The sequence below is a fragment of the Aythya ferina genome (assembly GCF_964211825.1).
Source record: "Aythya ferina genome assembly, chromosome: Z".
Classification (NCBI taxonomy): Eukaryota; Metazoa; Chordata; class Aves; order Anseriformes; family Anatidae; genus Aythya; species Aythya ferina.
Window position 1 is genome coordinate 22,128,939 of NC_140299.1, and position 224,703 is coordinate 22,353,641.

At 36.4% G+C, this 224,703-nt stretch overlaps 3 protein-coding genes and 1 long non-coding RNA gene across 6 annotated transcripts; 3 read left to right on the top strand and 1 right to left on the bottom strand.

The window, feature by feature from the left end:
* Positions 1-27,671: 27,671 nt before the first annotated feature.
* Positions 27,672-71,857, top strand: RGS7BP (regulator of G protein signaling 7 binding protein). Its single transcript, XM_084503409.1, has 6 exons — positions 27,672-28,473; positions 31,348-31,514; positions 55,360-55,490; positions 66,960-67,104; positions 68,545-68,615; positions 71,478-71,857. Exons 1-6 carry the CDS (start codon positions 28,312-28,314, stop codon positions 71,567-71,569), a joined length of 768 nt encoding a protein of 255 aa, XP_084359535.1. The 5' UTR covers positions 27,672-28,311; the 3' UTR covers positions 71,570-71,857.
* Positions 71,858-84,399: 12,542 nt separating this feature from the next.
* On the top strand, positions 84,400-88,648 carry LOC311427731. The gene is made up of 2 exons (XR_014687520.1): positions 84,400-84,512; positions 87,108-88,648. It is a non-coding gene; the product is annotated as an uncharacterized lncRNA (long non-coding RNA).
* SREK1IP1 (SREK1 interacting protein 1) lies at positions 88,121-97,141 on the bottom strand. Of its 2 annotated transcripts, none has more exons than XM_084505255.1 (5): positions 96,996-97,141; positions 94,799-94,846; positions 93,057-93,197; positions 91,557-91,635; positions 88,121-90,059 (listed from the first exon to the last, which is right to left on the bottom strand). In XM_084505255.1, exons 1-5 carry the CDS (start codon positions 97,006-97,008, stop codon positions 89,870-89,872), a joined length of 471 nt encoding a protein of 156 aa, XP_084361381.1. In that variant the 5' UTR covers positions 97,009-97,141; the 3' UTR covers positions 88,121-89,869. The 2 variants fall into 2 exon arrangements, with proteins under 2 accessions (XP_084361381.1, XP_084361380.1); XM_084505254.1 differs by lacking the exon at positions 96,996-97,141 and adding an exon at positions 95,924-96,102.
* Positions 97,142-97,211: 70 nt separating this feature from the next.
* CWC27 (CWC27 spliceosome associated cyclophilin) lies at positions 97,212-221,415 on the top strand. Of its 2 annotated transcripts, XM_084505252.1 has the most exons (14): positions 97,212-97,442; positions 98,397-98,493; positions 100,126-100,238; positions 102,283-102,426; positions 103,178-103,276; positions 103,441-103,544; positions 104,606-104,675; positions 107,395-107,474; positions 109,958-109,985; positions 116,385-116,564; positions 184,958-185,051; positions 197,945-198,054; positions 200,889-200,992; positions 221,006-221,415. In XM_084505252.1, the coding sequence occupies exons 1-14, from the start codon at positions 97,401-97,403 to the stop codon at positions 221,166-221,168; spliced, it is 1,428 nt and encodes a 475-aa protein (XP_084361378.1). In that variant the 5' UTR covers positions 97,212-97,400; the 3' UTR covers positions 221,169-221,415. The 2 variants fall into 2 exon arrangements, with proteins under 2 accessions (XP_084361378.1, XP_084361379.1); XM_084505253.1 differs by lacking the exons at positions 200,889-200,992; positions 221,006-221,415 and adding an exon at positions 200,044-200,536.
* The last annotated feature ends 3,288 nt before the right edge of the window (positions 221,416-224,703 follow it).

Sequence of the window (224,703 nt, forward strand, 5' to 3'; positions counted from 1 at the left end):
TCCAGTAATGATCTGGATAATGAGCCAGCACATGTCCTTAGCAATTTTGCTGATGACACAAAACAGGGAGACTGATATATCAAAGGGTCATGCTGCTGTCTAGAAGGACCTGGACAGACTAGAAAAAATGGACAAATAGGAACCTCATGAAGCTCACCTAAGGGAAGTCCTGCACCTGGTGATAAACAACTCCTGGCTCCAATACATTCTGGGGACTGAGCAGGTGGAAAGCAGCCCTGCAGAAAATGACCTGGGTGTCATCCTGGTGGACACCACATTGAACATACACCAGCAATGCACACTTGCAGCAAGAAGTCTCATGGTCTTGTGGGCTGCATTAGGAGAAGTGCTGCCAGCCACTCAAGGAAGGTGATCCTTCTCCTCAGCTCAGCTCTGGTGAGGCCACACCTAGAGGACCCTGTCCAGTTCTGGACTTCCCAGTGCAAGAGAGGCAGGGACATACTGGAGAGAGTCCAAAAGCAGGCCATGAAGATGGTGAAAATAGTGGAGAATCTCATACATGAATAATTCTGTTAAGTTATTACGTAAGGTTGAGGACCGGCACTGTGTCCTTCAAAAAATGGACAGATCAATGAAACAGTTCTGGGTAGAACATATGATGCTGGAAGAATTTGGCACACATTTAAGTCCATTTCTGTTGTTTTCTGTACCTTTAATTCTCTAGCTGTAATAACTTGTGGTATTTTTTTTTCTCTTGCTCATATCTTGAGTCAATATGATCAATCTCTGTTTGTGTACCAGTTCAAACTTTCAGGGATCATATTTCTTCACATAATTACTGAAATCTGTAGCTGCTGCAGTTCTCTAAGGGTAAAGTTCAGACAAGTAACAAGGAAAGAATCAAAAGAAATCAAGTCATATTATTCCACTATCATCTTACTGTCAGAAATATATATTCAGAATTTATCATTTAAACTGACTTTTTTGTTATTATTTGTTAGTCTAAAATCTGACTTTTTACAGGTAAAGATGTTATATACAAATTTCCAGTTCTGGGTGATTTAATTTGGCATTCTCAACATAAGGCCTTCTTTTAAAAGAAATATGAAGCAGAAAAACTAAAGATCACCTTTGTAAGCCTGATAAACCTTATATATGCCTATTTATCGTAAACTTCAATATCGATATACATATAGATTCCAACAGAATCAATGGGAGCAATGCAATGGTATAGCAGTGATAGCTGCTACCCAGTCATACCCAGTATTAGTGATGGCTTAAGATTGCAGCTTGGTTTAAGGATGAGAAAACTGAAGTAATTATATTACGACCTGGCTGCTCTTGGCTTGGACTGGCGCACGCTTCGTTGGGTTAGAAACTGGCTGGATAGCCGGGCCCAAAGAGTCGTGGTAAATGGAGCCAAGTCCAGTTGGAGGCCAGTCACTAGTGGCGTCCCCCAGGGCTCGGTGCTGGGGCCGGTCCTCTTTAATATCTTCATCGATGATCTGGACGAGGGCATCGAGTGCACCCTCAGTAAGTTCGCAGATGACACCAAGTTAGGTGTGTGTGTCGATCTGCTTGAGGGTAGGAAAGCTCTGCAGGAGGATCTGGATAGGCTGGACCGATGGGCTGAGGTCAACTGCATGAAGTTTAACAAGGCCAAGTGCCGGGTCCTGCACCTGGGGCGCAATAACCCCAAGCAGAGCTACAGGCTGGGAGAGGAATGGTTGGAAAGCTGCCAGGCAGAGAAGGACCTGGGAGTGATGGTGGACAGTCGGCTGAATATGAGCCAGCAGTGTGCTCAGGTGGCCAAGAAGGCCAACGGCATCCTGGCTTGTATTAGGAACAGCGTGACCAGCAGGGCTAGGGAGGTGATCGTCCCCCTGTACTCAGCTCTGGTGAGGCCGCACCTCGAGTACTGTGTTCAGTTTTGGGCCCCTCGCTACAAGAAGGACATCGAGGTGCTTGAGCGGGTGCAGAGAAGGGCGACGAAGCTGGTGAGGGGCCTGGAGAACAAGTCCTACGAGGAGCGGCTGAGGGAGCTGGGCTTGTTCAGCCTGGAGAAGAGGAGGCTCAGGGGTGACCTTATCGCTCTTTTTAGGTACCTCAAGGGAGGCTGTAGCGAGGTGGGGGTTGGCCTGTTCTCCCACGTGCCTGGTGACAGGACGAGGGGGAATGGGCTTAAGTTGAGCCAGGGGAGTTTTAGGTTAGATGTTAGGAAGAACTTCTTTACAGAAAGGGTTGTGAGGCATTGGAACAGGCTGCCCAGGGAAGTGGTGGAGTCACCATCCCTGGAAGTCTTCAAAAGACGCTTAGATGTAGAGCTTAGGGATATGGTTTAGTGGAGGGCTGTTAGCGTTAGGTTGGAGGTTGGACTCGATGACCTTGAGGTCTCTTCCAACCTAGAAAATTCTGTGATTCTGTGTGATTCTGTGACTCTTTACTAGATACCATTTTAACTTAAGCATGGTCATATTTCATTTTCCATCAAACATTTTCTTCAGATGAATTTTTTCTACATTTCTGGTAAGGCATTAAAATATAATCAGGCAAACACTTAAAATATATTGCACATGCAATCTTTTATCCTCCATCAAGAGGATGAAGCAGAAAGAGCAAATGCCATCAATAAAAAGATCATAATAAGTCATTTGATATTGATACAAGTATTAAAAATTAATTATATAAAATTCTTTTTACTCTGTCATAAAAAAAAATGAATATTAAAATGCTAATGGTGAAATGTACTCTACTGTTTCTGAGATGGAGAATGGAATTTAAACTGAGCAGAAGGGAAATTTGCATGTAGCCACACTACATTAGTATAAAGTAAAGGATACTAGATATTGACATAAAAATCTATCTAATGATCCTGCTCAATGAATAAGTGGGAAAAAAAAAATAAAGAAAGAATCCTGTGTAATCTTAGTCTGCCTAAATAAATCCCTGTTTGGGGGATACTAACTCCTTGAATAATTAGGTTGCTACTCAAGAAATAGTGTTTAGACTTGCAATCCAAGTGTGAAAATAATAAACTCAAAAAAGACTGTCCTTAAGCCTTGATGATTATAAATCCTTTGGGATGTACATGATTCCAGAATACATTACCAGTCATAGTATGGCATCTGATGGTGTCTGAAAGACAACACGTTCCAATTAGAAACATGTGAGGTAAGAATGTGTTTGCCTTGCAGATGGCTCTAGCTAGCTAATGTATGCATTTCATCTGTCAGAAGTTAAACTAGTTCTAAAATAATTTGAATTAGACTTCAGGGGAGGAAAAATATGTTAATTTTCTTTTATATCTTATCAAGTAGAAAATGTTTGCAAGAAGTTAATGTTACAGGCAATTTATAGCCCTATCTAGTTCCATCTTCAAAAAGTGTACCCCACTTTTTATCATTCTAAAGACTTGTGAGTTAAATAAACATAGAAGTTAATAATTATTTGTAAGTCTTTAAGAGCACAGATATTGCACATGAACATAATTCATTTTTTCATTAAAAACAATAGCATGTCCTAAAAAATAGTCTGATAAATCTGCATTATATTCACCTAGGAGTTAATACTCACAGATTCTTGTTTGTCCTCTGAGAAATAACTTAAATCCTGAACTACAAAAACTATCATGATGCCATTAAATTAAGAAGCTGTACTGGTACAGTTACTTAATTCTGTTTAAGGCAGAAATATAGCATAATGGTAACAATAGCATAAATTCCTATACCCTCCACTTTCTTTACCTATTATTCTGATATTCAATGCCTATTATTTCAATGCCCTGATTTTTAGAGTGACTTACAGCCTGACTTCTCATTATTTTGAATCTCTAAAAACAGAATCAGAATCTCCTATGAGGATTTTAGTAGTAATATTGCTCAACATGCAAGCATTTGGAGCTTCTTAAGTGAAAGGCACTTTTATAAGCACAAGATGATATCAAATTCAAATTAACATATTTGGGGAAGTGTAACTAGTTATGATTATTATCATAACTTAAGTCAAAGTACAGCTAATTACACATGCTATGCAGTTATTAACTACATCCTTTTATAAATAAATAAATAAATAACTGTTGTAGCATATACTGCTAATATTAAAAGTTTTTCAGGATTTTTTGACGATGGTAAGGAGGAGATTTCTGGAAGATTTCCACTGACAGCATTCCTCCACATATTGCTTAGCCAAGTACCCTCAGCAGAAAGAGGAGAAAATGTCTAAACCTTCAAATGGAGTAGACAGTATGTTACTTTGAGCAACAAAATATAAATTACAGTGTGATTTCTCATTTTGTTTGATTGATTGATTTTTATTTTTTTTACTCACTACAAAGATTAATTCATTTCACATCTAGGATTTTTATCAAATACTGCAAGGCAATCCAGTGTTGAGAAACCTTTCCATTATCATTATTATCAATGATCAGCAACGTGATCATAGCAGCCATAAAATTCTTTTTTTTTTTTTTTTTGTACAAAAGAATGCTTGTTAGTACTGTTGAGCTGTCTCTTTGAAAAACATAATAAGCATAACACTGCATTATTCTAGAAAGACGGTGCAATTGAGATAGTAATTGAATAAAAAAATTCACTTTAAATGTATTGAAATGACTCGCTTTTTTGGAAATTAGCAGCGGGTAGATTTCAAAAGCAGGGTAGCATTATTTCAAACATAATGAAGGGAATTGTTGCTTTTGTTTTGTTTTGTTTTTTAAATCTTCAGATGCAACAATTCCTGTACGTTTCTTCCTGGAAGATAAGGCACGGTAACAGGAGTCAGAGTGCACCTAAAATCAAGAAGCTGAGTAAGAAAATGTCAAGTCCTAGAAAATAAAGTCTTCCAAATGAAAGGATTAAGTCCTGATTCAGTAATAAAAGTTGTCAACAGCCCTTGTATTTAACCTGCTGCTATGGACAAATCCTATCTCTTGTTAATCCTTTTTTTCTAGCACTGCCACTGCCATACTGCACCAGATACTTGTGCTCCACTCCCCTTTCAGCACAGGAATCCTCACAGGGATGACAGCCAGCATAGCTGGCTCCATGCTGGAGCCAACATGCCACATGGCATTAGGAAATCATACAGATGGCAGGGAGCATCATCACATGATATTGCAAACTGACCATGCACTGCCAGAACAGACTTCAGGTGACTGTTACAAAAAGCATGAATTCAGTGGTTGCAGCTATCCAAATACTCCTCCTTTATTCCCCAGAAGGAACTGTAATGCAGAATGAATTAGACTTTGATCCTCCAAGGTCCTTGGCACCTAACTCCCCTAACAGCAATATCTACTATATGTAGTTATCACTGATTGCAGTATTCTTTTTTTCTACAGTTTATTGGCCAGAATACTTTGAGGAAAAGGATTTAAACACATCCTTCTGGAACCAAAGCTTCCCTTGTCCAGACCAAATGCCCTAACCACTAAGTGATTATGGAGGTACATGGGGTTGTAGCAAGGCTTTATTTTCAAATGAAAGAAAGATATTAATATCTGTATTTAAATACTTTATTAAGTCCAGTAGATGGGATTTCTATGCTCCTCTTTCACATAAATTCAATGTTTAAGATACATGCTTTAGCAGGGAGTATGTGTGAGAAGGGGAAAAGTGGCAAATACTAAGCTTAGATACCCCTTTCAAGTTTTGGAGGCTGTTTCTGCCCATTCAGCATATGACTGTAGTGTATCACATCCTTCTGGATCTAATCTCTCTTCTAGATAGAGGGAATCTCAGCCCTCCTTTGAATTTCAGTACCCTTGGTAAACACCTAACTTGAAGATCTGAGTATAGCAATACTTTGAGCCCTCTTAATCCTGGTCTTTCATGAATCCAGCTCCTAAAATCAAGTGTTGTTTGTAGTTATGAAAAATACCTCATTTCAGTATTGGAAAAGCAGCAAAAGCTTTTTGAGGCTACTTTGAGTAAGTTCTGTGAGTCAAATGTAACTAAAACCACTGTCCAAGAATTAGTATTATTTAATATTTATGAGATTATTGTATTTTAATAATATTAATATTAATATTATACAATACAATATTAATAATATTGTATTTATTGTATTGTATTTTGTATTATTGTATTGGAAATACTTCTCTTTCAAATTATTAGTTACAAAGAAAAATACTTGATGAACCAGTTTCCATTGCTATGTCAATTTATGCCAGTGGTCTCAGCATCCTCCTGCAATCATAACTATAAGATAGGTAAGCATTGTTGTAATTATATTAGCTATGTTTATATTGGAAACCAGCAGATTTCTCATTTATTTTAATATTGATGAACAAATTTCTTACTTAATAATATAAAAAAATTAAACAAATGTATTACAAGCTACTACTTTCAAGTAGTGGATTTCAAAATCAATTGAAATTTACCATAATAAGAAATCTGTGGGAATATGAAAAAAAAAAAAATAGTTTAATAAAATGACCAATAGTTAAATAAATGAACATTTGTTTCTCAAGTTCAAAAAAAATCTCTGAAAAACAAGAAAATACTTTTTTTTTCAGATATTTGGTGAAAGCAAAAAAAAAAAAAAAAATCAGGGTTTATTTCAAATAAATATCAATAACAACAAAACTTTTCAGCTTTAATGGAAAAAAAAATAAAATAACACTAACATAGTTGTGTAAAAAAAAAATAAAGAAAGAAAGAAATCACTGTTTGACATTACCAGTTTATAGAAGATGCAATTTTTATGTACTATATTGGCTGTTTACATGGGAAACATAGAATTATAGAATGGTTTAGCTTGGAAGGGACTATAAAGATCTCCTCCATATCCTGGGTGTCCAGGTCTACCATTTCCATCTGGAGAGGGACCGCATTTTCCCTAGTGTTTCTTTTATCATATTCAGTCAAAATCAGAGTAGTTGCAGTCCTTGCTGAGAGCCATAGGGAACATATGCAAAGCCTCCTCTCTCACCATTCTGAGTTGTCACAGGTGTTCCTTCATTTTCTGGGAAATATGACAAATCCTTCCTTCTATAGCAGGCTCTGCAGTTTCTGATGTTCTTTTAACTGTGTTTTCATCAAAACCCTGTGGTAAATTCAAAAAAATATATAGATATGTTGTAATAAGGTAATATATATATGCATTAAAAAAGAATAGAATAAAATAATTATATTAACTACCAATCACTTAATGAAATTAAATGTTGATCCAATTCTGTGGTGACTATTGTATATATACAAAAATCTTTAGAACCCAGGTTTATCTTATAACCTAGAAATCTGATAAATAACCCAAGCTTCACAATTTCCTATAATTTTGTCTTTTGCTCAATGAGAACTCAACACTGTAGAAGTTCAGATATCAACAGGTGAACCTGACACCAGTCTCTAACTACTTGAAACTATGTCAGAATCTAAGAAATAGTATTTGCAGACTTTGTGCAGTGAAAAGCAGATAACATCTCTCCAGATTACAAAGACTATGAATACGGAGTGACCAGTTCAAGTTTTCATAGGATGAACTATTCTTCATTTCCAGATCTCTGCTTTCAAACTCATGTAGATGAGTTCAGCCTAAAAGTTAGTACTACTACCATGTTTCCTAGAGATTTCTTATATGTCAGTTACATATACTGCTGTTATAAGACATGACCCCTCAAATCTTCAGCTTGAAGAAAGAACAGTAAGCCTACATCTGCTGTCTTTTCCTCCAGAAATACCATTTACACTGTGTAGTGAGTACAGTATAGTTCTACATAACGCCAGTTCTAACACATGGGGTGTACATGAGCATGCAGTGCCAGGGAGCTTTTCAAGTGTTAAATACTCCTGCTGATCCACAGACTGAGAACACGCTGGATATTGTACAAAAGGAGTGTGGTAATAAATCATTCTAATAGAAGAAAATTATCAGTGAATTTGAATGATATGACAAGAGGAGAGAGAGAGCACCCTCAAAAAGAGAAATATTTTTTGAATCTTCTGCATGAGGAAAAAGACTTTAAATATGATGTGGTGATAATGAGGAAACCAGTATGGGACTCAAAGGGAGAATAACCTGACTTGACCTGTATTCACATATCAGGGAGCCCATTAGAGAGCCACAGCCCACTGTTCTTATGAGCCATTTTAAGTAACATATGGGCTGTATTAGCTTTGGACAGACTACAAATAGGATGACTCTCTCCTGTGCCCAACATATCTGCTGCCACAGGATCAATAAGAAAAAGTAAGAAAGACATCAATTAGGCCACTTATATTACCTATCAAAAGGTGCTTATGCTAGGAGTAGGCCCAGCAGAAAGAGGGCTGCATTTTTTTCATTGTCTTTTCAAAGAGAGGAAAAATGGGAATAAAGCATTTCACACAGCTGTAAGGAGATAAAGAAGCACGGCCAGTCAACCTAAGGGAGGATAGTGAAAGAAAGACTTAGAAGGAAAATGAAGGACTTCTGTTTCTCTTCTGACGTTTAAGGCATTTACTTTTCATTAGAAATCAGGTAATTGTTGCATTATCTTGAGCTCTCTATTGTGAAATAGTAATAGTGTTTCTAGGTTTTGTTCTGTGGCTTTGACCTGATTTCCTTAATATTGTGTCACAACAAAGCCATCTACTCCCAACAGAATTTCTGAAACCTTTTAGGACATAGGGTTATAAATTACTTTGGAAAAATTACAAATAGGAGATTTTAACTAATGTGAATGGTTTGACACAGACTTTTTTGTACTTTTCAGCAGAATCCACAGGAACAGGTGAACCTTTGTCTGTCTAATGTAATTTAGATCTATAAAAATGATTCCAACTTTATTTACTTTCCACACCATCCTTTGGATCAGAAATATAGCTGCTTAGCCCGGAATGTCAGGTAGACTCTCCTATCCTATTCTGGAATAGAGTAAAACATATTTGATACTGCATCTACTATAAAGTTATTTCTCTGTCCCTCAGTACAACTGGTTTGAAAAAACACATTCAGAATTTCCTGTCTGTGAAGCAATACAAATTCTAAATAAGTGTCAAAATTGCAGGTTTGCAAGGTGAGTTGTGTGATACAAACAGAATACATCATTTTATTCACTGTCTTTTAGGTGTAGGGAAAAATAAACACAATGCAAGATAGCCACCATTAAAATATAACATAAACTGTTCATTTAAGTGCAAAAAATGTCAATGACAAAGAATAATGCCTCACTTTTCGAGCATTATGTATGTCCTTGGCTAAAGAAGAACTGCTTTCTGGACTGTTAAAATGATTTTACTGACTTCTTAACCTGCCTGTAAATAAATTCAATTTTTTATTTTTTTCTTCTATATTTCAAAATGGGAACAGAAGTGCTGTTTATTGTTACAAAAATAAGAAGTATACATTTCACTGTGTGCAGTCCATGAGTAGATAGCAAAAGTCTCTTAAAGAGAATAATTTTTAAGTTATTATAATCATCTAAAGAATTTCTTAAATCAGAATCCTTCCCTCCTCATAACTAAATGGTCTTCTGAAAGGAACAGATTTGTTCAAGTATCACTGGGAAGAACCTAAGGAAAAATAAATAAATAAATAAATAAAAGAGGGAGCATATTTATATTTATGGCTGTAAAGACGAAAAACTTGGGTAGGATTTTTCAAACCTGACCAAGTAAATCAGGACTTAAAGTCTATTCCTCTATAAAGTATACCAAAACTAAAGGGTGTAACCTTCCAATATGATCTTAGCTCCCTTTAAAGCTTACTTTTCAGTGTTGATATTATTATAAATTCTAACTTTTGCAAAAAGATGTTAGTACTGATGTTTATGAGATGCAAAGAAAGAAAAGGAGATAGTGACACTGTCAAGATATATCAGTAGATCTGCACCCTGCAAAAGCAATTTTGTCACAGACTCTTTGTGAAGGTAAAGAGGGGAATGAATCAGAAAAAGCTTTTGTCCCCTAAAAGCCTTATATGCTAAACCCAAGGCATAGGTATGTTAAACCCACTTCCTTACAAGGGGACTGGAATTTCTAAACAACTTGACCTCTTAAAAAATATTTTTTACTTCCTCCCTTTTCATGTCCCTTCAGAAACCCATGTCCACACACCTGCAGGCATGATCCCCTCAGAAAAATTAACTAGGAATAGCGTTAATGTGTCTGAATATAGTAGAACATATCTGAATATGTGTATCTGAACCAGTTTTTATCTGAATATCTGTACCTAAATGTAATGTTACCATACGCATAAAGGTACAGCTCTGTGAACTTATAGGGTCAAGTAATCAGAAGCTGCCACAGATCTTTCCTTCAATTTCTCAGCTGTAATCTAGTAAAGTTCCCATAGACTAACTTCTGGTATTTGATATATTTTATAGCTTTATTTTTATTATTCAAGTTCCCAATAATCAGATTGAAAGATGATAATAGCAGACAATTCTCTAAGAGAAATCAGAATCATTCTCATATATGTTAGTTCTATAAATGTACACACTTAAATGACTATTTCAAAATTATTTTGAATTGTAAGATTGCAAAAAGCATTTTTTATTAAAACTATCCTTTTCTTCCTGATTTATTATAAATATTTTATTCATTGGAAATGTAAGCTAAAATTGCTTGGAGCTACCTTCTTAAATAACTTCCAGATTGAACATGTACATTTTGCATGCAAATAGGACTGAAGAATTGTGGCTACAAATAGCTATGCTTAATTTGAATATGCAAAAAATAGTATTTGCATATGTGAACTCTACTAGAAGAAGAGTAAGATAGTTTAAAAAACAGACTTGATATCTGAGTTTTCTAATTTTCTGCAGGATGGCAGGAATATTTATCAAACCAAAAACACATAGGAATATCAGGAAATTAACAAATTTGAAAACTGGTGACAAAAGAGGAAAAGCATAGAATTATAATCCAGTATACTCTCATAATTCAGCAATTAAGACACCTGTATTTTATGGAAATAAAGCTTCGTGAGCATGAATATTTCTTAGAAACTATAAATAAAAAAAATAAAAATTATATATGGTCTTTGAATTTTTATTGAGTCTCCTATAAGTCTGTGCCCCTGTTCTTCATATAGACCAAGTTCAAATTCTATTCCTGCTACGTAAGGAAATCTGGATGTTAAGAAGACAAATGTTGGAGAGTAAAAAGGAATAAATCAAATTAATGAACCATCCAGAACAATAAATGCAGTAAGAGGCAGACTCAGAGCAAATAAGACATTGCTCAACACACTCTTAAAATAATAAAACTTGTAAGATCATACTTGCAACAAATATCCAGAAGGGAAGGGAAGGGAAGGGAAGGGAAGGGAAGGGAAGGGAAGGGAAGGGAAGGGAAGGGAAGGGAAGGGAAGGGAAGGGAAGGGAAGGGAAGGGAAGGGAAGGGAAGGGAAGGGAAGGGAAGGGAAGGGAAGGGAAGGGAAGGGAAGGGAAGGGAAGGGAAGGGAAGGGAAGGGAAGGGAAGGGAAGGGAAGGGAAGGGAAGGGAAGGGAAGGGAAGGGAAGGGAAGGGAAGGGAAGGGAAGGGAAGGGAAGGGAAGGGAAGGGAAGGGAAGGGAAGGGAAGGGAAGGGAAGGGAAGGGAAGGGAAGGGAAGGGAAGGGAAGGGAAGGGAAGGGAAGGGAAGGGAAGGGAAGGGAAGGGAAGGGAAGGGAAGGGAAGGGAAGGGAAGGGAAGGGAAGGGAAGGGAAGGGAAGGGAAGGGAAGGGAAGGGAAGGGAAGGGAAGGGAACTGGAAAAATTACCTAAGCCAACTGCCTGACCACTTCAGGGCCAACCAAAAATTACAGCATGTTATTGAGGGCATTATCCAAATGGCTCTTGAACACTGACAAGCAAAGGGCATCAAGCACCCCTCTATGAAGCCTGTTCCAGTGTGGGACCACCTTCACTGTAGTTTTTCCTAATATTTTTGTATATAGATAGAACAGACCAGATGATCACTCTAGAGGTTTTCCATCAAGAACTGGGTATCTGTAAACTCATTTTCAAGAACTTCCAGCAGTTGACTTCCTGGAACTCTGACTGCTAGCAGTGGATCTACAACAGGGAGGATAATAAAATGATTGTGCATAGCAAAAAGCCCTGCTGGGTATACTCAGTTTGTATATGGTTGCAGAATGGTTCTGCAATGGGTGCAGAAGTCATTGCAGAAAATATATTCCCTGTAGGATTATTCTTTCATGAAAGTTTTGCTATATGATACATTTTCCCTATGAAGGATTTAATTCCAGCTGTGGTTTGAGGTTATGCTAAGCAAGAATATGTCTAAAAAAAAAACTGTTCAACTAACAGTGATGAAGGAGTTGATAATGCAAAGATGTATACACATACTGTACCATACATACATGTGAGGTGAACAGTCATAGAAAACTAAGCAAGAATACTGATTTAATGGTGTCTATAGTTACAATGTTTGGATTTTATTTTTTTAATACAGCATACAGGAATGTATGGAGAAGCCAAATCTTTATCTTAATCCTTTCCATCATAAAATAACAATACAGCCATCTTAAAACTAAAGCCATCTGGGTACCAGGTTAAAAGTAAACAAATAAACAGCATATTAGCTAGAAAGAACAGGTAAATTGAGATAGCAGTGCCACCAAAATTGATTGTCTATGAAGATTTGAAGAAGCTTTCATTTTGTAAATAGTTTGGTAGCTTTTTGATTTAAAGCGTATTTGGCAAAACCAATTGCTCTGCAGATTTAGTTAGATTAAGGTTTTATCCATGGGAACAGAAATGTGTTCTCAGATTGCTTCTTATTTGATTGGGGAATGGAAATAATCACAAAAATATGTTGCTTTTGAGACTACAACCAGGATTTCACCCAAGCTGTTTTGTCATATTACCGTACTGCTGTACTTAACCAAGTATCATTCTTCACTCTTACCATATTTGTTCTACAAACACAATATGCTTGATTCCTGACTTGGATACCATATACTTTAAAAGACAAAACAAAACAAAACAAAAAAAAACACTACTCGCGGAGCCAGAGAGTGCAGTAAAGTAGATCTTTTAAGTAATGGGAATCACTGCTACAGTCTAAACTATAAATATAAAACTTTCAGAATTTGTGTTCATATACACACTAGCATGTATGTTACATAACCTGAAGTGGCTAAATTATGTGCTTAGTTCACAAGTAACGTGTTAATACGTATTGATATTGATAAGCATTAGACTCATTTTAGTATTTATTTTTAATAATTTTCCATTCCTAATTACTTCAAAGGTTTATTTTGCAGTTGTTTTTTGCTTGTTTGTTTGTTTTTGTTTTCTCTAATACAACTGTCTCAGAATGTTTTAAACTTCTTTTGTTTCACAAATTCCTAACTTCTGGATTTGTTCTTATTCAAATATCTTGGAAGAGCTATTCCATACTAATAATTCCATACTAAGTAATTAAGACATATTTTCAAGGTTAACTTTAATATATTCAAAACATTTTCAATTATTAGAAATGTTTAAATGATGACCAATTAACTAACATCACTATCAATGATCTAATTAAAATTGTCTTGTGAACTCCAGAGTCTGCTCAGTGGTAGAGAATATGGCAGATAAAATACTACAGCACAGCAAAGAATGATTTATAGGAATCCACCTGTGGTTGTCTTTAAATGGTTTCACTCCTACATAACAGAGAAAATAGCTTATTTAAATTTAATACATTGTCAGAAATATTTTTATTCACAGTGGGAATGCACTATGCAATTCAACAGTGATAACTACATACTGGAATTTAAGTGTGAAGCTCTGGGGACAGGAGTATTACAGTAAAATATTACTAATAAAAATCTGTAATAATAAAGGAAATTCTTAATTATGGACAACGATCTTTTAATTAGAAAGTCCCAGCATCTATAAACCAGAATGGTATTGATTGCTGCATTCCTTCACTGTCATTGCTTTTAACTGTTGAATTAATTGCTATGTCAAGGATAATTTAAATTAATTCATGTTAATCCATGTGCTACTCATATGATTCACTTACCACATAATTCATATACTTTTACCCACTAATTCTCTCAAGAATTCAGGAGCTAACAGACAGAGGCGTGTCAAGGGTACTGTTTCTTACTAAGAACTTTCCTATATTCTCAGATATAGTGATATTTTAGGGTAAAACTGCATAAATTAAAAGATTTCTAAATTCACTTTTAGGTGAGCTTAAGGTGACGTATTGTAATAGTAATCAACTCATGGATACACTAGAGTAACATTCCATTAAAAATTAAACTGAAACAATTAAAAATAATAGGCCACATTCCTCTGTGGTCTAAGTCTACTGAAGTCAGTAGTTACATCAGAAAGAAATATGGATCTCCAGTTAAAAATAAATCTAAACTATACTTCTAAAGGCAGCAATGTAAATACATTACAGAAAATTGTATCTAGAATAATGCAGAATATAGGACACAGAGCACAATTTGGGGGGCTTCCCACCCTCTAAGTTCACATTCAGATCAGAAAATCATAGAATCAAAAAAATCAAAGAATAGTTTGAGTTGGAAGGGACCTTAAAGATCATCTAGTGCTGACACAAACACACACCTTACTATGGCCATGGAGATACCTCCCACCACACCAGGTTGCCCAAAGTCCCATCCAGCCTGGCCTTGAACACCTCCAGGGATGGGGTATCCAGAGCTTCTCTGGGCAACCTGAGTGAAGAATTTCTACCTAATATTTAATCTATACCTACCCTCTTCTAGTTTAAAGCCATAACGTCTTGTCATATGATTATGCTTTACACCCCCTGACAAAGAGTCCCTCCCCACTTTCCTGTGTGCCCCCTTTAGGTACTGAAAGCCTGATATAACGTCTCCCTGGAGCCTTCTCTTCTCCAGGCTGACCAACCTCAATTCCCTCAGCCTGTCTTCATAAGTGAGGTGCTTCAGCCCTTTGATCATCCTCATGGCCCTCCTCTGGACTTGTTTTAATATTTCCACACCCTTCCTGTGGCAGGGGCCCCAGAGCTGAATACAGTTCTCCAGGTGAGGAGTTATGAGAGCAGAGCAGAGGGGGAGAATCACCTCCCTTGCCCTGCTGGCCATACTGCTTTTGATGCAGCCCAGGATACAGTTGGCTTCCTGAGCTGCAAGCACATATTGCCAGTTGATCTTCTCATCAACCAACACCCCCAGGTCCTTCTTCTCAGTGCTGCTTTCAATCCATTCTCTGCTCAGCCTGTATTTTCACCTTAGGATTGCCCTGACCCAGATGTAGGACCTTGCAATTTTCCTTGTTGAACCTCATGAGGTTCACACAGGCCCACCTCTTAAGCCTGCCCTGGTCCCTCTGGATGGCATCCCTCCCCTCCAGCGTGTCAACCACACCACACACCTTGGTGTCATCAGCAAAGTTGCTGAGGGTGCACTCAATCCCACTGTCCGTGTTTCCAACAAAGATGTTAACAGAGCCTGTCCCAATACTGACCCCTGATGAACACCACTTATCAATGATCTCCACTTGGATATTGAGCTGTTGACCACAACTCTTTGAGTGTGATCATACAGCTAATTTCATACCCTTCAAGTGGTCCAACTATCAAACCCATACTCCTCCAATTTAGAAACATGGATATCACTTGTTATTTGCTCTTTCCCTATCCAACAATGCTGTAACCCATCATAGAAGACCACTGGATTTGTCAGGCATGATCTTAGTGAAGCTGGTGTTCACCTGTCACCTTATTTATTGTAATGTGCCTTAGCACAGTTTCAAGGATGATCCATGATTTTGCCAGGCACTGAGGTGAAACGGACTGGCCTGTAGATCCCCAGGTCTTCCTTTTTTCCCCTTTTAAAAATGGGAGTTATGTTCCCTCTTCCAGTCAGTGGGAAAATCACCAAACTGCCATAACTTCTTAAATATGATGGCTTAGCAACTCATCTGCCAGTTCCTACAGGACCTATGGATGCATCTCATCATGTCCCATGGACTTGTGCAACTTTAGATTCCCTAGTTCGTCTCAAACCTGATCCTCTCCTACATTGGTCTGTTCATCATCTTTCCAGTCCCTGCCTTTGCCTTCTGGGGCTTGGAACTCTGAGGTAGAGGCTGAGGAAATCTTTACTTCACCTTAAGATAAAAAGTTTATATTTAATGCTCAGTCAAATAATTAAGGTAAAAAGTCTCTCAGCTTAGTGTGACTTTATTTTCTATATTGAGCATGAAATAATATGAAGGGGGCAGAAATAAAAATTCTCAGCACCCCTCAAAAAATAAAAATTAAATACTATAACAGAATCACAGAATCACACCGACTCTCAGAATGAATGAGGTTGGAAGGGACTTCTGAAGATCATCTAGTCCAACCCCCATGCTGATCAGGATCACCTAGGACATGTTGTGCAGAAAGGCATACAGGAAGGTTTTGAATATTTCCAGAGAAGGAGACTCCACAGCCTCTCTGGACAACCTGTGCCAGTGCTCTGTCACCCTCACAGTAAAAAAGTGCCCTCTCATATTCAGCCAGAACCTCCTGTCCTTCAGTTTGTGCCTGTTGCCTCTCCTCCTGTCACAGGGCACAACTGAAAAGAGACCAGCACCATCCTCTCAACACCCTCCCCTCAGATATTTATATACATTGATGTCTCCCCTCAGTCTTCTCTCTTCTAGGCTAAACAGTCCCAGCTCTCTCAGCCTGTCCTTGTACAACAGCTGCTCTAGTCCTCTCGTCATCTTCGTAGCCCTCCTGTGGACTCACTCCAGTAGCTCCATGTCCCTCTTGTACCGGGCAGCCCAGAGCTGGACACAGCACTCCAGGTGTGGTCTCAACAGGGCTGAGTAGAGGCGGAGGATCACCTCCCTTGACTGCTGGCAACGCTCTTCTGAATGCAGCCCAGGATACCATTGGCCTTGTTGTCCACAAGGGCACAGTGCTGGCTCATGGTCAGCCTGCTGTTCACCAGGACTCCCAGGTCCCTCTCTGCAGAGCTTCTCTCCAGCATGTCAGCCCCCAGTCTGTGCTGGTGCTTGGGGTTATCCCTTCTTAGGTGCAGGGCCCTGCACTTGCCTGTGTTGAACTTCATGAGGTTCTGCTTGGCCCAGCCCTTCAGCCTCAGTTACAGAATCCTGCATAAAGGCAGCAGAGTCTTCAGTTCAAATCCTGGTGCTGGTGTAGTCCCTGAAAACATCCCTGAATATTCCTCTTCCATGAATTATCCCAGAGGGTTCTGGATAATAAGCTGCTTCTGCAGAGGATTTAATTGCCAAGCCCACATACTTATTAAACATGAAATAATGTTAGCATGAGCAGAAGGACTATTTCATATGACTATTGGTGTGTACACAGGCAGTTTTCTTAGGGAGACAACTACTTACTGTAAGAACTTTTCATTTTCATGCTATATACCTTTTTGCTTACATGTACATGTAGAACAAGAGTGGAAAAACAATTTTGATTGTAAGGAATTATATTTACTTCCTAAAAATTTAATAGTTTCTGAGTTTTGCAAAAAAGTAACCAAAAATAGTAAGAACTGAAAAAAGTCTAACGTACCCTTCCACCCAACTAAATCCACAGACGAAAGGACAGACATTTGGAAACACAAAAAGCACACATATAAATAAATAAATAAATAACAATAATTTAAAAATAAAATAAAATAAAGAAAGAAAGAGAGAGAGAGAATCATCTATTTGACATATCTTTGTTTTCCCTGTTTATTTTCCTGATAATAAAAATAAATAAATAAATAAAATAAATAAAAATCTTGCACTTGCTTGGTGGTCCTAAAGGTCTTTTGCCTTACACATATGGGTACTTGCAAAAAAAAAATAGTTTCTACATAACAATTTGATAGGTTAATATACTGCTATTTTCAGTAACCAGTTTTGTTGTCTATTAGTTCTGAAACTATTTGTCACAATCTCATTTGTGAGTCTGAACACTTGCTGCCCACATCAAAAGCAAAGTCTGTTACATCTGAAGAGTCAATTATTCTGTTTTATTAAATAGCGTTTCCTCCCAAAAGCACACTTTGTATGGTTTGTCTGTTAATTCTGAGGCAAATTATAGGCCAAAACAAAAATCTTATATAGACTTAAACAGTTTTGGATTTACTTCTCCTTTAGAATAACAGTCACACAGCTGCCATAATTAGCACTTAAATTAGCGATTAACTGCATTCGTTTTTAAATAAGCTACTGTTCAGTGATAATTTTTACATTTAGGTACCATGCAGCTAGGAGTATATTTTCCTTTTATTTGATTTCTTCAATTTTGGAATATAACTTTTTTTCTTGACTCATTCCTGAAGAGGATACTCCACTTGTAGAGAGGAGCTCTTGGGGAGAGGGTACCAAAGTGCATCTCCTACATCCTATGTATCCTATGAAGACATACAGACATATTACGGTACAGCCCTAACTGGGACTGGAAGAGGGCCAAAGGACAAACTTTACAAACAGTGTTGTTTTTTTTTCTGCTGTGACAAAGGGTATACTTCAACCCCTGGATCCAAACAGATTCTATCCATCACATCAAGATTTTAGGCTCTGTTGACAATGCAGAGACCATGGTCTGTATTAAGTTAAGAACACAAGGTCCTGCCTGTGTTCTTATAATCAAAAACTTACAGATGACCCCACACAACTGTGCATAAACCAACAAACAACAGGTATTTATGAAATTCAACTTATCTTGTATTTATTTACCAAAGACTGCAAGTGGGCAGAACATTTAAAAAGGGAATTATGTTTTTCCTTCATAACTACATTTAAAGCTGATGGATTTAAGCAGTGTCCATGAAAAATAATAACTGGATTAAGGGAATCAGGCTTCTTTATATCTGTAGCAAGTACACAAAGGGAAAACCAACCAAACAAACAAGCAAAAAATACACAAGCTGTCCCCAGTTGATGCACTCTTCTTTCTGTTCATCCATATTTCTAGTTTCCATTTCACTGCTGAATTAATAAAGCTTTAGTTTGGCATTACCTCAAAATAAATAAAAATATTTACAGATAAAACAGATGAACAATGCTTAGAAAACTCCATTATTTTACAAATGTCATTGGCAGGTGTTCTCTGAGTGGAAAGCAAGGGAAAAACAACAACAAAAAAGCTACAATCAAAATGTGGACTTGTTCTTTTGCTACATCCTTGCATTTTCTTATTTTGACCTTCACTGCTATATATCTGCTCTCTTACCACTTTCATTTCACTTTATTTTGTAATTCACAAGTACTCTCTATTGCTGTTCAGCTTTTTTCACCCTGTTTCTTCATGTTAGTAAGTTTCTTCATTTTCCCTTCCCACCTTTCTTCCCCAATTTAAAAAATATTTTTAAAAGTTGTACAAATTCCTGGAATATTTAATAGACTAATACTTCTGTCAAATCACTGCCCTGGTACTATGTTGAAAAGAGCACTTCCAGTAAATTAATGTTAAGAAATGTTGCTTTCAAAAGTACTGAGTCTGAAAAGCAGAAAAGATGCTGAAGTAGTGGCAAATACAGTGAAAGGATCTGTCTTTTGAGTTTATAAACTTCCATGAAATAACAAAATAAGACTAGGTAAGGTTGAAAAAGCATTTTTACCTCCTAAAAGAATATTTATAAGTGAATATTTCTTTAAAAACTAACATGATTTTTTTGTAATTCCAAAGAGGCACAGATAAAATAGAGTTGAACAGGACCTTGAGGAGTCTATAAGCCAATTTTCTGCCAAGAGATGATTAACACTACATTCATAATTTCTAACAGAAGATTGTCTAAACTTCTTAACAACCTTCAGTTAAAGTCTCAAGCAAAAAACTAATATAGATCTTCACTATCCACATCACAAAAAATTTTCCACCTAACCTGATTGGTCTTGCTGAAATTTACTATGTTTCTATGATTCCAGATTTTTTTTCATTTTGCAGCAGCGTTTTGTATACTTGAGAACTGCTGTTATTTTCCCACTGTCCTCCACTTCCAATACCTTTAATCTCTATTGAGTTCCAGTTTTCTAACCCCCACTTCAATTGTTTTGTCCAGTGCTTTCCCTTCCCTCCAAGTGGCCCACATCTTCTTGAAGTGCAGGACTCCATATTGTACCAGCTAACCCAGCTTTTAAAGCCAAGGCTGAGTAAAGATTAATTGGAATTGCTATTTCATAAATCTTTCTAGCTGCACTAATAGTTATACCTCATATTAGGTCTTTTCTTCCTAACAGTTTCATTTTCAACTCAACAATAAAAATGCCTAGATCCTGTAATGCAGAATTCTACATGGCCTACTCTCATTTATGTGGTGGGTAACTTCTATCAAAATGCTGTGTCTTGCATGTTTCCTTACACAACATTTTTAAAGATGGCATCTTTGCTTTGCCATGATCCCAATGAATTATCATCTATCAAAGTCTGATTCAAATTCCTTTCAGATTCATGTTATTTAACTGAACAATTATATTCCCAATACCATCATCTGGGTGACATAGAAAACTGCATTCAATGTTAAGAATAACCCACTGATTACATCTTGAGATATAGTTCAAACTGGTTTAGCTTCCCTTAGCTTTGGCATTCCTCATGGAAAGAGGAAAGAAACAGTATATGCACAGATATTACTGCATAGTATGTATGTATTCCATAGACATATGTATAACATATATTCCGTAGGATTTCTCCAGTTCTGTGTGGTTACTCTTGGAGAACAAAGGTGGGACTAGAAATCCAGCCTTGTAAGTCTATCATGCAAAATGTATTTTGTGTCTATGCATATAGTTCAATATAATTTTAAAATTATTTGTAGAATAAACCTTCCTCTCTCATCATGAGTTGTGGTCTTTGCAGGGAAAAATATGAATTTATTTATATATGCTGATTAACACACTAGCTTCAAAACTACAATTTCACCTGTCATTTACAAGAACAGAACATAAATCAATAAACCATTCTTTGAAAAAACAGATGGGAATGTGGACAGCAGAGAAATGTGTAATAAACAAGATGGAGAAAAAATAAGAACAAAGTATAGAGTAGAAAGGTAACATGAGAACAGAAGAACAAATGAAACATGAAAACAGGCCAATTAAAAAAACATGGAGCATAATTAAAATTAAATCAAAGAAGCAATAGGACAAAGTTTAAAACAGGAAACAAACAAAAAAAAAAGTCAAGAACAAAAATCTGTTGATGAAACAACATTGAAACTAAGCACTTACTTTTTTGCTTTTAAACTATAACTCAGCCTTATATTTTTAGTCATACATTCTCAAATCTTTAGCTCTTTATTGGCAGCACAACAGCTTCATGCGGGATTTTAAAAACATGCTTCCAGACAAAGATGAGATATATGTTTCTGAATCTCTGCAGCTTCTCCCACATGCTGTATCCTTTTTTTCAGTCTAAGGTTCATAAAAACTTTTTTTTTTTTTTTTTTTTTATGACTTTTAAATACATTGCCAGAAATATTGGCCTTAGTGGAACCCTTCCACTTCAGATTTCATGATTGTGTTTAATTCTTTGTTTAACTCTTACAAAGCTGTTTATCACACTATAATGCAAAGCCCAAATCAAAATTATTAGAAAGGGTTCTTCTGTCATCTATGAAATAGAAAGGAGGACAAATTAGAGGAGACAGATGCACAACCAGATTCTCAGAAGTGCACAGCATTCGACAAGAACAGTTGCCGTTTTTGTTTGTTTTGTTTTGACTTGATAGTCATTAAATGTAAAGATAGAGGGAATATACTAGGTCAACAAGCTTGGTGCAAACAGATTGATAATTCCCAATTGAGAAAAAGTACAATATAGGAACTTGAAGTATATTTTTCTGTTAAGAACAATGTGATTTCCATCTACTCACAGCAGCAAAGCTAAAAAGCTTGCAAGGCAGAGAAATAGCTCAAAGTCCCTCACTGAAATCACTGTTCATTTGTTTCAACTCATATTGCATTTTCACATAAAAATTAACTGCTGCACCTGCCATGTACCAAAAGTAGATAAGCAAATGTTTGTGGTTTGTTGTAATGATTCTTAGATGAAAACCACATCATTTTCTGTGTGATTTGAGCTTTCACTTAAAGAAAATATGAAAATGTGGTTATTAAAATAATCTTCTAAATGTGAAAATTTATTGAATCTGCAGAGTAACAATCCAAATTATGACTCTTAAGAAGACGTAATCTATTTCTATTCATTTCAATAAAACATTAATTTCTAAGTGCAATAATGATAATTTTAAGAATCAACATTTTATCTTTTCTGAACATTTAACAACAGATAAACTGTAGTCAAAGTTTGCCTTGTAAGTCTACAGCTTCTCTTTCAAACTTGTATGCAGTGAATGGTCATGATGGGCAGAACATTGGAGGTATAAAGTAGTCAGTAAAAGCATTTTCACAAACACCAAATTCACATAGCAGACAGAAGAGGTATCTAAGTACTGATGTCTCCAACGCATCTTCTAATTTTGAGAATTCTCATCATCTTATCATCTGTATTCTCATCATCTTATAACACAAACAGGATTTCCAGTGTCCAGTCTGATTTAGCTTCCAGATTTTCATTAGGTCTCTAGCTTTGAGAGTTTTCTTTGAATCATTCCCTGCAACAGCATAATTGTGTGGTATTCATATCAGATACAGTAATTAAATTTTACTGTCTTTGATTTGCTTTTGAAATCTGAAAATAGTTGTTCTTCTTTAAATGTTATCAGATATTTGTTTGTTTTTTAATCTTAAAATAATAATAATAAAATATTATAAAAACAATCTATCCACAAAAAGGATAGACGTTTGCATATAACATATAGCAAGAACATTTTTGTTGGCATAGCTTATGCTGGTTGATATCCCATTACTGAGCACCTGATCCATGATGAGTATAAGACGGTATTGACAACTGACATAGTGACAAACTACTTCTTATCCTAACTGAGCCAGAAGTTTTATATAGGACTTTATTTCTGATAACTGCATAGGTCTACGGAGCAAACATGGTCACAACAATGGCTATGTATTTTGTCACCTATGCTTATTCTGAAAAGAATATGACTTTAAATGTTCCTCAAGATACAGTGGAAGGCCTCTGTATTGATCTAGGCATTTTTCCTATAGGAGCGAAGGCAATGAAGATTATATGCTTTTGGTATTTATGTGTTATTCTTAGGTTCTCAAAAGATTAGACATTTTTTTTAATTAGTTATTTTCCCTCACTACACAAGGGACAGCAATTTATACATTTAATATAAAACACAAACCCCACATATTTCTCCTATGCATCCATCAAAAATCTGCCAAACCACTGTATGCCAAACTCTGCATTTTCAAAGTAGCAAAGTACCTGTACATTTACAGGCATTAGTTTCTTAAACATCCATTTGAATAGAGCTGTATATTCTCACTCCTCTGTCTTACAGCTCCTCACAAGTTATGTTATTTTCTGTATCTAATCCTATTCTAATTTTAATAATAGCAATGCTTTACTTCGAGAGTTTTATCTTCACCATTCCATAAATAATGTACAGATTTTTTATGTATAAGAATTTATTCTAATATTTTACTACCCAGTCATTTATGAAAATTGTTATGGGACATTTTAGTTATGAAAAATGTAAATAATTAACAAAAAAAAAAAAAAAAAAAAAAAACAGATAGTTTATAAAAGCTTTTTTTGTGTGTGTGTATGCTTTATGACCTAAAATATATTTTTCTTGATTACATTACTCACACTCATTATTTTATTCTTCTTGATTATTTTATTTACACAAAGATTTATCTGTGGATTTCTTTTATCTTCTACTCAGTGTTTTGCTTTGCTTTTATGCCATATTTTCTACCTTAAAAAGAAAAAAATAAGGCAAATTTATATTTATTTATTGCAAACATTGTGCTTTACTTACTGTACTAAAGCCAAATATAAATTATCTCATTGATACTTTCATAACAAGAAACTGGTATTAAACTTGTTATTTTCAGAATAATTTCAGAAATAATTGCTAATTTCTGCAGTTTGAAGACTTGTAAAGCTAATGTTGTGTTTGTTGTTTTTTTTTTTTATTAAGTAGGCATTCTGTTCTTTGTTGGTTTTTTTTATTGTTTTGTTTTGTTTTGTTTTCTCATAACAGGATTGTCATTATTTTAATACCATTAGTATTATTTTGTTTTTTATTTTACATTTTTTAACAAAATAGAGAGGTGAAAGAAAAAAAAAAAAAAACTGATTGTATGGGCCATCTGAGATTTCCATGCCTTCAGATCCTATAACTTATGGGATAAATTTGAACGAGGCAGCTATCTGGCTACCTGAGTGCTCCCAGAAGTGTTTCCATATAAGCTCATGTTGCAACTGCATATGTAAATACATGTTGTAAAAGCAATAGAGAATGTGGAAAGATATCCTGGATTATCTGATTTATAATTTCTTTCATTCCCTGACTTAAGTAGTAGTTCTTAAGTGCCAAAAATCTCAGTGCAATAATCTCTAGCATCCTCAGGGCATAACTTATGCATCATATGCAGTGTTTTGCAACGCTTAAAGAAAAGGAACATAGAAGCAGACTAAAGCCATTTTGACATTTTGCTAGTTTAAGCTTGTTGTTTCACACATTTATATCCAGGAGCAACATGCCAATGGGCTGGCAGCTACAGACTTCCTGCATTTTTTTTCTTTATATTTCTACTGCCTGCAAAGCAAGATAAGCCCCTTCCTCAGTGTCTCTTCTGCTATATACTGTGTGGGCATTAGTTTCCTAAACTTATAGATTTGCTGAGACTGACACAACAAGCCTTGGAAAAATGTTGGTATTTTCTTTATAGTCTCATGTAATACAGTGTCAGTCTTCACTGTATTGTGGATATAAATTTCATAGGACAGAGGTATCTTTGCTTTGAGAGATATTTGCATAAATGTTTAAAACATTTTAAAAAGAGACTCACTGCATTTGGGGTCAAAAACACTGTATTGACTTTTAAAGAGGGCAAATATGATATTTTTTCTGTAGCGTGTTATTAGTCTAATAAACACAAAATGTACTGATGTGCAATCTTTGGTACAAATATTTCAACTTGGTCAGCACTGCATCACTGGAAGGTCTCTGGATTCAGGAAGGTTAAGGCTCGGTGATGGATCCATTAAAGACTTATTTATGAAGCTTGCCATAACAGCGTCTCCTGTGGTTTTCCTTTTCCTAACTTCCCAGCCTGGAGAAAACGATTAATAAAAAAGAAATGGGCACTGAAGCTGTGATTCTCAAATGCGTTATTACATTGTTATTTATGAAGGTTAAATATTTTTACTCCACTGGAGGCCTGGTACAAAAATTGAATACTAAACCTCAAGACCCTTCTGACCCTTCATTTTCAGGGAATAAAGTTTGTGCTCTGTTTAAAACATTCCATATTTACCTAGAAGGAAAGTCAGTTCACTTTTTTTTTTTTAAACTGTATACTAAAGACATGTAAAAAAAAAAAAAAAAAAAAATCTGTTGTTATTCTCAATTTTTCATTTTCAATCTAACTTTAAATCTTATGCTTTATTTTTCTGCCCAAAGGAGATTATACAGAATTACTTTTCTTTCCTTTCTTCCAAACCTGTTTCTTGATTTTCTCTTCTGTATCTGTACCTATTTCTGTAGAAATGTCCTCTTTTTTCCTCCTCTGTTTCTTTGCCTCTTTTTCACTTTCTTGTTTTCTCTGAAGTCATCTCCCCACGTTTCTCAGCTAATCAGCATCTGTCTCACAACTTTTCTAGTCCATTAAATTCTGCTCACCCTTGGGAAATATTACCAGAAACCAATGACCAGAGAAATAAATGGATTAGATAAAGATTACAACAACATGGAACAAAATAGATTCCCAAATAAAGAGTTAATCTCAGTTCATTTTTCTAGAATTACAGTGCAGGCTATGTATAGCAAAACCTAGATGTTTACTTGTATTTTGTTATGAGCAGTGGAGTTTGAATTCAACATCCTAATGAGCCAAGTACTGCCTGAATTTATTTCAAGGTCACCCACCCATGCTCTTCAGAGGATGTTGCAGGAGGGAGAAGCAAGCCTCTGCCTGTTGTAATCCATTAACCACTGCTGTCTTCTGCACCTCAGACTGAACAGTTGCCCAACACTCCTGCCTGTCCAACATAACCCCAGGGTGCCACCAAATCCACACTGTGAGGATTTCAGAGGTCAAAATCTGAATTATGAAAGAATCATGAGAGCCTTGGTCTTATAAATTACCAAAAGGATCATCGGATCCATCTCCAATTGTGGACATACCGAAAATGCAGACAGGAGTGAACCTCCTGTAGATGACTGAGACTTCAAAGCTGTTCCAAACGTTGTCTGCAGGGCAAAATTCAGCTCTGACTCAGCTTTACACGGGGCAGATTTATAACCAGGAGCTAAGTTTTTTAAAAGGCAGTGGGACTTCTGCCATTGATTCAAGGGAACAGAACTTCAGCCAGGATAGGTAATGTGCAAGCAAACATGCCACTTTGTTTGGTAGATTTACTGTTATTGTTGTTGTTTTTATTAGTAGTATTAGTATTATTTCATTATTGATATTCCAGTAGCTCTTACACACCTAAAATAAGACTAGAATATATGACTAAAACAATATATGAGCAAAGATTAAAACATTAGCATTAATGTGGCATAGTACTGTTTTAATTTCCCTTTACAAATATATGTGTTTTGTTCTATATACATAATGTGAGGACAAGACGCATTCATTTTGCTTTCTGCCACTACTTAAATATTTTCCTTGTCATTAGGTAATGGTTTGTCTGTGTATGAAAGCAATATGATGTCCTGGCTCAAAGCTTGTGTTTATGCAGCACTGAATTCAAACATTTATTTCATATGAGTAATAGAATTAAGTTTACTACCAAAAGAAAATGTGCTGTCCTTAAAATAGCACTTGCAAACTGCAAGTTCTCACTACTCCGGATGCTGAAGATCTTGTAGTATGTTTACAAGTGTAGCATTATAATTACAAGGTCAATTCAGCTTTGCCGAATGTGATGACAGTGCTTGCAAGCACTGCAAAACCCATCAACGCTAACACACATCCAGCAGTTTCCATTTCCGGGAAAATGGCAGGAAATGTCTAAAAGGAGTTTCAAAGAAGACAAGATAGGCAATGTCCAGACTGAGGCAGATGACAGGGTGTCTGTGCTAGAGTAATGAAGAGCCTTCAGAGGGGTACTCAGCCTGCTAGAGGGCCTTCAACGGCATATTTAGGCCCCTTGGCAAGGCTGGGTATGTGTGTGTGACACGCTTGGTATTCCTTGGGTGTCAAGAATGTTACTGATATGAAAGGTTAAAGTGGAATATAAAAGTAATTATAATTTAAAAAAAAAAAAAAAATGCTGTTTAACGTTCTGAAGAAGGAAAGTTATACCAGAAGAGAGGTAAAATCCTAAGGAGCTGCAGCTACCCAGCTGCAGAGAGGAACAGCCACAGCCTGGGGGCTGGAGAGCTGGCCCAGGCTGAACCCACCGAGGGGACGTGGGGAGGGGGCTGCAGAGCCACCGCCGACCCAGCCCTGCCGGGGCCCGCGGCCGGAAGAGAGGAGAGCATTAGCAGCAGCAGCCTGTTGAAGGGCAACTGCACTGTGCTGGAGCAGAGAGGGAACAATTCCTCCACTCGATCATTATTTAACCTTTAATGCTACAACAAGAGCGGCGGCATCACGCCCTCCAACCGCTTGTTCGGAGACCCAAGATAAGATGCCCTTTCTTGTCGTTGTTCTGTTTTCGTTTTCCCTGAAAAGCAAACAAACGCGAGCAGCGAACCAAGTCCTCGCAAACACTCCCAGAGCCACCCTCTGGACGACTCGGCACCAACTTCGGCCGCAGCCCCGCGGGCGATGCCCTGACGCCTGCGGGAGCCCCGGGACGGCTCCCCCGGGGCTGCGACGCCCGGCGGGGTGGCGACGGGACCGCTTCGCCCCCGCTGCGGCCGGGGGGGCTCTGGGGAGGGGGTCTCGTCCCGGGGAAGGGGGCGGCCGCCGCAGCCGCTCCCGCCCTAGGGGGGCGGCGCGCTGTTACCGGCGTCAGCCCCCCCGGTTCCCCCCGTGCCCCCTGCCGGCGGAGGGGCTCGGAGGAGGGAGCTGCGCGCTCCCCCGGGCGGGGGCATCGCGGGGGCGTCGCCAGCCGCCGATGGCAGCCGCTGTCCGCCGGGCACGGCCGGCGCTGCTACGGGCAGGAGGGCGGCGGAGCATGCCGCCGGCGGCGGGGCGGTTCCGCGGGGACTGACAGCCGCGCTGCCGGAGGAGGGAAGGCGCCAGCCCCTCCGCCTCTCCCCGCCGCGAGCGGAGGCGATGCCGCAGGGCGCTCCGCCGCCCGGCCGCCACCCGCTGTCGCCGCTGTCGCCGCCGTGAGCGGCGCGGCCCCCGGCGGGACGGGGCGAGGAGCGGCGGGGCTCCGCAGCCCTCCCCGGCCGGCGGCTCCGCGCGGCGGATGCGAGTGCATGAGCTCTGCAGCGAGCGGGCGCAGGAAGCGCCCCCGCTCCGCCGCCTCCATATTCCCGGGCAGCAGCAGGACCTCGCCGCACGGCCGCGACTCCGAGCGGCGGGGCAGCGGCTGCGAGGGCGCCTGCACGACGCTGAGAGCCCTGGACGACTGCAAGATGGTGGGTACCGCGGGAAACGAAACAAACAAACAAAAATTATTATTATTGCTGTTATTTATTTATTTATTTTCTTTTATTTTTTTCCTTTTTTTCTCTCTCTCTTTTTTTTTTTTTTTTTTTCTGAGCGTTTCCGTGGCTGGCAGCTCGCCCATTCCTATCACGTGCAGTTGCACTATTTTTAAAACTGCAGTCCCCCGCCGGGGGGCTGCTGCCCTGTCGCGGGAGGCGGGAGGGAGAAGCGAGGTCTCCGGCCGTACGGGTGGGTCGGGACCGGAGCCCGGCTCCTGGTCCCGCAGGAGCCCGCAGCCCCGCACACGCTGCCTTCGCGGCGCTGACAGCGGGTGGAGTTGCTTTTTTTTTTTGCTAGATACGGCCCGATCTGTCCCCAGACTTGCACTCACTGAAGCCTAAACAGGTGAGCACTTGCTTCCGCGGCATCAGCACACGCTCCGCTTGCTGTCCTAGTGGGGAAAAAACAACAACCACTCTTGCCCTATAATCTTTCTAACTGAATCCAGAATTTGAGGCCACAAAATTCGTTCCCTGACATGCATGGTACCTGCTTCCAGTCTACCCAGAGTAGCTGACTGCAATTGTAAAATCTCAGGTCAAGCACCCGCACCTGTGCTCTTTTCAGAACATCATGTTACAATATAGCATTTTTCTCCACTTGTGCTCAAAATGTTTGGATCTTGACACTTCCCTCCAAGCCAGCAGCATCTGGCTCCTCAGGCTACAGTCAACTGGGTGTTGGGGCCCAAAATTGCTCATCTCACCCGTCACAGAAAACAAATGTAGTTGCTGCTACTTTACCTCAAAAATTTGGGTCTTGCCACACACCTCTGTCCAGTAGCATTGGACATGTGTCTGCCACTTCTGCTCTGCTGAACTCTGGCAATATTTCTCTCTAATACTCCAAATTGTTCTGGCAGATATCCACTCTGATACTTCAAAATCGGCAGCAGCTCCCAGTGCACCAAAGAACAAAAGCTGCCACGGTAGCTGTATAAATATATCCAACAAGTGGATCCTACGGGGTCCTGCCTTTTCTCTCATTCCCAGTAGCTTAACTTGGTTAGTTAAACAGAACCGCTAGCTTCCTTTCTTCGTTCTTTATCTGGTAGAATTCAGTGATTAGAAATATAATACGATTTACAGATGGATTGCCAATATGCAGTGAGATTGAGGAGATCAAATGAGTGCATTTTTTCTTGTTCTGTCTTGATGCTGCAATATCAGCATGGTTTTGTTTTCCTTGGCAGTGCTGAGAATGCTCTGTTTAGACAGGGGATATCAGGTGAGAACCAGCAAAATGTGTCTGTCTTACCAGTGGCAGGATGAGAAGCTTTTCTCATGTTCTTAATACGGAATAATTATACCACAATGTAGTACATCTTTTTATCCCCATTGGTTTCTTGCATCCACCGAAGCTACAGAACAGGAGAGTTGAAGCCACATTTAGCAGAGTACGAAGATTGTGTCTGGGGCTTTGTTTGGTATGTGAATTTGGAGGGGGGGGGTGTTGTTTTTTGTTGTGGTGGTATTCTTGCAGATGTGTTGGAATGCATTGGGATTGTTTTGCTGCTCCAGAAGCAGTGAAACCTATTTGCTACTCTTACAATTAAATTTGAGAAAACGTGGCTTAAAATAAATAAATAAATAAATAAATAAATAAATAAATAAATAAATTGGCCCTGATACTAGTTCTTAGTTATGCAGAGTAATTATAGTAGTACGCATGAAGAGCCAGCATGGAACTCTGCAGGAGAAGTGACTCACTTATTTTCTGTTTCTGAGTATGAGAATTAGAAGGCTTGACTTTAATGTTTGGTAAAACTGATAGAATCCAGGTCCCAGACCTGTTTTTTCACTGTGCTTGTATGCTGGGATATGTTGAACTCCTGGTGGTAATGATGGCTGCAGAATTATTAGCAGTCGCTCTTGTCTGGTTTTATATTTTGGAAATTGAGGTCAAATTAGCAAAACAAAGATAAATACATATTTTGTTCTAATGCTCCCTTCCTTCCACCCCCGCCACCATGTGGAGCAAATGGTCTGATGTGCTTCCTTTAAGATAGCAAATGCTTTGTTTCCTTAAAATATCATCCCACATTGTGATCAGTGGAACTAAACAATAATGATCTTTCCATCACTGTAAAATAACCTATGTATCCAGTAGCATCCGTGTGTATCTGCTGTGTATTAAATTTCTGTGAAAATGTTGAAACATTTATTTATTCCTTTGTCTGTTTTTCTCCCCACATTGGAAAAAGTGCTTTCTAGAATCCTAACTGGAAAGTGTATCTGGTACATCTTCTCAGCCAATAACTCCCAATCAGTTTCAAGTCTGAAATCTGGGTTAGAGGCCAGTGACAGAACAGAAATCATTACAAAATAAATTAGCAAAATCTCCAGTGTAAAAGCAAACGCTACATTCCAATCCCTAAATGTGCTGTTAATCAGGAAGCAGGAGGAGCAAAGGCAATCATTTCTGGAGATATTTTTGTCTTTAATGATAGCAAAAAATAACCTCATGCTACTAGTAAAACAGCTGGTTTTCTGTCTGCTTAATATTTAGGACTAATAACTCACACTTCCAGAGATTAAAAGCAGAAGCACTACTTTCCTGCAAATGAACATTTACAGCACACAGAAGAGGCAGCTGGCATGGAGGCCCTAGTCATTTATTAAATCTTAGGCACTTGGTCTTGTACTCTATGCATGCCTGCCTGGAAGCAGTAGGAACAAGCCCTAAATTAGGCATGTTTGTGGTTTTTTTTTGTTGTTGTTTTGTTTTGTTTTAATTAAAAAAATAATAAGTTTTTATCAGTGTAGCTAATTGTCTCACGTAAGTAAATTGTCTTTGTTTTTCAGCTTGTCCAGGAGTTCAACACCCAGGTGGCTCTATACCGGGAGCTGGTAATTTCCATTGGGGATGTCTCAGTCACCTGTCCATCTCTGCATGCAGAAATGCACAAAACTCGAACTCATGGATGTGAGATGGCCTATCAGGCTCATCAAAAACTAGCAGCAATTTCCGGGTAGGAGACTACTTATGTTTAATTAAAGCAGTACTCTTACGCATGTCTTTGCTAAATATTACATTGAGGAAACATTCAGCAAGAGCATTAACTTGTGTTTCTGTTTTAGTCATAGAGAAATATGGCCACAAATCCTGCCGAATGTCTTATGTCCCTATTATAGTGCAATTTGGGACCAAATCCTGGTCCCCTTATAAAGGTGGTGTCTGACTGATTTCACTGGTTGCTGTTATTTAAGGTGAACGTGTTTTTTCTCTGTATCACTAGACAACTTAAAAAGATCAGCCTTGCCTCTCAAAGCTGATGTGGCAATAACTTCCTTCCCAGTTCTTCATTGAGTATATCTAACTGAACAGATTGTGACAACTAATTCAGCTCAGCTAGAAACTTGGCAAAACCAGAGGTAAACATAATTAGGTGAAAACTATGTAAGTCTAATTATTTATGTTTTTTTCACTGTATGGCAAGTGGGGCATTTATGTTAACACATAACACCTCCCGAGTTTTGTCTCACTGACCATGCTTTGCCAGAGTTTTCTGCACCTGCCTTATCCAACATAAACCACTGCACACCACGGGAAAATCTTTTCGGCAGCTATGACTAATCCCCACTAAAGTTCTTTCATCAGTTTAACATATATGAGAAACATGTCACAGATTTAGTAGAGCTGTTGATGTTTTCAGATGCGATTTTGAGCAAAGACTCTTCTCTTAAATTGATATCACAAACTCCAATTTTTTCCTCAAACATATATGCTTTTAAGACACTAAAGTCTGTAAGAATTTTTTTAAAAAAAGGATACAGTTCATTGTTACCAGTATACAATACCTCAAAACTATAGCACTGAAAGTGTGTAAACAAACAAACAGTAGTGAAATTGATTCTATGTACTTTTAAACTCAAAAAGAGAGACTAATACAAACAACAAAAATAGAAAAGGAGTAGCAGAACCTAACTTGGATTTTTTTTGTCTTTTTATTTTATTTTATTTTATTTTATTAATAAGGAAAACCATAGATACATGCTTATTTAGAAATAGAGAATTAAGTAATAATTTCACAGCTGGGAGCCTGTCATATACACAAAGATGTCCTGAAGGTTGTGCAGTTGCTGTGAGATTGACATTTAGCTAATCTAAAACTGTTTTAGGTAACTGTGATAATAATATGATATGCATAACAACTGGTAGGTGTTAGAAACCCTCTGGAAATTATTTGTTTAGTCTGACAGACATTTTACAAGATGTGCTTCACATCCACACCCTTATACAGCTGAGGAAAGCTATTTGAGCCACCTTATTATTATCTGTGAGGAATTCAGCGTAGAAAACAAACAGAAGGAGAGGAGTAGTGAATAAACATAGAGGTTCAGTCTTTAATTCAGCAGGAAGAGCGATATAGTGCATATGGCATTGGATCTGCAATGGGAACCTAATTTGGTAGGAAGAAAAACAAGAAGGAAGGAAAATATTTAGGTGCAGGAATGCATTAAATCATCCCCAATATTAAACAGTCAGGAGGGTAGTGTATTGCTCAGAAAACACTTGATAGGAGATGAGACAAAGGCTCACTTAGTTTGCTGCTTTACTTTAGAATCTGCAGCACTGCACTGTGCATACTTCTGGGTAACACTACCGATTTCATCTTCCAAAGCTTGGTAAAGATAGCTATTGCTTTCTCAGGCAGAGATAATAATAAAAAATAGCTAATTATGTTACTAAACTATAAAATTTCATTACACACCAGCATTTAATTAGTTAAGCTCATCTGTAACATTCAGTTAGTCACCTAACTAACCCGAGCATTTGCAGGGCACTCTGACTTTCTTTCAAGAAGGTGGCATCACCATATCAGACAACATTAAGTTCATTCATCTTGATTGTGTTGATATCCTCCTTGGAAAATTAGCAGACAGCTTTGTTGCTTCCTGTTTGAATACATTAATGTTTGAGACTCAAACCCACTCCTGATTCAGGCAGCACCTATTTCCCTCTTGGCTCACCTGTTCTACCAGACTGAGGAGGGTAACAAAGAGGAAAGGTGCAAAGACTCAGAAGGAAAGAAACAGGATCAACCCACTAGCACTGTTAAAGACAGCTTTGGAAGAAAATTTGGCAGTTGTGGGAAGAGAAAGAAATGCTGAGGTGAAGGCATTACATTATGAATTGGCCAAGAGAAAAGTCATGGAGAAGAAAAGTTTGGTCATGGGAACATCAATTCTGGAATATTAAAGGGACATCAGAGGACAGAGGTTTAATTCGAACAAAAAGAGAAGACTCTAGCTGTAGCTACTTTTGCTACAATAAGAAGCTAGGGAAATGGAGAGACTGAAAGCCACACTTAAATTAAAAAAAAAAAAATAGGGAGAAAGAAAAAAGAAAGAAAAAAGAAAGAGATGATGACAAAGATAAGGAAGTAGCAAGGAAACATAAAACCTTATGAGACTGGACTGGATTAGATCATATCACCCCATCTAGCCCAAATCTGACAGCAACCAGTAGCAGAAAGTCAGTAAAAAAAAAATAAAAAACGGGCTGTACATAGAATGATGCCTTCCCTAGCATATTTGCCACTTTTTGGCAATCAGTAGTTTAGGAGCTTCCTGAGTCAAAGACCATATCTGAACAACTAGTGCCTGACAAATGTAAGCTCTCACAGAAGATTTAAGGATTTGTCTAAATATTAGGGTCTTCTACATAGAAAATGCAGAGGATGACTAATGACATCTATACACGTTGGTGTGTATGAAAACTTTACAAATCAGTTTATTTATAAAAAAAAGAAAAAAAAGAAAAAAAAAGAGAGAGATTAAGCTTATTGAGAAGAGAAACTTAAAATTCAATCTCTAATTTAATAGGATTTCATAGCTATTACATCCTCTTCTCAACTTGCTCTGTTATGTATTATTCTCTATGTAGAGAGAGATGTAATTTTCTTAAAGAGCAGAGGCATACCTGGGTTTACAAACACTGTCACAGCTTTTAGAGAATAAAGATTAGAAATAGAAATATTTTAAATTGAACTATTCTAGTTCTAGCAAATAATCTTTGAGTCAGACTGAGCTGTTCATTCAATGGTATCTCAGGACTTCAGGTCAATTTCTGCACACTATACTCACAATTCATACCAAAAAATCTTATTGATTTTTAATGAGACTGTCTTCTGAGGAAAGCGAGCAAGCTCTGGTCCTTTCATTACATTTTCTACTATATTAATGTAATGTAAATTAAATAACTGAATTACATTGTGCACCTTGTAGTACTGGAAATTATAACCAAACCTGGAGAAGGTAAAGCAGCAAGAAAATGGATTAGCATTTTTAAGTAAAGAAAGCTAAACGAGTGGGAAAATACTTGAAACAAAACGAAGAACAACAACAACAACAAAGTAAACCTCTATTTTAGTATCTGTTTTTTGGGGATGATAAACACTCTGCTAATATTTTAGATTAGAAGCTATCAAGCAGAGACCCAGCTTTATTAGCTGAAGTACACTATGGGATATAAACAGAATAATAACTCAGAACTGTGTTTTAAAATACACGTCTACACAACCACGTGCACACTTTTTTAAATGTCCCTTTCATATTCCCAAGCACTTGATATGCTTACATAATGCAAGTATTTCTGTGCACTCTTGGCACACTGGAACCAGAACTGTCTCTGTGGTGGGCTGATATATATGTTGACAGTGTATTTTTCTTGCATGAAATAAAACTATGTGAGGAGCCCAGGGGTGGACAGCAATTTATGTGTGTGTGAATGTAACTTTCAAAGTGATTGTCCTGTGTTGTTCAGACTGGTACTGAAAACTTCTGAATCAAGGAAGGAATAACCCCACTCACCAGTACAGGCTAGGGGCCAGCTACCTAGAAGGCAGCTGTGCAGAAATGGACCTGGTGGTTCTGGTGAACACTATGTTGAACATGAGCCAGCAGTGTGCCCTTGTGGCAAACAGCCAACAGCCTCCTGTGCTACATTAGGAAGTGTCACCAGCAGGTCAAGAGACATGATCTTTCCCCTCTGTTCAACACCAGTGAGGCCATCTGTGGAGTACCATGTCCAGATCTGAGCTCTGTAGTAGAAAAGAGAAAGGGACATACTGGAGGGGACATCGTCAGTGGCAATGAAGGTAATAAAGAGCACACAGCATACAAGGAGAGGCTGACAGAGCTGGGACAGTTCAGCTTGAAGAAAAGTCTTGGAATGGGGATTCTATCTATATGTATAAGTACCTGATGGGGGAGTGTAAAGAAGACACAATCAGGCTCTCCTCAGTGGTATGCAGTGACAGAAAACTCCACCACCGCTCCAGTGTTGCCTGGAGAGGTTGTGGAGTGTCCGTCCTTGGAGATACTCAGAACTCACCTGGGCATGATACTTAGTGACCTGCTCTAGATAGCACTGACTTCAGCAGTAGAGTGGACTAGATCACCTCTAGACGTCCCTTCCAGCCTGTGATAAAAGTTGCAGTAAATCTCCTCCTCAGGAAAATTCCAACATAAATGTTTGTCATTTTACATTGTGGTGCATTCATTACTTTTATAATACAGTTGTTACATGTGGCTTTTCCTGAGTTCAGGAAAGTAGAGGAAGTAGACCTAAAAATCACATTCTGGTTGCATTCTTTCTTTGTGGCACTACACAGAAATGCAGCCACGGTGTTTTTTAGTAGCTTTAGTTCATTTTTACTTTTGTTTTCCAATTCAGTCTACACTAGATTTCTAATGTTTCCGTTAAGCAATAGAAGATAGTTTCTCAGACCTAATTAATACTAAAGCAGCTCCTAAGGTTGTGTTCAAACACTTTATTGACACCCAGTTGTGGCCAAATTTGTGTTAAAATGTCTGAATTTTCCCCAGATAATGACACTAAAATTAGTACCTACATACTAAAGCATATAAGCAAACAAAAAAGACTGATCCATAACATTTTAAAAATTAAAAGAAAAAGAGACCATGCTTGTAAGTTAATAAGAGCTCTGTTAAGACAGACATAATAGAATCCATGTTAACTATTTAACTTAAGATGTTAAATAAAGCACTGCTGACAGGCAGCATAGATCAGCAGAAACTGAACATAGCAACACTCAGCTCAACAGGGAAGAATTTTTATAATCATGAATCAAAACTAAGGTAATGTTAGCAGACAGAGTAACAAACTAGAACTCTTCCCAAGATAGATATCAATCATGCAGCATGCATGGAGATCTCTGCCTTCCTCGTGTCCTTAAAATCCCTGCCATTGTACTCCCTCTCTAACCATATGTACCAGAGGTTAACACTGATCCCCGGAGATCTGAATTACAGGCACTAGCCCTGTGTCATTCCTCAGTTAAAGTCAGTGCTTTAACAGCCAAATGAAAAGGTAAGGATAAGGTAAACTTTTCATAGAGTTTGCACCATGATAATTAGAATATGACCTATTGAGAGTATAAATAAATACTAAAAATAATGTGATGAAATGTAAGAAAACAAAGAAACATGGAAATGTTTTGGGAAGTAAGCTCTGATTCGGATATACCATGAACTAAGTTTTTACAGACAAGCTAGAGCACAACAAGTGTAAAACAGCTTGCCCACCTCTGAAGAGAATAAGACTCACATACATTGCTCTCACAAGGTTCAAAATGTCTCTACACAACAAAACTGGTGCACCTGAAATGATGAAAAGGGGGCATCAAAAAACTACAGTAATTTTCTGTGGAGCTCAGTCAAGACGTGTCCTGTTGTTGAGAATAACATCTATTTCCTCAATTTAAGTTGCAGGGGAAAAAAAAAAGAAATCGTTTAAGTCAGATGTCTCAAGTTTAATAGGCAAATTTAGAAAGCAAATAATGGAGGAGAAAACAAGGTTACTTACTAAAGCTAGAGTTCTCAAAATAGCTAACCTCCACAGACTCACTTTCCTTTGTATCTTTGTCTTTATGCTGTGCTCTTGTAGACAATTGGGACTTAAATATACAAGATATTAATATCTCCCTTTGTGGATTTGTTTTTTGTAAGTGGGGCCAGGTTTGGTAAAGGACAGATGTACCTAAAATTGTATTTAGCATTTACTTCTCAGTGTGCAAAACAGAAATTCTGAAAAGCCTGAAAGTTCTATAACGTTGTTTTCAGAAAGTGGAAGAGCTAAGCACCTTGCTTAAGGGTAAACCTAAACAGCAGGCAGAACTGGGGCATTCCTCCTTGTCCAAGCTCTGACAAGCTTGATCCCATAGGCACCATCAGAGCATCCTTAAAGCCTAACAGTTTTGTACTCGCCAGAGAACACAGGGGCACCCAGCACTTTCTTTTAAGGCAAAGCCAAAGGTGAGTAAACCTAATTTTTAGAGCACCTGTGCCTACCTCCCAGAAAAATGCCCAGGCTTCCAGACTACAGTCATGGAGAAGAGGAAGCTAAAAGCAAGACAGGCATCATCTTCATTGATCATGAAGAAGTTCTTGGCCCCTTCCTTCCATCTCATGCTTAAACAGCACATTCACTGCAGCTCCCTGGGCAGCATCGCCACCTCCACAGCACTTGAGGACCGCACAGGCTGGGTAAGGTAGGTAGATAAGCCTGCCTCTTAGTGGAAGGGTCCTCTAACAGAAGAGAAGCTGTGTCCAGCCCTGAAGCCGGAGACTCTTCCTCATGTTCAGGGATCACTGCTGGTAGGCAGGATAGGCATTGTCACTTTTCCTCTGTGCCATGACCTGAAACTGGGAGGTAACTGCAGGGAGGGAAGGGGCACATTGGCATCATCTAGCCCGGTTGGCAGAGTATGGTGCAGCAGGGAGCAGTATGGTGCAGGGGTCCGCACTCTGCCTCTGTTTCAAGCAGTTCTAGTGTGGATAACACTGAAAACTCTTTAAGAAAATTCCTTGCTAGTAAGGAGAATCTGTATTCTAGTCCTTGCTGCTATGACATTTCTGTGTTTTAGGCAGATAAAACACAGAAGGATACAGGGGAGCAGAGATGGTGAATTCGTATGAGTGCTGAGTGTTCTTTAGTGTTCTGATTTTTAGCCTGCTGAACTGTAAATTCATCTACATAAAACTTTGGTCTAGGGCTGAAGTAGGCTGCAGGATCAGGGTGGTTTGGCTTCTGTGTTGACAGGACTTCTGCATTCGACACTCTATTCTAAGTTCCGAACTCCAGCATGGAAGAGGATGTCAAAAGGTAGGATGCTATCTTAAGTCCTCAGTAGCACACGCTTTGATGTTATGCACATGCAACATTCCACTACAGCTGAGTGTGTGTTTCTCTAAAGCTAACTCAGGAACTGTGGAGTGTTACAGCTGTAGTTGAGCCTATGGTGTTTTATGTTCCCCTTTTTAGCTATACAAACCTTTGACATCACAAAATTGAAGTGAGAGAAAACAATATGTTTCAAGCATTCTCTAACTTCATGCTCTTCTCTTGCCCTATTTTGTCCTTCTTTCTGACTACCTAGCAACACTGTTGGACATAAAAGCTTTTCATGCTTCTTCTGTGTAAGCAATTTTCTTAGACAGTAATCAGCAAGAGGATCCAGCTGTTAGGTACATCTATAGAAGCAAGAAACATAGGGATTTTGAAATGCATACAAAAATGTATTGACCCGTTTACAGTTGCTGTTACCTTAGCTTCACTACAAATTTTCTCATACCCTCTTCTCCCTTGTTTTCATGCCTTTTCTGCAATAGTTCTCTTTCTTGCACTTTTTTCTCCATCACCCATCACCAAACAGTAACTTCAAGGCAAACACAGTATGTACGTTTTACTATAACAAGTTCACCAACATCCATTTACATTTGTTTCTTTAGCATTACCAGTAATAACAAAGATTGAAACGAATAAGGAATGTTTTGAATATATATATATTTGTTAAATTCTGGGAAATCTTGAAAATCTTTCATTCAGCCTCTGCTAGATCCTTTAGGTTAATCATGCACTAAATAGGTGTAGCAGTACTTATTTTCTTTGAAAAACACTGTGTATATTATTTAACGCTTCTATCTCAACTTCCAGTCTTTTGAGAGAAGATATAATATTAAAATATTTTATTATCATAACAGGGTTTTCTAATTAAAGTATGTGAAGATTACATGTTTATCATGTAATTTTCCTAAATTATTTCTTTAAGATCTGATTTTAAATTATCAGTCTGATGGAATATTAGACCCTAGCACTTAACAGCACATAGCATTCCTATATTTATTTTTACCCATCACAAGTGTAATCAGTCATTCCTGAGCAAAAACTTGAACAATACTAACTTACATCTGTAAATAATGCTTGAAAGGGGGATTTAGAAGTAAATTTTAAAAGGTATTAAAAGACTAAAAGGCTAAATATGAGGTATCCATATCATGCTAATGACCCTAAGCCCAGAAAAATAAGGAGCACTGAAATAGCCTACCGTCAGGCTATCATTTGAACTCATTAATTACATTGATTTGATATTTTGAACCCGTTAATTAAAGACCTACTGGAAATAAATGTTTCATCTCAGTATTTCAGAGATAAGATATTTTCTTGGAAAAAAATTTGTTAAAAACGTCTGTTGAAAAGCAGTTACACTGAAGCTTCATGCCCAGCTTCACAGATGTAATTGAAAGTTGGTGGGTTGGACTGGTAAAGCACCATCCCTGTAACCACAACAGCCACAAAGAGCTTCCTTCTGTTCCATATAGGTCCTCTGCTTTGAGATCTGTCTCACCAGCACATTTCAGTAATTTTCTTCTCTAGATCTCTAGTTAAGCACAGTTGTGGCCATGCTGAGATTTAGTCATGAGTTTTACATGCTCCTTTCATGACCATTTTCTTAAACATTGATTGATTTAACAAAATCCTACATTGCTGAAATTTTTAGTTTTAAACACTCTGCTTACCTTGGTTCTGTATTAGCTTTGATTACATTGTTTTCAGAAAATTACTTGGGATTCTCACAGAAGTTCTAGTAACCAGACTATTTTAGTGAGATGTTGATATATCCTCAAGGAAGAAAGAACCTGAGATAATAGCTGTGTGTTAGAAAGACTTAAACATGGGGCCCTAGAACTACCTGTTTTCTGGTGATTTTGTTTGTTGTTCTTTTTTTCCCCCAAATTCCTTAATTCCTTTTTAAGTTTTATGCTGAAAATTTCCAGCTAGCTCAAGTAATTTTGCTAGTTCTCAGTATTCCTCTAGATTCTGTAACATTTTTCTCTGATTATATTTTTTTCTGTGTCTCTCATTGAAATCAGCCAGCACAGTTGCTAAGTTAATTGTACAGCCCATGCAATTAAATGTGTGTCCTCACAATTCATGCTCTCTCATGTGCCTTCAAGTGTTAGACTTCTTGCAGTCTCTTCTAAAAAAGATTTCCTATTTATTGTGACCTCTTTGATGCATGGAGATTTGCTCTAGCAAGCAAGTGCCAAACGATAAAGGATAACTGCTCTTAACAGCACCATCAGTAATTTGCAAGATCAGTTATCCAGCCAACCAAGGAGGATCTCAGACCTGTCAGGGAAAATTGTAACCAAATCTGAATTAATTTTAAGGTGTGTAAAATTTGTTCAAGTTTTTCTAGTTACTTTATTATTCTTTTTAATAATAATTAAATATTTGAAGCTGTTATTAAGACATTAAGGTCTCAGCTGAACAAAGCATTAAATTAGGCATTCCTTACTCAGGAATTGGTCCAGTACTATCAATTAAATGATGAGTAAATCCATGTTTTAAGAGTAAACAAATACTGAATTGTTTCTGGCTATTATTGGATTCTATTTCCTCTTTCCTGGATATACTTGCAGATCTACATTTAGATTTTCTACACCACTTCTAACTAAAAGAGAAATAATATGATCGTTTATTTGTACACAAACAATTAAATCAGTGTAGTTCTTCCTTTCTTTTGTTCTGTGTTTACCTTGTTATTCTTATCTTCTTTATGAATACTTTCTGGATGAACAGCATTTCCTGACAGTGGATTTGGCATAAGTATTCAAATGCTATCACATTATACTAAATGATGTACTCAAAGTTGTTGAAGAAACTGCCTTCCCGTAGGAGAAGAAAATTTTGTTTATATCAGATGAGCAAAGAAAAGCTCATGCTTTGTATCGCTATCATGCCAAGAGAGATTGTTGCAAGTGATCTGTTGTTAATGTTGCCAGCATAGGAAATAGTTAAAAGGCAAAATACTGTAAAGTGCTGTGTTTATACAGCAACCCCCAGTTCTGTTGCTGGAGCTGTTCTTGTGAAGCAGAGCTATCCACTTATACTCATTTAACTCCTTCCTCACTCATCCACAAAAAAGCAGTACATGCATGTTGAAGAACACCAAGGCTGCAAAGTCAGGGGTCTGTTTCAAAGCCTGTGTATTTAGTTTAGCTGCAGACTTACCCAAAATAGCATACATACGACCTCGCTATTCCTTTTACATCATTCAGGAAGTAGAAATTGCTAGTATATCTATGCAACAGTTAATGCAGAATACTGGATGCTCGAGGAAGATTTTGTGAAGGCATTCTTGCTTGTTCCCCAGGAGGAAATAGGAACTGGGAGGGGGGGTTGGGAGGGGGGGATGTGCAGAAAGTAAAGCCAATTCACAAAGTCAAGTGGAGACTACAGCAGGATTAAAAAACTCCAAAGTGAAAAAATGCAAAGTTCCTTATGCTAAAAACACTGCTTCCTGAACACATTTTATCAACAGATGGTTTTAAAAATTTCTTTCTCTCAGTACGAATTTAAACGTTTCAGGAAGCTAATCTATTTCTTTTTTTTTTTTCCTTTTTTTTTTTTTTTTTTTGACACATTCAAGTTTTCTCACAGTCTCTCAGCTGTGATTTTTAGCTTAACTACTCATATAGATTAGATCTGTGAAATATATGGTGCGGCTGTGTAAGATACTTCTTTATACCACAATTAATTTTTCACATGGAAGACATTTATGTAAAAGTATTTGGATATTTGACTGGAAAAAGGTTAAAAAAAATAATCCATGGCATAAGTATGACCTGTTCAAAGCACTCCTAGAAGCATTTGATACAGCCAGAATCTCTCAACCTTATTCTGAGCAACATAGTAGTAATCTGTTCGATGGACTGTTTTCCTTCCAGTGTATGCTGCTTCTAGTGTAGCAGTCACATTGACTACAAGTAATAAATAAATATTTTATTTAAAAAAATTAATGAGGATGTATGGATTTTTTCAGTAGTTTTAATGCAGTATTGTGCAGTGTTGTTCTTATCTGAACCCCAGTGGAGCTAACAGAACATTTTATGTTTGGTTTCAGTGGTTCTTATTGCAAACAAAAGCATCTTTTTTTCCTTCTTTTTCTTTTTTTTCTTTTTTTTTTTAAGGAAATGCAAATATATTTATCCTCTCTTCCTCTCTTCACATCTCATGTTTTTCTCATTTTGACATATGGAAATCCAGAAATTTAACTTACAAAGAGGTAACAGGTATCCAGACCACACAAGCGCTTTATGGAATGCCCTTTGGAAAAATCTTTTTAAAATTTATATTTGAAGTACGTATTAGAAAAAGAAAAAGGGAAAAACAGAGGTGTCATAAAATCAAAGCAGTCAACTGGTTTAGTGTCCTGTGCATGGTCAACAGCAGATGGCATCACTTGCCTGCAGCAGACTTCCTTCTAAACCCCATATGTTAGTAGTTTGTTATGACCTAGATCTTGCAGCAACAAATACCCGAAGCATTTTATTCATTTTCAAGCTTTTCTGGGAAATCTGACCCATCTGGGAAAATATGTTCACACTGATCAGAACAAATTTTCATAAATTGTTCCACAAGAGATAATTGTTTTAATACTTGTCAAAGATTCAAACATTCTCTTTCCAACTATTAACCAAAGGTACTAGACAAGAGTGTAAATGTGGATTCTTAGCATTTAAGTTTTGCATACTTTTGTGATGCAGAGTTTAGAAATTAATGAACAGTAAGCAAATAAGGACATTTTAAAGAACTTGGAATCTTAAAATCAAAGGGGAAATCTATAGACAGTATGAGTTTTATTTGTCTAGACAGGTTATAAGGGTCAATATTGAAGTAGACTGTGTTTGAGCCCATTGGCACAGGCAACCTTTCTGTGTTCTCATTACTGGTTTATCAGAGAAACTTGTTTGAGAATTACTTGCATTTAGATGCTGACAAAGCAGGGTGCTGAATACGAATTTCTTCATGAAACTGAAAAATGGTTGCATTCAGCTAATCTGACTATCTCCTTGGTCATCAAAGATGTTTCCTGGTCTGTGCCAAAGCTTGGGTATATCTATTAATTAGCAGTGTCTGTTGTTTTATCTGAGGCAGTGAAGTGTTGAGTCAGATTGCTGGTTCAGAGCAGGCTAGAGTGAGGCAAGGCTGATTTGAGAGCTTATCCAAGTGACTGCTTTCATCTAACTTGATGCTACCTCTTCTCAATGAGGAGCCTGATAACGTGCAGAGAAAAAGGTCCTGTTCAGCTCATCATTGGATAGCTCAGGGTCTTATGGATTTCCCTAATGTGAAGGCAAAGGGCAATGAGTTGAAGAAAAAAATGATGGCTTAATGAGGCTTATCATTAGTTTCTGTAAAGGTATGCTGGTCATGTCCTGCATTTACTTTTTTTAGAAATCTTCCAGTAAGCACAATTACAGATGCCTGTGCAATTTCACTTAGAACTCTAAGTGCTTAGAAGTAGCTTGTCAGGAATTTTAATGTGGTTTGGTTTTGTTTTTATCTTATTTCCTTAAAAAACAAACAAACAAACAAAAAAAAAAAAAACTATGATAATACAGTACTATTTGGCTAGATGTTGTTGCATCATGCATTTTAGGAGAACTGTATGAGAGACTCTCTCTTACACCTTCTAGGAGCTCTGGAAAACTTTATCCTTCTAGGATGGACTGGGGTTAGGACCATAGTTAGGTAAATGCTATTGCCCTCAAGCAGGAATCTTGGAATATAAAGCCCAGGCGTAACTTGCTTTTGGACAATTGTGATGAAGGGAACAGCCATTCCAGGAATTCTAGAAACAGCAATTCCAGCTTTGCCCAAGGAAGAAATTAACTGTCTCCAGAATGCCCACTCTGGTTTAGTTAGTGTGGTGGATTGGCATTTGCCAACAGCCAAAATCCTACCCAGCTGCTTGTTTACTTGGTGGGAGCAGAAAATAGGAGGAACAGGAATGAGAAAGCTCATGGGTCAAGACAAAGACAGGAGAGTTGTTCGTCAATTACTCTTGCAGGCAAAAGGGACTTGACTTCAGGAAGATTAAACAAAACAAACAAACAAAAAAGAAACAAAGAAACAAAACCACAAACATTAAAACAGCACCTTTTCCATGTGAGGACTTTTCCATTCTCGGTTTCACTCCTTCATTCCAAACTCCTCTACCCACCCCTTGAGCAGCACATAACGGAGGATGAGGGCTGAGGGATTATGATGAGTCCTTTTGTGGTGCTCTTTCCACTTTTGTGGTGTTCCTTACCTCTTTTCCTTTGCTGCAGCCTGGGCTCCTCCACAGGCTTCAGTCCTGTTAGAAAATTCTGCGCCAGCATGGGCTCTCCACCGGTGGCAGTTCCCTCAGAAATATCCATCTGCTATGGCATGGAGTCCTTTGTGGGCTGCAGGAAATATCTGCCCTGGTGTGACCCTCTCCACAGGCTGCCAGGAATATCTGTTCTGCCACAGAGAACTTCCTACTACTACTTTCTCTGACCTTGATGCTCCCTCTCTTGTTTCTCATGCTTTTTCTTCCCTCCTCTCCTTCTGCGGTGTCTTCATCTCCATTTCAAGTAAGTTTTCAGTGATATTTGACTGTTGGGCTGTTGGCAACATCCTGCAGTGAGGCCTCTGTGGAGCTGGCTAGAGCTGTCTGTGTCTAATAGGGGACAGAGGCCACCTCTAGCACATGCCAACCTGCTGTGGCTACCGAAACCTCCATCCAGCTAGTCTTGCCTAAGTGCACTGCGGAGTGGGTTTGAATAACATTTCTTATAGTGCTGTTCTATGTACATTTAAGAAGTTCTGTCAACTGGTCAGAACCTGTTTGTTTTCAGGTAGAAAAGTTTGGGTAGGCTTGTGATAATTCTTGTCCACACTTGTGCATTCAGCCAATAAATTCACTTCTGAGAAAATCTACACTAAATCTAACAAATCTAGAAAATTTCAGTCTGTAATTCTGATAGTTTCAAAACAGATTTTCTGAATAGCACCTGCAAACACTGGATAACAGCACCTGCAAAGTATATGCACAACTCTTAAAAGAGTTTGATATTTACTTGCTCTCCTGATAACAAAAAGTCAGGGATGTGGAAGAATCACAATATTAATGAGTATTTAACAAATTAATTTTAAAGGCAAGATTACTGTGTCTGCAGCTATTATCTCATATTGTGAGTTTCCAAAACAATTTTAGAACTTTGAAAGAAAAAAAAAAGGTACAAGACTTCAATAAAATAAATACTATTTTTTATATATATGTACAGTATATATGTATACTATATGATTATATATGTATACTATATGATAAATAAAAATATTTAATGCTTTATAAAATATATAACACAGTCTAATAAATAATAATGATAAGATAAAATAATAATTAAAATAATAATAAGATATAATAAAGATGTAATAAAGATACATATATATATACACTATATTAGAGTGAGACAAAAAAAATCAAAATGACAATGATTTGCAGACATATATCACCCTTTGTTTATAAAACATATCTATGGAAGTTAACAAGATTTTCCTGAATGGATTAAAACCAAAAAGTATATTTCCCACTAGTAGCATTCTAGCTAAACTGTTCTAGCTTGGAAATACCTAAACTGCTGTCAGTTTGGGAGCTAGAAATGTATCTATGACATGAATTAATGCATTGTGTCTTTATTCTATTTGCATTGTCAAACACTCAGAATGACTCTCTCAGCCTTATCAGAGTAACTGGAGACTTACATTGGTCTGTGACCAAAATCTGGTCACATATCTCCTTCTGTTACTGAGAGAGCACTCAAGAGCGTAACTGCTTCAAAACAACTATTTAATGAAAACAACACAGCAACCATTTATAGGTCTACTAGAAAGAGCTTGCCCTTTTCTTCCTCTGATGGACTGGGATGTTGTGCAGCAGTTGTATCACATTATTTCAGTGTATTAGTAGAACAACAACAAACACAAAAACTATGATAATGAAAATGGCAGTAATTTGCAAGACATACTTTTATTTTAGAACAAAAAAATAACCCTAGCAGATGGGAGGAACACAAATAAGAATGTTTTCTCAAGATCTGTTCAGAATAAAATATTGTAGTTTGATGGCTTTTCTACTTACATTCAAAAACATGAATGATGGAGTGTAAAAGAAATAATGTGTTTAAGATACAAAAGCAGAGACAGGTTTATTAGGCTGTTGCACCTGAGCCATAGCCAGAGAGGACTTTTGCTGCTTTCCCTCAGTGTCTAAGGAGATTAAGAATGTACCTTCACAATGTATTTGTCACATTTTTCACTCTAGCAGAACTATAATCTGCAAGGCTGGTTTGTGGCATTTTATGCAATTCCTATATATTTCTAATTGACAGTGTCTCTGCACCTAAATTAAAAGACATTTTACACGGTAATATTTGTGGACAGTGAAGTGCATAAGTTATTTTCTATACCATATTTTTATGGGAAGTACATCTAAGGGTTTAAGGCAGAATTTAATTAATTAGTTTTCACTTTTAATTTGCCAGAAGCTTATTTTATTTTAAACACACATTCTAAAATACACATTCTTTGTTATATATGCAGATATTTGTTTTTTGTTTGTTTGTTTGTTTGTTTGTTTTTATCTCATGATAAAAACAGCTATAAACAGCTGTTAGTACTGTTCATTAAAATAATACTCTGCCTTATAGTAAAGGATGTAATTTTTTAACACAATATTTTTACCAAAAAAGTATATCAAGCCCTTTATATAACTTACCCATTCTTTTAACCACATACAATATACCCACATGTATTTTTAAATGTTGTTGATAGTACTGTTCTATTGTAAATGCTTGACTAAAGCTTTTAAGTTAAAATCAGATTCAGACCAGAAGATTTGTTCAATTTTGACAGTCTTAAATTTCACTGATTTAAGTGGGCTATGAATGCTGGGCACCAGTGGCAATCCAGGAATATCTGAAAGTGTTTTCCAGTTCTAACCAACATTTTGACAGTACAATAAAACCATATATCAACCATTTTTGGGAGAAAAAAATATATATGTATTTCCTTTGAAGCTGAAAAATAATATGCATTTTCACTCTTTACCTTTTTATGTTATGGACAGACATTTTAAACATGTATTCTTGTATCTTAAAATGATTATTCGAAGTGATGCACTCACCCTTTTTATACCGGGTAGAAAAAATGGTATAAGAGCTCCCTCTATTGGTTTTACTTAATATCAGCTTAGGAAAACCCAAAATAAATATCACCTTGTCAGTACTTCGTAAACATAATCAATTGAACAACTTCATCAAATTTTAAAAATCCTAATTTTATAGAAATAAAATTATGAATTTTGCCAGTGAACGAAGTATATAAAATATGATAATGCTATAGATTTATTTATTTCAGTTGTATTTACAAAAAAAAAAAAAATCATTGCAATTTTAACAGCCTGATAAACTACTGGTGTATAAACAAACAAATCAGCATTTTCTGTTTGTAACTACTTTTAATAATTGTAGATATCAGAGCTCTCAAACTGCAGAAGTGTGGCTCACATAGTAATCTGAATTTCTCATCAAATGAGTATCATTCACATCTTCAAATAAGGATTTCTATTCTATGGCACCCTTGTGATATTTTATCGAAGTGATAACTACATAAATTCTTAGTAAAGGAAGGGCAGGACATTAGAAAATATTTAATATACAGCTATAAGCATAATTTAGGAGAGGGGGAAAAAATAAGGAAATTAGAGACAGTTTTTCTTGGACATCATGAAGTGTTTTTAGGTCACATAATTAATCCTATAAATCTCGTGAAGGTAAATGTAGTTGTTAGTAGTAGTAAGTTAACAGGTTTTCTTTCAAACAGAGTTTTTATTATTAAAAAGAAAACTGTATATACATATATAGATATAATATTTTAAGGGTGAAGGAGCCCATTCTCTTAGTTCCATTTGAAAGTCAGAGCCTACATTTATTTTGTGAAGAACACGCTAGAGTGAAGCTTGATACAGTTATTAAACAATATACCAGCTTGTATGGGCCTCTAAACAATACCCTACATGCAAAATGCTTCCTTAAGTACATTTACGCATCTCACCATTTCTTAAGCACACGTACATTTATCTCACCGTTTCCCTTTCCTCAGGTGTGGGAACATGTGCATCTTGCAGCTTCACTGATAAGTCAATAGGCTTTCCCTGGGCAGTAGAATTCCAGCAAAGTCTCTTTGGTTTCTCCCTGTGTGGATCGTCCATGGCATTCATCCAGTTGAGGGCAGCAGCGCTCCTCTCTCAGTGGAAGTAGCGCCAAGAAGCCATCACATTCGTATTCAAAACCTGCAAATGTTAGCAATACCTGTTTTTCTTACTTAAATGCATAAAGAGAAGCAAATTTCTGTTCCATAAGGGATGCAGGCAGTGAGCACAATTCCTATTCAGAGCCTTGCAGCAGCTGTGCTCAAATGACAGTGATGATGTGCTCAGATGTGTTCAGATGCCAGGAACTGGTTATTGATTCATGGGCAGGTGATTGGTGCTGTGGTAACTCTTGTATGGCCAGCAGCACTTCACAGTATTAACCAGCTCCATTGACAACACAATTTATCACAGGAGTTATATGACATCATATTATTTGAGATTTTGTTTCAATATCTAAGTGGTCTTCATCAAGAAATCAGCCAGACTGGCTGAGGTAGCTGGTGTTTGGGGTAATAATACATGAATCACATAATCACAGAATTTCTAGGTTGGAAGAGACCTCAAGATCATCGAGTCCAACCTCTGACCTAACACTAACAAGTCCTCCACTAAACCATATCACTAAGCTCTACATCTAAATGTCTTTTAAAGATCTCCAGGGATGGTGACTCCACCACTTCCCTGGGCAGCCCGTTCCAATGCCTCACAACCCTTTTGGTAAAGAAGTTCTTCCTAACATCCAACCTAAACCTCCCCTGGTGCAACTTTAGCCCATTCCCCCTCATCCTGTCACCAGGCATGTGGGAGAACAGACCCAACCCCCACCTCACTACAGCCTCTTTTAAGGTACCTGTAGAGAGCAATAAGGTTGCCCCTGAGCCTCCTTTTCTCCAGGCTGAACAAGCCCAGCTCCCTCATCCGCTTCTCATAGGACTTGTTCTCCATGAACTTGTCTATGTAACTAAACACAGTTTGGTAATATAGTTACTTCATAATTAATCTATAATTAGCATTCTGAAAGTTATGTCTGTACCAGTCCCCTGTTCAACATTTCTGGTGACTTAACACAGGACATATAAGCATACAAATCTATTGAGAGAAGTGAATTTGCTGATACTTTGAAAACACATTTTAAGCTCACAACAGAGAATTTACATCAAGGATTATAAAATAAATCTTTGTAGGCATTAGCATTTATATGTGTGGCTTTCAGAGATGAAAATGAGGCTTATATGCATGCATAGGAGAAAATCGTTAATTAATGGAATGCTTGTGGTCATTATTGCTGTTAAAGACTGATTAACCAGTTTGAGACTGTTAGGGAGAGTAGTGGCCTGGAAATAATTCTCATTGTCTAAACTCTGGATAATTAAGAATATTTTTCTTGGATATCACTGCTGTTACTCTGAATTTGCAAATTAGAGAAGAATTTTGCCAACAGTCTAATTACAGATGTTCCATGTTCCTGAAAAAAAAAATAATAATTAATTAATTTAAAAAAAGGGGGGGTCAGACAATGTATATATCAAAGATATATCCTCTAGTTCATATTTTGTGCTATTCACAAACCTGAGTTTACAACAAGAGTCTATTAGACTTACACAGAAAAAAAAAAAAAAAAGTCAATTAAAATACCTATTACTGTGTTACTGTGTTTCCCAATTACTGTTATAGCTCATCTGTGAAAAGAAAGCCATTGATAAATTAAAATTGGCTTATGTGCCAATCCTCTTGTATATAATTGCTGGTTTCTTAGTTTGCACAATTAAAAATTCTATCAGCAAGTGCAAAAAGGGGACCATTTTTGCTTCTCAGAAAATAAATAGCTGTACATGTATGAGGAACTTACTCTTTTCTCATAACTATGGGCAAACCCTCAATCTTTTTCCCAGTGAGATGGGAAAGGAAAAAATACCTTCAAAATCATAAATAAAGCTCCCTTAATGATGGTGATTCCTAAAAAATCTGAGGATTTCTAACATTTGAAACAACACAGAAAAAGATAGGATGACAATCCAGTTTTATCTAAATCTTCTACACGGGAATTATTATTGTCTCATGACAAATTTTCCATAGTGGTAGTCTTAGGGTTAAAGAATTTCTTCTGTTTTCAGAAGAAATAGGTAGATTTAGCTGAGTAGATCTGTAGATCTGTGTCTCCCTGTGAGAAAGTGCTCTCATTACTGAGCAGAAGGAGGTCATTGTTGCCATCTGTGGTGTCTTTATTTAGTGCAGGTTCCACTGTGCACAAAGAACAGTTATGGGGCAATGCCCTGCATGTGGAATGTGCAAATAAATGTCCCATTTGTCCATTAATAGTTGTGTAACTGTTCATCATCAGGACAGAGGAAATCCTGCTTAGAAGGAAAAGTCTAGACTTTTGAGAAGCTCAGTCAGGCTCTTGAACATGCTCATGTGCATATTGGGACACAAGGATTTAGGAATTAGAGGAAAAGAGCAGTAACTGTTAAGAGCTGAATTTTGGAACTGTGTGTTGAATGTGACAAGTGTGACGACTACAGTCTTTTTGCAAACCTTATCTAAGTAAGAATAGCTCAAAGGAAATTACTGCATTCCAATAAATCCAGATGATGGAAAAAAAAAAAAAAAAGTTGTATCCCCATCAAACCCGTCTAATGCAGTAATTTCATGGTGCTGAACATTCAATGCACATCTAAGAATATAAGTGACACTAAAATGTATAAAAACATCTTATGTAAGCAAAATGTAGGACAAAAGCCTCCAAAAGGCCATTTATTATCTAAATGTGTATTTTATGGTTTGTACATTTAGTTATCAGAGAAATAAAAACAGGTGTATATATAACCCAAAGTTCAGAAATTTAAAATACTAGTCCAGAGAAAGAAAACATGGTGTGCTCTACTTTTGCAGTATTTGGCTAATTGCTTGTTCATGCTGTATGTGGGTAGATGAATTCTGTAAGGTTAGATTTAGTCCTGGGACTGTCTCTTCAAACATCAGAATCCTATTCTTCTCTAGGATTTATCCAAACCTGTAGTAACTCTTGCAGAAAATGCTGAAATTATTGGGAGTACTTCGTGCAAAATGGAGGGCTAGACAGTATTCTCGAATATGTTAGTGTGGTTCAAAAATAACAGCCTTCTTCAGAAGAACTATTCCTGATTTATACTAAAACAAATTACATTTAAATCTGTGGTATATGTGTTTTATCTTCTTTGGTTAATACAAATAGGATTACATTAAAAACTGTTTTGCCATCTGCCAGTTTGAAAAGAAATGCTGTTAAACATATTGTGGTTTTTTATGCAGAGAGAAAAGTCCGATTCTAATCAGCTAAGTGATCACTGATCATACAGGTGCAATTCTTATAGGAGATGTGTTGCTTAAAATGAAAAAGACAGCAAACAAAACTGCAGAGATGGTTAAGATTTAAATCTTATTAAATCAGTACTAGATACTGTAGATTACTGCAAGATAAAAAGTACTACAAAATATTGTAAAATACATAACAGAACTTAAAAGTGTCTGAGGAGTCTTAAGTTAAGTACAGTTTTTAGGATTTCTGTTATCTCAGAGTAATTTTTTGTGCATTTAAGTATGTTTTATTGCTGTGTTTTCTAAGCATAATTATCAGTTTGAGAATTAGCATTCTTTATTCTTTTAAAATACTGCTTATGCAGTCACTGAAAATATTTTCATATCCTTTGAAAACAATATGAGATTTGAAAAAGGATCCATTTTCAGTACATGTTTTTATAAGCAATGAAGGACTTGACTCTGAATAAACCTAATAATAATAATGATAATAATAACGTCTGTCAGGTACTTAATATTTCAGGAAAACTAATCAGGGACTTAAAACTATCAAATGTTTTCAGGGCTGGAGTCACTGAGAAGAGTAAGAAATACTATAGCAAGCATCAGAAAAAGTATCTTTAAGGTGGAATCCCTTCTTGTTCTGCCCTAACAGCAGTTCTGTAGTAACAATAAGCTGCAGAAAATACCATGTCATGTATTGTACAGTTTTCAACAAAGGCAGACTTCAGTTTAAAAGTAGAAAATTAGATGTGTCTGAAAAGAAAAGCACATATTATAGCCTAGCCGAAGAAAATAAATCTCCTGGGATGGGCAGCTTTATCATTATGTGTATGGTTCCAAAGCAACACAGATCACAACAACTGCAATTTACAATTATCATCTCCTGCCTTTTTTATGAGTTCTACTTTGTAATTGATCAAAGCAGGTGGGACCAGTCTTCCTTTGTCCCTTTTTACTAAGTCCAACATGCTTTCTTTACAATCCTCAGTCTTTCACAACCTTCTCTTTTTTTTTTTTTTCTATTTTGGCTGCATTTTTTTGCTTGCTTAAGCGTTCTTAGAGCAGCTTATCACTACTGTGATTCTTAACTGTTTTCATTGGTGTGTACAAACATCAGCAGTCTTCCTTGATTGTTCTTCCTTGGTTGTTCTTTCCTTTTAGGAAGGTTCTAGTAAGTTCTGTGAAACTTTCGTAGTTCCATTTGATTTCTGATGTTGCTTGGAGGGACAGGAACCATTGAGAACCTTGGAAAGCCACACAGTTTCTCCTTCATTGGAGCTAGATAATAGCAAGTCCATGCGTCAAATATTCCTTTGACGTTATTCCCTTCTTCTACCCACAGAGCCATGTACACAGAAATATAACAAGACCTATTTTACAGTGGCCTCATCTATTTTCTTACCTCAGAATATGTCTGAGCATTTTCTTCCTTGGTGTCACTAAAATACATGGCAGAAGGTACATCCTTTCTAGGCAACATATGGTCTCCTTTGTCAGAAATTATTGTGAATCTCAAATACAAGAATTAACATGTTTTATTATGCAATATTCATTTGAACTGGACTACAGTAAACATGTATCTGCACAAACTGATAGGATTTTCCTTAAAACACAGTATCTAAGCATTTCTGGCAAAAGAGCTGGACTTCACATTTTGACTGGATTGAGGTGCAAGTAATGACCTCTAAATTTTGGTCAGAAAGAACCTATTTTACTAGTTCAAAAATGTATTGTCTGCTATGTGTCTTAAAGTCTTTGGCCTAGAATGGTATTAAGAAATCATTTGAGCATAGCAGTCCAGTCTAGCATTGCTGCAAATAATTTATTGGGTAAGTTGCTTTGGTTTCCATGAGGAAATCTGCAAGTCTAATTTTATTTCATATTCAGGAGGGTCTTTTGAAGCATCAGTTTAACCACAGGAAATTCAATCACTGTAAAGAATGCTAGCAATCTTTGTATTGTGAAAGCTTCGTTTATATTATTCATGGGCTAGAAATCTGAAAACGTGCTGAGAAAATGTTTTTCATTTCTTGGTAGTAGTATTCAGAAATGCCATTAGGTTCAGGTTTACTAGAAAAACAAGTTTCTGAATTGTCAGAAAATCCAGTCTGAGGGGTTGTTTTACCTTTTAACAGGACTATATAGCAAATCAATAGCAAGAAGGTCTGAAACTGAAAAGGCCCAGATCCTGACTCTTTGATCTTACCAGTTACTTCCCTATTGAAAACACCTTTGGAAAGGGTGCTGAAAACCTAATTCTCAGGTAGATCACTTCTTTTGTACTCACAGAAACAGATGAGTTATAAAAAGTTGTATGTTTATGCCCATGCAGAATCCTCAGCCCACAAAAGTGGCTGAATCTGAGTAAATTATTTTCTTAGTGTCTGAAGCAACTAATTGGACGTGTAGGATTACTCCTGATTTCAATTTTTGTTTTCAAAATTGTTATCACTGAGACACACTGCAAAGATAGTTTTTTTGAAAAAGATCTCTAAGCTTCCATTCTCCTCAGTGTTGTATCACATGATTAATATTTTAAACACTGGGGAAAAAAGGAAATTCAGGCAGAAGCTATAGAACCTAAAGACTACAACTGATTAGTTTCCAATTAGAGTGTTTCCAAAGAAGGGTGAATTATGCCTCATCCAGCATTTGTAACCTGAACTGTGACTGTGAAAGTGGCCCTGCAATCTCTTTATGCAGCTGCATCAGGACCAAAGGTAGCTGAAACAGGATGGCAAATGAATCCTTCAATCTACCAGAAAATGTTTCTTTAAAGCTTCTAAAGAGATGGAGAGAGCTCAGTCACTTATTTATGCCTTTACACAGGGGAATAAAAGGACCATGTAATCTTAGCAAAAACAAGCCAAGCTCAGCTGTTTTAAGCCCAGAGCTTTATAGAGCTAAAGAATTCACAGAATCACAGAATGACTTGATTTGGAAAGGGATCTTTAAGATCCTCTAGTTTCAATTCACCTCCCATTCACAGGGATGCCAGTAGATCAGGTTGCTCAAAAATCATTTTTAAATACAGTTTAGTAAAAACAGCTTTTTCATAATATATTTAGTAGTTTATGAAGTAGATTATTATGCAGTTGCTTGCAACAGTAGGAAGCAGATTTGATGACTGTCAGGTCCGTCCAGTCCCACTCCTAACTACTTTTCTTCTTTTTTGTTGCAGCCCGGAAGATGGTGAAATTCATCCTGAAATCTGTAGACTATACATCCAGTTGCAGTGTTGCTTAGAAATGTACACAACAGAAATGCTTAAGTCCATATGTCTGTTAGGATCACTGCAGTTTCATCGGAAAGGTATTGAATTGCACAAATATACAGATGTTGATTTAAACAAAAGAACAGTCTTTGGGGGAATGCTTGGGTGTTCATGAAAGACAAAGCACCAAAGTGTAAAAGGAACTATAGCACTGAGTCTTTTTAGTTACTGAAGAAAGCTGTATTTCCATTTCATTATCATAATTCTTACAGAAACATGTCGTGTCAGGCGTGTTGTGTCAGGCATATGTCACTAATGTCTCTGTAGTTTTGAAGTCTGATTTTGTTTTAGTATTTTGGATGACTAAAATGTCATCTCCCACGTGGGCTTCCTAGGAATTGTGTAAGGTGATATCTGACAGAGCTGATTCTGGTGCTGTGTTTCCAGCAACGTTATGTCAGTGTGTCAGCTGCTTTAGCCACACTGTCCTTTTGGGCTGAACCTGCCACAGTTCTGTCAAAGAAATCCTGATTCTCAGTGGTGTATGTTTTGCCTTTTCTAATGGTTAGCCCACCTGTAAGAAACTGCTGATGAACTAAAGGAATAAATAGTATTACTTGAAGAACTCCCTAAAATAAGCAGAACAATTCTGATCACAATGATAACTGTATTGGTATGGAAAAAAAAAATAGTCTAGTAAAGAAACAGCTAAATCAACAGAAGCTGATTACTGCATAATTACCATGTTGAGGTATTTCTTGGGTATTTAATGGCAAGTGTTTGGTTGAGCAGTATGACGGTGTTAGCATTAAACCAATCCATTACTATATCCAGCAATGCCATCTTATAGAAAAACATGGATAAATATTAAGAGCATTTTATGATTAAAAAGCTGTCCACCTTTATAAAAATAGATACTAGATTTAGAACTGGAACCTGCCCAGTGGGGTATGTTTGTACACAAAGGAGATAGCCTTCATTAAGTGAAAACGTGCCTCTCTAGTAATTTCATGTTTCATTAGCCATCTGTTGGCTGAAATGTAGAAATGCAGGTAACTTACTGAAAAGGTTACACAGTAACCTCTTTATTTGCTAATGGAATACACTGATTGGAACTATATCTGTGATAACAGTAACTACTTTTTTTCCCAGGTAATATCTCAGACAAAGTTCTTGTTTTGTAGTAAACCTCATGCATTTCCTGTCATGCTGAAAAACATCTGTAATGCTTTTTCTATGTCTAGCTGTAGGGTACAGCTAATGCCACTGGTACTTTTTATTATGAAAATAAGTATTAGAGGTTTATAACTGCAGAATAGAACTTCTTAGTGATTTTCTCAAGTCAAAAAGAGATTTATAAAATTTAAAGTGGCAGAATTAACAGAGCTATCATCTACCAGCTGCTAAAATGAATCTTTTTTTTCTTTTTTTTTTTTTTTCTTTTTTTTTTTTTAAGACAGAATGTACTATAATGTTTCCTAGCATTGGTTACAGTTGTCAAAGTACTTTATGTAACTACAGAAATTCTGTTGCCTGGAGTGACCCAAGTAACCCAGATGAGTCTGTGTCCCCTTTATATCTGGATGGTATCTACATGATTAACCTAAACTAAACTTATATTACATGTCTAAAGTTGGATAAGAAGAATTACAGCATCACGGTATGAGCCAACTCATTTCCTATCTGTCAGTACTTTTGCTATATGCAATACGCATTGGTTCCTCATCTCACCATACAGAAAGTCATGGTAGCTATTCTGCCATGGCTAAAGAAAATTATTTTTATCTTGCATCAACGTAGAGATAACAACAGTAACTTGGCTCAAAATTTCTGTGACATTCATAGAGAAAAATGTGAATAGGCCAAAATTGTATTATTACAAGGATTTTAATACATTGAATTGTGGAACATAGCTAATACAATGCTGTTTTAATATATGAAATACCTGGATATTTACAATGCCTGTAAGTCTTGAAAAGGCATCATGCAACAAAGGAAATTCCAGTTACATGTTGATTACTTTTGCACTGTGGTGGTGGTCAAACATTGAAACAGCCTCCCAAAGAGGCTGTGAAATCTCTATTCTTGGAGATACTCATAACTGAGAGGGACAAGACCCGTTTGAGGCCTTGCAACGTGACAGAAGTTGGCCCTGGTTTCAGCAGGGAGTAAGGCCAGATAGCCTTGCAGACAATTTTGTTCTGTGATTCTACGTGTACCAAAACATATTATTTCCAAGAGAACAGAATAAATCATTTCTTTAATTTCTTTACTTCTGGAGAATGGTACTGCAGTGTAGGCAATATGCGTAAATTTATCTCTAGAAATTAAAGAGACAATAATTTCACCACTGTAAAATATATTGTCATATTGCTAGTAGATAGCTTTTACTTTTTTGTCTGTTCAGTTTTTCACCAGTTTTTCACCATCTGACAAATGATGCTAAACAAAATAAATTGTTTCTCTTGCCCATGAAGAGGACTACCCTTAGACACTGAATATTTCCAAAATACATTAACTTTGATAAATTCATGTCTGCATCTGATTTCTTGCCATATCTTGAAGCTTATTTTGAAGGTATTTTTTTTCCATTTGTCTATATTTTTTTCTCTAAACTGTTGGATAAGTGGTTTGTTGGGCAGCTAAACTCCACCACAATTAAAAGGCCAACAGGTTGAGATAAGGATATTTTAAGTAAAGGAAAATAAAAGAGGGAAAAAACAAGCACAGGCTATGCAGAGGCACAGAGAGAGGAGAAAAAAAAAATCTCTACTTCCCATCAATGATCAACGCTCAGCCACACCCTGGGAAGCAGGGCCTCAGTATGAGTAGCAGCTGTTTTGGTGGACAGAGATTTTCATAACAAGAGCCACCCATCTCCTTCCCCTTCCCCACCTTTTAGTGCTGAGTGTGACACCACATGGTATGGAATATCCCATTGGCTGATTTACGTCAGCTGCTCTGGCTGTGTCTCCTCCTCACCTCTTGCCCACTCCTGGTCTGCTGGCTCTGAGGGGTTTGGAGGGAGCCATGGTGCTGTGCCAGTATTGCTCAGCAGTAGACAAAACATTGGTGTGATACCAAGGCTGTTTTAGCTACAAGTATAGAGCACACCACTGTATGGGCTGATGCAGGGAAAGTTAACTCCATCCCAGCCAAACACAGTACAGGTTTTTAAATCTCGTATAAGCTTTCACCAGTTTATATTCTTATTTTGGAGCCACCAGAGATTAAAGAAGAATAACATACAGACTGTTCTCACCAACCTGAAGTTAATAAATAATAATATGGGAACCGGTATCCTGACCTGGTACCTTGACCAGACATTATCAAATAAACTATAGAACAGATAAAGCTAAAGCAGTAATCTGATGCCCTTTTCCCAAGAGGAACACAGCCAATGATCCCTACTGGGAAACAGATGCTCTTTTATGAAACACCAAGCTGCAGTTCAAAGGGCTGAGCTCTGGGTATTTTCATTCTCTGTCTCAGCACTGATCTTCTCATCTCCCCTTATCTTTCTGTTCTACTGAACAAGCATTCCTACATGTACTGCATATTATATATCAAGCTTCCTGTACAGAAATTTCTTGCATATTTACAGTACTTCAGATTAACTTACTACTGTCATACAACCTCTGCTAGAAAAGTCAGACAGTCTGTTATTATTTATTTTTTTTGAGATGTAAGAGTCACAGTGAGGCCGAAAGCCATAAATATTTCCAGCTGTGTTATGCAGTAAGTAAACTGAGGTAAGTGGTCTCTGATAAATTTGGTTCTAAGATACATACACCACAAAAGTGCAGTGTTGAAAATACATTTTGATTGCAGAGTTCAATATTCAGAAGGTTTGCAAATGGCAAAATGAAACGTGCACTAGTACCCTTAATTCAATCTTTTTGTATGTATTATGTGTATGTATTATGTCTTTGTTTATCTGTTCATGCACTTTATTATTCCTACTTTTCACAGTCCTAGAGGTCCTAGCTAACTAATACACCTGTTAATATTACACCAATATTTATGTGGGCATTCATCTGTCTTGCATCCTAATTGTTCAGTGCCATATATTATATTTATTGCACATAATTCTGTTCTAAAGGCATTCTGTTCTTCTGACCTTTCTTGGTAACTTATACCCTGATGTGAGTGTCTTCAGTACCTTGAATAGTGAGGTAGTAGCAATTTTTCCCATTGTAACTGAGGAACAAAGAGGGTTTAAACTGAAGGGTGCTAATTTAGAATTTGAGACTGCAGCATACTTTTTGTGGTGTTGTGTATATGTTTAGAGTAATTTCTCAGTAGCTTCAGTTGCAGCTGCAAACAAGGAGTCTTTGGGTTCAGCAAGCAGGTGCTTAAAAGTATTTTGTCAATAACTATTTTGAGGACCTGGGCTTAAGCAACTCAGATAGCAACTCATGAAAACTCTGGTTCAGAGGAAGGTATATAAGTTCAGTTTTCAGTGCAGCATTGTCTTCCTGCAGTCCCTAACACCATGGCTTTAAGGATCTTGCTGTCCTTTTTTGTCAGAACAGGATGACTATGGCAAACATTTACTGGTGACGATGACAAACATGGCAGATGACAGCTCGTGTTCCATCTCTTCAAGGAAATCTGAAACTTCTCACATTTCTTCTAATTTTTTTCTGCATTATTATCACACTCTGGCAGGACTTCTCTGGATAGAATCATCTTTCTCAGACTTTGTCAAGCAATAGATGAGTTCTCTTACCTGGGGCCTGGAGCTTCTATTCTAGCCCTGGTTTTGCTTTAATTTGTCCAACTATACCTTCTGAATTGTATAGCTTTGAGCCTTAGGAAGCAGTGTCAAACACAGGTCTTAAACCTGGTAATACTTTTAAAATCATGAATTATAGTTTCATGGAAAGCAAGATATTCTAAATTAGTTTCGGTACCTTTCTGAAATGTTTACAAAATTTGGCTCCAATTTCTTTACGTGCTGCATGTCTCTTTTGTTGACATTGCATGTTGCCAACATTGACTACTTTGTTGGTTTTTCAAACAAAACCTATCTTAGTTCTTCGATATCAGAGGAAATAGTTGACATATTTTCTGTGTATGGAGGCTGCTGGATATGATGATCCTTTTTCTCAACTAATAGTGAGATTCTCAAGATCCTACACTAAGAAAACCCAGAATTACCTCACAGTTTTAAGTGTGTTGGTGTATTTAGTCACAAATATTTTAGGCTTAAAGGTTTGGATTGATACCTCATAAAGGAATTCATTGCATCTGAATGTGTGAAAATAACAGATAAAAGATCTTTGCTTATTCATAGATATACACAATAATAATACATTCCTTTCATTGTAAGGAACTGTAAAATATTACTATAATCACTGAATCATTAGAGTATGTCACTGTAGAAGTATATGTTACTAAAGCTTAATGCCAGTACATGTTTACCTAGAAACCATTAACTTCTTAGGATCATTTACAAATATAATTGGCTTGTTTGGCTATGTAATTTATTTGGATCATCTATGGATATAATTGGCTTGTTTGGGTATGTAATTACATATATTAGAAAATGTTCTAAGAAATTCAAAACTGCAGATTGAAAGCATGCTGCTACCTAGTTATGCAGTATTGGATCAAGGTCCTAATTTTTCTGTTTATGGGACTATGCTTATACAACAAATTAAAGGCATGATGGGACAAAAATTTTGAAGGTTAAAATGAACTTAGGGTGTTTTTCAGAGTTCAAAATATGCTATAAAATAATTAAAGGTACCATGTCAAAGAAGTGTGATGTTTGAAAATGGTAGCCATTTATACCGAGATTGTACTAAAAAATTCACTGCTCATGTGTTGTAGTTTAGCCCTAGCTAGTGGAATGAAGGACAGAATCAGAAAGGTGAAAGTGCAAGAATTCATGGATTGACACAGAGACGTCTTACTAAGTAAAGCAAAAAACATGTGCACAAGCAAAACAAAACAACAAATTCCTTCATTACTTCCCATGGGCCTGCAGGTGTTCAGACACTCCCAGGAAAACAAAGCTCAGGGTAACAGTTTCTTGGGAAGACAAACACCATCCCTCCAAATGTGTCCCCCTTTCTCTTTCTTTACCCTGGCTGTTACTACTGAGAATGACACCACATTGTATGGGACATCCCTTTGGCCACCCTGGGTCAGCTGTCCTGGCTGTGTCCCCTCCCAGCTCCTGGTGCACCCCTAGCCTCCTCGCTGGCAGGGCAGCACAAGGTATTGAAACATCCTGGACTTTGTGTAAGCAGTGCTCTGCAAAAAATAAAACATCAGTGTGTTATCACCACTGAATTCATCAAAAATCCAAAACACAGCATGGTGTGAACCTCTACAAAGAAAATTAACTCTGTCCTAGCTGCAACCACGATATCATCTGGTTGTACAGATATTTTATTCTTATGGTTCAGAATCAGGTTAACCTAGTATAATGTTTGTAGCTTGTTGAAACACTAATGTACAAACATGGAGAGATAATTCCTGCTGTCAGATAGGATACACCCTTGTATGACATGGTCTCAAAGTCATATCTTGTCTTTTTCCAAAGATGTTTATACATGAATGATTTCTCAGAATAATGTATTTCTCAAAATATGTTAGTGCTTGTAACTTACATATTATTCATTCTTACCACAAGTCTTTTTGGAAGCCCTTAAGAAAAAGAAACACTCCTATTGCTGCAACTGAGATGTGTGAGCCGCTCTGAGTTGTATAATCAAGGGCAACTGACGGCAGAAGGATATCAACACTAGGATGCCTGAGTGGTAGCTACCTGAAGAAATTCTATAAATATTTAGATAAGACAGGGAGGAATTGAACACAATGGGAAAATTATGGTTACATGCTATGGACAGAATATACTACACTTTTGTGATGTAAATTTGGACTCTTTATTTCTTCCACTGTTGGTACATCAGAATGATAATAAATCACATATAACCGTGTATTACGTACCATACCAGAAATTTGTAGGATAACTGGTGTCTTTCCAGCATGCATTTTGTAATAGAAGCATACATTTCCTTAAAATAACACCTAAAAGTATGTGATAGATTATATTACAGATTACAAAAAGAAACTCTCAGTTTAGTGAAAGGATTTTTGTTTTATTTGGCTTTGTTTAAATTACATGCCATTTAGAAAAAGGAAGGATTGCTCAATAATCTCAGCATTCTGTTTGAAGACTGACAGATAGGTCAGACTTAGGGATCAGATGTGAGAAAAGAGAAGTACAAGTGTGGGCAAACAAGCACTTAGAGCCCAGAGAATCACCATGTGGACACTGTGAAGAGGCCAAAATGAGCAGAAAAATCAATCAATCAATCAATCAATCAATAAATAAAAAGTAGACGTGGAAGGAGGAACAAAACATATTTTCCTCCACAGACTTTCTGTTCTTGATATTAATATTTACAATGAGCCAATCTCTTGAGTTCTGCAGTTCCAAGAGTAGGTCAAGATTGAAATACATCAAGCTCGTAGCTGTATTTGCAGCAACACATTTCCTTTTTACTTTCTATGTGAGTCTTTCCTATTCACCATTTTATGTTCTCTTTTTCATTTATTTTATGAGTGATATAGTGGTTTTATTCTTAATTGCCAAATAAGAAGTCTGCCTTCTTAAAATGCTGCCTTCTTTTTCAGATGTGTTCTCTTTGATTTCTTTCAGAGATCTTTTTGATTCATCTGCAGTGAAATCTAACTAGCTTTGAGGGATCTATCATATATATATAAGTATGCATTATGCAAGTTTCTCTGGGACACAGGTGGTGATAAGTGGAAGGCACATAGGGTAGCATGACAGAATCAAATACAGAGGTCACCGTGGAAGTGGTAAGGAGCACAACAGGTGAGGGACATAAAGCACAGTGGTCACAGGTGGCGCATGTACCCTTACTGGAAGGATCATTTTCTATCTTATTTATCCTCATTCAAGTTGGAGCTTCAGCATTATTCAATTCATTTAATTTAATTTCATGCCAAAGGTGAATCTCCTCTTCTTAAATAAAAAGATATGCTGAATTAGAGGCTAGGAGACAAAGAATACATTGAGTTTTGTGTTAAAATATCACTAACAGTAAAAAGAGCCTCTGTCTAGTCAACTGGCACAAACAGCTACTGTGTGTCGACACCTCTGAAAACACTATATGCATGATCAAACTCCCACTGAAATTAATGAAAGTCTTTCCACTGAGTAAATAGAAAGTAAAACTTAGGTTTCATATCTCTTTTTAAGAATTGGTAATATACATGTAATACAAAGGACATCTTTACCCACAGTAGAAGTGTGAGAAGATTAAAGAGCTTTTGTTTCCCTACAGTGTGTACCATGTAGTACAAATGTTAAGCTTGAGTCATATACATTATTCAGGCAAAGCCTTTATTATTAGCTGACTCTTTAACTGTTTTCAAGTGATTGAGCAGATGCTCTGAAATTCAAGGAAAGCTTCATGAATTGCTCACAATACAACGGAATTACTGGTAAAGAGCTCTTTTCAATAGAAAGGAAATCTGTGCTGTTCATTCTGCTAAATCTGCAAGAGCCTTCCTTTATGCTAACAAAAAGAACATTAGTCTCAGTAAGTCTGTTCTTGAGTTAGGAAAAAAAGAGTCTTTACTGTTTTTTCATCTGGGGGCAGTATTGTTTCGATTAAAACACCTTTAAAGTCCCTGATCAATGCATCTAAAGACAAGGTTGTTCTTGACAGCATGTCACCAAAGTTTGGGTCAGAGTTCCAACACAACCCTTCAAAATAATAGCAGAATTAACTAATATCAGTTGCAGTAATAACACCTTGTGATAAAGTAGATAGTTTCTGTGGAGTAGCCCCCTTTTACAGAGAAGTGGTGAATTATTTGTAAGAGTATTTTGTGTTACAGGCTCCTTGTACTGAGAAAAGTAATGAATAGTGGAGCTTACACAAATGAACAATTCAGATTGCACAATATGAACTACCCTAATGTAACAGCATAATCTGCAGTTAACAACTAAAAATGATCTGAAAGTTACATTGTTGTGGTTTAACCCAGAGGGCATCTAGCCACCACACAGCCGTTTGCTCACTCCCCTACAGTGTGGTGGAGGAGAGAACAGATCAAAGGTAGAATTCATGAGCTGATATGAAAGCAGTTTAATAAGACAGAAAAGGAAGGGATGATGATGATGATGATGATGATGATAATAGTAATAATGCATACATACATACATACAAAATATGAAGCACAATGCAATTGCTCACCACATGCTGACTAATGCCCAGCCAGTCCCTGAGCATTGCCCCCATCCACACCCTATTTCTCATATATAAAAAAAAAATATATATATGTCCTGTAATAGGGATTGTTCAGCATGACACTATGTGGTTGTATGGGACATCCCTCTGGCCATCCTGGGCCAGCTGTCCTGGCTGTGTCCCATCCCAACTCCTGGTGCACCCCCACCCTCCTCAGTCAAAGGGCAGCACGAGGAGCTGAAATGTCCTGGGCTCTGTGCAAGCACAGCTCTACAACAGCTAAAACATCGGAGTGTTATCAACACTGTTTTCATTAAAAATTCAAAACATGGCACCATACCATCTGCCACGAAGAAAATTATCTCTATCTCAGCTGAAACCAGGACATACATTTACAAAGCGATGCACAGTAAAATGTATAATCTAACAAGTAGACTTAGGCTGCTGTTCCACAACTAGTTGAGTCAGTTTGTTGCCACCAGAAAGGCTTTGATCCCTTGGTTTCTATCTCCCCCCTTACCTTGCCTTCACTTCTTCCTGCCTTTTGCTGCTTCTAGCCACATGACCAACCTCCTTCTGTCACATGCCTGGAACATGCTGGGTTCTTTACTGACCTGATTTAAATCAGTACAACATCAGAAAACTGTTCACTGCTTATTTTTCCATTTGTTGGGGTAATCTTCTACCATTTGATGGGTTGAAGTGTCTCACAGATGATCTGAAACAGAGGAAGCTAGCTAGCAGTGGATGCCACAGAAAGCAGCAGAGAAGGGACGGACACAGGACATATTTTTTTATATATATGAGAAATACATTATGCCATCTCTAGGAATCACAGTTAGATGACTTTTTTGGGGGTGAGAGGAAGAAGCAGGGAGAAGTGTCTCCTACTGATTTTAAAGGATAATGAAAACATTAACAAAATATTTTCCATGTTATAAGTAATATCTATTTTGCCATTCAGACAAATAGCTGAGAATTATTTCTTTTTTCAATGAAGGAATAATTTACCAGAATACAACAGTTTAGATAACCTTCCCAAAGAGAGATTTTTAAGGTCCAGGAATTTCTGTTTTTTTTATAAAGGGTTTACAAGAATTCTTATTTGCGATGTGGAGAATTAATATGGAATGGTCTGTAATCTTAGTCTCTAATGGCCAAAAAAAAAAAAAAAAACACTTAAGAACCACTACTATGTTCTCATGTTCTCATTCTTGTTACTGTTCTTTGTCAAACCTTAAAAGCAGTTATTTGGGTTTGTCCATATGTGAAAATGTTCCAAGTTGCAAACATTGCTAGATGAAAAAACATTTACTATTCAACTTCTCAGTACCATTGTTTTAAACTTTGATTATTTTTTTTCTAGCGTAAGAACATTTCATTTGTTTCTTTCTGAAATTGATTACATCATTTTGTGAGATAACTAAGAGAGGAAAAACTTTAATTTCTCAGTAATGTGTTTGGAATGAACTCCAATTTGAAATTTGTTATTTAAATGATGCTTGCAAGTAGAATTTGTCCAATCCTATAGTTGTATAGTTGTACAAGTCTGTAGTTGATGATACAGTGGGTGGGTTCCACACTGGCTGTCCATGAGAGGTTTGCAAAAATACCAACAAATTCCCACAATACCTAACTCTCTTGCATGCTCTTGCATAGTCCACATCCTATATTCCGTTCTGTCTCTGACAAATGCCCTGGCAGATCTGTCATGAAGCCCCCACTCAGTTCCAACTACATTTTATTTTCATATAGTAAGCATGAATTAGGCAAGTATAAGCATGGAAATTCAGAACATACGGCATATTGGACTGTGAATAGCAGCAGCTATGTATAGTTATTAACATCATCAAGTATGAAACCGCACATTTTTGTCTTTTGCTTTCCCTTAGTACTGCAGTAATACTAAGAGACATGGATTACAGTGTTCTTTAATGTGAGAATTTTTGAAGTTGCTTTTAAAATGTATGCTCTAGTTCTCTATTTATTTTGTTCTGTTTTGTCCTGTGGTCCTTATTTTATGTTACAGCTGCTGGAATTTAACTTAAAATCTTTGTGATACTTATTAAGTAAAATTTGAAGCACCACACATGCCAGCATAATATTTATTATTGTGCAGTTTGGCAGGAGTAAAATACAGCAGCAACGTGATTAACAGATTGGTGTGGCCTGCTCTGTCTCTGAGTGTTTCTTACTCAGAATCTGGATTCACAAATCTCTCTCATTTATGCTGTGTAAGATCAAAACCAAAACATCAATGATATAATCTGAGTGTACATTTTAATTTATTAATAACAACATTACATATATTTTAATATTTTAAAGGAAAAGATCCTTGTGCCCCACCCAAGATCATGGATACTAAAGTGGAAGAGAGCTCTGAAGTACCTATCTTGGAAGACACATCATCATCACCAACAGATATTCAACATTTATGGCAGGTTTCCACAGATATTGAAAACACTGAAAGGTATGTGTAGCATTTTATTCTTAAGTAAAACAAATTTCTGTCTAGGGTTTATTTAGTCTTTCCCAATTAGGCAGCCATTGTTGCTACCATAAAAGATGTTAGTAAATTAAATAGCTGTTAATATTTTTGTTATATGTAACATATCTGAGAGCAGATCCAAAAAGAAAGGCAGACAGAAGTGACATTTTTAATTTGGCTAATTAACGGAGGGTAATTGTCTAAAAGAAAGGGCGGGAAACTATGGTGCTCATGGAGCAGGATCTCTAAAAGGGAGAGCTTCCACCTCATCTTAAGTGGCTTCAGATTTTGTATCTAAAATCTGCTGGCCTGCAGTTCTTTATTCATCAAAAGAACAGAATGTACATGTAGTCCACATAGTTGCTTCTGCGTAGCGTTATGAATGTGGAAGCCTTAGGAGGGGAAGGAGAAACCATCCACAAGTGGACTTCTGTTACCCTCTTAGCTGCAGTTGGAAAACAAAACTGAGACCCTTTACTAAGGAGTAATCCTGATCACTAACATTTCTTTGTAAAAATATCTTTTTGATGGTTTTGTATTTTAAGCAGCTGCTGAGATTGTAATGGTTACCCTGTTTACTTGTATAAAATATCTGTTCTATTGAGTAAATTTGTAAATATAACTGAGCAATGAGAAAGACAGAAGTAAGAAAGAAATGCTGCTTCATTTCTAAAAACCGTGTTATATGTAGATGAATGAGGCAGGACCACATTACTTTTAAATCCTGAAAGCCTTAAGAGATTTTGAGCCTGCACACAAAATTGCTGGTCTGCTATCTATCTGTAAAACAGGAACCTTTTTACAACGTCTGGCCTCTCTCAAAATGTATCTTTATGTAACTTGCTTTGTGAGATGGTATTTTGTTAGTATATTTTCCTTCTACTGCAAATGTCACACCAAAGGCCTCCTAAGAGGAGTGAAACAACCCTGTTTCTAAAATTTTCATTTAATGGCCAGGGAGTTTTAGTAACACAGATTGCCTATATGTATGATAATTGCCTTTTAAACAATGAAACACATTCGTGGCACAAGCTATAAAATTCTGATACGGTTAATATTAGTGTTTGTGCTAACTGTAAGGCATATTGTGCATTTTGCCACATGGGATCACATTGTGTCCACCAATTCATTTAATATTGAATATTCGAGAGCCAAAATGGGTCATAAATTTGGACTGGAAGCTACAAGTTGAAATCAGTCGGGCTTTGAAGTACACCCATATTAAATCTACTACCTTTTATTTTGGTATGCACTTTCTGATACATGTATTTCAACCATATGCTTGCCCAATACCTTTCTGTATTATTTAGCTTAGTTTATTGCCTCATTATTTCAGCATACAAAGCTATACTGTGAGCAATTCACCATTTAGAGTCTTCAACTGCTGTTCTATTGTATCTCTTCCAACTTTTGTTTCTACAGAGATATGAGAGAAATGAAAAATCTTTTAAGCAAACTCAGGGAAACTATGCCTTTACCACTGAAAAATCAAGGTAGGTTTAACATTTTCTTCATGTAAGGCAAATTAAAATAATTAAAGGTTTTACCTTCCATTAGACGTGGAAAAAAAAAATCTATTTTGTTCTTGCTCTTTTTTTTTTTTTTTAATAGAAGTTACAGAAAGAAAAATCTGGGTGTAATCCCTTCCCTACTGATTCAGTAGAGACAGAATTTAATATGTGAACTTTGTCCTCTTGAGTTTTACTTGAGAACATAACCCTTTAAAGTACATTATTCTGGAAGTTTATAGGTATCTGCTATCTGTAGATAAAATAATAGACTTCTCCTGGTGAGATGGAGGTAACTGATTCCCTGTCTCAGGAGGCTTTCTTTTTCAAATGTAATGAAGGAATAAATTGCACAGACTATCACTCAGCATGATAGGGATCATGCTGAGTGATAGGGTTTACCTCTGCAAGGTCTGGAGCTTCTGTATCATGACTCAGTGATAAGACACTGACCCTATACAGAAGGGATACTTGCCTGGAGACTGCTGATAGCTTGCTTTTCCCAGTAGTCAGGTATGAGGCGTCCTATAGCACACTGGGAGCAGGAGGATTTCCATCTTATGCATGTATTTAGCAAACATGCCTCCATTTTGTGGCATAACAGTCAAATATTTGGTACCTATAGGGACTGTCTTCATGTGAAGAACAATGAAAAGATAATGATTTCCTTTTTTGTTTGTTTTTCGTTTCTTTTTCATAATGAGTATTTCTTAAATGCTGTGTAGTCTAGCAGCTGATGAAGTACACCTAAGGTGTCCTAGAGCTTGTCTCAAGTAACTAAGCAGTCTAACATTCATAATAATGTGTAAAAAGATAAAGGTAGAATGGGTGATTTCATCATACAAGTACAAGTTTATGTCAGGGATAGCTTGACAAAAGAGAAGGGGAATTGCTTAGCAGAAGAACAACATGGACCCATTAGAAAGTCCAGAGGAATGCTACAAAGATGATCAGAGGGGTGGAGTACATCTCCTATGAAGCTTGGGTTTTTCAGACTGGAGAACAAAAGACTCCAGGGAGACCTTACAGCATCCTTCCAAGTACCTAAAGGGGGCCTGCAGGAAAGCTGGGGAGGGCCTCTTCGTCAGAATCACAGTACTGCAAGGGTTGGAAGGGACCTCAAGATATCATTGGGTCCAACCCCCCTGACAAAGTAGGTTCCCTAGAGCAGGTAAAAGGGAGTGCAGTGATAGGACAAGGGGCTTTAAACTAGAAGAGTGTAGGTTTAGATTAGGTATAAGGAAGAAATTCTTTGCTATGAGAATGGTGAGGCTGTGGAAGATGTGGATGCCTCATCCATGAAAGTTTTTTTGGCCAGGTTGGATGGGGCTTTAAGCAGGCTGGTCTAGTGTGAGGTGTCCCTGTCCATGGCAGGGGGATTGGAACGGAATGATCTTTAAGGTTCTTTCCTACCTAAGCCATTCTGTAATTCTGTTATTCTGTGATTATAATGCATGATATTGATGTGCTATTGTAAAGACTGGGAAATAGTCATAAAGTCTGTGCCTAGCCTAGAAGAAAGGAGCACAGTAGAAGAAAGAATGAAAAGACACATTTTGGGGTATAAAGCATATAGAAACGTGAATTCAGAACAAAGACAAAGGCATACTTAATTCTCTGCAGTCTTGTGTCTATACTAGCCTTCAACACTGGCACAAAAATCACTGATCACATATGTGGCAGGCTGGGAAACATGTTAGAGTTTGAAAGTTCTGAGACATGCCTCATGATCCAGTAAACATGTTTTTGTTTTTGTTTTTGTTTTTGTTTTTGTTTTTGTTTTTGTTTTTGTTTGTTTGTTTGTTTTGTTTTGTTTTTATTGTTTGTTTTTGTTTGTTTGTTTTGTTTTGTTTTCTGCTCCCACATGGCACAAATATTATTGTAGTTTACTGCTGACCTCAGAACTTATGCCTCAGAAATGGCCAGTTATACTCATTATTAATACAGAACCTATTTTTTTAATATTCTAAGACCTTTGATAAAATTACATTAAAGTATATGTAAATAGAGCAAATGAATAGCACTATAGGTAATTTATGTGGTCTGTACTGTAACTTTTGCTTTTATGTGAATTACAAGCATGGTTTATGAGATGACTGAATGCTATTGAATGAGTTGGTCTTTACAAGACCTGATCTTGCTTTCATTTAATTGAATGTTTCACTTTTGACTTCAACAACAGCCAAAAGGGTTAAGGTTGCAAGCCCATTAAAGCTTTACATAATGTTGATGACTGCTTGCAGACCTGTTTTTTGTATGGAATCATCTTAAGTGAAAGCAGGGATGTTACTATGCTAAGAAGTTGATGTGATTTGTAAACTTAGGAGCCATAATATTAAATGACGTCTTACTTACATTCTTAAGCATTTGTTTTACAGTGGTGTCTAGAGCCTACAACCAAAACTACCTCATGTGGTAAGAATAGGAACATTCTTGTATTCATTCCTGAGCACAATATGCTTATTAGCCATAGTTCTTGGTCTGAAACACTACATAAAGACAATCAAAATTAAAAGTAAATTCTAAAGGTTTTTCAAGATTGACAGTGCATGCATTCAGGTAAGTATAAGCATTTTGAATTAATTTAAAAGGAGGCGTCATTTCCTTAAGGTTGTGTCATTGAACTGGTATTCGTCTTGCCAAAACTTCTGTTGCATTATCAAGGAAATCCTGATAGCATTTTAAGACTCCTGTAAAAAGTTCAGCATATTATTTTCTCTATGCCTAGAACAACAGGATCTAGTCCTTGGTCTTGTAGGTGCTCTTAAGACACATAAAAGATATAACCTGTTTTGTGAGTGTGCATGTTTATATTAAATTGTGTTGTGTTTTTTTTTTTCATCACAGATGATAGCAGCCTCCTAAACTTGACTCCTTACCCATTAGTAAGAAGACGGAAGCGAAGATTCTTTGGACTGTGTTGTCTTGTCTCAAGTTAGAAGATTAAATACAGAAACATGAAGAAAATCATAACTTCGATTAAACCACTGTCATAATGTTCTTTCATCACTGAAAAGAAGAACATTACTACTCTTGATTATAAAATATATTTTCTATGCTGGCCTATTCCTTTTTCTCTGTTGTTCCATCCCCCTTTTCAAAATAAGGGTTTTAATAGTTTAAAGTTATGGTGGTCAAGAATCAGTTGTGGAATAGATCTAGCATAATTAAGAATGTTTTTAAAATTTTTTAAAGTATGTTTTGCATGCTTACTTTCAACCACTGAGAGAAAAAAGAAGAAAAAAAAAAAAAAAGAGAAAAAAAAAACATGAATTATGGTTAATAGGTCATTTTTAAGTTTTCTATTGTTTGAACTACAGCAAAAAGTTTGTGCATAGTACAGTATTCTTATTAGTATCATATTGAAATACTTGATCATATTCTAACAGTCTTTAAGCATAGAAAACTATTTAACAGCAAAAGTATTAAACTTCTAAAATATTTAAACAATATTATAACAGAATTTGCACAAATCTCCAGTCGCTTTTTGTGCTCTCATTCATAATTAGTCTTCCACTATATCTCAATTTAAAAGCTTCATAGAAAAATATCTTAATTTATGATACACGAAGCATATATAAAAGTATTTAGAACTTGTAAATACAGAAAAATCATAATATCTACATACTGTACAATGCATAGAAGTAACAGATTTCCTTTTAAGTCAATAGTATCTCTACAGGCTTTGGGGAAAATAAATAAATAAATAACTTATTAAATGAAGATGTAGTAAAATAAACAATGTAAAACACAACAGCAACCCATTTTGTTTCCAATAGAATTTAAAGCATGGTGTCTGCATATCACTAAGTATAAACTCTTATAGGGCATGCCAGAATTATCTCAGATTGTAAGATATTAAACGTTTTACATTGTTAATAAAGTTTTTTATTTAAATTATCCTGTGTCTAGTTATATTGCCAGAATATGTGTTTTTGCTAATTTTATTGTCAAAAAACTATACAAAGCTTTTCAAGATGTGTGTTTACAAGCAAACAAAATATTATAATGAATATATGAATGCTAAAATAACAAGAAGTAGCAGTAACAGATAAGAATACACCAGACTTGTACTGATATTTCAGGATGGTAGGCAAGATACCAGAAATAAATTTGTGCTAGATAGTCACACTAATAAGTAACTATCATACAGAGCAGGTCACCTTGCCCATGTAATGTATGATGAAGGTGACTTTCTTCCACTCCATCATGACCCAGCATATTAACAGGAACCAAATTGCTTCTTACTGTATAAGGGTTTAGTGATGGATAAGGAGGAATTGTTTACTTGTCACAGGAAACACCTACACAGTTATATAGTCTATGTGTTTTGTTTTAGGCTGGTTGGTGGTTTATTTGTTTGGTTGGTTTTGTGTTTTTTTTTTTTGTTGTTTGATTGGTTTGGTTTTGGTTGTTGTTTTTTTGTTTTGTTTTGTTTTGTTTTTGTTTGGTTTGTTTTTTTGTTGGTTTTTTTTTTTGGCAAGACAGTCCTCAAAACAGTTTATTACAGAAAGCTATTAACTGAATCGTATCTGGCAGCTATTACATTTGCTCTGATTCATTTTTCTACCATTTTTTTTCTCATGAAAATGCTGAAAAATTTTTCAGCTCTCTGCTGAAAAAGTAAGAAAACATGCATATTGTCAGAAGCATTAATGTACTACATGGCCAAAAAATTGAGATCTAATTTAATCCAAAGAGGAAGACAGGATTTTTTTTTCTTTCTGAACTGTGATTCCATCAGAGGCACACCATTCCAGTTTCAGGAAGCCATGAAACAGAGCTTCCAGCATTTCCCTGAGAGATTATTTTTCCTTTCATTCAGACACAGCAGACAGTTTTTGGTTGTTCTTGTTGTTGCTTTTTTTCCAGGTTGTAGTCATCTGCTCACCTTTCACTCTTCCAGACAGAAAAAAAAATATTTTTGAATAATCACCCCAAACAAATCTTTTAAATGCAATGAGGGCAAATGCATGTAAAAAGAAAAAAAAAAAAATTAATAGAAATTATGTGTTTCCATGAGTAAAATGAATTCCATCTTGTTGTTTCCATCACACATTGAGGAATGTGTGAGTACATACTTCAAGAACACATAGCTGCAAGCACAACTGTATTCTTTAAATAGTACAGAAAAGGTAACTCCAATGTGTTTTACGATTGCAGATCACATTCTTCAGAGCATACGACATTTAACATGAGAATACCCCTATGTGGTCACAAAACAGTGCACATACAGCATGTGCATGTATTAAAGAAGCATGGAGTCAAAATCCACAAATCTATGACAATTTCCCCACAGCAATGTCTTCATTAATTGGATACTAGATTTCTGTAAAAGTAACAGGATGTCCAAGAGATGGCAGCACTGACGTGTTTCCATTGAAAGCCTTCCAACTGATAGATGTGCTCTATACCACCATCCCCAGAGAAAGAACGGGATTTACAACTAAGAGAACTGGAAAAAAAAAACAGCTCTTGATGTTTCATGGTTATTAAAAAATACAATTTGGGGTGATGATCTGTAACTACAGTTAACCAATTAATTTTGATTCATCATAACTTAAAGAAACAGACAGACATTATTTAATTAATCCTGTAGACATTAATGCAAAAAAAAAAAAAAAAATGAAGACAACAATACTGTGTATGGAGCAAGAGAGAAAGAGAGAAAGCAGATGGCCTTTATACAATACAAGCGTATAGTGTTAATTCTTTAAAATCTTGTTATATTGGTACATACACAGAAATTGCGCTATCAGGTCAGTGTGGTGTCTTTTTTTAATAACTACTTTCAAATAAAGGCAGATTAAGCAGTAGGCATGTCTAGTGCAATACTTGCCCAGCTCTTGTCACATGGATTTTAACATGCTATGTTACATGACAGTTCATATCTCTGTATCTTTATTGAATTTATTGCAATGGAATATGTATTAATGAGAAATATGTATACATGTCAATTAATTATGCAAAACTCTCGACATCAATCTTATCACAGTGAGTTGCACAACTTCGGCTCATCCTGTGATGGAAGATTTATGTACGTTGTCTTTAACGGTTCTAAGTCTTTTCTGTTCTCACTGTTTTGACGTGAACAGTAATATGCACATTCTTGTACCTTTTGTTATTCTGTAAACCTTACTTGTTCCTCTTCTAAAGAACTAAAGACTGAACTAAAGACAACTAAAATTTCAACCTTTGTTCATTTTGAAACCTCTCCGTAGTTCTAATCAATTTTGCAGCCACTCTTCATTCCCTGTTATTCCTTTTTAAATTTACTGATTCTAACGGGCACATGCTTTCACTTCCAAGCCTAAAGAATATTGGTGATTGGGAGCTAATGGATTGTCTTCCAGTTATTCTTTAATAGATGATGAGCATGATACAAGGCCTAGCAAGTATCCAAACTGAAGAGGCGCTAAGGGATAAACTGCCCTCTTCAGGAATACAGAGGATTGTCTTTCAATAAAATTTGAAAAGAAAAAAAGGTACCACAACTCTTCTGCATGGTAAGAAACAATAAGCATAATTCCTGCACCCACCAAATCTTTCTTGTCAAGGCTTTGCGCAAAAAGCTCCATCTTTTCAGACCAAAACCAAATCCTTTATAACCACCAATCATTTGTATTACCTTTCTTCTTTTCAAAGATATTTCATATTGTACAAAACGCATGTCTAAATACTCAGTTATCTATGTACAGCCTAAGGCCTTCAGAACAAAAGCAAAATACAGGCATATAGAAATAGACAGTAAATACATATTGAAGATTTCAGTAAAATGTTGTTTCTTTGACTAGTTAAGTCTTATCACCTTTTATCACTCAACAGTCTTACTTGGGATGAGACACAATACAAAGACACTTATTTTTCACCATAAGACAAGTATATAACTATAAATTAAAGGAAATTCAAGAGTTTGAATCCTAGAATTCACCAAGACTGCTTATAGTAAGGCTAGGACTGCTGCAAGAGATATTCAATATGTAACCTGAAACTTATTTTATCTGAAGCAGATTTAGAGACTGCAGACATAAAGACAGAAAGTCAGTGGAATGAATACAGTAAAATAAATGAAAACAGAGATATCTCAGAACAGTATTAGAGAGCACAACAACAAGCTTAACAAAACTGTTTTTGAGCACTGATATCATATTTACTTATCCCCTGATGTTAACCTGTTAATATTCTGTCAAGGAAAATTCAACTTGTAGTCAGGCACTAGCTTCTTCACATGTGAATGAACAAGTATCATAAATGTAAAAGAAGCAAGGCTTTGAATTTAACAGATATATAGCAGTGAAGTGGGTAGTTGGGGGTAGGGTGGAGAGAGAGAAAGAGAGAGAAAGCTGTGAGATTTGACAATATCCAGATAAATGTAATAAAACTTTAAAGAATACCTTTACTTTCCCATTGTGTCAGAAATAAAGAGTAGTCAGCAAGGGATAAATACATCAATGATTTAGAAGTGCCTGGTGACGCTGCACTTGCAATATGTTGCAAATATTGACCAAAAAATATATACACAGCATATTTTTCATGCAACCTGTGAGGTAACTGCAAAAGTAGAACTATACTAGCTTCTATGTCAGTATTTTATAAATGCATGTGCTGTTGAGTCTATATCTATTTACATATAATTAATAAGAGGGACTTACGCTCCAGAAGCATTGCTGAATTGTTCATATTTAATGCATAAAATATGTAGATGACTTCGAAACATTACACAAACTTGTCAAATGTGTCAAATGTCCATTATAAAAGCCTGAATTGATTCTAAGCTATTAAGCTATCAGTAATTCCTTAAAAATGGGTTGCTAATACAAAAGTGCATATATGTGGGCTCCTGGAATACAAGGAGTAGGGAATACCTTGTCCAGACTGGGGAATGGAAAAGAGAAGAGGCAGTTAGGGAATGCTGGCCCAGTTCTTCTGTTAACAGCCTGGAGTTATTCACTCAGATGGCTGAGAGAATAGCAGTATTCTCCAATTCTTAACAATAGAAAACTGCTATCCACAAACTGATTTCAACTGATTCTGATTTAATATGGTTAATAAAACCATATTAATATATTCCCTGCAGCTGACAGGGAACAGTTCTATGTACATCCACTCAAACTCCTGTTGCAAAAAATGGACAAAAACCATTGACCTCAGCGGATGGTGTGTTGAACCCTTCAGGAAAGCTAAGAACAAATGGCAACATTTTCAGGAGTCAGAGAAATCTGCATTTGCTTCCATAAGGAAAGCAATTAACCTGACTGTCTTTGTGGGACTAGAAACAAGAAGAGATGAGTTTATCACAGCACTGCCCAGCTCAAGACCCTTGGCTAACAAAGCTGAATCTGGAATTATAAATTGGTGGTTGGGTGCCCTATAAAATACACTGATCTTCAACACCTGAAGGCAGCATGAAACAGGAGCTGAGTTGCATAGTCCTGTCACTGGCAGGCACAGACAGAAACAGAACATAAGATGCAAACACAATGATTTAAAACAGAAAACTCAGGTGCTTGATCAGTGATCATTTCCAAAATTAAAGCTTTGGTCTTTGGCTACTTAATTTGCCTAAGATCTACTATGTTTTCTTTTGGATCTGGTCTAGACATGAGAGAATGGAGCAAATGTCTTATGCTCTGATTTGGGACTCTTACCCACTTCTAAATGAGATACGGTTTGCAAAGTAGCTGCCAGAATGTGATTTTCTTTCTCACTAGTATTCAGCTCAGCCATGCATGTATGATCATTAATAAACTATATCCTAGCTAAGATTGATGAAGTTATTTTAAGCAACAACAAAGCTACTGTAAAGTGTTTTCCTACTGACACAGAGCTAGAAAAAAAAAAAAAAGGGGGGGTGGGGAAATAAAAGTGCAACAGACTTAGATCTTTGTCAAGTCCCAGGCAAGACTCCAGTATTAGCCCTCCTTGTCATGAAAGACAGTCCAGGAGCACACTGAATTTTACAACATAAAAAGAAATATTTTGAAGACGACCTCAGAGAATCTAACAGCGACCAACTGTTTTTTCAGGTAATTTCTATATACTGGTAAATACTCAGAGACAGGGAAGTTAACGAAATAAAGAGTTTTCTGACAGTACTGTTGAGATTTTACTTATTCAAAGTTGGAGTATTTTGCAGACAATCATAAACTCATTACAAGAAAAAAATAAAAGAAATTTGGGTAACTATTTAGTTCTTTTCTAGTTGAAAATACAATATAAATAAAATAAAATAAAATAAAATAAAATAAAATAAAATAAAATAAAATAAAATAAAATAAATACAGTTTCTCTGAAATTATTAATTCCTACTACTAATTACACAATAGATAGCATCTTGCAACTATTGAAGGAGTTCTCAAAAAGCATTCATAAGAGGCAGCCCTGTAATTCTGAAGCATAGTTTCAGCTCTGTAGCTTGTAGAAGACAAAAACTAGTCTTGAAATTAAAGAGGTTAATCTAAGTGTACCCCACATCTCTCCCAAATTATCTAAGTACAGAAGCAAGATAACAAAAATATTTTTCAAAAGATCAAAAGATTTTGATTAGGAAAAGCAAGTAGAAATTGAGCATGAGTGAACTAATTTACAGTGTAATTATTTTGTTTGTTTGTTTGTTTGTGTTGGAAGCAAGTTGTCAATATTTGTAATTCTTATGCAACTGAAGGAAAAAATATATCTATTTTATTTTTTAGGATATGTTATTTTGGTATCAGGATATAACACCTGAATTTCAGTTTATGTTAAATAATGGGATACTGGTATCTACTAGTTGTAGATAACTTAGAATCCAGGCAAGTAGAGACCATATTCATAGAGCTTTTTGCAGGTGAAAAAAGGCAGTTGATAAGTAAAAATATATAAACAATGCTCTTCAAATAATCCTATGTTCAGAAAAGTACTAGCTGGAAGCCCATCACTTTCAGTTCCAGCTTTTCTTTGACAGTATAAACTCTCTCTGATCTTAACTCTGATTCTGAGATGAGATATTACACTCCCCAAATGTCAATCCAGCACATCACTGAACAGTTATGTTTATTTCTCAGATCAGTGTCCTGTATGCTATGATTCCTCATTCCAACATTCAGATAGGAATTCATCATGTCTCCTATTTACGGTGATATTCTACTCCATCCTAACCTGTTTTTAGTTACCATCATGGCCATCACATTTTGATTTTCTTATATGCAGGATTCCTACTGGATGTACTAGATACTGTCTTTATCTTCTGTGCATTTAATGATCTTTCCTGAGCGAATATAAAGGAATGACAGAAGTATCAAAGGTCACACAATAATTAAGAGGTTTGCTTTTCACATTGGTATGTTCAAATAAGTGTTCAGCTTACGTTTGTCAGAGAACAAATTTTCTTGATCAGACAGTTACATTGTAACCCAAATTCTCACCACAAAATGGAAGATCTAAAAATAAAAATCACAACCCTTCTATTCCAATGTAGAACAAACACCTTTGACCTTCTTTTATGAGCATTGTACCATATGAGAGCAAAAAAACACAGTCAGAACTACTTCACAGAAGATGTAGCTCCTGGTGAAAGAATAATAGGGGGGGGGGGGGGGGGGGGAAGAGGAAAAAATAAAAGAAAAAAAAAAGAAGAAAAAAGAACCAACAAGCTCTTCTAGTGACGGTGGTTAAAGCCGAGCTGAAAGGCACTCACATGCTACAGTAACAGTGATACAGGAGCACCGACCAAACTTAAAGTTCATGTGATGCCACTGTGAGTGCGGTGCATTCAGGAACAGAAGGCTAGATACCAGATGTAACAGATTCCTAATGTTGCTGTGTAGTCTTGCAAGCACAAAATCTGTTTTTAAGTTTTCTACACCACTTCTTAATACTTTTTGCCTCCTCAACAGTTTTTGAGGGGAAATAAATAAATAAATAAATAAATAAATAAATAAATAAATAAATCCTGGAGAATTTATTGCTATTTTAATCAATTATTTAATATTTAAACAAATAAATCCTGAAGTCAGAATCCTGACTACTGAATTCATTAACGACTTCTCCAGAAACCGCCTCTTCCCCCACGAGCTGCGCCCTCCTCAGCGCGCCCACCGGGAGGGGGCGAACAGGGGGCGGGCAGCGCGGGCGGGCGGTGCGGCGGTGGCGGTGGCGGGGCTCCCCCTGCGGGGCGTCCCTTCCCGGTCTGTGCTCGCTCTCTGCCCTCCCGCTGTCGGTGCTCGGCGGGGCGATAGCGAAGCCGCTGCGGCGAGCCGGGAGCTGCCAGAGGCGGCGGCCGGACCCAGCCCTCTCAGGGGGCGAGGCGCCGCCCGGTGGCGCCAATGGCGCCAAGTGGCGCTGAGGCGAGGGCCGGGGCCTCAGGGCGGCGCTGCCGCCTCGTGGCACCGCGTCTCGGTTCCTGAAGTAAAAACAAAGCCTGAGCAGTTTTGTTTCTTTGGCTAAATCAACTAGCTATAAGGATTTTTATCTATTTACTCCACGATGGCATCCAGTCCATCTTGGCTCGGATGCCTATGTATAGACCCGTTTGAGTTCATATGGTATCTTCTTATTACATGAAGGAGAGCATGTTCCTCACAGGTTATCGTAAATTGCAAGATCTGTACAGGTGCCTCAGGGTCCTGAGAGCATCTCAAATGGCACTAGACACTTACGTTTGGGCAACTGGTTTGGCACCTTAGTGTTAGCAACGTCTTTTTCGTGTCAGTTTGGTGAGGTGTGGGTACCCTTTGTAACATGGATTATCCTGTAACAAACTCGATTAGGGAAATGCAACAGGAATAGGTTTGCAAGAGGAATAGGTTTGCTCATCCATAACTAGGTGTGATACTAGTTGTCACACCACTGTAAATTAAATTTAAAAATATTTTTTAAATTTTTTTTTTAAACTTGATTTGATTTTCATCCTGTAAGATCTCTGTCAGAAAAAGGGGGAAATGCTAAAACCAAACTTTTCCCATTTCAAGAACAATTGCACAGCAATCCACTTACACCTCTTTTTAAAGAGTTTGCTGACCTTTATGTCAGTGTAAAAGTGGGCTTCTTCATTACCTATCTAAAAAATACTCTTCCTATGTCCATCTGCATGGGCAAGACGCAAGAGAAGCTATGGAGACATCTGTTCCTGCTGTATCATAGAATCACAGAATAACTTGGGTTGGAACCACAGAATAACTTGGGTTGGAAGGCACCTGAAAGATCACCCAGTTCCCACTCCCCTGCCATAAGCAGGGACATCACCCTCTAGATCAGGTTGCTCAGAGCCTCATCTAACCTAGCCTTCAACATCTCCAGGGACAGGGCACCTGCAACCTCTCTGGGCAACCTTTTCCAGTGCCTCACCACTCTCTGAGTGAAGAATTTCCTCCTAGTCTCTAATCTAAATCTCCCCTCTTTTAGTTTAAAACCATTCCCCCTTGTCCTGTCATTATCTGATTGAGCAAAGAGTTGCACTCTATCTATTTTCATCCCCAGCTCTCAGCCTTTCTTTGTAGGAGAGGTGCTCCAGCTCCTTGATCATCTTTATGGCCCTACTCTGGAGCCACGTATCTCAGTTGTTCTCATCACTGAGGAGATGTGTAACATTATTTTGGGAAGTTTGTGGTCCTGTTTAAGGTGCAGGACCTTTATGGAAACTACTGACAGGCAAAAAAAACTTTTCCTTTGTCAACAGGAACCTCAAAGTTTTCCTTTTCTGCTTCAAGAAGAGCTAAGCCAGGTTAAACCTAGGTGGAAAGGAGATATATTCAAGGGATCACAGTGTGGCAAAAGTTGAAAACTCTGACTTTAAACTATTCCACAGCCCAATAATTTATATTAAAGCTAGAAGTATTTTTTCTGAGGTTCTATTTCCTTATATATATATATATTTTTAAATCTCATTTATTACCTCAGTCAAGGTGTACAGTGGTACACCTCTCCCCCTTCACTGGTGATTGTAACCTTTAATGTATTTTTTTTTAAGTTACCCAGCTCTCAGTGTATATGTACCTGGAACTCAGATCTAGCCTCATGCTGCCAGTCTCAGATATTTTCTTTTTCACTCTCTGAATTCATCTAGCTGTGAACTACTAGTCTCATCGACATTTGAGTCGCAGAGTGCAACAACTAGTGATCTCTCCTTCCTGTAATATGACAGCTTTAAGGATTATAGCACTAGGCTTTCTGTGCAGCTTATTTTTTTAAAAAACTTCTCTCAGATTTACTGCTCCCCAAACTGCCTGATTTTCTTTAGTCGTTAGGCTGAGTCTCAGACTGGTAATTGTTGTTGTTCTGCATTCTTCAAGACTAGTTTTATTTTCCTTCCCCATCACTACTACTTGAGACTTCACTTTTTTTTTTTTTTTTTTTTTTTTTTTTAAAAAAAAAAAAAAGAGGGGGGAGAGAGAGAGAGAGAGAGAGAGAGAGAGAAAGTTGCTGATCCCAGGAGCAACAATCTTTTGACCTTCTTTTTCCAGATTCAAACCATTAACCTCTTTCAGTTGGGAAAAGATACAGCAGAAACCAACTGCACATGGAACAGATCTGGCAGATGTTCTAGAGAGAGAGAGTGAGCATTATTTAAGATACTGAACACTTTAGAGATTTTGAAAGGTTTGGCAAGACAAATTAGTAGAATTTGAATGTAACAGAATAGATTTCCTTAAGGAAGTTAAAGTTATATATCTAAAGAAAAAATATCTATATGTTTCAAAAGATTGTCTGCTTTTTCTCCTTTGAAAGAAGGAGAAAAATACACAAATACACAAAAATACTATTTTTTTTTGTTAAATCTCAATCTTTCAGCCCCCTTCCAGTCCTAGTCCCTAGTAAAAGCAGCCTAGCTCTTAGAAATAAAACTTTATTCTCATTTATTCTTCCCTAGTTTGTTTATACTGAAGTTGAGCTTAATGCCACAGTAGGTTTTTTTGTTTTGGTTTGGCTTCTTGTTTGTTTGTTTGTTTTTAATTCTAGTGCCTCACTAGAAAGTTGATCTGAACTGAGGAAGAACCTCAAAGGGAAATGTAAGCACCCTGCAGCAGTTGTAGGGAAAGTTAGCTCATCTATAGTAAACAATCATGCACTGGTTAGCTAAATACAGTAATAAAATTCTGGTGTCAAGTGCCATATAACAGAAATTTTTAAGGTACTTCTGAGGACTGAGAATCACCTGCCAGCATGAGTTTCTTACACATTGTTTTACATAGTTTCTGTTACATATTATCTGAAGCCTATTTTAGACAGTCCAATTATTAATATTGGAGGCTTCCTGTTGTCTTCAAAAATAGATATTTTTGTTTACCTGCAATTATTACCTCTTTTAATTCTTGACAATTTTTGAAAAACAGCATTTTACAAGTGTAGATCTCTCTAAACTCCTTGCATACGCCCAACTCAAGAGTTTAACACACTCCTTTCTAAAAAATGTGGAAAACTGAAGCCTGCACAGTGATATTTGTGCCACGTAGTCCTATATACCTGCATTTCTTACATATATTGAAAAGAAAAACAGTGCCTTACTACACTAGTTTTGATAAGTTTGGGTATTTGTTGTTGTATTGCCATGACTTTTTTTCTGTAACATTTCAGCTGAATTAATGTCTGTGGGTTTTGGATCAAATAACTAATTTTGGGTTTAATCTGTTTTCTCAACAAGTAGAATTGACCCCCAAACCACATAAAACTCATACTTTTCTAACTAATGTAGGTCATCTGTTTTTGGAAAAGATGTTTTCCCTGCAAGTGGAATAAAAAAAAAAAAAAAAAAAAAAAGTTAAGATTCAAAAATTGATTAAGTAAAGAGAGAGAAAGGAGGAATGTAACATCTGTAAAGTATTCCTTGGTGTTGTCTTTTGGAGTGTATACAAGATCGATTAAGGTGCAATTGTCTCACTGTGAAATGACTAAATTATTCTGCGGAATAGAACACCGAAATTTTTTTGTGATGGTACAAAAACTTTTTAACAATCATAAAAGATCTACACTGGCTTCTTAAGTCTGGAAAGGAGTTCACACTTGATTTGGCTGAAGAAACAGCTATTTTTTATGGACTTGCTGAACTTTCTGTAAGAGGGCAAATGACTTACAACAAAAGAAGAAAATGAACGTAGGGCTTTAAAATAAACACTGCAAGTATGGAGCATAGCTTAAGTATTGCCCCTATATCAAAACCGTCTTGAAACTCCCCTTTTCTCAGATCTGGGCCGAATACTAAACAATCCATGATGAAATATTTTGAAATAGATGTACATACCAGAAACAGTTGCTGAAGCTGATCAGCTGTTCTTGTTTGCATTGTCTCAAGACCATCTGTCTTCAATTTTAAATAACTGTAGTGGAGTTGTCCCCGTAACAAGCTATAGAGATTTTTTTCCTGTTTTGATTTGTTTTGTTGTTGTTATTTTCTTTTAACTAAGTGTAGTAGTTCTATAAATTTTGTACTCTGTGAACTATTGTAACCAGACTAAGAGATCCTCCCTTGAGCCCTAGGGGCCCAGTGAGTCCTTTTACACATTTCACCCCAAAGTGAATCCTGGTGTGCTGAAACATCATGACCTGGTGTAATGCCAGCTCACATAGCTGAGTTAATCGTGCGGGAGGAAATATTTCTTTAAAGCAATCAGCGCGTGACAAGATATGCAGAACAAAGCGCAGCTGTAATCAGCAATACGCCAACTGAACTGTTCCAGGAGAAGAACCACGATTACAAAAGGAGAAGGGAGGAGTATGTCAAAACTGGAAAAACTCTGCACATGACAAGTGAGGTATAAATATACTCAAGACAGCAGCAAACTGAGCCCTTGTTAACAAGCACACTGCTGCCCAAGTGGTAACCACTTGCCAGGAGGGGACATATTATTCCATACATTTCTTTCCCAGGGAACTGAGTGAGACAGTGGTTATGACAGAGTTGACAGAAGGGTGAGTGGAATTCCAATTCAGTTCATAGCAGCTAGATAATAACTGTAATTATAACTGTATACCATGTTAATTTGGATCAAAAATTCTATCACAACTTGAAGTAACTGAATTAATACAGTTAGTTGATTAACAATTAGGTTGTTTGACTCATAAAGTTAATTGATTAACTAAGTTGTTTGACTTTCTTCTTTTCAGTCACGATGCCTTAAAGAACCTGTTAGCTCTGGCTAGAAGATATTGATGTAGCCATGTAACAGGATATTGGTGAATTGTGAGAGAGAGAAAATATGCAAATGGAGGCTTGGACAAATTTTGAGATAACCTTGGCAGGGAAGGATGGGCGAACCCTAAAGAGATTATAGAGAAAAAAAAAAAAAAGTACAGATTACATTGAACTAAAATTTGATTTTTGTAAATGGCAAACAGCATGTAAAATGAAAAAAAAAAAAAAAAAAAGTGCATGCACCTTTATTATTTTTATTTATTATTTTTAGTTTTTATTATTTTTAGGTTTCAAAGGTTGTTGAAAGATGTATTACTGATAGTTATTGACCAATCTGGAAAGTTATGAGTTAAAAAAAGAAAAAAAAAAAAAAAAAGTAAAAGAATGACATACAGGTAAAGTGATATAACCTTCACCATGTAGATATAACCTATGCCAGTGTCCTTTAGGGAAGTATAGTACAGCTAGAAACACACCTGTCTTCATTAGTTATTGAAGAGAAGAAGAGTTAATTGTTCATAGATGAGATAATAACACTGGACCCAGTGATGACTAGAGGGTAATAAGTCACTAAAATCTACTAGGAATTACGACCTTGGAGAACTCTAAGGCATACAAAAGGATATGGCTGAAAGGCTAGGGGAGAGGGTACTAAAGCGATTATCCCATGTGTGTGACAGTGGAGCAGGAAACATAATCTTCCCCTTGTGGAAGGCAAGGCAAATGAATCTGGGACTAGGAGTATTAGTACATAATGGAGATTGATCTCTTAGAACTCTATGGATATTGACATTAATATAGGCAAGAGGGATCACCACGCTGGCCTTAGAGAACCAGTTAGTTCTGTGGACCATGGAAAGGGTGACAAGGAAGCATCTGTGCCATTGTGATTCAGTCTTGATTCTTTGTTAATAGTTCAGGTTTAATTGCACAAGACTTGTATATAATTTAAAATGCTATACAGGCTTTTCATGTGTAGCAACTATGGCTGAACAAAGCATTTTGGAACAGGTATTTTCATATCTAGGTAGATCACTCATCTTGTTTGTTCTCTTATACCTTATGTTTGTGATAATAGTGTTGGATAAGAATGGTAACATCTCTGTCCTTCCCCACCCATCACAATCCTGAAAGATCACAATGGATCAATACTCATTGTAGAGTGTCCCAGATTCATCTCTGACAAATCTCTGGCATGAAGACCAAATGATCTAAGAATTAGACCTATTATTTCCTTTATGTCTTTGAGGTTTTAGTTTTGTTGTCTTTTCCTTATAAGCCTAGCAAAATCAGACAAGAATATGCAGGTCTCTGACATATTTAGTCTTTCTTGTTCAGCAGAGGCAGATTCCATCTTGAAAGTTCCTTAAGGACAGCTTGCCATAGCTAAGAGCTGCTCCCACCCTATTTGTAGGTCCTAAACAACAGTATAACAGACTCTGTTGTACAGACAAGTTGTACTGTACTGACAAGTTCTTAGACATATAAATTGAACTGTTGCTTACATAAATCAAGAGCTGTCTAAATATTAAGATCCACCTAGTACAGAAGATACATATTTCTCAGTCTTGTTTCAGTCAGTCACTGAGCTTCTAACAGTATCCTCCCTCGTGTATGTTCCAGATAGCTTAACAGTCAAAGGTTGGTTATATTTTTACCACTACCGTACTTTCAAAAAATCTCAAAAGAAGCCCAGTAGGAACAAAGTGGCTTAAGGATCTCCCAGAATTATAAAGATTTGCACATACATGGTGAGTAGACGACACACCTCCTGTGTAAATACAACACCTTTTGTAAGGAAGCCAACAACTGGAAAAGTACAATTTAAAACAGTGAAATTCACCACTAAAGGCCTACTAAAAACCAGGCACTTCCCCTGCATCACTGTGACAAACCTTCATTTCCATTCCACTTCTCCATGAGAGGAGGGAAGGATGTTAGAGGTGAAGACTTCAGCTAGGGTTTAAGAGCCTACAACTCATGTGCAATCCATGTCAAAATGGGCACAGCTGTAACTGTCTTTGCAACTAGCAGCTTAGAGAATAAGCCAATTTCACAAACCTGCAGAAAAGGCTCAGGAAAAACTCACAGAAACTATACAAGCTGAAGGCCACAACATTTAAAAACAAAATAAAACAAACAAACAAAAACTAATAGCATTGATGTTAATATTCACACACAAATTTTGCTGGTAAAAGAGGTTGGTTTGCATTCTAGAGCTGCTTGTAAGGAGTATGGAGGTTTTTGACTCTTCATTATTCTATTACTTTGGCCTGGTGTTGCTTTCATTTCAATTCTTGATCTTGCCACGTATTCTGCTTATATACATTATTTTTTTTCTTTCTGAAAATATGCATTTCATTCTGTAACAGATCTGCTGACAATGGATGACAGTCCTTGTGGGATGTGTGAAAACTGAAACTAACAACACTTAGCAGGAGGGAAGAAATAGCTGGATTTTTAAATCAGAAGTCTTGCTTTGATACTTAAATCTGCTGAATGCCACCTTTTCTGGAATCAAAGTAGGCGTTTTAGTTCTGTTTTGAGTGAAACAATAACATTTGTTATGACACATCAGAATCACTAAAATTATGGCTAAACCAAATAGGAAAAAAATATAATATTTATTTTAGTATCACTTCTTTAAAGATTAGCAAACATTAGCTTGGCAGAGAACTGTTCATTGTAGCATTTGCTTGATACATCATCTAATACACCTGAAGTCCTGAGCACTTTAGTTCTGTGGCAAAACCTATAGACTTTAATGTACATCTTTGTAAATAAAATGGGAATATAGCCTGAAAAACAAAATTACACGATATTCTCTTTGTTAAAGGAATACATGTTGACAATAGTGATATTTAAATGATCAAATTATAAAAGCCTTTCCTGAGTATGAAAAACACTCTATTAACATTCGATTAACAAGTTCAAAAATGTTAACATTTAAACTCACGCCTTATGTACCTTTATGAAATACCATTGTAAACAGGACTGCTGCAATGTTAAACGAAAGGTAATCACATTACTATTTAGATAGACAGACTTGATTTCAACAATTAGAGCAACCTCACCACTACTAAAATATGAGTTACTTTTTCTGATTTTACCCCTTCCCTAATTTGGTCACTAATTTGATGAACAAATTATAAGCCAGTGTATAGAAATACTCACCCTAATAAGGGTTCCTCAGTAAACTTCTCGGACATTCCAGTATACAGGGCTATAAAATTTTTCTTCAGTTACATGTCTTTAGCTGAAACTTTCAAAATCAAGAAACAAAGTACAAAATCCCATTTCCCAGATTATACACGATCTCTGAAATCCCCTAACCACAATAACCCTTCCAACTTCATTAAGAATTTTTTCTTTTGGGGGGGGGGGGGGGGGGGGGGGGAGGCGGAGGGGTAGGAGTAGAAGAGTTGTGTCTTAATTTGTGTCTTAATTAAGCATTTCCTTTGTTAACGGTACTGGCTTAAGTAGCCCAAAACTCCCATTGCCCTCCACAGAATGACTGACTTAGAGAACTGACCTGGTTAAAAATAGGCTCTATTAAGTTACAGCAGCACTAAGAAGACAAGAGTGAACACGGTGGCTGAAGCCTTTACATTATTACTTATTTAAAAAAAAATGTTCCTTACACTACCCTTTTTAATCCTATGTAAATTCATTAACTTATGAAAGAGTCTAGTCTTTCTTTAGGTATATTATCCAAGCCCATCCCAGAAGTCATGATGTGTGAATGAAAGTTAGAGACCAGACCAAATCCAGTAAGAAGAGCAGATGCAAGGACTCTTGCCATCCTTTGACAGATCAATGGAGGAGGTTAGCAGTTATTTTTCTTTGTTCTTCTGTGGCTTCCATGAGTATTTTGTCTTTAATGTTCCCTACCATAGCACCTAGAGTGCGAGTGGAGCTGTCCAAAAATTGCCAATGATAGAGAATACTCATCTGGGACATACAAGTTTGAGGGAGGGAGTTAGATCTAAAGGCAATGGATATCATTCTTAAGAAAGCTTAAATGTTGCTCTTCCTCATCTCTTGATCCCCGTGAGACTTACCAGCTATATGCCTAATTGCGATGCAAGTGCTACAGTGCTACCAGCTGTATGCTACTGGGGTACAAGGTATGAATTGGACACCAAAGTATCTAATCGTGAAATTTTGACATGCTTAAAGACTACTGACAGCAAATGGTAAGCTGTTACAAACTTCAACACGATAGATGCTCACCTCCCACAAGAGGAATATTAACATTTCTATGGAAGTTTTATTAGAATGAAAAGAGACTTCAAGGTTTTTGATTTAGTCTTCAAATTTGCTGTTTAGATTCATGCAGTTATCAACAACTGCATACTGTCTTAATTTAGTACTAAGAATTTTGTAAATAATCTTGCTGAATAGTCATCTACTGTTAAGAAATGGTATTTCATAATCTATCTCATATAGATGAAGTGGCTGCAATTGCAAAAGAACAGAACCTAGGCAGAAGGAAAGGACTTCAAAATTGATAGTTGCTTACTTTTGTTTGTTTTCAATTTGCTCACAGGGATCTTGCCAAAAAAAAAAGTTGTAATCGCACGTTTCAAAAATCTATTAGCAGATCAATTTCAGGTTATTTTGAAGGAGCAAACTTTTAGTTTCTCATTGCCCCTTCCTTCTCCACTTCCGCGCCTGAATGCTATTTCATATTTGCACTTACCAATCAGTATGTGTAAATATAAAGTGTTATGCAAAACATATACATCAAAGGAATTTAAAAAAAATCATTCAAGTATTTCTAAATTTGATTTAACCATTCCAACATTAAGCATATTTACATCCAAATCTTCTGACACAAAGACTTGCAAACTGAAGTCTGCTATACCCTAATGTAAAGGATTAAAAACACAACCAATCACAACTGAACTAAGCTGAGTTCAACTTGCATGGTTGAATTCTAAGAAACTGGGAATAGAAGAGGATATTTTAAAAAAATGTTTGATTTAATAATTTGAAGCACTAACATTTCCAAATAGATTTCTTCAAAAAATATACATAATTTTAAAACAACAGCATTGCAAAGCATAAATAGTTTAGACTTAACAGGAAAATTATCCCACTTCAGAAGTGACAGCAAAAATAGGCCAGCACATTAGTCACTACTAGAACTGTCTGAACTGTCAGAAGATGAACTTTTTTCCTTTTGTTTCTTCTTCTTTTCCTTTTTATGATGTTTTCCTTTTTTAGATTTATTCTTCTTCTCCTTTTTCCTTTCCTTCTTGTGTGATTTTTGTTTTTTCGGCTTTGGACTATCCTCGTCAGCAGCACTTGATGAGGAAGACCTAGACCAAATTAAACATTGACAGGTAATTGGAGAAGGAAAAATGCTGCAAGATTTTATTTTTATTTCAGTATTCATACAATGTTGCAAATCAAATTTAGTGAAGAATTTATACAGAAACACCCGGTGGAAACCTTATGGTATCTCAGTCTGCATGTTGAACTGAGCAATGACTTTTCTAACTAGTCTATCATGCTAGAAAAGCAGTATATTTACAATACAGATTGATTGATTAGGCGAGTTGTGTGTTTTTGCAAACTTCAGTAAGAAAAAGATGAAGAGCACAGACCTCAAAAAAAAACAAGTGACTGTATGACACTGAAGAAGAGCTTCCAGCTTGTAAAGTATCACATGATCAGTCCCAACAACATGGGAATACCTTAAGAGAAACATTCATGTATTTCACATATATAAAAATCTAAGAGAAATACATATGACAGATTTGGATTCTCTTGCAGCTGGTATTATTTGTCTCTAACCAGCAGTGATGAGGGAAGTGACTGTATACATGCAAGAATTAAAATGACAATAAAAGGAATGTGTCAATTATTGTACTCAAGTTCTTGAGTTGTTCAGAATTACTGTTCTGCCCTATTGTTTCCAAGATAAACTATTAATTTCCTGCATGTAAAGACTACTGTCAGCAGACTAACATGTCTGTACTCTTCATTAAGTGTTACAGCTACATTATGTAAATAAGGAAGGGGGGAAATGCCAGTACTGCCAATGTTAAATCCTATTGCTTTATTTTATCTCCAAAGAACACCTTTTTGAAAGAACACCTATTCTGGCCTCCAAAAACATTCCACATTCCCTGGCTCTCAGTGCAGTTCCTGGGTTGTTATCTCATTAACAGTCCTAAAATCCATACTCTCATCTGTCAGCAGGCCAAAACTCAAGTTCACAATAAACTGGGTATTGTGACTTTTTCTTTGAAACCAGACTAATGCTTTCTTAGGCTTTTACAGCAACAGGAACATTAAAACTCAATATATGCTTATCAAAAGGAAAACTGTAGTTTTTTGCTTGTTAAGCTACTCAGAAAAAGCAAGGATGTGCATATGTGTGCACATATGCACAGAGAGAAAGTTAGATATAACTTTCTACAAGCTTTTCCATATAAGCTAAGCTGGGGACCAACCCCATAATCCTTCTCACTCCTTGCTCTCCTTTCCCCACCACATCTTGCCCAGTGTTGGGTAGTCAAAAGGTAGTCAAAAAGTCAAAAAAGTTAGTTCTGCTTTCTCAGAACTGCATACCTCCAGAACTACTATGTAGTGCTATAGTTTTCAAGACTTCCATTGTCCTAACTCCACAGCAGAAGCCTGTGGCTTCACCATTATTCAAAGAACAAACAAATTCTCACTGGATAATAGGAAATTTTTTCCAATCAAAAACGTTCTTGACAAACCCACTGGATTCAAAGCAGCAATATTTTCTGAAACAAACACCAGAATATTCCTAACTTTCTGTTTTGAAATTAAAATGAAAGAGTTACCTTTTCCTTGGTCTCTTTAATTTTGGTTTTTCTTTGCTTTTTCTTTTTTGTTTCTTTTTTTCCTCCTCCTCATTTAAATCTATGGATAAAAATAAAAGTTTATGGCATTTCAGACTGAATTATGAAGAGCATTAAAAGAATGACTGCAATAGTAATGTAAAGTTACTACAAAATTATTTGTAGTTTTTATAAATTAAAATATTTTATTTTTTTAAAATTCTGGTCTAGTATATTCATTTCAGAAATATTTTGCACAGTAGTAGAATTTAATATACAACTTACATTCCAAGGACATTTGTCTGAACACTAAGAATGAAGGACACCCTGCAAAACATACAACTTTACGGCTTCATATCTATTCGTCTTTATTTTAAAGGACTTGTACTAGTCTGAAATCAGGTCATGTAACTTGAAGGTACAGAAAAAAATAGACACATATTCCCATAGGCTTACTTGAACTCACACAGCCTTATTTCACACTTCACAAGTAGCTGTAACTAAGATAAATCTGATTTAACTGCCAATGTAACATCTATGAATGTGATAGGAAAGTCACTCTTCTTCTGATTTTTCCCCACTCCGTGCAATTGTGTAAAAAGCTACATACAGGACAGAAATATTGACATCCAGGAAAAAGAAATCAAGAACAAAGAGCAATTAATACGCAGGTCCAATGCAGTAAACAAGAAATGCTGACAAAAATAACTGTTGTGCAAAATACAGAGTTTTCTCCATCATTTCTCCTCCCTACATATTATCCTTACTAGACCTGAGTTTAGGGTCTGGAATATGAGAGCAACAGAACAAAAACAAGATGTTTAAATTAAAGAAAAGAATAAAATTATTTAATTTAGAACTTACTATAACAGAACAACCTTCACTTCTTTCTTAGTGGAACAGCTTCTTTTGAACCCAAGGTCAAATGAACCAAAGTATCTGCTAACTAATGAATGCACCTTTTTCTGACGAACAGTTGATGCACAGACCTTCCAAAGAGAGAGCAGTACTTCTCCAAATATCAATGCTGAAATTCAGTTGGCTAGCTGTTTCAGTCAGCTAGCTAAAATATTACATAGGAACTAGAAAGAAACTGAACTACCGCATTTGTCATTACTTTTAAGAGTTTCTGTCAACTTTAAGATATTCAAACTACATGTATTCAGAGGATCAACTCAAAATATCCATGTAATGTTATTCTAAGCAGCTGCTTATTAATATATATTTAATATACATTATAATATTTTATATCTTATAATATTTTGCATTTAAGAAGCCCTTTTTAGGATGTTCCAAATGGGTACACTATTAATTTGTTTTGAAAGGAATTAATAAAAAAAAGAAGTGTCTCTGAAGTGTAAACATAATATACAAAGGATTTATCTTTAAAGCACAGACTAAAAGAGCTAATAGTAATTCTCAAAAAGGATAAAACGATAGTTCCAGCACATCAGAAGACTATTATCTGATTTAAAGAAAGTTAATTAAAAATAAAAAACCTACTCTTTTTTTCACGCATGGCTTGCAATCTCTGTAGTTCTTCTTCCTCACTGTCTTCACTGCTAGTGCTGCTAACATCTAAAACGATATCCCTTTGAGGATCCACTCGGAGGAAGTTTCGGCATTCAAATGTCAGATGACCAGCTGAACAAAACAAAAATTTAGAAAGAAATTCAGCAAAATTACCAAATAGTATCAAAAGAGCTTTAGAATTACTCAGTTTTGATAAAAGAAAAAAGGCTAGACTAAGCTTCAATCAATGAACAAGGCAGGAGAGTGGATACTTTGAAAATGCCTCAAAGAATTTTGAGAAGCTGTGCAATCTAATCCCATTCCATCTAATGATCCTTTCTGACCTCTCTCATATTTCTGTTAAAGATTTTGAACAAATCTTGCTTCCTATTTCCTCAATGGTCTCAGATTCTTCCTGAATAAATTGTTTAAAAGCAAGAAGTGAAATATTTAAAAAACTACAAGTGTGTTATACTGCTCTTTCTGTCTCCCTTTAGTCAAATAGAAGAATTTAATTCCCTTTTGAGACAAAATTCATTTTTAACAACCTGTACATAATACTGATCAAGCTATTACTTGACTAGTATTACTAGTATCTAAATTACAAATTACATCTCAGTAATCATGACCAGAGTTAAACCCTTGAATCTGCATACACCTATTGGAAAAAATAACAAAAAATAAAATAAATTAAAGATATGGGTTGCAAGAAACTAACCTAAAGATAAAGGAGGTCAAGTAGCAATTGAAACAAACTCATTGTCTTATGAAAAAACTCACATCTTGAAGACAGAACTTTTAGGAACATAAATATAGGCTTTGTGATTTGACTGCAAGTTTTCTTTTCTTCCAGAAATATGACATTGCACCTTCAAATGAACCACTAAATCTATTTTGATACTCCTGTTCCTTTCAATGAAGGGATACACTGACAAAATTTCTTGGAAGCAAAGTCTTTAGTGAACGAACCAAGCAAGCTTTTTTTTCCCTTCAACCCACATAACATTCAAAAAAATTAAAAATAGCATGGAGTACAGTGTTAAATGTTCAATGCAATTCAAAATGGATCAGTGTCCACTCCTCCTTTTTCCAAAAAACAAGACTTAGTGAATAACAAATTAAAATCTTCACTAAGACACGTCTACTGATGTGCCTCCTGATGACACATTCATCAGAATAGTAGCCATAGACATACTTTTATGAACAGAGAATAATGAAGAGCATGACCTAAATGTTAGCTACAGAACATACAAGTAACAAAATAAACTGCTTCTTGCAATACAGAATGCACAAAGAAGTAGGCTTTCTCAGCGTAGAGGGTGATGCAAATTATTCGTTTTTCTTTCAAATGCATTGGAAATTCCTTGGGCAAAAAAGCCTGCTTAAGCCTTCAACGAGACTCTGAAGATGCATAAATGCTGATCTCAGTAAGTACTACAGTATATGTCAAAGCCAGTGCTTGAAATTCAATGTTTCTCAAGTAATGACATTGTGAACTCAGTACATATGAAGAGTATTTTTATTTCTCTTGAGAAACTTAAGTCTTCAAAAACAGCAATAGGTGCAAGGAGAAAGAGAATGAAAAAGAAATTAAACAAAAATATACAGTAGCTTAACCTGACAATTGTCTAGGCAACAAGGGAGGAATTTTTTTTCCGATTCAAAAAGTAGTTCCATCACCCTAAATTGAAAAAAAAAGTACTGCATCATCATCTTGCTTACTACAAACTTACGGTAGCCACATTTCTTGCATCCAGCTCTGATGTTATCCTTATTTCCACCTGAAAGATAAAAATACATAAATTACCTGTTACTAACACAACTCTTTAAGTTCCTTTTAAATCTGGCTTGATAACATCAACGTGCAGACCAGAACGATCACCCCTCAGAATTCTGGCAAAGTTGCCTTCTATACCTATGTGTGCCCACAGTTAAGTTAAATAGACATAGTAAGATGTAACTCAGAAAATGGGAAGCTCTGGAGACCTCTCCCCTGAAAGGATCAGCGTTATTTTTAAATCTGCTGAGTCTATTCATAATGACAGTCAAAATGGAATTTCCAAAATCAAAGCAAGCCTTTCTGTCCTTAAACTGAATAGTGCATGAAAAACACAGCAACTTAAACAGCTGTATGCACAGTTTTCTGAATAACTAGTTCCTTCATTTAAATAAATCACCACACATAACAAGAATTCCATGACAGAAATTAGAAAATCAGAAAGGATGTACATCAGCTCCGTAAGTGTAGACTTCAATTTACTGAGACAAGCATTGTCTTTAGAAAACTGTATTCATAGTAGCAGACGAGCCTTCAAACCCGTCTTCTGTAGACCCCAAAACCTCAGTATTACGTAACTTCTTTGTGGTGTACAAATTCAGCAGTGTTTATGTGTCTACTTTATAAGTGGCTGTCTTTTAAGGAAAACCCACGAGGAATAAGGAGACTAGAAACACAAAAGAAAGTTTTAAGAAACAAGGAACAAAAATACACCTTCAATGCTATACCAAAAAAACAAATACTCTGTTCAGCATCTGCCAGGTCAGTTCATCTTTGGACTCAAAAGCAAGACCTCTCAAACTACCTACTTTGTTCCCAGTTTTCTGAAATATTCAATAAACTTCAGCCCTACTGTGTAAATGACCTGTAGGTACAGAAAGATTCACTGTTCATGCAAGGGAAGTCAGTCATGCACACACTATACGATCTCCCACTGCGTATGCAGGTGCCATATGTCAGGATTTTCAGGAGAATCACCCAGCACATGACCAGAATAGCACTGAATTTGTTAAAACCTGTAAGTCATAAAACTGACACCAGCTCCAGTTTTAGTGGACTGGTGAAGGTCATATATCCTTACCGAAAGCTGCATCACACAGTACATGCATATCTTTATGAGAGAAACAGCAGGGAAACAAGCATCAAGACACAAAAAACGTGTGTCCATGAAATCTGGAAAAAAAAAGTGTATAGCAGCTAAACCTTTACACAGCAGGAATCACAGCAAGACTGTCATCTTAGAGCCTGTTGACAAAGTCTGAAAAATTTAAGACGCCCCCACACCATCACCTACCTAGAGGACAGGTTTACTAGGTCTTTATTGATCTTCCTTGCTCCCACCAAATTCCTGAGGCCGAAATTCTATTATTATTACGTTGGCTTTAAACAACGTTGCTAGAAATGCAGTTTTATGGAATTAAAAGCAATTGAGCTACTAGAAACTTCTCTTTCTCACTTCTTCCCAACTGTGAACACTTTGTAAAAACAGCAACTGAGGGAGCAGCAACCATTGCTAAGGGAGGGCGTCGCTCATTCAGTGGGCCACAAGGATGCAAAAAAAAAAAAAAAAGCTCCGCAAACCTTTGAATGCAAACATGAGATCTCTTCCTTAACAAACCCCCCTCCTAGAATGGGAGCGAGTTTATTCAGTTTTTCTCTTCTTCATACGAGAGGATTTTTTTTGTTGTTTGTTGTTTTTTTTTTTTAAGCTCTTAGCAAGATCCAGACTTACTCGGTTTTCTCCAGCTGAACGCTCCTCACGTCTCAGGAAAAAGCAAAGAAAAAAAAGGAAAAGAAGGAAAGGAGCCAGCCCCTGCAGGTTTGGCTGGCGGGGCTCTAACACCTTGCGCACACGGCGGCCGCCTCCTCCGGGCTGCTGCGCCCCCCCCGCCCCGCCCCGCCCCGCCGCAGCAGCGGACCCGCTCCTCGGGAGAGGTGCGGCAGGGAAGCGAGAGAAAGGAAGAAGGAAAGAATAAATAAAGTATAAATAAATAAATGCATAAATAAATCAATCGATAAATAAATAGAGGAGCAAGCAAACCGCGCGCACACACGCCCCCGGCCGCCCTCCTCCCCCCCCTCACGGCCCGGGCTGCGGCCCAGCCTCGCCTCGCCCCCCACCGCCGCCGCCGCCGCCGCCGCCATGGCCTCACCGGGCAGCGCCATGGCGCCTCCCGCGCTGTCCCCGCCGTCCCGGCACGGCCCGGCACGGCCCCGCCGCCTCTCCCCGCCGGAAGGCTTTGCCCGGCGCACTCTCGGGCCGTGCTATTCGCAGGGGGGACGGGGCGACTCAGTGCCGGGCGGGAGGCACAGGGAGGGAGTGAGCTGCCTGGAGAGCCCTCCGGATCTCTTTAAAAACAAACTTCTCGTCAATTTTCCCCGCTGTGCCTCCGGTCGGGGGCCGACCCCTATCTTCTTCTTGTTGTTTTGGGCGGCCTCCCCCTCTGCTCGGGCCGTGTGGAGGCGCCCAAGATGGCGGGCGCCTGGGGTCTGTGTGGCGGGTAGAGGCGCGGCGCTGGGCGCGGGCAGCGGTCGGGGCTGTGCCCCCTGGGGCCGCCATGAGCAACATCTACATCCAGGAGCCCCCCACCAACGGCAAGGTGAGGCCCTCGGGGGGCTGGGGCTGCCGCCGCCCGTGGGAGGCTGCGGGAAGGAGCCGCGTGCTCCCGTGGGGCCGGCGGTGGTTCCCGGCTGCTGCCTCGGGGAATTGGGTGTGCAAAGATGTGCGTGAGTCGAGGTCTGTGCGCACCTGAGCGTGAGCCGGCAGCGTGCCCAGGTGGCCAAGAAGGCCAGCGGCATCCTGGCTTGTGTCAGGAATGGTGCAGCCAGCAGGAGCAGGGAGGTGATCGTCCCCCTGTACTCATCCCTAGTGAGGCCGCACCTCAAGAGCTGTGGTCACTTTTAAGCTACTCACTACAAAAAAGACATCCAGGCACTGGAGCGTGTCCAGAGCAGGGCTACGAAGCTGGTGAAGGGCCTGGAGCACAAGTCCTGTGGGGAGAGGCTGAGGGCACTGGGGGTGTTCAGTGTGGAGAAGAGAAGGCTCAGGGGAGACCTCATTGCTCTCTGAAAGGAAGGTGTGGGGAGGTGGGGGTCAGCCCCTTCTCGCAGGTAATTAGTGATAGGACAAGAGGGAATGGCCTCAAATTTTACCAGGGAAGGTTTAGGTTGGCAATGAGGAGACATTTGTTTTCAGAAAGAGCAGTCAGGCACTGGGACGGGTTGCCAAGGGAGGTGGTGGAGTCACCATCCCTGGGGATGTATAAGGAGAGGTTGGACATGGTGCTTAGGGACATGGTTTAGTGGGTGACAGTGGTAGTAGGAGGATGGTTGGACTAGATGATCTTGAAGGCCTCTATGATATTTACTGTTTCAGAACTGTATCATAAATACTGGTAAAACTAATTAAAACTAACCATAGCTGCCCAGCAGCATTTGGATATCTACTGCTGTTACTAATGTTGTCAAACTATCTTTTAACTCAGTTACAGTATTTGTTGATCAATGTCTAAGTTGCAAGAAAACTAATGGTGAATTTATCGATATTTTTATAGGTTTTGCTGAGAACAACAGCAGGAGATATTGATATAGAGTTGTGGTCAAAAGAAGCACCGAAAGCATGTAGAAATTTCATCCAGCTTTGTATGGAAGGTAATGACTGAATGGGATAGGATTTAATGAAATTACTTCATATGTAATATTGATGTCTTTGTACTTTTTTGTTATGGAGAATTCATAATGAGTTAACATATTAAAGTTAAAACGTACTTATTTGTATTTAGAAAATATTAATTATTACCCAGGAAGAGAATATATTTCAAGGTTTTTAAGGAGCCTATTGGCAAAAAATAGAAAAAAAATTTTTGAAATGTAGGTGGCATAAAACGCTTAGAAAGCTTATTTTTGACAAGTCTCTGCAAAGTACAGCTACTGCTTGAAAGAATGAATGAAACAGCAGTGATGCAATACCTAGACATCCTCTCTTAAGCTTATTCCTGTATCATTATCTTTATTAACTTTTTTTTCAGGATCATTTTTGATATTTCACTTGATGTAGTTTTTTATTGTCTGAAGCTCTGTAACACTTTTCGCTTAAGTAGCGGGTACCAGAATGAGAAGTTTTGTGTTGGGAAAAATATACCAGGAATGTGCAAAGGACCTTGCCCTTTTACGTGTCTTCTAGCTGCTGCTGTTATCCCATTTATACATTTATAGGGTTGTTAAGAGTTCTTTTAGCCCTCCTCTGTTAAAGAAAAATAGCAGTCTGGGATTTGTGCCTCCTGCACAGATCAAGTCTGCCCTGTGCTCTTACATATGTGTAGGTGTGGATTTTTTTCTTGCAATGGTAAATCAACTTCTCAGCCCTTGTTGAGTTCTAGGAGTAACCTTCAGTTATTCTCAGTCTTAAAAAAAAAATGGACTTTAATTTCTTTCTGAATTTGTGTGACTACTGTGTTGGATTCTGTGCTTTGTATGGTAAACTCGAGTGTCTTCCTCTTTGAATACCATAGAGTATAATCATCCGTGAATATACGTACCTGTACTGCATCTCTGGCAGATCCTGCTTTGTCTGGCAGCATACTGCAGATTTAAAAAAAAATAAACAGGAAATATATGTTGTGTTACATTCTCAATCCTTATGTTTTCATTCAATCTCATAACACTTTTCAGATACACTTATCTGTCTATAATAAAACATGTATCTATAGAGAGGTACATATACAGAGAGAGAGACAATAAGAAGATGACCTAGGGAGCAGAATATACCACATACTTTGTTCTGTGAACATTATCAATCTGTGTACAGTATAGGTGAAAGGGATAACACCTGTGTTCCATGCTGGTGAATGAAAATGCTAACCATTTGGTGTAGGAATATGAATAACTATATATGTGAGATGTTGTCTGAGACAGAACGTGGTAGATGACTCTCTCTTTAAAACAATGTATGTTGGTGGCACTATCTGGTGGATATGTGTTTCAGCACTATCTAGTGATAACGCTGAAAAGAAAATAACGATATAATCTTGTCAGTGATGTGCAATACCTTCTGCAGCAGAAATTTATTATTTTCATAAATGTAATCAGCAATACTTTGTAGGTGAGATACAGTCACACTGTGTAAGTCAGTGGAAGACAAGGCAACCTACTCAAAACAGCAGAATCCAATTACAGTGGTTGTCTTCTAGAACTCTAGTCATTGATGTGTCTGCATAATTTACATGGAGTGTGATTTTGAGACCATTTAAATATACTTGATGATCTTTTCCTTTTCTTTTTCAGAGTATTACAATAACACAATATTTCACAGAGTAGTGCCTGGTTTTATAGTGCAAGGAGGTGATCCCACTGGTACTGGATCAGGCGGAGAATCAATATATGGAGCTCCCTTCAAGGTACATAAATGTGTATCTTATGCATCAGTTTTTGATAAGTCCCTAGCGGTTGTTTTTCCTACTCTGTTAGGCTGCAAGACAGCTAACATTATATAAGAAAGGCAAGTTTATTTGTATACTGTGTTTGCTTTCACACGTTGCTTCAGTATTTTTGAGTGTCAATTTTTTAATTGAGAGCTCTAAAATCTAAAATCTGTTCTGATGCTATAATAAATGCATAACCTTACTAGCATGCACTTTCCCAAGGAAGAATGGGGGCGAATCATTCAGAGTAGGTGTTTGTATGTTTTAACCTCAGGAGGATCAACAATGCAAAACACAAGTCCTACACCTAGGCTGGGGAAATCCCAAGTACAAATTCAGGCTGGGCTGAGAATGAATTGAGAGCAGCTGTGAGGAGAAGGACTTGGGCATGTTGGTTGATGATAAAGTCAGTATGAGCTGGGAAATGTGTGCTTGCAGACCAGAAAGCCAACTGTATCCTGGGCTGTATCAAAAGAAACGTGGCCAGCAGGGCAAGGGAGTGATTCTGCCCCTCTGCTCTGCTCTTGTGAGACCCTACCTGCATTCACCTCTGGAACCCCCAGCATAAGAAGGACATGGACCTTTGTTCCAATTTTCAAGAAAGGCAAGAAAAAAGACCCTTGTAACTACAGACATATCAGTCTGAGGAGGGACTCTTTGTCAGGGAGTGCGGTGTTAGGACAAGAATTAATGGCTTTAAAGTAAAAAGAAGGCAGATTTAGATTAGGTTATATATTAGGAAGAAATTCTCAGAGGGTGGTGAGGCACTGGCAAAGGCTGCCCAGAGAAGCTGTGGATGCCAAGTCCCTGGAAGTGTTCAAGGCCAGGCTGGATGGGGCTTTGGGCAACTTGGTCTAGTAGCAGATATCCATGCTCATGGCAGGGGTGTTGAAACTAGATGATCTTTAAGGTCCTTTCCAACCCAAATCATTCTATGATTCTGTAATTCTGGGTGGCAAACTAAGATGCAGAAATGTACATTGTGTGTTTTATCTCAGTTAGCAAAGGTCTCTGAATATTGCATATGTATTCATTTTTATTATAGTAGTGGCATTGCTCATGTCTTGAGCAGGATGCTCATAGAGTGAAGCTATACCTGCACAGCAGCTGTGTTCTGTTCTGCTTCATTACTTTATTTCACTTAGGACAAACACCTTTAGTTTGTGAATGAAGCTACATAGCCAGTCTCCGGGCCTTCTGTCCACCTGATGCAAGAGTAGACTTCTGCATGTGGCAAAAACATGGAGTTTGGAAGAAATTGGTACCTGATCAGAGTTCAAAACAAATACTCCCAGTACTGTAGTAGCAACACTACTACAAATTAGTGATATTATTCAGTATTACAGTGTTTAGAATTCTGGTACTGCAATGATATTAATATATTACTTATCACTTTCATCTTCTGCAAAAGTCTTCCCCTGTCTTCTCATGCTCCACAAAATGTTTTTTCTTTGGATTGGGGTAATACTGTACTACTGCAATGTTATTAAACCTCCAGTTTTCTTACATCAATTAGGATTTCTCCTAAATAGAGCAATTAACTGAAATGATAGTTTTAGAAGAAATATACATAACACAGTTACTTTAAGAATGATTTTTTGTAGTATTGGAGGGAGCATTAATTCCAACAGAAATAATTAACAGCAATTATTAGGCAATGTGTGGAAAAAGTTAACAAGACAGAACTTACATTTTCTTAATTTCTGTTTCTTTCTATTATCAGCATAGTAGCTTCTATTTTTTTTCCTTTAGAGTTTGTTGATTATGTGTTGTGGGGTTTTTTTGAAAGAAGATTGGTCATTTGTTTGCATTACAGGAACTAAGAGAAACAACCAGGCAAATATTTTTTACTTCTGAAAACAGAAGCTTTTAAATGCAATCTTGGCATTAAAATTACTTTCATTTTGTTAATGTCCTGTTTTTTTTGTTTGTTTGTTTTTAAATTAACAGTTCATTTCAGTGTGTGTAAGTTGATATAAATATATGGTGATTAAATACTTTACTTTTTTGTCTTTTCCAGGATGAGTTCCACTCACGACTGCGATTTAATCGAAGAGGACTTGTTGCTATGGCAAATGCCGGGCCCCATGATAATGGCAGCCAGTTTTTCTTTACGTTGGGTCGTGCAGATGAACTCAACAACAAGCACACAATCTTTGGAAAGGTCTGCTACACGGACTAGAATCCCAGTTTGACAGAAGCAGCTATGTGTTTCTCTGAGTTCAAAGACTCTTTTAGTGTTGTATTCTGTTATATGCATGTGAACCTTATTTCACTCCTTTCTAACTGTCTCCATTCTCTTTGTTTCCTGTGTCTGATAGAAATGTTCTTGTTTTTTTCCCAATGTTATCTGCTTTGTTACTGTTTTTCTTCTAAATGATATTTTAGTGCTGTACTTTCTTTTGAATAATCTCTTACTAAAGATACTGAATTTTATTAATCTAGTCTAATACTGGTAATAGTTTATAAAATGCTGCTTGAAAATCGTACTTAATCAAGGTGAATCAGGAAAATGAAAAATGTAAGACAAATTTACCACTTCCCTGGTTTACCTGAAAGAAAAGAAACCCAACATTTTTTCTACTTCACAATATCTTTTATTTTCCTGTTTCACAGTGCCCATTAATAATTTGACATATCTCCTTGTATACGCTCTCAAAAATACACATTTAGCTAACTATGTTCTTTCAACTTTGCTGTTAATTTAAAAAATAAAACCATTTGCACTATACTTAACTCTCTTCTAAAAAGTCTTACATGTATATAGTATTTCCTGTAATCACCTGTTTTTCAAAATTCTTCACGTAATAAATGCCTTGCATTTTTCAGAATATTTAACAAAAATTATAAGGGCACAGTTTCAAGCCCCTTTTTTTTTTTTTTTTTTTTTTTTTTTTTTTTAATAAATGTGACAGGTTACAGGGGATACGATATATAACATGTTGCGGCTGGCTGAAGTAGAAGTTGACAAGGAAGAAAGACCACTCAGTCCACACAAAATAAGAAGTAGTGAGGTGCGTGTGTTCTTTTTTAAAATTTGAAATTTTAAGATTCTTCTGTTTGCAGAATCTTGTATGAAAACCTGGTATATCTTTTATATATTATTTTTAAAATATTGAATCACTTAATCATAACAAAATGGTTATTAGAGATGTCTAAAATACTATTTTTTTCATAGGTTTTGTTTAATCCTTTTGATGACATTGTTCCAAGACCAAATAGAAGACTGAAGAAGGACAAACCAGAAGAAGAAGATAAAAAGCCCAAAGTAAAAGGCACAAAGTAAATACATTCAATATAAGTGGTGATTTTTTTTACCTTTACTTTGCAGCTTGGTAATTTTCTATTTCTGCTTTTGAAACCCAAGTGTTTAACAAAATGCAAGAAGAGTGTTCTCTAATGTTAGCAAAATTTCCTAGCTCTATTTCTTAAAGAGATGATACAAATCTAGTTGCTCTGATTAAAGTGGTTCCTGTGCATCAGCTGAGCTATATACTGTTTTGCACATGCCAATAGTTCAGTGCAAAAGAGACTAAAAATATAGTAAGTGTAAGTATACACTATAAGTATAGTGTAAGCCTGTGGCAGGAATATGCAATCATTCTTTTGCGACTGAAATGACACAGAAGTTAATGCATGTTATTAACTTGGGCTCAATTGTTTGAGATTTTTAATGTATTTTATCAGCTACCAGTTCTCTCCCACTAAAATACTCGGCAGAAGGCAAACATTTAGACATAGGAAACTTCAGTTTCTGCGAATGAAATTTAGTAGATTTAAACATTTAATGAAAAGTAATAGGCAATCTGAACTATGTACATGCTGTCAATTCTGTTGGACAGAAGTAGACCATATTGCAAATAGCTGTTTCCAACACAGGGTAAAAAGAAAAATAAAGAAAAATAATCACAGAATTACGTTCTGTGATTATATGCATTTAATGCCTTTCTCAGCTGTTGTATCTTTAAGTTTTTTGTGTTTGGTACTTGAACATTGCTATATTGGAAAAAAAATATAAATCTGTCAGCATTTATGAGTTTATAGAAGGTTTTAAATTCTGTCTTGCCATTTTGTAAGTGACTTTAAACTACTTTAACTTGTAATTACCCTGATTGTTCTGTCTCAAGTATAGAATAGAAACATTACTTCCTAAATACTGCTTAAGTTAAATACTGTTTATTGTAAAAACATGTTATACTTGTTAGAAATTGGTATGTTTATCAGGGGGAAAAAAAGTTAAAAACAAAATCCTACATGCAATATGGAAGTAAAATATTTGAAGTTTATGGGATGTTAATGAAACATTTAAAGTTTTACTAGAAAATGTGTTTTCTTTCTTTAAGAAATTTTAACCTACTTTCCTTTGGGGAAGAAGCTGAAGAAGAAGAGGAGGAAGTCAACAGAGTTAGTCAGGTACTAAACCATCCACGCTTTTCTTTTCAACTTTAATTTCTTCCACAAACAAATAAATTGTTAACTTTAAGTTCTTAATATCGTTCTTATATTTGAGTTTTGAACAACAATACCAGAAGTGACCTTAGTTTTATTAGTCTACTAATTTAGATGTGTAGAAGAAAGAGATTTTTAACTTTTCTGACTCAGAAGGTGCTGTCAGTTCCTGCATGGTAGTGGTTATGGAAATGTAAAAAATTGTTTCATACTTCATAGTGTAGAGCTGTCTCTGCTGTTTAAAATTCTTGGAGGTGATAGATTTTTTATTCTTCTTCACCTCCTTAATTATGAGACTATTTGATGGTAAAACAGTTGAACTTTCAAAAGTCAACTTTTTCATTACCAGCAAATTCTTAGCTGTGTTTTGTTACGTATATTCATTCTGTGCCCAGAGTGAGGTAGTGATGTTGTGGGAAAAACAGTGCATTTTTATAATTGGAATGTTTCACTAGTATGAATTGTCCACATTCAAAGAACTAGAGTTGCACAGGTAGCCTGTCATCTAACATTTCTATATCGGACTTTGCCAGTTAAATAAGGTTAGTTTAGAAATATCTTTGGTAAATTGTCTTCTTCATTTCTACTACTGACCAAATTATTTCTCTAGAGCTCTGGACTTTCTAATTTACTTGAATGATTCAGGGGCCTAGCTCCTTCAGTTAGTGAAGAGACTACACTGTGCTGAGTACTGTGCCAACATAAATTAAAAAACAAACAAACAAAAAACAGTTTTCAGCCCTAAGGATTTAGGTAAAATATAAAAGATAACTGAATACAAAGGTGCATGATATTACAATGAGACAGTGTCAGGGTAGCAGAAGTTTATTACGGTTTTAACTCCTTTTTTCTTTCCTAGTTTGACTTACCCTATCAGTTCTATTAATTCTTTGTAGCAGAATGAAAACATTTTTTTAACCAAACCAGGTTGCTTATCTCTAATTGATCTAGATATTAGATCAGAATCTCTATGGGTCTGGATATCTTGTTGCATGGACTTCAGCATCAGCTTTCATTTTTGGTCTTCAGTAAGAAAACTTGAAGCTGAAAGTTGAGAATGGCATTATTTGACAGCTACAAATACATAATTCTGTTAACTTTTTTTTTGGTGATGGTTGCCAGATGGAGTGGATCTTTATTATTTCAACTTAAGAAGGGTATACTTTAAGGACTGAGGTTGAGAGAAAGGTCTGAAAGTAACTGATGAATCTTCTAGATGTCTGGGAACAGGGAACACTTTCTATTTTTTTTTTAGCAAAGTAAAGCTTAGTCAATTATTACCCAACAAATAAATAAAATCGGTATGCATCAGGATGAAGTTTGACCTGACCTGCTCCTTATTTTTTTTCTCCATCTTCCTTTATGAATAATTTTCTGCTCAGGACTTGTGTAGCCCATACTCCATTAAGCCTAAGACAGAGTACATTTTACCTGTGCTGCATTGTATCACCATATTCATAGTAACTATAGTTTAGATTCTTATCCCTGAAACTATACTAAAAAGGGCAAAGAGAATAGTTTGAGATACAGGTGAGGGTAACTTAAAAAAATTTTTTGAACAATTATTCGCTGTTTCTCACAATATGAGAGTTAAGACACAAAGATAAATGAGCAAATAATTTACCACATGAAAAGTGTTTTGTTTGTTTTCCGTTTAGGAATTTAAGTTGTGAACATTTATGCCACAGAACATGATGGAAGTAGGAAGTGTATATACTTTCAGAAAGGGATTATATAAATTCATTGAGTTTAGGGCCACCAATGGCTGTTAGACGTTACTGGTCAAATTACATCTTCTGTTATCAGGTGGATATTTAAATGGTTGGATTATATAGGGCATGAAGATTAGAAAGAAAATATGTGTATTCCAGCAGGCTATAGAAGGTGTAGATCACAGGACTTGTATCAGGTTTGTATCAGGGAAGAGGAAGAGCAGGATGGCTGCATGAGGGTGATTCTAACACAGGCTCTGTGTTCACCAACTAGGCTGTAGTATTACAGCATCTGGATACAGCCAGCAGAGCTGGTTTCTAGTAACAGGATCCATTGACAGTCTTGAACAAGGCAGGCAATAACCAAGACAAAGGTGACCATCCAGGGAGTCTAGCAGGGAGCAGAAAGAGATGAGGCAGGAGACAGAATGGAGACAAAGCTACAATGTCTGTCCCAGAGCTAGATACAGGCATGCCTCTGATGTAGCTCAGGCAGTGACTGTATTCACAGGTCTGAGCTGAAATGGTGCTTGTAAGCAAAGGAGGTCCAGGTGAAACTTCTCAAGGCCATTAAGGCATATTAACATGCTCTGGGACCTGACTGTGTTGGCTCCACAGATGGTCACTTGGTGTTTAAACTGAAGCTTTCAGTGTCTGAATTGCTGGTTTAATTGTCTGTGCTTGTTTGGTGCAGTTTACAAAGGTGTTAGGCATCTGTCATGTGCTTCATCTAGTTCCTGAACGTGCACTCCCTCCTCCTTCCCCTGCTCCCCATTACCAGTTGACAGAAGTAATTTTTCAAGTTGTTGAATTTGTTAGTCTTTTTTCAACATAAAATAAAAAAGAAGGTGTTTATAAATCAGAATGAGGTTTTATTATCCACTCTATTACTACCATTACCCCTTTCACCATCTATTCTCTCAAACATTGAAATCTGTGACACCTTTTTTTTTTTTTCTTTTTTTTAACAGAGTATGAAAGGAAAAAGTAAAAGCAGTCATGATCTACTGAAGGATGATCCACATCTAAGCTCAGTTCCTGCTGTCAAAAGGTTAATACAAGATTTCCATATTCCAGAGTAGATTTAATTTCAGAATGTTAGACCTGATGAGCATCACATATACTCATTGTTTGTCTGTTACTCTAAGAAAGTAAGACTGGCAGTGCTAGATCAGACCAAATCTTCCTCTAATGCTGTTTCCAACAGTAGCCATTGGCCCAACGAAGAATAAAGTATGGCAAACATAATGTCTCCCTGAGTAGTCTTACAGCCACCAACTACTTTCAGCTCAGAGGACTGTCAGAGTTTGATATGGTTCATCTATTTAGTAATCCTTAATTGAGTTCTCTTCAAAGTATTTATTCAGTCTCCTTTTGCAATGTTTTTTACGCTTCCTGTCTATTGCAGGAATAAGTACCTCCCCTTTTTGTTCTGAACCTAGCTGCTACTGGCCTCATTTGGAAAATTCTAGCTCTTAAGCAGAAGAGACAGTGAGCAGCCAGTCCCTGTATACCTCTCTTTACTACGATCCCTTCTTAGGCCATCTCTTTCCCAGCCAGAATTCTTAAAACTCACACAAATGGAAGATGTGTGAGTAGTTGTGTATCAGTGGTTATTCTTGTTACTCTTCTCTGACCTCCTTTCTGTTCTAAAATGCTTTTTAAAAATTTGTTTTTAATCTAAAGAAATTAAAAGTGAGGGTGAATAGTAAATTTATATGCTTGCATTAAGATGGTCTTTGGTTTTTCATTCTTAACTTCTGAATTGTTTTTTAAAACCTTGCTGATACATTTTCGTGGAATTAGCTCAATACTCAAGTCCAAGAATTTGTTTATGATCAGTGATGTTCAGCTCAGAGCTCCTTGTCATTTATGATTCTTTTTCGACACGTGCATAGCTTTACTTTTACCTACTACTTATTTCATCTCTTATTTTGTTGTTTCATCATTCTTGTCCTTCTGAAATTGATCTGTGTCTCCTCTTGTCTTCACTATCTTGAGTAACATTGTATCATCAAAAACACAGCAACCTGGCTGCTTGCCTACTTTGTTACTGAGTTTGGTGAATAGCTGGAAGACCTACCTAGCACACTACTTTGGAAACATACTGGTAGTCTTTGCTTCCAGAAGTAACTGTTTGCTGGTAACTTTTGTTTCATGTCGTTTAACCATCTATTTATTAGTGCATCTGCCATCTCAGAGCTATTTAGTTTCCTTAAAAACCTTTGGTTAGAGATTTTGTATGGGTCCAAATATATCAGATAGCTCATGTGTAGCCCATTCAAACTCATGAAGCTAACACGCACATCACAAGTCCCAAGTAGGCCATTTTACCTCTTACTTTAGCTCCTACTTGTTCAGTACTGACATGAGAATTATATACCAGGATATATCCAAAATATTTCATACTTTTAGATTATTTTTAAAATTCTAGTCTCCTGTTAAGAAATAATTACTTTGCAGTGAAATTTCTGGATTATTTTTAAATGAATTTGATGTCATTGGTTTCAACAAGCTCATTGTTTCTTTGAGCCTGATTAATTATTTATATGTGCACACCTCAAAGCCTTGAATTTGGGGACTCTTTCAATATTCCTTCCTTTTTCTAACATAACTTGTGTGACAGAATTGTAACAAATTTTGTCACAGAAAAATCTTCAAGGGTCTTTATTATTTGTTTGTGACAAATAACAGTGGATATGTTAGCTTTAGTATATCCATATGGATTCTTTTTTTTTTTTAATGTGCTAAACCGTGGCTTTATAACAAATAAAAATTTTGATTTTAAATTCAGCCATCAGTATAGTACAAGTAAAGCATTCCTATTGTAAAGAAGGCTTTCTGAAATACAAAGCATTATTTGCAATGAAATCCTAGGAATTGATATGAGATCAAAAGCAACCATCTTAACAGTGTGTTATGATTTTTTTTTCTTCTAACAGCGATGTAGTGCAAAAGGTAGTCAGAAGACATAATGACGTACCCACTTGTGTATTTTATCTGACACTATTCTTGCACTGTTTAAATTTTTTACTTACACTCATAAAATACTGCACTTAGATTGTGTCCATTGATTGGTTGTGTTTTGGTCCAAATTGATATCCAGGGCTATTCCACAGTATTCTATCTACTTATCTAATCACATTCTTTTCTTGAACCAAAATTGTTTGACCTAAAGTTATAAAATAATCTTAATAATTATCATTATTATATTTTTTCATCAAGAAGCTAAAAACTTGGCATTTTGTCTGGATAGCTCAAGATATACTTAGTAATAGGATATATCTATTGTATTGTAGCTTGAAGTTTTCTCCTGTGTTCTTAAACATTTATATTCAGAAAGGATTATGACAAATGATAGAAAATAATATTAATTGGTACAGTTAGAATGAGTGTGAAGATGATATAAATGACTAGGTTGACTAAAATTTCAAGTAGTTAAACAAAAATTTTAGTTCAAGACCTGTGTTTTTTAAATAATATCTTAATTTTGAAATACTAGAGAAGATTTAAGATTCTTTTTCATTTTTTTAGTGAAGCAGCAAATGAAGACATGAGTGAGGTAAGTAACTTTTTTTTTTTTTTTAACAAATCAGTCTTTGTAGGTTTTTTGTTTCTTTTTATTATATGTGAATTTTATTTTCTTATGGAAACAAATGCTGCTGTTGAGGATTTTGACTGCTACATCAAGTCAGATTTTCAGCAAAAGACTGGTGGTTCATTCAGATCTGTAAGGTTTGGCCATTGTGAACATTGATGGCAGGGTGGAGATGCTTCTGCATGCCACCTGCTGGGTTTACAAACACCAGATAGTTCAGTCAGTAGATGGGGTTATGTGAAGGTTATGTACCACAGAGTGACAAACCATTAGTGAGTCCTAAAATTGCCAAGGGGGATGAGGGGGGAGAAGAGGTACAGAGGAATAAAATGAAATTTATCATAAATAATTATAAAACTAAAATCTAACCTCTGAAGAGGTTAGAAGGAACTGGGAGTATTGGTTGGTAGTTGGCTCAATATGAGCCAGCAGTGTGCTCAGGTGGCCCAGAAGGCCAACAGCATCCTGGCTTGTATCAGAAGCAGTGTGGCCAGCAGGGCTAGGGAGGTGATCGTCCCCCTGTACTCGGCTCTGGTGAGGCCCCACCTTGAGTACTGTGTTCAGATTTGGGCCCCTCGCTACAAGAAGGACATCGAAGTCCTCAAGCGAGTCCAGAGAAGGGCGACGAAGCTGGTGAGGGGCCTGGAGAACAAGTCCTACGAGGAGCGGCTGAGGGAGCTGGGCTTGTTCAGCCTGGAGAAAAGGAGGCTCAGGGGTGACCTTATTGCTCTCTACAGATACCTTAAAGGAGGCTGTAGCGAGGTGGGGGTTGGCCTGTTCTCCCACGTGCCTGGTGACAGGACGAGGGGGAATGGGCTTAAGTTGAGCCAGGGGAGTTTTAGGTTGGATGTTAGGAAGAACTTCTTCACTGAAAGGGTTGTTAGGCATTGGAACAGGCTGCCCAGGGAAGTGGTGGAGTCACCAACCCTGGAAGTCTTCAAAAGACATTTAGATGTAGAGCTTAGGGATATGGTTTAGTGGAGGACTTGTTAGTGTTAAGTCAGAGGTTGGACTCGATGATCTTGAGGTCTCTTCCAACCTAGAAATTCTGTGATTCTGTGAAGAGAAATTATGAATGAATAAAAATCCTGTTGGAAATATTTCTTCACGGAAACAAAATTTCAATATCACTAAAAATAATATTGATGAAGTGTCACTTCTGAAAGATGGGAAATTTACAAAAAGTAAGCAAGTAGTAATAAATGGGACAAGCAACTAAAAATTGAGAGTATTTTAATTTCAAAGACATTGTCATAGATGGTGCAGGATAAAATTGCTTGCTGAAGTAAGAGTTTGCCCACAGCTGTAGGTGATGGGATAACACTTTGATGGAATAACACTTCGAGTTGCTGTTGAGACATGGATGTAATATTTGACTGGGATTATAATCCCATCTTCCCTAAATTGAATCCTCGCAAGTACTTGGCTTTTCATATCTGTCCACTGCGTAGGTCAGTACCTATCAACTGTTAGTTGGTGTACTGTGAAAAGTGAAGGACTGTGAAAGTACTGTGAAAGTGAAGGAAAGATTCAGTCTTTCCCATTCTTGCACCTGAACAAAAAGAAAATACTTCGTCGTTGCGTTGTTGTTTTTTTTTTGTTTGGGTGGTTGGTTTTATGTGAGTTTGTGGTCCTTTGGAGACCCAGGAGTTGGACTCATTAACCTTTGTGGGTGTGTTGCAATTCAGATACTTGTGATTCTTATGATTTCCATTCTGTTTCCTGTTGCCTTTTTTTACAAAGCATAGGTGAAGTACAGGTTCTTGGACTCTTATCTTCTGTAATTCCTGTTGTGCAGGAGCATTTAAGTATTTGAAGGGTTCTATGAATGTAATTAATAATTCTTCATATGTTCAAATATCTCATTGTTAAATGAGCTGTGCTTGGGGTTGAGGAATATTGAACAGGGACACCATAGGTGTATTTATTTAAATTTTCATTTTTTTAGCCTAGTTAATCTGAATGCTGTTACTTATTTCATAAGAATGACATCAAGCAGGAAATAAGGAAGTTTTTTCTTTCCACAGATGCTCTCCTTAGATTTTATTTCATTTAAAGATATTACCTAGAATCTAACACTTCAGGCAATTACATGAGACTTGTAAAGTAGTACAAGTACTTTATCATTTCTTTTGGATTTATTTCTGTTAACATGTTACAGGATCACTTTCTCCTTTACATGGCTGCAACACATTGGTAGTTTTATAGTCATCCTGTGAGCAAATAATTCTTCCAGATCTCTTTACCTCCCCAAAATTACAAGTCCTTAGTGTATGTGAGAAATTCTTGTTATTCTTGAAGCTCCAGACTTTGCTGTTCATGCAAATGTCATCTTGTTTCTATTATTGTAGTCCTCAAGGTCATCCATCCTTTGAGAGTCAGATCCTATGTATTAACAATCCCACATTGCTGCTTTTAAGCCTCTTTTTGTGCCTAAGTCATTAATAAAAACATTATACGTAGTGTGTTCACAAGACTGATTTTTTTTTCCCTACCAGTGACTTTCTTTTGTGTCCTTTCAGTAAAAGCTTGTTTTTATCTCCCTGTTTGCCAGCTGGTTACTGAACAGTAAGTTTCAGGTAGTACTATGGATAGATAGAATTTATATTCTTCTCTCCACTCCCCCAAAATCAATAATCTTCTCAAATGGCTAAATCGTATTAGATACGATTTAGTATCTAATCCTAGTCATTCTGGCACAAAATCTGCCATTACGTTTTTATTTCCAGAGCAAACTGAAGAATGGGAGCAACTCCACTCAATTAACAACAGCAGCAAACACTAGTTCTGCTTCCGGACAAGAAGTTTATCATTTCTTTGTCACCAAGGGAACACCATTATCCACCTGAACAGCAACTTTCCTCTGAAGTTGTCATGTAGACTGCTCTGGGCTGGAAATCTGTTAAATTTATTAGTTGGAAATGAGACGTCAGAAAAAAGTCTAAATAAAGTCAGATGTAGTTAATGAGACAATAGAAGGACTGAAAGAGGAGGCTGGGCAATAAGGGAGCCACTAGAGGGAAAGAGTTGAGGAGAGCTATATCATATATAAAACCTTATTAGAATTAAATTTGGCCTGAGATGTCAGGGGCAACAGGAAAGGACTCTATAGGTACATCAGTGATAAAAGGAAGAAGAGAGAAATTGTGGTCCCTCTCTGAAAGGCAATGGGAGACCTGGCTACCTGGGATATAGAGAAGGCTGAGGTACTCAATGATTTGTTTGCCTCAGTCTTCACCAGCAAGAGTCCTAGTCAAATAGCCTGGGCCCCAGAAGGCAAAGGCAGGGACTGGGATGATGAAGAACCTCTTGTTCTAGAAGATCAGGCTTGAGATCAGCTAAGGAACCAAAAAGTGCACAAGTCCATGGGACCTGATGAGAAACACACATGGGTCCTGAGGGAACTGGTGAATTTAATTGCTAAGCCACTATCCATCATATATGAGAAGTGGCAGTCTGGTGAAGTTCCCACTGACTGAAAGAGGGGAAACATGACCACCATTTTTAAGAAGAGACAGGATTTGGACTCTGATCCTTGTTGGATACCTTCCAAGTCAATATATTATATGACTTATTAGAGTGGGTCCAGAGGAGGTCCATGAGGATGATCAAAGGCCTGGAACAGCTGTCCTGTGAAGACAGGTTGAGGGCGTTGGGGTTGTTCAGCCTGGAGAAGAGATGGCTCTGAGGAGACCTTATAGCAGTGTTCCAGTACCTAAAGGGGGCACACAGGAGAGCTGAGGAGGGACTCTTTGTCAGGGAGTGTAGTGATAGGACAAGGCATAATGGCTTTAAACTAAAAGAGAGTAAGTTTAGATTAGATATTAGGAGGGAATTCTTCACAGTGATGGTGGTGAGGTCCTGGCACAGGTTGCCCAGAGAAGCTGTGGGTGCCCCATCCCTGGAAGTGCTCAAGGCCAGGCGGGATGGGGCTTTGGGCAACCTGGTGTAGTGGGAGGTGTCCCTGCCCATGGCAGGGGGCTGGAACTTGGTGGTCCCTTCCAATCTAAACCATTCTATGTTTCTATTATTTTGTCAGTGTTTTTGTAAAATAAATGTGAAAAATTCTGTGCAGGTTGAGAAAAATTGAAGGTTCTGGAAGTGGTGGGTTCATCTGACTTGGACAAGTTGAATCATTTTCTGTCTTACGTTTTAAACAGGTATCCATGGAACCTTCCTCACAATTTTAAATTGCTACTTAGTACTTGCAATTCGTCTAGAGTTCTCATTGTTTTTCTAGACGTTCTCCTATCCATCTGTTTGTGTTTCAGTGGAATGTTCTTACCTAACTCCTAGCCAGATCTCCACCAGAAGTCTGTCTTTGTTCGTGGCTATTAAACACCTTGAACAAAGTCTTGTCATGTTCCTTTTCTGGATTCTGCCCCCCTGCCATTAAGGTCTGTTGTCATCCTGTCTTCCTGATAGCTTAGTGAGTAAACAAATGCTTTGGAAAGTTTGTTTGTTTTCTCTGTTTGTTTGTTTTTTTTTTTTAACTCCTTTTTTCCTCCACTTTCCTTCCCTATCTATATGACCATGGTCATCATGCTATACTTGTGTGACTGACAAATAGCACACAAAGCAAATATGTTCTCTTTAGATTGATGATATCTTCTCCCAGTGCTGACATCCTGGCTGTATCCTGGTTACAGTACAGTTCTCTTGAATACGATTTCGAAGTCTGTTCTTTCTCTATGTATGGATAAAATGACAATCACATAGCATCTTATGCACTCTCTTGCTAATTAGCACCACTGCAAAGCATCAAGAGATGTGTGATCTAGATTTTGGGTTGGCATCCTTCTATGGAGGATGAAGTGGGCTTCCTTCTTCAAGGAAGCTTTGCTGTGCAGAGGCATCGGTTCAGTCAAGTTGCTTCTTCGTAATTGTTGATAGGAATTAGTTATTTCTCCCCTCAAATGTCTTTAAATGGAGGTGGTTTATCCCCTTTGTCTTCATCTGGTAGGTCTAGAAGCACAATACCTCTGTAGGAAATGTGGATGATTGATTCCATAGGTTTTTGCAAACTCTTTTGATCCAAGTGTCATTTGTAAATTTCCTCATTGATGACCAGTCCAATTATCTTACAGAATCATAGAATCATTAAGATTGTAAAAGACCTCCAAGATTATCTGGTCCAACCATCCCTCTACTACCAATGTGATCCACTAAACCACATCCCTAACCACCAAGTCCAAACGTTCCTTGAATAAATCCAGGGATGGTGACTCCACCACCTCCCTGGGCAACCTGTTCCAAAGCCTGACTGCTCTTTCTTAAAAGAAATGTCTCCTCATTTCCAACCTGAGCCACTCCTGGTGCCATTGAGGCCATTCCCCATTGAGGCCGACCCCCAGCTCCCCATGCCTTCCTTTCAGGTAGCTGTAGAGAGCCATAAGGTCTCCCCTGAACCTCCTCTTCTCCAGACTAAACAACCCCAGTGCCCTCAGCTGCTCCCCACAGGACTTGTGCTCCAGGCCCTTCACCAGCTTCGTAGCCCTTCTCTGGACACGCTCCAGTGCCTCCATGTCCTTTTTGTAGCGAGGAGCTTAAAAGTGACCACAGCACTTGAGGTGCAGCCTCACCAGAGCAGAGTACAGGGGGGCGATCACCTCCCTGCTCCTGCTGGCTGCACTATTCCTGACACAAGCCAGGATGCTGCTGGCCTTCTTGGCCACCTGGGGACGCTGACGGCTCATGTTCAGGTGAGCATCAATCAGCACCCCCAGGTCCTTTTCCTCTGCACAGCTTTCCAGCCACTCTGCCCCAAGCCTGTAGCGCTGCATGGGGTTGTTGTGGCTTAAGTGCAGCACCTGGCACTTAGCCAAGTTGAACCTCATCCCACTGGCCTCTGTCCATCAATGCAATCTGCCTTGTTGGATCTACATTCTTGTCTAAATTCATGATAGGATAGTAGCCTTTTAGCAGGAATCTTTAATGAGTTTTGTTTTCTTTTAATGGAAGATTAAGGAAGTGTTTAATGTATTTTCTTGATCAAGTTTTGAATCCATGAACAACAATCAGACTAATACCACCTTGCTGTGAGACTTTCTGCAGACCTATAAGGGCTTAAAGTCTAGACTATTTTAGTTTTTTAAGTGTTACATAAAGATGTGGTTTGTGTATGATTTTTTTTTTATTATTTTTACAGCTTTGCATTTTTGTTCCCTCTGAAGCAAATAAGGAGATACTTGTTTTAAAACTTTGCTTTGAAACATTTTTTTTAAATGGTGGGTGGTTTTTTTTGCTTGTTTGTTTTAGTAAGGGGTTATCTTTGTAAGAAGTTTCCATATTCAAAATTCTGTAATTTAAAACAAAACAAAACAAAAGCTAAAGGAGACATTTTCTAACTTTAAACCAATAAAGGAGGAAGAAGAAAATGATGAAGATGCTGATAGTGTAGAAGATGAAGCTGCTAGCAATGAGAGATTTCAAATGAAAGAACGTATTGCAAAAAAATTGAAACTTGATGCAAATGAAGCTGTTAAACCACCAGTTCAAGAGGAAGAAGCTAAGGCAGAAAAGAAAACAACCAGCCGCAGGCAAGTATCATACTTTTTTTTGTCTCTCCAGCTTGTTTACAGTTTTATTTTCTGTTCAATTCCAGTTTTACAGTTACAACATTGCTAGGTTAGCACTAAATTAAAATAATATCCTCTCTCAACTGTGAAAGATGAAATTGCCTGTTTTCTTATTTCTTAGTTTAATTTTTCAGTTTAAACCTTGGAGTTAAGCTACATTGCAGTTACACTACCTGAGCACTTTATTTGGGATGTTTTCTCTTTATTTTTCTCTGTGACTTATAAATTAAGAGTATTTGTATGTGTTTATCGTGCTTTACTTTGTCTTTCTACATAGCTGTAATACTTGAGTTTGCAGATCCTCTATCTGTGATAATACATGGCGGTCATCCACCATTGGGACTTACATAAAGTCAAGGCTTCCTAGTCTACCATTGTTTAAGTCTGCTTTAATGCAGCAGTTGTTTTACAATGTAGCAGATTTTCAACACTGTAACTGTGTTAAAAACTAAAACTGGGTTTATGAAGTTTTTAAATACTATGTTGGGCTGTTCTTAGAGGGTTGGAACATGTATATGTTTAGTAGTGTAACACTATATTCAAATAATTAAACTATCTCTAGTCAAATTACTATGTTTTTGTGGCAATATCACATAATGGCATAGGTTCTAGTCATGTAATACAACTATGCTAATTTTCAGGAACATCTGCACTGATTAGCACTCCATTTTCAGTGAGTTAACATGCCTTTTTGGAAATCTTGTATCTTGGAAATCTTGCTTCCAGAGCTTGTTTGGGAATTTTTGCATAATAGTAATTTACTAGGAACCATTACTGAGTATTTCAATAAATATGGACCTCAGAAATTACTGAACAATTTGTAGTTTTTTGCAGTTTTTGCAGTCTAAAAGTTCAATGGGTAAATTTTCTTTTTCAGTGAAACTTACTGAAGGGTGGGAGGAGGAAGCACCAAAAACATAATCAGAATTTGTACTCTAACTGTATACAGTTGTCACAAATAATTGTGTGATGAAATTACTCAGACTTTGCCTATTATGAATTCTGGGTGTGTAGTGGCTATGTTAAATTCTCTCCCAGAGCAGTTGCCTCTGAACAGAACCATCTCTTTTTCCTCTCTGCCATCTTTGAAATAGTGCTGTGTGGCTGCTTTGGAAATTGGTGATTGTACTATCTCTGCTGTAGACAGGTGATCCACAGGAAATACACTGATATCAAGCAGGATGATGGATAACTTGGATCCCCAAATGTAGTTATTAGTCCAACAGTTGAGACTGATACCTAATCCCAGTGATAAATTACATAAATATTTATCTTGTGTCAATTAAAATGAATATATGTTGTTATGTGAGACAAGAATATATCGGGCAGTTTTCTGTCGGAGATCTTGTGGAAACATTGTGCTGATGCAGTTCCTGATTTCATAAAGAGGTAGTTCCTGTTTTTCATTACTGTGCCTCTGTGGTTGATTCATGCTACACTCTAACAACGTTTGTGGTGTTATCCATAATATTCCCCTGTACAGAATAAGTATAAGCTTCGCAGAGTCAATGAACTGCCCTTAATTGTGGAGTGATGTCTTAATAAATTCTGTGAAATCAGTCTTGGGAATTGTTAAATAATTAAGAATTACCTAGGCTAAGTCCTGGTGTGGTTACCATTGGATAAATAAAGATCAGTGTTAGCTGTGTCGTACAATGGAAAGGAAGGAGTGAGAAATTAAGGCATCCTCCATGGAAAGCTTTTTCTGGAAAAGGGTCTTCAAGTACATGGAAGCCAAACATTTTTAGAATAGCAAAAGAGATTGGACTCTGTACGTACATGCTACCTATGCATCAAACATGTTGACCAATCTGTTTGTTGTTTTTCAGGGATGCCTAGTAGAACCGTAAGTTTTATATATGTACCTAAGTTGTAGTAGCAAGTTCACAGTATGAGGGTGTAACACAAAGCTAGAGCATACTCTTAGGAATTTTTGTGTTATATTTTACCATATTTCAGAGACATTTGTGTAAGAATTCTGCAAGCTAGCTGTGCTTGTGGAAGGTCAGTGTGTTTTGCCTGTTTATTCTACTCTTTCAGGGCAGTTGCAGTAGTATTATAGCCAAATGAACTGTCAAGACGCAGAAGAGGGTTTTATTGAATGAATTTTTAGCAGCTGGGAGCAATAGCCCAGAGAGACACTGTTTAGTATCACAAGTGACATCAGGTTCTAGAATCTGTTTTATTCCACATCACAGTCTGGTGTTGTCTGGCATGAAAATCAAAGGCATTGTGCTGTTTATCCACAAGGCATTATTAACGTTGAATTCTGATACGATGAGATAAAGTTTATTATTTTCATTTTCTACAAAAGTGACCTTTTTTGTAAGTGTACCAAAGGTGATTGATAATATTTTCATGGGACTTCACCACCAACAGTAGTCCAAGTGTGTGCTGATCAGAGCATACAGAAATGTATTAGGTGAGAATATATTAAAAAAAAAAAATAGATCTACCATACATAACTTGAAGAGGAATGTCTAGTAACATATTAGAGGGCCAAGAAATGTGTGGTATCTTGTAGATTTGTTCATCTCATCAGATATTTAAATGCTTTAATAAAATAATAGAGCTGCTAAAAATGTTTTTTTCAGAGTCATGTCTTTTAACATGCATGACTTTTTCAACAAATCTGTATTCATTTGTATCAGTCATTTCTTTCAGCACAAATCTATGTGTGAAATGAGAAGTTTGCACATCAATTTCAGAGAAATAATATGGAAATAATAGTCATAATCTCAAATTCATGGTATTGAGATCCAGGACTGCTTCTTCTAAATGCAATTGTTCTTGGAGTGCTCAGATGGTGAAGTTAATTTTAGTAATTTCAGTATACATTTGAACCTTTTGTGTATGTTTTTAAAAATAATGTGAAGACACTTTCCAATTTTGTATTCGATATGAAACGTAAGGAAAAAAGTATTTCCCACTCATTCTGACAAGCTGAGAAATTCCAAAGATCTTTTGTTTCTATTGATGGATTAAATTTAAACTTCAAAATACAGAATGGTTGTTTACATGAAAATATATACACATAAAAGAAATGTCTGCCATCATTGCAATAGGAATAAAATTTAACATTTAAAAATTTAAAATGTTTTTTAAATGTTTAAAATTTAAAATTTAAATTTAAAATGTTAGTGGCTTGAGCAGTTCAGCTGAATGCTTCAAATTAAATGGTCCTTAGTTCGGTAGTTAAAAATACAGTTTTACATTTGTTTTCATCCTGTAGGTGGAGCTCACAGGCTACACATTTCTGGTTACTAGCTTTTAAAAACTCTTTCTGCTTTTTGTTTGCGAGACACACAGTGTACTAACAGAGTGTAATTTCAGCTGCATCCCTATCACAGATGTGCTATTAAATAGCAATGTAAAGTAATTGTGTGGAATAGCTAAAATGAGAAAAGAATGCTGACTTCTTCAATAGCTGAATCACTTAAATTCAAATGTTTGTATTTTCTCTTGTGTATTTTTCTCCTGATAATCCTATAAAGTGCAGTTGAGCTAAGTAATTTCATTTTCTTTTGGTTTATAAGCCATCGTCATAAAATCAGTATCTACATATATGTCAAAGGAGTAGCAATATAGTTACTATCACATTCCTTATTTTTTCTTGTAAATAGAATACATATTGCTAGGTAAAATTAATATCATCATAGGTAAAATTAAAATAATCTCATGAAACTTTAGATGTCTACTGTGCATGTAGGTAAGAAATTACTTGATTCATTGTAACATAAAACTCTAGAACACTTTTAGAAGTATAATTCCTCTGACTTGTGTTTTTTGTTTGTTTGTTTGTTTTGTTTTTTGTTTTTCCATTTGTTGCAACACCAGGATGAAATAGCTAGTTTGTTTATAGGTAACTGTACTTGGTCAAACGACTGACATCCCTATCTTCATCTTGATGTCTAGGCATAGCAGTAATAAAAATAGCAGGCAAACATGCTCAAATTCATACTAAGTCTATTTCAGACCACTCAGTACAAGTTGTTTAAAAGCAATGTAGAATATAGTTAACACATCATAACATTTTATTAGCATCTGAATAAACGTTGATGCACTGAGTGTGCAATATTTAAACATTGAGTATGAACTCGCTGCAAATGCTTTTGGAATACAGACTTCAAAATAGGTTTGTCTGTGGTTCTTTACCCTTATAAAAGATATGAGCTGAAGTACAAGAAACTTCATTTGCAGTTATGCAGATTGTCTTTTATGATCTTGGTCAGTTGTATGTGCAGTTATGTTTGTAACGCATTGAAGACCGTTTTATGAACAATTTTGTTCACAGATTCTGGGGTAAAGTGAGTAGGTTTTTTTTCCTCTCTGAATGTTGTGGTCTAATATAGTCCTTTAAATACATTTATTTAATATTTTCCCCCAGAAAACAAATTTATTGATGGATGCATCCTTAGAAATGAGCTTCTGCAATTCTAGCTTTCCAAAAAAATCAGACTGTTTTGCAAGACTTCAACTGTCCGTATTTTAGTAATGTTTTGATAAAGAAGATGTTTTAGTAAGATATTTAGTAAGACTGTAATGTTCCTTCATCTCTCTGTCTCCATCATAACCAGTGGTTCCTGAATGAAGGGAGGAAGGCAGAGTTTGGAGCTTGAACATAAGAGATCTTTTATTTATTTATTTATTTTTTGTGGAACTGATAGATTATATCCTGTGAGAGGCAATTCTGAAGGGCCACTGAACTCAAGAGAACTGACAGATCTTCAAATACAGCTATGGTCTGTCCTAGTACCGGGGCAGCAGGGTGGGGGGCAGTGGGGAGCAAGCTGATCGGTCAAGAGAGCAGCTAAACTTTTTGTACTGGCATGAGTCAAGAGGGAAGTCGTGACTGATACCCAGTACAAAATGGATCTATACTGGAGGTGGAAGTGAGGACAATCTACAAATGAGGAATACGGAGATAGAGGAAAGTTGTCAATGCATGCAGTGATGATTTTACAAAAACCAAAGCTCAGCTAAAGCTGAAATTGGTAAGGAAATTAAAGGGCAACTGGAAGAATTTATACCACTACATGAAAGATTAAACACAGAAAAATATAGACCTCCTTCTGAATTAGTAACAGTGCACACAGGAATGACTGAGATTACTTGATGCCAGCAAGGTCTTCCAAGGTTACGTGTCTACAGGAAGGTTTCAAAATGGGAGGAACTGCTAATAGTGGTAGAGGATTGAGTCAGGAATTAGTGAGAAATCTCAACCCAAACAAGTCTATGGGACTTAGGATGCATTTGAGGCTGCTGCAACAGCCAGATGATGTCACTGTGAGGCTGCTGTCTGTAATCTTTGAAACATTGTGAAAATCCTCTGACTGGAGGATGTTAACATACTGTGCCCGTTTTCCAAAAAGAAAAAATAGCAATAATGATCTGGTCAACCTCATCTTGGCCCTTGGGTAAAACATAAGGCAGATTCACTTGGAAACTGTTTCTGGGCATGTGAAGGAGAAAAACACACTTTAGACAGTGAGGTTTATCTGTTTCCATATAGAACTGTTCTGTCTTCACAGTAATTACGATTTCCAATATATTAACTATTAAATAATAGCTAATATTATGTACTGCTAGCATTTTCTTAAAACAGATATCACTGTTACGACCAGGCCTTATCCAACAATACAGTTTGTCTCTTTGCTTTTCAGTTTGATACTGGGAAGTATAATATATACATTAATAGGAATGGCTGTTGAGTTCTGGAGTACAAACTTTTTTTGCAACTGACTTCAAACCTCACTGTACTTAACAAACTGCTGTTATTTTCATTCAGTAAATTCAGGTATTCTGTTAATAGCATTCTAAGCCAAGGGCGACCATTAGATAAAACACTTATCCTGCGCTGCAATTTACTGCCAGTTACCCCTGTATTGAGCTCACTGTTTGGCTACAGCTGAACAGGAAGGCATTCAGACGTAGTTTGTAGATACTGATAGTATAGTTTGGCCCATATTTGGTTGGACAGTGCAATCTGTTCCAGACACCTTACCCCTAAGAGTATTTTACACGTTTTTTTAATTTTAACTTGCCTGTGTTCAGCTTGCAACCAGTGCATTTTTTATTTTTTTTTTCTGTGTGTTTTTTCTGAAGTTCGCTACAGTGTGCCATGTTTTCTGTTTCTTCAGCTACTTCAGCTTTCTTCAGCCAGTCTTCAGATCATTTTGTGGCCTTTCTGTTCTTTCTCCAATTTTTCAACATTCTTTAAAGAGCTTTGATCAGTAATCTTGTTAGTGGCACTGGTGCTGTATGTAGAGAGCTACAACATTTTCTCACTTCTGCTCCCTGTTTATTCATACAATGATCACATCAGCCCTTCGTACCAGTATTCCACTCAGATTTTTTTAAGTTGCTAGGGTTTCCAGACTGTTTTCAGTCACTGTTCTTCAAGAACTTGTTTCACATTTTGTTCCTGCTTCCTTGACTTTAGCAATTAGTTGTTGTAGGCTTTTGTTTTAGTCTATGTTAACAAGTACAGATTAACAGGCAATCGTGATAGGATAATTTGCCATCCTGTGAGAGTTTGTGTGATTCAGTAGCTGTGGATTTGGTATGGAATTCCCTGGAGTGAATAGATACATTCCAGTCATTTGGAACTATTGGCAGCTATTTTAAACAATAAGTCTGTAACCTAATTCTTAATCAATAAAGATGTTCTTCCATCCTATTTTTTATTGCTGACTTTTTAAATAGTTTTGTTTTGTTTCATTTTTGTTTTTTTTTTTTTGAAGGTACTGGGAAGCAAGTTTTCCTGATTTCATGTAATCAAGAGGGGTTATTTGGATTGACTCTAAAATTAGCTAGGGTTAGCAACTAGTCAGGAACTCACAATGAATTCTACTAAGAAGGTATCTGATAGCGTAACTGTTCTGACTTAATGCTCCTCTGAAACCTTTTTAGTTTTGATGAGTATGCTTTTCCTGTGGGAAAGTTTTTGTTGGATTATTTTACTATAGCTTGATTCAAGAAGAGTACGTTTTGTGTATTTAATCCGCTACCAGTCAAACAAAAAAGTGCCAATAAAATTGACATAAAATTCGTTTAAACAGTGAGCTGAGCATATGTAAAATTATTAGTTTTCATTTCATTTTTGGATACATAATGGAACTAATAGGTATAGCTACAGCTGGTTATGATACAGATAAAACCTATTGCCTTTTTATCATGACCTCCTAACTTTGGGTCCAAAGGTCTTCTGTACCTAAGACATAAAGTGACAGATTTTAGAGTAATGGAAAACATCTGATAGGTTTTAAAGAAAAAAAAATATTATCATTGTTGGAACAAACTGAGATTAAAATCCGTTGCTAGATTGCTGTACTACTGAAAAGACTATTGCATGAGCTTGCCTTGATGTTTGCAGAGTATCTTGTGTTCTTGCATTTTTTCATACATTATTGTGCCTTCAGGTCTTTGTTACTGTGGTGGCTGTATTTTAAATTTAATTCCATGTTCTTCAATGTTTTGAGTTTCTACATACTTACAAGTGTTAATAATACTTGTTTTTCATCCAACAGTGGAAGTTTAGTCATAAATATTTTTATTTTATTCAAAGTCATTAATTACATACTTAAAAGACGACGTTCACTTTGTGATTATTATGCTCCATCTGTGTGCATGTTCATTTATTTTGACTAGGAGCAATCAAGAGTCATAAACTCACAAACAAGTTTGTTTTTATAAGTTTTTGCAGTGAATTATTTTCTGCTCCACCCTAAAAGAAATGTCCAAAACTACCTTAAACTCTTAACAGATTAAATTGAGAAATTCTAATTTTATGAAATTCTAATTTTATGAAAAAAAAAAATAATCACGTACATAGTCCTTTTTCCAATATAGTAAATGGTGCATGTAATTAGACTATATCTTTGCTAGATAAAGAGGACTATATTTAAAATGCATTGTATTGGTTTGAAAATTGACTGGGTAGTGATGATTACATAACAAATACGACAAATATATATATTTTGTGTAATATGCTGCAATAAGATGACAACTGTAGAGTTTTAATGATTTTCATTTGAATTCATTGTATTTTGTGTAGCTTGTGTTTCAAATAGGACAGTTAGGAGAAATAGGAGAACTATATAACAAAATAGGAGAGCTATAACGTGCTTTTGGGGGTAAAAGACATGTATATTTATATTTTATGACAAAAATATATGTAACTTTTCTTCTGAATACTAATAATTTGCTCTTCTATGCATCCTTGTATTAAGATGTATTGTGTGCTGTACCTTTGCAAAACTATGGTAAACATAAAACTTCCACTGTGTGAAATCCAGCATTCCTTACCCTGCTCTCCAAGTTCTCATGTAAGGTATAGTATATAATCAGGAAACAATTTATTTTTTTTTTTATTTTTTCTGGGTACTTACCCAGAGTTTACTAGCAAATTCCCAGAGCTCCACCTGCTAGAGTTCTGTATACTGAGAGGCCATCCTTACATCCACAAGCTCATGTGGTTTGCAAGAGAACATAACAGAGAACAGAAAAGTGAAGAAAAGTGTTATGGGAGAACCATTTATAATGATTTTTTCTGTTAGACATCAAAGATGTTATGTTTTGTCTACTACAGTCTCACCTCCTTTAATGTTGACTTGTACCATAATATGGTGACAGAAAATGTCACAGATTATCATCTTGAAAACAGAATTTACGGACTACCCAAGGGAATTTATGGACTACCCAAGGGAATTTTGCTCTTCAGAACTGTGTCATACTATTTGTTGAGTAGAGTGTAACTCCTATTTAATAATCTATAAAATTCTAACTGATATTTCTGGAAAAGTGCAGAAATTGAACTTCAAGTTGAACTTCACTGCAGTGCTGAACTTCAAGGTATCATGGAAGTACCAAATCCTCCTTACTAGTAGTAGTCTTGCTCAAGTGGAAAATATTAGTGTTTGTCTTAAATCCTAAACTTTAGAGACTTTTATTATACTAAAAAACTTGGAAGTGTACTGAGTGTTCTGCTATTTGTTCATCAGTAGTTGATATATTTGGATTCCTATGTTCTGTTCTTTCACTCTTGGTGTGAGATGTTATTTCAAAAGCTCTTTGGAGATGCAGTACTTTGATGCAAAGCACCACGTAAATGAAGCATGCTGATGAATCTTCTACTTGGAAAATCAACAGTGATGTAAAGCTGTGTGGTTTTAGGCTTTTGGTGCTTTGTTGTTGTTTAGTTTTGTTGTTGGTTTTTGTTTTTGTTGTTTTCAGCTTTACATTGGTAAAGATTCCACTTTCAGAAATACAAACCAGTATGGTGGTATTTCAGTTTCCCTGTTGTTGTGTATCTTGATTAACCTGTGTCCTGACAGAATTTCATTAGGTTAGTCATTTGCCTTAAATACAGCAGATTTTGCTGTTTGTCATATAAATCCGTTAGAAGGAACTAATTCAAGCAAGTGAACTTGGCTGTGGGAGATCCAGCAAGGACATAGGAGATTATAACTTCTATGCTATGTTTATAGTATCTACACATATTTTTATTATATGTGAGGTAAGTTACTCCATTAAGTGGCTTCACAGCAGAATATTACAAAAAGCTGCTGCCACATGTCAAAATCAATGTATTTTCCTGTTTTGCTTCATAAATGTAGATACATGTACATACAGTCCTTGCCACACAATCTCAGATTCAGCTCAAGCTCATAATTGTGACATGCTTTGGGTGGGACCTCTACCTTTGGAGAATTTAGACTTTATGTCAGAAATGACTTAAAATAATGGCCTATGAAAAACAGGCCATTCAGTGTAAACCTAGTTTACACTGAAAATGTATTGTACTGGTTCTGATTTATGCATGCCTACTGTGGCTTTGCAGGTGGAAATGTTTTGAATCCTGAATTCTGTAAGCCTGTGTTACCTGAGAGAACATTACCACAGCTATAGTAAGCAGATGTGTGAGGTGGAACTACCTGCTATAAAAGGGAAGACTTCTTTTTTGCTTCCCCACCGTGGCATTGCAAAGAAGGACAGACACATATTGACAGAAATTTGGTGTCTAGCCTAACAAGATAGTAAGGGTGGTGTTGGTGTTATTATGTTATTATGACTTTCATGAAAGAATCTGAAAGGGAAATGTATTTCCATGTATTCTTTTAAATCAGTGCAGTTCTTTTCCAGTTCCATGGTTGAGAGTGTCTGATTAATGTAGTGGCTGTTTTAAGCTTCTGCCTCTTGAAAAATACAAACATAGAAACTTTCACATAACTAGTATTTGTAATATATAAACTGCAGAGTGTTTTGGTATCTGTTTGTCAAGGTGTTTTTATAAGTTAGATACCTGGAAAAGGCAAGATAGATATTTTTATGATTCATTGTTTGATCTTGGCTATGGGTAATGTTAAGTTAGCAAAACATATGCACAAAAATTCTCTTCGGAATTTAGAGGAGAAAAAAAGTTTAATCCTATATACATGTATTTTCAGGATTGTCTGAAAGAAGGGGAAATGGTTTCTGAATCTTGTGTCCTACCAGCATCCTAATTTTGTATTGATACCCTACACAGATTCACCTGCAGGCCACGTAATACCTTACAGTCATGCTTGTCTGATGTTTGTTGTCTACATGCCTGATGTTTGTTTTGATACACATCCACATTAGTGTGTGATTGGTATGGCTTGTGTGGCTTACCATGGCAGATAAATTCAATGTAGGTTGAAATATATGTAGCCATGAAATTGAAATTGGTAATTTCTAAATAGCCATTTATCCACAGTCATACGGAAATTACTCAGTTCTGCAAATGCTTATGTGACTCAAATTGTACCAGTGAAAATACTCATGTAAGTAAAAGTTCATACAAATAAGCCTGAGAACCACTGAAATTCCTTTGGACTGGAATTTGACAATCATCATGTGGTATGAAGGATAAAGGAGAGGGAAGAATATTTTGGGTAAAGTGACAGATCAAATCCTTACCCTTGGGACTCAGTAACTTTTCTTTTTCCTAAGGCTGTCTCAAGAGATTATTGCCTTCCTTTCCTGTCCCCTGGGCCACTTGTTCTTGTCATTTTTTCCTCAATTAGAGCATTACAGTTACTTAAGGAGTTCCTTGTAATACAGTCTCTGATTCAGTTCTGGTGAAACATCAGAAAAGTCAGCTACAGAGGCAGGGCCAGAAGTCAGCTATCAAAGTTGAGAGACTTTTAAGCAAGTTCTAATGCTCTAGAAAGCGTTCATGACCTTATACCCAAGGCTCACTGTATAAATATATTGGCATCAGTATTAAGAAAGAATCAGAGACTGCATCTTGTTGAGATTAGAACTTCAAATGCTACTTGCTTTGTTGCTTTCTTTATATCATCCTTACCACATACTTTATTTGCCATGTTTAAATCGTATCCATTCTATTTAAAACCATTGATCAATTACTTTTTTGCTGATGAGATCCTCTTTTTAATTACTTCAGAAAAGTCTCTTCTTTGGGTTGAAAGGAAAGGGACCTTAAAGGACGCATTCCAATCCCCCGGCCCTGGGCAGGGACACCTCCCACCAGACAAAGTTGCCCAAAGCCCCAAGCACTTCCAGGGATGGGGCATTCACAGCTGCTGTGGGCAGCCTGTGCCAGTGCCTCACTGCCCTAATAGTAAAGAATTTCTTCCTTACATCTAATGTAAATCTACCCTTTCATAGTTTAAAGTCATTATTCCTTGTCCTATCACTATGTAATTGAAGGAATGATCTTCTTCTCCTTTGATAAAAATCAGTCCTTAAGGTTTCTGTAAGTTTAAGAATCTGGTGTGTTCCTTTTCATTTGCATTTTTATGTTTTGTTGAAGAAATTCAGTATTTCAGTAATGTATGATTGACATACAGGAGAGAAAGGTTACTTCATAATTGGTTTTAGAAATACTTTATTTTTCTGAGGAAGACCATACACTTAATGCTAAGGATAGCATTATTCATTTATTATTTTCAGAATAATATAGATTTTTCTGTATTCTTTACCGTAATAACATTCATTTTAAACAAAAAAATAATCCCAGACATGCTCTTTGTAGAGTTAATGATTGGCAGTAACTTTAAAGCTGTCTATACTATATTAAACACAAACCCAGATTGTTTGGGCACAAAACCCAGAATCCCAGCACTGAGATTTTTCTTGGCTAAGCATCAAAGCGTGTTAATAGGTATAGTGTTAGCCTGGGACAAAGACTGGATTGTTACTGTGGTATATTTCATCCTGCTGCTACTTGGCAAGAGTCAGTGTATTTTTAGGTGAAGTTTGTGTGTGCGTTTGTCTAGTCACCTGGAAAAAAGGATGCGTAGATGACCCGTGAAAATGCAGTTAGCATGATGGAAGGTGAGAATGTGTAATCCTTATTATACAGTGAATTGTTAGCACTATATCGTGGGCAAGATATCATTTCAAAGCACTGGAGTGCTCTCAATTGTTTAGCTGAACATGTGATTTTTTTTTTCTTTCTTTTTTTTTTTGTAACATAACAAGAGGGATTTAACAGTGGTATAGCTATGTACTTTTTAATTGCTAAATGTTCATGCTCCATTTCCTTTCTTTGTCTCAACAGAGTTGAGAAGCATGGGAAGAGACATTTTGAGGGTTTTGTTTCTAATACAGAATACATTTTTTGGTAAATATGATCAGTACATCTTAAAGTTATACTGCAGTGAAGGATGACTATAGTATTTTAAAAGGTTTTCTCGATTCTTCACATCTGCTGTTTGTCTCTAGAGAGTCAAGTCATGTTATAATTGAATACTTTTACTATTTTACATGCCTCACTAGAAGGCAAAATAGGTAGTAGATTTTTTTAATATACTTTAGAACCTTGGTTATCAGATTCTGGTTTTGGAATCTGTATTTAGTGATGTTGCATAAATAAAAAGAAGTGAAACTCATTTTATGGCTAAATGGTTGTTACATTTTTTAGAGTAATAGTTAACCTTACATAACAGTTAATAGTAGTTAGTAGTTTGCTAATAGCAAAACAAAATAAAATTATCACCTCTGTGAGTTGGGCAGATTTTATTCGGGAACCTTTCAGACAGTAACAGTAACTGCTACTAAACTGTTTACCGTATCACAGGTCCTCCCACCTGCCCATTGTAGCTACTACACCGTGTTGATAAACTGGCACGTTTGATATGCTTCTGCATCCTGTTTTATAATGCTTAACACACAGATCATTTTTTGTGTACATATCTGAGTTTTACGCAAGTCCATTTGTCACTTGTTGTCAGGTGGGATAATAAATTTTCCCTTTTTTGGGGAGGTGGGGTGGGATGGAGAATCTTAGGAAATTGTTGCCTTTTTAAGACAATTTTCTCTACAAATCAAAGCATAAGGAGCATTTAAAACTGGATTACAGTGTTACTTTAGAGACGAGCTTGATATAAATTACTGTGTAAATCAACAGAGTTATTCAGTTGTAAACTTCTTTCAAAGTTCTGTTTTTTCTTCACTTGTGTCAACAGGGGAGCTCAGCTTTCTTTCATTGGAAGCAATGAAGTGCAGGACAATCACCTTTTTCTTGTACATCTTTTATCTTTGTTATCCATTGCTGAAAGCACTTATTCCCTTTTCTGCATTCATCTTCCACGGGTATATAGATAGGTTTTCCAAAACAAGACACCTGGAAAGGAGAGTATTTCTTTTATGGCTGCGTATGTTCAGCAACATCACTTTTTGATTCTTTGCCACTAGCTGAATTATAATCAACAAAATTTTTACTCCTTTCCCTTTTGTTGTTAGGCTTCTACTCAGCTTTCAGTCCAGTATCACTTTGCTTTAACAGTTGGGCCTACTGAATATCACTTATATTCTTCTTTCCTTTGTAAATATTTCATTTTCAATTTTCTTTGTCGGCTGTTCCTCACAGGAATTTACATTGCTTTTTTTTTTTTTTGGAGGGGGGGAAGGGGGATTGCAGCTGGCAGTCTGTTGTTAAATTGTAGTTGAAATCTACCACAGAATATTTACTCCAATTGAAGAAAACTTTTAATATTGAAACAGGGGTTATACATCAGCTATTCTAAGTCACTTTGACAATTTTAAGTTAAATGGTGTCAGTTCTAAGTACAACAATTTCTGTACAAAGGTATGTATAATATTTGTGAATGCATTTATATCTACAAAAAGTACCAGCAGTCTACCTTATTTTTATGTTTTTCATATTTTGAAAGGACATTTTCATGTTGTTTTTTTGTGTTTTTTTTTTGTTTTTTTTTTTCACAGTTAAATTTATATTAATTATCAATAGTTAGTTGCATTGGTGCCTGCATACTTCTGGTGGATATTGCATGAATTGTAGAGATTTGATTTCCGGAATGCTACTTCAGGTTAAATGATTCTTCATAAATCTTCCTTCAATATCTCTACCAATCTAACTTACAATTAAGTTGAAGGCATGTAGTATTCTAGCTTAGGAGTAAACTTGATCCTTATATTTAAACACAAAAAAAAAAAAAAAAGCTGATTTTTTTTAGAACGGAAGATCAGAATATCCTAAATTGACCCTCACTTTTCCAAACAGAAGCTTTTTAAATATAAATATGCATTTTTACTATTAGGAATCTAAACACCATTGTTAGTATTAAAAAAAAAAAAAAAAAAAAAAAAAAGGAATGAAAGGGAAAAAAAGCAAACCAAACAGTGAGCATTACACTGTTCTTGTAGTCTTCATCCTTTCTTTAACACTTTCAGGTATTGCTGGGGAGATCATTGTGGACTGTGTTTAATAGGTTAGCATTCCTGGCCTAAATCTGCAGTGAAGTTCACAAATCCATACTTGAAAAAGGTTTTCAGTTGTTCTTTATGATTTATTCAGTGATAAATGTGTTGTTTCCTCACAGTCATGAATTTCCAGAATGAGAAGGCTATGGCTGTGCTTTAATTCAAAATTATATAACAGATTCTATGGAAGTTAAAGCAATGAATGTGTACTACAGTTTCTTCCATAAACAGCCCAGTTTTTATGGTAGAGGGTAGCAGCTGCAATTTCAGCCTGTGTGTTCTTAATATCTTACTAATGGTTGATGAATTTTCACAAACATATTGTTAAATATATGCTACTTCTGCAAAAGCTCTCATAAAAAAAAATGTTACTCAATTTTTATACAAAATTAGTCTGTAATATTTTCATAATAAGGTGTCAACAGTTTTAAGCTTTATTTTCTTTTTGTGAATATATCTTTGCTCATGAGATCATGTTTTGGTAAGGAATTTGGAGTTTGGGTGTTTTTATTCCCCTCAGTTTCTTCTCTGGAGAGTACTTGCTAGAAATGAGTGGTAGGTTGCATAATTTTCTGTAGCTTGATTTTTTTGTATATTTCTGTAGATGCAGGAGTCTTATTTGAGATCAATGGAGTAAAACATGTCACTTTAAAGCTAGATCCTCTAACCTCTTCCTGCAAGTGTCATGATTTCTGTAATTAATGGTCTTACTAGCTCACTTGAGTAAATTCAGTAAAACTGACTAAACATGGTAATAAGCTTTACAATAAGTTTTAGGAGCTATGTTTTAGGGAATGAACTTCTGAGGTTCATTGCTGGGCAGACTTTTTATTGGTCAAGAGTCAAGAATATGTACAAACTGAAATACTCCCTTTTTGATCAGAATCCCTTGCACATAATTAAGGCAAAGCTATGTAAATAAAATGGATTGTTTTTGAGAAAAAGCACTGTGTTGTTTTATTCAGCAACTGTAACTTTAATGAGTTTCAGTGCTTGTGTTCCATAGAGAGTGTATACAAACTGATTTCTGTTTCTTATGATCACTTGACTTTAAAGTAAGTTTAAGTATGGAGAGCACAGTAGAGTTTCACGTTAATTATAAGCAAGAGAAACTATTTTAGATGTTTTATAATAAATGTATTCCATGAAAATTACCATCAAAAGCACTTGCATTGGTTAGTTCTGCAGTAAGATCTAAGATGTATTAAACAAGATTCGGAACAGAATTTGTGTCGGCAGGAATAAAGAAAATGCAACTTGAGTCCTTATAAGGGTATATCTGCTTCTAATGAGAAGAAGCTGTTTATCTAATGAAAATGGAAAACATCCAAAAACCCTGGACTTTCAGAGAATAAGGCAGAAAAGACTGCTATGATTATTTAATCCAGTATTTTACCTAACAGAGCACACAAGGCTGTGAAATTCTTTTATCTCACTCTTATCTTTTGAAGGAAAAAAATACCTTTTTAGCACTGAAAGATACCCCACTAAAATTTCTTTGGTTAATTGCTGTTCTCATTAAAGGAATAAAAATAGTGCTTTTTTTCAGTCTGCCTTTTGTCTTGCTTCATATTGTGGCCATTAGACTCTTGTCCACTTTTGTTGCTAGCCTTCTGTTAGCACATCCATGTTTGCTTGCAAATTGTGACCAAATCACCTCTGAGCTTGGTTTGATAAATTGAGTAGATTGAGCATTAACCTTTCCTTTTGAGGCATTTTATTTCTCCCTACTCTTTGTCATGTGTAAACTTGGTCAGAAATCATTCTGTTTTATTCCTTCTCATGAGGTGATTTGACAGTCTCTCTTCTCCTTATGTTTATAAGTAGTAAAATTTTATTAAGTTAAAATTAGTAAAATTAGTTAAATTTATTTTGTGGTTCTGTGGTAATGGCTGCCGTATTTTTTCTAAAGAACAGGTTATTGGTGTCAGGATTATAATTATCTAAGTTATATTTTCTATTTGTAAATATTAATATGCCATTACAGTCATTTTCTCCCTACTCTATTCCTTCACTTCTCTATAATTTCCATTCTGTTCTGTTATTCACAGCCAGCATTGCTATAGTTCAGAAATCTCTTTTTAAGCTCATTTTTTTCTAAAAATGTTGAATGCAAATTGCCTGATCCTGTTGCTTTGTTGTACCGCTTAATTTTTAGTAGCTGTGCTTTCCATTTCGGAGGGATAACTAAAGAAGACAGTAAAAATGTATCAGCTCCTTGTATCATACCTGGCTTTCTTGGAGAACAGAGCTATTGAATCACTTCATTTCTACATCTTTAGTCTTCTTTGTATTTTAGACTTTAATCCCTAACTTAAAAATAAAATTCAGAAATGTTTTTATATATGTGCTCAAAGGTGCGCACCTGTATAATTTTACCTGTCTATTGCCATAAATAAATGGACAGCAGTTATTTAATGATCACTCTTCTATTTAAAAGTATTTACCCTGTTACAGTAACCTCTCTGATGCCAAATTAAGATTTATTTTTTCATTTTTGATACCATTTTTATTCAGGTATAAACAAGTCACAGTATTTTAACATTGACACACCAGATGATACAGATTACTCAACAGTTAAATGAACCTGTTTCAAAGGTATTTAGCTAAAGTGGTAGTTATGTATCTACTTGGCAAAAAACACTAGGAACTCTCTCAGGATATTGGTAAATATAATATCGAGGTACACAAGTGTCTCTTCAGGAGCCAGCCTTAATTCAATACGTGCAATACTGCATTAGACTGACAGGTCATGTTGAAGCTGAGTTGAAAACCATGAAGTTACCTGTTGCTGCTCCAAGTTTGTGTGCTTGGAACACAAGGAGGGTGGCATGACAGACCTGGCCTCTCACACGTTGTTGTGAGAGTTTTATTTTTTTCTGGTTTCTGTCCCACTGAAGCCATCTTTACACTTTCCAGACTTCATCTGTCTCTGGAGATGGCTGTTACATATGAGTCTTGTCAGCCAGTTGTGTTCACACATGAATTGTCTGACAAGATGTTTTGTGAGCTGCTACTGGATTCTCACGGTTCTTCACATCAACAGTTGCTAATGCTGGGTTGGACTAGTAAACCATGATATGCCCCCAGTTACATCCATGTGATCAGTGATGGGTGGATTTTGTAGTACGCCTGTTGTTTGTGTCCTGGCTTCAGAAGCATACGTATCTGCAGCTTGCTGCTTCTGTGACTCTGGGGGAGATTCCAGAACACCACAAATCCCCCTTTACTGAACTGACTACAGCACTCTGCATTATATCTGAGTTGTTTCAAGTTGTTGTCTATTGACTGCCATGTGGTCTTAAAATGAGTGGTAGTGGTCCAGAAAATCTGGTAACTGGTACCTAGTGTGCAGTATAGCGGTATTCATTTTTTGTGTGTGTGAAAAATAAAATATATACTCACCTCAAAGTTAGAGTTTAACATATATTAATCTACTAGAAAGACATGAGACATGGAGATTGATGCAAAATAATATGCAATTATCTTGCCAATACAGACTTACAAAAGAGGCACTTTAAAAACCTGAAGCAGTAGTGATCATGATGGGCCAACTTGATAGCAATGCTCATTCTCAGATTTTTAATTCTTTCCAACACGTTCTGCCTCAAATTGTAACAAGAAAGAAGTTTCCTGTTTTTGTCTAATCACTGCAAGTTATGCACTAACTAGCATTAGGAAAGGGCTATTGACAAGGATTATAAATTGATGTAATTTTGAGCCATGTCTCAAACTGATTTGGACCACCATGGGAAGGAAATGTAGTTGATCGAACACCATATTCCAAATAGCGATATTAAGATTTTTTTCATACTCATTGCTAAATAAGTACTTGGCTATACAACAATTACTTGGTTTCTTGTATCTTTTTTTTTTTTTTTATCAATTTAAACTGACATATAATTCTCGTCAATATTTTTTAGTTCTTACTGTGTACTTGAAAATTTGTGATCCTCTCAGTAAAAGGGTTAATGCATATTGTTTCACAACATCCCAAGCTGGAGAACAGCAAGGCATACCATAGTCACAGTTGGATAATTTCACAGTAAAATCATTCTTTAATGAGAAGTATGTCAGCAGCACAGAGCTTTTGAAGTTCTTCTTGAGTTTGGCTGATAAGCAGCCATACTGAGCTCATTGATGGAAAAGCATCATTTGCTGAACAAGTGTTATGCTTAAGACTGGAAGTCACAGTTACGTCATTGCTTGGTTAATTGGCTGCACCTGTCACTTGTTAACAGCTCTAATCCAGTAGCCTCTGAACCACGTGTTGAAAGGTCAGCAGGAGCAGGAAAGAGCCTGGTGCACTGGGAGACATTGTTAGATGTAATCTTAGTTTGGCAACCTGTTGTGCTTGTTAAATTCAAATTGTCGGTTTTCAGTTCATGACGTGAGCTTCTCAAAATGCGAATGTTGCAAATAACTTGAAAGTACAAGTAAATGATTCTTTTAATTAAGCATTGTCTTGAATGAATGCTATTTTTTACGTGTTGATTTGTAAGTTTCTCTTTTGTAACAAAAAAATTCTTTACAGATTTGTTCTCCTTGAATACAGTGTCATAAAAAATATAAATACAAAATTCATATGTAACCAGGGAAAACGTATTTAGTTATGTTTTGTGTGTGCATGCATACATATACACATTTATTAGTATTGAGATGTCTGTTATGTGTCAGAGTTTTAAGTTCTCAGGTGTCTCAGGTGCTTATCACTGTGCTGCTTTTTATCATGTGATCCTATCTGGGGGATTCAATTTTCACTGTAGCTATTGTATATTAGTAATTATGTTTGTAGTACCTGCTATGTATATACTTATAGTGTCCTTTAATTCTAGTATGTTTTTCATCTAGTTAGAGGGCTTTTAGTTCTTCAGTACCTCTGCAAAATACTTGATTTCTACATAAAATTCATACATGGTATAAACATGAAAGCATGTCTGAGTATCTTAAACTCTGGAATTTAAGATAACTCATATGCTTTGCAATTTTCGTACGTTTTATAATGAGCAAGTTCCCTAGTTTGTTTAGACAATTTGAGTAAGCTAATTAGATCTCATAAGTGCAGAATACTGGTACATCATAATCTTTTGTTTCAGAGAAAGAGTCCTTACACTGTTAAATGGAAATTAGAAATTTTAAAAGTTTCTAAATTTAAACATTTTGTAAAATTACATTATAAATATTTTGATCTTTATTCTAAATTTCAGAAAACTATAAGTAAACTGAAGATGTCATAGAACAGGGTTTTGGTATTGATGGCTGTTGCTACCACAATAACTCATAATTATATGTTATACTCATATAACTCATAATTATATGAGTTATATTATATGAGTATTTTGCATTACTTGACTGATTCTCTTGTAATGTTCTTTATCAAATAGGAATTTCTTGCTAAAAATCATAATGTGAACCATAATTATGTAGTATATATTAATAGATGTGGGATGCTTAGCTCAATCTAGAAAGTAAGTCTGTTGAGTCCTTTTTAGTCTCTCATACCTTTTTTTCCTGTTTCTGAATGTGTTGCATTAATTTCAGTTGGTGTGATTCGCAGAGGTTTTTGGTACAACAGTACATGACAGCACATTGTAACACAGATGACATACAGTAGATTAATAATAATATATTTAAGTAACATGTACATATTGGATATGAATGGTCTTCAAATACAGTACCCTGGCTACCTCCCTTTAAAATTTAATACAGTGCTGTTAGGCCACTAATTAAAGAATTCTGCCTGGATAAACTGGTAAATTCATTATTTCTCTTTAGAGGATAGGATGTGATTTGTGCTTTCCATAGGCACTTTGCAGAATTTGTATTTTTTCCTTAAGCATTTCAGTAGGATTTTTCATTTGTTTGTTCACATTTCTGAAGCTTTAAGGAACAAGGTTAGCTGCCACTATTCTGTGTCACTGGAAATAATGTTACAGATATTGCCTGATCTAGCTGAAATGATCCCTATTTTCCTTTAATCTAAGTATTTCTTCCAAATGAAGATGCTTCAAGCAAAAATGTCACCTCTGTCTTCCTTACTGAGCTGAAATTACATTGTCTTCTCAGAAAACACGAGAGGAGGGTGAGTGGGACAATAAGGGGAGAGGCATGTTAGTAGTAATAGGCAAGAAGAATATGGTAGACAGAAACAGGAGTTTGAAGATGGGAAAAGAATACAAGGACCAGGCAGGAAGGAATTTGTAAGTAAGAGTGATGGGATTAGACTGTGGTGGGTTGTGAGAGAATGAATAAGGAAGCTCAAGTGACTAGAAGGATAGAATGGAAATGGATAGATAATGGAGAGTCTGACTGATGGTACAATGAGTTTATTGTCATTCTTTTTCTCACATGCACAGTATGGAGATGCATCTCCTGGCCCTATGGGACACAAAAAGAGGACCCAGAGAAGGGAATAAGTCAGCTGGTTTTTCATGATGGAATTCAAATCTGAATATTAATTGAGAGATGATTAAGGCTAATTTTGAAGTAGTTGATTGTAAATGAAATAGAGACTATTTCTGAATGTGCATGCGTTAAATTCTATCACAGAACAAGTGCATCTGATACATTATTTCTGAAAACATTCAGCAAGTAGTAGCATTGACTTTTAAAATTGCATGTCATTATTACAGAAATAGCATTATGGTAATTGTTTTTTTTAAAGTATATAGATTGTAATTAGTTCACTATACATGGAGTAGATGATCTTAGAATCATAGAACGGTTTGGATTGGAAGCAGCCTTAAAGATCATCTAGTCTCAACCCCTCTCCCCCTCTGCCATGGGCAGGGATGCCACCCACTAGACCAAGCTGCCCAAAGTGCCATCCAGCCTGGCCTTGAGCACTTGCAGGGATAGGGATTCCTCAGCTTCTGTGGGCAATCTGTTCCAGAGCCTCACCGTAAAGAATTTCCTCCTTTTATCTAATATATCTGCCCTCTTTTAGTTTAAAGTTATTACCCCTTGTCCTATCACTCCACACCCCAACAAAGAGTCCCTCCCCAGCTTTCTTGTAAGCCCCCTTTAGGTACTAGAAGGCTGCTATAATCTCTCCTTCAAACTTTCTCTTCTTCAAGCTGAACAGCCCCAGCTCTCTCAGCCTGTCTTCACAGAGAGGTGCTCCAGCCCCTTCATCATCCTTGTGGCCCTCCTCTGAACTCAGCGTCAACTGGTCTGTGTCCTTCTTATGTTGTGAGCCACATACCTGGACAAAGTACTCTAGATGTGGACTGACAAGAACAGAGAAGGGGCGGAGAATCAATACGCTTGATCTACTGGCTACACTTCTTTTGATGTTGACTTTCTGGGCTGTAATCATACGTTCCTAGCTGATATTGGCAGCTCAGCAACCAACATACCCAAATCCTTCTCAGGGCTGCTCTGAATCCATTCTCTGCCCAGCCTCTATTTGTGCTTGGGATTGCCCTTACCCAGGTGCAGGACCTTGCACTTGGCATTGTTGAACTGCATGAGGTTTGTGTGGGCCACCTCTTAAGCCTGTCAAGATCTCTCTGGATGGCATCCCTTCCCTCCAGCATGTATACCACACCACACAACTTGGTATCATTGGCAAATTTGGTGAGGGTGCACTCAGTCTCACTGCCAAAGTCACCAACAAAGATGTTGGATAGCACCAGTCCTTATACCTGTCCCTGAGGAATGCCACTTGTCACTGCTCTCCATCTGACCACAACTTTTTGAGTGCAACAATCCAGCCAATCATTGAGGATCAAGTCTTAATTCCTTGGCCCCGACAGGACTACCAAAAAATCAAGCCAGATGACTGAGAGCATTGTCCAATACTTCTGGAACTTGGTTTTGGCACTGAGCCTGCCAGTTTCCCTGGGGATTCCTGTTCCAGGGCCCAACACCCTCTCTTGGTGAAGAACCTTTTCCTAATATTCAACCTGAACCTTCCTTGATGCAGCTTCATGCTATTCCCTAGTGTCTTGTCACTGTCCCCAGAGAGCAGAGTTCAGCACCTGCCCCTCGACTCCCCTTGTGAAGAAGCTGCAGGCCACCATGAACCCTGCCCTCCATCTCCTCTTCTCTAGGCTGAACAAACCAAGTGACTTTGCTGCTCCTAATACATCTTGCCCCCTAGACCCTTCACTACCTTTGCTGCCTTCCTTTGGATGTTCTTTCATAGTTTTAGGTCCTTTTTATATCGCGGTTTCCAAAACTGCACACAGTACTCGAGGTGACACTACACCGGTGTGTAGATTGGGACTATCCCTTCCCTCAACCAGCTAGCAATGCTGTGTTTGATGCACCCTGGAATACAGTTCACCCTTTGGGCTGCCACAGCACACTGTTGATTCATGTTCAGCTTGCTGTCAGTGAGAGCTCCTAGGTCCATCTCCATGGGCCTACCCTGCAGCCACTTGTCTCCTAGTCTGTACATATATCCAGGGCTGCCCTGTCCCACATGCAGAATCCAGCTCTTGTTAAACATCATGTGGTTGGAGATAGCCAAGATCTCTCTGAAAAGCCTCTCTACACTTGAGGAAATCAACAGCTCCTCCGAATTTATTATCATTTTCAAATTTACTTAGTTTGCATTCAAGTCCTGTGTCAAGATCATTTATATAAATATTAAAGAGAACTGGCCCTAATGTGGAGCCCTGCTGAACCCCGCTATTTATTGGCTGTAAGCCTGATGGAACACCATTTACTATGACCCTTTGAGTCTAACCCATCAGCTAATGATAGTAAATCAATAAACTGTTGCCATTTTTGATTTAGTAGAAAATACAGGGCCATGTTAATTTTTACAAATGTAAAAATAGAATTCTCAAACATGCAAGTTTTATGTCTGTTTTATCAACTAGAACACAAAATGCGGAAAAAATTCTTCTACAGTGTACTGAGGTCGGGCCCAGAAAGTAGTGGTGAACAGAGTGAAACCCAGCTGGCAACCGGTCACCAGTGGTGTTCCCCAGGGGAACAGGAACAGCCAGCAGGAGCAGGGAGGTGATCGTCCCCCTGTACTCTGCTCTGGTGAGGCCGCACCTCGAGTGCTGTGTTCAGCTTTGGGCCCCTCACTACAAGAAGGACATCGAGGCCCTGGAGGGTGTCCAGAGAAGGGCTATGAAGCAGGTGAATGGCCTGGAGCACAAGTCCCATGGGGAGCGGCTGAGGGCACTGCGGTTGTTTAGTCTGGAGAAGGGGAGGCTCAGGGGAGACCTTATTGCTCTCTACAACTCCCTGAAATGAAGGTGTGGGGAGCTGGGGGTTAGCCTCTTCTCACAGGTAACTAGTGATAGGACTAGAGGTAATGGCCTCAAGTTGTGCCAGGGGAGGCTCAGGTTGGAAATGAGGAGACATTTCTTCTCAGAAAGAGCAGTCAGGCATTGGAATGGGTTGCCCAGGGAGGTGGTGGAGTCACCGTCCCTGGGGGTGTTCAAGGAATGTTTGGATGTGGTGTTTATGGATGTGGTTTAGTGGGTGACTTTGGTAGTAGGAGGATGGTTGGACCAGATGATCTTGAAGGTCTTTTCCAACCTTTATGATTCTATGATCCGCAGGAAAGGAGGATGAACTTCTTACGTTCAGCTTCCTCTGAACTGCAACTTTTTGTCGTTCTATATGCACATGTATGAAAAACTCAAACCAACAGTTACTTCAATAGTGATATTAATTACAATTTAGTTCAGAATAATTTGTTGATTTCTTCATTAATGAAGATACAATCCAGGTTTTGTATTATTTGATAGTTGTTTTATGTACTTTTTTTTTGCTCTTAACATTGAACAAGTTACTGTTCATTTAATAACAGCCTAAGGCAAACAGTTGCTAGACCATCTCTTAGGTATGTTCTAGTTGGTAACTTGTTTTATTTTAAGATATAGCACCTGAAGCTAGCTACTTTGTTAAAGTATCCTAAAAAAAGAAAAAAGGGGGGGGGGGAGGAGGGTAAGTTTAAAAATTTAACAAGAAAATTACTTCTGACCCGTAAAACGCAAATTTGTATATCAGGATTATAGTATGTTTGAGGTTACAGTAATCCTTCTTAAACAAGGTATTGTTTTTGTTTGTTTGTTTGTTTTTCTTTGCAAAACTGCTTTAAAGAAAAATAAATCTTTGATTACTTAAAATAGCTGTATTTTCTATGTCATGGCCTCTCTTGTATTTCATGCTAATGGTAGTAACTTTGTGATAAATATTTTTAATGGAAGATGTCATTGAATGAAATGTGGCAATGATCTTTAACTGCTATAAAAATGTAGAAGTTGAATTAAAAGTAAATTATTTTTATAAAAACAAAAAGCACATGATTAAATGAAAGCATTATTTTTAGTGGAAACTGTGTTTTGTTTTGTTTTTAATTGCCCTTCAGTTTTTCTTTCCTCCCTCTGAAAATGCAGTTGTAGTTGATGGAATTTTATCAGGATAATTTTATCAGGCTTTGAAAGCAACAGTGGAACACCATCTTATACTCTTTCTGTATAACTGAATTCAGACTTCTTGGGGGGAAAAAAAGTCATATACCTTCCAGGAAAGCAATATTTATGTTGTTTTTTGTATGGGTCAAAAGCTAATAGTGCTTTTAAAAGCAAAAAAATATTGATAAAAAAAAAAGCAAAAAAAATATCATTGATACTAAAATTGTTAGAACCTTCTTGCTTAACAATTCTGTAACAAAGTTGGTCAAAAATATGATATGATTGTCTTTAATGAGAGATGACTTTTTAGTCACATAATATGGATTGCTCTCCAAGTGAGGTTTCTGGGATGTCCCTCATATCCTATATGTAATTTGTATAGTTAGAGACTTCTGTTGTGAAATTTCCAATGACCTGGTCACTAAAGAGGAACTATTGCTGACTGTTATATGTGAGTATATGTTGGATTCTCCCACTTTTAAAGTTTGAGGAAAAAGATGAGCACATTCAATTTGTTCAAAGTCATACAAAACAGTTCTGTCTGTTTTGGTCCATTGCGGATATTAATGAAAGATAGAAGCAAAACTTATTTAGAGCTGTAGTAGTTGCTGTTTTCTGATGAAAAGTTTAAAGGATTAAGTATCTGTTCTCATAGCTCTGTTTTCAATAAGGTATATTGGGAAAGGAATATTGGGGGGAAAAACGTGTTCATGGGTATCTGTGTTTTCATTAAAGTACTTCCTCCCCACGTTCACTGCCTAGTAACCTTTAGGCTCACTATGTTGTGTTTTGTTTTGTTGGTTTTTTTTCATTGATTAATGAAATAGTAGTTTCTGCCTGTTAGTGGAAAAGGACTATTTTGAATGGTGGCTATTGTTCTATTAAACTTAGAGCCCCTGGCTAGAGGATCAGCAAGAATGCCTGCTAAGGTAAAGTGTCAATGTTGTCTGTTGTTTGTGGGAATAACTTGTTGGCAAATTATAGCAGTATGAGAAGCCCTAAGGGGTGAAGGTGGGAAAAGCTGTATCATCCTTCATTTATTGCTTAGCAGAATTCTCACTTTTTAAAAGTTAACTATAGATAAGATTTGATGCTATCATTGTTTTATTCAGGGTTTGCTAAAATACATATATATAAATATATATATTTATATATATAGGACCCGCGGGAACAGGGTTAAGCTGAGGCAGGGGAAATTCAGGCTTGACATCAGGAGGGGGTTCTTCACAGAGAGGGTGGTTGCACACTGGAACAGGCTCCCCAGGGAAGTGGTCACTGCACCGAGCCTGTCTGAATTTAAGAAGAGATTGGACTGTGCACTTAGGCACATGGTCTGAACTTTTGGGCAGACCTGTGCGGTGTCAAGAGTTGGACTTGATGATCCTTAAGGGTCCCTTCCAACTCAGGATATTCTATGATTCTATGATTCTATGAAATATGTAACAAGTATTTGTTGTGATTAATATAGTGTTGTTTAGGAGCATGCATTTTTATATCTCTGGAAAGAAAATGTACTGTGGGTTTCTTGAAACATTTTAGTATGTATTGAATTCTCAGTTTGGTATTTCAGCCTTGCTGTAATATATGTGTTTAGAAATTTTATAACAAATCTTGAAACTGTTAATTTGCCATTACGCATAATAGATACACAACCAATACAAGGTGAAAATCTAAAATGTTAGTAACTAAAAGTTTAATATTATTTATAAAGATGTACTTCCAGGCTTCATATCACATATGAAGAAAATATGATACGTGTAATTTGCTCTGTCTTTAGTGATTTATTTGTTTAATTATATAAAATCATCACTTTACAGTTATTATTATTGATCATTCATTTTTGTCCTGAAAAATTTTAGTAAGTGTATATTGTATTGAAATTGGTGAACTGTAGATGTTCCCTTATGTGTCTGGGCAACTTTCCAAGAGTAAAAAAAGTCTTGTCACATTGATTGAACAAATGCTCTGAATAACAGAATTCATCTCTTACGTTTGAAGTTCCCATTATGGCTGTACAGGCAGTTTCATAGCCCTGTATTTGGTTACATTTGTGAAACTGCATTAAGTTTGTGAAACTAGCCCTTACTTTTCAATCCAAATCATGTATATCGTAATCTAAATGAGTGGAATGAAAATTACGTCCTTTTAGAGTACTTGCAGATGAATGTGTTACACAGCTTCCATTTTTTTTACGAATATTTTGTCTTCCTGGAACATTAGGACTCAGTCTTACAATATGTGAGTTGAATACCAATCTTAAATAAGAAAAATTGTTTAGGCTTGTACCTGAAGTTTCAAGTCATTCTTAAGTCTTCTGCTTGAGGGCCTGGCTAAACAGGTGAATACAAAACAGTACATATAAACGGATCTGTAATTTTTGTGTGGTTACTTTCACTCTAGTAAAACTGTTTTTTCTGGCCTAGGTTCATTGAAACTTTTTAGGGGTTTACCATGAGAGAACTTTTTGCTGTTTTCCAAAAAATGAGTGAGGAATCACATGAGGAATATACATTGTAATAGCAGTGGTCAGTTGTAGACTAGGCCCCTGTTCTGTGCAAAATCCTTTAATTCCCTTGTTCTGGCTGTGCAGAGAGAACTTCTAATACAGTCTTTCATTGACTTTTAATACTGATCTGAAAATATTTTCTGTTGTTCTCTCCTTTATATGATCAAAATGATATAACCAACCCTATCTCTATGCCCAAAGAATGGAGGAGGTCTCCTCCATCTGCCAGGAGAGTCTCTCAGAAACTGTAGTTATGGGAATTCTGTGCTGATTTCCTCAAATATGCAGGTTCCTGCATTGTCAGAGGAAACAATTTTGCATACCAGCTGAGTTTGTTTTTTTTTTAATGAAGCATCCTCTACTAGAGCAGGGTCAACCATCTTAAATTCTGCAAGCTCAACAATACATACTATCCACACCAATCAAAATTTTTGCCATTCCCCTCCAGGACAAAAGATTCAGTATCATTTCACTAAATGTTTAATTAGTCGTTCTGATACTAGACAAGAAATATCAAAGTACTCTTTCCAAGCCCTTTTCTCCCTTTTCTAAGTGTGCTCCCTTACACTTTCTTTTCATACTTAGTTTCAGTCATGGCTATATCAGTTTACAGTTTGAAGCCTTAGCATTGCCAGAAAAGAATAAAACTCATTTTCAAAATGAGTACTTAAATGGAGTTAAGGAGGACTGTTGCTGTTGGAGAAGTGTCTTGAGGAACTCTCAACAGAAGTAAAACTTTACCTTCTGTGGTTCATGTTTCATGGTATAACAATGTATTTTGTATCCTAAGGTCTCTTTCTATAATCTGTAATTTTTCTTCTCATAAATCAGCTAAGAAACTTATTTTATGCCTGCATTGATAAAAAGTAATATATACACATATTTATATAATATTATAAGATATATAAGATATAAAGATATATATATATATCTTTCATTCTTAGTTATCTAAAATCGAAGAAAATAGGTTTTCTATTGATATGTGTCACTTATATTTATTGAAAAGGAAAAAGGATTTTTTCAAAAATAGAATAATTTTTCATTAATCAAGGTGTGATATACGTACAATTAAGTGAACTTCCCAATAGCATAAATTCACTATATAAATATTAATCATGCATATGTCTTCTCTGAGTCTTTTGGTTGTATACTAAAAGGTATGTTCTCTTTAGGTATATAGAAACCAAACAAAGTAAATCTGGCAAATGCCATAAATTAGCTTACTGCTAATGAAGTTTTAAAGAATGACCTAAAAATATAAACAACAGAGTGATATCCAGATTACTCAGAGAGCATGAAAATTTATTTGGTAATTCTGTGTAAAATAATTAGCAGGTCTGCAGTTTTACAGGCACAGTTCATTTTCATATTTATGATTATTCTCTTTCCTTGTATCCCCAGCTATTGCTTGCACATCTCTACCATTGTTCCAGCTATTGCTTGCACATCTCTACCGTTGTTCTAGCCCTCACCTTAATCCCACTGATTTATTTCACTTTTCTGTCAGCAAAAGCTATAAAAAGTATGCTTTTGGAAGGAAGTTACAAACACCGGAGGGGCAAGAAAGGAAATAAGGCTGCCTAAACTAGAAGTTGTGGTAGAGGAAGGAGGAGAAGATTAGGAGGGAAGAGTAGTACAAGAACTGATTTTTACTGTTAGAGAACAGTTAAATCAGCTGAGCTATTCCTGAGTTTTTCACAAATGCATATTGGTAAATCTCAACCATGTTTTTTTGTTTTGTTTTGTTTTAGTATTTCATGATCTTGTTTTTCAGCTGTTAAATTATATTAAAAGTATATTCAGTATTTTCCTGTTTTCTTAACTTTACCTTTCCATTAAATCTTCATTACAGTTACAGACAGAGATGTTCTTTAAATGTGAATGAGTGACCTGCACTATTGTGATACTATGGTAGAAAATCTTTGTAGTAAAAATATTAAATAGTATAATTGCTGTAGTGTTGGTGCAATTGGAGCACTCGCTCTGGAAAAGAAGAGGAATGGCAGACAAGTTATTTTGTTAATGGACAACCCTAACAAATGTACAGTTACGTCTCCCTACTGTGTCTGCCAGTCCTGCAATAGTAGGATATAATAGCATCTTCTGGGAGAGGTGGAAGCCTTCAGCTTCTCATAGGAAGTTGTGGGAGAATAATATCTTTGTGTGTTTGTTTTTTTTTTTCTTTTTTTTTTGTCGTTTGTTTGTTTTTGTTTTGTTTTTAGAAATTACATTTTTATTGACATGTGGGACATGAAAATGAGCGACATTCTTGTAAGAACCTGGGAGGCCTTATGTGTCATAATTTGTTGCTGATAATGAAATTTTCTACTGTAGTATGTGAGAAAGTACATAAAAGTAAAAGTGAAGCTTATATGGTCAAAGTTTTGTCATTTTTACAAAGATGTTTCAGTCCATTCTTCCAATACTGCAGATGATAACCTAATGCAGAATAGCAAATTTCTTCCCACTGTTTCCTTGGGAACTTACTTTATTTGATGGATTTGTCATGCTGAATTCAACTACATCATCAGATGATTTCCTTCCTTAAGGCATGTTTTCTGGGACTTGCATGGCATTGACCCTGCTTACTTTTTTAGGTTCAGGTGGGCCTGAAATTAATTGAATGTTTTGTGTTTTTTATTTTTTCCTACGCAGTTGATTTTCTTGTCTCCCTTAGAGTGCTTTGAACAGAAAACTGGACAAGTTACTTGCAGAAAATTGTTTTCTTGTCTGTGGCATACCTACTGTTGTAGCTTTGCTTTTTGAGCAGTATGCCACTGAGAGGTCTTACTATCCCATTTTTCATATCTGCATAGTTCATTTCTGTGTCCCAGTTTTGTCTCTCTCCCATTTAATTTTTCAGTCTGAGATGCTCTCTAGAATTAAGCCGGTGTTGAGTACTGTCACTTCTTTCATCCTCTTCCTCCTTCCTCTCTCCACTTCATTATATTGTCTGCTGCTTGGACTGATTTAAGATTTTAAATATACGATATTACAAATTTTAAGTATTTTAATTGTTTTAATTCTGCCGAAGGTTTTATTTGTTTTTAACGGCACAGCATTTTAAACCTGATTTATTTCATATTGATTGCTTGGAAAATATACCAGAAATGAAACTCATGTGCTCTTTTCTTTTCAAGGTTTAAGCAGTTCTAACTAGTAAAACAAGAAAAAAATCCATGATGCAAAATAAACCATATTATGCCCTCTAACTCACCCTCTATGGAATAGTCTAGGGTTACATGAACTTTTTGTGGGCCTATCAATAAAACTGCATTTTTGTCATGGCTGTCATAAGAGTTATGGATTTCATGATTTTCATGTTCTTTAAAAAAATATCCATGACTTTTGACATTGTGGGTTTTTGCATGCGTGTGGGAGGATGTGATGGTAAACAATTTGAACCATTTTCAGTGAGAACTTTCCAAGCTGCCAAGTTCAGCTTTGAGCTCCATGGGAAGCAAGTGGAGAAAAGGAGCTCAGCAGCAGTTCTGCAATGACACACAGGATTAGGCATGTGAACTCTCAGTGAGAACTTTTAGTTCTTCCAGAGGTAGCTATGCTTCCACTTCCTCAGGAGGGTGCTTTTTTAATACTGTTTTGTTTGTTTGATTTTTGATTGTTATTTAATACTGTTACTTAGAAAGTGCTATACTTTCTATGGCTATATAGTAATTCCTGTTGCTCGCAAGGTTGCAGTTCTCAGACGAAAGTCTATTCCAATTTTTGCTTGTCTTATTTATTTGTTGTTTTGTTTGTTTATTTTGGTGGAGTTGAAGACTTGAACTTCTTGGTTTAAGAAACAATGGTATGTGGCACATCGCACTGCATTTCTATAATCTTTAACCTTCTAGTCTACCTGATGATCTTAGGTTTTAAAAACTATGGAAAGAACTCTTACACATGGTTGTTGATTATAAACACTTGAATCAATTTCAATACATGCTCTTTTCTGTTCTGCTTTGAAAATACAATAAATTAAAATATCAAAAACAGTCAGTTTGTGGATTTTGTGGTTCCTGAATTTGGCTGGAACTGAGGTTTGCAAATAACTTTAAGGACATAAATTAAAATTGCATTGGATTAAATAATAGTTTAGAAATTTAATCTGTCTTTACCTTAAATCCCTCCATCCTTCCCACTTGTCTATATACATGTGCCAGTGCATCATAACTTGAAACCTAACAGATTTTTGGATGGCAGACTGGCTTTTAAAATCATTCAAAAATAATATTCAACTAAGCTTTGTATTACAGATCTGTCTCAAAGAGAGAGATTTACATTCATGTATGAAATGTTTGCTCTTAATACTCTGTGGCACTTTGCAATCTTTATCTCAAATAGCCTATCTTAAAGACTGAAAAGAGATGCAAAACCCCTATGGTTAAACCAGTTACCAGGAACTATTTTAAACCATGCATGCTTTCTCTTTAGTGAAGAGAGGGCTTGGGATTTGGTTTGGTTTTCTGTATGTCTAAATGGACTGAATTCTGCAAATGTGTCACACGTTAGTGTTACAGACAGCTTGGGCCAGACAAGCTTCCACTTTCAGAGAAGAGCACTGCCTTTGAGTTTTAGTTATGAAAGTCCATCTTTTTCTGTTTGTTTTATTAAATTAATTGGTATTTGTGTAACTTTGTGTCGGTATAACAGACACAGTTAACATAAGGAGCTGTATTGTATTACTACTGACAAAAAAAATGCATGATCTTGTGACTTCCAATAAAGGGGCATGAAATAACTTTTTGTTCTTAGTTTCTTAAAGGTCAGAAAGCGTATTAGGTTATGTAATCAGACTTCTTTCATTCCACACATTCACAGTCACAATTACCAATACTGAAATCAATAATTTCATGTTTTAGTCATGTTAATAACTGTTACCTACCAGTGAAAGTTGTCACCAGCACACAAACATAGTGCAGTAGAAAACATATTAAGATTTGCCCAAATTGGCATGCAATCCATAGTAAGAATGTGAACTCCCAACATCTCATGTCAGCTGGACCTGTGGAGGAACTCTCTTGTGATACCCAGTTAGATATTTTTAGTCTTTACCTCAAGATTTGTCATAGCATCATCAAGGTTGGCAAAGACCATCAGGATCATCAAGTCCAACAATTAACCTGACCTATCAAGTCCCATCACTAATCCATGTCCCTTATGACATCCACACCTGTCTTAAATAATTCCAGGGTGGGGTACTCTAGCACTTCCCTGGGCAGCCTGTTCCAGTGCTTGACCACCCTTTGTATGAAGAAATTATTTCTGATATTCAATCTAAACCACCCTTGGCTGTGCTTGAGGCCATGTCCTTGTTTCCTGTTACTTGTCACTTGAGAAAAGAGACCAACAACCTCTTTGCTGCAGCCTTATCTAGGTAGTTGTAGAGGGAGGTGATGTTTCCCTCAGCCTCCTTTTCTACAGCCTAAACAGCCCCAGTTCCCTCAGCCACTCCTCTTAAGTATAGTTTTCTAGTCCCTTCACCAGCTTCGTTGTTCTTTGCACACACTCAAGCGGCTCTATATTGAAAGGATGCTTTTTTATGCTACCTGAGGTGGAGCCCCTCTGATTCTCTGTCGCCGTTGTTTTTCAGTCACTTAAGAAAGGCCTCTATCAAATTGTGTATAATCGGGATAAAAAAATATTTCCTGTCCTTGTTTATTTAGTATCATATTTGATTATCATTACTGTCTTAATTCAGAATGGCTAATGGCATGAGCATGTTAGAACTGCAACTCTTACACTTCTCACCATGGACAGTAAAGTGTGCACTGAGAACAGAGATCCATTTGTTTGTTAATGAACTGTTAAAATAGATCAAAGGCAACTGTTATATTCTTAAGATAGCACAGTTTCTGGGTATTCTTATGTCATGTGGGAAGTGATTTTAATAAATATACACTTACTGCCAGGAAAATCTTGGGTAAACAAAGGCATATTTTATTTGCTCACAGAGGCACATTAAAGAATCTAGCAACTAGGTATAAAAGGGAATTTCCAATACATTCAGAGCAGGTCGCCACAGATACCGAGTTACACAATCCCTATCATGAATTTAAGAAGCTTGTGTTGATTTTGTTGTGGTTTTGTTTGTTTGTGTGTTTGTTTCATTAATTTAGGTAGGTTCCACCACATACGTACATTTTCTCTGTTATATCTGGATATTTTTCTTTTTGTCATGTCAGATTTTTAGTTAGGCTTTTTCAGAGTTTTTTGTCTAGAATTGTGATAAATGGCTACATTCCCTTTTCCAAGCAAACAAGCTGTTTACAAAGCTGTCTTCTGTTCTGCTGCTTCTCTCATCTTTACTGGGCCTGCTTCTCAAAATAACCTTCTTTGCTGTAGTGCTGCCTAGAAGCCTACCATTTCCTTCACAATACCTGTAAAATAAAATAGATTGATATATTCCATTCTTAGTCCATAGTTTGTGAGTGACATCAGTGAATTAGAAGAGATACAAGAATGTCTTAAAAAACAGAGGCAGACATATTTTCTTCTTAATTTGCTACTAATATGTTTGTGATTATTTGTTTCTTTGTTTTTCTAATACAGTGACTTTTCGTTTTTGTAACGTTTAACATTCCACTTTGACTCAGAGTTCTGCTTAGACACATGAATATTTTGGCCATTCAATATGTCAGATTCATACAGAGAATAGAGAGTTCTATCTGTTTATTAAGAAGATTATATCTGTCTCTAAAAAAAGTCTACTGTGCATTCATAAACTGTTTAGTTTGGAAATAATGACTAATGATTTAATAAAAATAAATAAATTTACTAGCAGTCATCATTATAAAGACAAATATTTTTCAAATATCCTTCACAGATTACAGAGTCTTTGGGAAGGCTGGAAGAGTGTACTTCCTCGTTGGTCTGCATGACTCTGGCATTTACTCAAGTAGGCAGGGGGTTTATTAAATTTGCCCAAATATTTGAGCTCAAATATTCTAAAACAGCTTTGGAAAGTACAGCAGTTCCAAGGGATTTTCATCATATTTTCTCTCCAGTTCTTTGAGGAAACTGTCCAAAACTACAACATTAGAGTAGACTGTGATGTCTCCATGAATAAATGAGTAAGTGGTGCCTGATTCTATCACCTCCATACTAATGATTGTTCAAAGAGATTGTATGTGACAAAGACTTTGGTCAAAAATCTACTATTTACATGTTTCATCTTTACACAAAGGTCTGTGTTATGATTTATGAATCTTAGTTAAGTTTGGGCACTATAGATTTTTGAATGCTTGGCAAGAAAATGTGTTTATTTTGGCTAAGAGTATGGAAGCATATGAAACTTTCCTTTTTCCCATCGTATAAACTAGAAATAGAAAAAAGTAGCATGGGTATTTGGAGCTATTAGATCATCTAGTCTGACCGTCCGTATTTCATGGTTTGTCCAACTTACCCATATTGTAAGTCCAGTAATTTATGTTTTGTCGAGACAGAATTTGTGTTCAGTTGTACAACACTTTTTGGAGAAGTGTCTAGTCTTCATGTGAAAAAACTGAGATGTGGAGAACATACTTCTAGTGATTAGTTCTATCTCGTGTGAAACATCTGCGCCAAATTTGGTACCAGCAAATATATATATTTTTTTCTTTACTCTGGAAGGTCCTTTTTCTTTACTCTGGAAGGGTAGGCAGTCTCATTCATTATTCAAGACATTTTTTTCAATTAAAAAAAAACAACCACTGAGCAATTTTTCGGCCTACTTAAAAGATATGCTCGTTAGAGAAGACCTGTTTTCCATAAACTTCTTTAATAACTGGAATTTTGATACTTCTATTTGTAAAGCACTTTTTTTCTCATATTTTTCTTGTAATCAGTAGATTGTTATTATCAACAAAATGGCTAATTGGTCTAAAAAATAAACTTGGATAATTCTAAATACTAAATTTGCTTTGCAAACATGGTATTGTCAGTCTTCTAGTATTCCTGTGGCAAATTGAAAGATGAGGAGACAGACACTCTAGCAGCTAAGCCTTTTAGAAATTTGAATAGAAGTTGACAGAATAAAATGTACTTACTGTTTTTCTAGATGATGTCTAATGACTTCCGTTACTGCTGATGGCCTGAACCATAGTGCAGCATTTTTCTGTGGTATAATACTGTAATTTTGTTTCTTTTTGTTTGTTTGTTTTGTTTTTGATGAAAAAAACTTGATACCTAATGCTTTCTGTTGTTTGTTTTGTTTTGTTTCGTTTTCCAAAGGGGGAGAAAATAGATACCTATTTTGTCTTTCTCATTGTTACATGTTGCACTTTTCAATTTGAGTTGCTGACTTTGCCTGTGAACTCAGTCAGTCTTTCTACCAGTTGTCCTTTTCTGTGCTGCAGAATTGTGACTTTGGGCCAACTAAATTGCTGTCCTTAAGGACTGTTGGTTTCAATTGCAATTTCTTTGCATTTTAGTGATTGCAATTTTGTAAAAATTTTACAATCTTCCCATGCATTTATAGTAGTGTTAGCTCAACACTGTATTAGCTCAAATGTCATACATACTCTTTACATATTCTTGTGAACCAGGTTGCTCTTCTCTTTTCTTTTTAGTTTGTACTTGGTAGTCTCTAAGCAATCAGTCATTATTTGGTAACTGAGTAATCTTCATCACTCACAGTGAAGTGCAAAATACTTTGCGTCGCATACGGTGTGATGTTAGAAGGTTATATTCCTTAAACTTTTTAAACTCTTTAATCTCCTTAAACTTTGCCTTCATTGAAGATTTCTGTTTCTTCTGTTCATGGTTAACAGGTAAGTTTTAAGTGCTATTTTTTCCTTTTTCTTTCTGTTTTGTTTTGTTTTGAGAAGACATTTATAAGTATTCTTTTTTGTCAAGATATTCCTGTTGTATTAGCTATCAGACAGTTCTGCATGTTTAAAGATTTCTTCACTTCCAGAAGTATTTTAAACTGTTTTCACCCTCTTAATCCATCTTAACTAGAATTCTGGTTGCTAACTTCCACCCAGAGTTTTCAACACTCCAGTCATGCATATTGACTCAGTAGGTTTTGGTAATGTCAATTATATCAGTTAGCCAATTACACCAATTAGTGTTGTCTCAGTAAGTCCTTGGAATGTGGGATCATACCTACTAGGAATAACAGCATTATACGAAATTCATGTAATCTGAAGACTGAAGGGGTGTATTAGACAGTCTGTCATCATTGGAGGATTATACTGCTTCTTTTCTAAAATTATGTTGAGGACGAAAAGTTCATAGTAATGGTACTTCTATCACTTAATTAAAAACATTATCTTGCAATAAAAAATAATCCTTTTTTGTGTGTGTTTTTTTCAGTAGTTCCTAGCTGACTTCTTGGTCAAACAGAAACTGTTTCAGCACTATTGTGGCCTATTTATAAGTCTGTGTCCTTTTCTTCTTTTGGAATGATATGCCCTTACATAAAATCCAGTTTATATAGATTCTTCCAAACAAGAATCTTTTTAAAATGCTAATATTTTTTTCTAGTTTTACAAAGAACTCTTCCATAAGTGAATTTGCATGTCTTAGCCACCATCCTTTCCATTGGGATTGCAAACTGTGTGTTTAATTGAATCTCTCACTGTTCATCTGTAATTCTTCTGTAACTCTTTACATGTTGTCAAACTCCTAAAGGGTAAGAAGTGGTTTGTGTACCTGTCAGAAATACCACTTAATTAAAAAGTCGGGGTTATGGTGTTGGGTTTGTTTTTCTTTTTCTTTTAATCCCTATGTGTACGTGGATAAAAGCTGCTTCATTTACACATCTTCAGAATGTTTTTTCCTGTCCTTTTTCCCTGCAGTCAAAAAATTTCTTAGTTGTTGATCCAAATTGTTTTTATATATCTACAATACCTAAACTTTTAAAATTTTTATTAACAATTATTATAGTTTAATCATGAGTGCTTCAGTGCAAATCCTTGGCACCTTGTAATGAAAATATAGCTGCTTATTGTCTGTTTCTCTCCTTTGGTGCTAGGCATCAGGCTTGCTTAAAATTGGCAGTTTGTATGAATAGTTTATCCCTAGCTTAAACTCTGCCCTGACAGCTGGTTTAAAAACAAAACAACTAAACAAAAACACAAACAAACAAACAAAACTAAAAGTGTACAACTGCAATAATAAAAGTTCTGAAAATGTTTACAAAAATTCATGAAAATAAAATATTTACTGAGCTTGAATGGAAGTAGATAATTATTTACATTTTTTATTATAGCAGTTGTTTTTACGTGTAGTGTATATAGTTTGCCTTTTGGTGGAGACCTAGAATGCTCTCTGCAAATATTCTGGTGGAAGGTAAAAGCTGCTGACTCATTGAATTAAAGAGGCTAGGCTTTGGGTTATAGGGTAAGAGGAGAGGCTTGTTAAGACTGAAACAGGAGACAGACAAAACAGTGTCCAAGTCTTAGAACTTCTTACGAAATATATAAACATGTACCACAGAATGGAGGTGGGAGAAGGAGTTTGGAGGTATCTCAAGGAAATGAAGTTATAAGGAAAGGATGCATTTTAATGAAAGCTCTCTATGTGTGCTGGAAATGTCTTTTATATGCCCCCCCAAGCAGATGAAAGGGTGCTTTTTTCCTTTCATGAATTGAGACCAAAACATAACATCACTACTCCACTGGAGACTCCTATGGGACAGGTGTGGTCAGAAAAAGACTGCTAACACTGTCTGAAGGGAGTCAGTCCGAGTGAGCAATGCTTTGAGACAGTTAACATTCACTATTCTGTAACAAGTCTGTACACGCATTTCCAGACCAGTTTTTATAAAGCTTACTAAACAGTGAACACAGTGAACTTAATGTTTTTTTCACATTTTCCCTCTTCATTTAAAAAAAAAAATTGATTTTTAGGTTTGCTCTGTTTTAAGTGGTATGAAGTTCTTTGTATATAATCCTAGTCTATTGAAAGATAGTATGAAAAAGTACGTGATACTGCATTGATCTAACACTGTTTTGAGAAGGAACATGGACAACTCAGAAGTTACCGATTACAAGTAACTACTTGTAGTTGGTACTTAAGTACTAGCTGCACTTAAGTAGTAACTACTACAAGTAGTAGTTTGATCACCCGGAAGGGCAAAAGCATATTTATTCTAGGACCAAGAAAGTATTTTAGAATTGAGGATGGGTTGTCAAGCACAGTGAGGTATATGTCTCTAATATAATACTGTTTTACGTTATTTATTCTGTGGGAGAGTAAAATAACAGCTTAATGTTACTTATTTGAATGTTATTTCTTTAATCTTCCAGTCATACGGTATTTATTACCTATTTTTAAAAGTAGCATAAATATTTAATATAGAAAAGATAAGCTAGTTTTGTATCAAGTGCAAGGACAGGCATGTCTTCAATATACATTCTTAAAATACTTGTTTGTTGGCTCAATTACAATGTTCTTTTAAGCTCATTAGTGTTTTTGAAAAAAAATAATGAACAAAATAGTCAGAGGTACAAGTATAATAAATATTTTTTGTAATTAAATCAAACTATTTCAGCTGCACATTATTATTCTTTTCTATTGGAGAATAAAAGAATTGCTGAATAGTACATAAATGCATCACTGAGATCCACTTGTAGCATTTTGTTTATCCTTAAGAAAAATGGTAGCTGTCAGGAAATTACGTATTTTTGGGTATAGAGCAGGGGACCACAGAACAGTTTGTTGGAAGGAACCTCTGGAGCTCATGTGCTCATCTCATCTCAAGCAGGAACACGTAGAGCAGGTTGCCCTGGTAGGTTTTGGAGGTCTGCAAAAAGAGAGACTCCACAGACTCTCTGGTCAGCTTGTGGCAGTGCTCCAACACCAGCAGAGTAAAAAAATGCTTCCTGATGTTCAGAGGGAACCTTCTGTGTTCCAGTTTGTGGCCATTGCCTCTTGCCCTCACACTGGGGACCACTGAAAATAGTATGGCTCCATTCTCCCTTCAGGTATTTGTACGCATAGGCATGCCTTTTGGCAATATTCATACTTTCTTCTGTTTTTTCTTTCCTGATATTTAAAAATCACATGAATTTATGCATGAAGCAAGTACAAGGAATAAAAATACTGAAAATCAAATTTGTCACAAAAATACCTGTCCTAAGAGAAAAGCTTTCACAGAAGCTTCATTGAGAAGATAACTAATTTTGAAGATCATTCCTATAAACACTAAACAATTGGCACAGAATAACACTGAATTTTATTTTCCTGGCAAAATCTATTTTCAGAGGTTCAAAATGCTTTTAGGTTATGTCATTGTTTCTCAAGTCCTAAAATCAGACTGTTCAATTTTAAACCATTTTACTTCCTTTACCCATTCAAACACTGTTAGAAATGTTAAAACAGCACTAACTTATATTTCAGCATGATACTAGACATACTTCTGAGTTTGATTTATTTTTATATTTTATTTTTAATGTTGATAAGAAGACTCACCTTTACATCCAGCAAATGACTTCTTTCTTATTGACCCCAGCATTTCACTAATAATCTGTACAGTGATGGTGTAGCTTCATAGCTAACAATTACTTTTTTTTAATACGTTCCCAGGGTATCTTTTTTAAAATACAATGAACAACAGAACAGCAAATGTTTTCCTTTATTTTTTCTGTACTTTAAAAAAAAAAAAAGTAGATATGTAATAGTAGTTTAATTTAGTTTTAGTCTGCAGGTTTTTGAAAAGAGTGAAAAAGAAACACTTGCATTTGTTACCATGGTTTTTGAATTATTCATCAACAAATATGGAGTAACTGTAGTAAGTAATACTGCTACTTAAGGTAAAAATAATAATAATTAAAAACAAAAACGTCCACCCAAATTAAGCCCCGACACGAGGCAAAACAAAGTCAAATGCACATGTAGCAATATTCTTATAATATTTTTTTTGCATCTGTTCTCTATGCATATTTAAAACTCAGACTGTTCAGTTAAGAAGTACTGCTTAATGAATTACTACCTCTTCTACTTAATTTCCCTCTGCCCATCATTTAATATGTAAACATTTGCAACCTTTAAGCATACGCTAAAGAGCATATATGACCTCTCCTTTTCTTTTGTCCACTAGACTGTCTAATTTAATATAGAGTTGTTAATAACCTCTTACAATTATTAGTTTCACAGGTAAAGGGGTTAATCTAATGACTGAATTTCTCAACGTACCAAGTATGCCTCCACCCGTAGCTCTCTTAGAGGCTCGGAAAAATATGCTGAAGGAAATCAGGAAATATTTTGAGGTTAAAGAGAGTATCCTTCAGCAGGGCTGCTGGCTTATGCCGTTCACCATCTCTGCCCTTATTGCATTTGCATGATGTTTCCTCTGCTCAGAATTCCGATTGTGGATCTGATGAGATCAGGGTGTAGATATGAGGGAGTAAACAAAGAAAGGGTACCCTCCATTCGGGTTGGACAGGGTTTAAGCAAAGTATGTTGCACATAGGAAGAATGGGTAGAGTAACTCATCAAAAAAAGGTGAGAATTTAGATTTCCTCTCCCCCTCTACTATTAGGTAATGAAATGGTGTATATGATAGCAATTATAGTTTCAAACCCATGATCATTGTTTACAGGTTTTGCTATTTAATTACTGCTTGTGATTGCATGTCAAAATTACCGTGGTTCAAACCTGCTTCTTTTGTTTCAAGTGAAGAGTGGCTCAAGAAGCTCTGAGTACTGCAACTACTCTGAAAAATTAGTTAGATTAATTAAAAAATAAATAAATCAGCATAATACTCTACTGTACTGATTTATTTTTCAAAATTATGTTTTTTTCTCAACTAGAATACTCTTATAGTAGTCATAAAGCCATTCTTTGCCTGCATATTGTTTGTTGTGCCCTGCTATAGAAAGCATGATTGCCAGTTATCCCAGAAGTATTATCTATATTCAGTTAATATTCCACTGTAGAGGTTCATTTGGTATTGGCTTGTCTTTGCACTAAATTTGGTCCCCGTAATATTCTAATTTATGTGATGTATGTTTGAAATATGTTTGTGTTTTTTTTCACCTTCTTATAGTCAACTCTAGAAATACATATTTTTATGCATATTCACACATAAAGACATTTGGCAATATGAATTGCCCCGGGGGGGGAGGGGGTAGAGGGGAGGGAAAACACTACTTTTTGTATGTATATTTACAGTTCTATATAAAGCTCCAATATGTAGTTCATGCTTATTTTTGACAATAGATCTGTAAATTGCATTTATTCAGTTGTAGCAGGATGATAGCCTTCATTGGTTCAGTGGTTCTATCACAATGACTTGAAAAATAATGTCTAAATAGTTCTACAGATCTTGAAGTGTTTATCAAAGTTACTATAAAGAATGTATATTCTCCATTAGTTTTGATAGTCTTGATGATTGTTAATGGTGAGAGTATCTGGATGCTACCAAATGTAGCTGGATTGATGTAATTTCAGGTGGGATTCTGTGTTAGCATAGAAAGGATACAATCTTTGCTATAGTGGGGATTATATATAGATACATATAGAGTATAGATATAACAGAGAAATGATAAGCACCACATCAGAAGTTTGTCTTTAGAAAGCAATGCAATCTCCGTTCTTCTTTTGTACTGTTTTGACAAGTCCTAGTAGAGAAAAACTGTGGGGAAAGAAAAAAAGAAGATCAAGATAGATGAACATCTGTTTACCCATGGTATCTGTTGGGGTTTTGTAGATCTTTTGGCAGAGGATGAGTAACACAGGAGGCTTTTGAGGAAGAAGTGTTAGTCTGTCTGGATTTCATCAGGAATTTCAGCCCAGACAGAAAAGGCAGTAAAAGAGAAAGCAAAATAATATTTAGGGGAGGAGCTGACAAGTTTATGTTCAGAGCTAGATAGAGCTCTGATATATTACAGGAAATCTGTGAGAAAAGGGTTAACTGCATCATTTTATAACATAGAAAATACATGAAAGGCAGTTGCCTGAAGTCATTTTACTTGTCTGTAGTGAGCCCGAATTTTCATATTCCTGGTACATATATGGTCTGATTGGTGTCAAAACACTGCAGTGTACGGTTGACCTCTCCTTGTACAAATGTAGTAAGCAGTGAACATATGCTGTTACCATATTTAATGTATGAGAACTGAAAAACTACCAGGCAGCATTTTGAGCGAGTAGTTTGTATCACCTATACCCAAGTCAGTCTCTTTTGTGTTTCTGTAATACGAGTTGTACATTCTTGGGAAGAAGAACACTCAGAACTGACAGTGTTTCTTACTTCCTACATTGTCTGCTATAACATAAACAAAGATAAGATTGTAATCAACACTTCTGCTAAATTTTAGTTTGCAATTAATATATATCTTTCAAATATAATATTTGTATATATATCTAACTTGAAGGCATCAGTCTGCTCCAGAAGCTGGAAATTCTGTTAATTCAGAAATACAAATGTTCTCAATTTTCTGTTCTAAGGAGGCATCCCTGAAAATTAGGTTAAAAATGGAAATTCAAAGTCAAATATACCCTCTTATCTTTGCTTTTCTGAATGTTCTAGAATACAGAGATCTTGAGATCTATAAATCTAGGCCGTATTTCTGCAGCAAATTATATATAAACATACATACATTATATATATATTTTTTCAGTGAACCTGAAGAGTCTTACTGTATACTATTGGACCTGTGAGATGTAGTTAATATTTATACTTCTTTACAGATGTATTCTCTGATTTGTTTGCTCTTTTGATAGATGTGATACTTTATTTTAGTGAGATTTATGCCATCTGTTCCTGATTCTGTCCTTACTGTCTGCCTTTCTTTGCTAGAGAAGCTTACTTCCTACCTTTTTAGTGTTCTCTGTTAGTATCTTCTAGATAAAGGATTCAATACTGAATTTTCTAAACTGCAGAAAAATACAGAAGTAATCAGCAGACTGCTTCTTCCTCTGATACTATACTTTGTGAAATGTAGCTAAGTGATATTTAAATATCCCCCTGTAAAATGTATTTATTAATTTTGCCTTAGCTTCTAAAGCAGTTTTACTGCTTTCTCCAGAATGTTAGAGACGTTACTTGCATTTGTCATGGGGTTCTGGTATATCTGCTTAGTGTCAGGAGTGGGTGGTAAGGGCAGATGTGAAGCCTGGCAAGAGAAATCCATGGCTGTACTTCACTAGAACTCATTACTGATCCTGCTTTTTTCACTCTTCCGCATACCTTAAATTAGATGTGGAAAAAAAACAGTTCTTAATGAAATGACACTTCTTTTTAACCTTCAATGTATTTTTTTTGCAAAGCAGTTGGTAATATAAATAATATAAACAATGTATCTCTTCAGTATCACATATACCAATCATAAATGTTAAATGAATGCCTTCCACTTTTTATTATAAAATATACCACAAAATAAATTAAGCAATAATTTGTAAATACAAAATTGCATGATTTTTTATAGTAAGTGCTTAATCTTCATGCAAGTAAGATAAAGAGAATGATAAAAATAAAGGTAAGATAAAGACAGTATTTGGCAACAGTTTGCATAAGGGTGAATTGTTAAAAAGGGATAGTGGATAGCACCCTGAAAAGAATTTATTTATTTATTTATTTTAAGAAAAAGGAAAGAAAAAGAAAAAAAATTGGAAAAACTGTTGAAAGAGCAACTACTGGAAAACCAATGAACCACACGACATAACTGTTGTCAAACACATAAACACTCAACTATGATGAATAACCAAATTAAGTACCAAGCACTTTTTGTAATCAACAGAAATGCTGAAACTAGGCTGACTCAACATTTTGTTTTCAAATGTTTTTTTAGGCTCTCAAATACTGATGTCAAAGATGTTCTGGTTGATGTTATTTTTCTTATCTAGTAACACAGTGAGACAGAAAAGTTGGGCAGATTTTAACAGTTGTGCTTACACAGAAGACAGACTGTATTAAGACCAGACAATCGATGTGACTTGCAAGGAAGACAGGATAGCTCTGAATCCAAGCCACGCAAAGCTGATGTTAAGCACCTAGAGAAAGAGTGTATGAAAGTAGTTGGCTAACAGCCAACCTAGGACAGGTTTCACTATCAGGAAGAAACACATTTCTGAGGAAAGAAAGCCTGCAAAGTAACTTGTGAATAAACTTTCAGGAAAAAAAAAAAAAAAAGTAGATGGAAGCAACCCACATAAAAGATGGTTTTATGTAGCTGTGGGACATAAACACATCAGCGCAGCAGCTTCCATATAAGTGTGCAGTTCAATTTTTCTTTACTTTCTGTATACACTTTTTACATGTAACATACTTCAGAAATCTTCTTAATGTGGAATTAATAGTTTCATGTTCTTATAGTTTTAGGGATACTTTTATCATCTTATGCATACCAGAGTCCAGTAAGCAAATGCTGTTTTTTAAGGGGCTTATAATTATATGCAGTTAAAAAATAATAATAACTTACCTGGTTTTAACTTGGAGATTCACTACTATAAGTGTTTTCTATTAGATAAAATACTTTACAGTATCTGTTGCAAACAGTACTGGCTGTTACACAAATTCCTTATTGAGCAAGATTATGAAGTAAAGAAATTATTTGGAAGGTGATGTGTTACAAGAAAGTCTCTGTATGTATTGCTTGCTTTGTTGTTGAAGTTTTGTTTAACAGCTTGGTTTTACTAATTGTGAAATTTCCTGCAATATAAATCTCAGTAATATAAATCAATATTTATCTTTCCTTTCTATGTTTTGTTCTTTTAAGACTTACTTTAAACAAAATGTGCTGTGGTTCATGACTGTTTGGTCATTTCTGAGAATAGATATGCAAGTGAGATTATTCTTTTGTATATGGCATTTAGAAAATATATATAATATTTTACTGGTGAAACAATTATAGGCTTTTAAGTCTGTTTATTAACACAGTACTTCAGAATACCATGAGCACTACCCACTTTCCCCACCTAAATTATATGAAATACGAACACTAGGTTTGTTTTGGAAGTCAGGATTTTAAAGATGTGATGGGCGTAAATCATGAACTCATTTAAGAGTATGTTTTGAAAGGCTATGAAATATTCATATTTCATATTTTTTCATATTTTCATATGAAAATTAAACAGGTGCTCCCAGAGTACTAGACTTAAGGATATGTAACAGTCTTTTTACGGTCTTTGTCTTCCAATATGCAGAAGCAGCCAGTTGTAGATCATAAACGTTACTTTTTTATTCCTTAGAAATATTAATCACTTCATAATCTCATGAAAATAGCTATCTAACTTTTCTTTGCAAAGTGCATTTTTAATTGATTTTTTTTCCTTCTTTAAAATTACCTTCTAAAGGATGAGGAAACCTCAAAAGGAGACAGTTGTCCGTTAGAATTTTTGAGAGTATTTGAGTGCTAATCTAAAAATGGGTTTGGAAAGCGCTTATGTATCTTTTGTATCTCTTAGATTCCACTATGGTCAGAAATACAATTGAATGTAATATTAACCAAACACATTTTATATATCTTGGCATACAAAAAAAAATATTAAGTAAATTAATATGGTGCAACTACAAGATTAATTACTGCTGAGCAGCTATAGTTGACATTTTAATTGCATTTTAATCTAATACACTTTATTTTGTATTTGTCATTGCCTGGGACTGTATACAGTTCTGATTGGTCTGTGGATACACCATCACTTCAAAAGATTTAGTATCTACTCATGTCTGAGGGTATAAATAGCATGTTATTTATCAGAGTTTTTAAAGAACAAGAGCAGAAGGAACAGAAGAGATTTAGGGTGGTAAAAAGAGAGGGGAATCAAAGTATTTGAAATGGATATCAGAAATATTTTCCAAATTATGAAACATAAGGAAATGATTGTTTCAGATGCTTAACCTAAGGGTACCAAAAAAAAAAAAGGCACTATATATCTTGTAGAAACAAGGAAGCAGATAAACTGAATAACCTACTACATCTTTTCCATTTTCTTCTAGTTTAGAAAATTGCTTCCACAAATTTTGAAGTATTCTTTTTTAGCTATTCCAAAAATCAGTTGAACATTTGTCATATCATTCTTTACAGTGAAATTTCAGCCAAGACTGTTATGACCAGAATATTAATTTCACAAAAAATTTAAAGGGAACTGTGAATATAGCCACAATGCTGGCTTTAATTAGGTTTGTTTGCATTGTCTGTGGGTTTCATATTACTACTTGGTTCTTCCCATTGACTATCTGTACTTTTAACTATTTTTCCCAGATGTTTTTTCTTACACTTTTCAAGACGGACTTCATTTCTGCCCATATTTTAATTTTTATAAGTCTGTTAATGCATTTCTGTTTTCTTACTGGAGATGACAACTATTTAGTGTCTGCAGATTTTATTAATGTGCTGTTTACTGTCTGATTCATAATTTAGCCAAGTCAGTTCACCCATTTCTAATAGCTAATAAAGAAAGAGAGTGATGAGCAATTGTAACAAATTCAAAATACGGATTATTACTGAAAGGTATGATTTGTGATACTAAAAGCATGGCAAACTGTGTAAAAAAGCGGGGGGAAGGGTGGGCGGGGGGCAAAACCAAATATTTCTGAAGTGATCTGGCCACATGGAACAAGCTTATCTCATGTGTGTTGCATCAGTATAACTCCAGCTCAGTCATAATGTGAAATGAAACACTTTTTACATGAATAGTATTTAGTCTGAGCATAAATGTAATTCAGTTTGTGGAAGTGCAATGCATCTGTATTAACAGACACACAATGATTTAAAAAAAAAAAAAAACAAAAAACCTTCTGCTAGCAGATGGTGTCCAACAAAGACCACTATTGTTTCAGCATGAGATGCTTCAAATGTTCTGGGCATTTAGCCCAGACATAGTCATTTTCCTATAGTATGTGACCAGGCAATAACAAAAAGAATGAAAATAGAGGTGTCAGTCCATATAAAAATATTTTTATAACTTAATATATCTAACAAGTCAGTGGCAATGATTAAACCAAGTTAAATTAACAAAACTGATAAGATCATTCATTTTACATTTTCATGTCTGTCCAAACAGTTATTTGGCATTCTACCTTCTAGGAAAAATGAGTTTGGAAAGTTAAGCTACCTGCTGGTACAGTTTAAATGCCCACAGATAACATAACTCAAGCTGCCTGGTGCCTGAAAGTGAGTGTTAGGGCAATCAACAGGAACAATAAAAATCTGTTCAAACAGAAAATCCACAAATCCCAAGGATTTGGAGCCTCCCTATGGATTTTCCACAAATTTTGCTGTTTTCAGCAGAATCTAAGCTTTTATTTTAAAGGTGAACTGCAAAGCTGAAAAGAAAATTGAGTTAATAAAATATGTGCTGAATCCCTTGCTCTCCTTTTGCAGCCTGCTAACTGGGGCCCTCTACCACATATGTTTTAAGTTTTTCTTAAAAAAAAAAAAAAAAAAAAAAAAAAAATTCCCTTTTTGACTATCATCTAATACTTACTGGTTAACTTCAGGAATAAACTACCATTATTCTCAATAGTCTATTAACTCTGAAGTGAGCATTTCTTAAATTCATAATCCTTTTCTTCAAGTCAAGCGATTGCCCTCAATTTTCTTTAGTCTTACTCACTTTCTCTGTCTGTGTTTAGGTCTGTAGGATGTGAACTCATGTCCATACATTCTGATTACTGGCATCCTTTTTAAAAAACAAATTAATTGTGTTCTTGGGAAAATGCATGGATATTACAGATAGAAAATATATTTAGTATGATATTTTGTTACAGATAGATGGCTGTCATTCCTAATTCCAACTATTTTTAAACAGATGAACTCTCTATTCATCATTTAAAAATAGATGAACTGTCACATCTGTTTTGTGAGAATTTGACTTATGGTGACTTAAAGCCATGAGAAAAAGCTTTACATAAAATTTCAACTGACATTCCTTATTTCACAATATTAAATTATCATCGTTAGTAGTAGAGTGAAAATAGGAATATGATTTTACTGACTAATCAACAAATGAAAACCAGACATCAGAATGCTAACAGTGATAAAGGAAAAGTAACTAATATTCCTAATATTAACTAATAGCTATGAATCTTAAAGGAAAAAAAAAATCTGTATATTTATTATTTATTGTTTTATTATGTGTGCATTTTATGCTAAAAAGGAGAGCTGCTGTTTAAATACTTATCTTTTGTTTATTTGTTTTGCATAAAGAAGTATTGTTGAAGACTATGGGACCCCTTTGCTGTGTTCCAGTAATCTTTGTTTATTCTAGCAGCAAATAACAGGTGTATTATTAAAAATATGACAATCTAAAACTAAATTCTAAAAATTTAGTATTCTAAATTCTATATATATAAATTCTACACTAGAAGACACACCCTAGTAAAAAGTATTGACAAACTTGTTATTACACACTGTTATAGTAGGACTACTCTTTGCTATGATCTCTTGATCATTTTTTCTTCATTGTATTATTTTTCTTCATTAGTGTTGGCCAGCAATAAAAGTTCTCTGCCAGTAATTTTAGTAAGAAAAAGAAAACTTACAGAATTACATGCAAAGCAAAGTAGAAAAAATCAGGTCTGGAGTCTGTACTTATAAGGGAAATGATTAATTGGTTAATTATGCCAATCAGCTCTGTATATAGTAAGTAGAATAAAAGATAATGATGAATATCATAAAACATGTTTGAAACAAGTAATATTCAGTATTATTCAATTACCTGCTTTGCTCTTTAAATTGGAAAAAGTGTTTTAAATGACATCTGGGAGTAAGATGATCATCTGAAGTGGCGTTTTATTAGATCATATGATTCAGGTCAGTTTGAGATCTGCAGCAAAAATAAAACATCTTTTCAATTTTATTTGAATTTTTTTAAGACTTTCTTTAGCTCAATTTGAAAATACTTTTTATTCAGTCTAAAGAGATGCCAAAATGTTTGTTCTGGCTCTCATGTGCTCCATGCTTAATTGATGTGCAGATGTGAGATAATAATGTGAGAGGCATTTTGGAGCCATTCTTTCTTCAGGTGAGAGGGGAATGAGTAAAGGAAGAGATTAGAGATGGAGCTACTTCATAAGAATGTGAAATCCATCTGGTGTAAGGAGCAGATCAGCTCAAATATTCTACCATAAAATAAGCTAGAGGTCAGGTTGTGTTTCTTACTTAAGAATAAAAAATCTTCCTGTGAAATATTTTTTTATTCATTTATATCTCTGAGTTAATGAACCTTACTTTTTGTTCTTCACCGATGTCATAGATTTTAGTAGCTGCTATAGGGAATGATCACTTTAATTTGCTGAATTCTTTTTTACTAGTCTGCTAGTGTGAAGCTGATAGTTTGGTGATTCTTGTGATTAATTTAATAGTTGAAATAAATACACTAGATGCACACACCAGAATATGCTAGGCACACTGGAATACATGGTTGATGCACTGTGGGAGTCTGGGGCAGTTTTTCTGACTGTGACTGCATCAGTGTAATTAATTCTGTTGTCCAGGCATTCACTGGAGAGCTCTGCATCAGCTATGGCATAACTGTCACATGTTAACTGCTCAGTGGAAGAGCTCCACAGGCGCTAATACTGGGTCAGGTACTGATTGTGTTTGAAAATACACCTAGTGTCTATTAAATTCCTTCCTTATTTAACCATCCATGCATTACATAATTAGAAATTTATTTTTGTTTTTATTTTAACTTTACATATCCCACAGCTGTTGCTTCAAAGTTTTACCAAGGTTTTCCAGTTACATTAAAAAGACACCCTTTTTTAGAGCTGTGCAAATGCCTACTTTCTCACCCTTCAAAAACATAAAATGCCATGTAATTTTCTCTGAGAAATATTTTTGCATAAGAGATATTTCACCCAAAAATAAATTAAGAAAAAAAAAGTATTCGTACACCTCTAGAAAAGGATCTCTCCAATACGGAAAATCACTCCAAGCTTATGTGCTGCTAATAATAAGTAAAAAAAAAAAGTCAGAGTTTTAGAATTCATCACTGATTTAAGAATAAACTGTGCTGGATTAGATCAAAGATCCATTTAACCAAATATTCTGTCTCTGATAGTGATCAGAAACAGGGTAGGTCTAGGATTCCATAGTAGGAGGGTTGGAATTAGGTGATCTTCAAGGTCTCTTCCAACCCAAACCATTCTACTAGGATACTACTAGGGAGCTTTCCCTGTTTCCAGAATCTAAAGTTTAAGCCTTATTTAGTCAAAAAAAAAAAAAAAAAAAAAAAAAAATTGTCTGTTGCTAATGGTCTTTGTTGCATTTTAATTCTGTGAATATATCTAGCTGCTCTGAACCCAGTCTTTTGGGCTCTGAAATCATGTGGCATTCCTGAATTTAATTTTAAATAGTGTGGACAATATTTGCTTTTGCTTATTTTAAATCTGCTGTCTTACAGTTTCATTTAACACCTTCAGGTGCTTTTCATATGAAAAATAGTGAGTAACTTCCGTGGCTTATCACAGAATTGTAGGGGTTGAAAGGGACCCCGAGAGATCATCGGGTCCAATCCCCCTGCCAAAGCAGGTTTATTGAAGCATGTTTAAAGCAGGTTTATTGTTCTGTTGAAGACATTTCTGTCCCATATTTGATTCGGTATCATTTTCAGTCTGTTGCAAATCCCTTTTTAAGTTCTGATTTGCCTTCCATGTGATATTTCCATATCCAGCATCTCTAATTGCTGGATTCTGAATCATGAACAAACTTTGGAATTGATGAAATATGAGGGATCTCCTCTTTCACAGGACAGCCGGAGGGGCTTGATTGCCCATTCTCAATTGGGCAATCTCAATAGGATATGGTCTACTCCTGTCAACGTGTTTAGATAGAAGTGATCATAAAAATAATTCAAGGGGTTCTTAAAATGTCCTCTTAATCACTTTTGGGTTCTGAGATGTATGCAATTGGAGACTGAGCTATGGTGCTTGACTGGAAAGTAAGCAACAAAGTTTTAACAGAGATAGAGAATGACTATAGACAGTAATCCTTTTCTGTGATATTACTTGGCCTATTGTGAATGTGTTGTAGAGTACATTTTTGAAGATTAATTCTCTGAAGTGCTGCATTTCCTGTGCGTGCCTACATTTTCCTGCCATAAACAGGAAAAGGAAAACAAAGAATAGGTTTCTGCTACCAGAGCATATCATGCAGCACACACGTAGCACTCTCTGTCTTAGGGAACCCCTCATACCTGGACAAGACCTATAATGTGGGCCAGAAAAAATTGTTCTGACAACGGAACTCCTAGCTTTTGACTTTCTCTGACAGTTCTGCATCCTTCCCCCTTCGCATCATGTGCATGTGGTCCCTTCATGTGACAAAAGAGGGCTTGGGGAAGGCAGTGCTCCAGCTAGGTTCTTTTCTTGCTGCCAGAAAAATTCTTTCCAGTCTGCTCTCCCTTGTCTGGATCAGAGGAGCCCCTAGGAGAAGGGGCAGCCAGGAAGGATCCTCAGGCTGGATGAATCACCCTGTTGGATCCTTTGAGACTAAAATTGTAAGGAAAGAGGCAGTTTTTGCTAACTGGAGGCTCAGTGATTGCTTCTAGAATTGAAACATTCTGCAAATCAGTCCTTAAACTGACATTAAATTGATGACACTTTTATATACAGAAAAGTAATTTTATATAATGTTGAGGTTTTAGAAGAATTAAGTTACATTGTTTCTCTTCAGCGATCTGTTCATTTTGAGCCTATATCTGTATTTACTTCAGGAAGTGAATAGGTAGATCCAGTAGAATGTTTAACTGATATTCCAGTCAATATGGCACAGATCTTGCAAGTACTTCAGCATGTGCTTAACTTTGAGCCTTTTCTAAAGTTAGTAGAACTACTGTATACTCAGACCTAGCTCTCAGTAGTAGTTTGCAGTAGCAGAGCATTTGAATATGATTTGTTTAAAGTATGCATTATATAGAGATTGCAGAGCAGACTCACTTGGGAATACTGTTGTAGTTTCATAATAGGGAAGGATGCTAAAATCTAAAAATGTCTAGGCCAGCTTACTATGAAATATTTTTGGCAAGATTTTCTTTTTTGAATCTGCCTTTTGAATATAATTACAAATTAAGTAAAGCTGACCATTTGTTTTATTTGAGGCTGCTTGCATGGCAGAACTTAGGATTTTGTGTAGACAGGTGATACAGCAGGTCAGAAAAGGATTCTGTATGTCTGTGGTTGACTGTATTTTACAGTGTCTGATAGGTTTTTATGGAAGCCATTTGGTGATCTCATCAACAACAAGTCTATTGTTTCATTACTATCAGATTCAGTGTGTTTGTGATTAAATCAGCAGAATAGAGAACATGAAGGGAGTGCTGTTCACTTTGCAATCATTTCCATCTGTTATAAATTTTTATCAGATGTTGGGTAACAGCAGGCAAGAGTCAGAGCAAGTGTTTTATCCAGTTTCCAAGAAACAGTGATATGTAATTGGCATCTATTGTGCTCTTAGTTTAATCTGTCCATTTAGATATTTAAAACGTCCTAGAGTATACAGGTATTACAAAACAAATAAAAACTTATTTCCATCTTTCCTCACATTTATTTTCTTTTGAAGGCTCTGATGCTGATATAAATGTTTTGGTACTTGGTAATTTTGACCACTGATGACACTTTCATAAAATGGTGGGTCAGAGTGAGACTTGGAGAGGAGAATCTCCATTAGGCATATGCTGCTGTCCTATGTGGTTTTCAATTGATGATGTAGAAATTGGCAAGTAGAATTGGCTGGCCAGTGGCCAGCATCATTTGCCTTACAGAAGTGGGAGAGGGATCTATCAGCAATAGGCGTAAGCTGACGTGTAATTAGATGGTCCCAAGGAATGAAATCGTACATTTCTTATGAAATTAATTTTTAGCATTAATTATTCTAAAAAGATGTTCCAGTTTTCAATTTAAATGTCTGAGATGCTTTTCATCATCTGAAGAGTTTTGGTGCAAAGTAATAATGTGCAAAAGAGTTGTCTGGTCTCATCTGAAAAGATGGAAAATATTTTATTAATATAATTTACTGAGATTTTATCGAATGTATCCTTGACTGAGATATTAGACCTCTGCAGTATTTGTTTACCCCTTTTTATGTAGAAAAGTCTCACTTTCTTTCTGAAATTAATAATTCCATTCTTTAGGTCAGAGGAAATTTTTAATGGTGGGAATAATCTTTGTCATCCTTTCTGGAACGTTTTATATGACCATGTTGACCATTGTGATGTGGGTTGTCCAATGTTTTATATAGTATTCTCAAATGAGCCATATTGTTGTTTCTTTTAGAGCCACTGTAATACTTGTTGCATTATTCTCCTTAAAAATATATTTTAACACTTAATGTATTTTATGGTTTTATTTTCCACAACTACATAACTGTTCTTCACTGAGTCTGTTGCTCAGAGTCTTTTCATGACACTGTTCTGAAATATTAGAGCTTTGTAAGGCATAAAAACAGCCTCTGGAGAGTTTTCTTCAATTTTGTAAGGGAATTTCATAAGAATTTCTGAGAAGCTGATTGTGACCATTTATTCCATTCTCTATTCGTCAGCTAAAACAGTAGGAAATCAGCATATTTTTTCTAGGCTTGATTGGCCTCCTGGTTGGATATCCCAGATATGTTGCTATCAAGTACCTCATTCCAGTTTTACAGTATTTACCTTGAATTATTACCTTTTGCCATATTGAAAAGTATCTGCTTATTCTTGTCTAAGATTAGCTGTTTTTTTTTTTTTTTACTGTGTAAATCTATTCCTATTTTCAATCTATTTCCTACCATTTGTCTTCTCTAATAGTACTTCAATAGACCCTTGTTAAAAGATTTTTTGAATATCTAAAGCTCTTCATGTTGTTGTCCATTACTCTGTTCATCCACACTTTCATTTTGATGCAACTACTAGAGTAGTGAAACAGCATACAGACTCCCTATTTCAGATGGTGTTTTTTATTTATTGTTATTTGAAACTATTCACAAGAAATTTTTACTGTGCTTTCCTGGGCTTAAGTTGCAGCAAGGGTGTTTTAGGTTGGATCTTAGGAAGAACTTCTTTACCGAAAGGGTTGTTAGACATTGGAACGGGCTGCCCAGGGAAGTGGTGGAATCACCATCCCTGGAGGTCTTTAAAAGACGTTTAGATGTAGAGCTTAGGGATATGGTTTAGTGGGGACTGTTAGCGTTAAGTCAGAGGTTGGACTCAATGATCTTGAGGTCTCTTCCAACCTAGAAATTCTGTTATTCTGTGATTCCTTGGTCATCTCTTTTGTTGTAAAGGTATGGTATTTGTAACTATCAGATCATTTGATAGAACATTGTTTTTAAGGTGAGTATAGGTGTTCTTGAGTTCCTTCCAGAGGATGTTCTCTGAATCTTTATCACGTTTTAATTGGTTGATAACTCTTCTTCTGATACCTCTGGCTCTGGTAGTGTCTCATCTTTATCTCCGTATCAGATCAAGTTCTTAGAGAGTTATCTCCCTAGCATCTTCTCTTGAGAAAGCTGACACAAATAAGTCTTATCAGCAGTGGTTTTGTTTTGCTTTATTATTCCCTTTAATCCCATGTGACCTAGTGACCTCTTATTTCTTTTATGTTTTGTTGTTTTAGTTAATTCAATCATTTTAGCATTAATACCTTCATCTGTTTTCTCTTTAAATCTCATCATAGGCCCTTTTATACATCTTCTAATATATGACCTTCCACAATTTATTCTGACAGGCATAGGTTTAAGTTTACAGATATAAAATTATTTGGTTTAAATAACCTCTTAAACTTTGTTGTTTAGTCATACTAATTCCTTGCCTTTTTTTTATGAGCTTTGCATTACATCTAAGACTTCTGTTGTTTTTACAGGAAGCATGTGTGTTATTTCTAAAGCATTTAGTACTTTTATCTAAGATATTAGGACTTCTCTGACTCATCTGTGGAAACCATCCTAAATTTTCAGAATGAATGATGAATTTGGTTTGCTTTTTCCAAGACCGAACAATATAATATAATGTTCTAGAGTTGTCAGTAAGAATAACTAAATACAAAGATTAGTGGCTAATAGAAAAATATGCTGAATTGGTTTGCTAAAGGAGATTATACCAGACTAATTTGTTTCTAGGACCTTTCTGATCAAAAGTAGTATTTTGTTTCTTTTTTCCTTTTTTTTTTTTTCCTGTAGGCTAAGTATTTGATAAAACTTATCTCTAGATTAAGAGGAAATTATTAAAATGAGGGAGAAAAAAAATAGAAAAAGAACTGTAAAACAGGTAAGGAGCTAGTTTAAGAAGAAAAGCAGCTATTGTTTAAAGTCAGATTTATTAGTATAGTCCCTAATTTATGTTTTCAGTAACAGTCTAAATGTGGGGGACAGGAACCAACAATTTTGGCTAAATGAAACTTCTAGATAGCATGAGGCTGGAAATTAACGTTAATAATGTAGAAGTAAGTTAGATATGAATGCCCTAATGGAAAAATGAATTATCTCAAAAGGTTGATTGATAGAAATAGGGTGAAGTTTAACAGTTTTAAGATTATACCATAGGGGACTAAAACAAGAATTCTTAATGGGAGCCATCATTTAAAAGTGACAGATGAGGGCAATATCCTGTTAATCACAACTGTGAGTGACCAATGTGTCACTGTGTGACAACAAAGAAAAAAAGGCAAATGCAATTTTATCACACATGAAGCTATGCATTTGCAATAGACATAGATATACCGTTGTTCTGGATGAGTGATGTTGGCAGTCTCCTCCAGTTTTTTTGCTTATTCTTTTTAGTTTAACAATGTTACGTTGGCCTATCCTACATTAGCCAAAGGTAGGATCTTCTTTTACATTGGGAAAAGATAGGTTCTTATGTCTGTTCCAGAATCTGCTGTGAAAATTGAAGTAGAGATAGTGTACAAAATCAGCCTTAAGATAAAACTATGATAAATGCTTCTATACATGCCTTAATGTATATATTTGTAGTTTCTGGCAGCATAACTGGTGGCTGAACAATACAAGTGAAGCAAGCCTTGTAGGGAAAACTAATACCTTTTATTAAGCTAACTGTGAAAGAAAAATAAACTAGCTGAAGAAGAGTTCATGTGCTCTGAAACTTGTGTGTTTTTTTTTTTTCCTCTCCAGCTGTCTTAGTTGCCCTAATGAAATATATTGCTGTTCCCTTAATACCTTTCTTCTTGCACATGTTTATACTTCATGCTCAGTTTGTAGGCCTGGCTGTTCTGTTAAGCTTCTTCCAACAGAGTAAAATGATAACGTTCTTCATCAATCTCAGCCTATGAGAATTCATTGCTCAGTACCGAGACTACTAACATAAAATGCAGTTTATAGTCCAGCATGCATAATTACATTAAAATAAAGGTTCAGATAATGTGTATTCTAATTATGTGATCCACTTATTTATACTCAGGTTTATGGGAATGTAAAGACAGCAATGTTTGCCAGTGTAGCCTCTAATAAACAAGCCAATCATATCAGACTTCAGTTTTGAAATTATTCAATAGTCCTACGTAAAATACATATAAATACTGGTAATTCATCCATAAACTCTTTCAGTGAAGAAGTTTTTTAAACAAAGAGTTATAGTGCTAATTGCAAACTGTAATATAGCAAGTATTGTTAAAGTCAAGAAACAACATAAACTGTTAGCATTAGTGTTAGCACAGGTGTCCGTGCACGGCCCAGCACTTACATCAAAATATTTAGTTTACAGGTTTCTAATGTCAAGACCTGCTGAATGTCTTCTGCTATTTTTATATCACCTTGTTATGCGAGATATGACTGTGATGTACCATCTGCAGAAGACAGATAGACATCTGTCTGACTCCTGCAGCAAAACCAGGCTGGCAAAAAGACAAGGTGTATATTCCAAACCCATAATTTTCAATTTTCATTCTCATTTTTCAGTTGTAAAATTCTTGCAGCGCCAGAGATGAACCGTAACATAATCCATATAAAACAGGATTCTTGAACCCTAGAAAAGCCTTAGATCTGTATGCCAAATGGGGAATTTGCTGTGCATTCCAAGAATTGAATGTTCTGCAGGTACCCCAAAGGGCAGAAAAGGGAGTATCAGAAAAGACTAAAGTTGTGACATTATAGAATAGTCATTTCCCTTGATCCTTCCTCACGTGCTACCTATCAGTTAGTTGTACAAACATGATATTTTATATTGCTTTCATTTGTCATTAGAGATCTCAATTTGGAAACTCTATTTGTATTTTAAGTTAGAGTTGAAATTCTTAAACAGGAAGTTATGCATTTTTTAAGAGTATGTAGCAGAAATCAAAAGCTAACACCTTAACAGGGATTCTGCTTCATTGTCCCTGATATTACTGAGATGTCAGTTCTAGAGTGACCTTTCATGGCTACTATTGCTATAATAAGCATTGAAAATTATCATTAATAAATATAAGAGCTTATGGAATTTTGGAAATTTTGGAAAAGGAATGTGGCTGCCTGTAAGAGGATGGAATTTAATCCAGAACCTCTTTCCAGATTGTTAGCTTACATTAGAATCATTTAGGTTGGAAATGAAGAGTTAATATTGTACTACTGCTTAATTTTGTTTTTGTCTAAGCAAAATTAACATAATTATTCCTGCTATGAAATTCACATGAGCAGTGTTAGAGTACTTTAGTATTGATTTTATTATATAGGTATGCTTACATAATTTCTAGAATAGCTTACCTTGGAAATCAGTGTAAGGAAAAATTTAAACTGACAGAAGATGTTAAAGAATGGTGTTCATGCAAACACTACACTTTTATGTTACAATCTCCACATGCCTATATTATTTATAACATTTTAAAAGGACTTTTTAAACATATTTTTTTTCTTGTTGTGGTATGTTTACTTTGAGCAGCAGTTACTAAATAATTTTATCATTTATGTATAGCCAGTTAGTAATTGTCCTCTGCTGCTACTGAATGAAAAGCTAGCACAAACACGTGACAGGAAATGGACTTTAAAAAATAAAAACAATGTGATTATAATATCATAAGAATAGGAAAGGAAATAACATCTTATGTCATCAAACATAATAATTTAATACTGATTACTACAAAAAACAGCACTTACCCAAATTCATGCTTCAGCTAAAGCACACCTTTTAGAGAAATACCAAATCCATCAATGGAAAATACACCATCATCTTGTTTCAGTTGTTCAGTCACTAAGTATTTACGTCACTATAAATTCACAAATTTCTGAGTGAATCCTGACTGTAAGACTATTTATATATTTTCAACACCAGCTGAGCACTTGAGTTTTGAAAGAAAGTGGCCTCATTTAATGTTGTACCAAGATCAGTGAATGGCTGTGTGCTAAACTAACCTCAAGCAATTGGGGGCCCTCTGGGAACTTAGGTGGAATTTAGAGCGTCCCCCACGGGTGGGCGGCAGCTCCCCCCAGCCCCCTGCTCCTGCGTGGGCTCCTCTCCACGGGCTGCAGCTCCGGCCCGGGGCCTGCTCCTGCGGGGGCTCTCCATGGGCCGCAGCCTCCTCCAGGCCACATCCACCTGCTCCACCGGGGGCTCCTCCACCCATGGGGGGGCTGCAGCGTGGAGATCTGCTCCATGTGGGACCCATGGGCTGCAGGGGGACAGCCTGCTCCACCAGGGGCCCCTCCACAGGCCACAGGGGAGCTGCTGCTGCCTCCCTGGAGCACCTCCTGCCCTCCTGCTGCACTCACCTGGGGGCTGCAGGGCTGCTTCTCCTCTCTCCCTGCTGCTATAGCACAGCAGGCTTATTACCCCTTTCTTCAATCTGCTGTCCCAGCAGCCCAGCCAGCACTGCTGCCTGGCTCAGCTCTGGCCAGCAGTGGGTCTCTTTTGGAGCTGGCTCTGATCTGACATGGGGCAGCTGCTGGGCTCTGCTCACAGAGGCCACCCCTACAGCACCCCTGCTACCAAAACTTTGCCATGTAAACCTAATACAGTGTACCAAATATATTTTATTTGTTACAGATTTTATATAGTCAGTTATTATAATTTATATACATGTCTGCATGAGCATACAAGTACAAATAGATACACACATATATAGAAAGAGAGGTCGTTTTGTATTTGTGCTTAGCAAGTATAATCCAATGGTTACACCAATATCACAATTATTTACTTCTGTAATCAGTTGCCTTTTCTTATGCCGAAGTGAAGTTGAATATATAACTTGGTTTTGATTTAGGAAGTTGATCAGTAAGGTCAGAAGACACCTTAGTATTTTTTGCAAGACACCTTCAGTATTTGACACTTAGAAACAAGTTTATTCATTTAACTTACAATATTTAGGTAAATTCCCAATTGGTTATATTCCTTATTAATGAAGTGTTTATCCCTAGCATTATAAAATACAAAAGAAAAAGATAGATTTATTAGAAAGCAGAAGCATGGACTGTATCATGATTTAAAGATAACTGTATAAAACCCTGTTATTGAGATAAAAGTTCATTGAAATATAAAGCTTTAATACTAATTCAGCTTTAATACAGCTGAATGCTCAGAGATGGAAGATGTCATATGTAAGCAATACAAGTGAGGCTTTTAACCAAGCCAGAAAACAACTACGATTGAAATGAAAGGGCTAAGGTACCAAAACTCCATACCACTGCCATAACATCATGAGTTTTTGGAGCTGCGCTTGGTCACAGCTCTTCAGCTAAGGGCGTGGTATAGCAAGTGTGTATTTACCATTTGGGGGGCAGATCCTTTGTGCAGAAGCAAGTTATGTTTTTAACTTTTAGTCTGGTGTTCAGTCTGCTGGTTCTTGTTGCATTTCATGAGGATGGAATCTTGATCCAACAAAATACAGCAAAATTTCTTTCAAATTCAGTGGGAGGATTACAGGAGGTCAGACAATATCCATTCAGTTGTTCATGGATTCTATCCAGACATATGGATGATTAAGTTTGTAGGGTATTCTTAATTCATGTGACTTGTGACACAAATCTCTGAAACAATCTTAGACTTGGAGTCGAGAAACTTATGCAATTTTTGTATTAAGACAGTCAATGAAAAGAATCTTTTCACCTTGCAATCATAGAATACAGAGGAACATTGAAAGATTTTCCAGTATTCCTGCACGTACATGGCCTGCTTCGCTACACAGTATATAGAACTGCAAGGCGCTTCTGCTGTGCTGAAGCACAAAAAGCTACTTAGTAATTAGGTGCAAACTGAATTGTTCAAAATAAGTTGATCTTCTTTATTGCTGGCTTAGAGGTTAGCAGTCCAATTGAGTTCATGATTGGATTTCATTTAATTTATACAACACAGTTGGAAAATTAAAGACAGAATAGTGTTACCGAAATATAACAATTGTTCAGAGATGCCCAATTTGGTTGTGGAATAAAGTCACACTGGGGAAGAAACAATCTGGTTTAAAAGAAATACGAAATCAGTGAAAAAGCAAAAGGATATAGCAAAGAATGTTTCAAATTAAAACCAACTAAAAAGGCCAAAAGAGTCGGTGGAATATTGATGAAATCACCATCAGGCTTAAAGCAAGCAAACAGGTATTTGTGAAACAGTTTATATTAAAAGGGCAGGGAAAAAAATTTGAGGTAGGTTATGTATAGTCATCTGCTATACAGAATCATAGAATTGTCTAGGTTCAAAAAGACTTTTAAGGTCATAAAGTCCAGATATCAACCTTACCTAAGTCCCATCACTAAATCTTTTCCCTTACCACCATGTCTCTTAAATACCTCCAGGGATGGGGTATATCTCCACTTCCCTGGGCAGACTGTTCCAATGCTTGACCACCATCTCCATGAAGAAATGCTTCCTAAGTCACACTTGGCACAATTTGAGGCCATTTCCTCATGTCATATCACTTGTCATGCAAGAAAAGACACCTACACCCTACTCACTTCAACATCATCTTAGTTGTAGAAAGTGATGAGGTCTCCCTTAAGCCTCCTCTTCTCCAGACTAAACAATGCCGATTCTTTTGTCTGCTCCTCATAAGTCTTGTTTTCTAGTCCATTCACCAATTTTGTTGCTGTTTTCTTAAAACATTCCACCATCTCAACATCCTTCTTGTAGTGAGGGTCCTAAAACACAATATTCAAGGTGCGGTCTTACCACTGCCTTGTACAAGGAGGCAATCCCTTCCCTAGGTCACAGCAGTGTAGCTGGCCACACTATTTCTGGTGCAGGCCAGGATGGCATTGACTTTCTTGGCCACCTGGGCACACTGCTGGATCAAGTTCAGCTGGCCATTAAAGTGGCAAAATCATTATATAGAAAACTAAAAAGATATTCAATAAGTGTTTATGTTCTAGGTGTGGAAAGTAGTGCATGCATTATGTGAGTAGAATAAAAAGTTCAGGTACACTGTCAAGGGAGAATCACAGAATCACAGAATCACAGAATTTTCTAGGTTGGAAGAGACCTCAAGGTCATCGAGTCCAACCTCCAACCTAACGCTAACAGCCCTCCACTAAACCATATCCCTAAGCTCTACATCTAAGCGTCTTTTGAAGACTTCCAGGGATGGTGACTCCACCACTTCCCTGGGCAGCCTGTTCCAATGCCTCACAACCCTTTCTGTAAAGAAGTTCTTCCTAACATCTAACCTAAAACTCCCCTGGCTCAACTTAAGCCCATTCCCCCTCGTCCTGTCACCAGGCACGTGGGAGAACAGGCCAACCCCCACCTCTCTACAGCCTCCTTTAAGGTATCTGTAAAGAGCAATAAGGTCACCCCTGAGCCTCCTCTTCTCCAGGCTGAACAAGCCCAGCTCCCTCAGCCGCTCCTCGTAGGACTTGTTCTCCAGGCCCCTCACCAGCTTCGTCGCCCTTCTCTGCACCCGCTCAAGCACCTCGATGTCCTTCTTGTAGCGAGGGGCCCAAAACTGAACACAGTACTCGAGGTGCGGCCTCACCAGAGCTGAGTACAGGGGGACGATCACCTCCCTAGCCCTGCTGGTCACGCTGTTCCTAATACAAGCCAGGATGCCGTTGGCCTTCTTGGCCACCTGAGCACACTGCTGGCTCATATTCAGCCGACTATCCACCATCACTCCCAGGTCCTTCTCTGCCTGGCAGCTCTCCAACCATTCCTCTCCCAGCCTGTAGCTCTGCTTGGGGTTATTGCGCCCCAGGTGCAGGACCCGGCACTTGGCCTTGTTAAACTTCATGCAGTTGACCTCAGCCCATCGGTCCAGCCTATCCAGATCCTCCTGCAGAGCTTTCCTACCCTCAAGCAGATCGACACACGCACCTAACTTGGTGTCATCTGCGAACTTACTGAGGGTGCACTCGATGCCCTCGTCCAGATCATCGATGAAGATATTAAAGAGGACCGGCCCCAGCACCGAGCCCTGGGGGACGCCACTAGTGACTGGCCTCCAACTGGACTTGGCTCCATTCACCACGACTCTTTGGGCCCGGCTATCCAGCCAGTTTCTAACCCAACGAAGCGTGCGCCAGTCCAAGCCAAGAGCAGCCAGTTTCTTGAGGAGAATGCTGTGGGAGACGGTGTCAAAAGCCTTGCTGAAGTCAAGGTAGACCACATCCACAGCCTTTCCCTCATCCACCCAGCGCGTCACTCTGTCATAGAAGGAGATCAGGTTCGTCAGGCATGACCTGCCTTTCATAAACCCATGCTGACTGGGCCTGATCGCCTGCTTCCCCTTCAAGTGCTGCATGATGACTCTCAGGAGGATCTGCTCCATGAGCTTACCTGGCACTGAGGTCAAACTGACAGGCCTGTAGTTTCCTGGGTCTGCCCTCCGGCCCTTCTTGTAGATGGGCGTCACGTTTGCTAGCCGCCAGTCGATTGGGACCTCCCCCGATAGCCAGGACTGTTGATAAATGATGGACAGCGGCTTGGCCAGCTCCTCTGCCAGTTCCCTCAGTACCCTTGGGTGGATCCCATCTGGCCCCATCGACTTGTGCACATCTAAGTGCCGTAGTAGGTCACCAACCAGTTCTTCATGGATAATGAGGGCCACATCCTGCTCCCCAATGAAGATGGACGAGGGCATCAAGTGCACCCTCAGTAAGTTTGCAGATGACACCAAGTTAGGTGCGTGTGTCGATCTGCTTGAGGGTAGGAAAGCTCTGCAGGAGGATCTGGATAGGCTGCACCGATGGGCTGAGGTCAACTGCATGAAGTTCAACAAGGCCAAGTGCCGGGTCCTGCACCTGGGGCACAACAACCCCAAGCAGTGCTACAGGCTGGGAGAGGAGTGGTTGGAAAGCTGCCTGGCAGAGAAGGACCTGGGAGTGATGGTGGATAGTCGGCTGAATATGAGCCAGCAGTGTGCTCAGGTGGCCAAGAAGGCCAACAGCAGCCTGGCTTGAATAAGAAACGGTGTGGCCAGCAGGGTGAGAGAAGTGATTGTTCCCCTGTACTCAGCTCTGGTGAGGCCGCACCTCGAGTACTGTGTTCAGTTTTGGGCCTCTTGCTACAAGAAGGACATCAAGGTGCTCAGAAGAGTCCAGAGAAGGGCAACAAAGCTGGTGAGGGGTCTGGAGCAGCTGAGGGAGCTGGGATTGTTCAGCCTGGAGGAGTCTCAGGGGCAACCTTATCTCACTCTACAGGTACCTTAAAGGAAGCTGTAGCGAGGTGGGGGTTGGTCTGTTCTCCCACGTGCCTGGTGACAGGACGAGGGGGAATGGGCTAAAGTTGCGCCAGGGAGGTTTAGGTTGTATATTATGAAGAACTTCTTTGCTGAGAGGGTTGTTAGGCATTATTGGAATGGGCTGCCTAGGGAAGTGATTGAGTCACCATCCCTGGAGGTCTTTAAAAGACGTTTAGATGTAGAGCTTAGTGATATGGTTTAGTGGAGGACTTGTTAGTGTTAGGTCAGAGGTTGGACTCGGTGATTTTGGAGGTCTCTTCCAACCTAGATGATTCTGTGTGATTCTGTGAATAGCAAGTGGTCAGAATGCAACAAAAATCTTAAAATGCAACTAAATGCCAGGTTATACAGTTGGAAATCATAAATGTATCTGCTGCATAGTAAAACCTCTGAGTGACATCTTGGAAATAACTGGATAAGAGATGGATTTAGAGTCACTTGGGGAAATAATGTGAGTGCTCAGTGAAGTCATGACATTGTATTCTTTTGTATTTCATTGTATTCCATTGTGAGTTAAAGCTAAGGTACCAAGTATGCGATTAGCAGAGCGCTACCGGAATGTTAGCACCCCTTGATGTGTCTAATTTTGAAGTCTGTGTTCCAACAGGATTCTGGAAATGGTGCAGGAAGTTCTGAGGTAAAGAGAAGTGATTAAAGTTAGGAAAATATCATTTCTTTTAACTTGAAGAAATATAAATTACTTAGCTTGCTGAAGAGAAACCTGAGTAGTGACTGAGGTAACTGTAGGAAAGATGATAGTTTCCCCATGCATGGTGTCTTAAAGGTGAAATAAGAGATCAACCTGCAGTGCCCCAAGTTTTCATAGTATCTAGATTGTGGAGTTCCCATCAGTCAAATTGATACGAATCCACAGTTGAGCCAAGAATTAAAATGAATTCCTAGACTTGATCCCTTTAAGATTTTCTAGATAAAACAATTTAATTCTTTTTCAGGAAGTCAACTAAGAATTCTGGAGTTACACATTTTCTTCTGAAACTGTTTTCCTTAATTTTCTGCAGATATTTTTTTTCTCATAGTGCTTCTTCGAGCTAACTTTCCTAGAGAGTTTTGGTAATGTTGGAGAAAATAAATACTGTCTATAATTCTTGTTTTCAGAAACATTCAATATATAATTTATTACACATATGCATGCATATATACACATGTACACATATACAGTTATTTTTTGCTTGATCTCGAATATGGAACAGATGGTTGAGATAGTTGATGACCATTATGCTTGGCCGTAGAATAGTATAAGCCTTTTGTAAAGTTGTTTAACAGCTGTTATCTTTCAGGACTTCAGTCAGAAAAAGATACTGAGGGTTATGTAGACAAGAGATTGTAGTAATTTGAGAAAAATACTTAGGCTAAGCAACTTCAGATAAAAGGTTAAAAGCTGTTGTTTACATATAAGCTAGTGCTAGCCAGTATTTCAGAAGTTATGGAAAGTTACAGCTTTTATTTACTGTAAAATGTACTTCACATCCAAAAGCAATAAAAATCACTGCTATTTGGAAATTTGGTCCATGTTTAGAAGGAGTATCTCCAAGCCAGAATCCAGCTTGGTACTTAAGCAATTTTATTGAACTGCTCTTTGCAAAATATGGAGATAAAAGATTAGAATTTTGAAAGAATGAGTTGCATTTCAAAATTTCAAAAAATGAAATTTGGGGAGGAAATGATTTGTATGTAACACTTGTACTGCCACTTAAGGAAGCAAAAATGAAGTTGTGTTTTATTTCGTTGCATTCCATTTGTGGATGAGGGGATGAGTAGGCTAGGGAAGTGATTGCACATGTTTTGGAAGTCTGTGCTGAGGGAGGGAGGAAACATTACAGACTACAGGAAGGGGAAGGAAGAGGAAGAAGAATGAGTGAGAGCAAGAGAAAAGTCTGTAGCATAACAGTGGGATCAAGAAGGCAGTGAGAAGAGCCTACACCAGACACAGCTATGCCTCTGCAGTGACAGAAACTTTCCAGTGACAAGAGGCAACAGTGCAGTGCCTACAAGCTGAGAAATGCGAAGGTATATAAAATGTCAGCAAATTTACTGCACACAAAGACCTATGCTTCAAATATGAAGTGTACGGGTACAGGCTGATTTGTAGTCCCTTATTTTGATTATGCTGTACTTCATCAATTTAATGGTTTTCCATTTCAAGAAGTTGGTTATTTCTCATTCTACACCAGTAAGTCTGGCTTCTGGCTTTCCTATTAATCAGTTCTTGGGGCTTCCTCCTTCGCATGTAGGTTTTTTGAATCGCCTCTCTCACCTACCTAACTTTGTGAAGTGACCGTAGAAATAAAAAATGTAGGAAGTTCAGAGTCTATACTCTTGAAGCCAAATATCAAAGTCGTATTTTGACCTAGTACTGATCATAGAGGGAGCTTGAAAAATTACTTTATAATTAGGCTGTAAAGGAATTAGGACCTTCTGTGTTCTGTACAGAAACCTCTTTCCACTGGAAAAACAAAAGGGAGATAGGAAGGCTGAATAGTTATCAAGACATAGGTTCTTCTTCTTCCACATACTTTAAGATAACTGAGAGTGTGTCCCTCTTACAGAAAGCCTTTTGATGTGCTGGACTGTTGTATTATAAGTGCCATTTGTAATGCACTCTTGCTGAGTTGCAAAGAAGAATTAGTTTCTTCCAGGAGGAAGAGAGAGAGCAGAGTTGTATTGTACCTGGCAGCATACTATATACATAGAAATACAGAGAAGAAATCCTATAGTTACCAGGCACCTGGGATATCTTCACAAGCTTTTTGCTGCCACTTTTAATGAGAACTGAATAATCTTTTTAATTTTTATTGCTATAAATATTTCAGATGTGTAATTTTAATTGATACATATGTTATTTTGCCAGGATTCTGTAAGAAATACCTTCTTGTAATATACTAGATTGGTGTAGTGATACAGCTTGCTTACTGCATTATCCAAAATTTACATAAATGTTAGAGAGTAATTTGGGTTTACAAAGTCTCCTAACACTTCCCTTGTTTTTTGTTTTTGTTTTTTAAATCAGGATAGAAAAGTACAGCTGTATTCTCATGTAAAAGTTGTTAAACTTCCTCAGTATCATTTCTGCCAATTAAAAATTAAGATTTACTGCTGTGGTTGATTTTTTGAGTACCTTTGCAATGACAGACTTCTAGTACTTTTCACAAGCTCTGTCTTTGTACATACACAAATGAAAATAAAATTTGAAAGAAGTCATTATCCCATAGTACCAAGTCTTTGCTTAAGGAAAGTAACATTGTAATAACGGAGCTGCAGGAAGGTGCTTGCATGGCATATTCCTGCATTGTAGCTATTTTTGTTATGCACTGACTTTGAATACTAAATAAATGAAAACTTACATTTTGGAAAAAGTGGAAAATACAGGTTCTGACACAGAAAAACTTGAAGCAGTTACCAGTTCTTTCATACTGGTAACCAGTATGAACAGCATAAATAGACATGAACTGAAATTCAAGAAATTCCACTTAAATGTACAAAAAAAGCTTTTTCACACTGAGGGTGGTCAAGCAGTGGAACAGGTTACCCAGAGAGGTTGTGGAGACTCCATCTCTGGATATTTGAAGTCCTGACTGGACAGCGCCCTAAGCAATCTGCATTGATTGGCCCTGCTTTGAGAAGGTCACTTGGACTGGATGGTGTTCAGACATCCATTCCAACCTCAGCTATCTTGTGATTCAGTGAAGACAGACATTGTATTTGATGTTAATACACAGTCTTGCAAACTTTTGGTTTCTTCTTTCTAGTTATTTCTGGTTATTTGTTGTAACATTTTAAAACTAAATTAATTTTCATATATAATATTTTTTCCTGGCATACTTGTCATGTCTTTGGTATGTAGCAACTGCATTGTCTGTCCATCTAAGAAACCCAGGATGCTAGAATTTATTACTTCAGGAAACTGAATTAGAGAATACATGTAATATTTATTTGGCACTGCCTCTCTTTCAAAATCTCTTTGTGTGGTTCTTATAGCTTAATATTACAATATTAAATTAAAAATACAGATGGGAGTTCTTTGTTTTATTATTCATATCCTTGACATATTTCTAATGGGCTCTTAAAATAAGTCATCTGTTATGTTCTTTTGTTGTCTTTGCTGATGAAAATATGAACTTTTCTAGGTTCTAATTGATTTTTAAGCCATCTTCCTAGCATCAGTGAGTCAGTACATTCTCTTTGTTTATATCAGAGATTTACTGCCCATTAATTTTGATTCTGTTTCTCCTGAGTGGCTTTACATTCCTAAAAGATTAAATTCTTGTAAATATTTTTCCCTTTGCAGTGAGGAGCTACGGAAAGAAGCACGACAGCTGAAACGTGAACTGCTGGAGGCAAAGCAAAAAAAAGAAGAGCAAGCTTTAAAACCCAAAGAAAAGGAAGGTAAGATTATAATATAGCAGGTGTTGTGTGGATCTCCAGTTAACAATACAGTTTTAAAGTTGTTTAATAGTTTTGTGTTTCAGATGGATATATTGTTGAAATGTTGTGGTTTTTTTCCCCCATAAAATTAGTTTTCCTTAAGAATGAATGGATACTGGTATATAAATAAATTAGACAGGTAGCATTTGTTCTTTCAAATGTTCTTCAGTTACATATGTATAGTTGGGCAGGCTTCTGTATTTGAAATAATTTTTTTCAGATAACTGATTTAATTCTTTAATGGGGACCTACCTATTCTGACCTCCAAAATGGAAAGTATTCCTGACTGTCCAACTTGGAAAGGTACTTAAAGGTACACACGATTAACTCTGAACTCAAAGATATTGACTTCAAACTTCTGTACCTCTTCCGAATGATACCAAGGGAACTTAAAATCAAGTCAGTTACATGTTTGTTTTTCATAAACCTTAGCAAAATGGGATCTTTGGATGCCCACTTTTTATCAGAATAATTTTACATTCCATTTCTTACTAAATGCACACAGATTGTTAAGTATATAATGGGTAAATTGCATTTTTAGTGAATAAGGATTTAACACTTCGTTAGCTGAACTGAAAAAAAAACAAAAAAAACAGGCAACTCTGGAGTTGCTATACACATTTCTGGAGTGGGTTCTTAGTCCAGTTCTCAAACAACATAAAAAATCTGAAAGAAAATGTGAAGTCATTGCCAGAAAAATTTCCATTACTCTACTCTGTATCGTTTATCATATCATTTTTTATACAAATTCGAAAGTAGGAAGCATAACAATTGTTAGGAAATGTTATGGATTCTCTTGAATCTCTGAGCTTGATCAATAACCAGTTTGGCAAATTAAAAAATACAGTATCTGGAACTTGTATATGAAATCTGTCACCATATTATACAAAGTAGTGGCTCTGAAAAGCTTCTAGGAATCATACTGTCACTAAATAAATATAAGCTCTTGTTGGCAAGACACTGAATGCAGTCATTGGACACGTTAAAAAAGGAACTGCAAGTGGAAGTGTAGAAAAGAGAGTAGTTCTTATGTACATGTATGATAAATGATAAAGAGTAGTGCCATGTATGGCAATTGTAATACCATTGCTTAAACATTATCCCTGTTCTGGTGCCAGTTACGTCAGAGGACTTACTGTAGAATAATTTGAGGAAATCCACTTTACGGTGACAGACTAAATTAATACTTGGATACCACTGGTAGATACAACTGTGGCACAATATTGAATGATACCTTTTATTCAAGGACAGGTATGGGATGGGGAAAGAAGGAATGGGGGCTTTATGTATCAGCTGTTTGGCGGGGGTTGTTGTGTGTGTATGTGTGTGTGTTTTTTTTATTTCATTGAATTAAATAGCAGGTACGAGATTAACCTGTTGAAGAACTGTAGGTAAGAATTAATGGTAAAAATAGTCCTTGTTTTCCTTTTTGTGAGTACTGTCAGAGCATAAGTATTTGTCTGTTTCAGTACCTGTTGAAAAAGATATATGGCAGGAAAGAAACTATTCAGAGGGTTCTTGGAGTACCTAAGTGAAAATTATGAAAATAAACATATTCTAAAATTGAAGACAAAATGAAGAAGATGTTAAATGAGATGCAAATAGTGAAGGGCAAAATGATTAATGAAAATACAGTAACAAGAGAAGAATAAGCAAGAAAAGAGTTGGTTTTCTTTGGCAAAACAAGAAGGAACTGAGCTTGAATGCTTGTTTTAATTCAGTCCTTAGCATAGCAGTCAGCTTTGTTCATATGCTTACATACGATCAGTGACATAAAGGAAGTATTTGGGTACAGAAAAAACAAACTAGAGACTACTTAGATAAATCAGATGCATTAAAATCATTCAAACTTGATGGAATTCAGTGAAGCATACCAGAATTGGCTCAAGCAGTCCCGGAGACATTAACATTAATAAAATATTAAAAGAATTCTTTAAGAGAATTGTTTGTAATCAAACTGGAAAGCAGGATTCCCAGGAATCTGTTTATCAGTGGTCTGGAGAAGACAGCAGATTACCTTTATTCAATTTTCTGGACTAAAAAAACATATTGGTCAGGGAAGGGGAAGACAAAAGGAAAATAAGAAAAAATGCAAATTTAAGCACTAACTATGTATTTTCACATGCAGTTGTCAAAATGAAGAGCTGGATGGCTGTCTTCCCTTGCACTAGCCCTGGTCTGTGTTGAAGCTTTTACTGACATGATTTGGTTTGTTAAGTTGGAAGAAAGCTGTTCCTTTTTTGTTCCAATTTTGTATTGGATTAGTAGATTGAATTAGTTCATAGAAGATTAAAACCACGTAAAGGTAAATGGAATATGTGCTTAAGAAAGGGGGAGGTCTGGTGGAAAAAAATGATAGTAAGTGGCTTGTGTCTCTCTTAGAAATGATCAGTTATATAAATTCAAGATGTTAGGTAGCACTTATGCAACTTATAAACTAATAAATATAGTGCCATGCTATTGAAAAAGACTCAAAAAACAACATAAAATGTGTAAAGTAGCATGTTGTATGCCAGAGAGACTCGTTCAATCTGAGCAAGTCTTCATCTCTAATATATTGCTCAGTTTTGGCCATTCCACTTGGAAAAAAAAGATATTGAGATTTATTAAAGGAACAAAGAAGAGAGTAACATCAGTGACGATCTGGAAAGCATAACATTTGAACACTGTAGGAAGAGTGGCTGTTTAGTTTAGAGCAGAGATGACTTTGTAAAGGAAGCCATGTTAAATACCTTCAAGAATGTTAAAGGCTACCATGGAGAGGAAATTATTCTTTGTAATTCCTGTGGAGAAGACAAGAGATAATAGGTTTCAATTACAGCTAAAGGGATTTAGGTTAAATGTTAGGGAAAACTTCTATTGGACTTGATGACCTACAGAGTGGAACTCTGCAACAGAAGATTAGGCAAATACTTCTTAAGACTAGTTTAAAAAAGGTTGAGCCTGTCTTGTGGGTGGGATGGGCTTAGATGTTGTGTTTCTAGATTCTGTGAAGAACAACTTCTTAATAAATCAAAAGAAATATAAGATGTGACTTGGAAGAAGGTTTTGTGGGGGAGGAGAAGCTAAGCATCTTGCTAACAGTGATGGTAGTTAGGTGGAAGCACTAGGGAAGGTATTGTGTTTAGCATCACTGTTTAAATCATGCAGTTAAAATAAACTCTTGGTTGTAGGTCTGCCAAAATTATTGAGTAAGGTATTACTGTCCTTGTTTTGTTGCTTGTACTGGTACTCAATATAAACTCAATACTCAATATACTCATAGCTTATACTGATACTCAAGTGAGTTATCTACATCCTGAAACAAGCAGGTCAAGATCCTAATAATGTTTTCTTTTTTGATGAAGTGTTACACAAAGAAGTGTAATTCATCATATGATCAAAGGAAGTAAATATTCCTGATGGTAGAGAAACTGCTGTTACAAGATGCACACCAAAAGAGTAAATGAGATTCATTAGAGACTCATAATAAGACTCAAACGAGACTGATTAGACATGCTTGATATGGTCTTGCAGAGGAGTTTAAAATGGCCAATTTTCACTTCCATAGTCTACCCACTGCTTTTTCAAAATCCTTCTTTAAATGTCATTCACATGCCTAGCAATTTGTTGTCACTTGAATCATACAAAACTTATAATCTGCATGGAAAGAGCAAGTACAGTTGTGTGATAGCTAAGTTTCTGGTAATAGGTGAAAGAGCTTGTGTACTTCAAGAACAGCAGGGAAGAGTTGAAATTTTAATAGGAATATTAGCTAAAACACAGATCTACACAGTGTCTTTACCACAGACCAGATGTGTGCTTTTGGATGATGCCACAGTGGAAGCTGTGTTCCAGGAGCACACCTGATGAGTTCCAACTGGTAGTCCAAAATGAAACAGTCCAAAGAGTATGTATTGAGCTGATCAGGGTCTCAGCAAAACTGTTTTGTTCCTGTTTCACAGTGTTATTTGCTAAAATTGAAATACCCAAGGTTTTACTGTCTTTCATGAGTTTCATCATTACAACAACAGGTGACCTAAAGACACAAAGTGATTCAGATCTAACTCTCTGAATTAAAAAAAAATGTTTTTAATGTCTTTAAATGTCTTTACTCAAAAGAAAACTTCTGTTTCCATCCTGGAGCGAAAAGCAGTTTTTCTGAAGTTTCCCATTTCCACTCTAGCCAAATACTCGCATTATCTCTAAAGTCTTTTAGAACATTTGAGTTCTAAAGCATCCGTTTTAAACAAGATGCTGGTTAAAATTTTGAATTTATGTTAGAAATCTAAGTACCAGCCTGTGACTGCAAACCTAATGCTACTGCCTTGCAGTAATATTGTAATAGAAATTTAAGAAGTGTGATATCATTGAGCAAAGACCTCTAAACTTGCTTAATTATATTAATTGTGGAAACACTTGGAGTTGTTTGTAAGGTTTTATAATACTAGCATGATGTAATATCTTAAAATAAAACTTTGTTCTGTGTAACATCATCTCAGTCGTAATTTATGGATGGTATGTATTAAATTAAAACAGGATTGAGTATTCACACTGGATCCTATGACTATTGGGAAAGCATTATTAGAAAACTGAATTTGTTAATCATCAACAAACAAAAGTGAATGTCACTAATGATTTTAGTACAGGAAGTACTAGATTAGGGAAGGGGAAAAAGATGTGAAAAATGACACTGAAAATTGAGAGTCATATTGAAGTTTTAATATTTCTTTAAAGAAAAATAATTTCACAAGTTTAATAAATTGGGAGAACCATGGTGGTGTAAACTGTTTCAGGTTTATACTAGAAAAAAATGGGCATGAATTTGTATGTGATGCAGCTGTGATCTTGTTGCTACAAAGGTGTTAATTGTAAAAGAACAGTTATATTACTGCACTTGGTTCCAAGTATCATACCACCAAAAAAATGTGGAGCAATTAGATACAAACAGAAAAAGAAGACAGCGGAAGGCAAGATTAACTCATTAGGAGTTATTCAAAGATGTATGGAGTTTAGGTAGGCTGTTGTGGAATCTTAAGTATTTACAATGGTAAATACAAGGAATTAAGAAAGATACTTTACTGTATACAACCATTTACAATTTAAGGATAGCACAAAAGAATCGTGAAACACTTAGCTTGAATAAAATCTAAGAGCAGTAAAACACAGTGTAGTACCTGAGCAAATAATTTTGCCCCCAAATTTTGGGGGGACATTTATCTCATTAAAAGCATTTATCTTAGTTCACTTGGTGAATTTTTAATCAACCTGAGCTTTCATCAGCAAAGTAGAGCTCTCAAGAGCAAGATTATTTACCAAATGTGTAAAAGTTTACCTATTCTGCATTAGTTTACATTCAAGAAGTTGCATATATTTAAAACAGTCTACTGTCAAGCAGTGACTGAGCGAATGATTGGTCCTTTGGCGACCCAGGAGTTGGACTCGATCCTTGTGGGTCCCTTCCAACTTGGGATGCTCTATGATTCTGTGACCATAGCAAGAGATTTTTCCACTGTTTCTTTCCCTGTCTTCTTGGGGGAGTGTGGAATGGAGAATGAGTTGTGACATGCTGGATCAGGTATGTCTATGCAGATGATGCAGACACTTACGCAGTGTCTGCTTATGTTCTGAGCTGGCTTCTTTAGGAAAAAAATACTAGTTCAGAAGCTATGCAACTGCATTAATATGGTATTCTGCTTGATTAATAAACACTGCATCTCAGCCAAAATTTGCAAGCGTACGGATAGAAATTAACTGAAGAGCACAAAACAGGATAAGAGTGAGGCCTAGGTCATACTGGACCTTTTACAGGATCAGGGCTAAAACTGAGGTTAAGGTACTGGCTGATGAATGGATCGAGAAAAGACACATCCACTGGCAGATTAGTATTGGTATCACATCTTTAAATTGTTCTTTTTACATACTATGTTTTGTTCTTTTTTTTTTTTCCAAATTCAGAGCATTAGACTAATTAAGGAGGATTGTGGGGTGAAAATTTAAGTGTTTACATTGTTTCAAGAGGATAGAGATTTAAAAAAAAAAAACAAAAAACAAAAAACTAATTCCCCCCTTACATGTTTGATTATAACCAGCCTTCCAGTCTGTGAATAAGATTGTTGACTATGCCAGACTGCTGTCAAGACCTTAGTTTAAATAAGATATTTTTCTTTTATGTGACATTTGCTGCATTGATGCCAGAAATTACATCAAACATTTTAATTTGAGTGCTGAATTACTTCAGCATTTTGAAGTACTTAATCAAGTATTTGAAAAAAGATATACTTAAAAGTTATATTGTGTAAACCTGTGAATATACTTGAAATTTGCTTTAGAGAAATACCATCTGTTTTTTAACTACATGTTGGTTTTAAATAGTTTTAAAGTAGTATTTTAATTTTTCTTATTAGAATATTTTTTGTAAACTCTGTGATAATCTTTAGATGAAAAAATTTAATTATCACATATGAGAAAACAAAAAAGTCACAGAATAATACCCTAACAACTAATATAAAAAACAACACTTAAATGTAAGAATCCTACTGGGGCACAAAATATTTTCTACTTTGTTTTTAATTGTAGTAGTTGAATTGAATGCTTGAAGTGTTCAGAAAACTCTACAAAGCTAGCAAGGATACCAGTTTAAGATTATGTTTTATTTCTGTTTTATTATTAACTTTGGGTAATGTCAGTGGTACTTAAAGTATTGTTTTAAGTCCTGTCAAGATGCTTTCTTGAGGTCTGAGACTTTAAGAGAGTCATGCACCCTTAAAAACACTGTGAAAACTGCAAATTTTTTTGGTTTGGCAATTCTGTGGCATAAATGTGTTAGATATTAAGATTTCATGGTATATACATGTACAGTGTATCTGCATTATATCAAAGTGTACATCCTGAGTATGTCACTTCTGCAAACGTTTTTGTTTTCTTTCACTATTTCCATTTCTATTTTTTCTCATTTTATCTGTCCTAAAATAATACGCAGCATCCATATTCTGTCTCTTGTCTGCCAAAGTAAATGCTTCTCCCTCTTCTTTCGCTGCTTGCTAAAGAAAAGAGGACAAAAATCTCACTGTAAGCCAACTTTGACTTCAGTAGTAATCTTCAGTGGCTCTTCAGGATTTTAACAAGGCCAGAACTGTAATGACAATAACTGAATAACAGTTTAAGGTGTGAAGGAAACCACAAGTAAAATCAGACAGTTATTATCAGAAACATACCGTAGAGTATGTTATAAATACTTTCAAGCATAATAATATTAATTCATATTGTATATTCCAGAATATTTATTTTTATGTTACTTTACAATAAATTAATGTTATTTTTCTCATAGACACTATTTAATGCTGGAAGAAAAATTCTTCCTGGGTTCTGGAAGAAGTGTATTATCCCTCTTAGGTCTTAATTATAGAAGTGGGCTTTGTGTTCTGCATCCATCACTTCTGGTAGGAATTCCATTTGAATTCCTGAAATATTAAGAAATATCAGATTTTTTGATTTTTTTTTTATTATTTTTTTTTTTGTAATTTGTAAGGATTTTTTTTGTAAGTCCTATTTTCTGGAAGAAAAAATATCAAGATTTAAATCTCATTCATTATTTTTTAAAATCAACACTTCATGCCTCTATCATTTCAGAAGAATGCAATGTAAGTTGACTTCTGAAAAGCTGAAATTTCAGTGCTGTAAAACCAGTGTGTTTTAGGCCTTGTATTTTAAGGCACAAAAACATTCAGTCATAACTTTCAGTTCAAACAAGAAATTGGCCAGGGTTTTTCAGTTTTCTCTTCTCCCATTTAGTGTTTAGTCTAGCTATACCATGCATTCATTGTATTTACATCCAATTGGTCTTCTAAAAAACAAAATGTTTTATCCAAGTTAAATGTGAATACAGCTGAGATGCTGTCAAATGTTAACTGATTTGCCTCTGATTGTTTTGTGCACTTTCCTTGTTATCTTACCTTGGTTATGCATGAACTAATAATTCTAAATGCTAAATGCATCACAAGAGTTAATGGGATTAGTTTTGTCAGGAATGTTTTGTAATGTAAGATACTTATGCCTAGTTGTCTAAAAATCTTCATATTAGCTGTACCTTATCAAGCGAAAAACATCAAAATTCTTTCATTGGCTCTCGTCAGCATGGAAGTTGTTTTTTTGTGAGTTGGTGTGCTGACATTAAACCTTAAGAAACAGCATGCATTTTTCTCTGTCACAATACATCATTTCTTCCCTTCTGAAGATCAGTGTGTTTCTGGTAATACTTGCAGCAAATGAAACTGATTTTCATTCCAACAAATGTTTTATGCATAGCTTCATTATCTCTCCCTTAATAAGGGAATAAAATCTCTGGGTCTTACATGGGTTCTGCTTCCTTTATTACAAGGACAGATGTTTTTACAAGTTGTTTTTCTAACACTGATACAAATAACAAAATTGTAAAGAACCGAAGTACTGTGGACATTTGTATGCATACGGTCAGTAAAGGATTTGGCTGAAAAATACTGGTACCTTACCATGCACATCAGCAACTGTTGTGCATGTAAAGACAATGTTCCCTACGTTAACGACAGAATTTGAATCTTGGTAAGTGAACATCAAGCTGAGAAATGAATGTCAGCTTAAAAAAGGATCATATTTTTCTGATCTACCACAGTTAGCAGGCCTAGAACTAATATTTACTGTTTATTGTAAAGTGGAAGGTAAAATTCAGTTACAGTTTGTGAAATTGAAGTTGTCTGATGCAACTTCTGTTGAGTGTTTACTACACTATTTGATTTACCAGGTGCTGTAGGAATGAATTTTAAAACTTTTTTATCAAGCGTTGTCTTTTGCTCCACTTCCTGTTCTGAACTGACTGGCATTCAGTTCACCACCCTTAGAACAAGTTCTCAGGTCTTTGTTATACTTTTGCAATTTTGTATTTAGAAACTGACATCATTTGAACTGTTCCTAATTTAAATGTGATAAAAATAAACCCTTCTGTATTTTTTTTAAAATCAATCTCGTCATTTCTGGTTTAAAAACTTATGAATCTCATCTTTAGTTTCAGGCTATCATTGGAAACCATGGCTTAAAAACAAACTATGAGGATAGATTACATCATCATGTTGGCATCTGTTATTCCCTAAAGGAATATTTCGGGATAGAAGCATCTACCTGAAAAAAATATAAATTACACAAATGCTGAAGTTTATGTCACAGGAGAATGAAGGGTTTCTTGGTGGTAATTCAGGCTAGCTAAGAGACAGTAGCAATATACTTAGAAATTATATATATATTTTTTTACTATTAATATATATATGATATGCATTTTATGTGTAATATACTTAGAAATATACCTAAGAATGAAGTGTATTTTCAGTAAAGAAAGTGTTGTGGGTTTTTTTCTTTTTGTTTTCCCTAACTTTCCCTAGAATCATAGAATCATTAAGGTTGGAAAAGATCTCCAAGATCATCTGGTCCAACCATCCTACTACCAATGTCACCCACAAAACCATGTCCTAAGCACCATGTCCAAACTTTCCTTAAACACCCCCAGGGACAGTGACTCCACCATCTCCCTGGGCAACCCATTCCAATTCCTGACTACTCCTTCTGAGAAGAAATGTCTCCTCATTTCCAACCTAAACTTCCCCTGGCACAACTTAAGACCATTCCCTTGTGTCCTATCACTAGTTATCTGCAAGAAGAGGCCAGCCCACAGCTCCCAACTCCTTCATTCCCCCATTGAAGCTACCTTCATTTCAGGTAGCTGTAGAGAGCCATAAGGTCTCCCCTGAGCCTTCTTTTCTCCACACTAAACACCCCCAGTACCCTCAGCTGCTCCCCATGGGACTTGTGTTCCAGGCCCTTCACCAGCTTCATAGCCCTGCTCTGGACACACTACAGGGCCTTGATGCCCTTCTTGCAGTGAGGGGCCCAAAGCTGAACACAGCACTGAAGGTGTGGTCTCACCAGAGCAGAGTACAGGGGGACGATCACCTCCCTGGTCCCGCTGGCTGCACTATTCCTGACACAAGCCAGGATGCCGCTGGCCTTCTTGGCCACCTGGGCACACTGACGGCTCGTGTTCAGGTGAGCTTCGATTAACACCCCCAGATCCCTTTTCTCTGCAGAGCTTTCCAGCCACTCTGCCCCAAACCTGTAGCACTGCATGGGGTTGTTGTGGTCAAAGTGTAGGACTTGGCACATAGCCAAGTTGAACCTCATCCCATTGGCTCTGTCCATTGACCCATCTTGTCCAGGTCCCACTGCAGGGACTTCCTACCCTCCAGCAGAGCAACCTAATGATGTAATATACACATAATTTTATTTAAACTAAAGAAAAAAATCTTTCTTTGCCTGGTGCAATTTACACATCCTGATTTGATGGCTGTAAGGCACATGTGCAAATTCTCTCTAACTTAAACTACTATTTTCTGCATCCTACACTACTTAAATAAGACATTTTTATGTTATTTCATCACAGTGCCTTCATGTCGTTGTTTCATTCAGTTTTATCTGAATAAATGCTCTTAGATTAAGGAGTTTGAAGCTTAAATATATTAAAGCTAATGTAATGATCTTTATACTTTGGATCAACAAGCTGGTCCTAAGTTTACCCTGCTCAATGTGAAGGTGTAGTCCATCTATAACGCTGTGGTTCCTCTTTTTTCAACTCAAATATGAAAGATTTGGATTGGCTGTGGGATGCTGACTAGCAGAAATGAAATAGTAGCTGTGCAATCTGCTTTTGCATTTTGAAACCGTATTTTACACTTTAAAATGGTACTTTCAACCAACAACTCTCTTCCAGACACTTTCTTTTCTTTGGTAGTTACCTGAGTTTGTTCATGCAGACACAAAATATTTTTTTCAAAGACTCACTACTTATGAAAGCTGAATATTTTGTTTATATTAACAAATAGACAGTGTTTATGGTTTTGAGTTGTTTTAAAATGTGTTAGAAACCCGTTGTTTTAACAGCTATTGAAAATCCTTCCTGTTATGTTACTTGCTTTTAATGTGGAGTAATAAGTTCTAAGGCCTCATGGAAAAATGCAAGCATATCTTTAAGTTTTTGTAACAAAAGGTACAGAAATATGATGCATACAAGTGCATAACAGTTTTGGTTGACTCACTCTGAAGTTAGTAGTTAGTTCAGGTGGATCTGATTATCGTTCGTCTGACTTGTGAAAAGGCTTTCCTAGGAGGCAGAGTAAATGAAATTGAGGATTATAAAAATTATGACAGACAAAGACCCAAGAAACAATCATCTTAAGAGAAAGCTTAAACTGAAATTTAAATCATTTGTGTTAACAGTAAGTGACAACCATATGAGGGTGATAAAAATACACAAACACATACTTCAGGGGAATTTAACCTATATGTATGAGAATTATATTTGAGCTCTACTAGATTAAATTAAAATCTTATTCAAAAGACATGTGTGACTAAGAATCGTGACTTTAATTTCAGCATATGTATACTAAAATTTGGATCACAGCACTATAATGTTTATTGCCAGGTTGAGACTGGTATTTTCAAGAACACTCTTCCCATATTTTTCACTTGTCATAACTGAACAATTATAATTACTATGGGGTAGACAGGATTCTTTTCAAAACACCCCTTTAGGTAAATGTCACCTGAAAGGTTGTTTTCTATAGGAAATCTCATGGATTTTAGGTATCTAGCTAATATTTTCACTAATATTTAGTCTCTATTTATGTAGCAATATAGTATATGTATATATAAGGCAGTATATTGTTTTCCCACAGTCAACAAGTTTGATTTGATACACACATCTATGCATAAACTAGTGTTCACAAGGGGTTGGTCTTGAATTAAGAATATATTTTAGTAATTAGTAGAAAAGTTTGACACAAAGGGGGTAAAGATGAATCTGAGCCATTATGACTTGTAGTTTTATACTGTACTTTGTTATCCTCTTTAGTTCCTCCAATATTATGCTGCATGAGATTTTATAGTAGATTTTATTTCATTCATTCAGCTGTTTAACCATCCCCAAACGTCTGTGTATATGCATTTGTCTTGTTTGGTCCTTATAGAAGATGACATTTCTTTCTTTCTTCACTAATTCTCTGTCTGCTCCTCATTATATCCAAGCTGTCAAGAGGAAAACGGGGAAAAAGCAGTTTTTTGTATATTTGATGGAAATGTTTTGCCAGTTACTCTTCAAATATATGCATGCAACATACAAATTAGGATAACAAAGAAATAAGAGATTCTATTTATAGGGATATGTAAACAAATATATTTGATATGTAGATACAACTACTACAAATTTATTCCCTCTTATTATGACATGCTGCATTTAGACTTTATAGAAAACTTATAGAGACTTTATAGAAAACTTTAGAAGTGAGAGGGAAATTTATTATGGAAATAGAAATCATCTCTGTGTAGCTGTCAGCTATCATCTAAATATCAAGGGTTTGATTTATAGATTTTTCAACCTACAAAACAGAAAAACTAGCAATTTTTCCATAGCTCCAGAACATTAATACAACATACCAGTTTGGCTGCTCCGTGAAAAGTGTTCAGAAACAATGGTAAACTTGTTAAAGGAATTTCAGCAAGTTCTTATTTCTCATCTTACCATCAGAGTATTTATTTTTGTTACCCTCCTTTCCCTGGCTCGGTGGTAAAATAAAATTGAAACAAAAATTTTTGGACTCATTCTCTGCCCAATACAGTGTTTTGTTTTTCATTTCAGCAAGTAGCAAATCATTCTATTTGCTGAGAAAGCAATACAGCTGAAACATTTTATGGAAGTGTTGTGCTTGGTATTTCAGAAGTCACAAATGTTCTCCAAAATGCTACTAAATTATAAACGTAAATTTATTTTGTTTAACCATATATGTTTCCTTATTCAGAAGAGGAACCTGCTCCAAATAGTGTTGTTGAAGAATACCTTCAGGAGAAGAGAAAATATGAAGACAAGCGGAAGCAGCAGCCAAAGAAAGGCGTTTCTCGTGAAGATCAGGTAATTGTTTGAAAAACTACGGAATAAGATTCCAGAAAGAGTTCTGAAAACTATTATTTCTTCACTTGTGTAAAAATGAAGATTAAAAATCCCATGTTTCTTTTTCTATAAAAAGAATCTGTCTATTCCCAAACAATAATAAGTATACCTGTATGAGTGTGTACTCTGATCACCTATAGATTACCCAGATACACTGATAAACGAAGTTTTTATGTATTTTTGAAAGTATAATCAGTTTAGTCACTAAAATATTCCAGAAGGAAAAGCTACCCACACAGAGGTATCTTTGATGATGTTTACGAGAGTTTGCATTTCTCTACAATGCTTTCCTTGGCTCTGTAGCTTGCTGTAAGATAGGACTGGGACAGAAGTTTGCTTATTTGGCATCTCTCCAAAGTGCTGGGTTTTTTTACAGTTTATATAATGTTTTATAGATCAAATTCATCCATCACATTAGGCATTTTGAAGTGAAAAAAAAAGTTTTTAACTGAACTATAAAAAGAAAACCATTTTTAAATATAATTAAAAATATTTTGCAGTCAACATGTATATAGACTTCAGTATGCAAATGTAATCAACTTAAAGTTTGACATAAATATTTGTGTTTATTTTTCTAAAATAGACAAGTTTGAAACGGTTAAATATATGAAACTACCTCTGAAGATTTTACATTAATGTAAAATCTATGCGGTGCGTCAGATGCATGGGTCTTTAAGTGCGTGTCAATTCAGTTACAAAGATGTTCGTATTCAATTGTTGAAGCCAGAGAGATTGGAAACTTGAGGCTTAAAAACTTCAAAGCAGTGGCTGGCAAATCTTTATATTTGCAGCAAGCTGATTTAGCTCTAAACTAAGAACTTTGTGGAAACTTTGTACATTTAGAAGTCTGTTCACTTCATTAAAGAGTACTAAAGATCGGTTGGCAAAGTGGATCAAGGAATTTAAAACCACTTCTAGTGAATTTGGATCAGCCCTGTCCTGGACATCCTAGGAAAACAAAATAAGTTGACAAGATATTTTAGTCATCTTAATTTTTATTTATGTAGCCTTGTTAGAAACTATTCATCAATAATCAGTCATCTGGTCATCAACATCATTGACTCTTCAATAATTAATAATCAAGTTCTTGTATGCCATTTCATTTGTGGTGGGCCTCTTCTAGCCTTGCAAACCTCCTACCTGGTCCTACAATGCAGTTCTATCTTCTGTCCTCTGTACAAGAGTAGGAGAAGATAGGGAAAGTATGTGTCTCTTTAAAATAGCAGACATTGCACATCCTGACCTTATAATTTTGCAAGGGTCAATTTATGAAGTTACATGATCCACCTTATGGCATCTAATCATTCACTGCAAAAAATGCCTTCTAAGACACTTTGAAATTATTTTTATTGACAGGTCTACTTACAAAAATGCTGGCACCAGAGTAAATTAGGCAAGACACAAGGAATGTGGTTTTGATTGGTCACAATTTCATGTAAAAAGGGTTAGTTTGTTTTCATCTGATGGCCTGAGCAGAGATTTGCTCTTTCAGATGTTGTAAGCATTTGTCTGCAGTAACGTGTAAAACTGCAGAACTTGAATGATTCACAGACTCAAGTATTTTATAAATTTTCCTCTCTCCTATCTTAAACAGAAGATTAAACAGAAAATAAAGAAAACAAATGCAAACAAAAAAAAAAATCCAAAACCTGCCTTTGGCAGTGTTAAAATGTGTTTTTGAAAGAATTCAAAAGCCAGGAAACTCCTAAAGTTAAGATTGCTCCCAGAAGGAAATTTGATTCCAGTGAACACTTCTGGTATTTCCTATTTCTGTTTTCTATTCTTGTTTAGTTTTTATTCTTTTAAATTTGAAAAACTTGACCAAACAAAACTAAATAGCCATACAGAGGTGTTTTACAACATAGGTGGCCAACCTATCACCTACAGATCAAATGTAGTTTACCACATAAATTCAGTCAAGCACTTATTCCCTGACGCTTTCCTTTCCAGGAATGTCTCAAATATCAGCAAGAAATAAGCTGCGGATTGTGCAAATTATTCTTATGGTCTGCCCTTTTTATGAAGAGCCCTGTGACCCCTCTACCACTGCAAAGCTTAGGCACACAATTCTTGTGTAATCGACATCTCTCAAGTGATCAGAAACAAGACCTGTGATACGATCTTCAGATGTCACCTGAACGTCAGTGACATTTTGTAGCTGAAAGACTGGGCAATGTCAGCTGGAGAATAAAATACCAAATATAAATCAGTACGAGCTTAATGTATGTAGCATAAGGATCTGTATCTGTAGAAGAAGTTAAGGTGGTTCATTGTATTCAAGTCTAAAGCTTTGAATTTTTTTTATGTCAGTACAAAATTATAAAGATCAGCAATGTAAAAGTATGTAAGTATCGACCAAGCTAGGTCTTCAATACATAAGTCATCTGTAATTTATGCAATGTTTTGCTTTACTAGATTAAAACGGCAGGTTCAAGCAGTAAAATTTGTTGTCAGTGGTTAGTGTTGTTTAATCAGAGGTTTGTATTCTGTAAGTATAACCACAATATTTTTTTTCCTTAAATATGCATGTTGATTTCATTAGATGGCCATGCAAGTGCTCTCAAATATGTATCCCCAGCACTGCACACTCTCTCACCGTTGGTGCTCTCACTTGTGGTGTCTCTGACTCTCTCGCTTGTCTCTGTCTGCAGTGTTTGTTTTCAGTTCATAGAACAGTTCTTTCTTCCATCTTATTGTACTGTGTCTCAAAATTATAATAGTTTGAAGATGTTTTATATACCTATTGTTATTTATAGATCTATGTAACTTCCTTAAAACTATGTATTTAATTTCAGACACTGGCACTATTGGACCGGTTCAAATCAAAGTTAACCCAGGCAATTGAAGAAACTCCTGAAAATGAGATTTCTGAACCTGAAGTAGATAATGATGAAGGCTGGTAAGTTTTATGGATTTGGATTTCTGTGTTTATTACTGGTTGGATCTGAGTGAGGAATAATCACACTCTTCGTTTTTCAATTGTTTTACAAACCAGTCTCTTCTTTCGATTTAATGAATCCTTTTTCTTTCATATCCCTCTTACTACCATTTTACTTTTTAGTGGTACATTTAGTTACTTGTTTCTTTGCCTTATTTCTTCTTCATTACATCATTATGAGGAAAGAAGATAGCATGCTTTCTGTGCCAGTTATCTCCAGCAGGAATAAGTTATGAAAGGAGTTAGCACCATCTCCCACCTTTGAATTTACTTAGTTTATCACCTCTAGCTAAACTTCTCTATGTGTTCTGAAACCCTACTGCACTAGCATGGTCTTACTGTTAAGCCTAAATTTAAGGAGTAGCAGAAACACCAGATGTGTTTCTGCATCAAAGAGTTGATGCATCAGGAGTCAGCTAAAACATACTGGTTTAGTACTCTGGAAAATAATGCAGGACAGTAGGAAACGTTTTGCCTTGTACAGTCTTAAGTCCTAGAAAAACTGTGGAGTGGTAAGTATTTTAAAGACTGATGGATAAGATAGACTCACCTGAAATGGAGGGTGACCCCAACAAAGCAGGGTAGCACTGGAGTTGATGAAGTGCTGCAGAAGTTGTGACCTCCACAGTCAAAGAAGCAACCTGTACCATGTTTACTCATGTTAATCTTTCATCCAAAGAACCCACATTAAGTAGGGAATGGGAAAAATCCTTATGATTTGAATTGTGATCCTGCAATCTTAGACAGGAAGCTTTTCAATGATAATAAAAAATGCTTTCATGGAATAGTTATAAAGAAGTTTTTTTTTAGAAAATGTTTTATACAAACTGGTCGTGTTTTTTATAAGCCTGGCAATACAGTTGGTCCAATATAATATCTCTGCCTACAACATTTTCCTTAGTTGTACACATAAGCTATCACAGCCACAACAGAACTACCACTAAAATAGAAAATTGAACAATGATCCTGGCGAGTGTTTTAAAACACCCAGAATTTCTATATCTCAAATAACTTGAAATGAGTAAGTGAAAATATGTCATATGTCCATTTATGATCTTCGTAAAGCTTCCCATCTTGGGAGTAGGAAACCAATCAGATACCTACATCTTCCAAACCCCAAACTAGTACCAGTAACTAGAAAACAAAATTGAATTACAGTAAGACAAACTAAAATGTACAAAGATGTTCTAAAGTACATTAAAAATCCTTTTTAAATAGGAAATAAATGATATAACTAATTGTTATTAAAGGACCCTATGTATGTTTGAGAAGACTTACACAAAACAGAAAGATAAGCATGCTAATGAAGTGCTTTTTAAGCATTGGGAGGAAATGCAGACCGTCTAAATAAGTTAGATTTACTGCCATTTTGTGAATGAAAAAGATGTGCATACTGATCTGAGAAAAGACAACATAAAAAAGAGTGGGAGGGAATATAATGTATGGGAGGCAAAATGTTTTTGTTTTGTTTTGTTTTGTTTTTACATTTTATTTCATATTTTTTGTTCTACGTGTTAATAAATGAAAATAAATTTTTCATCTGGAAGTAACAGGTCAAATTACAATAATCTATAATATAAAAATGGTAATTTTTATACATTAAATCAGAAAATCTTAGACTATCTGTTTAAAGATACATTCCAAAGAAATTTAACAGAAAAAAAAAAAAGACGGTAGGTAATAAAAAGCTGAATTGCAAATTATGAGGCCTAAATGGTCTCATAATGGATGATACTAAAATTTTAGATAAGTCAGCTCACTTCTTCATTTTTATTTCTATCATATGAATGAATCATTGCTTATTTTTAATTTAGTAAGATAAATAAAAGCTGCACAGATTCTGCAGCTTTACAGTCACACCTTCTTGCTTTTCACTGAGTAGAGCTGAGACCTCACAGGGGAAATACTAGGATTTTATTTTTTTCAGAATACTTTAGACATTTACTAGCAGAAACACTAAAACTAGTAGTACAGCACTTAGCATAGAATTCTTGCAGTCATAAGACAACATATTTACATATGTAGTGCATAGTGAGTACAATATTATCTCATATTTTTCTCAGTGAAATTTCATTTGAGTTACTGCATAGGTTATTAAAAATCCTGTTATTCTTTCAAAGCAATAGCTATTCAAACATCAGCAGCAATCTTTTTTGCTTTTTATTTCATTGATTATATTTTTTGCTTATGTTCTTTTTTTTCGAAGAAAAACCGAGAATTTCTCTTAGCTTTATAATCTAAACAGAACTACAGAATATGGTAGTTTAAAAATTCGGACTCTTTTTCTTAAATTTTCTTTCTACTTTTAATGTTAACTCTTCTGTCTGGAATGAAAAGAAGAAATACAACCTTGCTTTATTTGCTTTTATTCATTGGCAATTTTAACAGGTAAAGCAGAAAAAAAAAATTGCTTTGGTTTCTTGTTTTTGAAAATAGAGAAATTAATTTCCCAAATCTTGCCCCTTTCAGGATAAGTTTCATTACCGCTTGTTACTTTAAGTTTCTCTTGTCATCTTCTATTTGGTAAATTCTTTAAATTACATAATCTTCCTTCATTATGTCTTTTCTATCTTGGGCATTATGTAGCTCTTTGAGGATGAGGTATAACATATGGCATAAATTTTTTGTCCCCTGGACTTCAGGATTTCACTAATACTTTGAGATTCTTCAGACATACCAATGTGCTTTTAAATTCTACAGAAAGTATGCAGCCTTTCCTTTACCTCTGAACACCTGAACAACTGATCTTTCTTTTCACAGTAATATAACCAGTCATTTAAGGACTTGCAAAGTCTAGTCATCATCGTTTGTGTTCCCGTCTGAGTAACTACTGACATCTAATTGGTGATAATGCTTCTCCCTGTTGGCAATTTAAACTGAAGGATTGTTGTAATTTCAGATTATCAAATTGTGTGTTTTTTTTTTGTTCAGAAAATAACATTGGATTCAAAATGGCACTATAATGAAAATTTAGAATAATATGATGCTAAGCAATAGACTAATAATTAACATTATATTATTAGTTTTGCAGTTCAGTAAATTATAGACTGGAGTCTTGTTCCATTTTCAAAGAATTTACTTCGAAGCTAAATAATTTGTAAAATATTTTTATTTCACAAATTGGCTAGATCCACATACAACATTAGCAAAGCAATGAAGTCTTCTAAAAGGTATTCATGACTGAATGGCTTGGAGAGTTGAATTTCGTATTTTGGGATAAAGACTTAGTGTTTTCATTTCTTCATTGGATTGGATGAATTGAGGTAAGTATAGTGACTTCACATTAAAAAAAAATATCTTAATTTCAATATACTCCTCCAAACACGATAATTCTACTCAAAAACAATAATAGTACTTTATAAGATTCATAATAAATATAATTAGTGTATGGCATACACATATATGATATGCACAAATTATGTGATTCCTCCAGGCTATTTTGTAGATCATGGCTGCTCTTTTTATGGGAAGTGAAAGCCAGCCACTATGCTTCGCTCTACTGTCAGGGTGTGTTATCTGAGGTAGAATGATTGCCTCTAAGACATTTTTATGTGTCCACAGGAGTGGCCACACATTGAGGTATAATTTTCATTTTCTGTCAAGATAGAAACCATTACCAATTTGTTATGTTTTCTTTTATTTGGCAAACTTTTCTCTGCATATTTGGCTGAGCTGCTGTATTGGCATGAAGCATAGCAGACGTTTGGGTACTTTTCAGCAGCATTCTACTTTTTATGCAGGAAAAAAAGAAGAAAGAAATATGACTCTATTGTAAACAGTGTGTATGGTGTTTGATAATTATTACCAGATTCTACTGTCTAAGAAGGCATCTGAGGAAGTGTAGTGAAGAGATCTGAAGAGAAATGAATAATACTAAGTTTTAACATGAAATAGCAGGATCTTTGCTGGGATTGCAAACTGATGCTAAGTGAGAATGACTATATGTATATGTCTGCGGCAAACAAAACTTAATTTCACCTGCAGAAATCAAAAATATTGAAATAAACATGTTGTGTACTGCCAGAAAGGGTGCTCGTAACAATAAAAGTATCTCCAAAGAAGTAGACGTACATTTTCGTGGCATCTAGGTACATCAAGAAAATATGCTGATCATCCTGGTGCACACATTGTTGTCCTTGCAGCTCCATGTGAAAAACTATTGTTTATGCTTTTTTTAAGATTTGCTGGACTACTTTAGTACTATTTCATCATTATTTTGTATTTATGTACTCTTAGTCCATCTAAGAAAACATCAGATGTAGGACTTCATCCTTTACTTTCACAAAGGTGCAGAGTGCAGCAGAGGTAGATTTGACAGAACATGGTTACTCATTCTGAGCTGAAAGTCTTACCCGGGACTTCACATGACAGACTTCTCCCCAAAATTTAGTGAGGTGTCTTCTGCTTGGAGACTGAAAACTAAACGTGTGACAGCAAAAGACCCATCTGGAAGTAGTGTCTACTTGGTACTTCCACTCTAGATTACTGGATATGCCTGAATTTGGAAGTGAAAACACTGCACAGGTTACACTTTATAAAGAACACTGCTACTCACCTTCTTTAGCATTTGGACTTCTACATATATTTTATTGCATACATCTGGCACCTAGTCAGGTTGTAGTGCCACTTTGGGACCATGATTATAACATCAAATAGTTACACCTTTAGTAAAAATCAAGTTTCAGTCCAAAAAATATTATGGCAACTGTATATAATGAAATTGCTGATGCAGATCCTGTGAACATGACATAAAATATCTTCCACAGAGATAATCCAGCTGTGAGGATAAAAAAATCCAATGCAGTCAAGTATATTCAAGGATTGACTGCTTTAGTCAATTTAGGCAAAATCTTCCTCTTCAGATAGGATAAAAATGATATTTAGAACTCTGAATTATTTTCCTATTAAGTCATTCTCCACTTAAAAATACATATAGTAACCGTATCCTAATCCAACTATGCATCCAGGAATAAATACTAGAAAGTTTGTAATGCTGTCTATGTATTCTTATAATTGCCACTAATTTATGGAAAAGGAACACTGACAGACAGACTGCACTGACAGACAGTGATACATAATCTCCCTGACAGAAAGGTAGCTGATTTGGGGCTATTGCACTTTCCGCTCTAGGGTTCTTTTAGGATTCTAGCTTGTCATTCCTGTTATGAAGTGTATGGGTCAATTTAATGATGGTTCACTCTACTTTGTTATCTGTTTCCAAGAAAGGTAGAATTAGATCTTCTGCTGCTAAGAAATGAAACATTTTCCCAGGTAACTCATCCTTCTAAGAAATGTCTGTTTATTCTCATTATCAAAAATACTGCTGTTCAGTTGGTAAGAGATTTCATTTCTGAAGCCACCAAGAATACTGATTAATCATAGAGTTAACATCAGAAAAGGGCCAGAAGGGGACCTCCAAACGTAATTACACCATTTCCATAACCCAATGGACAATGTATCGGCAGTGCATTTTTCTTACTGTTAGTCACATTTATTCACTGGAAGTCCAATGACAGAGATTCCTCAGGCAATCTCTTGTAGTGTTTAAATGTGCCTACTGGTACAGAATATTTGTATGTAATCCACTCTTCCATGTGATATGAGTGGATTCTAGAAAACTGTTCACTGTCTCTTTTTCAAGATGCTTTTTAGCACACTTGAAAATAATCACAAGGTCATCTCTTTCAGTTGGACAAAAAAATAAAACTTTTTAGTCTTTCTGCAGAGATTATTCTTTCTCAATTTGTGATCGTTCTTCCTGAGTGGTTCATCTCTCTTTCAAAGCATGAAATTCAAGACTAGATACAAGTCTTTGTCAGTGTTGAGTGAAAAGACCACTTTATTTGTCATTGTTTCTTTTATGCCTGGTTTCCAACCCATTCCAAGCCACAGATTGTTTTCTGCTGAATGGTTGCCTAATCTGTCTCTGTCCTGTACCCATGCTGTTAATTGTCCTTGTTGAAATTCAGCCAGTGCGCTTTCTGAATTGTATCCTATTTTTCGTACTATAACTAGTTTGCCAAAATCACGTAAATTGTAAATACTCCAATAAACTTTAATAGAATCATAGAATCATTAAGGTTGGAAAAGACATTCAGGATCATCTGGTCCAGCCATCCCCCTACCAACAATATGACCCACTCAACTATGTCCTTAAGCGCCAGGTCCAACCTTTCTTTGAACACCCCCAGGGACAGCAACTCCATCACCTCTCTGGGCAACCCATCCCAATTCCTGACTACTCCTTCTGAGAAGAAATGTCTCCTCATTTCAAACCTAAACTTCCCCTGGCGCAACTTGAGGCCATTCCCTTGTGTCCTGTCACTGGTTATCTGCAAGAAGAGGCTGAACCCCAGCTCCCCACACCTTCCTTTCAGGTAGTTGTAGAAAGCAATAAGGTCTCCCCTGAGCCTTCTCTTCTCCAGACTAAACAGCCCCAGTGCCCTCAGCCGCTCCCCATAGCACTTGTGCTCCAGGCCCTTCACCAGCGTCGTAGCCCTGCTCTGGACACGCTTGAGCACCTCAATGTCCTTCTTATAGCGAGGGACCCAAATCTGAACACAGTACTCAAGGTGCAGCCTCACCAGAGCAGAGCACAGGGGGACAATCACCTGCCTGGACCTGCTGGCTACACTATTCCTGATACAAGCCAGGATGCCGTTGGCCTTCCTGTCCACCTGGGCACACTGCTGCCTCCTGTTCATGCAACCAGATCCCTTTCCTCTGCAGAGCTTTCCATCCACTTTGCCCCATTCCTGTAGCACTGCATGGGGTTGTGACAAAAATGTAGTACCAGGCACTTAGCCATGTTGAACCTCATCCCACTGGCTTCCACCCATCGAGACTCTTCTTCAAGACCCTTCTTTCAAGACCCTTCTTCAGAAAACTTCATATTGCACATGCATTCTATAAACACATTCTTCTTTGTTAAAGTCATAAATAGAAGTGAAGTAAACAACCCCACCAAATTTATTATTTCATGCTTGACACATGAAGCTTGACACAACAGTGGCCATCTACTTCTAAACATAGGGCTCTCTAGCTGATTTTCCACCAGCTTTATATCCTTATGAAATAGGTGTTTGTTTGTTTGTTTGTGGTTTTTGTTTTTTGTTTTAATCTATACTTTTCCAGATGGAATACCAGTGTTTGTGGACGTTACAAGTTCTCTGCTACAGAAATTCACTTGTAATATACCTAACCAAAATTCTGGACTATTTTCCACTGTTCTCACTCTGATCTTTGAAAACTAGTGTAGACTTCCTGAAACTATTAACATCCCTACATATATTTGTGTTCTCATGAGAGCTTAACAATCCTGACAATTTCTGAGCTGGTAGAACTTTCTGTAGAAAACAACCCACCATTTTCTCTCTTTAATGTTCACCTGATTGCCACATGAGCTTACCATGTATCTGTGAAGGTTTCCAACTGTTTGTGCATTCTCACAGATAAAATGCATGAGAAGTTTTATGAACAAGATCCTGTAGCATTCTTGAATACAAAGCTTAGTTGTTAAGATCAAGAAACCTAAAACTCACAAGGAACAGCACTCCATACAACCCAAAAATATATATTTATATGTATATCATACACTAAAACAGTCAAAATTTAGAATTTTGTATTTCCTGGGTGAAATCTTAGGTGTTGGATGTGAACTTGATCTTTCAAAGAGAGAGATCAGCTTTTTCCTTCCACATAGAACACTGTTATAGCTGTAACTATAAGAAACTAATGTAAATGAGGCAGTCACTTAAGTATTTTAGGGATGAAGTCTAGGCTCTGAAATTTACTCTTTTCTTTTGATATGAAATAACTAAAAATAACTAAATAATAACTAAATAAATCTCTTCAGCTTTCAGATAGACTGTGGGACAAGAAAGAATAAACAAGGTGGGAATTTGGAAAAAAAATATGTTTTTTTTTTTTCACATTTTCTCAGTTTGAAATTATTGTATGCTTAGTTACCTTTGTTGAGTCTGAACTTAGTGAAGAAGTCAGATCAAGTGATGTTCACTTGATCATTAATAATTTGATCGTTATTCTGAATGTTTCTTAATTTAAGGGGTAGGGGAAAAAAAGGAATATTTTTAAATCAAAGTGAGTAAGTTAATGCTTGAAAATACTTTTCCAAGTTACAGTGAAAAGGATATTGTGAAAATTATGTGAGTATAGGTCTTGCATTTCAAACAAGGCATTCGATATCTTGCTTTATAGATAGTGTTTCATATGCAGGTTGTTTACTGATGTTGGCTTGGCCATTGTCAGTTATTTGTGACAAATCTCATTTAAAATAGTAAAGACTAAAAATTAATTTAATGGAACTGTTCATTTAAACAAACTGTTTAAAATCTTGTAGCTCTTAGCGGGCTTTTAAAGATACCTCCTTGGTCACAAAATGCTATTTTGATTTGCACAGTGCAAATCAAATGCTATTCATAAATCTGATCACCTGATTATAGCCAATAATAAAGGGCAGGGGTCTGTTTAATTGTTTTTATTACTGCTTCTTTGGACAAAAATCTCAGTGAAGGTCAGTGCTAACTATTTAAAGTGCAGCCCAGTTTATACACATCAAATCCTATAATCTTTTCCCAGTTCTGAATTTTACAAAACTACCCCTGACGCCAGTTAAATGTTTTAACAACATTGGGTGCAAATGTTAAGTTCCTTCTGCCAGGACATTCACTGCAATTTAACTGTAAAATTTTTTACCTGGTTTGTACAGAAACTTTTTTTTTTTGTACAGAAATTGTTTTACTCTTGAACAAACAAACAAAATCTGTACATTCAGTAAAGGCATTCTCTATCCAGAATCAATAGTTATGTCCTTTACTTCAGAAATGTTTTCATTTATAGTACAAGGAAAAATTCTCTCAAAATATTTAATATCAGTGTCAAGGAGAAATCTGTTGCAATCAGGAGTAGGAACACAGTATTTCATTTCTTTCATACTCTTCCAGTAAAAGGTTTTGTCTCTGAAAAAGATGTGTGTCTAAAAAAAAAATAAGTATCAAGACACCATTTCTCCAGTGTCTGCTCTAGAAAGTAGGCTAGAATAGGTTTGGTTTGGTTTCCTTTTTTTATCAGAATGGGAATTTCAGAATCAGGAAAATGTTGAAGCCAGCCAGACTGTTTTTATATTACAAAATTTCATTTGTATTAAGAACTAAATCAATGATGCACACTGTTAATATCTACTCCACATAAATCTGTTAATGTCTTCCACATTTTATTTCCAGTACTTCTTATTGTATACGTCTGCTATTAAACTTTGCATTGTGAAATCCTTTTGGATAAACACCTAAAAAAAATGGTTATATTTCTTTCATAAACCTAACCTTTTTATATGTATTTTCTAGAATGCTGTCTCTTTCTTTGCCATAATACCTTACAGATGATTATGAAATATGGCTTCCTCAAGATTATCACCAGTCTCTGCAGATTCAGCTGCAGAAGCTTAACTGTGACAAACACAGTAAGCTCCTGAAAACTAAGCAGCAGTCTTTTTCACATGCCGATGCTAGCTTGGGGAACGAAAGAAAAAGTGCTGCTGTAATTTATGCCAGTGAGGCACAAAGATGGATTAAAGCCATGTTAGCTCCCCTCCTCCCATACAGATTTGAGCCAACGTTCCTTCACTAGTCTGGAAAAACTGGCTCTATGTTAGGGCTCTCCTGCTAAGGCCATTGATTTACTCAACTACATTTAAGAAAAAAAAAAAAAAAAAAAAGTTGACAAAATACTTACTTGATTGTTACAAAGAATAAGTGCATGCCAGAGGTCTGTATTAGAAACACATTGGAAAGAGGGGTTTCTTTTCTGTTTAGCAAAAAGATTAGTGTTTGTTTGGGGTTTAGCATTGTCAGTAACTTTTAAAGGGAGAAAGAAAAAAAATCCTCCTGTTCTAAATTGTTTTTCTCCAATTTTCTCTCCACCTTCTTCACCCCTCTACTGCTAGAATGTGGTCAAACCTTGGTATGTAAATGCTAGCTGCTAGCCCACTGCTGAGCAGTCAGTAATTTTGTATTAACGGATTGTTCTTCTGCTGAAGTTATATATTTGTTGCTTCTAGCTGTTTAGCATGCCTGAAAAACTCAGGGCCTTTGGGGTGGGCTTTTTGTTTGTTTATTTTTTGTTAATTCCTCCATGTTTTAAGTTTATTTGGATTAGGCATCTGGGCCTGGATTCGACTACTGTTTGACTTAAATTCAGAGATGATCCATGCTTTACTCAAGGGATATCTAGTATTTCATTTACTGTCTGGAAACCTTACATTTTATTTATTGCCAGCAAACCTAGTGAAGAATGAAGAAATAATCGTCTAACTCTTTAATAGCCTAGCTTAAGCTTCCTGGATATTTACACACCTTTATAAGCACCCCAACTTCATCTTGTTCAATGACATGATTAAATCGTGTGGATGTGGACATATTCAGAATGGGAAGAGGGAAGGACAAAAGAGAAGGGAGGGCATCCAGAAAATGTTGAATGTTAAGTTATGAAAATCAGAATATTCTTATGTTAGATACACTCTTCTCTCTTTCCCCTCCCTCCTACCTTCTGCTCTGGTGATACAATACTGCCTGACTGTTTGTGTCAACCTGGGGAGGCAATTTGCCAACTTCTGGAGTATCAGATACTGTACAAGCTACTGCCAGAGACAGGATGCTAGACTGGATGGATCATTGGTCAGTTCCGGTATGGCGGTTCCCATGTCCTTGTAGTAAAAGCTGTGTAAAGTTTTTCTACCCTGGTACACTGTCTGGAACAACATCTGGAATTTACATTACTGTCTCCCGTACCAACCTACTCTACCAGGAGCAGTTGTCTATTTAAAAGCACCCAGCTTCTTTCATCAGACTACTTAATATTTTTGTGAAGGGCATAAAGATGTACTGTAAATATTCTATATAGAAATTGTTACCAAATAGATACTAAATAATAACTGGATAATTGAGTATTATTTTTTTAGTAGAAAAAATGCTTTAAATCAGAAGTCATCATGGTTTTACATATTTCTAATTATTTCTTACCATGAGAAAGCCAATCCAATTTTCCCCCAGTGATTTTATTATCTTTTGAATTCGATTATCTTTTTTGTAGTTACGTTGATTTCCCCCTAGAAGGTTACTTACAATTCAATCTTCTTTCAAGAGAAAAAAAAAATGCTTAGCAACATCTTGAAAACTGGAAAAGGATGCTCCATTACATTAGTCTTTATCAAGAATTGCTTAGTTTGTTGGTAGCTTTGCAAATACTGAAGGGTTTGTTTTTTATTTTAGAACTTGGATATCCCACACTTAGTGAAATTACTGCTTTTTTATTATTTTCACAGTGGATGTTTTGGGCAAAAATGAGGATGTAGCATTTGAATAGTATCTCAAGAAAACGGTATGTTAGAAATATCTGCAAAAGTTTCATTTCATTCTATGTGGTAGGCCTAACAGAAGAGTACAGTCTGACTTTGTAGAATATGTTTATTTATTTATAATATTTATAAATCATATTTTTATCAGTTTTGCTTGCTTAGAATTGAGGAGATTGTGCAATAACAGCAATAGTATGTCACCTCCATTGTTAACATCCAAGTGCTGAAATACTGGAGGCAAGTAGTACTCCATTGATACAAAAGTTAGAAAATACTCCTTTCAGCTCTTTCAGAAATGACATTAACCTCAAAATAGCTTGGAGGGTGGGAGTTACGAGTGGTATTTATAACAGTGGTAAAAAAGGAGTATTGTCATGATCTTAAATTTCAGTATAAATTCAGTCTAATTTCAGTTTAAAATCTGTGAAATTACATATGAATATCAATACTGTATATACGAATGTAGGATAGTGCTTAGTGGTGCAGAGACCATTTGCTAGCGGTGTCCACCAGGGACCAGTACTGGGTCCAGTGTTGTTCAACTTACATGTATTCCTCAGCGGCCTGGATGATGGAGCAGAGTGCACCCTCAGCAAGTTTGCTGACAAAACAAAGCCGGGAGGAGTGGCTGATACCCCAGAGGGCTGTGCTGCCATTCAGAGGGAACTCGACAGTCTGGAGGGTTGGACTGAAAGGAACCTCATGAAGTTCAAGGGAAAGTGCAGGGTCCTGCACCTAGGGAGGAATAACCCCAAGCATCAGCACAGGCTGGGGGGTGTCCTGCTGGAGAACAGCTCTGCAGAGAGGGACCTCGGGGTTCTGGTGGACAGCAGGCTGACCATGAGCCAGCACTGTGCCCTTGTGGCCAACAAGGCCAATAGTATCTTGGGCTGCATTCAGAAAAGTGTTGCCAGCAGGTCAAGGGAGGTGATCCTCCCCCTCCCCACAGCCCTTGTGCAGCCACACCTGGAGTGCTGTGTCCAGCTCTGGGCTGCCCAGCACAAGAGGGACATGGAGCTACTGGAGTGAGTCCACAGGAGGGCTGCGAAGATGACGAGAAGACTGGAGCAGCTGTTGTACAAGGACAGGCTGAGAGAGCTGGGCCTGTTTAGCCTGGAGAGGAGAAGACTGAGGGGAGATTTAATTAATGTGTATAAATATCTGAGGGAAAATTATCCCTTTTCAGTTGTGCCCAGCAACAGGACGAGAGGCAACAGGCACAAACTGAAGCAAAGGAGGTTCCAGCTGAATATGAGGGGGCACTTCTGTACTGTGAGGATGACAGAGCACTGACACAGGTTGCCCAGAGAGGTTGTGGAGTCTCCTTCTCTGGAAATACTCAAAATCTGCCTAATGTCATCCTGCACAACATGCTGTAGGTGATCCTGTTCAGCGGGGGGGTTGGACTAGATGATCTTCAGAGGTCCCTTCCAACCTTGGCCATCCTCTGATCCTGTGATTCTGTATATACATGGTATATGTATACCATATACGTATATTTGGAATGGTATAGATATATGTATATGGTGTGTATATATATACCATATATGTGTTATATAAAAATATCTATACCATATTGATAGAATCACCTAGGTTGGAAAGGACTTCTAAGATTATCAAATCCAATTATTAACCTAGCACTGCCAAGTTTACCACTAAAACATTAGTTCCTAAAACATTAGTTCAAAAACTAATAGAAATTGATTGAAACAATCTTATCTTGACATATAAATACTTCTGAAATCAACTTAAATATAGCAAATTTCTTTATTTATAGCAATATTTTTTTCAATGTTTTTCTAATGATTTTTTAATTTATTTTTTTTTATATTGGTATCTTCAGTAGAATAACCAATTGTGTGAATCTGGATAGATATGACTAACAAATCTTGCTAGAGAAACAAGATTTGAGAAACAGAAAATTTTATGAAGGCACAAAAAGCTTGAAGGACACATCGTCTGATTTTTGGCGTGGTCCTTTGGGGACCCAGAAGTTGGACTCGATGATCCTTATGGGTCCCTTCCTACTTGGATATTCTATGATTCTCTGACAAGTGATCTGATTACTTGGGAAAAGAAATGGGCAGACAAGAACGTGGAATTGTGGAAACAAGCAGTGAAACAAGGAGAAGACAAATCTGTTAGTGGTGAAAATCACAGCAGAATCCTGGTGAACAGAGGTTTTTACTGGGGGGCGAATTTTGAAGTGAAATGAAACCAGGTTAGGCAAACTAGGTCCAAACTGGAACAGTATGTGTGATACAGTGGAAGGTTTAAGTATCAAGGACTACAGAAGGGTAGGGGCTTTCATAGATAATTTAGCACAGCTCAGACACTATGAATTAATGAGACAAAAAATACTCATGGAAGTTTGTTTCTTATACACATCTTTTTTGTAATAGCAGTGGCTGTGTGAAACATTGAGAATTAAAGAGAAGAATCTCTGTTTGAAACTGTTTCTATAGCACTACTTAAATTGTTAACACCCTTTAAGAATCAGAACCTGCTTCAAGTACTTGGGAAAAAAACTTCCTTTCATAATCAGTGAGAGAGAGCAATTTTCATTACAGAATTCCTTTTCATGAAAAGAGGGATGATGGGTTAATCTCTTATACTAAAATAACAAAGCTGGATAGTGAGATAGGACAGAAAAACTACGAACTTGCCTGCAAGATTTGTGTTACACAAAGCACTTAAGGGTGGTTGCAGGTTTCATTAGACGTACATGTATTTTCTCTGCCCTGCTGGACTATGTTTCCAAAATTATTTGTAAAGCTTTTGGACACTGTTATGCAAGGAGTGGTGACAGCAGGCTAAGCCAAAAAGCTTGTTTTGATTGTAGCATCTCAGTTCTGAAAAAAGTGAAAACCAGTTTAGATTTCAAGTTCTTTCCTCTTTTACAATTCTCATTGTTTTATGGTTTTAACCATAACTGTTTTTGTCCTGTTCTCTTGTTCTCTTGCCTTGGTTTAAAGTTTTTGCTTGTCAGCTTTTAATTGACATTTTTCTTCATTTTATTTACATTTTGGTCAGTCTCTTTTTCTCTGTTTTTGTTTCTCATTCCTACCCTTTTTTTTTTATTCTTTACCTTCCTCAGTTTATTTTTCTTTTTGTTCTCTGTTTCTCAACTGTCTCTCTTCCTGTGCCACCCACTACTTTGTTGGAAGTGAAGAGAGTGCCAGTGAGTTCATTCTTCCACAATATCTAACAAGTTTTTACCTTGGGAGCAAGATCTCATTTGCTTTGATTTGTGCATTCACTAATCTGTTTTCTCACCTACTCATATGAACTACATTTCTATCCACTGCCTATGTATCAAGTAATTAATGGGAGGAAAGTGTTATAATATTTCCTAAATTAATGTTTATGGTTTAACAGACACACAGTATTTGAAGGAAAATGTAAGTTGCAAATAGAGTATAATGTAAGGGAAGCTTGACTTTTTTTTTCTAAGTATATGGAACATTGGTCATAATTAAGAAAAGTAGGTAACATGTTACCTGTATGTGATGTTGAATTCAGAAATGGTAAGACTGATAATTATGGACTACAGTGGTAAAATTATTAATATTTACGATTTGAAAGGTCTGGCTAAGAACTTTATCCTTACTGAAAGAACATTCCTTTCAACTAAAAGCTAATCATCTGCAATTGTTTCCAACACTCCCACTTCCAAGCTAAGATAACATTCTGTGTGCCGCTCTTATAGGCTCCACCAAGAGCCATCTCTCCACATGGTCACACGTTCACAGTTTGATTCCTTCTTAGAACTGTGGCAGCCAGCAAGCTAATTAAGGATCTGATCCCTCCCAGGGACAGGTACTTGGCTTTGTTAACATACAAGTGATCCTCTGGAGTCCATACCTCCCAAGGATGGGCACCTGGCTTTTCTAACATTTAAATGATTATTTTTATAGTAAAGGAATTATTTGTTTAATCAATTTAATCTGCATTTAGAAGCAATGTGTAATTTCTGCTTGTGTTACGTATACCAGTTTAGATGTACTATAAGTACATCTAAATTTTACATGTGTTACATTTTATGTAACACACAGTTCTGCATCTGAAAAGTGAAAAGCTGTGCATTTCTTTTCTCTGTGCCTGTCAACTGCAGAAACAAAAAATCTGTCACCAGCTGCCATGCTTTTTGCAGGTATTTCTACATGAGCCCTGGCTGCAACTGCTTGAGAACTTACTGCCTCTCTGCCAAAGCTACTGGCTACTGTCCCCATAGCAGAGTTGGCAGAATTTAACTTTTGCCCACACCTGTTGATGATTTGCTGTAAAGTCCAGCTGCTTAAAATGCTGGCATAGGTAAGAAAATGTCCCAGGCTCTCCACTGAAGTGGCTGAGTTGTCAGAGGGAGTGCCAAGTACAGTAAGTTGTGAAAGGAAGGTGGGCAGGTAACAGCCAACAGCTCTGTCACATTGATAGTCAAGTGCAAAATTAAGCAGTGTGGCTTTGAGTTTTCATTCAGTTAAAGTCACTGATTCATGCAGTGCATTGTAGGTGGAGATCAGAGTTTCATCGCTAGTGTAAAAGCAGTTACATGTCTTCCTTGTTACTGCTGATATTGAAAATGATTCAGCTCACTGATTACCCCTTTGGTTTCTCCCAAAGGGCAGTTCTGGAAAGGTCAGAGCTGTTTTGATACCAGATTTCTGCTTATGCTACACTTAACATGACTGCCACCTGTCAGCAGCTGACATATGCTTCAGATCCAGTGCATGGCTCACACATCTCAAAATCCGTGTATCATATCTTTTCTTACAAGTACCATCTCACTATAGTAGTTCAAAAGAACATGTTCCATATCCTGAATAAACTGGTTGAGCCTGCCTGGAGAGCACCATGTAGGTGGGGTTCAGTCTTTGCTGCCCAGTTGGCAAGTACAGTTTTGTCTACACTAGGTTATTAGACACACAGTTTAATCATACTGTTTTAGTTCTTGATTGTTTTCTAGTCTGCTGAAGTGGTTTGTTTTTAGCCTTGGTTGCAGCCAACATTCTCCCACTTGTTACCTCCCAGAAAGCAATCAAACAGATCACTAAGGTAATGTGTTAGTTTAAGGACATCTAGGAGCTAGTCTGCTACTAACTGTGGAGTACTCTTGTTTGCCAGCTGTTGCAGAAATCATCTGAGAATGAGGCCAGGAGCGTATCTGTGTACCTTTTGAAATCTGTGCTGTCTCTGACACAAGCTTAAATGTGTTCAGGTATTTCAGTCTAAAGTACCAAGACATTGCATTTTTGGAATGAGAAGACAGCCAAGTACTGAATGTCATTCAAACATTGAAACATTGAAATGAAGAATTGCAGATAGTGGTATAGATGCTGCCCCAGTACATAGTATAGAACGATGCTTAAACTGTATGATGCTGTTGTCTGGCCAGGATAAAAATTAAACCTGTCCAATAATAAATGCATGCTAAGATAGCCAGCTCCCATTTGCTACACTCTTAATAAAAGAGGTTAAAGAAATGAATTTAAGTTTATTTTTTTCTTCTAAAGAAAGTCAACAGTTTGCACATCTAGGTACTTTAAGCCTAGAATCATCAGTTTTGGTAAGCTTTTTTATTCAAACTATTTTTGAACAAAAAAGTACTAAGCTGCAAAACTTTGTTATTTGAGTTTAATTTAAGAGAATTTGAGTTTAGTTTAAGAGAAATTACACCTTTAATCCTTTACATTTAGAAGAAAAAATGTATTTCAAAGTTGTATGTCTTAACCAGCGTGTAAGATGAACTATCAAGAACTATCTGATGAACTATCAGCTGGTGATAAGCACAAGTTAGATGGTAGGTTCCCAAAGCCCAGAGATGAAGTTAGAGTTTTCATCACAGTCACTGCAGAAGCACAACTGAGCAGGCTGAACTCAGGAGCATGAGGTAGGGAAGAGAGCTATAAACTGAACAAGGAAAACTCTTAGGCAACATTTATTTGTGGACTTACAGCCCAAACACAGCAATTAGTAAGTCATGCAAGTGCAAGCTTTAGCTGTAGGAGCTTGAGTAGGATTACTTTAAATTCAATCAATTAATTTAGAAATAATTTATAAATAGTTCCCATGTTTCTGGAAAAAAAATAGTTTGAGGTATGATTTAGCATTTACATTGATGCAAAATATGTATGCCTGTGAAGATGTGTTTTGTAAAAATAAGCTGAAGTTAACATCAGAAAAATATTTTTAAAAATCTTCAGCATGGTCTTGTGTTTATTTTGCTTTACCTATGAGATGTTGCATCTGAAATTCTTTCAAGATGCAACAAATTCTTTCAAAGATTATCAAAAAACATCTTAATATTGACTTATTTTTAATCACAGCTGGGAACCCTTCACTGGAAAGTTACGAATAGGAGTCAGAGACCATGACTTCTTTCAGCCCTTGGAAAGGAGTGAATGTTGCATAGTCTATATCTGCTGCATCTGATTTCCAAACTACCTGGCATACAATATGGTCTGACCCAAGAATTAGAGATGTATTTATTTTTAATTCCTATTAGATGTATCCTACAAGTGTGCTATGTCATTGTTTGAAAACCCAAGCTAATGAAATGGTAAAGTGAAAGTACACATCTATATGCATTCATTAACATCCTCTGAAACCACTTACTGAAGAATGACCCCATCTCTTTGGGACTGTATTTTAATTCAGTCTAGGATAGTCTGATTTGCTGTATAACTATACATATATATATATTTATGCGCATCTTTTATAAGTTGAGAAGAAATATGACAAATGCAGAAAGCATGTTAACTAAAATAAATTACTTCAGTCCCTCCAATGTGAGACAATGTTTTTATAATTAAACTGCAAATACGCAATCATGAGTCACTCTGATGGTACATTATGTTACTCTGAATTGCAGATATGACTAAGAAAATAAGTTTTGGTATTACTAGTACATACAGGGTTATAAACTACTGAAGTTCAACTCTTAAGTATTTTCAGAGGACGTGGTAATATGCAGGCATGCTCTCAGTGCTGTTCAGTGTGAGATTTATGGAGCTCTCATGTCAAGAATCGATTGTGTTGAAAAATCTGAATTATTGTTAAGATTTTTCCAGAACATTCAAACTCCTGTAGTCTGTAGTTTTGAATTTTGTCTGATTTTTGTCTGAATTCTTTAGCAATCTACAATAACTGATCTGGTTCTCCTCTCTCCCTTTATTCATGGAAATCTATACTAGAGCTCTTTGAAAAAACTGTTTTATTCAGGACCTCATAGATGTTGTGAGGGTCTGGTAATACTTCATCAGCATCTGAATTTTCATTCTGATACTGATTTGTTATTTGTGGATTTTCTATTTCACAAAGACTGTACCAGTATCTAATGCTGATATGCTTATATTCTCTTCAGTATTGTTGCTGTTAATAGTAGTTATCCCTCCAAAGTCAAAGAAATTTTTGTAATTGATTAATACAAAATCTAAACTTCAGTATTTTGTTTTGTTTTGTTGTTGCCTGGGCAAGTTTTTATGCATTGAAAAATTATAAATTCAGTTGTGGGGGAGTTAATTTAAAATTGATTTGAACAATTTGTTATCCTGCCCCTGGTTCATAAGTAGCAGCGTTAGTACAATTGTAATCTGAGGTCTTAGTTGAGTGGGTTTTTAATTTAAAATAGTGCAGCTGTGGTCAAAAGTGTTAGTTTTAAGCCAAGTTTTGATACTGAAAACCACATCCCATGATACACAAAAGTAGCTAGGTTGTCAGTAAAGATCAAGAGGTTTACAGTCGGTCAGCTTGTTATGAGCATCTGTAGTGTGATTTTCTTCTTTTCTCTTCGCCTTTCTTTGTGTTTAGGTAGAAATGATTTCTCTCTTCTTGAACAAAATGTTTAAGATTTTGTCCAACCTAAAACTTGTATCTTTCTAACATCTTCCATATTAATTCCCACTTCAGTGAGACTTACTAATAAGGCCAAAGATGATCAGGCTGAGGCTTTCCTGGCACTGAATACAGCTAACAAACAGATTATTTTGACTCTAGATTATGAAGATATGGTCAAACTACTGGGAATTTGCTGAAAAGGGGAAGTATCTAATGGGGAAGATTTCTAATCAACAGTTTTAAAAAAAAAATCATTAGTTTAGTCTGCTACTCAAAAAAATAAAAAGCATGATCTGAATCAATTTAAGATGGAACAGTAGGACTTAAAGCATTCCCTTGTTGATCTTCTGTGTGCCTACTTTAAGCGTTTTCCATGCAAGCTCTTCCTTTTGCATAACTGTAATGGTGAAAGGAAGTCCAAAGTGACTAATAGGAAAACTTGAGAAACACTCCCTGTTCCTGGGAAAATTATTCAGTACATTTGGGAAGATATGTTAAATAGAAAAATACAAGACAAGACAGTTCAGTGCCTGAAATAAAATCCAGCAGAGCAAACTCTAGCCGTATTTTTCAAAATGGGTTTTCACAAAAGTGGTTTTCCTGTAATATTACAGTTTACCGATGGAAGGGGGGAAAAAGAAAACTTGGATCTTTTTTCTACACAAAAATAAATAAATCATGGGTACTCAAATCTTGCAATATGTATCATAGTTGCAAATCATAACTATGTTCTTTCACTGCATTTGAGCCATGTTGTACTTGTTTTGTAGGATGTCGCATGTACTTCAGTTTGAAGATAGAAGCAGAAAGGTGAAAGATGCAAGCATGCAGGATGAAGACACTTTTGAGATCTATGACCCACGGAATCCTGTAACTAAGAGGAGAAGAGAAGAAAGCAAGAAGATAATGAGAGAAAAAAAGGAAAGGAGATAAAATGTATGTAATCCTAGCCAGAGCTGCCTTGAAAAGTGACTGCAATAAAGCACTGGCTCTTTTGTAAGCTGTAGCTCCTAAAAATATCACTTGACAAGTGTGAAAAGGAATCTCTCAAGAACCTGTTGTGTGGTTTTGAATCTGAGCTATCATTTGTTTCTTAAGTTGTGCAGTAAACTGCTCTCAGTGCATTCATTATCCAAGCTTGCTAAAGTTTTTTATGTACTTAATAAAACAGCTGACTTCAGTTTGATCTGTACTTTAATTATGATAATCACCATCAAGAAGTTTTCAATATAATGAATGAGAATTTGTCTCAGTAAGGATGAAGTTTTCTCAGTAAGGATGAAAATTCCATCTACAGAGATATTCTGAAAGTATAATTTTATTTATTTTTATTATTTTTTGAGAAGGCATATAAACATTACGGCAGTAACCACTGATTTCCTGAGCCACTGTCATTGATTTAAAATGATGCAGTTGCAGGATTGCTTAGAATGTTTCCAGCTTTCTTAAACAAACTAAGTTTTATTTGAGGATTTGGTTAATTTTTCTTAATTTTGAAATACAGATTCCATTTCATATCACAGCTTGGGATACACAATTTGAGGAGTATTATTTCACTAACAGTACCACATTAAGCAACCATTATAAGTTTAGATTCTCTTTTCGTTAAACTGCTACAATACTAGAAACCTCCTATTGGGAGAATTTTCACTGTAAAGTAGCTGGTAATTAAGGTTGCTTTGTTAATTAGTCCAGTACAAAAATTAAAGATCTAATCAGTCTCATTAAAAATGTAACCCTGTTTTTAACAATTTTTTTACCATCTAAAAATGAACAGCTTTTGAGGTTTCCAGAAGATCACATACCTCCCACAGATTTCCCCCTCCCTCCTCCTCTGGGTGCTAATACCTTTTGCAGAAAATAAGGATTTCCACTGCTACTTCTTTACAGAATTTTCTGATGCCACAGTAAGCTTGGAGAGAGACCATATGGGCAATAGCTAAAGAAGAGGGACACAAAGTGAGCAAGGTCATTAAAAAGTGTGACCAAAAGAGTGTTTTGCTGATGTTGTTTTTAGAACACATTCAGTAAGGTATGGTGTCTTTATCAAGCTGCCACTGCCAAATTTCTTGATAGGGTCTGAGGTGTGAGGTACATAAACCTGCATTGGTGGGTTAATATGGCCCAAATGTCAGAGGTTAGATTAATGCACACTATTGCTTTAATGTGCAGTGTAATCTGTGAGATAAAAAGAAAAGTTGGAGGTGTGACATGATATCCTTTATAAAGCTGTCATTATCCTCTTCTTAGGCTGAGTGAATTATACTGTACCATGGTGTAAAGAAGTCAAGAGGGGTTACATTCTTAAACACTGCCATTTACAACCTACAAAGTCAAAGCTATTTAATTGTTAAGTAATTTTCTACCAGGCTTTCACCATCTTCCAGGAATATCATACATGTACATGTATGTCACATGCCATGCTATCTCGATTCATTGCTTTGCTTGTAGAAAAAATGCAAGTTTTAAAATAATTGTTAGAGGAAATTAGTATATCAGATCCCCACTCTGATGGGATGGGGGAAGAGAGGGAGGATATGTGTATATAAGCATGCATGTTGGCAGAGGAGGTCAGGACAGGGAAAGTGAGGTCTAGATCCAGAAAGAAACTTGAGTGCCAGTTCCAGGAGATAGCAACTGCTCCTGTAATAGGAAAATGTTCTAATTAAATAATATTCCTGTAAGCTGAAGTAGGATGTGTGAGGCAATGAACAGACAAGTTGACTAACAACCCGTTTAGCTGAATGGTAGTTTTTTTGCCAACTCCTGTGGCAGGTCTGATTGTACTGTATTTGATGATTCACATTCTTAAACGCTATGCAAGCACAGGGTTTTAAAAGTTTAACTGAGGGTTTAGAGTAGGAAGAGGTCTGAAAGGCTAGTCCTTGCAGATGCAGGACTGTGATAACATCACAAGAACAATGAAGTAACTTAATGCCGACATCTTCTAGGTAGGTGAAGTGTGTATTGAAAATCAGTATACTTTTTTTCTAGAGGTACTTTACCTTATATTATTAATGGTACAGTTGAAACCAAATGTGTTATCCGTTAAAGCTAATTTTAAGCATTACTGTGTTACACTTTGTTCTAGAAGAACACAAAGGCCAGACACAGTGCAAGGATGCTTACCCAAGCAGCAGTCTTTCCTGTGCCTGAATTAATATTGCTTCAGGTGTAAAGGTCATTTACTGCATTAAGCCCAGGCTTGCAGAAGTAAGCTAACAACCACTGAGACTGGCTATCTGGATGCAAAAGAGAAAAGCCTTTTGGAAAGGCAATGGGTTTTAGTTTCAGTTTTGTTAAATAAGAGATGGGACCAACTTTCCTGGCAGTTTGCATTTTGCTCTGTACCAAACCCATATGTAAGGGTAAAGATTAAATCCTTCAGTTTTCTTGTGATTATGAATGGCAAAATCAAACTGAAACTGAATCTGTTTCAGTTCAACAAGACAATAGGGATTTGTAGTTATTCTTTCCCATGTATTTTTGCTTTCATTGATGATATTTGTAACCTTTGAAACTAGTTTGAGAAGCCTACAAGCAAAGCACTCCTAGCTCATCACCATAATCTGCTGCAGGCAAAAACCAACATAGGTGCTACAGACTATTTGGAGCAAAATAGACAAACCAGGTATGTAGTCTACCATGGCAGTTCCTCAGTAAGCTTTCCTCTGAAAAGCAGACTTGTTTCTAGTCACTTAAGCTAATTTCTCAGATCATCTCTAGCAGGCTGACATTTAATACAGTCCATCAGAAGAAGAACAAATTAACTATGCTGACATCTTCTTGATAGGTGAAATGTGTATTGAAAATTACTATACATTAGTATATTAGCTGATAATAAGGATTTCTCATAGAAAATGTTATAGTGTTTTGGATCTCTGTGATCCCAAAGGATCCTCCATCATCCACATCGTGTGTCTTTTCAGTCATGGCTGTTATATATATACACAAGTTGTGTTATCAATACCTCCCTTTCTCCACTTGCAAACTTGCTAGACACCATCGTTATATAACACCAGATGTACAGAATAAAAGGATAAATTGAGTGCAACAGAAGAATAGACATCTACTTGTTCGCTTTTTATTACCTTCTAGAATGTGACAGGGCAAGTAATAATGCATACATGTTAAGCACTTCAGGTGTCCTAAAATCACTTAAGGTGGCTGGATTAGCTAGTTCCAAAAGCATCAGAAGACCTGAAATGGGATCTCTTTACTCATAACTTCATGGAATGGAATGGAATGGAATGGAATGGAATGGAATGGAATGGAATGGAATGGAATGGAATGGAATGGAATGGAATGGAATGGAATTGAACAGTTCAGCTGGAAGAGTCCTTCAAAGGACTGACAGCTTGTTTCATTGCCCAGGTAACAACAAAAACCTACAAAACTGGTAGAGATGTTTTCAGCCAGTCATGGAACCCAAGAATCTAGATCTTGTTCAACCAATTTCATCTCTGCT

What these genes read in the sequence shown, in the direction of transcription:
- RGS7BP (XM_084503409.1), top strand. Translation starts at nt 28,312, where the DNA reads ATGAGCTCTGCAGCGAGCGGGCGCAGGAAGCGCCCCCGCTCCGCCGCC. An exon ending in CCCTGGACGACTGCAAGATG is followed by an intron (nt 28,474 to 31,347) that starts GTGGGTACCGCG and finishes TTTGTTTTTCAG; the next exon opens with CTTGTCCAGGAGTTCAACAC. An exon ending in ACTGCAGTTTCATCGGAAAG is followed by an intron (nt 55,491 to 66,959) that starts GTATTGAATTGC and finishes AATATTTTAAAG; the next exon opens with GAAAAGATCCTTGTGCCCCA.
- CWC27 (XM_084505252.1), top strand. Translation starts at nt 97,401, where the DNA reads ATGAGCAACATCTACATCCAGGAGCCCCCCACCAACGGCAAG. An exon ending in AGCACACAATCTTTGGAAAG is followed by an intron (nt 102,427 to 103,177) that starts GTCTGCTACACG and finishes TAAATGTGACAG; the next exon opens with GTTACAGGGGATACGATATA. An exon ending in AAAACCCAAAGAAAAGGAAG is followed by an intron (nt 185,052 to 197,944) that starts GTAAGATTATAA and finishes TTCCTTATTCAG; the next exon opens with AAGAGGAACCTGCTCCAAAT.
- SREK1IP1 (XM_084505254.1), bottom strand. Translation starts at nt 95,951, where the DNA reads ATGCATGTACTGTGTGATGCAGCTTTCG. An exon ending in ATGCAAGAAATGTGGCTACC is followed by an intron (nt 93,198 to 94,798) that starts GTAAGTTTGTAG and finishes TGTTTTGTTCAG; the next exon opens with CTGGTCATCTGACATTTGAA. An exon ending in TTAAAGAGACCAAGGAAAAG is followed by an intron (nt 90,060 to 91,556) that starts GTAACTCTTTCA and finishes AATTTGGTCTAG; the next exon opens with GTCTTCCTCATCAAGTGCTG.